Genomic DNA, 288,358 nt, shown 5'->3' with positions numbered 1-288,358 from the left:
TTTTTATTAGTTACAGTTTTGAAATAATCTGTCACTCGTGACTGTGGTTACAAGTAATGATAAACACAATACAAATAAATTGCACACTTCTGAATAACTGCTTGCCATGTCATAATATTTTACCACTGCTAATTTAACTAAATCCTTCTTGTATTTCTGATCTGAAAGTATTTATAAATCACAGCAGTTTACATCCAGTGCATTAGTAAAGTCTCCTTTATATATTTTCTGTATATTTTAAATATTATTAATAATTTTCGCATTTGTTAATGATGACAGATGTTTAGGTCCAAAAAAGGAAAACGTTATTGCGATTTTTGTCATTCCAGTCATTCTATATGTTAACTGAGTATTTAAAATAGCGACAGCAGCATAAAAATAGTTACTTTAAAAGATATTTCGGAATTTTCAAACCTTTTATCCTCACATTAAACCATAATTTTTCCCACATTTTCAAAATTAGTTCCTGTGTTCCATTTATTTGCAAAAAACTCAGCTTCTTTCATAATATATTCAAGCTTGTTTCTCATATTTTGCATACTGATAGAAACATCTTTTAGATATTGATGAGATTGATTTTCTTTGTAATACTTGAGAAGCTGCATTAGTAAAAGATAAAACGTTTTCCATAAAAATTGTTAAGAATAAAAATTTAAGACTCCATTTTTTTAAACCCATTTGCGATGTCTTTTCTTTAGGCTTTCTTTGACGTTAATATAACTTAATTTAATGTTTTTAAGATGTCAAAGTATCTTAGCTTAATTGGTATCAAAAATGATAATCGTCCAGCCCACCTTGTAGGATTTAGAATTTTGAAAGTAGTATCAGAGTCTCCCGAAGAAAGTAAACTTCATCTTCTTAAACTTCTCCGAAATTGCACGTAAATATTTTGAAGAATTTCGAAATGTTTACGTAGCTCTCTTATACCTTGGACTGCATCTTGCACTTCCCCGCCTTAAGAAATTTAGAACTTGTTCTCACAATAGACGAGCAATAGCCTGGCCTTAGTTATTACTAATAACTTGAAAGCTGTCCTCCAGACAGGAATCAAAACGAAAGCATACAGTCTTTTTGTTTTCCTTCAGTTAAAATTTGGGTGTCTGTAACACTGAATTTATCGGTTCCATCTGCTTCCAAGGTCCCCCTATTTGCGTCGTATATTAGGGGGGCCTTGGAAACTTAAAAGAAGAAGGATTCTATTATGTATATGTTGATAGGTAATAGAATTCGTGTTTTAAGTATGTAAATGTAGTTCAGTAGGACATTCAAGCGCCCCCTAAACCTTTGGGCCCCTATGCGACGGCATTCCTTGCATACCCTTATTTACGCCACTGTTCAAAATCTACGTTAAAATAAGGTTGTTGTTTTGCACGAATTGCACCTACGCTGTTTGCTGTCGCCAAGACCGCTGTAAAAACCAACAACCAAATATACTTTGGCTTTGAAAATCCTGCTACAGCTCCAGAATCAACATCTCCTTTCCCCCATAATCGAAAATTTAAACTTTGACTTTGATCAAATAGCTCTAATAATAACAGCCCGCAAAAAATAATAAGCTAAATCAAGTTAGAAAATTAAGAAAGAGCGCAATTTTCTGTATTAACCCTTTCACTCCCAATGGGTTATTTAAGTCCCAGTAGATGTTTAAAGAAGCCTAGAGGGAATTACACGCATCAGTTTATTATATAGTTAATGTCCCACTGGTAATAAGCATCATTTCTAACATCCCCACTACAAAATTGTCGCGTGCCTCTTCTTATAGAGGGTTAGTTACAGACTGTCAATTTCTATCAATATCATTTGTGTCATTTGTGATAATTACCAAAAATACATAAAAAAACGTCAGTTGAAACAAACAAATAAATTGAGACTGAAAGGGTTAACTGAAGTGCTCTGTAATTTAGTTCTATTCTCCGCTGTTCAGCCGACAGAAGAAAACAAGTATAAGCACTTGCTATGTTAACAGAACTAAAGGTTCTTTGGAATCTAATTCTTTCTCTCTTCGCCACTGTCATGCCATCAAAAGTGAACTAGTATGGCTCCAAAAAAGTATGTCTTAGTGCTTGTTTTGAGATAATGGGCAGGTATGTCTTAAATATTGTTTAGGTCAGATAGAAAAATGTTAACCCACCACTACAACCACTCAGTGGTCAAAAGCATAGTCCTGGCTAACGTCAATGAATGTATTGTCGTTGGCCCAGCAAGTGTTTAAAAGTGATATTCTCAGTTAGTTGTGACGTAATCTCAGTTAGCCTGGAGTAAGCATCGGTTTTACGGCACATCTACCTTTCCATTCCTAGAATTCGAAAAAATAATAGTGATAATAAAAATAATTCTCAATTTTTTTTCTGGTAGTCCGGAGGTCCGGATTTTGGACTTTGTGCTGTATGACTGTAATAAATCTCCGTTTATCCTAATTATAGCTCAGAGATTATGAATACGCACGATCAGACTCGTTTTCATAATAAATTAAAATGTTCACTTTTGAGCACGTCATTTCCATCAATGCTATTTTTAATACAGTTAAACTAAAACAAAGTATGAATTTTTCATTGAAAATATTTTAATCAAGTAATGCAATACTAATATCAATCCATAAGTAACAAAAACATGGCTAAATTTTATAGCAAATCACATATAAAAGGCACTTGTTGAATTTAATTCAGTCGATTTACATGGCATAACGCCATGACTTACAAAATAGCAAAAGTTCACTTGACGTAAAACTCAAGATTTTTTTTCATAATTTATTGAAAACTTTATTCGTTCTGTTTTAGCACAGTGCAAAATTAAATTGATATAATTTACCCATATGCGTAGATATTTTAAAATCCATGTCAGAGACACTAAACAGAAACTTAATATTATTTTTATTATTTATAAATGTCACTTCTTATAAAATCACTTCATATATTATCATTTCTTGTAAAATATATACTTTATGTGCTTACTTTTAGTTAATGAAAAAATAAGAAGGAAACAAAAGTCATTTTCAAAAATTAGAAATGACTGGTTTTAGAGCTTTTCGATTCAATCGTAACTTTCTTTGCAGTTTTGGTTAGAAAAATTTCGAACGAAAACGAAATTCTGCTTAATAGGATTTTGTTGCATTTTTAATTATCAAGGACGGTGCTTAGTTTCACAGGTGATACTTTCAGCTGTAACTAACGTATTTACAAATTGTAAATGCCAATAACTTAAAATTTCAAGCATTAAAATATCATAACACAATTTTACACTAACTACCTTAAAAATAACAAACTCTAAAACATTAAAGTAAAACAATAAATGCAAAAGGCAAAGCAAACAGGCATAGATTTGTAATGCAAATCAAATATCTACAACTTTTAACTGTAAACTTGGATGAAATCACTCTGTCGTTGGAATGTTCAACGATGTTCTAGCACATCATTTTACATCTACAAATTTAATAATATTTGTATTCGAGATTATATGCATATTAATATTCATTTTGTACCTGTAAAAATTATTTCTTCCCTTTCCCTCTCTTCCCTTTGACCTTAAGACTGAACAAGAAGCAAAATCTAATGAACAAGAAGCTAAACTTTTAATGTATATTTATTTTCAAGGCTTTTTTCCCGCAGCATCTTGTAATCTGTAAACGAATTTCATGTCTTATGTTAGACTGATAACCCGGCTGAATCTTCTTTCTTTGAATCATTATTTTCCTTCGTGTGAAAGGAGTTGCCAAAACCCGCGACATAAGGCCTTTCATTTACCTTTCACACCTTTGTTTTGTCTTTTACGCAGTAAATAACTCTTACTTAGTGTTTATGTTTGCAATAACATTGTTAACAACAAAATAGCGAAGCATTCATAAGACAAGCATTTGAAAATAACATTACTTTCTTAATAGTATTTAGTCGCCAGTTTTATTAGCATTTATTTAATTATTATAAAGGCGGAAAGATGTTTGCGGAAGGGTGTTTTTTTGCTAAATACTTTGGTTGTAGAAACTTTTATGATTTGTGTATGCTCTAAGAACGAAAATTAACATAATTTAATACTTAACATTTTTCTCTGTACTTAAAAAGTACAACAATCTTATAAAATAACGTGAACAAAATTAGCAGATTTAAATTTCTTGCTTTAATATATTTGCAACTGTTCTCAAACCAACAGTATACCTCAAATCTATTTTGTTGAATTCTTCTGGTCCATATCACGCAAATAAAATAACACGGGAACACATTTAATCTCTTAACTTTCATCTCTGTTGTCTGCTTTTCTGCAGTAAATTGTTTTTGACGAAATTACAAATTACATGAGAAAACTGTATACGCTTATAGGTTACTCTACTTTAGGAGACGGATATAACACACTTGAAGATTGATTATGAAAGTGTAACTACAGAAATTATTTTTGGGAATGCAAAAAAGAGCTGAGCAAACATTTTAAATAAAGCATTGTGTAAGCATTTTCTCAAAACAAATGACAAGCTCGAAACTAAATTTAGATGTTTCAGCTCAGAAATTTAGCAGAACAAATTATCTTTTGTTGTTTTCAAAAATATTTTCTGAGAGAGGATGAAATTCCTTTATTCGTTGTTGCCAGTAAATACAGTTGTTAGAATTTTTCTCGTTCTATTTTTTTGCCTGAAACATAATTCTTTTGTTTATTCTGTACATTCCATTAACATTTTTTGTTGTTGTTGTTGTTTTAAAGTCTCGAGCTTATTTTCAGAATATAATCTGTATACAGGTTTAGAATAGTCTTTGAACTCCTAGAGGCTTGAATATTAGGCTGGAATATTAAAATTTCAAACATAAAACTGGTTTAAAATATACTGTATTACTAACGAAAAATTATTTATTTACGATTCATTAGAAGTTTTAATTGTTATCATCTAAAGTAAGTGGATAAAATTTTATCTCAAGCTAGTTTACTTTCTCATAGATTATTAAAGCTGTAATATTTAACAATTATTTTATAATCATTATTTCCTATACTATAGGAACACAGTGTGCTTTCTTACTCGAAAGCAAGATTCTACCTTTTATCTAATAGATTAACTGGTTTAAAATAATGCTATTTCTCGATCATTAACGAAAAATTATTTATAAGTTATTAGCAGTGACAATTATAAACCATTGTTTTGAACCTATAAAAATTTATCTCATCCTAATTTATTTTCTCATAGCTTATTAAAACCATACCATATAATAATTAATTTTATAATTTTCTGTAGTGGGAATACGAGAGCACTGTGTGTTTTGTTACTCAAAAGCAAGGTTTTACCGTTTATTCGATAAGTTAAGGATAGGAATAGTGTGGACAGGCAGAAATTGTCAAAACGGAACTCTGTCCTTTTATTGTTTTTAACTGAATTTCAATCCTTTAGAAACGTAATTAATATTTTATATACATTAAACAGGGAACGGAAAAGATGAATGCTGGAAGATGATTAAGTTCGGAAATTACTTCTGATTATAAATAAATAACTATTTTAAATGAATAGCGTGTATTATACTTTTGACTCGATAGTTCGATAGTTTCGACCCAATCGAATACATTATGCTGAAGAATACTGTTCATTAAAATCGTATGAGATTTCGATTTTTGATTGAAGTTTGTCGTCACTGAAAATTACTAGATTTTAAATGTTTTCACAACTCTCGTCGCTTTTATTCTATGCATATAAAAACGCCTTAACTACTTTGTAATGCCAACTACCAGTCCATATAGAATTAGTAAACTCCTGCGAAACTTGGCGGTATTTCGTTTGCATTTTCATCTCGCCCATCTTCTTCCTTTGCATTCTTGACAGATTGAAACTGAAAATTAGTTCTGAAACCCTTGAAAGTAATAACAGGCGTTAACTACACGTTAACGGAAAAAAGCCAAAGTTTGCCAAAAAAAAGAGCAAAGAGTTGCCAACTTTGACTCCATAACACAAATTAATCGCTTTTGCAACCGTATGACATCGCTAAGTTTAAAGAACACCTATAAGCTACAATTTCAAAAACGGAGGTCCTTTTTTCCTTCGAAGTTAATAATTGATTACGGGTCTATGAGATCTACGTCACACTGGAGCGGATGCTATTAGTTTCTTGCAAAATTATGACATATTGCTGAATAACCGTCAAGGTCCCAATCGACACAAAATGATGTTTTATTCGAGTCAATCAAAGATCGCATGTCTACGTTCTTTGACGTTATGTAGACGTCCATGGAATCTTTGGGAATGCGAGTCGACCGCCAGTTCGATTGCCATTTATCATTGCCATTAGATTCATCTACTTCTGGACTAAGGCAACAACATTAATAAAACTTTGCATGGAAGAACTCAACTGTTACCATCAAAGTTAGCCAAACCTTCTCTTAATACGTTAAGTACCATAACAGGAACACACAAATGAAAACTAACAAAAATAAACTTGTTGGAACTTAAACGAAATAACATTCTGAAATGACATAAATAACGAGAAAATGTAGTTCAGAACCATGCACAAAGCATGACTGAAATATTGTTTAGACAATATTAATTTAAAGAAAATAATATAATGTAACTAATATAAATGCGTGTACTTCCTTCTTTTTTTTTCTCCAAAATGTTACTCATGAGGAAAACATTGCGCCGTGTCGTTTTGCAATGATTTGCAAACACTTAATGCGATAAAACGGCAGTCCGATAAATGATGAACGGCGAAATAAATAACGTTAGTTAAACAGAACTTCATTCAGGACCAAGAATAGGCGAATAATACATGCAGAAATGGGCAAATAGTACTTGCAGAACGATTGTTATGGGAACAAAAGACAAAAGTTTTACTGGTTTTTTCGTTCAAAAGCTTGTAAAAAATAAATAATAATACTTCATATACAAAAAAAAAAAAAAAAAAAAACTCAGAAACTCAGTGAAACGATTATAAGCTTTAATTTACAAGCACCAATATATAAATCAAAAGACCGGGTTGGAAAAATGGATGGGTTCTGAGCCCAAATGAAATGGGCCGTAAGAGTAGATTATCAGAAAACAGAGGATGTTTGATTTCCATTTTAAAGCTCATTTTAACTTGGAAATGTTACTATACATATCTATTTAAGAAAAAGAAAAAATTTGCAAATTTTTCATCTCTAAATGAGCCATTTGGAAATCTTGAAATATTTTAAAGGATCTTCAAGATATTAAACTTCCCCCCTCGGTATAGATGTCAAACAGAAAAATGAAAAAAAAAAATCTCACATGCTTGAAACTACCTTTATTTAATACTAGTTCTATTAAATCATTTATGGACGTTCTTTCCACTTTCTCCGCCGGAATTTAAATAGTGTCTTAAGAATTTTTGTGCATTCTTAAGATTGGCTTTAAAGATACGCGAAATATTGGCTTGATTTTCTTTTGTCTCAATTATACCTTGTTGCAAATTTTTATTTCTTCTCTAATTTTAAGGTTGCTTTTATAGTGAGTTTGTTGATAACTTCGTTCCAAATCTCTTATAATGTGGGGGAATTCTTTATATATTTTTAATTATAGACGCTGGAAATGCATCTATGTTTGATGTGTCTAATTTCCTTTGCATTATTTCTATCTCTTTTTATTGCTGCTCTTTCCTTCGATCCTCATTTTGCTTTTTAATTCCTTTTGTGTTTATGCTGCTTCTAAACTAGTAAATAGTCTCATAATATCAACAATTAGTACCAGAAATAAAAATAAATAAATAAATAAATAATCTTCTGTTCTTATGCCGCTTTATTTTTATCTCTGCGTAGTTTCCAAGTAAATGGGGCTACAGGTATTGCGTGTTTGGTACCATACTTCTTGATTCTTGATGTTTCTTGTACGGATTCGAATATCACTTTAGTCGCTATTCTGTCAAATATTATTGTTATGTACAGGAAAACAGTTGTGTTTTAAACTCAATATAACTAAATTTCAAAAGTTAGTTTCAAACTGGCTGATTTATGTTTTTTTCTGGGGGGGAAAGGTTAAATTAAGCTCACTGAACAGAATTTAGGCTGACAATGAAAAATAATAATAAAATCTCGAGTTAGGCTTTCGCAACATGCTGTTAACTAAAATGTTTTAGAAGATAGGAATTTTTAAAAACGACGAATATCAGTTGATGTTAATGGACTGCTATGGCTGTCAGTGGATATACTAAGCATTGATAGATCGATTAACATAAGAGAAAAGATAAAAAGCTGTTGTAACAATCAATCAGCATTTCCAATGTAAATTATATTTCATTGTGAAAAATCAAAATAATTACATTGAGTCTCAAATAATTTTGATTTAGAAATATATGAATGTTTTAAACTCAGTTTATATTTATATATATTATCTGCAGGGCCCGTACTTGTCAAGAAGCATCGGACCGCCGGCCGACACCCGACAATAATAGGTATATTTCAATAAGATTACATAAAGCAGGCAGGTAATTCGGAATTATTTTCTGTAATATAATTTTAGTTTTGCGAAGAATCTAAGACAATACCACTTTTAGTCTTCAAATTGGTTGTAATTTATTTACTTTTTTGTCTCAGTGTCACCAACACTCTCAGTGTAAATATAATATTTCTACGATAATTAAAACGTCATGTGCTATAAAATTTTGGAGTGAATATAGTATGATGGGCATCATACTATAATTTCATATTACCCATGTACAAACTCAGAATATTTACAAATTATAATAGCTTGCAGCCTACTCTAAAATATTATCATCAAATTATAAATTGAGAATTTGCTCGCACCGCCATCTGACAATCAATAGTCGAACTGATATACCATACTTCTCAATAAAGTTGACAACACTGCATTGTCTGTCTCTATATTATTTCTCTACATCTTTATGCAAATTACTGCATTTTTTCAGCATGGGTCAATGGGTAAAATTTTGTACTATTAAGAAAAGAAAAAATTGCTGAACGAGTAAATGATCGCATTCCATCATCGAGCACCAACTCTTGCGAGAAGCAACTTAAGGAGCACTTGCGTATATGAGTGAAATGAAGCTTCCAGTTCAAGTTTCGCAATCGAGAAAAGATTGTGAAAATTATTTGCCATATGGAACTTCATTCGCAATAATTCAGAATGTTCCTTAAGCCTGAATGTGTTGTTTGCGGAGAAGTACTATCTCATGGTAGTATTCACTACTTACTCGTCATTTGCAAACTAAACACTCAGATTTCAAAGATAAAAATTTGACTTTTTTAAAATCTTCGCTTGAAAATTAGAGTAAGTGCAGTATAGTTACGTGATTTCCTTCTTGATTGCACTACTGGAAATGCCGCTGAAGCCTCCTACACATCATTTACCTATCGTCAGAAATGGTAAAAATGACACCATTGGTGAAATGGGTAAAAATCATCAGAAATGGTAAAAATGGCACGATTGGTGAAAATTTAATTTTGCCCAACATTAAAGACGCAGATTTTTGTATGTTCGATAATGATTTTTGTATGTTCGGATATTTTCTCAAAATTAATGCTATCACTCTCTCCAATGACACAGTCTTTCGTAGAATCAAAGAAATTTCTGTTAATATGAAGAAAGCGATAGAAGAAATCAGTAACAGTAAATATTTTCACGTTAAAGTTGATGACAGTAATGATTTAGCACAAATTGCTGTTTTGATAGCTATTACAAGGTACTTAAAAGGGAATAAATTTGTAGAAGAATTTTTACTTTGCCCTGTTTTTCTGAATTTAGAAAAGGTGCAGCCATTTTTTATGCCACTGATTCCTACTTTACTAAAAAGGAAATAATTAAAACTTCATGTGCTATAAAAGTGGCAAGTCCGAATCTAATTGTCACTCTGTTTTCCTCGGATGTGACAAAGTCGTAGCCGTCTCGGTAAAGGGAACCCATTGTTGCACCATCGACAAGCTCTAACATCAAAGTCCCTTCCTGTTGGTATGAAAGATGTTATAGATGATTCTGTAAAAGTGTCTAATTGCATCAAATTCCACCACACGAATTCAAGGCTTTCTCTTCAAAGTGTCACGAAATGGGCAGTATTCACAAAACCATACATCTTCATATTGAGATTGGATAGATGTCTCGGGATAACATTCTTACTCATTTATTTGAGCTAAGACCTGGAGGCCAGAGTGTTCTTAGAGTACTAACCCTTTTCGACTTTCCTTTAAATTTAATGATCATGAATGGTTTCAAAGCCTCGTATACATATCCAACATCTTTTCGAAATTAAACCAACTAAATGTGTCTCTTTAGAATAGTGAATTAAGAGTTCCAAGCTATTTTTCTGTTTAAAAAAATGAATTTTGGAAATTATGTATTGAGAATAACCAACCTGGAATTTTTTAAACACTGTACGATTTTCTCTCTGAAGCATATCGTCATGTACCTAAAGAAATTAGAAATTATACAACATCTAAATGGATTTAAGGTAACTTTCGAAAAATATTTTGCTTAACGCGGAACAGATGACCACTGGATTGCATCCTCTTTCAGTGAAAAGCATTTCCAGTGTATGCTTTTTTTATCAGCCGAGAAAGCTCATCGAACTGGAAACGGATTCTTCACTTAAAGTAGAACTTTCAAAGAAATCCCTCATCTTATTCTGGACTGACTGGAAAGAATATCCTGAACTATTCAATAAAGCAATCGCTATTCTGCTACCGTTCGCAAGCACCGTATTAGTGGAGAGAGGTTTTTCTTCCAATACTCATTTAAAAATTAAGTACAGGAACAAATTTTCCAGCGTAAATTCAGTCCCGTGAAATCCATTTATATGTGTTTAATTTAATTACAGGTTATAATTACCAAGGCACACTGTTTTTGCTTAACTGGAAGAGTAAGAAATATCTGTGTATCATCATATCATTTATAAAAGTAGATGTTAGTAATTATAGAGAGTGAGGTTCGGGTGTACATGGAACAGAAGTGGTAGGCGAGTTAAAAAAAGGTTGAGAAATGCTGTTAACTATGTCGCCAAGTAGAATACAGTTGCGCTGCTGCCATCTATCGGCAACTATCAGAGTCTATAGAGTTTTCTTTGGTGAGAAATTTTGAAAGAGACTCGGAAAAATAGTATAAAAAATATTTTAAAAATTTAAAAAAAAAAGAAAACATATTTGAAAATTTGATCTTTGATATTCTAATTTAACATATGAAAAGCATTTAAAATTTATCTTTTTTGTTTTCTGTGGGCTACCGAAGAGAAAAACTCTGAGTAAGGCGGGTAAATCAAATAAAAAATGCAAATGCTCCGCTTTTTAATGAATAAACTTTTCTGATAGATAAACAACCAAACAGTTTATTTCGCTGCTATTTTCAACGAAAATTAATGCAAAAGACTTGCAGTTTAATAATTCAAATCTTAGCTGTTTAATGCTTAGTTAAAACAAAAAGAAAAATACAGACGATAGCAATCAGAACTTTAAAATTAATGTAAGAGTAGGAGTGAGCAATTATAATTATCCTCAGAGCCACAGCTGCAACACTTATTTACCAAACTTGTAAAAAAAAAAACTCCGAAACTGGGAATAATTGCTTTGAGAATAATCTAACGTACTTTTTTGTCCATGTTTTGAGAGAACGGATGAACCTATTACTGCTGTACATTAGACGGTTGTTCTTTAGAGCTAGATTATTAAAAAGTGCAGTACTATTATTTATTTTATCATAGTCTATAAATCTTGTATTGAATTCATACGAGATATTTTGGATTTCTGTACAAGGAACTGAAAAACTGAGTAATTTTGTATTGACTTCATACGCGATATTTTAGATTTCTGTGAAGGGAATTAAAAAGAGTATTTCTTCCTTGATCCCCACTGTTACCATTGCAATATGGAAAGTGTATCTCATTATTTTTTCCTAAAAACAGCATAAAAGTGTTCCAGCTTATTCTTGAATTTCCTGATATGATGTGCAAAACTTTGCCTTTGAAATGCTTAAAAATAAAATGAAATATTGAGACTTTTACAAAAAGAAATTTATTGAAATAAATGCTTATAATATCCCTAATCTCGAAAATTATTTCCTCCAGTTTGGAATGTAATTTATTAAAATGTCGTATATGTGTCCTGTAATAGGAGAAACACTAATATTTTCTCTTCGCTGTTATAAAAAGAGAGAAAATACTTTACTAATAGAGAAAGTGACAGCTAAATTTTGCAAGGTAAATAGGTTAGAAAAGCAGCAGCAGAAAAAAAGTTAGCAAGAACTAAATAACTTAACTCTTACCCCATCAATAAATACATACAACATTATCTTCTACAAAGCAAAAATTGCGGAAATGAAAAGAGCAACAGATTGTCAAACGCTAAGAAAACAAGAATAGAAAATGAAAATTGGCGGTCTAAAGCCAAGACTTGATAAAGAAACTTCGATGATACAAAGGAGCGGGAAGGTGGGATGGAGAACCGCGGTTTTCGATCCTTTCTCCCATGGGGGAAAAGGAGAATAATAGTTGGTGATGGATTAAAAATAAACAAGGCGACAAAATTCCAACAAGGACTTAAATCTTCTCCTCTCGATTCTGCGTGTCACTGATAAAGATGTCAATATGTTTGACACGGCTTCTCATTGTCACGGACATGCAGCTGCTGCTAGATGTCAATCCTTTGATAATTACTAGTAAAAAAAATGTGTGTTTTGAAGGAGATTCTTCTAAAGAATCTTTTTTACACTTCGGTTCACACGTTTACAAACTTTGAATCTATTAATCCATGATAGTATGCATAAATATGAAAGCTCGTTGAAACAAATATTAGAGTAATTTGTAAAATAAAAATCTGATATTAAAATTTGAGTGTATATTGCAATTTATGTGAATCGAGCAGTGCAGTTACTTAGAGTACTAAATTACGTACAGAGACAAATATTTTTAATTTTTAAAAAATTTTTACTATGAAATTAGAATTTTTGAATAGCCTTTTAAAAGCATTTAAAAGCATAAGTACCTCGCTATTTTCGATTACAATATTTCTCGAATTACTTTAATTGAATAATTGCACTACTAGTTTCTCACAAAGCTCAACTGTTCATACAACAGTTCGCTGTGGAAGTTGGGCAGAAATTATTAAGAAACGGTGAGCTACATTCATTCTATTCCGTGTAATTAAATTCTTCGTCAATCTAGATCATTCAGTCAAAGATTACCATTGATTCAAATTTCACACCGCTATATTATTTAACCTGCGACTCATAAAATATGGTAAATATCTTTATAGCTCAATTTATTTAATATGTTAAGCATGTCTTACATCAAGTGCAATTCATAATAAGTGGCATATGTTAATTGCTGAGTAAATAGTATGCAGGGTAACTACTCAGAAGACTACTTTTTCGTTCTAACTTATGCAAGAAAAAAGGCATCAGATCTTATGTACTGAACTCATACTTGCTCTCATTTCATTTTGTTTAAAATACTTTATCACATTACGGGCTTATTATTACCGAAAACCTGAACCTAAAACAGCGAAATGACCGCACGCCCAAAAAATACGGATAATTCACTTTCAGCTAGTCATATATGAAACTTACATTTTTAATTATCTATTTTTACTTCCTTCGGGTATCCTATTTCAACGAAAAATATCCATTTTGACCTCTTTCGACTCTATTTGAACGATGCTTTTGCGTTATATATGTGCAGATAGAATAAAGGACTCTTTTTTCCCCAAAAATAAATTGGGAAGTGAATTTAAAACGAGTAGCCTCAGAACGTTGAAATTTTGTGTATGGGACTTGTATAGCATGTAGATATGCACCTGCCTTTTTGGCTACAATAGGCCGCACCGAAAATATATATGTATATATATATTTAAACAAACATGTAAATACGTGCAAAAGCAAATTTAAAGTTAAAATAATTAAAAAAATATGCAAACATATAAAAGATTTAATTTTCGAACTAATCTACAATATCATTTAAATTCAAATAGCATAAGTAAATCAAGTGCAAAACCAAACCATGAAAATAAATTCACCAATTTAGAAAATTAAAATTAATCTAAATTTTTTTTAAAAAATGCATAAGTGAATTACTGTTGAGCAGGCAGGAGACAGACTTATCAAGGGGAAGTTGCCTCCAAACCTAACTCTTCAATCATTCAATTCGTGTTTTGTCATTCATGCAGGCAAGGATAAAAGTCAAAACCAAAAGTAAATACATAGTGAAGAATGTCCAAAAAGAAATACCAACAAAGTGGTACCTGAGAAATTAGCAATTAAAAATTAAAGGTCTAAAAGGAAAATACCAATGATGAAGTATTTAGAGAAATAAGCAATGTAAAGTTTAGTATCAAATTAAATTTTTTAAATATATTTTTTTTTAAATTTTCTAGAAAAATTAAGAAACCAATGCATTTTAGAAAACCTTTGTCTACAGAAACCTCCCCGACACGAATACGCATATCAATCAAAAAGACAGAAACTAAAAAGGAACTAGACATAATTTATATAAATCAATAAGAACTAATTCATAATTTATAAAAAAAAACAAATATACTTAAAAATATAATTACATATCTAGAAAATACTTAAATACTGCATAAAAATACTTAAAAGCAAGTAAATAGTAAGTTTTAATTTTAACTTACCTACCATATTAACATTGAGGTCTGCAAAAGTATAAAGTGTGTTCTGCAAATTATATAGTTGGCGCTTATGTAAGTAAAGTTGAGTGCCAAGCTGCTATCTTTGTTTCATTAAAAATTTGTAAACTTTAATATTAAAATATTTAAATAATATAAATCTAGAAAAAATTAAAGAATATCCTAAAAGTATGTAATTCAAGTTTTATTTTTTTAATTTTAACTGACCAACTATTTATGATAGGGAGTTTAGTAGCTGAGCCAATCAAGAGATGTAAATTTGCTCTGCAAATATCATAAAAAGAGTACTCTAATTGAAGTAAAGTAGAGTTAAGTGGTTATTGTGAATATATAAATATAAACTTGTTTGTAATGTAAAATGTGTGTTCTGTTGCAAATTTGTGTAAATAATGCAAATAATAACGTTAAGTGAAAAATTATTTTTTTGTGAAAATTGCAAATAAAAAGTAATAATGAAAGTAAAACTGAAATGTTTTAAAATTTTAAAAGTGTTTTAAAGTTAAATTTAAAATTTAAAATTTAAATTTTAAAAAAATCTTAAAATGTCTTTTAATTTTTTTTAATTCCCCAAATTTATTTAAGTAAAATTTAAATTTTGAAATAAATTCCTTAAAAAAAATTTATTTATTAAATTTAAAGAAAGAAAATGTAAGTTAAAAAAGAAAATTCCCAGAAATTTCCTAGAAATTTTCCAAAAAATTCCTTAAAAAATGTTTATTAAGAGTTAAATTTAAAGAAAGAAAATATTGAAAGTTTTAATAAACTTGATTCCAACTGGTATATAAAAACTTTACTAAATACTGGTTAAAGTATGGAAAATTAGAAGAGATTAAAATCTTCACTCAATTCGGGCTATAATTGAGACTTTTGAAAAGAGTTGGCCCTTTATTAGTAAAAGGAAATATATTTTAACCAATTTTATTACCGGGCTCAGTGAACTAAGTTTTCTTATCCTTATATGTTGGTAAATTGTGCATTTCTTTGCTTTAAAAGTAATTGAATTATATTGTTCTTATGTTTCGGTTACGATTTTTATGCCTACTGTTAATGCTACGGTTTTTATACCTTTTGTTAATCTGCATCCAGTAGAGTAAACAACTTTTAAATTGTTGATAATTTAACAACTTTTAAATTGTTAAAATTATCAACAATTTTAAAGTTGTTTAAGTTCCACTAAGCCTAACGACGCCGCGATTTGTTTACATTTGAAGCTTAGTAGTATAGTGAAATAAGTCAGTTTCCTGCACCAATTTCAGTGTCTTTTTGCTGAGTGGAGCCAAAAGTTTTGTGCACCTAAAAATCTGTCTTTCTGCCTAATTTTATTTAATTGTAAAAATTTTTTAACAGTTTTAACTCTGTTTGAAGTTTTAGATTTTTCTGTATTTTTTAATTTTTAATGAGGATGTTTTGAGTTTTTATGTATTTCTTTCTTGACGCGAAGTGAGAACTGAATTGATTGAATAAGAAATATATCTCTAATGAAATTCGGGGAAATGAGCTTAAATGATATGCAACAAAAATGTACATAATTTAATAGGCCGTACAAGAAAGTCAGGAAATTTCAAAACATATTGTGTTGAAAAATTTTAGAATTCAATATTGTTAAACCTTTATACAGGGTCTCTGAAATTTACATCTTTGAAAGTGGGATTGAAAACTGGGTAGATATACAATTTCTATGCCTAAAAATTCAGCATCGTGGATTTTTTTCTCGGTTGATTTTATTTGTGACATATTAAGATCACATACAATATTTCATGATCATTTTATTTCCCACTGAAGAAATTAGAAGTCAAATATCTTCATTATCTTAGCAATCTAAATAAAGAGTTGTTACTTCAAATATCCTTTTTATTAATTTTTTTGAAACATAAAGAGACTTAAATGTCTTAAATATATATTATTTATGTATTTCTGTCTTGATGTCTTAAATATATATTAATTATGAATTTTCGTCTTTATGGGTTTTTCATCAAATGAGCTACTACTGTGGTATGTATAATTGTGGTATAGTTATACTACTGTGTGGTTATATTACTATTTTGGTAGTTGTTACGGTTTGACTAGAAACAAACTTTTCTCTGCCTCAGAATGGCAACAGTGAGAACTTGACTTTCGATTTGTTATGACGCAGCTAGAACGCTGCTCCTGAGATGTAACATTAGATTCGATTCAGGATACTAGATTAGATTAATTCTAGTATTTTAATAAATCCTTTTAAAACTAGATTGAGTATTTGATCATAGAATTATAGCTGAACCACCACTTGCAGAAATTTAGATGTGGCATTTAGATACGTCGTTAGATAGTTAGATGCGTAGGCAGCGACATTCGTGATTCGATTAGTGTACATTAGTGCGTACAATAAACATTTTTTGGTGCTACATGCCGGGAAGCCGGCCAACATTCGAAAATATGGATTAGTAAGTATGGATTAGCACGGTGTGAATTGTGCGAAGGCTGCAAAAAACAGGTAGGATAAGTTTTCTATTTTAAAGTGTAATTATGGAAGATCCTGTCTCTAAGCTTAAAGCGAAACGCAAAGTATTAAGGACCGCAGTGTCCAAGGTACTAAAAAAAATTGAGACAGAATTAAGCAAAGATGACGTTAGTATAAATATAATAGAAGAAACTTTAGACATATTAAACGAAAAGGCAAAAACTCTGATTTAAACACTGAAGTAGAACAGGATTTGAAGGTCCCAGAGAATGAATTTGAACTTGAAGTTTCATCCGTTCTAGAATATGAAGAAAAAATCCAACTGTGGCAATTTAGAGCAAGAAAAAAATTGAGGGAATTACACAAACTCGAAAATTCGGATAAGGAAAGTATGAACATTCCTAATGAAACCGCTATAGATTCCAAACTTGAAAATAATAAAATTATTCGCCTTCCAAAATTGACTATCTCTAAATTTTTTGGTGATTCTAGCAATTGGCAGGAATTTTGGAGTCAATTCGAGGCAACTATCCATAACAATGACTCATTATCGAAAGTAAATAAATTCAGTTGCTTAAAGTCATTACTAGGTGGGGTAGCTTATAATGCCGTTTCCGGACTTTCGCTTACAAATGAGAACTACGATTCAGCTATAGAACTGTTAACTAACAGGTTTGGAAGAAGAGATTTGGTAATAAATGCTCACATGAATAAACTGTTAAATCTTTGCCCTGTTAGAAATGTAAGGGATATAGAAAATCTTAGGAATTTATATGATCAGTGTGAAACTCAAATTAGATGCTTAAAGTCAATGAACGTCGTATCAGAAACTTACGGTAGTTTACTTTGTCCAATATTGTTAAAATTAATTCCATCAGAGATAACATTAGAATACAGTCGCAGTAGAAACAGTGACCAAACATGGAACGTTAACAAATTAATAGAATTTATTCGTAAAGAAATAGAAAGCCGCGAAGGAGCTACGCAGTTAAATGAAAGTAGAGAAACAAAAACAAAACACAGAGCGGGAATGATTCATAACTGGAGGCATAAATCAAACGATCGTCTCCACTCCGCTCACGATAATGTAAACAACAAGCGCAGTAAACAGTTTGAAAAAAGTTCGCCTAAAACGTATGAATATGTTGCTCCAGTCGCTAGCAGAATATGCATATATTGTGACGAACTACACGATTCGGACCGCTGCGAGATTAAAACCGTGGAGGAGAAAAGAAATATTTTAAAATCTCAAGCCCGATGTTTTTTGTGTCTAAAATCTCGGCATAAAATTAAGCAGTGTAAGGAAAGAAAAATGTGCGAAATATGTAATAAGAAACACAATAGGTCTATTTGTTTCCAACTCAAAACCAAATCAGAGAAAAACAAGGTCGTGTCGACAATTCCATCCAGTATAGAAGATGTTCAGATTAGTCAATTAAAAACCGAAACTTTCCGCAGTGCTTTGCTACAAACGTGTACTGTGATGATACGTCCATTTTCTGACAAGGATAATTTAGAACCAGTTCGCATTCTATTAGACAATGGATCGATGAGAAGTTTTATAATTCGGGACATTTCAGAGAAGTGTGAATTACCTGTTATTCGAAAGGAGATTTTGTCCGTATTTGCCTTTGGGGTAAACCAGGAAACAGAACAAACTTACAATGTTGTTAAAGTCAAACTAGAAAACAGAAGTGAACCATCCCTAAATATAGAAATTGAAGCTTTAGAAACTAACCAAATATGTGCAACTAATTTAGCTTTCCCTGATATCCCAGTTTCCAAAATTAACAAAGAGATAATAGGACTACAATTAGCTGATTCTTGTGAATTCAGTGACAAAAATATTGCTGTTTTGATCGGAGCAGATTACTATCATGAAGTAATAACTGGTAGACTTAAACGTTTTAAAAATAAACTTATAGCTTCCGAAACAAATATTTGGATGGTGCCTTCAAGGCCGGACTGATTCTAACGGTAAATTGTTAAACATAGACATTATTGTTGACGACAAATTGGTCTCAACACAGTTAAAGCAGTTTTGGGAATTAGAAACATTGGGAATTGAACAAGGGAAGGAAATTAGTAAAATAGATAATGACATTTTAGAGAATTTTAACAGAACTATCAAATTTAAAGAAACGCGATATGAGGTTAAACTCCCTTGGAATGAACATTCGTCTGAATTAAAAACGAATTACGTAAATGCAGAAGTTCGCTTTAATAAACTGGTTAAAAGGTTGAGAAATGATCCACTGCTTCATCAGCAGTATCACTCAGTTATAGAACAGCAGTTAAAAATGGGTATAGCTGAGGAAATTGATCCAAGTTCTGAAGAAACAGGAAGAAATTATTACATGCCTCACCAGCCAGTTATCCGACCTGACAAACCCGTGAGAGTTGTATTTGATGCATCCAGCCATTCGAAAAATGAATACTCTTTAAACGATTGTCTCTATTCCGGTCCTAATTTAAATCCACCATTGTTAGAGATATTAATACAATTTCGTACATATAGCATAGCATTTACTGCCGACATTGAACAAGCCTTTCTCCAGATTTCTCTGTCACCTCAAGATAGGGATGCTGTAAGATTTTTGTGGGCAAATAACCTTACAGATAAGGATGGGAAACCTAACACGAAAATACTTAGGATGACTCGCGTTTTGTTTGGAGCTACATCCAGCCCATTTTTGCTTGCCGCTACTATCAAACATCACATAAATACCTTTAAAGAAACAAATCAGAAAGCAGTTAAACTATTGAACGAATGTTTATACGTAGACGATTTAATAGGTGGGGATGAAGACGAAAACGAAGCCAAACTCATATATGAAGATATTAGATATATTTTGAAGGCTGCTGGTTTCAACATGCGAAAATGGAAAACAAATTGTGGGAATCTACAGGAAGTTTTTGACGAATACGAAAATGGTGAAATCCAGAAAGTTCTGAAACAGAAGGTATTGGGATATAAATGGAATTACAAGGAAGACCTTCTGAAGATAGAATCACAAAATCTAACTAATCAAGCTCAAGGGGAAACAAATCTAATGACAAAAAGAGAAGTTCTTAAAACCATTGGAAAGCTTTACGATCCCATTGGATTTATAAGTCCATTCACTATTAGGGCAAAAATACTAATGCAGGAAATTTGGCAATTTGGGGTAGATTGGGATGATCCGTTACCATTGGACTTTGAAAACAGAATGAAAAAATGGATTAATGAACTGTCAGCGATTCAGGATGTAAACATTCCGCGACATTACTTCCGAAAGACCAACAAGTCTGAATTGAGAGATATTCAAATGCATTGCTTTACCGACGCAAGTCAGAAGGCATATGGAGCTATGATATACCTGCGATACGTCACGATGGACAGTGAAATAGGAAGTAGTTTTGTCATTTCCAAAACCAGAGTAGCTCCACTGAAGAAACTGTCCCTTCCAAGATTAGAGCTGGTGGGGGGCGCTCATCGGAGCAAGATTAGCCTCGAATGTGAAAGAACAGTTAGAGAAAAGACTCCAGATGAATGTATATTTTTGGTCAGATTCTTCTGTTACGTTACATTGGATAAAGGGCGATTTAAATAAATGGAAGCCATTCATCCAACATCGAGTAATGGAAATACGAGAGAAAACATCACCTGAGTCCTGGAATTATTGCTCTGGAGATGAAAATCCGGCTGATATGCTGACCAGAAGAACAAAGACAAATTCCACGAAAGTAATAACGTTATCTGAACTACGAAACAGTGACATGTGGTGGTATGGACCTAAGTGGCTATTACAGAGCATCGATTCGTGGCCTAAACTTGCAGAATCAGTAAGAGATTTCAAGGATCATGAAGAGCTTGATTTTCGAAGGGGAGCTGTAGTGAACTCAACAGTCACAAGTGAAAATTCCATTGAGAACGAATTCATTAAAAGGTATTCGTCATTCAGCAAATTGATTAGAACTACTGCGTGGTGTTTAAGGTTTGCGAACAACTGTAGAACCAATCCATCATTAAGAAAAGAAAGTTTTTTGAGTGCTTCTGAACTACAGAATGCAACAAAGGTGCTAGTCAAATGTGTACAACATGCTGAATTTCAACCTGAAATTACGTGCCTGCGGTCGAAACGATCAGTTCCAAGTAATAGTAAGGTTTATTCCTTAAATGTATTTCTGGATGAAGATGAACTTTTACGAGTTGGTGGGAGACTACGTTTCTCCAATCTTTCAGAAGACCAGAAACATCAACTTCTTTTACCCAAAAGACATCATTTCACTGAATTACTCATAGAATATTATCACAAAAAATCTCTTCGTTCCGGCGTTCAAACAACATTTTCTCTTATTAGACAATTATACTGGATACCTTCCGGACAAGATAGAGTTAGACGCGTTATAAATAAATGCATGACGTGCTTTCGAACAAGGAACCAAACCATAAACCAAAGGATGGGAGACTTACCTAGAGATAGAGTTGTAATAACTAGACCATTCGAAAAAATAGGACTGGACTTTGCACAAAAAATGTTTATTGTACGCACTAATGTACACTAATCGAATAATCGCACTAATGTACACTAATTCATCTAGAAGTAGTATCGGATTTGTCTACTGAAGCCTTTCTAGCATGCCTTAGAAGGTTTATTGCCAGACGATCTAAACCCCCCCCATTGTTTGAAGTGATAACGCTACGAACTTCAAGAGAACGAAGAATGTTCTTGACAAACTCTTTAGAATTTGTAGATCGGATCCTATTCAACGCTTTGTATCTTCCGGTTTGACTAGAAACAAACTTTTCTCTGCCTCAGAATGGCAACAGTGAGAACTTGACTTTCGATTTGTTATGACGCAGCTAGAACGCTACTCCTGAGATGTAACATTAGATTCGATTCTAGATTAGTGTACATTAGTGCGTACAGTAGTTATACTACTACTGTAGTATAGTTATTTTGGCTGTTTTAAATTAAAACTGTATTCTCATTTTTATGAATGCATAGTGAGTAACCAATTTCAATTTTCTGGAACTAATTTCCTTAGCTTAAGTTTGAAAAATTGATCAATATAATATACTTTATTGCATAGCTAAATTAAATAAAAATGATGCTTAATTTTTGCTAAAGAAGTTCAGTAGGTGTATGAATAAAAGGTAATAAATAATTCTCTAGTGCTTTCGCAGCATATTTTCAAGTTTTATACTAGGATAGGTGACCGAAAGAAATTAACAGTCTAAACTTACCTTTATGTGTCATTTTGAACATATTTATTAGCAAAACGTATGTAACTATCTACGTCTAAGTTAAAATGCTTGCTTAGTAAATTCTTTTCCTTCTACCAGTGAAGTCGAGTTTGTTACTTTCGTACACTAGTTTCCGATTTTCATGACGCAACATTTAGCAGTTATACCCCACCATCTTGATAGAAATATAGTTTCTCTCTTACTCTGCCTACGTTTTTCTGGCCAAAATTCGATCATGTGTTTAAGAAATAAGCTTTGATATTCACTGAGCACTCTAAAGGCTCAAATTTTGCTCCCGTATTTTCCCCTGGACTAGACCCGAATAGTAAGCCGCACGGGTGTCCAGATTCTGCTCTCAACTCAACTCAACTCAACTCCCGTATTTTCTACAATGACAGCATATTCAAATTCTTTGAAAATAATACTGCTTAGTAAAACGATAATTGAGATAACAATAAAATCAAGTCTGATGAAAGATTACAAAAGGGCTTCGATTGGTATTCAAAACATGTGTGAAGCTGTCGAAATATTTGGCTATAGAGAATTTCACTGAAATGACTTAGAAAGAATTAAGTTATTTTCCTCAAATGATCCGCAAGTTAAACAGGAAAGCAAATAAAAGATCTTAAATATAATACTGTTACGAAATGTACAGGCGCGGTGAGATAGCTTCCCCACAAAGAAGGTTTAAGGTTGCCATAAAATGGCAATGGAAGGCAGGGTTGCCACATTTGGCGAGAAATCGTCCATTTGTTAACAAAACTGGCAATATGCCATGGACGGACGGAGAACCTTCTAGAACGAATTCTTACCGGTTTAGCCCAGAATGTTCTCGAACACAAGCCGAAAGCTATATAAACCCTGCTGGTCCGCAGTCAGTGAGAGAGAGTGTGCCTCATAGAGTGCGAGATAGTTGGTGTCTCGTCTAGCGAGTCAGTCTGTGCGGAGTCGATCGAGTTGACAGCCAGGCAGCGAGTGCCGAGTGGGTCGTCGAGTGCATCGAAAGAGTCTCTTCGTATATCGCTGTTAGTGCATCGTCGAGAGAGCGTACTGAGCTCCAGGAACGACTGAACCGAAGAGTCGGGAGCTGTGCTCTGTGTGTCGTCGAGTGCATCGCGAGTTGTAGCGTGGAGAGTCTCGAGAGTACGTGGAGTTCCGAGAACGACCAAGCAGAGTCGGGAGCTGTACTCTGGTACTTTTCAGTGAAGCTGTCTCCACCGTTATTTCCTGACAGTGTGAAGGCTGTGTCGCTGATTGTTCCAGAGTGTTTATAGTAGATCTTCGACGACTGTAAAAAGTGACTTTGGAGCTGTCGTGATTAATATTGGCTAAATAAAGTGTGTTTCGATATTTCATCAAGTAGTGTCGTCGTTATTCACTCCAAATCCACACGAACCCCTCACGAACGTGAAGGAAGAAAATAAAGTAACAACTGGTGTAGAGAAAAAAAAACGCAGCAATACCATTAGTATCGATTATTATTCTGGAAATAAGTAAATTGTTACGACTTTCTCTCATATCCACACTGTATTTTGAAAATTCTCAAAACAAGCTCGTGCTCTTAACCTTTAAGGCCACCAGGAACTATAAGCTACAAAAGCATTAAAAATGTATAACATTTATAAAATTTGAAGGTGATGAAATTTAAAAGATCACGCAGATAAACGCAGGTTTCCTCAAATTTTAATCATAGTTTAATGACGACAAGGTAAATAAACGTAAGTACTGTGGTTAACCAGTTACCATATGAGATGTAGTTCAGATTAAGAAAGTACGAATAACTAATACATCGCCGAATGTTATTGTAATTAAAAGAGTGAAATGAAATAAATTATAACTGAAAGGATTTCTATTACTGCTTAAAAAGTAGACACATGATAAAACTATTTTTTAATCGCTGTTGATTTCGCAGAAACTGGTGCAAAGTTTTTCAATAAATCTTATAAAGCTTCCTCATCATTCTTCATTCTCCATTACAAACTCAAACAGTTCTAGTGCCATTTTTAACAATTTGTTTTAATCTAAATTGTACTTTAAAGACCCTTTATCTTCTTTATTGTCACTATTTTTAACGAATGGTATTATAATATCACCCAGTTCTTCAGATGTCATTTCGCAGTCGTCATTCTTGGCTAATTCTTCAGTTTATCCTTCTTCCATATTTGAAAATCCTCCGTCACCTATTGTATTGCCTTTGTACGATTTCCTTGGCTTCATTTGCAATCGATGGAAGTCCTTTTAAATTGTTGGCAACTTCTGGCATTCATTGTTGATGAATTCACTTGTTCTCATGCAAGTTAAATCTTTTCTATGCACAGTCTTAAGTTGAACTGCTTCGAAAATGCCATTAGTGCGTCGTGCTTTCCTTCATTCATAGCTTTATTTTCAGAGATGTAAACTGCCTGACATAACAGTCTTCGAATGCCTTATAATTTCTTGATCTATTGGCTGGATTAAGAAAGTGGTGTTCGGTGGAGGGAATAAAACTTCTACATTTGGATGCAATGTTATCAGGAGTTCAGTACCATATGCTGAAGCATTATCGAGAATTAGAAGAAATTTAAAGTTCAGGTTTTGGTCTTCTAATTAGTATTTGACTTATGATGAATGAATTTTTAAACCAGTCATTAAAGAGGATTATCGGAACTCGGCAAGCGCTCTGCATTGTAATGCATGTGATTGAAATTCTCGCGTTGGAGAAATTAAATGGAGACAATTAAGAAAACGCGTAAATGAAAAATCGCGTTCCACAAGTCGAAGTTCGGCAAGAGTTTACTGTATGAATTCAGATGCAGTGACGAAAATAAACGTGATTAATAGATTATATGATTATATGATTTAGGGAATCATAATGATTTAGGGAATGATGTACACATAAGAAGTACTGAAATGTCAAAATTGTTCGAATTTAGTATCATCGAAATGCAATATTCAGAGCCACTTCGAATTGATTATCATATTCAATAGCTGCATAATGCTTTAATGTTTTTCAAAATTTTATTAATTATTCGCAAAAATATTAGTGAAAGTAGTTGTTCAGGTATTTTCGGCAAGAACAATCGAAAGCGATGCGGATATTACGAGAGAAAGAATTGACCATATAAAATCACAAATTCGGATTGACAAATTTTACCTCTTAGGCAAATATTTAGTAAAACATTTCATTTTTTAAATATGTTTAACCATTTTTACATTCAGATTTAATTTGTTACATGATTCTGTACAATTTTTCACTCTTTGAGATGCAAATACTTCACTCATCATACCATCGGCATAGTTCTTCTAAATCGTTTTCATATCGTAAGACTATAATTCTTATAAAACCACCCTAGGGTAGTATTATAAGTTCTAAATGATATATAAATCTTGCATAGTTCTTTAAATAATAAAAGTTGTTCTTTAAATATAGTTGCATAGTTCTTTAAATAATAAAAATTTTAAATATGTCCATGTGCCAAATACGTTATTAAATAATTTTATATTAATTTTCTTTGCTCTAAATTCCAGTTTATAGTTAACTTATTTCACTTGAAATCTAACTTCACCTAATAATTTGATATTTTTCATTTTCAGGAGTTTCTTAATCTAAATTATTTTATTTTACATACAAATTTAATTGTGTTCGCTTGATTTGTTTATAGCTTGAGTTTTTGATTCACAGACAAAGGATAAATAGAGCGAAATCTCAAACAAACAACTTTTAATTGAAATGCGAACAACACCTACTTCACCTCAACCCATTTGAGCGTATGTATCATCACAAGAAATGGATGGAGGGTACAAAATTCAAATCTGTCTTTGAAGTCAAAGAATAAGAAAATATTATATTTCTGATCGCTCGTTTCATTCTATGGCTCAGAAAAGAAACCACGAATTATAAATCTCACGAACGCAAAACAAGCTACACCAAATGCAGTACCTATATTATATCTAAAATGTTTTCATGGTATGCACAGATACGCAAAACGTTCTGATTTATATATGCATTGTGATAACATTAATTATAGACTGTAATGACCGAATTATCACTTACTCTGTGTTGGCTCAGCTATAGGGTTGTATAGATATTAAGCATAAAATCTCATTTTACGCCTCTGCAGCAATATGCGAAACCATAAACGGAATCGAACTTAAAAAGGAAGCACACCTATTTAAATTTTGGAAAAAATCTCAAGAGTACAAAAGTTTATGAACTATATCGTGTCACAAAGCTTTCCTAAGCTACCATTCGTAGTTTCACAAAACATAATATTAGTTTGGTTTCTTATTCAATTGTTATTAATATTTGACTTACTAATATTAGGTCAAATATTGAGACATAATAACGATAGTATTGCTTTGGTTTCTTACGTAGGACATGATCATCGGCAATATTCAATCCTTAATTTATATTTTTAGAAATATTCATTTACAGATTACCTTCTAAGGAAGGTGACCATTGTAAAACGTTTTACCGTAAACTTCTCCTTCCCCAATTTTTGAATGACAGTGTGAGATATCGAATATTCCAAAGTCTGTAAAAGGCAACCTCACCTTATTCAGAAGAGTATCTACGGAGAGCATGAGAATAGCAAATATTCTGTTATGTTCAAATTTCTCCACCGAATATATTGTTGCATCAATTTAAATCATATTACAATCTACTCAGTAAAGATTATTTATTCATATTTTTTTAATAATTTGTCTTATTTTGAGTTTATGCAGTTCAAAAGGTCAAAGATCTCCAAACGATTCTGTGGCAGCATGCAAATATCAAGTCGAAATATTCTCGATGTTGTCATGCTTTAAATAACAATTTTTTCTTGATGAATAAGAAACAAAATAGCAAAAAAAACTCTTCAACTATCAAGCATTGCTGAGTTATGTTGCCTTCTACTTATATTTTTATCTTGTTACATATTACCTAGTAATGTAATAAGCTGATTTATGTTTTACAATAAATTATTAAATTTATGTAAATTTATTACTGTACTCAAACTAAAATAAATTTACTTCCATATTTATGCAACAAATTTATTGTTTATAATATAAATAATAAATGTCCTTTTCATGACTTTTGATGAAACAATAACAATATTCTTTCTCTTATTCGAAACGATTAGTGAGTAACTAACAAAAGTGAAATAAATTTCCATAAAAATAACGGCATTTATGAAATGCATTTATTATAAGGATTTATTTCGAAAATTATCACTTTTGTAATCCAAAGAGTAACGTAATTTACCTAAAAATGTCTGAGAAACGATTCATTTCATTCATTACAATTCTTTTAATTAATATAGTTGCAATCTACATTTATCTAATCCATGAAGCCGTTTAACTGAAAGAGAAACACGCCGATATGAAATTTTAAACTAGGCAATACAGCAATCTTAGTATGGCATATAATTATGAAGCTAATCTATGCTTGCATGCATTTTTTATTGCTTGCAATTTAAGCGTAAAATCAGCAATATATTTTACCGTACGCGTCTCCATATCTAAATGCCGTTCAAAAGTTAATGTCAAGAATTCTGGAATTAAAATATAGAGCTTCTGATCTGTATGGAAATGCTTAGATATTAAGATACAAAAGTATTTTTTCTTTTTTCGTAATTTATTTTGTTTAAGGACTAGACGATCTTAGTGCATTTGAAATTTTTAATTTGATTCTAAAACCAACAGCTTAAGAAATTTTTATCTGTGAAGTGAAGAAAGAAATATGCAAGTATCAAGAATTGTCTCTTACGTCGTTCTTCATCAAACTCTTGCATAATAAGTTTTAGAAATGAAGTCTAATAGAATAACACTGTACCTTTATTCAAAGTTGGTATCTTATTTAAAAGTCCTCCTTCAATATTTACTGTGTATAAACGAAACAACGAGGGACATAGATGAAAATTCACTTTAAACTAGTCCACTTTGAACTGAAAAATGTACTTAATGTATCTTGACAAATTTAGTAGCATGTGATGAGAAGCCCTTCAGGCAATTCCTTCTTACGTTTTTACTTACTGTCACATAAGCCTTATTTTAAGATGAATATTTCTTTAAGTTTCCTTGAAGTAAAGATAATGCATACTTTCCTTGCATTTGCATTCAATTCCTCAGCAAACATTTACAACTTAAGAAAGGCAGCTGGGCTCATTGCTTATTTCAGAATTTATCAGCTTCTCTTTTCTAGAAAATCTAAACCGTCTTTTTAAGAAGTCTGTTTTATAATGCACTCCTTTTTTACCTACGGCCTTCAGAATAAAATAGTACGAATGAATTGCTATTTTCTGAAGTAAAAATATAAAGAAAAGATTATAGGTGCGTATGCGAATCTTTTTGGTTGTTATGGTATTTATTGTTTTCTTAAGTACTAAGAAAAAGAAAAGATTATAGGTTGCATATGGGAATCTATCTGATTGCTATGATATCTATTGTTTCCTTAAATACTAAGAACTTTTCTATCAGTCTTTATAAATTTAGAAGAATAAAGTATTTTTTATAAGATATTAGATTACCTCTTTTTTACTTCCTTGTACGAAGTAAAAAGGAAGTATTGTAATCGCGAAAAGTTTCAGGCAGCATATTTCAACGAAAATATCCATTTTGACCGCTATCGAATGCAATTTAACGATGTTTTTGCGTGTATCTGTACGTAAGGACAAAATAAAAGACTCGTTTCCTCCAAAAAAATTATAAAACTGCTTTAAAATGAATTCTGAAGAGAATTTATCGTGGCGTCTGTACGAACGTATGTACGTACGTGTCTCGCATAACTCAAAAACGAGTAGCCTCAGAACGTTGAAATTTTGTATATAGGAATGCTATAACATGTAGATGTGCACCTCGTATTTTGGTGGCAATCGGCCGCACCAAACGTATATAAATATATTTATATATATATCCACTCTGTTACCCGGCTCAGTGATCTCAGTTTCTTTACTCTTATATGTTTGTAAATTGTACATTTTCTGCTTTAAAAATGATTGAATTATATTGTTTTTATCTTCTGGTTAACGTTTTTATGCCTTTAGTAAATCTGTGTGCAATATTTTTAGAATTATCAACAATTTTAAAGTTGTTTAAGTGCAGCTAAGCCTTTTTTTTTTTTTTTTTTTTCCCCGAGGAAATAAGTGTTTAAGATTTACTTCGTAATTTTTAATATAGATATTTTGAGTTTTTATGTATTTTTGCCTTCTCGCGAATTGAGAACTGAATTAATTGAATGAGAAATATTCAATCATCTGTGAAAAACTGTTTCTTTTTTGTTTTGTTTGCTTAATTTCTTTTATACATCATTGTAGCTTTATTATAGTATTTGAATAGAACATGTGGCAACGATTAGATAATTCTATTCTTTAAATGATATAAATTTTGTGCATTCTGAGTTATAATATGAACGAAATATAATACTGTTAAGTGAATCTAGCGCCAGAGTGTCGCTATGGTAAACAAATACTAGAGTGAATTTTAAAGAATGCATTTATTCTATTGTAGTTTATGCGCTGTCGGCGAAGTAGATTTAATTCAATCCAATAAGTTTAAATGAAATGCAAGAAAAAATGAATATAATTTAATATTCCGTACAAGGAAGTCATGTGGTGTACACATCAGATTTTTATAATTTTGTTTTCCTAGCACACAGTCGAGAACAAAGTCAAGTGAGCGGTGCTTCTAGTGGAAAAATGCAAAACTTCGGATCAACATTTAAGAACTTGTGATGTTCAACTTCATACATTATATATTAATTACTCCTTTCTACAAGGTAAAGGAAATATTGTAATCGCTAAAAATTTCGTTTATCAGATTTCACTGGAAATATCCATTTTTACCATTCTCTAATCCGTTTTGACACTTTTTTTGCGTGAAGTCTTTACCTACGGACAAAATAAAGGACTCTTTATTCAAAAACAGATCGTAAAATGGATTTTTTGTGCCGTCTGTACGTACGTACATACTTATGTATTTCGTATAACTCAAAAACAATTAGCCGTAGATCGTTGAAATTTGGTATATGGTGCCGCTATAATATCTAGTTGTGCATCTCCCTTTTTTATTGCAATCGGCAGTACCAACAGTGTATGTGTCTATAGCCGGATTTTATTTTTGAAATCGTTTATCATAGTCATGTACTTCTAACTACAGAAGTGTTTTAAAGGACGAAAATTTTCGCGTTTTGGCAATGTCAAATTTTTTAAAAAGTTAATTTTGGATAAATAATGAAATTTAACTTTTAACACTGTCTCCTGGTTCCTATATTTATATATGGGACAGTTTTTTACTCGTTATGAGAAAATAAAAATACAAAAAGTTTAACTCCCTTACGACAAAAATTGACCGGGATATTTAATTTCAAAATTTGCAGTTTTTGATGTCATTTTCAACTTGCCTCGGCGTTCATTACCAGAAATCGGTTAATTAAGTTAGAATAATACGAAGAAATACATTTAAATGAAATGCAGCAAAAGTATATACCATTTAATAGGCCGTACAAGGAAGCCGTGCGGTGCCCGCATCAAATTTTTAATTAAAAACATTTTCATTGTATTTTACAGCTTGTTAATTTTTCCATCTGTTAAGCTTCATTTTCGTTTATGCTCTCTCGCTTTAGATCTATGTAAATTAAAGAACAGTAATTAAGAAGAAAGCGAGAACATCATTGATTCATTGCATAACTGATTTAATTTGATTAATCGTAATCCTTGTGGATGAAATGTCTCCAACTGCTGTCTGGTATTGTGTTACGTAGTGAGAAGTTTGTAAAATCGACTGCTGTGAAGGATTAAAATTTAGAAATGAATTAAATTTATATGTTTATGTGAATTTAACTTAATTTATTTAAGAAATAGATATGAGAGCAAGCAGATGTATCTCTCAAAGTCTTAAAATTACGTATTGTTATTGCAAATAAATTTAATTTTAATATATTCGTTTTTTTTTATTACAAAGACAAACAATAATTAACTTTTGGCCAAGTGGTTAAAACCATAAAACTCTTAGTTCGCTTCAAGTTTCTGTTCCTGTCATGTAGTATGCGTTTTTCTTTCTTTTCACCATGTATAATTTGAATACTCTCCAGTTTCCCTAAAATAACAACCGCAAAGGCATGCTTCACTTCAGATTGCTACCGCTAGTTTGCTTTGCTATAATTAAATATTCCAACAAGATATGTCCCATGTAGCATGCATTCGTAAATTTCACGTGAAAATACAAGCAGTTTACAAATGGTCCTCCCTATAAAAAACGTAAAAATGTGTTCGGAAAAAATAGTAGGTATTTTTGTATATTTTTAAGTTACAGTATATGTAAATTTTACGTAAACTTTAGATACACATTTTAAACATTTAAGTATGCTTTTTGGTAATATTTATCTAGATTTATCGCATATAAGTAAATCTTCCTACTTTTTACTTCGTATATTTTAATGAAAATTTACGTAAATCCGCGCAATTTTTTTACTTTTCATAAAGGTATACTTTGCGCAAAAATTTACGGTGTGTGTGTATTTTAATTATGGCAAAGCACACTAGGGCTATCTGCCTAAGGGGAGGGATGCCTTCGTGGAGGACTTTCTAAGGGAAACTGGCTCGTATACACGTTACACATGGGGAAAACCACGTAAACACCCATACAGCCAGCCCGTTCGCGGGATTCGAACCTCGGACCGAACTACCAGTATTCAGCGACTTTACCGCTCGGCCGCTGGTGAACCGCAAAAATTTACGCAAATTTTCCTTAATTTTTTAATATGTATAGGTATAATTTTGGTAGAAATTCAGATAAATATCCTGTATCTTTTACTGTGTATCAACGTGCACTTAGAGAAAAACTTGAGTAAATCAACTATTTTCTTACTAAATTTACTAGTGCATTTATAAGCGTGTCTTTTGAAAAATCTAAACATAGTATTTTCACAGGTGTACATACATTTATTTAGTACCATATTTCTATCATTATAATGCAGATGATATACGCAAATTATGATCGTAAAAACTCCGTTTTAAGCACTTTAGAGTTTTCATATACCGGTGCTTTTAACTACACAGAGGTCGCATAGAGTATGTAGGTACCAGACATAGTTAAACTTTACTCTATTTAAAACACGCCATCCACACATTTTTTCCATGTGTTGAAATTTTCCACATTTTATAAAATGTGATGAGCTAAAATAAGAAACCAGAAGGTTATTCGTTAAATAAATCAGTTTTCTAAAAATATATAAATTTAATAGTGAAGAATTTTGTATTAACAATTACTGAAATGAAAAATAGAAATAATTTTAAAGTCATTGAAAATATAAATTTTTATTTTAAAAGCTCATAATATTTAGTATTATGCATTGAATGATCAAATGACTAAGCAAATTTCAAAAATAAATTACTTCTTTTACTTTAAGGAAAAATAAAAGCAATAAGAGACATCTATCTCTTTTTTCAGATTACCACTACTATTTAATGCACGTTCATAAAAATATATCTATAGTTTTCTTCATAAATACTCTACCTATGTATTTATCTCTATAAAATTTCCTCTTTATTAATAGCCATTTTATTTCCGTAAATTTATCTTTTTTGCTAATTTAATGTTTTAGAACTAATGGTGTTCTTCAGATATAGTGAAATTTACAAAAAAAAAAAAAAAAAAAAAAAAAAAAAAAAAAATTTTTTTTCCAAGTCATTTTAAAAGTACGTCTTGAAAAGTACCTCTGCTTTAATACACTAAATATTTCGCATAGTAATCTACGTTAAATGATATAGTGTTGTTGGAAATGAATACAATTATATCATTTTATATTTATCTTTTTAGAATGGCAACAGAAATGTTATTGTTTACTTAGAATATTCTATCTGGCAGTTGAGTTTAAATATGGTAATAAAGATGTGTCTGTTCTAATTATGTTTTCGTATTCATTGCGTAAAAATAAACACTGTAGTATTTTAAACCCGGCGACGTGGATTTTTATTTTATCAGGGCCATTGCGCCACAAGTGTAGCTGGCAGTCTCTAATATTTTGGTTTCATGTGTCTCGCGTAATTTGAACAGCCAATTTAAAGCAATAATAACAAAGGATACATAAATTAGAACTAGTGACGGCTTTTAAAAAAAAGCTGATTTTATCATACAGGAAAAAGTCAGTAGAATTTAAATGCCATTCAACTGAAACTAAAATGCATTCTGAACATGGTGCTTTATCATTCTTAACTTGTAAAGGAGAAGAAATTTCTTTTCAGTTCATCATGAATAACAATAATAATAATCCTTAATCCTAAAATTTACTGTATATTTAGTATGCCATTTACATTTCTGTTAAATTTAATTTTGGTTGTTTTAGGTAATTTAAAGTAAAACCTTATTATAAACAAACATTCTGATATCGAATGCATGGATGAGTTAGATTTTTAAAACTTAAATAAATACAAAAAGGAAAACTCTAAAGAAACACTAAACAATAGTAATTTCCTGTTCTTAATCCTTTATAAATCAGCATTTCATTTATAAAACAGATCTTTAATTGCATAAAAATTAATTTTACTGATGCAGAATACCATTTAGTAAAACTGATCTATGTTCTGATTTCAATGTACCTAAGACTTTCCGGAATCATGAATTAAAATTAATGATTAATTGTTCATACATTAAATATGCTTCTTTAATGAGTTAATAGCTTTTCCCGCTGCTCATGAAAAGAAAATAGTTTTACATCTATTTTTTCTCACCGAATTAAGAAAATGGCTACGAAAATCAAAATGACGAAGACATGGTAATAACACACATTATTTTAATTATCTAGTTTTACATTGAATTTCAAAATTTTACAAGTCTTCCCAAATATATAAAAGCAATAGAAAATTGAATTCATTTTTCAAATTTTAGCATCTATAAAATAAGTGAAGACAACGTAAAATGAACATTATCAAAATATTAATGGTTTGATAAATGCTGTAAATTTTAAACTTAAATTAGCTTCAAAATGAATATAAGTTCTTTTATTTGTGACTTTGGTTTCTTATCTCCAGAGAAAAGAAATTTTACTAAAAACAGTCAAAAGAGCAGATAATTTAAAATCATTTATTATGTGCATTTTTACTAAACTGTATTTGAATTCGAGTGTTAAAAAGCATTTCTTTTAAATACTTACAATATACTTTGTACAAGGATTCGTACAAAGTATGTTGTAAGAACGCAATATACAAAATATACAATGTACTTTGTATTGCATATACGTGTACTGTAAGTAACGCAATGAACTTTATACGAAGTACCTTCAAGAGTTAAGATTTCTTTTCATGACTTTTTTTAACATGTTATTTAATCCCATTATGGCAGCGATTTAAATCCTTTCCAAAAGCCCTTCATTTTATGTGTTTATTTTTAACGCCTTATTTTGTATATACATATTCTTAAAAACTACTGATAAATTAAACGAAATGTTAGTAAAGACAGTTTTTAATATTATTGTTGAGCATATGACTACCATACATTAAAAATATAAATATGCAAAGCCAAGAAAAGTAATTAAACACAGGAAATCAAGGAAAACCTTTCCGATCTCAATTTGGTAGAACAATAAGGTAGTGAAACTTTTTCTCCGATTATGCATGCTACCAAAAATGCTGAAGTTTGTATACATAGTCATCATTTCATAGTTCCTCTTCACCGAGGCAAGAGCTTTAAAATCTCTTTTGTATCTCTAAACTGCAACTGATCATTGAGTTTGCTTACATGAAGTTCCCCATTCGATAGATTGGTGAATAGCGCTAAAAATTGATAGTGCTCAAACTAAAATTATTTAATATCTAACTAATTAAAATGAAAAGGTCATACAATAGACTTCTCATTGTCTATTCGTCTGCATTGATTTTGCTGTCTGTTTTATCCGTTGTGCTTTTGTTTGTTATAGAAATTCATTTCAGGTGTTTAGATGTTATTAACTTTTAATTCATTAAGCACTAAAGTAATATGAAGTGCCGTTTTAAGAGAACATCGGTACATCAGGATGTTTCTAAAACGCGTATGCCCATTGCTTTGCTCATTTCATAACTTTTTATGTACTCCATGTTTCCTCTTTCTTTCGATACATTTTAAAATGTTGAAAACAAACTATTTGATAGCATTGTTTGTGTTAGCAATCATAGGTTACGCATAGATTTAATATTTTCAATTCCAGACTTCTTTCCTTTGTATTACCATTTTTTCACGCCTTATCAGTGAGCTTAAATATGCTTACTACCTGTCTTCGCAATATACGATAGTAATACGGCTTCCGCGGAGCCACGCAGAACTCGCCAGTTTGAAAAAATTCTTGAATCTAGCGCACAAGAGCTCTTTTGCGCTAGCGATAGAGGATTCCGCTCCCATGTCACTATCTCAAATTCGGTTCCCGAAGCCAAGCGGCCTCTTGCATCGCACCTGTGATTCGACGTATAGCTCTGAACACGAATAAGCTTCCTCTAAAATATCGAAAGTGTCTCATAACTGCGAGCTATAAATCCCCATGGCCTTCCGGCCGCCACACAGGTAGCCCTATTCGCCATGACAGCCTCCACTAAAACACCGAAAGCGTCGAGTTATAAATCACCATGGTCTCTTGTGCGCCATAGCGGCCCAGGGCTTTTGAATATTAGATTAACAATATTTTGATGAGTGCTAAAATAAAGTGTAAATGTAACTTCATAGACATACTAAAAAACGAATCCACGAAAAGTATATCGCACAGTTAACAAAACTCATATTTCTATAGAATACAGTGATTATTTATATACTACTCAATATATTGCAAAAAAATGAAGCAAAATAAAGCTAATTTCTGGGATAACATTAAAGGATACGTTAAATTAACAGACTCGCCTTGCTGCACAAAAATAATATGAAGCATAGCCGTTTATTTAAATCAATATATGCACAATGCAACTTCATAAGAAATCTGCTTTCAAAAAAATTTGCGTGTGCAGAGATAAAAGAAGAAAGTATCCATGTGTTTGCATCTTTTCCACTGCGCAAAATGCTCAGCGATTTGCATAAAGCCAAATAAGTGTATGTGATAATGGATTCACTTTTGTTTCTTTGATTATGGAAAGTGCTTGAGGGCTGAATGATGCCTTCGGGAAAGACTTTCTAAAAGAAGTTGGTTCGTTACACATTACACATAGGAAAGCCACGAAATCGCACATGCAGCCAGACCGTGCGCCGAGATTCAAACGCCGGACCGAACTACCTGTGATCAGCGACGTTACCGCTCGGTTATTGGTGGGCGTGTAATAGTAGATTCATCAGATCATTCACACTTGAAGTAGTCTTGTTTCGGGAATATATTTTTCACCTACTAAAGTTTGGTTGGTTCGGTTTCATTTGTTTTATTACGGCAAAGTACTCGAAGGCTATCTCCCTGAGAAGAGAAAGGATTTCGTGGAGGACTTTCTAAGGAAATCAGGCAACAGGTTACACATGGGGGAGCCACTAAAACACCAATGCAGCCTACCCGTTCGCTGGGATTCGAACTCTGTACCAGTGTTGCCAGAAAATTTTCAACTAAAAAAGCAAAAGAAGACTAAAAAATTCGCAAAAAAGTAGCAAATGACATCAGATATCACGTGATATTTTTTTGGACCATCATAGTTACGCGTGCTCATACGACCTCTGATGTCACAAATTTCGGTAAGATACAGACTGTATTCGATCCTTAAACGTTTTAATTACGTATCTTAGTTTTAACGAAAATTATAAAATTATATTGCTCATTTTTAATTGTTTAAATATCCATTCCTTTTCTAATTAATTCTAATTTAATTTAGATTTCTGTTTTTTAAATTAACTTGTAAGATATTTCACACGTTTAGATTGTTAGCGCTTTTGTGCTGAATTTTTTGAGTTGGCAGGTAATTTTTTTAATCCAGTGAGTTTTCCGTTCTGGGTAGTGGACTTATTTCAGATTCTGATTACTTAAAAAGCCTTGTTTGTTCTTTCATTGCTAAATTTATTTATGCTGTTATTTGGAAAAATGCAGTTGCTTTGATTTTTAAGTCATTTCTATTCCATAGTTCTTAGCAATATTATAATCAGGAGGATTAATTTTATTTTATTTCTCTTGGGTATCCAATATATGGCGCGCAAGCTGCAAGTCCTTTTGTTCGATTCTTATCACCATAGAACTGGGGAGAGGGGGACTGTCTTAAAAACAAAATTGTAGACCACTGAAATTATGAATATTAGAATTAAGGTACATAATTCTGTGTTTTACAAAGCATTTTACGATATATTAAAAAATCTTTGAAGTCGCAAAAAGTAGTATAAGGAAATTGCGGATGTCGCAAAAATTTCGCCAAATCGCAAAAAGTTTTCAAAAATCGCAAGTTTAGTAGCAAAAAGTTTACAAAAATCGCAAATTTGCGAAAATTCGCACGATCTGGCTCTGGACCGAGCTATTGGTGTTCAGCGACTTCACCCCTCGGCCACTGGTGGGGCTGTCTACTAAAGGAATCCAAATAAAGGTAGCAAAATTTCAGACCCTAAACTAGGCACACTTTTGAAGATGGGTGTGTGAAGTGTGAATACAGTGTTAAGAAATACGAAGATCATAATGTTTCTCACGTTGGCAGCAGCATAAAGAGCTGTTGGAGATGTTCGATGATCATTAGTCATATTTCCTTTCACAACATAAAAGCCCCAGAAACGTGAAAGAAATTTATAATAAACAACAATCCATATACAGTTTAATTAAATTATGTACTAATACCATTACTAATACAGGGAAAAAGTATTGGGTTGATGAAACAGTAGAATAATTGATAATGCTGAAAGAATAGATTTTCAATAGAAATGCGGAAACCATTTTACATCCACTATTCTGGAAATAAAAAGTCAAATAGTAAAAATAAGATCTTTTCAATCAAGTGAATAATGTTGAGAGATGGAAGAGATACGCTATAAAACTACTGAGTGGTGTACTGAAATACTACAGGTTATGAAAAATGTGAAAATAATTAGTTTTAGAAGTATAATGAGGGTTGTGACTTTCATATTTAGCAATACGCTTAGAGCTATTGAATCGTCGGAAACAGAGTTTCTAAGTAATACATTTCAGTCTAGTGAGAGGAATTAGTTGTCGGTTCGAAATGCAAAAGGCGTGCATTTCACGTAATGTAATGTCAAAAAGTACTATTTTTAAAGATACTTTTTGTATTAACTTTTCCGGTATTTTCAAAGAAGATTAACTACAAAGAAAGTTATTTGAAAAAAGAGAATTTTATAACATAACATAAATAAAAAGACGAAATCGATACCGATGATTTTGATTTATGCTGTAAAATGATGGAAGAATGAAAATTAATATAAGGTTAAATAACTAAAAATATTTGGTGTGGTGTTGGTGTATTTAATTACGGCAAAGCACACTAGGGCTATCTGCCTAAGGGGAGGGATGCCTTCGTGGAGGACTTTCTAAGGGAAACTGGCTCGTATACACGTTACACATGGAGAAAACCACGAAAACACCCATGCAGTCAGCCCGTTCGCGGGACTCGAACCTAACTACCAGTGTTCAGCGACTTTATCGCTCGGCCGCTGGTGGGCCAAAAATATTTGGTTTTAATGCTTCAGTTAATGTTTTTTTTTTTTTTTTTTTTTTTTCTCACTGGAACCAGTAACATCATAACATCCCTAAATTTGCTCACTCTATGATATATTCATTTGTCAAAATTACCAATAATTATGAGTAGTAAAAACAGAACATTCAACGCAAAGAGTTTTTATTTAAATGAAAACACACAAAACTAACAAAAATAAAAAGAAGTTATATTATGCGCTTCTTTTTGTTCTTTCTTTTCTCTTGCTTTTGTGCGTTGCATTTCTTTTCCGCTAAATTTTTGTGTGTTCTACATTTTGTGTGCGCTCTGTTTCCTGTTGCATTTTTTTTTTTTTCTTTTAATTAATTTGTTGCTTCTTTTTTTATTTTGCTTTTCCTCGTTACTTAAAAAAAAAAAGAGAGAGAAGAAGAAAAAGCGAGGCAAAAGTAAAAGTATTTTATTGATAAAACTATTAAAATTGAACACCCTGAATGTTGCTTAAATGTCAAATAAAAAAAAGAGATATGGAACGATTTAAATTTAGACATCGGCTAATGGCTGGATCATAGGAATTCACATCTTAAAACACAATTCAAACGTTCAATATTTGTGTATGTGTGCGTGTATGTGCGAGACCAAGAAAAAAAAAATAAAAAGATAAAGAAGGAATGACACAGCAAATATCGATAAACAACATTTTGGAAATAAATGAATAATCTGATAATTAAAATTGTTTATACATGGTAACTTACAAAACTCGTATCACATGGTACACATATCATTACAGTTTACCTACAATTTACTTCGCATGCCTATTCATAGCGCGTTGGCTTAATAAACAGCAATTCTAGAAATGCAATAACAGAGGCACCGAACTTCTCGCCTCAGAAACAAACATTAAGCTTTACGAAACCCAACAACAGCCACACAATTATTAACGAGAATCCTTTTCCAGCGCAAATATCATCCAATATTTGCGCGATCGAACGCCCTTAAAATGACGTGTGCAAATCCCAGATGCCTCAACTTTAAAGCCTTATCACCCTGGCACATGCGCAGCATAGGACATCCCGTGAGAATGCTTTAAGCAATTAACTTCTAAGTGCATTTTCATGGGGATTCTGAGGAAGCTTATCCTTTCAGAATTTAAAGAAGCTAAGAACTTTGTCGGGTGTAACCGTTGCGGAATAATACGACGCTACTTTGTTGCAAACGGGAAAAGTTCAGAGAGTGTCTTGAGGATGTTATATTTGTTCTAAGATACAGCAAGTTTAAGATTGATTTAGACACGCTCTCGGTGAGACACAAGAACAGTTTGAAAACTGAATGCGGCTTCTAAAATTCTACCAATGCAAGATTTAATATCCCCAAAACAATAAAAATGTCGCTCAGTAAAACCGGAATTTGTTTGTCGTTTGAAGACTCTTGATAAAGTCTCCAAAGCGTAAAAAGTTAATTAAAAGATGGAAAATTTTAGTTTATTACGAAATATAAGATCGTATGCTGTTAGTCTTCTTATGAATCTGGAATTGAATTCAAAAGCCTAGTTTAGCTCTAAATTTATTACAATTTAAATTGAACACATTCCCGCTTCACAGGAAAAAAAATTAAAGAATTACAGTAAATATATTCCCCGCTAACAATATATAGGAATATTGTAAATACTTATAAAAACTATTACCGCATAATAAAATGTTTTCTAGCATGTGCTTCGAAAGATAATACAAAAAGTAAAAAAAGAGTAGGAGGGCGGAGAGAAAAGGAAAAAAACTGTATAATAATATGAGCGTTATGCATGCTTTATAATTACTACTGTTACGAATTTTGTACAAATGCAAATAATTTTAGGGAAATTATATGTGAAATTAAAGTATGCTTTGTATAAAGTAACATGAAATGCTTGAAAGAGAAGATGATCTGCCGGAAAAACCAGAATACAAGAGCAAGCCTATTTACCATTGAGTAAATGGCAATCTCGCCAAACTGGCGACATATCGCAAAGCTGCCGATACTTTGGAAACTAATTTTTGTCGCGAAATTTGGAGAGAAATTGCCAAAATGGCGAAACTGTGCGACCATTTGGAGACATTTTGGCCCGGTCTCTGTATAACTGTAATGGGTATTGTAATTCAATAACTGCAATTGATCCTATATGCAACTGTAAAAGTATCCGGCCTTCGTATGCCTTCCAGTAACTTCAAAAAGTGGAAGAGACCAAAGTTTTCTCGACGACCGGGAAGAATGACTACTTATTGTGCTCTGTGATCTGAGAAGAAATGTATGAGTACTTTCGTGGAAAGTTCCAGAACAGTAAAATATTCCTTATCGTAAAATGATTTTTATCGTGCTATAATCGGTTCTATGTGCGTTCAAGCTATTACGAACCTTAACACAAGCAACAATGTTTGGTGTCCGAAGCGGTATACTGAAGTGACAAAAGATATGGAAGAGCAAATAAGACAGCTAGTGGCAGCCTTTTCTGAATTCAAAGAAGAGACGAAAGCATGGCAAGAATCTAAAAAAGCTGTTAAAGAAAGCTGTTAATAAAAGCTGCAAAAACAGCGATGACAGAGAGCCAAGATGTGATGAAAGCGAGCTAAGAAAAGATGGAAGGGGCTTCAAGTTCGTTAAGAAGATATGAATGTGAGCCAAGAATCTGTAAAGGAAGAAATGAAAGCTTTTCAAGTAAAGATGGAAGAGGCCGTCAAATCAGTTCAAGAAAAGATTAAAGCAGGTCAAGAGGAAACGAAAAGAGAAATTGCCTCCACATTAGAAAACAAATTCGAGGCTATGGAAGGCAAAATAGACAAGATTCAAAATAATGTTGGTGAAACTGAGAAAGGTTTATTTTGGGTTTTATTAGATTGTGGCAAAGCACTCGAAAGCTATCTGCCTTAAGGGAGGGATGCCTTCGTGGATGACTTTCTAAGGGAAACTGGCTCGTATACACGTTACACATGGGGAAAACCACAAAAACGCCCATGCAGCCAGCCCGTTCGCGGAATTCGAACCTCGGACCGAACTACCAGTGTTCAGCGACGTTACCACTCGGCCGCTGGTGGGCGAAACTGAGAAAGAGTTTCTTACTATTTGAGAAAACAACCTTCTTCATCAACCTCAAACGAACAGCTGAAGAAAGGTGAGGCCAGGATATAAAGAATCTCCTCATTTCGATAGGGATTAGCAGCAGGAAGACGAAGACATAAACTTTTGATTTGTTGGACCCAGGCCAGTCAGAGAAAAAATGAACGATCAGCAATGATATTTCTTAAGCAGTCAAACCGTATTATTAGCTGCAAAACAAAAATCTTAAGTCCATCAAAAATGGTAGCAGTCATTTGACATGTTCTATGAGGTAACGAACTTTGGCAAATAATGAAAAGCTTAAAAGATATATATTCTAAAATCAAAAATGCAAACTTTTGTACATCCTGCTAGATTTATCAGAAACATTCTCCTACCGCTACATCAGTATTGTATACTACAGGATTCATGAATTGGAAGAATGCCTCAGAAAGATTAACTGAGCATGAAGCATCTAAAATCCACAGAGAATGCATAATTACTTGGAAAATTCAAGAACAACAAATGAAATCGTGCTAGGGCACTACACTGAGAGACTTATTCACACGGAGAAACAAAAGTGGAGAGAGATCCTGCACCTGATCATGGATGCTGTATTGTATTTCAATAAACTTCCGTGGGTCTGACTAAGCCTCTAGCAGGCTGTTCACAAAATGTCCTCAGTTTAGTCAAGAAAATCTTTTGAATGTAATGTATCTGCTTTCCAAATATAATTCAACTTTTAAATACCAGTTAAAGCATTAAAAAAGTGATAGCTATGTTATTTATCAAAGACAATTCAAAATAAAATTATTGACGTAATGGCGAAAACAGTTCGAAATAGCATTTTAAATGATATCAAAGCTCAATACTACACAATAACGTTCAATTGCACTCCAGATGTGTTCGCATACAGAACAAATGAGCCAGGTGATTCGATATATAAAAAATATGGTAATGTGTGTGATATAAAGGAAAACTTTATCGATTTCAGAGAAGTTGGTGGAAAGACAGGAGAATATATTGCTCAATCGACGCTTGATTGTTTGGATATTGGATAATTTGTGGACAATTTTACGATAACGAGTCTCATATGCGGTACTTGTAAAGAAGTACAAACCACGGTTACAAGAATGAATGAGCTGGTTGTATGTGTTCTATGTTTTGGCTCACTCCTTGAATCATGCCCATGTGCTTTCTGCCTCATCGTGCCCGGAAGCAGTTAACCTATTTCGAATTATCCAGAATGTATTTTGTTGTATCCGCTACTCTTTGGGGAAAACCAACTTGAAAGGAAGTTGTCAGAGGAGATGGTCAGCAAAATATGTGGCTGTGAAAAATCCTTCTAATTAATCTACCGGAACAGTGAAATCCTTAAAAAAATTAAAAGTACTTCTTTTAATGCGGAATAGAAGCACGAGCCAGGATATCTGCTACATGCTGGGGAAATTTTTCAATTCATTATCAACCTGACAATTTGGGCTAATATTATTTTAGATATCAATTGTAGAGACATTAGGTATATTTTTGGAAGCAGAAGAACTGAAAAATTAGCAGCTGCCTTCGCCGGGAATCGAACCACGGACCTTTGAAATACCGGCTCAGGGTGCTGACCACTACACCACGAAGGCACGCTAGGAAGTCTGTAGAAATACCTTATAAAGTCACTACTGAAATAAAAGAGGAAGATATTACTCTCGCCCGTTCTGTCGCATTAATGGAACGTCTGACTCAAAACTTTGTAAAACCTTAGAGAAAACCCTATAGATTATTTGGCAGAAGAGTCTAAAGCAGGAGCTGGAAAAACTGAAGTTGAGTCAATGCTAACAAACAAATTCTAAAGAGTAAAAAGCAGTTGGATGAATTGTGCGAGGACGAATCACGAACGCTTCGATCTATTTAGCTATTTTCTAAGGCACTAAAAAATGTATTCGATCGAATCTTATCAGAAATTAAAACGAGAGTTAATAGCGTTACTATACTAAATTCAAATTTTGCAATTCTGAATGATCATGAAATATTGAATATGTCAAATGAAGAAGGGCAAAAAATGCAGAAAATCTCGCACGAAAATATGAGAGAGACCTAAGCACATTTGAGTTCTACCATGAACTCACCACTTTTAAAGAATAAGTCCACTATAATATAATTTATATAACCTAAAAGGTTTCATGTTATCTTGGTTCAAGAAACATTATTCAATTCAAATCACAGCAAAATCAAAAGGCAAAGAATATATGAATCAGGTTTCAAGCTTCAAGTTTATGCACTTCTAACACGCATTCTATTAGAGCTTCCAGATCCAAGAAGAAGAAATATACATCATGAAGCATTTACGCCCTCTACTGGCGATTAAAATATATATCCGAATAAAATTTCTTACACCCACTATTATTAGACGACATGAAAAAAGCTAGCGCTTTGTATCTCTTGCAACAGGTCACTTATAATTTGCAAGTTGCCTTTTACATACATGTATCGCGTTGCGAATTTACACTTCCGAAGACATTCACAGGCTGTAAGCGAAATTTTACCAAATTAAAACGTTTTAAAACTAGCTACGATCATACATACAAAATACACTATGTGAAAGTGTAGTGTATTTTGTATAATGTAATATGGAAATTTAAAGAAGCGAAGCTTTGCAGAAAAATGAGAATACAAGAGCAAGGTCTAGCATTGAGTAACTAGCTATCTCGCTAAATTGTCAAGCTTTGAATAACTGTAATTGATCTCCTTGTTAGCTTCGCTCTTTAGATGCACTTTGCACTACGTTTTGTTGAAAGTTCTTAGTTTAGTTTAGTAGTTTGAAGTGTAATTATTTATTGTACTCTGTGACACTGTGAAGAGCTGTATCAGTACTTTTGTGAATAGTTCCAGAACAGTGGAGTGTTTCTTTTGGTAAAAAAAATTATCAAGCTGTCATTGGTTCTATGTGCATTAAATCTATTACGAACCCATATGCACGCAACAGTATTATATCATTAATGTATATACTACATGTATTCTATACACTGTATGTCTATGTATTGTTAGTATATTGTTACTTCATGTATTGTACATCTATGTATATATCTGAACAATGCTTAAACTGTAAAGCCTCAACGTAATAACTATCACATGTCAGCAAAAGCTATCAAGTGTAAAACAAATATCTTTCTACTCCCGTTAAATTCTACCGTATACGCTCGTGTAATGTCCGCACCCCAACTTTACAAATAAAATTTATGTAAAAAACCTGACCCGCACAATCTCCGCACCCCCCCCAAAAACTAAAGAATTTCTTACTTTAAAATATATTCTTTTTAGCATTGCCTTTTTCTCTTTAGTCAATAAACATCTTTAAAGAAAAAATACGCATTTGTTTTGTCTTTGGTTGGCACCAGGATGGAAAGCAGAGACTTTCCTTTCATTCTGGTGCAGTTGTTATTCAGTCATAATAATATCGGCGCGAGCAATCCATTTGGTAGACGCGACAATAAATGAAGGCAGTCCAAACAGGTTTTCACCACACTGGCTTCCAGGAAACACTGATTTGTAATGAAATTACTTTTTTCTCCTTCCTCCTTGAAGCATTCGCAGTTTTCAAGCTTTCTCTTTTCATCCATAGTATTATTTGGAATTTTTGGTAGTTAGAAAGTAGCGTGCTTGAAATGGAGAAATACAGCAGCTATACAGCTGCTTTTAAACTGAAAGTCGTAGAATTCGCGCAGGAAAATGGAAAAAGAGCAGTAGCAAGAGTATATAATGTGGACGAAAAGAGTGTGCGCAATTCTCAGAGGATTTGGCCTTTTCATCCGATGCTCTGTTTCTTTACTTGTGCTATACTTTAACTACTATGCCTAATCAGAGTGCACGGTGCTGTAAAAGTAGACCGCCGTTGCTAAAACTCTGATTTCGTCTGACTGTTTTGCTCATCGTTTCATCATGGAACGTATGATTGATTTCATTAGCGCTGAAATTACGAATCTGCAGTGCATTGAGGAAGCAGATGGTCCTCTTACTGAACAAGATGCCATGGATCTCCTATTTTTTCAAAGACTAAAACTTTTCATAGAAAATGAGATCACCCAGAAAAGAACCGCCGCTGCACCGAAACCTAATATCCCTGCTACTAAAACATTTGACGATGAATTTCCGACTCTTGGGCAGATCAAACCTAACGCTTGAAGAACCAACAGCCCAGCCCGTTCTGATGAGGAAGGCTCCAAAAATAAAGCTCTAGACAAGGATAGCAGCGATTCTGATACAGGACCCAGAGGAGACACCACCATACGTCTAAGAAAGCCTGTCCGGAAAACTAACTCCTCGGATAATTCTGATTCGTCGAGAATATCGCCTCCGGAGACGACTGCAAATGAAACTTCCGAAAATATGGAAACGGTCCCTAACGAAACTCCAGCTCAAGACACAGCCAACATGGATGCAGCACCTTTTAAAAGAACACCGCCGATAATAATTAAAGATCAAAGGAAAAATTTCATGCAACTCAAAGACTTATTAATCGGATATAACCTCTCTACTAACAGAGATTACTACGGACAACTTATTAGCGGAAGAGTTAAAATACATGCTCACTATCTTACCATCTACCGCCAAATCATTAAAGTTCTCAAAGATAAAGGTGTGTTTTATCATTGTTATGAGCTGCCAGAGACCAGATATGTAAAAGCAGTCATCAGAAGCCTACCATCTTATATGAAATCGAAAGATATAGAGGAAGAACTCGGAGAAAAAAGATATAGTGTTATTAGAGTCAACCAAATGAAGCGCCGCAGTGACGGAGAAATAATAAATTTACCACTGTTCCTTGTGACTTTAAAAAGAGAGGAAAAGAGCAATGTCATCTTCCATGAACATTTTGTGCTTGGAATGAAAATCAAAGTCGAAGGTTATAAAGGAAGAGCTGGGCCCTTGCAGTGTTTTCGCTGTCAAGGGTTCCACCACTCTCAAAGTAATTGTCATCACCCCCCGCGCTGTGTTCGCTGCGGTGAGGAGCATGAATCTTTTAAATGCAAAAAAGATAAACCCACTCCTCCAAAGTGTGCGAATTGCCTTATGGAAGGGTACACAGCAAACTATACAGAGGAAGTGAAAGATTTTCTAAGACGAAAACTTTCTCTCAACCGAAACCATTCACCGATCGAGTCATCACAAACAAATCATACGCTGAAGTCTTAAGCTCTGGATTAGCCCCTGAATCTCTCATGGAAGCTAAAAAAGTGCTTTGTGACTTACGAGCCATCGTTTCCATCATCCAGGAATTTGGAATAACTCAAATCTTCAAGCAATTAACTACTGATAAAGCTTAACTTCCTGACAAAACCCAGAAACATGGATAAAACTACCAGAACTGTGAATCCCATCCGTTTCGTCATCTGGAATGCCAATGGTCTGTAGAACCGTTTGTATGAACTTCATAATTTTCTACAGTAACATGATATTGATATTGCTGTGATTACGGAAACCCATGCACAACAGTGTCACCGTCTCAGGATTGCAAATTATTTACTTTAGAGGTGTGATAGAATTAGTCACCGTGGTGGAGGTGTTTGTATATACGTTAAACGCACGTTACAATCATGTTTAATTAAGGAAAGCAGAGACTTAACTGTGAACTAGTTACAGTTTGTGTTAAGTTACCAGTTTTTAAAAATATTTATTTCAGTGCTCTATACAACCCGCCTGATAACAGGCTTTGTGATAACTTATTAAATGCTTTTTTGCCAAGTGATATCCCGACCGTCCTCGCAAGGAACTTAAATGCAAAAATACTGCTTGGAACTGTCGACGATCCAATGCAAATGGCAAAATTTTATATAATTAGATAATAATCCTATTGTAATTCATGCACGGAATGATTATGCTTATCGTCCAGATAGACTCGAGTACTCTGATATATTAGACATCGCTTTGTCTACCACTACTATTCCCATTACTACTGAACCGAACCGAACCAAACATTTATAGCCGAATTATCGCGCGAAGCGCGTTGTTACCGGCTCAGCGAGATATTCCCAGTGGACTCCTGACGTTAACTGTCTGGACGTGGGATTACGGAGGACTAAGGTGGGAAGGTAGAGGGTGTGATCGAGAAGCCACATGGCCCGAGAGAGCGCAGAGAATCAGCAAGCAGAATATTTTCTGAGGCAGTATTCGACGCAACATGCCTAAAATTGCTAGCAACTGAAAAACAGTGATTTTTTTCTGCATCTATTTTTTGAACTCCGCTTAACGAAATTTTTTTTGTCACCTCATCTTGGTTAATGCTAGCAAAAAGAAGATATGCCCAAAATTCTCTTCATCTGTTACACACAGGGTAGGGCATTGCTTTGGTACCTGCGTCACCTTATAAGCGCAGAGAACCTGAGAGGCGGAGCCCAGGAGCAGTAAGGTGCTAGGGCGGTTGATGCGAAAAGATCAGGGGAGAAAATCCTAAGTTGACAGTTCCTAATAAGTGCACAGCTGAGATAAAATATGTTAAGATACAAAACATGGATACAATGAGTTACAAATTAAGTACGAAGTTACTACTGAAGTACTTCAAGAACTTTTATCCGACCACCTGCCCGTTATCGCTTATCTGGAAATTAAAAACTGAAGCTCGTACTCTAACACAATTGACTGGTCTCATTTTAAAATCCTATGAGTGATCGTATTATTCCTCTCTATAACCTTAATACAGTGCAAGGAATTGAAAATGCGGTTTTTGCACTTACTGAAAATATTAAAAGTGCTATTGCAGAAGCAAGTGACACTAAACCACTTAAAGATAATAGATTTCCACTCCCTAATTACATTCGCATCAAGATTAGACAACGTAACAGAATGAGAAAATCCTATCACGTGACCTGGGACCCACGAATGAAACGCGAAATCAATAAACTTAATAAAGAAATTCAGAAGGACATAAAAAAATTATAGAGAAGAATTATGATGCGAGAAATTAATTAATATTGACACTAGAGATGGGACATTATGGACAATTATTAAGAATTTTAAATATCACTATGCTACAAATCGCCCTCTTACCCATAATGGAGCTCTCGCAGTCACTCATCAGGATAAAGCACATGTGTTTGCGACTTATCTAAAGGAACAATTTACACCCAATGAATGGCCAAATAATAAGGACTTTGAACATTGACACATGTCAAAGACTCGTTAAATTCCCCCACTGCTAGAAACTTAATTAAATTCACCAACCCAGCTGAGATTAAAGAAATTATCAAGAAACTCCACCCCAGGAAAGCACCGGGAATAGATGGCATCACAAATAAAGCTATGGAATGCCTTCCCAGAAACACTATCGGAATAATAGCAAGTATTTTTAATGCTTGTCTTTCATCCTCATACTTCCCCAAATTATGGAAAACTGCTAAGTTCATATTAATACCAAAAGCTGGGAAAAACCATTCACAAGCTGACGGATACAGGCCCATTAGTTTATTGCCTGTATTAAGTAAAATATTTGAAAGAATTATACTCAGCCGAATGAAAAATTATCTTCAACTTCTTCCGCCGGAGCAGTTTGGATTTAGAGAGAAGCTCTCGACTGCAAAACAACTTCTTCGCGTTACGGAGTATTCTGGAGCTGCTTTACATAATAAATTGAATGTTGTTGTCCTCATGCTGGACGTAGCGAAAGCTTTCGACCGCGTCTGGCATGAGGGACTCATTGCAAAACTAATCAACCTTAATTTTGAAAGAGAAATTCTTCTGATCATCCTCTCATTTATCTCGGACAGGACTTTTAAAGGGTACGTGAAAGAGCTTACTCTTCAGAACGTAATATGCAAAGTGGACTTGTTTAGGCCCTATACTCTATTTATTTTATGCTGAAGACTTCCCTACACCCAACAATAACGACTCCATCCTTGCGTGTTACGCAGATGATACTGCCCTGGCAGTTAAGTCTGCGAACATTAACTTCGCTATTAAGAAACTACAAGCTTTCATTCCAAGTATCGAGTCATGGTGTGCGAATTCGAAAGTGAAGATTAATGCTCAAAAATCTCAATTATTGATCATTCGCAGAATAAAAAGAAATAAGCAAGTGAAAAATCACCTTCTCCTATAGAGTTCCTATAGTGAAAAGCGCCAAATATCTCGGAGTCACTCTTAATGATCGTCTTACCTGGACTGACCAGATCAACAATGTTCGAACCACTGCACTAAAAATTAACAAGTGTTTGCTTCCTACACTCGGTAAATACTCTAGAATGGATTTGGGGAAGAAAAGACTTGTTTATCTCTCCACAATTAGACCTATTTTGACTTATGCATGTCCTGCCTGGGCGGCAGCCAAAGGCTCAGTTGTAAACGAACTCCAAATCGTTCAAAATAAACGCCTGCGTATTATCACGAACGCACACTATTATGTCCGCAACAAGATCCTCAATGAGGACCTCAAAATCGATACCATTGCGGTACATCTGCGAAAACCTAACGATAAATTCTTTAAAAATGCACAGCAGTGTAACTTCATGAATCATTTCAACATGTTTCATTATGAAGTTCTCACCGATGATCGATTTCTTCGACCTTTCACAGCATACATACTTAGTGGAAACGAAAATTTCCCCACCTAACAAGTTAGTGGAAATTCTGATCTGCACATAGTGATTTTACTCTTATTTTCTTTTACTTTACTCCAAAATACTGCGTTTCTTCAATATTCATTTTCTCAATCTGTGTCCCCTCGCTCCGGATTATTTGAGTGATTGAGTCTTCGATTTGATTATGTTTCTTATTCCCATGTTGGGGTTTCGCTTCACATGTGAGTGACTGTTCGTAAAGTACACTCATGTCCATAAATTAAGGATAATGCAAAATCAAGGAAAGGAAGAGTTAGAAGCAAAACAAATTTGACTTATTTGTAAAGCTTATTTATTAAACAAAAGGTAAAGAGCAAAAAAAGATGCTATATGTTTGATATTATTTAAAAAAATTAGCGATTTTTTCTCTCTGTAGCAAATTACAAAAAAAACCTATTGACAAAAAAAAAAAAAAAAAAAAAAAAAAAAAAAAAAAAAAAAACAATATTACATGGTTGGTATGATTGTTAATACATTGTATGTCTCCCAGACGATGCAATAAAGTCCGTACAACGCCTAGGCATGCTGAGTATCAAATTATCGATCTGATCTTGGGGAATATTACACCACTCAAAAAGCAATACTCTCTGAAGTTCCGGTAGACATGTAGGAGGAGGTTAACGGGCTGCAACTCGTCGGCCAAGCATATCCCACACATGCTCTACTGGATTCAAGTCCGGGAGAATGCTGGCCAGTCCATACAGGTGATATCCTCCGATTGAAGGCATTCGCTTACGATGTTTGCACGGTGAGGACGGGCCGTGTCATCCATAAACACAAATTGTGCGCCCCTGGCGCCTTGAAACAAACGTACATGTTGTTCCAGAATGACGTCCCGATAGATTTGGCTTGTCATGGTTTCAGTTTGAACATGCAGGTCAGTTCTGGAACCCAGAATAATTCCACCCCGAACGAGCACTCATGCACCACCGTAACGGTGTCGTTCAATGATGTTTTCTTGGTGATAACGGGTACCTGGAGCTCTCCATATGAAAGTCCGGCGAGAATCAGACTGCAAGCTAAATCTGGATTCGTCAGAAAACATCACACAAGCCCACTGTTGCGGTGTCCACAATGCATGCCTCTACTGCAGGCTAACCGCAGGCGACAGTGAGTTGCAGTAAGTGGAACGCATCTGACAGGTCTACGAGAATATAGACCAATCTGCCCTAAGTGTCTGTACACGGTCTGCCTTGAAATTATCGTACCAGTGGCTGAAGAGAGCTGACGAGACAGGTCTGAGGCTGTGCTCCGCCTGTTTCTTTTGGCAGTAACTGCCAAATACCGGTCCTCATTCGGCGTTGTAACTCTGGGGCGACCTGTGCTGTAACGTCTACTTACATTACCATTATCTTGGAATCGTTGCCAAAGCCAGGAGATGACACTCTGGGCAATTCCAAGTTCGTCTGATACTTCCAGTTGGGTACGCCCACATTCCAGACAGCCGATAATTCTACCACGTAAAAAATCATCCAAATGCGTCCTTTGTGTCATAACTATTCGGTTATTGCACTGAAATATTTATAAAGCGCCTGCGAAGAATTTTACTTCTCTGCCTGTATTCCTTATATATCACTCTCTTACACTCTCGTCATTTTGACGTACCATCGGTGTCATCTGGTTACTTCCTGAAATTTGCATATGATTCTTGAAGATGTGTGTAGTGATTGTACAGGTGATATATTTATTTTAGAGTTCGATTTCCGTGTGACTCCGAATTATCTTTAATTAATGGACATGAGTGTATCTTCTACCTGTGCTCTGTAGTGCAAAGTGGAGGGGAATGATATTCCCTCACCTGTTCCTAGCCGAAGTGATGTTAAGGACGCACCTCGTGGCCATGTGGTAGGCCTACCTGATGATATACTAAATTATGGAAACGATTTGCTGGATGGCAAGAACTTTTGGTGAAAGATAACTTATCGTTAAAGGAATTCATGTGTTTGCTTCATAACTGTGACAAAGGTCATCCGGGACATTGCTACTGTGGATAATTTCTATGAGCAGACTGCCAAAAAATTTACTATCAATGAAAAAAATGGAGAAGGAGCATGGGAGGTATCGTAATGTTGCGGAGGGCTTACTGAACACTGTAAAAGGTAAGTGTGAATCTTTATGTGGTAAGAACCCTAGTTGTGTTGAGTTTAAGGAGATAACTGCCATTAGGTCTGTACTTGGTTTGAAAAATATTGCTGATGTTATTAAAAATGTTGCTGTAGTCAAACGTGTGGCTGTTACTAAACATGTGGACGCTGTTAAAAATGCTGATGGTGTTGAAAATATTGCTGTAGTTAATAAGGTGGGTGTTGTTAGAAATGTTGATACTGCTAAAAATGTTTCTGAGGTAAGTGTATCTGATAATGATGTTATCTGTTTGACTGGAAATACTAACCAAGAGGCGAGTAGTACTCCTTTGCCCAGAAGAGCCTCAAAAAAGGTTAAGCGTTCAATTAATGAGATTCGAGATGTAGATGTCTTTATTCAGCCGAAAAAACACGGCACGCCCTTCTAAAATAATTAAGGCGAATGTTGGTATTAGCACTAATAACAAATTTTCTGAATTGTCTACTGATATGGATAGCACTAATGCAAATGATAATAATGGCATAGATACTTCGAATGAGCCGATAGGCGAGGTAGTTCACACACCTAGAGTTAAGCCACTAATGGTTAAACCAAATTGCAAATTTTCGGATTTTGTTAAAATTCTCAAAAGTGATACAAAGTGTGAATTTGCTACTAAAGTTAGCGGCGAGTTCCTGAAAGTTTTCTCGAAAACTTTGGATGATTATCATATAATCGTGAAGTATTTGGAAAACAAGAAAGTGGAGCATTATCTAGTTACCTCTAAATTTGAATGACCTATCATAATTGTTATTAAGGGACTTGCTGTGGACTGTTTATCTGATGAGATTAAAAGTGAATTGACTGCGGCTCAGATGCATTAACTAAAAACTAGGGCCCCTATGCCTCTCTTCCAGGCTCAAATTGCAAACTTTCCAGGAGTTGACAAAATGTACGATGTAAATATGTTTATGGGCTTTTATGTCAAAGTTCATGCATATAGAACTAATGGAAATGTTGTGCAGTGTCACAACTGCTAACACTTCCATCATTCCTCAGATGTTTGTAAGCTGCAGCCTTGCTGCGTTAAATGCGCAGGATCACATAAATCTGCTGATTGTTCTGCAAAACGAATAGATGTTGTTAAGTGTTGCAATTGCTTAACGGTTGGACACGCCGCGAATTTTCGTGGGTGCCCTAAGTTCCCTTTGCCGTATTCTGTGAAAATTTCTAGAAGTGAGAATAGTAAAGTTAATGCTGCACAACTAACTCGGACTTTCAAAACGCTGTTCATGTTAGGACTGTTCAAACCAATATGGATAGGACTTATGCTAATGTCGTTGTAAATAAGAAACAGGATGCCAACCTCTCTGAAAATCGACCTGAAATTAGTATTAATACCATGTACGAATTTTATAGGTTTTTCAAAGAACTTGTCAATGTATTTAGTGGCGTTTCGTTAGGAAACATCCCCCAAATAATCACAGTAAAATTGCCAGAGATTCAAGCCAAAAATAATGCTATAGATAAACTACTCGTAGTATTTGAAATCTTTGAAGATATTTTTGGTTCCACTGATAGTGAAAAATAGTCTAATAATCTTTGCCTTCTCATCTGTCCATTACACTTCTTTTGTCTTGTTATATGTTCTTAGCACTGTAAAGCTCACACTATTCCTTTTATGTTCATGTATTGCAATTACTCATTATATGTTTTACTGCAGTTCTCCATCATAATTCGGAACCGCCTAATACGTTCCACAAGGGGTAGGGTCTTTGAACCCGGGTACCCTTGTGTTTGGACACCATTCTACTCGATCTTCAATATTCAAGAAGCACTTCTAAAAGTCAGCACCTGGGAGAGTGACCTCCCACGTGACCTAAGAACTTGAGTTCTATGTTCAGCCTTGTTGTAGGACTGAAATTTCTGATGTTCCTTATATTTATCATATTGAAGAACACGGGAAAAATAGTGATTTTTCGATATTGCAACCCCTTATTTAATTATTTTACTCTTTTCATCAGTTTTGCTGAAGTTTACGCTAAGCGAACCAGAATGCCTGATTCCGCTCACGTGATATGTGACTGCTTATTTTAAGTATGCTCTGGAATAGACATCTTGAATTTGTATATATGTATTTTGTGTTAACATTTGTTCTGCATTTATTCTGTTATTTTGTAACTCTTACTAAAATTATTGCATATTTGCTTTCCTGAAACATCTTTGACTGTTATAATGAAAACATGATTCTGTTTACACCACCCCCACGACGTTATCATGGATTCCGAACTTCAACTTACAGGACTGCTAGACTGTATTAAGTGATGAAATTTGGTTTATTAAATATCTTGTTACTCTGATGATTACTAGAAAAATTTCCCTTTTATGTAATTATTTCCGCAACTTTGTACATTTAATGTTTCCTTCAACATTTCTAACCTGAAATCTCGCTACGTATTAACGACTACTTCACACCTCACTGACAAGGTAGTCACGTCCTCTCAACATCTGTAATCCTGACTTAGGTCTCACTCATGCATTCTCCTACTTCCAGCGTTCTATAGCAGCTAACTCAGGCAGCCGGAACAAAACTTGCAAATCCTGCATGTTAATCAGTGACGCATCCAGCGGAACTTGGTGCGCAATTGGATCAAATGTGATCAACTGGCAGCAATGAACAAAACAAGACGTGCGTTTCGTGGTTCTAAATGATCAAATGTGATCAACTGGCGGCAATGAACAAAACAAGACATGCGTTTCGTGGTTCTAAATGTAAGTTTCTGAATTTAGGGAAAAAAAGTAGTTGCATATGTTCGTGATATGCGTGCTCAAAGGTACGCAGTAACACGGGAAATGTGCCAAATAAGAGCACTTGCTGCGCCACGAGAAGACATTTTTCTAGGATGCTACGCGGACGACAAAGCTTTAGCTGTGAAGTCCGCCAATGCTAATCATGCCGTCAAGAAGCTACAAAGTATCATGCCGGAAATTGAGGATTGGTGTACTAGGTGGAGGATCTCCATTAATGCCCAGAAATCTCAAATTTTAGTAATCAGAAGAAAGCACACTAAAACACCTCTCAAAAGAAAATTTCATTTATTCAATGAGGAAGGCCAAATACCTGGGTGGGGGTCGTGATTAACAATAAGCTGAACTGGAACGACCACATCACAAATGTTCGTACGAAAGCTTACGGTGTGATCAATAGCCTGAAGCCACTTTTAAACAAATTTTCCAGCTTAGACGTACGTAGAAAACGTCTCATTTACATAATGAATATCAGGCCAATTATTTCCTATGCTTCCCAGCTTGGAGCGCAGCAAAGAAAAAAGATCTGCACAGGCTCCAGGTGATTCAAAACACGGTACTCCGTATAATTACAAATGCCCTCTTTTTTGTTACAAATGATACATTGCATAGAGACTTGAAGGTCAACCAATTGAGGCGCACTTACAGAAAGTAAATAGAAATTTCTTTACGAAGGCATTCAACTGCACTCACCTGCAGAAATTTAATACCTTCGATTATGTCATTCTGAACGAAGACTGCGACAAGCGACCACTAGCGGCCCACGTCATTAAAGATTCCAAATTTTCCGACTTAACACATAGTACGATATCTTATCATTGTATATTTGTATATAGCCGTACATATGTTTACTTAGCATTTTAGATATCTGTTTGTTTTAGACACCTAAATTAAATGTTTTCTGCATCATGTTTCTTTTCCCTTGGGATTTCAAAATTTTTATGGTACTACTCCACACGGCTTGCTGTCCTTGATCGGATTATTTCTGACTGAGCAATGTATCGGTCCCCTTTCTTTCCTACCTGCCTAGCTCCCTAAGGCTCCTATATACGAGCCTTATAACTCCCTTCGGGGATACTATGCACGGACTGTACCACGTGATGCGCCCTTGCAGCATTATTTTATAGAGCCGGACACACTGCACCCTGTGTAGTATTCTGGCAATACAGTCAGTCAGTCGAGAAGACATTATTTCGTAGCAATTCAAAGCGAGTGAAGACTGGTTGCGGCGAATGATGAAATGAAATGGATTTTCATACAGCACGTCACAACAGATTTTTTTTAAATAATGTGTGCAAGAACCAACGTTTATTTAATTTGTGTAAAATATTAAAATTGCAAGTGTTGGTTAATTTGTGCCTCTACATTGTGCTCCTATGCAAACTAATACGCGTCAAGTGTTGATAACGTAAACGGGGTAATTTATATTATATATGTGGATGGGAGAAAGTGAGTTTATAAATTTTAGGTAACTGTTAGATAACTTTAAATTTGATACTTTTATTACTTTTCTATATTTTCTTTAACTTAGAACTTAACTAGGCTGTTTGAAATGAAATTTACACCCAAAAATTACTCACAAGAAAAAGCACAACATTTGAACGACCCGTGTAATGTCCGCATCTGCATTTTAGTGATATAATTTTAGTAAAAAAAAGTGCGGACATTACGTGAGCGTATACGGTATTTCTGATGCGGAATTTTGGAGCCCCGGAAACGCATTGTCTCTGGAATAAGGGATGGTGAAGGGATGAGGGCATCTTTTTATGTCTCTAATTTGAAACTGTTCAGCTTTATCTAGACTTAAATGACTTTACATTCTACTAAAGTGCACTAAAAGTGCAAACTACATATTTCCTATAAAACAAAAATCATTAATATATTGCGGTTTTATTCATTCAAAGATAACTTCCAAAGAAAGAATGCTACTATTTTAATGATCAACAATTATCAGAAGTTTGAGAAATTTTTGGATCATTCTCAAAATAAGTCACAGCTTTCTGCTAGGGATAATAAAATGATTCTTTTTGCAAACTCAGCCATTGAGCTAAAAAAATTAACTGAAAGATCATTTAAAAAGAGGGGGGATTCAGTGCATTTTTTTACGTCGTCATAAATGTTCAGATAATTATTGATCTTCGACAAAAATTTTAAAATTAAATTCTTTGATTAAATCTTTGTCAAAATTCATTCAGTAATTTTTGGAGATTAGTTTCTCTGTGGCAAATTTATTCTTAACTGACCACTGCTGTACTCTGCCAGTGCAAAAAGTCGCGGTTTTGATACAAAGGCAGGCTTTTCTTTAATACTGCTACCCCTTGCAGATCATTACAAACAATACGAAGCAATGTATACAGATATATTTTAAAATTCTTGGTAGATATTTCTAACATTTGCTGTATGAAGAATTGTGATAAAGGATGTTATGATTTTTAAAAATATTTAGATATTTTTATATAAAATAACAGTTAATTATCTATATCGTCAATATATGAAATATTGAGTATGATTTAAAAAAAATACAAGTTTTTCAGAAAAAGATTTGCAGTCTTATATTTCATAATAAAGTGGTATCAAACAGTAATAAATAAATCTTATTAGACATATATATACATATACATAAATGCAAATACATAAATACATACTCTGTCATATATACATATATTTATTATAAGTACATCAAAATATATCTCTTGCGAAAAAAAAAGTTCATCAAAGAAACTTTAAAATTTCAAAATTTCACAAGAGCTTATTTTATTCATTTACAATACAATCTCATTTATACATAAATATAACTTAAATTTCTCGAATTTTGCAAACAAAATGCCTAAAAAGCTTATTTATATTCATTCATAATATACACTGTCATTCATAATATACAAGAACATATATTAACTATGTACATCTTTAAAAAAAACTTGTTTATTAAAGTACTATAGAAAACTTACAATCACAAATCAGCAGTGTAGAATAAAACTGTCTACACAGTATACAAAAAGTTAAAGAAAAATTTATTACATAAAAGCAGTGATAGCAGATTATGTCATACCAGATGATGGGGGGTTGTTTTTATCCACAACAGTATGTAGTCTAGACCAGGGGTTCTCAACTGGTGGTACACAAAGAAGCAAAGTATTTTTAACTATTAAATTCAAAAATTAAAACCCCAACATCCTGATTGATTTTTGAGTTTTTGTTTTTTTTTTTTCCTCTAACACTCATAAATTTATGCGATCTGAGCTTTTTTGTTCAAGAGGGGGCCCAACAGCGGCCGAGCAGTAAAATCGCTGAACACTGGTAGTTCGGTCCGAGGTTCGAATCCAGCGAACAGGCTGGCTGCATGGGCGTTTTCGTGGTTTTCCCCATGTGTAACGTGTATACAAGCCAGTTTACCTTAGAAAGTCCACCACGAAGGCATCCCTCCCCTTAGGCAGTTAGCCCTAGTGTGCTTTGCCGTATTCTCAGTACACAATTGTTCAAGAGTGGTGGTGGTAGTAGTACTATGTAGTGGTGATCCTAAAGGGTTCAGGTTTTTGTTTAGATGGTACGCATTAGTCAGAAGGTTGAGAACCTCTGATCTAGACTATGAAACCCTTATATATTAAAAAGGTTCAGAGTTCCTATTTTTATAAGAGATTTTTATATGATCAATGACATTTATAAATTAGTTTTCTATTTTTAATAATAATAATGATGCTTATTCTTAGTTTACAGCGAGTTCCTTTCATATCGAATACTGATTTAATTTATGTAACCTATGGAAATTATTTTATAAATAGATTGAAAATGCATATAAATAGATAGCAGTATTTTTGTTAATTATTATAATATGAATTATTCCTGTTTCTTATGTTTTTAATTGTTTTCAGATTAGTTACGATTTTGACTTAATTGTGGGCATTGTCTCCAATAAACCAGGAGTTGACTATATATAAATTACTTGTATTTTGAAAATAAAAACAGAAAATAATATTTCATAAAAAACTTTATATACTTAAAAATTTTGTTGAGAATTTAAGATCATACAACATTTGATATGTGTATATATGTATGTATAACACAAGTTTTGGAGATCTAGGATTCTTACAGTGTGCCCTTAATATTATATTAAAAAAATTCAAAAGAATAAAAGGGAGCCAAAGCACGGACATCCTATTCAGTAAACTCCCTTTTTTATTCATCTGCATATCAGTAGCCCAGTAAGACAGCAAACCACAGGTAATTCATGTCCTGTTCGATTTCGAGTGAGCATATGGGCTAATTGGACAGGTATTCATAATTTGTACCATGTATATAATGAGAATACTCCAGTTTCTCATGATGGCATCCTTTTTTATACAGAAGCCCTTCAAAATTTTGCTACTACAAGTAATTTATCCCAATTATTCACATTTTTCTTGCTTGGATTTTTTTATATTACAGATGAACAAAATTGGCACAGAAATTAAAATAGAAAACAAAACACATGAAATACATATATATATATATATATATATGTATTTCATGCTGTCTTAAGGTTAATTTGAATTAAAATTTATTCTTAGATTAATACAGTATAATGATTTATATTCTTAATAAATCTGTGATTTAACTAATCATCTGGTGGGATATTTAAATTTTATATATTGAAAAACAGACTGTCATTATTAATAACAGCACAGAAAAATGTTCTAAATCATAAATATTTAAAATACATAACAAAATAATAATTTAAACATTAGTAGAAACAGTATTAAATCAGTATCACATTCAAACTGTTTTTAACTGCAGTATTTTTTTTTTAATTTTAATGAATCTGAAATAAATTTATCAAAAAAAATGCATTAATCATGTATGACAATAAAAATAAAATTGATGTTACACATCAGAGAAATATACAGGATATTTCACAAAGTGAGAAGGTTTTAAATCGCACTGCCATTTTTTTGCCTGAAAGTTGCCTGAAAGTACTGCTCTTATCAGTTTTGTTATCTACTATCACTCTAATTAATTTATGTTTTTTCATCAAGTGCATGGAGTGAGTCACTATGGAGCAATGCACTGCAGTTGTGAAAACTCACTACTAAAACTCACAAACAAGGAAGCTATGCAGAGATGTCTGTAAACATTTTGTGTTTACAGGTAAGTGTTAATTTCTAATATTAGACATGCTGGAGCTTTATGGAAAGCCCTCATGAAAGTGTTATTAAAAAAAGAATAAAATATTAATAAATAATGCAATACATTATTAATAATTTTCAAAAATATATAATGGGATAAAAGTATTAATGAAATAAGTTCAATTAATAAGTAAATAGTGAATCATAAAAATTAAATAATTCACAATTAATAAAATTACTATACAAATAATAATAATTAATATATAAATTATTAATAATTTTTGAAAAAATAAGTGATATGATAAAATAAATGAAAAGTGAGTAAATGAATAGAAAAACATGATGTCAAGGATAAAAGGAGGAAAATTATTTTAATAAATATTTTTGCATTCAGATCAAACTGGATCTGTATTTTGGCTCCTAATCCATTTCAGATCCATAATTTCGCTCCTAATCCATAACAATTTTGCTGAGTTAACATATGTGCAGCTTTGCCTCCTTGATTGGATACAACGTAAACTCTATTCCACAGCTGTAACTGGTGTTAAGAATTCTTACACCTTATGATTATAACCAATAATGATGACTAGATTATGAGGTGAATACTCCCTTGGAGATAAAAAGAAAGACCGACATAATATATTTTATTTTAAATTGCTGATTCTTTGCAAAGCTATATATTTAAAGCAATTAATAAGGATTTTGCTATATGATTTGGATAAAAATTAACAATATTTTTTTCAAAATTTTAAATTTATTGGCATGCATTTCATGCTTTAAGACAATGGTCTTGGTGACAGGAAAGTTGGCTGCCACAGTCCTAGGCATGGGTTCAAATCTCAAAGAAGGCTTGGATGTTTCTAAGTATATTCTGCATTTGTGGCATGGAGACAGTTAAAATATTAGCCAGCCAAAAATCATCTCGAGAGACCAGTGGTAGGGTAGAATGGTGGGAAACCATCAACTCCATCTCTCAGATCCAAGATATCCATAAAAGTTGGGATGCAGCTACCTCCTTCACAGGTGCAACAGAGTTGGCCTTGTTATGTACCCTAGGCAATAAATGTTCTTGATAATCAAGTTGGATCGGTATTTTGCTTTTTCAATTGTTTTTTCCAATGGTTAAATAACTAATGAGTTCAGCCATTCCCAATGAATGTTTAATTGGCCAAAGGTCTGGCTGCCAGTCAATAAATAAACAAAATAACAATTCTTTCATTAAATAATTCTTAATAAATGAATATATTTTAATTAGTTATTATGCATGAATAATCCAAATTTAGTGTAAAAATTAAACAGAATAAAATGTAAATAAAAGTCAAAGAATAATCTGTGAAATTCTCTAATTTGCATAGCCCTTAATCTCAAGGTTAGCAGCTTATCAGAATTAAGTTCTTGTGACTGTATCTTACTCGTCTGATAATAACATCAAAAACAAGTCTCTGAATTTTATTGTAGTGAGAAGTTCAGGACTGAATCTGTTACTGGCATGAGCCTTAGGCACCTTAAAGATCCTAAGGTGCTAGTAATTTTGTCCAGTTCCATCTCAGTTTTCAAGAAGAATCTCCTGGGGTACAGGAGCCGAGGATCTCTCCAAATCATATCCTATCCTCTTCCTCATGTCACTCGAGAAACTTTCAGCTAGTCATGTATTTTAAGTACCCTTATGCTACAGAATACACATTATACACTTGCAATCATCCAAGCCCTTTCCAGGATTAGAGTCCAGGCAAAAGCAATATGCCAGCAACATTGCTAACCACTTTACCGATCTCTACAGCAAGCTACAATATTAGAATGCTGACAGTTGTATTTCAGCACAAGTTCTTTCTAGGAGTACAGTGAGGATTTTGTAATTTTTCTTTTAGCTAATGTTATACAAGCTACTTTCCCTCAAACCAAATAGGTCTTCAATTAGTAGGTGTAACATTACATACCGCAAAAATGTTCGGAAAAAATTATTTCTGGTTTATTGCTTTAAATATTAATACAAGACATAATCTTCCAATTAATGTTTCTGAAAATAAAGTAGGGAACCTTATGAAAATGGTTTTAGCATTGGGAGAAGCTGAGTAAATAAAAAATTTATTTTTTTTATATCAGCTCCATAAATTCAATTAGCAAAGAGTTAATTATGCTTTATGACATAAAATACAAAATGTTCAATACATGTTCATTAAAAATTCCTCAAGATCTTATTAATTAATATTTATATATGCTTCAGAGTATTAAGCTTTACATAAGCTTCAGAGTTGTTTCACAAAAAGTTGAATTGTTAATTGCCTAATCTAGCAACTTTTGATTGCAGCTCCTCCTTAACCCTGACTTAACAATTATTATTTCAAGTAAACATTTCAAAGCATTTCTAAAACAAATTATGAAATCATAGCAAATAATTAAACCTTAATGTGCAGATGAAACCAGCAAATACAGTATAAAGTCTTTAATCCGGACTTCCATAATCCGGAAAGATCTATAATCTGGACCTCAAAGCTACAAACTTTCTGCGCATGCGGTAAATGCATTATGCATTTATGCATGCGCATAATACGTTTACGCATGTACGTTTAATGTATAACGGACAGTATAAGCTAGGCTAAAATTATCTATTTTAGTTAATGTTGCAGATTGCGTTGTTCCTTAATCTTCTAATTGGATCCAGCTTATTATTTTTTTGCAGACTGTTAGAGCAATTTTATAAAAGGTAAGCTTGAACTTTCGATTATGTCAAAAAGAGTTTCCAATTCTGGAGCTGCCAAAGGATCTACAAAGCAAAAGCATGTTTCGATGTCCATTAAACAAAAAGTGGAATTGCTGCAAAAAATGGATAAAGGCATGAAGAAAGTGACAGAGGGGTGATTTGTTTCTCTAACCATTCCAAAATCTGTTTATCAATTTCACACTGCTCTGCGGGGGTTGGAAACGTCGCGGCGCGCAATGAACTGGAAGTTGATCTGTCAGCACTATCCTCATCTTCAGGGCAGATGTTTTTATTTTATTCAGCCTATAATTCCTTACTAAATGTAGTGTTTCATCTTGATGTACTCCAATATGTTTTAAATCAATTTCCTCGTCATTATAAATATCATGAATACACATCAAATAGTTTTCTGGTTGCAATTTTCTAATTTCGACTATGCATAATGTATGCTTTACGCATGCGTGCATTGAAAGAAATGTTTAATAAAGTAAAGAAATAAATATTAAGTTTTTTTTGTAAATTTTGATACCCTTTAGATCATAATTGCTCTTTATTTCATAAATTACGATTTCATATTTTTAAATATATAATTTCTGCATGCCATCTTACCAGATTTAAATTGATTATCTATAATCCGGAATCAGCGAAGTCCCAACGAGTCGGAATTAAAGACTTTGTTCTGTAATCAATCTTTAATGCCCAGATGAGCCTGGAAGCATGTGTCGAAAACTTGCAATATCAGCTGGTGTCAGAGGCTGTTCATCTTCATTTATATGGCATACTGGAAATGCATTTCCATGATTAGAAAACTTAGCTTTTTTTGAAGGCGGTTCTTCTACAGTTCTCGAAGGCCCAAACAACGAAGATCCAATGCCTATTAATACAGCTACTGCTTCAACTTCGGTTACAGAAACTGAGCTCATAGAAGAAGCAGAACTAGAAGGCATGGCCAGGACAGTTTCCTTGGTATCTTCATTGCATTCTGGATCTTTGTATTCAGGAACAATTTGAAAGTCATTCTCATAAGACATCATGCCCCACCTTAAGCAAAATATTAAAAAGCACCATTATTATTCATTAAAAGGTACTTACTTATTATTGCAACTACCTTAGAAGAATTTGTATTTTAAGTTATAGTGATTTTAATAGACAGATTCTCTTATTTTTTGCCCTCAATTTAATTTTAAAACATCGCTTGTCAAATCTGCCAGCAATTGCAGAAAAAGTTCTGGTGGAGTACGGTATTTTGTCGGGAAATTGCTAAAGCGAACAATGCTGAGATGCAACTGGTAGATAGCCAGTGCACAATGTCAAGGTTCTTCAATTCTCTGATGTTTTTAAAGCACAAACAGATTACTGCATAGGAAGAACAGCACTAAAAAATCAGTGAAGGATTTCACAAAAAATGTGTATTTTTTAATGTATCACAATAAGCCTTATTTAATAATTAAATTTTGAAGTGCTTTTTCTTTTGACATGTTGATATGTCTGCAATAAATATCAAGTATGGCAATGTTTTTTAAAAATATGCCAATCTGCACCAAACGTGCACCAAAAAAGACAAACTGTGCCAAGGTGGTTGTGCATTAAGTACCTATTGAAAATATTACATTCATACAAAATATATAATAATATTTATGTACACTGCTCAAAAAAAAAATGGGACAGTGCTATATCTCCCGTTCTACTGGGGCGATTGACAAAATTCAAACTACGTTTTTCATGTCTTGAAAGCGCGACTTAGGATATATATTAGATTTATATATAGTACTATTCTAACATAGGTATTTTGACACAAAATCGGACTTTTTCTGAAATAACATACCAATTTTTTTACATATTTCGATTCTACGACTCAAATTATGCCAGAATACCAAGTTTTGTAAAAATCGTACGATTAGTTTTTAAAATATTAGCTCTCAAAATTTTAGCTCCTCAATGTTAATTGAATTTGGCAAATATTTATTAATATCTCTTTTTTTATTAAACTTTTTTGATTTTTTCTCTCACATTTCGAAATTTTGATTCATTCCAAATAAAATTTACCCATTTTTTGCGTTTTATTTTTAAATTTTTTATTTTTAAATAATTTCTATAGATTTTTCGAAAAAAATTTTGAATTATTACCTATAAAATTTTTACCATCATCTTAAAGTAGGTGTATTTTTAAGCATATCTGCAAAAAATTAGACTTTTTTACTGAAAATTTTCTAAGATATACACGAATTTACATAATTTCGCGTTTTGAAATTTGGCACCTTTTTTTTTGAGCGATAATAACGCCAAATGTGGTCTATGGATTTTTGTTACACTGAATTGCCACAGCTATTTTTAACCTTAAATTTCAAGTAAAATTTTACGGAGAATTAATTATATGACATTTTTTCCCTCAATGATGCGTAATAAATATTTATTAATACTATATGAAAGGCTATTTTTTTAAATTATAGATGATATTATTCAAATTTTTTAATATTTTTTTTAAATTTCTCTCGTATCTTTTCTTTTTTAAAAAAATTTAAGAGTAAGTTTTTGTAAGAGTAAATTTTTACCTTCGGCGTTTTATCGTCTGCTACTTTACTTCGTTTAAATCGAATTGTCTAAAACTGAGAATTTTCGTTTGATATTTATTTGAATTTTATGACATTAACTGCATAATTTATTTCTAAACAAACTGTTGCTTTTGAAGTGGCTGAAAGAGCGGCTGATACTATTATCCATATTTTTAAAGCACAATATATTTTTATAGAAACATAATATTTAGAATAATCATTTTTTATAAAAGTCAAATTATGATATAAACATACAACCCTCTAGAGACTGAATTAATGGAAGTTCAATGGTTATGTAGAAATTATCTGCAGCTACTTAATGGCTGGATAAGTCAGCAGATTCTGTGGACAAGTAAGAATAATTATATAAACGACACCAACATTCTGGATTCAATAAACAACGAGGATACGATGTTTACTAAATGAATTAAGAAGTTTTAAAACATAAAAAATCAACTCATTTTTTTCCTAAAATGTATTTTTGTGCGTAGCGTATTTTCATTATATCCTTAAAATTCTAATTTAGAATGTAATTGTCAAGAACTGAATCCTAATCATCAGTAATATAATAAGTAATTATTGCTGTTATTAATAAATCCTTCTTATAAAGTAATTGCAAATATTTCAAAAAACTTTCTGTCTGAATGCAAACATTTTTCTATGCAAATATTTTTAATTTTATATTAATCAAGATTGCACACCATATTACTTATTTCCACTTCAATTCTTACCATCAATTCTAGTAGAATTTAAAAATCAATTATATTTAATTAAGGATTGAATTGGATTATTTAATTATGGCAAAGCACACGAGGGCTATCTGCCTAAAGGGAGGGATGCCTTCGTGGAGGCCTTTCTAAGGGAAACTGGCTCGTATACACGTTACACATGGGGAAAACCACAAAACTGCCCATGCGGCCAGCCCGTTCGCGGGATTCGAAACTCGAACCGAACTACCAGTGTTCAGCGTCTTTACCGCTCGGCTGTTGGTGGGCTATTTAAAATTAAGGAATGACCATCTAAGTTAAGAAACAGCGTACCGTAACAACATTTGAATTATTGGTTCCGTATCTTTCATGTTACTCCCGATTGGCTAGCTACAGGATTTTTAATGAGTATTCGGATTTTACTAGTAACTTCACTTGGAAATCGCGCTTAAACTAGGTTAGTTGGCTATTTGAACATAGAAAAAACATGGGAGCTATTTGATTAAGATACTTTCATAGAGAATCTTTGTAAAGAGAACCTAAAAAACTACGAAAACCAACCATGCAGCCTGGGTTAGACTGAGCAGCAAACAATTAGTATTTAACAATCTTTTCTTTTTCAAATGCTAGGCAACTGATGAGGCTCCAATTAAATCTCCAATTTAATATTTTATTTGTAAATATTTAAAATATTGTTGTATTCTTTGACACAAAAAGCAGAATTTAAGTTTTGTTAACTCGTTAGTAAACTACCAAACCGTAGTGCAAATGAATATTCAATTTCTTTGTCAATAATTGTATTCACTTAATATTCTTGGAATATGAGCTAAAGAAGGAACGTTCTCGGAAGATTAAAGAAGTGTTTAAATCCAGTGATATTAGGTTTGTCTTACAAGCTCAGGATCAAAACGATTCTGCAATTTCCCGAGTAGTTGACTTGTAAATGGATGTGAATTAAGCAGATGACTTTTAATCTTACGTTATTCAGCCAGAAAACGTATTCCAAATGTTTTGTATTGAACGACAATGCATCTTTTCATTATTCAATAACCAGTCGGAGAACCGCTTGTGTTCCGAAAATAAGTATGTGTACTCAATCGTCCTGCATGTTCTTCAAATTTGTCTTTTTGTGATTTTTTTTCCTTTCTCAAAAATTAAAGTTGCCTCTCAAAGGAAAGTTTTTTGACATTGAAGAGACAAAATTAATATGACATCTACTTTTAGAGGCATGTGAAAAACAGATCTCTACAAACCTTCTCTTCCATTACATGTTGTGCAGTCAGACAAAAAGTTACATCAGCGTAAATTCTATAATGTATTTTTATTACACTCTGATTACTTTATTAACATACAGTGAATATATACTAAATCTTTAGCTTAAGTAATTCGGAATTTTTGACGGAATTGTTGTCGGAACTAGGACTTAAAAGATAAGTCAAATTAAATATTTCGATAACCCAGTAAATTCAAGTTCGAAATTTCAATATTTTATTTTCGGAGGGAGGGGAAATGTTTTCAGTTTTGGTCCATTATACTAAGTATATTTGCTTCGATTTTTTTATTTTTCCATAAAAGCGAAAATTTTAAGCATGGTATACATATAACTTAACCTTTTGTTAAACGGGTTTAATATGTTGTATACCCTTAAGAAACTTTGAAGTAGGCAAATTATTATTTAAAGACGTTAAATTCGATAAATGTCGAGTGCGCCATCCCTGTAAGTGAGAATTTCGTCCGTGAAAACCACGAATTAGCGATTAGAAAGTGTGAGATCGCAAATCACTCTCACAAGTGCGTACAGTCTGGAAATCGTTTTCTTACAGATCGCTAATTTGTAATTTTTTAAGCCTGAATTCGGCACTAAAACATGAAGATACTGATTCAAAACGCTTTTAATCGATTTGGGCCAAAGAAATCTCTCATGTTATCTATCTAGTTCCATTGCATTCTCCTACTGCATTCGATTGCATAACAGTCATTTCACACCGTTTACTGTTGAATGACAGCTAGTTTTATAACTAAACCATTTTTTTCTGAAGAGCAGTCGACAGTTGGACCACTGCGATTGCAGTTCCTTAGAGCCAATATTAAAATGTTTCGTGATACATGAACTGCAGTAACGTGGCATTTTAGATACTACGATTTTTATGCAGGGCACCACCTCAAGAGTGTCGCATAGTTACTTAGGCAACATTTCACGAATGAACGTCTTATAGGCCAACACTTCTCCTCTTCCCACCAGACCTCAACCTCTGTGACTTTTTTCTATGAGGTTACCTCAAAAGCACTGTTTATGGTGATAATCTAAACAATTTGGCAGAAATGAAAAATGTGATACACTGATAACATTCCTCCTGATATGCTATGTGTAACGTATATACGAGCCAGTTTCCCTTAAAAAGTCCTCCACGAAGGCATCCCTCCCTTAAGGCAGATAGCCCTCGAGTGCTTTGCCGTAATCTAATAAACCAAACCAAAACCAAACCTGATATGCTAAGAGCTGCTGTTGAGAATGCAGTAACATGATTTAACTTGCTTTCGGAAAATGCTGGACGCTACATTGAACATGCTTTGTAACACGTTTCGGAAAATATTAAACACATTTTAAACAGATGTTTTCGTGTCTTATTTCATTTAACAATATTGTATACAGCGCCATTTTTCCCCTGATGGTGAGTTTTTGAACTCTTTTTTTTTCCACCGAAAATAAATTCTCATAACCTCCTTTACACGATTCCCAAGTTTGATAACATTTGGTCCAGTAGTTTTCCTTTTATGACCATTTCAAAGTGGAACTTTAATAATAACCACCATGTAAAATAAGCTTTAAAAGTCTGACAGTTTGGTTCAAGTCCCAACTTTAAAAAATATATATATAAATATAAATTTTTATATTAATTCTCTTAGAAAGCATGTTTTAAGAAGCTAATTTTTTCTCTCGCATTATAGATTGTATAAAAAAACATGATCTTTAATATGATTTAGATTGTTTCAGCCGATATAAGAATCGGGTTACTCTGTGGTACAGAATAAACCCTGCTGGACTGTTTTATTTCTTTGTCATTTAGCAAAAAACTTTTAATTAAATTATTTATCCTTTGGACTTCGCTTTAAACTTTATTTATAGCTAAAATGACTAGAAAATGAAAAGCTGTCTTTAGCTGAAACGCAATTCATATAATTGATATTTTAAAAAATTGACAAGAATGCAAAATGTATTGAAGCCTAGCAGTCGAAAAATCTTAATTTTCTTGTGTGAGCACTGAAAATAACTGTAGAAGGAAAGAAGAAAATTAGGGAGAAAAGTAAGCAAACATTTGCAGGGAAATTTGGCTGTCAGACGTACCAAGATGTTCAAAAAGTTGGACGCTTTCGAATATACTTTCAGGATACTTCAAAGAATTTAGGTGTTCAAAGAGAAAACACTTGGACGAGTACACCAGCAAATACCATTAATTGAGCTTGTGTTAACAGAAAAGACAAAACGATATCATTGCAGATTAAAGTGAAGAGCGACTGGTTTTAAACTATATGGTTGTGTAAATTACATTATAGAACATCATATCGTATCATAAATGGTGAATCCCATGATTTCCTCAGTCGAATTATTTGAAGATTCAGGAGTTTATCCAGTGATGTATGTGGATGTCACTTAAAGATGTTTTTTTCCCTTCCTGATGAACTAGCGGCCGAGCGGTAAAGTCGCTGAACACTGGTAGTTCGGTCCGAGGTTCGAATCCCGCGAGCGGGCTGGCTGCATGGGCGTTTTCGTGGTTTTCCCCATGTGTAACGTGTATGCGAGCCAGTTTCCCTTAGAGAGTCCTCCAGGAAGGCATCCTTCCCCTTAGGCAGATAGCCGTAGTGTGCTTTGTCATAATAAAATAAACCAAAACCTTTTGATGAAACCAGTCTTTCCTTTCATCTCATAGCTTCAAAATGTTTAGTCTCTAAAGACTGATAAAGGCTCTGACGAAATACTTCGTGAAGAACTTTCTAAGGAAAACCAGCTGTCATACGCGGTACACATGAGAAAATCCACGAAAACGCCCATGCAACCAGCTTGTTTACCGGGGTTCGAACCCCGGAGTGAACTACCAGTGTTCAGCAACTTTACCGCTCGGCCGTTTGTGGGCCTTTATGAAATGGAAGGCGATAACTTTATTCAAAATGATTGTCAGAAATACCAAAATGTTTCGAAAAGTTGGATACTTTTCAATATATACTTTCAGAATGCTTAAAGAAACAGAGAAGAAAAATAAATTTTTTCGTAAAATTTAGTATTCGTATTTTTTTTAATTTAAAACTTTTCAATCTTATGATATTTGATTCTTGCGATTTCAAAAATAAAATATTTGACTAAAATATGAATAACATTTTAAGAAACCAAATGTAGGATAAAATTGTGTAAAGCAATGGGCACAATGATAAAACTGTTTAAAGCAGTGTATGCAAGTCATCCTAAGTTAAAATATCGGTTATACATCTCTCTTATTTATATATATTTTTTCTGAACGGAACATTGAAAGGCGTGTAAAACTGTGCTTTACTGTATTTTCTCTTTTAATATAGTATGCAGTTTTCAAACGCATCGTAGTCTGGGTTACAAAGTATTCTTCCGAAAAAAACGCAGTTCAAATAAATAAAATCAAATTCTGGAAAATTGATATTAATAAATATATTTAAAATGCTCAGTTCGAAGGAATAAATAGAAAATTTTAAAACAATTATCTGAAGAGACAATGCAACACAAACAATTAAAATAAAAGTATAAAAATTTAAAAATGACCTAAAATAATAGCTATGACGAAAAATATATATAAAGAAAACTATTTGAAAAAAAAAAATAAATAAAATAAACGCTGCACCTTTATTTACGCAGTTCGAATAGGTAAATAGAAATTTTTAAAACAGTTATTTGAAAAAACAAAACAAAAAAAAAAAAAAAAAAACAAAACAAAAAAAAAAAAAGTGCAACTTAAACAATTAAAATGAAATTCGAAAAGAAAAAATTACTTAAAATAATAAGTTATAATTAAAAATATAATATAAAGAATATTATTTGGAAAAAAGGAACGGTGACTTTTTTCCCTAAGGAAACTAGGTTGCCATATATTAAGAAGTTCGCCAAGTGAAGTATTCTTGGCGCAAACTGACAAAAAAGTGCCAACATAAATTTGTGAATTTCTCCGTAAATTTCGCTCCAAATTTTACAAAATTTCATATTTAGGCGTAATTTGAGTCGTAGAATCGAAATATGTAAAAAAATTGGTATGTTATTTCAGAAAAAGTCCGATTTTGTGTCAAAATACCTATGTTAGAATAGTGCTATATATAAATCTAATATATATCCTAAGTCGCGCTTTCGAGACATGATGAATTTTGTCGATCGGCCCAGTAGATCGGGAGATATAGGACTGTCCCATTTTTTTTTTTTTTTTGAGCAGTGTACATGTACTATAAATAATGCATAACTTGTGTCAAAAATTACCTTTACTAGCACCAAAACACTGATTTTTCCAAAACATTAAATAAAGTTACAAAATTATATATAGTAATGTAACATACAGTATACTAAAAATTTTAATATGATTGTATATGATATTAAACTATACAATGAAACAATGATGAAATAGCACATAACAAATTTTATAAACTGTGAATATTCCAGGAACATCTGCTGTCTTTTGACATTAATAAGAAATATAGTGTTTCCAAATTTATATAGACATATTGCAACAAAATTCAATGCTGTCAATAAAGTAGTTAAGAACAACATTAGAAGTTAAGAACTACTGGATTTACCATTGAAAGAAAGTGCTTTTTCCCCCCTTTTGACAAAAAAGGTGAAAGTTACTTTTCAATTAATCAACTATCAGAAATAAGACCTTACCTTCATGATTACCATAAGGACGTCTTAAAAAAAAAAAAAAAAAAAAAAAAAAAAAAAAGGAGGGGAAGAACAAAAAAGGAAATTTATCCTAATGGTATGCCTAGTACTGGTTGTATTTTGCCATGTGACAAAATGAGAAAATTGCTCAAACAACTGTTAATCCTAAATTTTTTTTATACAAGATTATTTTCACTGACCATTATTTTTCTTCACACCATTATATCTATGCTATTCTAACAATCATATTCCAGAAAATTAATGAAAATATTCCATATTCTTGGCTTTTTCTGAATGCAAACACATTTAGAATAAGATATTGAGTTAAACTTTAATTCACAGCAAAAAGAACAGAAACCATATCTGCATACAATTAACTAGGACACACATGTTTTCATGGCCATTACAGCTCTAAATTGAAATACCTAGCAAAATCTTTAAATCCCACACCCCCAAAGAGAAACGACAGTATGTCTTAAGACATTCAATCATCTGGCCACTTTCCTAATAGTTTGGCTTACTTTTACATTCCCGACAACTCTCCTCCTCTAGAATTAGATCTGAATACTTCACACCCCAGAAAATTATTTTGACCCAATAAATACTGCAATCAAACCATAAACTATAAGTTCACAAAAGTATGTATTTTGTACAAAGTGTTTGTCTTACATTTGGATGATGTCAAACTATTATTTAAATTTCATAAAATGATTCATCAACATTGGGGAAAAAAATCAGACTGATTGGTATTTTGCAAAATATCCTTATTTTATGAATGTATAGATAAGTTAAGGGTACTTCTGCATTATCCCTTTAACTGGCAAGGCTATATATATATATGGTTTAAAATATTTTTGCAGGGTTTTTAAGAAAGTATATACAGTCAAAAGTCGTTAACCCATAATCCGGAATGATCTATAATCCGGACCTCACAGCTAAAAGCTTTCTGCGCATGCGCCGCATTGACACATGCGCACAAGCGTTTACGCGTGTGCATAAGACCTTTACAACTACGCATATGCGTGTGCACAAGTGCAGAATACATTTTCGCGTGCGCGTTTTATGTATAACGGACAGTATAAGCAAAAATTATCTAATTATCTATTTCAGTTAATGTTGATGATTGCGTTGTTCCTTAATCTTCGAATTGGATCCGGTTTATTATTTTTTGCAGACTGTAAGAGCAATTTTATAAAAGTAAACTTGAACTTTCGATTATGTCAAATAGAACTTCCGATGCTGGAGCTCCCAAAGGATCTACAAAATGAAAGTACGTTTCGATGTCCATCAAACAAAAAGTGGAATTGCTGCAAAAAATGGATAAAGACATGAAGAAGGTGACAGAGAGGTTAGTGAAAACGAAAAAATTTCGATTGACAAGTTAGTCGGTATTCTTGGCACAGCAATTATGGGACTTGAACAGTGGAACTTTGTAACTGAACAAGAAATTATGTCTGTTTATAGAATTAAAGAGAAAGTATTATCACATAAAACGAAGCAACTTAAACAACTTACATTGAAAGAAATGTTTAATAAAGTAAACAAATAAATATTAAGCTTTTTTTTTTTGTAAATTTTGATACCCTTTAGATCATAATTGTTCTTTATTTCATAAATTACGGTTTCATGTTTTTAATTTTAGAATTTCTGCATGCCATCTTACGAGATTTAAGCTGATGATCTATAATTCGGAAAAATGGATAATCCGGAATTGCCGAAGTCCCGATGAGTCCGGATTAACAACTTTTGACTGTATATGTATATATACTTCTTGAAATATGTCCAAGAAATTAAGGCAATAAATTAAAAGTGCGTAGATCCAAGTATAAAGTACCAGAATCATTTTGGCATTAAAATCAAGTAAATACATTTTTCTCATGGTTGTTTTGGAAAATTTGGGCCAATCAGAGGAGTAAAGTCAAAACATGCATTTTCAGTCCTATATTGGGATATTTTGGCTTATTTTCCTCCACAATTTTTGGCTTGATATTAAAAATTTTTTTCCTCAACCCCCCAAAGGTTTTTTTCTATTTTTTTTTGTTAAATTTCTGCTAGAATTTTTCCATCTCGATTTCAATTGGTCAGTTTAATTTTTTTAAATTATTGCTACTTAAAGGATAAAATAAATAAAAAAACAACAGTTATAAATATTGGATTAAAAATGATGAAACCAGACTAAAGAAGCATAAAATTAAAAACAGTGTTAACAAGAAATGCAAAATTAAAAAACAGAATTTAGCATAGCAGTGGTCATTTCTCCTAAGAAATTCACTCACCAGATAAATTCAATTAAATCACAGTCTAAATGTGACAAGTACTACCTCGGTGTTTGTTACACCGATAGATTGGGTATAATACTTACTGCCAGAATCAGTGAAATGGTTATGAATGATTTATCCTGAAATATTCCAAATCTCAAATAGTAAAATACATCCCAGTAAAAAGAAAAAGAAAAAAAAAAAAAAAAAAAAAAAAAAAAACATGAATAGCTGTAGAAACTGATTGTGCAAGCAATGATAAGAAAGATAATTATTGCAAGGAAAAAACGACAAACCAACTACAGATACTTTGCACCAAGAAAACACACACACACACACACACACAAAAAAAAAAAAAAAAAAAAAATGCATCTTTAACACAAATAAAACAAGTTTAGGTGACAATACATAAAAAAGTTAGTATGCTAGTTCTAGTCAAAGTGACCTGCTGCAGAATCATCCATGTTCATAACCTTACATTATTTGCAACATGCAAACAATCAATTAACAGTGAATGAAACCTAGCCTTAAAGTAAAATAAAAACAAAATTCAAGCAGTATCTTATTGAAACCTGAATTTAAAAAAAGGGGTGTGTGGAGTCACGAGAAAGAAGTATTTTCTTGATTTAACTTCAGAATATCTTTGACATTTTGTATCTGGATTCTTTTCTTATAATGCCTTACTGGTTTAGATACATTTCAAGATGTGTGTACATATATGAGGAAATATTTCTGAATGTATACATACAACTTAGCTAATTGCAGGATTACTGCTATATTATACATGTAAATATAATTATACAGAAAGCAATATACATTTATCAAAGCAAAATAATGCTTACCAAGTAGCTATAATGCAATTAAGAGAATCAAGAACTTGATCAGCGGTCATTCGCTCAGTTGGATTCAAAACAAGTAGTTTCTTAATTATCAAATTTGCATTTTCAGATACTCTACCATCAGCACTAATCAGAAAGAAGAAATTACTGTTAATTTTGACATTCTACGAGGGTAAGTTGAAAAATAAGTTTCCCCTGTCGACTGTGGTCAGAGTTGTGTATGAAAGTCAGAAAATAGAATGAGACAGTAAAGATATGACATACCTTTATTTTTCCACATAGATGCCAAGTACATTGAGACATTTGTCATATCGCTTGATAAGCTTCAAAAAGCCCTCCAGGAAAAAATCAGGGCTTTGCATATGGAAGAAGCGTTGAATGGCTATGGGCGAAAGGCAACACAGCAGGAAAACGTGCAAGTCACCAATACACCATTGGGTAGAGGTCGCTGCAAATCAAGCAGATGGCGCTGTTGCAGTGCCTGCGCAAAGCGGAGACCAGCCTCTCATTTGAGCCCCGGTAGGTATGGAGGGAAGGTGTGTTTTGAATTCGTGGTCAAAGGAGGAAGTGAGAGCGGTTATCCGCTATGAATGGGCACGTGGAGTATCAGGAACAGAAATTCATAACCGCCTCGTGGAAGTCTATGGGCCAGGTGTGATGTCAAAGCAAATGGTGCGGAGATGGTGTTGCACATTCAGTGATGGACGTCAGCAAGTGGAGGACATACCGAGAGCTGGACGGACGCGCACGGCCACTACAGATGCAAATGTCAGGAAGGTGGATGACATGATTAGAGCGAACCGGCATATCACCATCGATGAAGTAGCGGAAGAACTTGGAATCTCACATGAGCGAGCTCAAAACATCATCTACGACATTCTTCGATACAGAAAAGTGTCAGCACGATGGGTGCCCCAACAATTGACCTCGACACACAAGGAACAACGCATGGGGGTCAGCCTGGAACATCTTGTGCGTTACCATGAAGATGGCAATGACTTTCTATTTCGGATTGTCATGGGGGATGAAATGTGGGTCCACCATTTCACGCCAGAATCGAAGGGCGCATCTATGGAGTGGAAACATCCATCATCACCTGTCCGAAAGAAGTTCAAGACAACTCCCTCTGCAGGTAAAGTGCTCCTCACAGTTTTCTGGGACGCCCAAGGAGTTTTGTTGCTGGACTTTTTGGAGGTTGGAACCATCAATGCTACGCGCTACTGTGACACCCTGTCGAAATTGAAAGAGGCGATTCGGAAAAAGCGGCCTGGCCTTCTCACATCTGCCGTTCTGCTGTTGGATGACAATGCCAGACCACATTCGGCGACGGCAACGCAAAACCATATTGCAACTCTTGGTTGGGAGCGCCTACACCATCCGCCATACAGTCCTGATCTCGCACCAAGCGATTTCCATCTGTTTCCGGCTTTGAAGAAAAATCTCGGGGGAAGGCGCTTTGGAAGCAATACTGAAATACTGAAGTGAAACAAGCCGTTCAACGCTTCTTCCATACGCAAAGCCCTGATTTTTTCCTGGAGGGCTTTTTGAAGCTTATGAAGCGATATGACAAATGTCTCAATGTACTTGGTACCTATATGGAAAAATAAAGGTATGTCATATCTTTAATGTCTCATTCTATTTTTTGACTTTCATGCAGAACTCTGACCACAGTTGACAGGGGAAACTTATTTTTCACCTTACCTACGTATATTATAAAATTAAATAGAAATACATGATTGGAAACATAATACTTATTTATCACTTAATTACAGCTGGAAAATACGAACATGGGTATTGAAAAATCTGCAGATTTTATTTTTCGAAATAATACTTGTGGTACAGAATCATAAAATGGGAACTGGCCATATAACATCGTGAAAAGAACAACTCCTAAAGCCCACATGTCACTAGGCTTTCCAAGGTATGGTTTACCTGTAAATAACAACTAATTAGCATCTAGCTCTACATGATATAACTTTAAAAAATTATCTTGGAAGTCAAGAAAATTACAAATTCAATAAGAAAGATTAAGTTGAGAACGTCATGCTTATAAGTTACGATTACAAACAATGCTACCTTGTAGATAAGAGGCTCGTTTGGTTCAAGAAATTAATTTCAATATATCTTTGATTATTAGATACACAAAGTTATTAAAAATCATTAAAACATACTGACTATAAATAATTTACTGATTTTAGATCTGATATCTCTTCTTTAAAGAGGTTATTGGATACTGGTGATATTATATAAATACAGTCAAAAGTCTTTAATCCGGACTTATCGGGACTTCGGCGATTCCGGATTATAGATCATCAGTTTAAATTTGGTATGATGGCATGCAGAAATTATAAAATTAAAAATATGAATTATTTATTATGATCTAAAGGGTATCAAAATTTACAGAAAAAGAAAGCTTAATATTTATTTATTTACTTTACTAAACATTTCTTTCAATGTAAGTTGTTTAAGTTGCTTCGTTTTATGTGATAATACTTTCTGTTTGATTCTATAAACAGACATAATTTCTTGTTCAGTTACAAAGTTCCACAGTTCCAGTCCTATAATTGCTGTGTCGAGAATACCGACTAATTTGTCAATCGAAATTTTTTCCTTTTCAATAACCTCTGTCACTTTCTTCACTATTGGAAGTGAATTATAATGACGAGGAATTTGATTTAAATCATATCAAAGACGGAGTACATCGAGATGAAATACTACATTTAGTAAGGTATTAATAGCTAAATAAAATAAAAACATCTGCCCTGAAGGTAAGGATAGTGTTGACAGATCAACTTCCAATTCATTACGCGCCGCGGCGTCCCCCCCCCCCCCCGGGCAGAGCAGCATGAAATTGATAAACAGATTTCGGAATGGTTAGAGAAACAGAGGATATGCCTTTATCCATTTTTTGCAGCAATTCCACTTTTTGTTTCATGGACATCGAAACGTACTTTCGCTTTGTAGATCCTTCGGCAGCTCCAGCATCAGAAATTCTAATTGACATAATCGAAAGTTCAAGCTTACTTTTATAAAATTGCTCTAACAGTCTGCAAAAAATAATAAGTTAGATCCAATTCGAAGATTAAGAAACAATGCAATCTGCAACATTAATTGAAATAGATAATTAGATAATTTTAGCTTAGCTTATACCGTCCGTTATACATTAAACGCGCATGCGTAAACGTATTATGTGCATGTGCACACGCATATGCGTGAACACATTATGCGTTGAAACATGCACAGAAAGTTTGTAGCTTTGAGGTCCGGATTAACGACTTTTGACTGTACATACTTTCCATTTCACTTCCGCTTACATGAAATATTTGCACTTGCCATCAGTTCATTCAAAATAGCCTCCCTTCTTTTCAACAACCTACATAATGCAGACTGTGAAATTCCGAGTTGTACATAAGCTTCATGGTGGCTGCATTTTGGTAAAGCATCGTATTGCTTCAACAATTCTTGTCTAGCTTTTAAGCTTACGTCCTTGAGTTTGGACATTCTAAGGCTTGACCAAACAACAAAAACATGATGTGGAAGGATGAATTGAATGAATTGTGTGAGCAAAAAAGCACAATTTTTATAGTGATTCTGCCTCCCACCTTTTTTTTTTTTTCTGTTCCCCTTTCTTCCAACTGGTCTGAGCGAGTTCTGACAAACCACTTGTAGCCCATCCACACCCATGATTGGTCCAGATAAGAAAATTTTAGCAATTGCAGCTCCCCATGTAAAAATGAATCAACCTTGAATGAAATCACCGACTTTGAAACACAAACTTGGGTGTTTTGACAGTTCCAAATAAGAAAATCCTTAGCATTTGCACCTCCATATGTGAAAATGTGAATCGACTTTGAACAAGATCAATAAACTTGAAACACAAATGTGGGGTTTAGAATTTTAAAAATTATTTGATTTTCATAAGCGGTAGTGCTGATTACGCGGTTATTGCATTCATTTCAATCTGTTCCTTATGTCTTGATTTTAATAAGCAGTTGATGTTATAAAGCAGTGATTATATTAAGTGGTACCCACTGTACTGAAGAGAACACAAATCACAGCTATATTTAATTTGAAAATGGACTCAAATATTCTTTATTACAGTAGTATGACATTTCACAGAAGCTTTTACAGAGTTTTGTAAGGATTCATTTCATAAAAGACAATACTGACATTCGTAATATCTAATTTAGGCTTATGATATAATGACAGCATAGCTGCTAGTGAGAAATACAGATACCAGTCATTAATTGGGTTTTCTTCCATTAGTGAAAATAAATAAATAAAATAAATCTCTATTTCTGACAAAAAATTAATCACAAACAAGAAATATATTTAAGAATAATTATAAATTTTAACATTACACATAAAAATGTAATTACATTTAAATTCTAAATCAAAAAGGAAAGAAAAATCATCATTTAGGGCATTTCTGTATAGACCTTTTATGTTTGCAACATTTCATTAAAAATTGGAACTTGAAAACTCAAAAAACAAACAGTTGTAATAGTTGTAAATACAAAAGAAAGTTACATATTAATGTACAATCTAGTTCATAAAATGTTAATACATCTTAGAATTTCTAAAGGAGGAAACTAACATCTACAGTAAAGTACAGAGAAAGAAGAGAATTTATTAGAATAACAGTTAGAATATTAAAACTGCTGGTTTAGGGAAAAAAAGAATTACAGAAAATTTAGAAGATTACTGTAAAAACATAATTTATTCATCAAAGAATGAAAAATATCCCTGATTAAATAAAACAGAATCATGTTAAATAGCATTAGTATAAAAATGATTCTTTGGAGAGTTTTAAAATGAGATTTTAAGAATGTGGGAATATGATTACAGGAAATAAAATAATAAAAAGCCTCATAGGTATTAAATTTCTTTAGCAAAATATCGCACACAATAGGAAAAGACTTTTTAAGAGGTGTAAAAAAAATAGAACAGACCTTGTACAGGTTTTTGCCATGAGATACATTTGCATATGTTCATGATCACTTCCCATTTTCCTGCCACATATAAGCAGGAAATTAAATGTTATGCTTTTCTATTGGATGGTACCTTAATTTAAGAATCGCCATTTCTTGACATATGATCTACTGAACTATCAAAAAATATATAAAAATTTACAAAAGAAATATTATTACTTAACTTACCGCTAAGAACATCTGGACTAATATATGCAGGACTACCTCGCTGATCTTTAAGTAAGTCATTTTCATTAAGCAAATGCTTCCCAAGGCAGAAATTCGTAATTGTTATTTTTCGGGTTTGTCTGTCTAAAACTATATTGCCAAGTTTAAGGTCACGATGGACAATATTTTGCTAGAAAATCAAAAGAATCATTTCCCCTCTTCAGTTATTAAACAATTTGCGAAATAGCAAAATTTAGATATTCAATGATTCATTAAATATTTTCACTCATACTATTAAAAAAAAGCAAAAAATTGTGCATACGAAACAGCAACAAAAAAATTAGCTTTCTTTTAGATTATTTCAAAGAAATAGGAATACCATAAATGCACAAAAGAGAGATCCACAACTGGAAGTATGTCAGGAAAATTCAAATGAACATTGTAAAAGTGAAAAGAATGCTACAAAGTATTTCTCTCCTTTATTAATAAGGAGGCTGATGCAAGAACATGACACATTGCCCTATTTTGCAAACAGGTTACCTTTTTAATTATGCATTGCCATATAATATATTAATCTTATTTGCACTTGACAAATATATAATTTTTCTAAATACTGCACACATATTACTTATACAGTCAAAAGTCTTTAATCCGGACTCGTTGGGACTTCGACGATTCCGGATTATCGGTTTTTCTGGATTATAGATCATCAGTTTAAATCTGGTAAGATGGCATGCAGAAATTATAAAATTAAAAATATGAAACCGTAATTTATGAAATAAAAAGCAATTATGATCTAAAGGGTATCAAAGTTTACAAACAAACAAACAAACAAACAAACAAAAAAAAAAAAAAAAGCTTAATTATTTGTTTACTTTATTAAACATTTCTTTCAATGCGCGCATGCGTAAAGCATACATTACGCATAATCGAAATTAGAAAATTGTCCCCAGAAAACTAATTGATGTGCATTCGTGATATTTATAATGATGAGGAAATTGATTTAAATTATATCGGTGTACATCGAGATGAAACACTACATTTAGTGAGGAATTATAAGCCGAATAAAATAAAAACATCTGCCCTGAAGATGAGGTTAGTGCTGACAGATTAACTTCCTGTTCATTGCGCGACGCGACGTTCCCCACAGAGCAGCGTGAAATTGATAAACAGATTTCGGAATGGTTAGAGAAACAAATCACCTCTCTGTCCTAATTAGCATCTAGCTCTACATGATATAACTTTAAAAAATTATCTTGGAAGTCAACAAAATTACAATTTGTGAATCGAAATTTTTTCGTTTTCAATAACCTCTGTGTCACTTTCTTCACTATCGAAAGGGAATTATAGTGACGAGGAATTTGATTTAAATCATATCAAAGACGGAGTACATCGAGATGAAATACTACATTTAGTAAGGTATTAATAGCTAAATAAAATAAAAACATCTGCCCTGAAGGATAGTGCTGACAGATCAACTTCCAATTCATTGCGCGCCGCGACGTCCCCCCCCCCCCCCCGCAGAGCAGCGTGAAATTGATAAACAGATTTCGGAATGGTTAGAGAAACAAAGGATATGCCTTTAACCATTTTTTGCATCAATTCCACTTTTTGTTTCATGGACATTGAAACATACTTTCGCTTTGTAGATCCTTCGGCAGCTCCAGCATCGGAAATTCTATTTGACATAATCGAAAGTTCAAGCTTACTTTTTATAAAATTGCTCTAACAGTCTGCAAAAAATAATAAGCCGTATCCAATTCGAAGATTAAGGAACAACGCAATCTGCAACATTAACTGGAATAGATAATCAGATAATTTTAGCTTAGCTTATACCGTTCGTTATACATTAAACATGCATGCATAAACATATTATGCACATGCGTAAACTCATTATGCGTTTACGCATGCGCAGAAAGTTTGTAGCTTTGAGTTCCGGATTATAGATCATTCCGGATTAAAGACTTTTGACTGTATAATGCATATATTAAAAGAAACATTCAATCATTTCTTTCTAAATAATGCATATAAAAATAATTATTTTTTACATATTTTGTCTAATAAGCTATGTATTATCTTACAACAAGAACTTCAATTAATCTACGTAATGAAAATATTAGATACACTTGCAAAGGAAGAAGGCACATTATTCCCTATACTAGGGATGCACAACTTGTTGTTTGCGTGGAAAATGTGGCCAGCGAATGGTCAACTTGTGGCCTGCCGAGACCTTTTCAAACTTTTGTTGTGATTGGACATATTGGTTGTCTCTAGAAGGCATTGCAAGCAAAAAAAAAATTCACCATCCCTTCATTACTCATTCTACTCTGTCCCCTTGAAGTGAGATTTGGCATTGAGCCAAGCTTCTGGGGTCAACCAAAGCACACATATGCTGCCTGAACATGAAAATTGCTCCTATCCTGTAGGACCAACACCCGTAAGAAAGAGAGAAAGAGTCTGTGGTATGAAGTAGCACGATTGTGTTTGCATGCATATGCTACTAAAGTGAAAGAGAAAAATATTTGCTCATCCAAAGCGATGCATTTATTTTCTTAGCGTTGTTGCACTTTTGGCTTTGTGATTTTATCATGTGTGTGTGTGTTTATTTTTTTTTTCGTGACCATTAAGATTCATGTTTTGAATATTTCACTTTTTTGTTTAAATACTATTTTGAAAGTGGAACCAATGTAGAATTTTTGCAATTTTTGTTCCATGTATTTTGATAGTTGCCATGATGAATGGATGCAAAATGAAAAGACAGTTAGCGGATGATAACAGGGAATTATTGGAGGCCTGGACTTTGAAATACTTTTTTGTGAAGCAAAATAATAGAATTACATTACTTGATATGTAATTTTACGATTAGTGTTTGCAAGGAGTATAACATTAAGTGACACTATGACATGAAACACTCAACATTTTCAAAGCTTGAGAGAAAGGATCGAAATCATAAAATCAAATCTCTTCGCCGTTCTCTTGTTACTCAAAGGAATGTATTTACAAAGGCATCTTCACACTTGGATAACGCTGATGAAGTTAGTTTGGGAATTGCAGCCTTAATTGTTAAAAGTGATTGCTGATTTACTGAGGCGATTTTGCAAAGGAATGTATATTGTTGGCTTCTGAGGAAGTAGGCCCTAAAGCTATGCAGAGATTTAAAAATACGAGTTAGCAGAATGACAATTCAAAGAAGAATTGAAAATTTATCTGATGATGTTACTAAACAATTACAAAATACTGCCACCAAATTTAAGCACTTTTCTCTAGCAGCTGATGAGTCAACATATATTACTTCAACATCTTGGCTTCTTTTGCTTGTCAGAGGAATTTCTAAAAACTTTGATGTAACTGAAGAACTGTTCGAGTGCGAGTTCAATGACGGAGCGAACAACTGGAACTGATATTTTATCCTCAGTTTTAAATTTGTGTTCTGCACATAATTTTGATATTAACAAACTTGTTAGTATCACTACTGATGGAGCTCCAGCCATGATTGGAATTCAGAATGGCATGATGAGTCTACTGAGAAACCATTTGGATGATAGAGGAAAAGATTTGTTTGGGTATCATTATATCACACACCAAGAACAGCTATGTGTGAAAGAACTACGATTTGACCGCCTAATGAAAGCAGTGAGAGATACAATCAATTTTATTTGCTCACATGGTTTAAACCACAGGCAATTAAAGGAAATCTTAGAACACACAAATGATTACCACATAGTAATTTCATATACAGTCAAAAGTCGTTAATTCGGATACCCATAATCCGGAATGATCTATAATCCGGACCTCAAAGCTAAAAACTTTCTGCGCATGTGCCGCGTTGACGCATGCGCATAGGCGTTTACGCGTGCGCGTAAGACCTTTACGACTGTGCATATGTGTGTGCGCAAGCGCAGAATACGTTTTCGCGTGCACGTTTAATGTATAACGGACGGTATAAGCTAAAATTATCTAATTATCTATTTCAGTTAATGTTGATGATAGCATTGTTCCTTAATCTTCGAATTGGATCCTGATTATGTCATATAAAATTTCCGATGCTGGAGCTCCCAAAGGATCTACAAAACGAAAGTATGTTTCGATGTCCATCAAACAAAAAGTGGAATTGCTGGATAAAGGCATATCCTTTATTTATCTAACCATTCCGAAATCTGTTTATCAATTTCACGCTGCTCTGCGCGGGGGGTGGGGGATAATAGATACAGTCATCAGAAAATAAAAGAGAAATTATTGCTCCAAAACTATAAGGGCTAGAAAGGAACCACATCTGAATGATAACAAAAGCATAACTTTGCTAGTATATGCATTATAAAATACTAATAATATTGACAGATATATTTTTATAGTCTTACATCATTTTCGTTTTGTATAAATAGTAAAATATTTTTATACTGGCTTTTCTTTAAATATACTTTTCTTTAAAAGCCATATTTTTTAATGTTAGATGTTTTAAGATAAATTTTGGGGGAGATAATCTTCTTTGCAAATGTACATGAAAAAAAGCAAAAAACTTGTCCAAACATAAGGCAGACAGTGAAAAAAATATGTAAAATAAGGGATAAACATATTTAAGCTGAAAATTAACTGAAAAATTTTGATTAGTTAATTTACTATCTTTAAATTTTGTATTCTTTTGCACAACTTATCACTAATAAAACAACTGCAGAAAAATTACATACTGTACTGTATGACTATACATCAAATAATTATTTTTGAGTAACAAATAACACAAAGACTTAAGCATGTATGGACCTAATAAATGTTAGCATAAATAAAATACTTACTTTATGCAGTGCACTTACAACATTGACAACATCATAAAATATTAATATTGCTTCTTTTTCTGACAATTTTTTCTCTCGGATAACATAGTGCTGCAAGTTGATCAAAAATGCAGTTTCGGTACTAAAGTCATGAGCACAAACACAGTCCAAAACTAAACATACACGCTTTTTTTTTCGACCTGTATACCTCAACTCATCATTAATTTCTTGCTCTTCCCAACATTCATCCTGGAATACAAACCACATAAACTTAAACCTCTGGGGGAAAAAAAAAAATCATACAAAGAAAATTACTTATTCAGAAGCTCGGCAAAAATACACAAGACTAGTTATACAGTTAAAGCACTTTAAAAGCTAATAATAATGAATGCAAATTCATATGATACTACTAAAAAAAGTTAATATTCAATCTGTGCAAATCAATATCAAAGAGCATCTTATGACAATCAGTGCAAATCAATAGCAAAGAAAATCTTATGACAATCATGCAAATCTTGATAACAGTGAAATGCATAATGGAAAACTTAGAACATTTGATTCTTGAACATTTGATACTTAGAACATTTGATTCATTCATTTGATTAAACATAAAAATTATCAGATAAAAGATATCAGCTTTTTCATGAATGCTTTCAGTGAGATTCTTACAATAGAGTTTAGCCTAGTATTTATAATCACAGGTTTCCAATGAGTTGGGAATGGTCCCTTGAGGGTCAATAGCCAAATATGCACCAAAAACTGATCAGTATAATTGAAACCTAATTGATTACAAAATATTTACAAATAATATAGATAATTAATTTTTTATTCATGTAAAGTTATATCACACAAAGTTAAATCTTATTTGAAACTCATGAGTATACTCAATTTTAGAATTTATAAGTCATCCAAGAAATATGCTTCAAAATAAAAGTTTGTATGGTCTTCCAGAAGGTCTTCAAATGCCAGGAAACTGAAGAAATAGGCAGTGCCGCCCCTTCCCCCCAAGATTCGAATTCCAGATCTTCCAAATATGCATCGAGCGTGCTTTCAGTTACATCATGAAGGCATGCCAAAAGAAGGGAGAAAATGCCTCATAAATTCCCCCTTTAAAACACTGAATGAGGGCAAAATCCTGGTGATGATGAATTGTCGTCTACCACCTTTTAGTTCAGGTGCCATGAATACGGTCTTATGGATTTTTTTTTTTTTTTTTTTTTTTTTTTTTTATGTCAAGAAACTGAAGAGATCAACTGTGCTCTTGCCAGGATTTGAACTTCGTACCTCCTAAATATGCATCGAGCGTGCTCCCAGTTACACCACAAAGGCATGCAGAAAGGAAGGAGAAAATACCTTATAACCTGAATATGCAAACATACAAATATGTTTACCCCATAACCTGAATACCCCATGCCTGAGACTGGAAATTAAGTACTTTTACAGAGCTTAAAGAACAGTTAATGAAAGAAAATTAAGGCTCTATAGCACATGGGAACTGAATAAATTCAATTAAAGATATTACCTATACCTGAACTTCACTTTTGTAATACCATTCTAAGAATAAAGTAGATCCATAAGTAAGCATTATTATTAAACATAATTGTAAAATAAATTTAAGAATAAAATAAACTTTATAAAACTTTTCAAGTAGCATTAAATATTTCAAACTTATAACAGTTGGACATATTTAAAAGAAGATTAGTGGCATTTTATTGACATTTTACTAACAGCTTTATGCTGACTTTTTTTCTGTCTCATTTTATCCCATACTTGCTCAGTCTAGACATTTAGTAAATAGCAGGTAGATTTTATGTCAGACTGCATAGGTTAAAATCAAAAGTAAAATCATAATCAGCAGGATTCATAAAAGATGATAATTTAATGAGATTATAAATTTAATGAATATATAAACATTTTAGAAAGAAGTTATACTACAACAAAACAGCAATCAATATATACACACATATATATATATATATATATGGCTTTTTCCATATTTCTTCAAATAAAGCGGCTTCTACTTCGACCGTCAGGGCCTCACAGTTGCAGCCATCGCTATATTGAAAATTATCCATGATCCTTCAGAAGCAGAACTTTTGTCTGATTGGTTGAGCTGTATGTGGAACGCAGTTGTGAACGAAACATTTTCGGAAAATTTTCAAAATGTTCCTCGTAGCCGGGACATTCCTTTCTCAGCTAGATGGAACATTCCTTGGAAACCTCCCATTTACACCAGTGCTACTAGAATCTCGTTTCTCATAAATGTCCCAACTAGCAGTGCGTGTCTCTAGATATGATAGCCCCTTTAGAACTTAGATAATCATTTCTCCCTTTTAACCTGGTACGCCAACAGAAGAAAACCAGAATGTATAGCCTTCCATGCCAAACAAACATCGGATTTTTTCTAGATGTCATTTATACAGGATTAATCAGATAGAAAAATGCTGAATCACCCCCTATGCACAAATGAGGGTCAGAAATTAAAATGAGTTTAGTTAGCACAGCGATCTCCAGAATGGAGTATACGAAGTGACACTTGGTGGTATGCCAAAGGTACACTCATGATCAAGTGTGTCATTGTATTACAGTTTTTTAAAAAAGGGATCATTAGAAATGTTTCCTTCGGTGTTTGATTTTGCTCCTGAAAATGAAGAAAATGTAGAATAAAACCAGTTTACCAATCTTTCTAGTATTAAAACAGAATTTTAATGGGCCATGAACCCATTTGCTGAAAATGTAAAAATATATCATCTTTTGAATGTAGCTGAATAGTTAATTCACATGAGAGAAACAACAATCTGATTGCAATCCGATTTTAATGAAAAACTGTCTTCCTAATTGGTGGATATGATTGAAAACAGAAATGTAAGCATTAATGCATTTGGTCCTAGATATCTGTATAAAGTAAAGTGTAATGGAAGTATGTGCATACTTTTCTAAAGTTAATTTTTTTAACTCTATAAAAGTAAGTGAGGTCTATACAGTCAAAAGTCATTAATCCAGACTCGTCGGGACTTCGGCGATTCCGGATTACAGATCATCAGTTTAAATCTCGTAAGATGGCATGCAGAAATTCTAAAATTAAAAATATGAAACCGTAATTTATGAAATAAAGAACAATTATGATCTAAAGGGTATCAAAATTAAAAAAAAAAAAAAAAAAGCTTAATATTTATTTGTTTTTTTTATTAAACATTTCTTTCAATGCAAATTGTTTAGGTTGCTTCGTTGTATGTGATAATACTTTCTCTTTAATTCTATAAACAGACATAATTTCTTGTTCAGTTACAAAGTTCCGCTGTTCAAGTCCCGTTAATTGCTGTGCCGAGAATACCGACTAACTTGTCAATCAAAATTTTTTCGTTTTCACTAACCTCTCTGTCACATTCTTCATGTCTTTATCCATTTTTTGCAGCAATTCCACTTTTTGTTTGTTGGACATCGAAACATATTTTCGTTTTGTAGATGCATGTGCCAACGGGGCGCATGAGCAGAAAGTTTTTAGCTTTGAGGTCCGGATTATAGATCATTCCGGATTATGGGTGTCTGAATTAACGACTTTTGACTGTATATATAAATAAGGAAGAGTCTGTCTGTGTGCATGTTTTTCGTGCTGCATGTAAGCTAATACACCCAGGGCTAAGAAATTTGGTACATAGGCGCGTCTAGACAAGAACCAGTGCACCTCGAACAATTTTTTTCAAAATTCGAATGAGATTTTTTTAAATTTTATGTTTTTTAATGAAAATGCATCAAATCCCTAATTCACTCTCATAATATCAGCAACAATGCACACAGCCATTATTGCTGATATATTTCTGCTGATATTATTGTTGATATCAGCACTGTTGCTACTCAGAAGAATGAGGGTGATAATTCTGTACAGTTTTTAAATTTAATGTTTCTTTTGGATACTGGGCGTTTGTCAAGAGAGGGCAATGGGAAGTTGGTTAATTTATTTATAAGGATAATTAATATTTGTATAAAGGGATATTGCTTAATTCATTGCAATTTTTTATATGTAATATATTTTTATTGAAAAAAAATTTTTTTTGTTTTGTTTTTCCAAAAGTTCTTCTGCAAAGTAAAACTCTGTGCAGTTTTTAAATTTAATGTTTGGTGTTCCCTTTAGACATTTTTCCAGCACATTTAAAAGGCAGAGGACGGCTGGCCACGTAGCCGTAGCGGCTAATAGTTCATACTTTTGAGTTTATTTTGATAATTGCAAAAATAACTACACTGTTTAAAAATGTAAAGAATAACAGTGCAAACATATTTGGGGTAGCTTTTAGCTTTATCGGACTCATTTCATTAAATAATATGGGTAAAGATTGGAAAAAGAAGCAAACTGTAAAAAAAAGAGAAAAGTTCACACCCAACTGTGTAGTCTCATAGTAAATATGAATAAAAAATTATCCTCAGCTGCACCCCCAACAGATACAAGGCCCTATAAAGAGTCATTTATGGCAGCACAGGATGTAAATAGTTAATCACATAATTGTAATAAAATTTACATGCAACTATTAAATGGAGTGGATTGTGTGTTGTAGCAAAGCACATTAGAATCATCTGCCTATTAGGAAGTATACAACTTTGGGGAAATTTTTGAGAGAAATTGCCTTATTATTTTAATAGAAAGATATTACACATAAAGAAAACCAATGAAAACCCTTTGGTACTTGAGAAGTTAATGGCCCCTTTGGTGCCTTGGTGAAAACATTAAGTTTGGGGCGGTTATATTTCAGCGATTACTTTTAATATATATTATCAAATGCATTTCGTCATCCCAATGTCTTTCTCCACATAAATTCTGCTAGGTATGATTGAAGATGATGGTAAGCAGTGCCTCTTTGTTTTTATTTTGCCACTTCGCAGAACCCCAAAGTCACCCTATATTTTGCATGTGTATGCCTATAGTCGAATCCACAAAGTGGTATTTATGGTTTACAGTCACATAATAATAACATGCTTTTTCAAGAGCCTCAGTTTTATAAACATGCTGTAACATTCCCCTTCTCTGAAGAATGCTTGGTCAACCGCTCTAAACCAAGGGACAGAGGACCCTCTTCTCGCCTCGGCCGGAAGAGAGGAGTGGACTTTCCCCCTGGTCAGCAGGTGGGAGTAAGAAGAGATTGAGATGTGGAAGAGAAAAGAGCGGATGCTGGTTTGCATGCTGTACTCTAGTGAAAATGTATTTTAAAGTTTTTCTTAATTGTAATCTGTACATAGTTGTATATAAAGATAAATATTTAGCTTAGAACAGGTCTTGTTTATTTGACGGAGATATGACTATGGTACAACTGGTGGCAGCAGTGGTGAGATTTTAAAAGGCTAACTAGTCAAACGAAGAAGTAACGCTTGAATTCCACACAGTTGAGTAGCATCACCTGATTCTATGAGGTTTGCAGTTTTGAACGAATTATCCTGATTCAATGAAGTTTTGACAGCACCCTCATGATTCTGTGCAGTTTAGAAATCTGCTCAGTTCTGATATTAATCTACATAAGTTGATGGACCAAAATCATCCCAATTTTCACGTCGTATGAATCATTCGGATTCCAGTTTCTTCATTTGATCTAAGTGATATTGTAGAGAACCACCACGGTTCTGCACGAGTTTTCTTCATCAAAAAATCATTCTGATTTTTATGTTATAACGTTAAAGTTCCATGTTGTGAAGGAAGAGTCAGCACGTTCTACAGAAGTTGATCACGTAAATTCTGCATTTGTGGGAATCTTGTGATTCCAAAGATCATATAGAATAGATAATAGTGTCAGTGAATCTTCATCTAACAAATCATCAAACAGAGTAAGTACCTTGATTTTTACATTAAGGCAGTGACTTATCCTAAGTAGTTTATTTTGTTATAATTTGATACATTGTCTTCCTTGCTATGCATTTTAACTTGTATGTATGTGCATGTTATGGTGTTAGTTCATAATGATTACTCATAACAAATTGTATAATTGTTGAAATAATAAGGTAGAAATTCAGTAGCATAGAAAATACTGAAAGTCTTTTCACTGTTGCTATTTGTTGGTCATGTTTTAACATTTTTTAATGTAAAAATCCAACAAAAATTAACTATGTTTGGAATTAATGTATATTGATTTTATTGTTATTTAACAGCATAAGAATTATTGACAATTTTTATTGTTTTTTTAATGTATCAAAAAACACAGCACTACTGTAGTTGTAAAAACTGAGATTTACTAAATTAAGTACAGTTGAAATTTATTTAATTGAATTGTTACTGATGCTGGGTTTATTGTGTACTGTTTTTATTCGTATGTACTCAGACTAAAACTCAATTCATGAATTCTGTAAATGTTGCCATAGTGTGTATTAGATTTTAATAATATTAAGAAAATTTCAAGCGTTTGAAAATTGTAGTACTGAGTATACTGAATTCTTGTTATGTTAAGAATCAGATCATTTACGATGTTTGCAAAATTGCTGTGCATTAATGGTTGCTACTAATAATGATAATCTCAGTAACATTGTATTTTTGATTAATGTGTGATAATTCTAAGTACAGAAATTGAGTGTGGCACAAAGCTCAAGGACTTTGGTTAAAATGGCTTTCTTGGGAAAAGGAAAAAGATTGACTTATACAACCTAGCAATAGAATTAGGGGAGGAGGCTACAATGAGTCTAAAGATTGTGGAGCTAAAATCTCTGATTTAAAAAAGTGCAGCGTATGACAAAGAATTCATAAAGGGTGTTTTTGAGGGAGTAGTAAATGATAGGCTGGAGGAGGAGAGCGAGAAAAAGAGAGAGAGAGGATTGCCAGAGATTTAGAGAACAAGAAACAACAGGATTGCCAGGCTAGGGAGACAAGACAATTTGAATTAGAACTACTAAGTATCGAGGCAATGGGTAGATCGACGCCTGCAGTATCAGAAAATTCAAGGTCGAGTAATAAGCAGTTTCATCATGAGATACAAAAAATTATTCGAAATTTTGATTCAGATAGTGGGGATATTAGTTTGTATCTGATAATGTTTGAAAGACAAGCGAAAAGGTTTGGTATCAAGGAGAGCAACAGGGCAGCTTATTTGTTAGCACTGGAAATCGTACAACTTATATCTAAAGAACCTGAAGAAAAGACTTGTGATTACATATATGTAAAGGCTTTGCTCTTGAAAAGATTCAAATTGAGCCCGAAAAATTCTGTCTTAAATTTATTCAGCATCAAAGAAGATCAGATGAAACATGGAGGGATTTGAGTTTTGCTTTGAGAAATTATTTAGATGGATAGTTAAACGGTCCGGAGATAAACGATTTGGAGAAACTAAAGGATTTGATGGTTACCGATCAAATGAAACGTCGAGTTGGCAGCGAAGTCCAGGAGCATCTCTTGGATGACTGGTTAAAAGTTACTTCGCTAGCAGCTAAGTTGGCAGATATGTTAGATGACAACGAAGATGTCATTTGAATGACCCTAAAGATAAAAAGGGGAATGACGAGAAAAAATATGTTTTGACTTGGGCAGAACAAACGAAGACCAGCCAAAACAAAGCATTTGAAAAAAGAAAGGCTTCTAAGTATTTAGAATGTGGCTCAGAAAACCACCTTAGGCCTAAGTGCCTAAAACTCATAAAAGATAAATCAACATATACCAATATAAAAGTGCACAGGAATTGTTGTCTCCGTTTATCACGGACGCACAAGTAAATGGTCATCCTATTAAAGTGCAGTGGGACACCGGAGCAAGCCTTGATTTGGTGAGTCGTAACTATATCACTCCGGAAATGTTTATGGGAGAAACAGTATGGGTGAGAAGTCCTTTGGATATGGAAGCAAAATGTCTACCATTCGCATGCGTAGAGCTTGAGATGAATGAAATTGGGCTCATCCAAACTCAAGCTGCAATCGTTGGAGAGGATTTAGAAAGAGGTTTTTATAGTCTGCGAAATCAAACTGCAGGAAGATTGCAATCACTCGTTCAAAATTCCATAAACAGCGTAGAAGCACGAGCTATGGCCCGAAAGAAAAGTCAAACCCCACGGGAAGTGGCGGATCGGGTTTCGAGAAAAGCGACTTTTCGGGAAGACGGGATCAGCGAGTCCCTCACACCAATCCTTGATCCTACCATGGGAACGGAGAATTTGCTACCGCAAGCAGAGAGCAGCAGGGAAGAAACTGCTCTACCGAAGGACATTTAGTGACTCCCAGAAAAGGTGTGAAACATTAAAAGTGATTTACAACTCTATTAGCTCAAGAAATGGAAATCAATCATCGAAACATACCTACCATATTGCGAACGATCTTTTGTTTCGAGTTCAAAGAGATCGCTATGGAAATGAGAAAAAAATGCTGGTAGTGCCGATAGAATTTCGAAAGAAAATCCGAGCATTATGCCACAGAGAAACTTCGGCTCATTTAGGGGTTACAAAATTGAAGGATAGGCTTCTATGGTATTATTATTATTATTATTATTTTTTTTTTGGCCTGGTTTTTATAAGGAAATTAAAGATTATGTTCATTCCTGTGACAAATGTCAATGAGCCAGGAGACCAAATGAAAGGAAGAAAAATCCTCTGAAACTAGTACCCATCATTCAAGAATTTTTTTCTAAATTAAACATTGATGCAGTAAGCCCCCTCCCAGTCAGCTCAACGGGAAAACGTTACCTAATAAGAGCCATATGCTTGTCGTCTAAATACCCTGACGCTATTCCAGTGAGTGATTGAGTTCAGTTTCGGAGACGGATGCCCTGATTAATATTTTTAGTTGTATGGATTTTCCGAAAGAAATCCAATGTGATCTCGGAACGTCTTTCATAAGTGCTCTTACTACGGAATTTTTCAACAGGTTTGGGATTAAGGTCAGTCATAGTTCGATTAGCCACCACCAATCGAATCCGATCTAACTTTTCCATAGAACAATCAAACGGCTCTTACGAGCTCTAGGCCTGGAGGCTGGAACGGATTGGGAAAAACACTTTCCCTCGGCGTTGTTTGCCTTAAAAACTGTAACCCATGAAAGCACCGGGTTTTCACCTGCCGAATTAGTGCACGGTAGGAATTTAAGAACACCTGCAACCTTATCTTTTGAGCACTGGACCGAGAAGCAGAATGAAAAAAAAATCCAGTAACTGAATATGTTTTCGAATTTATCAATAAATTAAAATGGTGTCAGGAGATCGCAGTACAAAGAATGGAAGAACTGCAAATTAAACGTAAACTATGGTATGACAAAAACGCCGTGAAACGTGAATTCAAAAAAAGGGGATTTAGTGTTGGTTTTCGCTACATTGAAACCGAATAAGCTGGCAGCCCAGTGGTTGGGGCCACTGGGCTGCCACCAGACCCTATAAAGCATCCCTAAGACAAACGGAAATTTTGAAAATGGAAATTCAGAGAATGCTAGATTTGCACATAATCGAGGTAGGGGAATCAGACTACACTTCGCCTATGATTCTAGTGGAGGCACCCGGGAAAGACCCAAGACCATGTATAGATTACCGGCACCTAAATGAAGTGCCAAATATAGAGTGCATATGCACTGAGTTCTTCCCCCTGCCAATAATAGAGGAAAGAGTGGAGCTTGTTTCCTCTGCAAGGTATATAACAATTCTAGATTTGGCAAAGGGATACTGGCAAATTTCTCCAAGTCCAAGGGCCCAAAGATTGGCCGCTTTGGTCACGAAATTGGGGACATATAGACCACTGCGTATGCCATTTGGGTTGAAAAACACTCCCTACTTTTTCAGTAAGTTGATGGCTGAGTTATTAAAAGGGTGTGAAGGCTTTGCTGTCCTGTATTTGGATGATGTTTCTATTTTTTCCAATACTTGAGAAGATCATATGAAGCATTTAAATTGCATTTGGGAAAAATAACTGTGGCAAATTTGACCATTAAGCCATCAAAATGTCGTTTTGCTCAAAACCATGTAACGTATCTGGGGCACATCGTAGGACAGGGGATGAGATGACCAGCTGAGGCAAAAGTTAAAGCAGTAGCTGATTATCCCACTCCGAAAACAAAAACTCAAATAAGGGCATTTTTAGGTTTGGCAGGTTATTACAGCAGGTATATTCCCATGTTTTTGGTTCTAGCTTCTCTACTCATGAATGCATTAAAGGGGAAAGCAAAGAAGGAGGAAATTCATTGGACAAAGGAATGTGATGATGCATTTATTCAGTTGAAGAAAAAATTAACCAAGAAACCTGTGCTATACACACCATAGACAGTTTATGGTTCAAACCGATGGTTTCAATTCAGGGATGGGAATAGTATTAAAACAAATGGAAGAGAACATCCCATCTTGCACTTAAGGAAGACGTTTTCAGTGACGGAAGTTAAGTACAGTACAACTGAAAAAGAATGTGCATGTATAGTTTTTGCTGTAAAAAAATGCATTATTATTTGGACAGTCCAAAATTTCCTGTAATTACTGACCACAACCCCTTAGTTTGGTTAAAAATGAATGCAGGCTCTAATCCCAGGCTTAGCCCTGCAGCCGTATAATTTCCAAGTTATTCATCGAGCTGAGAAGAGCCATAAAAATGCTGACGGTCTAAGCAGGTCTGCAACTAAAAAATAATAATAATAATACTTTAGCATGTATTTATCTCTGTATTCTTTTGTGAATTTTATGTATTTTAATTATGTCACTGGCCTTGATATAATATCATGGTACTTTTGTGCGATTTTTTCTTATGTATGTGTGTAACTAACTCTTTATCTCTATCAGGGTCAATGTTCCTTCTAACCTTCTTCGGGAACATACAAGGACCTGACTAGGAACAGAGAGCTTACTAAAGCTATGTTCACTAATTGTAGTAAGTAGACAGGATACCGACGAAGGGTATACAAAACCCTTTATTTTTCTCTATATACAATAACTTCCGTACTTCGGAATACAATGACCCGCCACTCGGGGTCTAACGTAAAAGTATAAAAATAAAACTAAACTCTAATTTAACTTTAGAATAATACACGTGGAAGATTGGCCTTATAATAACAGGAAGCGTATGTAGCACAGAGACTGTGAACACTACAATACGTTTTAATTTATCAAGAGGATTAAAACCTCTGGCCTGGAAGGCAAACAGCAACTGCGTAACTTCTAAGGTAAGCGGCCTGCTTCGAACTCACTGCTTCCTCCCTTTCGCTTGGCAAAAAGGCCACACTTAAATACTTGGCGTTCACCAGACAAACTTTGCATAAAAACCTTCACGCTTATAATTCTGGCCGGAAGTAGAAAATAAGAAGTGATAGTAAAGATTTAAAATAAAATAAACGTTAGTAAAACTTAAGATCCTTACATACTTCCCGCCAGAGTTAATTAGTTTGAAACTGAGGTCTAAAACGACCTTGTTGAAAACTTTTAGCTCTAGAATCTAACGCGAGGCCAATCTTTTACAAACATAACTTCGCTAGAAACTAGAAAATTTAAAAGAGAGAAATTTGTTACAATAGCAGCTCCCAGGATATACAACAATTTTTTTTTTCATCTGTACTGCATCTACACAGGAGCTTTTATTCAGTTCTGGTTCCTTCCAGAGATCTGGAAGGAAAACTAGTTTAATGAAATGTTACACAATGACATGGCAAGTAACATATACAATTATACTGCTCTTAACATTCTTATTTAATTCATGACTATTTTAATTATCTCTCCCCGTGCTCTCTGACATGTGTTGTAAAAGAACACCAAACACGAATGTGTTTCTGTCTACGTGTGCCACACTTCCTCCTACAATCAAAACACTAACGTGTTAAAATTCAACATAACGAGACCTCTTAACACACCCTAATTTCAACTCTAAACCCTGAGGTACTATTCTAAAAGTGCTAACTCTAAAGTGTAGCGTCAGAGAGCCTAACTACATCATTCAACCTTTAACACATATTCGCCATTATTTAGTCTTTACAGTCACACGAATAACAAATTTTTAACATTACTTTCACTTTTACCATATCACGGTATTTCTTAACATTTAAAATAACAGAACATATCAACATGCCGTTAATTTTACAGATTTGAAAACATACATTAGTAGTACATTGTTAACTTCTATTCTTTTCAAAGCAAGTGCCAATTCTTTCTACATTGAAATACTACATTTCAAAAAAAAGTCTTTCAGACTAAAACTTCTCTCTTGCTAGAATGTTTTAAATAAAATTTATACAATAACTTTTTACAATATTTAAGTTTTTACACAACGCTATTATACATCAACTTTAGCTTTACGCGCGAGTAATTGAAAACATAATAAGAAAATCGGTCACAACTCATTTCTCGCCCTTTTGGCTATAAAGGTAGACCTCGCATGAGGTAAAACTTCTTGAAATCTGCCACTTGCAGTAAGAATGAAAGATTAACTTAAGTTTGCAAAGTAACATAAAATTTTACTTATCTTTGTAATATTCGGACATCCTTTTCTGGGCCCAGTCTTTAAAGGTACTGCAGATAGTAGTTTGGTTTATCCTCCTTCTTGTACGGGCTCGCCCTTCAGTGCTTTCCTCTGGAAGCTTCCATTTTTCACCAGTTCGGCCACCCTTGAACACCTTCCTTTTCTCCTCTGCTTGTGGTCTTGGCCGTTTGAAGGCAGCTGGTCTTGGCGGAACCGGGAAACTTCTGTCGTGATCCTGCTTGGACCTCGTTGTTGGCCGTTCAAATTTTCCTTGTACTTTTTCCTCCGCCGCTGATGGCCCTTCTGCAGTTCGGCGACTTTTGCTGCGGAGAGTTCTGTCGGATGAGTAGATCTCCCGTTTTAAAGCCGGGTTATAGTTGCCGTCATTTCTCCTGGTCCTCTTCACATACGTCGTCCTTCTCCCTTCTTCACTCTGGGGGTGTTCGTGAACTCTGTTTTCTGGACGGTGGAACGGCTTCTTTTTCTTGTTACCTTCAATTTTTCCGCGGGGCAATTTTCTTTTCACTTGCTTCTGTCTCTCATTGGCTTGCCCTTGTACTTGTCATTTTTCCACCTCTGGAACTTGTACCTGCGGTGTCTGCCGTGCCGGATCCTGCAAAAGATCTGAAAATATTTGCATTTTATTACGATCGAAGTAGGGTTTGATTTGATCAATGTTTGCGGAACAGGTTTCACCATTTCTGGCTTTTAACACTACAACAGCGTGAGTTATTTTTTCTATAACATATGGTCCTTCAAATCGTGGAAAAAATTTGGCAGTTTTATCTTCTGGTGCTGAAGAAAGTGAATGCTTAATTTTTAAAACTTCATCCCCTACTTTATAAGTTACTCCCCGTCGTTTCAAATCATAATATAGCTTCTGTTTTCTTTCTGCTACTTCCGTATACTTTTTTGCTTCTTTTATTAGTTTTTCTATATCACCCATTTTAAATTCTGGGGCTCTTTGTTGCACATAAAATAATTTATCTAACGGTGTTATAATCTTTCTGCCTAGAAATAACTCAGCAGGAGTTTTGCCCGTTGTATCATGTTTTGCGGTCCTAAGGGCGAAAGCAAATTCATTGACATAGTTATCCCAGCTTTTATGAAAATTTTTAACATAACTACGGATAATTTTCACTATATTTCTATTGACCCGTTCCGCTATATTTGATTGCGGCCGATACGGGACCATTTTTAAATGACGTATGCCCAGTTTTTGGCACGTCTTCAAATATATTATTTACAAATTGTGGACCATTATCCGATATAACTTTTAGGGGCGCCCCGTATTTTAAAATATATTTATTTAAAATAGAATCAGTAACTAATTTCGCGGAGGCTCGTTTTAAGGGAACAATTTCGGTCCATTTACTAAAATGATCAACCATAACAAAGAGATAGCGACTTTTATTTAACTGACTTTTTGGGAAAGGGCCCAATAAATCGATGCCAATTATTTCATTTGGAAATTCGGATTTAATACTATTTAGAAACCCGGCCGGGCGGAAATTAATATAATTAACTGCTTGACATGTTGGGCAGGACTGGACATACGCCCTTGTTAACTTTTGCAGTTCAGGAAAGTAGACTGCCTCGCGTACGCGTTGGATAGTTTTTCGAATACCAGCATGAGAAGCTAAAGGGCTGTCATGGAGCTCCTGCAGAATATTTAATCTAAGACTAGCTGGGATAACAGGTCGAAATTCGTTGTTGGAATTCGTAGTTTTTGTATAAAATAATAGACCATCTATTAGTTCGTAATGGGCCGCCCTATTTCTTATCGCCACAATATCTTGGTGGCTAAAATTTTCAGGATCCTTCAAATACTCATAAATACTTCCAAACTCAGGATCCTTACCCAGTTCGGTTATTACAGTTTCTCGGGAATTTATTGTACACGCTGTAAACATTGCCATCTTTACGGTATTGCCTTGTTCGTCTATTTTAATCCTTGATAGGGCATCTGCTACGATATTTTCCTTTCCAGGGGTATGCTTGATTACCAGATTATCTTCTTGCAGCTTGAGTGCCCATCTTATTAACCTTGGGGATAAATTTTTCCCTGAGTACAATCTAGTTATCGCCGCATGATCAGAGTATACTGTTATTGGCGCCTTTCCAAAATAGACTCGGAACTTTTGCACTGCTAACAGAACTGCAAGTGCCTCTCTCTCGGTCGCGGAATAGTTTCTTTGTGTTTGATTTAAAGTTCGGCTAAAAAATGCCACGGGCTGCTGATTTTGCGAAAGTACCACTCCTACCGCATAATCTGAAGCATCCGCTGAAATTTCTAAATTTTCATCCTTTTCAGGAAATTTCAACACGGGCTTGCGTTAATGCTTGTTTTAATTTTTCGAAAGCACTATTGGCTTCGGCCGTCCACGAGAATCTTGCCTTTTTCCTTTTTAATTTTAACAATGGCTCAGCGATAGCCGCAAAATCTTTTATAAAGGACCTATAATATGAACAAAGTCCTAGAAAAGAAGAGAGCTTCTTTGCCGTGTTTGGAGTCGGATACTTTTGTACAGCGATTATTTTTGATTCATCTGTCTCGATCCCTTTTTGAGATATTTTGTAACCTAAATATTTTAATTCAGGGGCTGCAAATTTGCACTTTTCGACATTAACTTTTAGACCGGTCTCATTTAATAAAGAAAACACCTGTCTTAAATCCTGTACATGTTGGTCGAGCTTATCACTAGTAATAATGATATCGTCTAAATAGATAAATGTGGACTTTCCAAGAACAGGTCTTAACACAATGTCCATGCATCGCTGAAATGTTGCCAGGGCGCCTGAAAGGCCAAACGGCATACGCAAAAATGTATAAGTGCCAGACTTGGTTATAAAAGCAGTCTTAGGCACGTCCTCAGGCCTCAGCCCTATTTGAAAATAACCAGTCGTTAAGTCTAAAGTCGTCATAAATTTGGTTGATTTTATGTTCCTTAAAATTTCTTCTATGATCGGTAACGGATATACCGGATATTTCGTTATGGAATTTAATTTACGGTAATCAATAGCGAATCTCCACCTTTTTGGATGCTCCAAAGGATAGTCATTATTTTTCTTACATAAAACCACCGGGATAGCATAACTACTTGAGATGGGCGTTATGATCTTTTTACGTAGCATATCGGTAATATGCCATTCTATAATTTTTTCCTTATTCTTATCATACCGGTATGGTTTTTGACGAACTGGCAATGCATCTCCGGTGTCAATACTATGGTTAGTAACCTGAGTAAATCCTGGAATATCACTAAATAACGAAGCAAATTCACTTACCACTTGTCGGATTCTATCTTGCTCGTCATTAGGCAGGTGGTCCAGATTTAACCTTGGCGGTTCAGCCTTTTCTACACGCACTGATTTCATTGTAAGCTTAAGGGACGCTTCATTAAAATCCAGTGTAGCTTGTGTGTCTGAAAGAAAATCTATTCCTAAGATCAAATGTGCTTGCAGATTCTTTACTATAAAAAACATCACCTTTACTTGTTCGTCCTTGATACGGATATACAAAGGTACTTTACCTACGCACTTACACGTTTCTCCTTGCGCCGCTAATACTGTCGTATTATCCGCATTATATATGCGGTATTTGCGAAAATACTTTCTAAAAAACTCTTCTGCCACACAGGAACACTGCGCGCCGGTATCCAGGAGTGCGGTGGCCGGGATATTATTCACCAAGACTTCAATCTTCGGAAGCGTCAAATTTTTCACCATTACTGTATTTAACTTGTAGGAAGAGGGGTTTTTGTGGCCTTCGGATTTCCGCACCCTCTCGTCCGCAGAAATCTGTTTTAGTTAAAATTATTTTTCCTTTCCGTGCTTTCCTTCTTTTTCAACTGGCCTTGAGACTTTTTTCCTGGGTTGCTATTGAACTGTCGACGTTCGCCGGCTGTTTTTGAATGCTCGGGGTTCCTTGCCCACTGATTCGCTTTTTCTCCGTAGCCATGTGCTTGAGTTTGTTGTAGTCTTGGCGTACCAAATTGGTTTCGCTGTTGATATTGGCGTCTTCTTTCGACGTCCGCCGTTCTTCTACTTTCAAACTGGATTGCTAGCTCAAATAACTTTTCCAGTGTAGTCGGATTTCTTAATTCAATAGTCTTGCACTTGGGGCAGTAACCTCGGCAAGATCACTAGAATTATTTCAGGATCCGGACGGTTTCCATACAAGAGCTTGAAAACGTGAATTTTTCTTAAAATAAAGCTCGAGAGGTTTTCGATTCTTTGTTGATATATACTAAAAAGTTCCGTTTCTAATTTCGCACGATCCCTTACAACAGGGAAGGCTTTTAGTAGGGCAGTCTTGAAAATTTCGTAAGTATAGGTGGGACTTCCTGCTTGACCCAAGAGACTTCTGCCTATACATTTGAACCAATTAAGCGCTTGGCCCCTCAAAGCGCTGGTAGCTAATGTGACTTTTTGGAACTCGTGCACGGGAGACATCATGAAGTGGTCCTCCAATTTTTCCAAAAAACTGGTTACCGATGAGTTTCCATTAAACGTTGCTTCTGGTTTCATCGAAGCGCGCATGGTCTGGACGATGTAACCGAATCCTTCCAGGGCGGCAGCTGGCATTTCTGGATTCTGAGCCGTTTCTGCAGGCAGCACAGGTTCTTCTTGAAATTCGGCCATGGTTATTCTTCGTCGGGCGCCACTATCAGGTTCAATGTTCCTTCTAACCTTCTTCGGGAACATACAAGGACCTGACTAGGAACAGAGAGCTTACTAAAGCTATGTTCACTAATTGTAGTAAGTAGACAGGATACCGACGAAGGGTATACAAAACCCTTTGTTTTTCTCTATATACAATAACTTCCGTACTTCGGAATACAATGACCCGCCACTCGGGGTCTAACGTAAAAGTATAAAAATAAAACTAAACTCTAATTTAACTTTAGAATAATATACGTGGAAGATTGGCCTTATAATAACAGGAAGCGTATGTAGCACAGAGACTGTGAACACTACAATACGTTTTAATTTATCAAAAGGATTAAAACCTCTGGCCTGGAAGGCAAACAGCAACTGCGTAACTTCTAAGGTAAGCGGCCTGCTTCGAACTCACTGCTTCCTCCCTTTCGCTTGGCAAAAAGGCCACACTTAAATACTTGGCGTTCGCCAGACAAACTTTGCATAAAAACCTTCACGCTTATAATTCTGGCCGGAAGTAGAAAATAAGAAGTGATAGTAAAGATTTAAAATAAAATAAACGTTAGTAAAACTTAAGATCCTTACATCTCAATCGAATATACTTAAACATTTTGCTCGTCAAAATGTTTCTTCAAAGAGGGAAGGAGCTGTAACATTCCCCTTCTCTGAAGAACGCTTGGTCACCTGCCCTAAAAGAAGGGACAGAGAATTCTCTTCTCGCCTCGGCCGGAAGAGGGGAGTGGACTTTTCCCCCTGGTTGCAGGTGGGAGTAAAAAGAGATTGAGATGTGGAAGAGAAAAGAGCGGATGCTGGTTTGCTCGCCCTACTGTAGTGAAAATGTATTTTAAAGTTTTTTTTAAATTGTAATCTGTACATAGTTGTACATAAAGATAAATATTTAGTCTAGAACAGGTCTTGTTTATTTGACGGATATACGATATTGCTACAACGCCAATAGTTTGAATAAATTATGGATCCTTCATCTACATATTCGACTATCTTTCCCATCAGTATGCTCTCTATTCACTACCTGAACTACAAAACATTTGCCAGTTTCACAGCATATTCTTCTGAATATCCACTGCTGGGGTACAATTCTCCCTTCAATGTTTTTCCATCGAACAAACAGGCTTTCATTAATTTCAACTATTTTCTCAAAACTGCCTATTCATTATTTAGGTTGTTGTAGGAGATCCAAACAACATGCTTCTCTCATTGTTCCAGTCAATCGTTCTTTTATCACTGATATTTAGTTGCTTTTCACACCACTTAACTGAAGTAAGCTCTTCACTCCAACAGTAAATAAATATCAGCGCTGTTGTAAATGGAAATCTTGATCTACTGAACCAATTACCAGATCTAATGCCTCTATTAAGTTTGCAATTCTTCACATCGCACTGCCATATATTTGCATTGATGTAGAGCAGCGGTGCCCAATCTTGTGCTCGCCAGCCCGATTAAGTATTATGAACCAAAAATATTTTAAGAATAACCATTCATTTATATTTCTTAATTGTTAAAATATGGTAATCATTTATAGTTATAAGAGATATCTAGCGAGACATTATAAAATAATTAATTGCTGACTGATGAACTTGATAGCGAAGATGGAATCTTTTTGCTTCATTCAGATGTTAGAATCCTCAGCAAGAAAAAAGTACTTCAATGATTTGTAGAACTTCTTTTGCCAATAAAGCAGTTTTGGGAATCCGAAAACAAAAGTTATAAAGAATTGGACGATAATAATTGGTTATCCGATCTGTATTTTCTCACGAATATAACAGCTAAACTGAACAAACTGAATGAAGATCTCCAGGAAAAAGAAAAAACCCCTTTTCAATTGACTGGGACTGTAACTGCTTTTTAGATAAATTTGTGGATAAATCAGATGAAAGAAAAAAATTTCACCCATTTTTAGAATTTATCAAGCCATTTTAATAATCACAAGGCAATTGAAACAGAGAAATATTCGGAAAACCTAAATGCACTGAAAAATAATTTTGAACTCCGCTTCTCCGATTTCCATGAAGTTCAACTAGTATTATTATTCATCTCAAACCTATTTGCCAAAATTAATACAGATGTATCACATAAGATTGGAAATAAATAACAAAAATGTTGATGTTTTGGAAATGTGCTTGTGATAGGCCAAAGGTTGGGCATCACTGATGTAGAGATTCATTTTGTGACCATTTTAACAGGTTTGATTACGAGGTAAAATATCTCTTTCTTGAAAGAAAACTATAGAATCCTCTTCACTCCTTGGTAAATTGAAAATAGTAAACATTTTTGCAACAGAACAATAGGATAAGCAATTCAAAATTCACAATAAATAACATCTGGCTCAATGAAACCACAGCAATTCAGAATTCATGATAAATAACATAAATAACACGTGACTGAATGAAACCAGAGCAATTCAAAATTTACTATAAATAACACATGGCTCAAAAAAATTGCAACAGTTTGGAATTAATGATTTGGCCATGGTTTTCAACTATCATTGGTGATTTAATACAGAGCCCGTAAACTTCCATAAGTACCAATTTCTTTTTCAGACAAAAAGAAATAATTGTTGCACTACTTATTAGACTAAATTACACCACAAATTTTAAAATCTTTTTTGAGAGTTAAGTGAAAATCCTAAACAGATGCAATAAATAACACAATTTTATAATGAGCTCATAGAATATGATCTCAATCCAATAAATCTTGATTATCTCAATCAAGGATATCTGCAGCAATCATTTTAAATCTTGACTATATAAATCAGGGATAACTGAAGCAATAATTTTAATGCATTTTAATGCATTTTTTCCAGTCTTAACTTATTAGTATTATTGTTTGGTTTATTTATTCGGTTTTATTTATTTATATTTATTTGTGGTTTTATTAACTATTTTACTTTGGTTTTATTTTATTGTTTGGTTTTATTTACTTTTTATCATTTAACCCTTTTTCACTTGAATGAGAAATGAGAATATATAATTCTGAAATATAAAGATCAGTTTGTCTTTTCCATTTAAAGCCCTGGTACACATTTCCTACATGAAGCAAGTGCTATATTTTTCAGTGTTATTTCATTACATTTTATTTTATGTTCCTTCTCTTTTATTTTTTTTTATTTTATTTTATTTTATTTTGAGAAAATACTTTTTGCCTATAGAAGATAACAGAACAGACACATGAGAATGAAATCAAGAATTTTAAAAAAATCTATGTTCTTGAAATGAAATTGTCAGATACTTCTCAATCAAAACAAAAGCAAAAGGAAATTTTGGAAGAATAGCACTAGTTGTAGCTGTTTAATTAATCATGTAAAGTGATGAAGCACTACAGTGAGAGCTTCTGAGCATAAAAACCATTTTCTAAAAATATGCTAAATAAAACCCCATAGAATAAATAAACTATGGTCACAAGGCACATTGCCTATTACAAAACATGATGTAACATTTTTTTACTACCACAACAATAAAATAGAAAATATTAAAAGTGTGACAGAATCAAGAATCATACATTTTATCTGTAAATCAAATGTTGAAGTCAGTTTCAAGGTTCAGGAATAGTTTCAATTAATGACACACATGTTTAGGTAGCATAATCATTCATTACCATTCAAACAGATGCTTTCACTAATACGTCATACCCACTGATTTCTTTTGGTTTTCGGTAAATTAAGCTTAGCAATAAAATTATGCTATGATTTAGAATAAAACCATTTGCACCAGCCTGAGTCCCTCAGTTACATAAATTAAACTCTTTATTAATCCATAAAGGTTAATAAGAAGCTTTGAAGATAGAAAATTAAAGACAAAGATTATTTGCAAACATTAATGAGAAATGTATTATAATTAAAAACTAAATCCAAATGATGGTAGCAACGTTTATCAAATTCTCAGTCTTATAACTCACATGAATTACAGATATTATTAAATCCAAGTTAGGAAGGGAGCAAATAATTAGATACACAAAGCAGATTTTATTAATTACAATAATAGAGTAAAAGTTCATAAAAATTATTATTTAGAAATATTATAAATCATATGAATTAGATGCATTATAAATTACATCATTTAGAGATATTAAATAAAATGAAGATACAAGTTATTAAGAAATACATACATTCGTTTTGATTTAAGTTAGTTAAGCAATAAACTGGCTTTAATTTGAAAGATAAATTAAAAACCTTATGCAACATTAAGTAGCAATGTCACTGAATTAGCAGTTTTCTATGGTACAAACTGTATTTAATTTGTATCTTAATTTAGGCATAATTATATGGTTTTAATATCAAATGTAATTTTATTCTAAACCATATTGACATCTAATTACATTTATCTCTCTGGAATACCAGATTTCAGTTGTATTCAGGAAAAGATTTATAGTATCATTATCATGCACGAGGCCGGATTTACTTATAAACTACACAAACTATAGCTTAGGGACCCCACTTTCTTAGGGGCCCCCCAAAAAATTAAAATTTATTATAAGAACTTATAAAAAACACCATATCTTAAGTAGCTTAGGGCCTCATCAAGTTTAAATCTGGCTCTGATCATATTTTGTTTTATTAAATTTTTTAATAAGTGAAATAATTTCCGACATACAGAAAACTATCTCATAAATATTTAAAGAAAATCACAAAAATAATAAAATAAAATAATATTAACAAATATCACCATACTTTAAATAATCCATGATGATGAACTACACCTTCTTGTTCATGGAGTAGAGACAAAAGGGAATACTCTGTATGCAACAGCATTTTGCCTTGTCTATCATCCTGAGTTTCATCTTTCAGATCTTGCAATGTTAAAAGCTATGAGAAAAGTAGTATATAGTGGAATTTATCATCTGTACCTGAACATTATCCTTAAAAAAATTTTATAAATAAAATAATGAACTTTACAATATTTAAAAAATTTAGTCCTTTCAGTATTGCCTTAGCATTTAATTTTGCTCAGTTTCCAAGTTACTGATAGTTTTCACAAAAGCAGTTATAAGAATTTCATTAAAAAAGTTTAGGAGATGCTTAATATACATAAAAATAAGCATGTACCTATTATTGCCCCATTTAAACTTTTTAAAATTGCCAATGTTCATTCATTTTCTTTCTAACAAGAGCTACATACTCATTCCAATGCAAGTAAAAAAGTCTAAAAGATGATAGAAATAAATGGATTTGCCAGTGGAAGAGATGAACAATCCTGGTATATTACATGAGAGATAAAATCTTATGTTAAAGGTACAAAATTGGCAACATGTCTTATCCAATTTAAAATCATATTATTCAAATAACAATCATGATGCATGTTTTTCAGGCATTGTTTAATTCAGTATTCAGATTTCAATCTCCCCCCCCCATTAGAGCAAATCATCAGCAAAAAAATCTTCAAAAAAAGAGCTGTTTTAATAGAGCAATTAATCACTGACTAGCAGATCTGTAGGTTTATTAATGTTGACAATGAACACCAACAAACTAATAACTGAACTTTGAGGCAGGTCTGTCTCAGTTTGCCTAAAACTTGATGTTTGCTTTCAATATCAGATCACATGAAATCATTGAGTAATAAAGCTCTTGATCAGGCCAAGTGTATCACCAATTTTGCCAACAGCCTGCGGATAAGGTTTAAGAGCCAGATTCAGTCACAGCTGACTTCACATTTGTCTAAGCCCACAAGTTATGCTTATATCCAAGGACTTATATAATTTGATATTTTCTAAAATTGATACAATGATAGCTTTAATCCAAATTCAGAGAACTCTAACTTTGATTATAAAGATCAAGCAGAACTCTGGGAATTTAAATTCAGATGTTTTATAAATTTAAGATGTATAATATTACCAATGCCTAAACTTTTACTGCTTATCATCCTTCCGATAACTTTACCTAGCTCTGTTTCAAATTTAGAGTTGAAAACTGGGTAGCAAAGGGCATTTTCAGGATTATGAAATTTTAATTATTTCTTAATATATGATATTTAATTAATTAATATAAGATTTTTATAGCATATGTGAAGCGTGTCTATAAAAATGGCTTGATGATTTGTAGCAACATCTCCAAATCTGGAAACCAACTGGTTTCAAATTTAAATATATGCTGAAAGATATGGCAAAACTTACGAAAATTACATAAGAGATAAATGGAAATGAAATATAGGAAAAAGTATACACATTAAATGCAAACAATAGAATTCTTCATCTAATATGTAACATGTGATATTCAATTACACCAAGCATCCTTTATCTTGTTTAATACACACTTAAAAATTTTTTTGATCATTAGTTGAAAGTTTTCCCATATACTTTGAAGTGAAATGGATTTCCGAACAATACTCCAGTGTACTCTAGATTATATGGGTGAGGATTATCTGTATGTGGCTGTACCCGAACACTCACACTTGATGCTATGCACAAGAGTGTAAAAAACAAACATATGCAAGTAAAAGCATGGAAAAAGATTCTTCCTAATATAGAAACAGAGATTTACCTAATTGTGAAGAAATCAAGTCAATAATTGAAGTTGTGTGCCAAAAATATGAAAACATAAAATTCTTCAAAAAAACATCGAACAGGAAAATATGAAGGAATAGTTTGACTGAGCTGGACTTTCAGTGCTTAAGTGATGCAGATATCATTTCAAATGTCACAAGAACAGAAGAAGCACAGAGTGATTTTGAAAATACAAAAACATACTGACAATTACTTTAGTCCCGAGATAGCAATGACTTCTACCTATTGGACTTCCTAGACCAAATGGGATTTGAATAAAACAAAATAGCCCTTCAAAAAAATACTGAGACTTTCTCCAAAACAAAGTTGGCTTGGTTTGAAAAGTTAGCTTACGTATGCAGGACAATGAATACATTAAAAGAACTGTTTTGGCTTGGTTTAGTTTATTTGATTATGGCAAAGAACTCAAGAACTAGCTGCCTAAGGGAAGGGATGTCTTCATGGAGGACTTTTAAGGAACACTGCCTCGTAACAATTCACAGGAAGAAAACCACGAAAATGGTCATACAGCCATTTTCGTGCATTCATAGTATGCCAGTAAAATAGCATTCCTTGTCCCTCCTGTTGTCAATCCAGTTCATTTAAACTAAATTTATTTGTTATTTAAAACCACCTTAATATGACAAATGCAATGAAGATAAAAACCACACAATACTGCAGATTAAATAACTGAACAATTACCTATTAGAATTAAAGCATTAAAAAAATTACAAATTAGTTTTTACTTACCTTTAAAGTATAAAAGTCATCAGTTCCAATTTTCCTCGCTAAACACTGAACAATACTACGAACAGGAGAATTACCAATTCTTGGACCTGGCAAACAAAATGGGTTGATAATTTGATATTTCGGTCAAATATGAAAATGCTTCTGGACAGTTAAATAAACTGTTTACATAATTTATGAAATTGATGATTTCGGCAGAATTATAGATAATACTCATTATATATGATCATAAATAAACATAGCAAAATTCAGTAGTTATGTATCATGCCAACAACCATGAAAGTTGGCAATTATTCTGCCAAGGTTGCACTAATCATTCCCATGAGATTCTGAAGGAACTAATGCCTCTTTATTTAATACACAGTTAGTATTTAACCTGTTTTGTTCTCGAGCCTTCCAAAAAGGCTTTCGATTTCTACTATTTTGTTAAGCCCTCTGATTTTAGAGAGAGTTCAGTTTAGATTGCTGAGAGTACAAATTTCCCACTGGTAATTTTTCAGTCTATTACTGTTTTGTCAGTTATATTCAGTTGATATATCATGTCCATTAATACACAATTTTTTGAAGGTAGGATCTCTTAAATATCAAAATGTACTACTGCTTATTATCTGTAGGTCATAAATTAGTCATTTTTTTCCCAAAATGCCAGGAAAATACACAGCAATAACAGTTAATTTAGATCCTTATCCATAAAAACAAAAAGATGACTTATAAAGAATAAACTGGTTACATTAAACAAGTATCACATCAAATACTTTAATAGCAATCTTAATAAATATCATTAAAAGATGAATTTTTTTTTTTTTTTTTTTTTTTTTTTTTTTTCACCCTGAAAAGATGCATGTCTAATTTTTATGCACAAAATAAATATGGGGTTAAGAATATAAAAATTAATATCATTTGAAAACTCTTTATTTAATTAAAAACCATCATCTATTTTACGAGAATCCACTATAGCAGAATTTTTTAATCTATGGTCCTTGAAGCCTGCCCTTTTGGTCTTCCTAGATTACCCCAAAAGACAAAAATAAATTTCAGATTGCTATTCACACTATAGCTGATTATCTCAGAGACCAGAAATTTTATATGGCAGTCATCTAGCTATCACCTTTTCTCCCAAGACTGACACTTACAAAACCTTTTACTGGTTACCCTACCTACAGACATTCCACTTTAGTCTTAGCAACAAAAGGATTTAAAGCATTACAAATGAGGTGCTTTTCACCATCCTTTTGCTGTGCATTTAGCACTGTGCCTGCAATCCAGCAAGAGACTATCCTATCATCACAATGCATCAAGTACTGAATCTTCTTTTCATGTGTTTATGACTTTCTTAATATTGCTGGGGATACACAGAAATGTCTCACACACCAATAAACTGCACTTTCATTTGTTGAAAATCTGACATGTTTCTGTATTAGTTTCTTCATTTTTATTTTCCAAATTATGACAGGAAAAATTTTACACTCTAGCTGTTTTAAAATCAGCTCTATAAATCCAAAATAGAACACTTTCCTCTTTCTATCCCACCCCCTGTTGACTTGCCATGTCTGTGAGTCCACTGGTTGTGTAGCTGTTTGAAATCCTAATTATGTGATAAATGTTAAGAGTTGTCTCACTGCTAACCAAACCCAGGCTTCAAAATGAATCTATAAAAAGCAAGAAACGTGATGACCCTTTATTTAGGTAGTGCTAATACCACATAAGTTGTCTGTCGTTATGATAATTAGATCAAAAATGCCAGAGACATTAAAAAAAATACCTACTGGTACTCTTACCCATTCAAAAAATAAATACTTTGTAAATATGACAACAGTTATTTGAAATTTGAATTTACTTGGTGTGGCGATGAGAGGGAAACAAAACCTCAGTCTAATGAATGTCATGAAATGCTTGGAAACGAGTGTATGAATACAGTGAAACTGCAACGAACAAAAAAGCAAAACATACAAGCCTGAAAATTTAACCTGCTGAGCTGAATAAAGAAATCGAAGTTGTTTCTGATACAGGTTCCACAACTGAAAAGGCCTCAGAAATTTCAGTACTTACATATTAGCACAATTTGGTGACTCTTTACAGAAATAAAGGTGATTTGGTGAATTTTCAAACTGCAACTTACAATGGAAATGGTATTACCTAAAGAACTGTTATGTACATGGTTGCCACAGTTTGGCAATATCTCAAAATTTAGCAACATCTACTAATACATAATAATACATAAATACTGAAATCTACTATTCTGCAAATCTTCACATAGTAAAAAACAGAACACCCTATTCTATAAGTGAGACTTTAATACTTCCATTTACAAAAGATATAATTAAAACAATGTTTTCAGTTTCAAAAAATCTAATTAAAACAATGTTTAGTGAAAAAATTATTTAAGGATATTACCTCTCAAGAGATAAAACTGCTAAATCAATGACATGAATAATATAGAGTCTGACATATCAGTATATAAAAAGTTTATTTTATTCATTTTAGACAGGCAAGAGAACAGATGTTTTGAATTATACAAAGCTAATTTGTTACATCAGGTTTAGCAACATGATGATATCTTATTTTCAAAGACTCTACCAAATCACACAACTGGAAAATAAATTTTTTAAGTATTAAAGCCTGAAAGAGCATGACATTAATTGGAAAAAACATGTAGGTATTTGTTCAAATGTGGCTTATGTGCTCTTCCATAGTACAGTGTCATTATATCTAAAGTTACACCTGTAGCAGCCGATGTTACCTGACCTCATTATTTCTTCATTAGAAAGGAAACCCAAACAGCCAAAGGTACATCATCTAATTTCTATTACAAGCTAACATTAAGATAATTATCTTTATTAAGGCAGAGGCTCTGAAAAACAGAATATTTTCATTACTTTGTGATGATATTGGGCAACAAGCACAAACATCTTCTTTATTCTGCTGGCTTTAAGCCAGCAAACTCAGAATAAAGTTGTTTAAATTTGTTGAAAATCTTGTTTGCTGGCTGATTTACAAGGTTCTTTGAATTAAGACAGAAAGTCTTATTATTTTTAAATAAATTAAGATTTTACATCATTTCTTGCTAATGACATGTGGCTAAGTAAGTAGACTTGCATATTTTTTATATGTATTATTCTTCAGACTAAATGAACTAAATGTCTGTAAACAAGATAATTCTTTGTTCTCAATGCCCGAGAGTAAAACCTAAAAGGGTTTGAGAGGATACATAACTTGTGAGTTAGTTGTGTGAAACAGGAATTTTTGCACCATTTTCATACTTAGAATAATTTTTAGTAGAAAAATGATATCATTATTAGAAAAAAATTATGCAACGACATATATTTGCATCTCAAATCTCTAAGGTCAGAATTTAAAACTTATTTTCAAAATTGTAAATAAGACAAATTTCCATAGATTCTCGATCCTTTCTATTAGAATTCCTATTTCACGAATTAGAACTTTTAACTGAATCTTAAATGACATTAGTTTTAAAATAAAATTCGAAGCAAAAGATATGGTTAATTTTTGGATCTCATTATCTTAAAAATGGAAGACAGTGAAAAGGACAATAATACTGTAAAAATTAATATTCAATGTTTTTCCTACATATCTGTATGAGAAAGTGTGTTCAACACTAACTCAAATAAATGCAAAACAAAGAACTCAATTTGATATATGTGCTGACATCAGACTTCAGCTAACCAGCAGACATGCAACATAAAAGAGCTCTACAAGATCTGGCAAGCTTAATGTGAATACAAAGATTTAATTTTTAGTTAATAAGCTAATTATTCAAACTCTAATAACTTTAAATTATTAAAAACGAATATAAATTTTCTTCCATTAATTATTTAATGTAAAATTAAATAAATCTGACTTAGATGCATTTAAAAAACATAAGTACAATAGAGGTAAATAAAATACATTAAAAATTGCTTTTGAAGGGACGAGAGTAAGGCAGTCCACAGAAAATTCTAGTTTTTAAAAGTTGACTACTTGTAAAGCTTGAGAAACACTACACTAAAGCATCCCATAGATCAAATATTTTTTTTCTCAACGACAAGCTAACAAAATATTCACTTAATCGTATAAAAAAGTTCCCTATCCTTTACCTGACAATTATGAATATGAAAACATTTGATTTTAAACAAGAAACGATACATTACCCAGCAGAATATCAAAAAACATTTCAGAAATAGTTAAAAGAAGAAAATGATAAAAGTTCTAGCACCTAAGTTATATTAGTTTCTGAACTGCACTGAATGTCGGCTTAGAAATATGAATAAACTTATCAAATACAAACTATCTACGTTTAAATTTTAATATGGAAAACCAGATAGGAACATACAGAAAAAGATTTTCAGAGATTTGATCATGCCACAACATATCAAACTGTCACTGTTTTCTGTAATTTGATAAACAGGACAATGAAGAGTTTCAATGTACTCAGAAGCCTTTTCACTAGTAATTCATACCCCTTTTCACCAAAGACTTTTGTTAATCATCATTTGTTAAAAAGCACTTATTTTATTGGCAAACCAAAAATGTGCTCATATTCTACAGCAAAAAAAAAAAAAAAAAAAATTAAAGCTTATTTTGATATTAATAGTTGGAAGTTCTTATGCAAATGAGGAAAGAGAATTTGAAATTTTTAACAAAGCTACTCAAATTATGAGAGAAGCAGCCGAATTTCAATACATATATCCATGAAAAAGTAAAGATTTTCATTTTATCTTAAAGTACACATTCTGTTATAACATTTTTTCTGGTCAATCTGCAAAACAAAAGAAACTTGGAATTATGCAGTGATATTTTTTTTAATTCTTTAAAAAACTTGTTATAATATTGACACTGCAACTACTGCAATTATTATTATTATAACATGTAACTCTTTCCTATATTAATAATTCTAGTCTGTGCATCAGAGCTTAAATTCAGTCTAGTCTAACTGAAGTCCAGCATTGGTACTTCTCAGTCTTTGAATAAAATCCTAATTCCACCCAAAGCCCTGGATAACATAAACTTCAGTATTCTCCTAAATTACTTCACAATCTGACCTTAATTTAATGTTTTTAGCCCAAAAGAGTGTTAGTCCAGTAGGGCTATTAGTCTAGAAATGACATTTTGCATTGAATCACTATAAATGGTGCATGACTTTTCAAATTGTTGCCATTAAATATCATTGCCCTGTTGCAACTACTGCAATTATTATTATTATAACATGTAACTCTTTCCTAGATTAATAATTCTAGTCTATGCATCGGAGCTTAAATTCAGCCTACTCCAACCAAGGTCCAGCATTGGTACTTCTCAGTCTTTGAATAAAATCATAATTCCACACAAAGCCCTGGATAACATAAACTTCGGTATTCTCCTCAATTACTTCCCCATCTGACCTTAATTTAATATTTTTAGCCCAAAAGAGTGTTAGTTCAGTAGGGCTCCAGTAGGGCTATTAGTCTAGAAATGACATTTTGCATTGAATCCCTATAAATGTTGCATGACTTTTCAAATTGTTGCCATTAAATATTATTGCCCTGTATTATATTTAAAGAAATTAAGCAATAAAGAATCTACATGAATGCATGCATGTTTCTAGCACTGTGAAAAAACAACAGCACCTAGAGACATCAAATTTTGAATAGCATAGTCCTCTACCTGAATATGGACACCTGAAAGCATGAATCTTGAATTTGTTTTATTATTTATTTCATATTTTTTAAACTTTAATGAATTTTTTATTAAGAAACTCAATAATTTCAAAGTGAGCAGAGGCAACACACTGTATGGAATAAAATACTTTTATCTCGAGGAAGCGAGACTGTCTATTGGAAATTCTAAGGCAATGCTGTTTTTAAATATTTTTAGCCAAAAGGGCATTAGCCTAAATGTTCTCAAAACGTATATGTAAGTGTAAATGAAAAAAAACGCCCCTTTGGGAGTAAAGCTTTCGGATTTTTTTTTTTTTTTTTTTATTTATTTATTTACTTACCTTTTATTTGATTTATCTTTATTACTTTATTAATTTAAATTTTTTTATCTTACCTAGAGGATTTCTATAGGTCTTCCCTTCTAATTTTAGAAATTAAGCCTTGCTTTGCATAAATTGCCTTTCTTGAGCTAGCAACTTGAGTGTTACTTTCATTTGTTGTAATACATCACTGTTATAATACTAGCACAGCAAAACTGTTTGATGATAGCATTTCATATCTCATTATAGTGTACGAAAGGGAGTGTATGAAAAGAAGAATCATATGTCATCATGAAAATGAAAGGCCTGCTTGGCTAGAGATAAGGAGACATGTCATAGTTTACACAATATACTATTCAGCGAACATCGCCTAATAATTTAGGGAAGAAGATGAAATCTTTTACAAACTACGAAAATTTTAAAGGAAGGCTGAATGAGTTGGAGAAGTGAAGGGAAGAAAGGGATGATTCAAAATGCCATTACATAAAACAAAATAAAGTTTGGCTCAAATTTGGTTTTGGCTTAAAATGACTTAGTCTAAAAATGGCTCTGGTCTTTCCTTATTTCTATTACTACAATAATTATAGCTCAGAATATGTATTGTAAGATTTTGGACTTTGGATACTTTTCTGTAAAAATTCTTAGTAGCTTGGTCATGTAATACTATGTTCACAATGCATCACATCATTACAGATAAACTATCTGCAGTTAGCTGTGTGCTCAAATACCATATTTTAAGTAACTTTGAACTTTTTAATGGAAGTATTACAGTAAACGCTCATTAACATGTATCTCAAGGGAATAAAAAAGAGCATGTATTAAAAAAATTCATGACCTGGAAACTCAAATTTTATTTTTGGAATAGTGTTTTTTAGCAAATCCTCACTAAACTGTAAACAACTTAATGCTATCTCTAACATGAAACAGAAACTGTAAAAGTCCTTTTTGTTTAAAATTAAGTAAGTTCAACAGAAGGCACACCTGATGCTTAAGGCGAGAACTCGAAAGCAGAAATTTAAATTTAAAACTAAATTGAAGTATTTATTAGCCAAAGGCTAGGCATAGTAAATTAAATTCAGAAGTTGTGAGATGCGAGAGTGAGATATTGGCATAAAACCAAAGATGATTATAATGCGTGAAACACGAGGCAGGATGATCTAATTTGATGAAATAAAAAGAAATTATTAGTAAATAAAAAAGTGGGCAAATGTACCAAATCCAGAGGATGAAGTCATGTAAAAAGAAGGTAAAAGCACACAAGTGGTAAAAGCACACATTAAAATACAATACACAATTTTCAAAACATATTAGATTAGGTAATAAAAGCCAGTCTCTTTTAAATAACAAAATTAATTATAATTGACCTCTTTTCTGATTAAACGGTCAAGAAGTAAGTCACAGATTTCTGATGAAGACTATTTAAACATGGACACTCAATTAAAATGACAGACTGATAGACAAACATTACAATTTAAACTAACAGGTTCATTCTCAGCCTTCAAAAGGTGTCACTCTGGCCAATTCTGAGGTGAGTCAAAAGAACTTCCTTTTTATGAGTTCTAATAGAATCCCAATGCTTAATTCTAGGCTTTATTTTCAACTTGTTATGAAGCTGAACGTCTCAAAGTTGCTGCCATTTTTTTTTTTTTTTTTTGGATCTTCTTTTTGATGACACAACAGATATCTCTAAAAGGGATGAGGCGATTGGACAGTTCAACAGCAGATTTTGCTGCGATATCTGCCAGCTCATTTCCCTTTATTCCCAAATGCCCGGGAACTCAGCAGTACAGGGTTTCATATCTACAACTCGTTAAGTTTATATGGATCTTGAGAACATCCACTATTACAACATATGAATGTTGGGAAAAGTTTCTAATGGTTAAGCGCACTATACGAGTCTGTATAAACTATGAACCTTTTTATGGCAGAGCTTGGATCATCTGCTCAATTTGTCTTTCTCGAAAATTGGTGTCTTTACTTCCTTACAGCAAACTATGGCCGTTAAAATCCCCTGTTATGATAGAGGGCCCATGCAGCTGCTCTATGAGGTCATTTAAATGCTGTTGATCAGCATGCTCATTTGGAGACAAATAAAAAGAAATGACTAAAACCACAATATAAAAATTTACCCGCATAGTGACAACTTGGAGGGATGTCGTCAAAGGAAGTGTATCTGATGGATAGTCAAGTGAGGTGAGGAGACCTACACCTCCACTGGCACATTCGCATGTAAGATTATCTTTCCTGACAAACATAAACCTCCAAAGTTTTGCTTTTTATTCTGGTTTCAAGTTTGCTTCCTGTATTGCCAAGTGCACAGATGATGAGCATTCACCGTACTTTTGATGTCGAGCACATTTCGGTGGAAGCCCCAACTGTTCCATGAGATGAGGGTGGCCATCATGATTGATGTTTGTTATTTTTGAGCTGCTTTTTCATTTTTCGTGGAAGTAGATGCTTGGGAACATTTAGCCCCTTGTTTACTTCCATACTATCTGAATCTAAAAACTCAGATACCATATCATCAAATGAATGGTATCTGAGTTTTTAGATTCAGATAGTATGGAAGTAAACAAGGGGCTAAATGTTCCCAAGCATCCCAAGCTAAGGCTTCTATTTTTGTTAACTATTTTTGAAGGGACATTTTTGGGTTTACTTGGACTGCTATTTCCTTTTTTTGTACGACATGGGTTGGATTTTCCTTTTTCTTGCTTGCAATCTGCTGGTTTTTATTTGGTGGAGTCTGTGCATTTATTGAAGTTTAGGTGGCAATGGTACTTGTTGATTTAATGGCACTAGCATATGACATACTTGATTGAAGCTGTAAGCTTTGAATGAGCCTTCTGGCTTCAGCATAACAGATGTTCCTAGTGACTTTTGCCATCTGTACTTTCCTTTTCTGTTTTCCAATTTGGACACAAAAGAGAAAATGCTAGATGACCACCCTTACAATTTATAAACAATGCTGCAGCTATGCAATTATCACTATTGTGGCCGACCAATAAGTATCAAGTGCACGTCAGGTTGCCACAACAGGACACCTTGGAATCAGTGGCATAGCGAGGGGGTAAGGAGGAGTATGATGCCCCAGGTGCCACTCGCAGAGGGACGGCAAATGGTCTGCAAACAAGATTTTGATCATATAACTGTGTGTATTTCAGGGGCGCCGCAAAAAAGGTATTTTACCCCTGCGGCATCAGGCTCGCTACTCCACTGCTTAGAACAGCCGAAACACTGGCATTGAAAGCATTGCATAGGGTTTGGAATATAAAGTCTTATAGGGCAATTAAGATACCCAGCCTTCATATTCTTCAGCAGATCAGGCGATCTGAAGGTCAGGATCACGTGTTTCATGTCAATCAACTGACTTTCCTTACACATCTTTTAATCTAGTCAGCTAACTGAGAAATGAACTCTTCTTCTGACACAAACAGAAGGTTGATTTCCGAGATCATGCTTCTACAGAAGTTGAGTGTTTTGTGCACCGACACAGATATAGGTACTTGTGCAAGTTTGGTTTGATGTAAAAGTGAAGCAGACTGGGTGGCCAAAATAGTATCAATAAGCAGGTCTCCAGAACAGAGACACTTTATGTTCCTTGGCTGACCTATGCATGAATGACTGTATTTTCTTACCAGGAAAGGAGACATCTTTTGCAATTCTGGAACAAGAAGAAAGCATGGACTAGAAACAAGAAGAAAGCACGGACAATCAGTAGTTTCTTTGGCATTTGCATCAGTATGGATTTTCTTGCTAACAGATTTGTCAATAATCTTGATATCTTTGTTGGTTTCATTTGACTCTGATTTTAAGATGAAAAGAGAAGAGATTTTCAAGAGAAAAGATCCAAGTCCAACCACCCCACCTACCTTGCAGCCCAACAAGGGAACAAATTCCTGTGCTAGGGCTAGCCAGACCTATATGCAAACTGAAGCCCCACAGTCAGCTTTCCCAAAAGCAGGTGCTCCCAAGAGCTTATCCACAAGCCACTGACACAAGGACTAGTTACCAGCTGATTGACATCAGTGAGCACAACAGGGTGCCTCCTAGAGGCCAAAGCAGTGTGTTGAGGACAGTACCTCACCCCACAATTATCAAGACCCTCCTTTCCAGCGACACAGGTCTCCATGCACAGCAAACATGTGGGCAGTTTTCTTGCCACTCAAAAACTAGAAACAAGGGCTGTTCCAGTTTCTTATGACGAGCCCCAACCTCCTAAGAGGAAAACCACAAGGGAGAATGGAAAGGAAAAAGTTTCAGCTCAGAGAGGAAAAGAGGATAGATTACTGGGGTTCCAGGATCGTGACACCCGTCTCACCAAGAAGATGATCCCCTGAAGGGCTAGGGTACCTTGAGATTGCCACACCTGTACTGAGGCACCTGAGGGCAAATGCAGAAGTTGACTCTTCAGCTTACACTGGTGTTATGGTAATATCCGCATGAATAAAGCAATACTAAAGACAGGAATACTTATTTTAGAATAACAAGTAGTAACGTGGCCTTCAGCATAAGAAGTTAATTAACATAAATACCATACACATATTAATCGAGCGTTCGCCATAAATGAGTTTATATTAATGGGACTTTCTGTACTTCCATACCCATGAGCACGGCAGATATAAATAATAATAGGTTGTAAAATGGCCTTACAGATAAGTATTTTTTTACACAGAAAGAAAACATTGTTTAAGCTTTAAATGGAAAATGTAGCTTTGTGGGTTTGGAACTTGGATAAAACCTCTTAAATGAGAGTAACCATGTAACTAGTTTTTTTATAAGTGCTTCGCCTTGCCAGGTGCAGGCACTGCATGGTAACAGAACTCAGAACAGTTCTGGGGGTTCAACCCCTTTCCCCACACCTTGGAGAACATTGACATCAATAGCCACATGGCGATGTTGGTCGTCTAAATGCTACCTGCCTGTCGCTTGGGCTGCTCATCACAGAGGTACATTACCTAATGTACCCGGGATGTTACACCGGGCTACTAGAGCGGCTCCACTCTAGAACACGCCAGACTACAGGGCAGGCCAATAAATGACCTTTCAGGGACCTCCAGAACCACTAGCTTCATAAATTTTATACCCCTGTGGCCGAGACTTCCTAGGTACAGATCCTAGACAGTAGCTTTGCAGAGTTCTCTACATCGACCCCCACGGGTTAAGCAACCATGTAAGATGATCTAGGATAACTTCAAGGTAAGAGATGTGCTTGGTTCAGAGAATTAGATATCACGCATTAAGATTCGGCCACTTTCATTAGTATTAATTTTCCAAGTGAAAGTAAGGCATCTTACTTTTTGATATTTATTTATATTTTCTAGTCCAAAAGCCATGACTCCAGTGCATTAAGTGATTTCAAACTACAATAAAGTCCGAAGTCCGGACGTCCAATATCCAGAATGAACTAAAATCCGAACCTCAAAACCACCAACAACATTTTTCTCATAGGATTTACGCATGCACATTTGATTCCCCCCTCTTCCTCACATAATAAAACATCTGTAGAGTCCCGATTCTTAATTTCACTTTGACACTAAATAAAATACCTTATTACTGAAGAAACAATTATTTCAGCATAATTTTGCACGATCAGCAATTTTGCTCTGTTGCTGCATATCTGCTTGGCACACATCTCAAACTGAAACATTCCACATAGATACATTGTTGATCTGACGCCAACCTGGTGAATCATTATTTATTATACTTTCTTTTCATCACCGCATTTTCATCAACACATGACAGCTTGAGTAATGTAAAAATGTTGACTTGGAAAAATTTCTTTCCATATGCTAAAAATAGATTTTGTTGATGATTGATACTCATAGACCCAAAGAATACATTTAATGCTATTTGAATTAAGAAAAACTGATTTATTATTCACATAAACCCAGAAGCAGCGCCAGAGCTTGTATGGCCGCACCGGTCAAGAATTTTAGACACACAGAGACTGCATCAGGCAGTAAAATATTTAGCATCAGGCAGTATGATATTTAGCACCGCCCCTCAATAAGTATATATGGGAATTTATTTCTTCAGAACTCTGATAAGTATGTGCAAGAAATAGACATAAGTATAATAAATAACTAAACTGATACAATTCAGGCTTAATTGTCTCAGTGCACAATAGAAGCAAGATAAAATTTAACGGAACAACTTGTCGTTAGTCACCAAGCTCATGATGCATAGCCAAATATGAATAGTGAACAACAGCTAAATTTGATGATGATAGCCATGAATTTTAAAGGATTTCGGATACCGCAAAACAAAGCTGAAATTTTCCAATTAGCAGATTTAGTAAAGAAATGGGAAGAAGTGGTAATAAATGAAGATGATATAAAAAAAGTTTTTCATTGTGATGACAATGCTTCTCAATCATCACTCAATTAATGAATGGAGAAATCTAGTATGGTTCTAGATCCAGAAAATACCACTACCGATAGTGAAGAAAGTGACAGAGAAGTTACTGAAAATGAAAAAATAGCTGATCTTTGGAATATGGTAACAGGTAGTTTGGCGACATTTTGGAGGCGATAAAGGTTACTACCTAGGACTTTGGGAATAATGTGAGAAGTTTAAAGTTCCGATTACGCATTATTTTGTGTGAGGGAAATGAGAGATCATGAGATATGTCATGTGACATTAATGGACCAATCACTACTCTTTAATCGCAAAGGGGGGTATATTGTAAAAATATCTGCTGTACTTTATAGGAGTAGTTTCATTCTATGTTCTGTGAAACAGTGTTGTTTAATATTTGGATCCCATGGCCGTATATAAAGTAAATCCGAAATTTTTATTACGTTTATGTGTAATTGAAAAGAATTGCTTAATTGCTTAATCTCCAATATGTGGGAATGAAATGAGATTGTGTGAAAGGAAGGATATTACAGATAGTTTGAATGGCGGTGCAAGAAATCTGGTGAAAATGGATTTGTGATCCGCCATGCACTCAAGATTCTGTAGAAGATTAAGTAAGTTAGTATTTTTAATTATTTGAGGATATTATTTTTATGCATTGTTCTAAATGTAAGGAGTAAATAAATTAATATGGTATTATTGGAAAATTGTTATTAGCACTGATTTAGTTTAAAGTAATTAGGATTGTAAGATAATTTTTATTAATTTAATGTATGTGCTTATTTATATTTTAAGTAGTGATTTTTAATTTAATTATATTTTAATTTAATGATCGTGATTTTGAGAGTTATATGTTTGTAGTATTTTGGAATATGTTTGAGTTGAAGTAAATGTGCATGGAAAGAATTTAAGTATTTGACACTAAGTATTTGTAATAATTTTTAATGTTTTGTTATAAATTCGTTGGTGACATTTATAATAGATAATTTAGAGGTAAAAGTTTTTGGATATTTTATTTATTTTATACGTGCAAATGTCCATCCTTGGAAAGGGTATATACTTTTTCGCGATCAGGTAATTTCATATATGTCCTTTTTACCGAATTTAAAGATTCACAAAATTTTCATGCATTTTCGAGAAATTTTTCTAATTTATGAGAAAAAAGCAGTGTACATGGATATAGTGAAGACTGTGCGCAATGCCATTTTTGTGCAATTCTGGGATTTTTTTTTTTTTTTTGAGTAAAAATAAGTCGACGTGTACATGGTTTAGTTATATTTTAATTAAATGATAGTTATTTTGTGAATTTTATGTTTGTAGGAATTTGGTATACGTTTCAGTTGAAGTAAACGTGTATGGAAATAATTTAAATATTTGACACTAAGTATTTGTAACTATTTTTAATGTTTGCGTATAAATTCGTTGGTGACGTTTATAATACAATAGATAATTTAGAGGTAAAAGCTTTTGGATATTTTATTTATTTTATACGTGGAAATGTTCATTCTTGGAAAGGGTATATACTTTTTCGCGATCAGGTAATTTCATATATGTGCTTTTTACCAAGTTTAAAGATTAAGAAAATTTTTCTGCATTTTCGTGCAAATTTTTGTAATTTATGCAAAAATAGCAGTGTAGATGGATAAAGTTAAGAGTGTGTGCAATGCCATTTTTGTGCAATTCTGAGATTTTTTTTAAGTAAAAATAAGTCAACGTGTAAATGGTTTATGTGTATGTGCTATTCTGAAAAACGCGCAAGGAGTTTGCGATTGTGCACTTTTTTCCAATTTTGCAGTTAATATTTGTCATGATTAAGCAGTTTTGTTACATAAAATTTCTAGCATAAGTGTAATTCGGCTAGTAGATTGTTGGAAAAACTTGAATAAATAAAAAGAAAAGAAACATGTCTTTACTTCGTGAAGACAAAATGGCGGCGAGAAAAAAAAAATAGAGGGTTGCTGTAGCAGAGATGGTCGCCAAATTCTCACCAAAAAATCGCCAAGTTACCATAATCGAAAGATCAACTGAAAAAATTTTGATTGACAAGTTAGTCAGAATTCTTGACACAGCAATTACAGGACTTACACAATGTCACTGAACAATAATAATTAATACTGAACAATAAATAATTCCCCGCTTTTTTTACAGTTTTATGATTAACAACAGTTCCTGGAATAGGATTTTGATCCACACAAGGAATGTCAGCATTAGAAATCTCTGAATTTTTAGATGTGCTTGGTCTCTGGTCGAGCATTATACACCGAGTTGACGGAAATTCCTAATTAAACTATCGTAATAATGCACCATGCCAAGTTATGTAAATATCAAAATACAAAATCTCTTAATTACAATAATGCCAATTTTGCTTCCTGCATCCATCCAGGCCTTGCTGCATCACAAATATTTAGTTTCGGATTTGGTCTGTGGCTTGGCCGTTCTCATATGCAGTAATGATATACCACATGAGGTAAAAAAAAAACTTAAACTTAATCATTGATTCTAATAACTTTTTAGTATTTATAATCTTATTTAAAATTTCAGTCATATTTAATACACCTTTTTACTTAAAATTAATGTTGTAATTTATTTGGGTTTGCAGAATTGGAAAGCGCAAAACTCGAGCGGTTTATGTAGATTTTTGCACCGGTCTGGTGTGAAGTGGAGATTTGTTAGTTTTTTTTTTTTTTTTTTTTCTGATGGCTCCGAAATTTCATTTTAGTGATGATTTGTGAATTTTATGATAATGTCGTACATTATCATAAAATAATACATGTGATTACACAATGTCACTGATTATGTCTGTCTACGGAACTAAAGAGAAAGTCTTAGCACAAAAATCGAAACAACTTACATTGAAAGAAATGTTTAATAAGGTAAACAAATAAATATTAAGCTTTTTTCTCTACATTTTGATACCCTTTAGGTCATAAATACTTCATTATTTCCTAAATAACAATTTCATAATTTTAATTTTATAATTTCTACATGCCATCTTACTAGATTTAAACTGATGATCTAATATCTGGAAAAATCCCAAATCCAGAATTGCCGAAGTCCTGACGAGTCCGGACTTCGGACTTTGTACTTTACTTGTTCTACTGAGCTAAGAAGTGCATTTCGCACAAGAATTGCTGTATCATTTGCATACATAGCTAATGTTGTGTCCTGGTTGTAAAGGATGTCATTCATTTAAATACTGAACAAAATGCAGTTTTATGATTTTACGATATTCTATGACGAGTCCTCTTCTTAGAGAAAATTTGATGAAGAATAAATGTGTTCTATTATCAAAGAAATACAGAAATTAGGCTATAATAAGTTCGCAATCCTTTTACAATTTGTATCAAATAGCATATGCTCCTGTAATCAAAAGATATAAACTAGATACAGTCAAAAGTCTTTAATCCGGACTCGTCGGGACTTCGGCGATTCCGGATTATAGATCATCAGTTTAACTCTGGTAAGATGGCATGCAGAAATTATAAAATTAAAAATATGAAACCGTAATTTATAAAATAATGAGCAATTATGATCTAAAGGGTATCAAAATTTACAAAAAAAGAAGCTTAATATTTATTTGTTTACTTTATTAAACATTTCTTTCAACACGTGCATGTGTACCTTACCTATAGCCGAAATTAGAAAATTGCAACCAGAAAACTATTTGATTTGTATTTGTGATATTTATGATGACGAGGAATTTGATTTAAATCATATCAAAGACAGAGTACATCGAGATTAAATACTACATTTACTAAGGAATTATAAGTGGAATAAAATAAAAACATCTGCCCTGAAGATAACGATAGTGCTGACAGATCAACTTCCAGTTCATTGCGCGCGGCAACGTCCCCCCCCCTTCCGCGCAGAGCAGCGTGAAATTGATAAACAGATTTCGGAACAGTTAGATAAACAAGGGATATACCTTTATCCATTTTTTGTAGCACTTCGTTTTTTGTTTGATGGACATCGAAACATGCTTTCGTTTTCTAGATCCTTTGGGAGCTCCAGCATCGGAAATTCTATTTGACATAATCGAAAGTTCAAGCTTACTTTTATAAAATTGCTCTTACAGTCTGCAAAAAATAATAAGCCGGGTCCAATTGGAAGATTAAGGAACAACACAATCATCAACATTAACTGAAATACATAATTAGATAATTTATCTTACACCATTCGTTATACATTAAACGCGCACGCGAAAACGTATTCTGCGCTTGCGCAGACGCATATGCGCAGTCGTAAATGTATTGCGCACACGCGTAAAACGCCTATGAGCATGTGTCAATGCGGCGCATGCGCAAAAAGATTTTAGCTTTGAGGTCTGGATTATAGATCATTCCGGATTATGGGTGTCCGAATTAACGACTTTTGACTGTACTAGAAATTCCTTTGTAAATACATCAAAAGCACAATCTTACATGACTTCAAAGAAAATCACAATATCATGATTAGAAATGATAGTAATTACAAAAGAAACAAAACTGCCTCTATCAAAAACAGCATTTAATATGAGAAATATAGTCTGTCCACCATGAGAACAGACTTGGCCATGCCAATAATATCAGATGATACCAGAATCTTAATTTAGGTAAACTGTGACTAATATTACACATTCTATAGCAATGGAACTGGAATTCACTCATTTGCAACTTTGGATAGATTTTCTGTACCTCTCCCTGCAGTGAAATAAACATTTCTTCCTAACAGGTGATGCCAAGTCTCTTCTCATTATGGATGAACTATATAAAATCCTACTTTATAATGGATTTCCTAGTTCTTATTTGGATCCCTTGTGAAACACAGTTAGCAGTTAGTTCTTGCTAGTGGAGAAACATCCAAATTAAAGAACTAATCTTTTCTGAGAGTGGAGAAACATCCAAATTAAAGAACTAATCTTCTAATATATTTTTTATGTCATCCTGTAGGGATGACATAAAAATATAACTTATTTACTGATTTTAGAATGATGAGCAAAGCATTTACATTTGCATTTATTACTTCTACTTACATTGCATAATTAAATGATATGATAGTCCATTAAGGCTGAAGGATAAACAGCCAATGAAAAATAAACATAATTTCTATTTGAAACTTTTCAATACATTATTCCAGATAATTTTCAAACTCCATTTGGACAGAAATGTTAGTTTGGAATTCATATTTTAAGGAAAAAAGGTTCAACTTCTAAAACCCTAACACAACTACAGTACAGTATATCCAAAAATAAATTATGGTTCATTTCAAAAGGAAGCACTCTCTGAAATGGTAAGTAGGTGCTGAATTTACACCTTTCATAGCTGGCAACCTTGAAATCTTAAGCAGAAGAACAGGAGAGGCTTCTTAAGCCGTGTGGTGACACCATTTTAAAAGAACTAAAAATTGGCTTTAATTCACATTATAATGCATGGTTCAAGCACTGAACTATTTATAATTCAGTTCTGATATAAAACATATTAACAATTAATATTATATACTAAATTTTATAATCTTCGGCTCATTTCATTTGTTAATTTTCTTACACTTTTATTCTTACACTTCCATAATAATTTTAAAATGAAAATAAAATTAATAATTAATGTATATAGTATTTGTATGTATAAACTTAGTAATGTACCATATATTGAATTAAACAAATGCAAATATTAAATGATAAACATTATTTGAATCTTCATATAAAAATTTAAAAATATCTACAGAAGAGGGTAAAATCCTAGTTTACGGTGCAGCCTTGGCGCGACTTTGAAAATTATCGCCAACACCAAAAATGATCCAAAGAACATCTATATATATACTATACATACATAGTATATGTATATATACACATAGTATATATACTATATACATAGTATATACTATGTTTAACAACATATTTTCTTTGAATGACCCGTTAACTACTCATCTTAACTACTCATCGTATATGTCCCGTTTTTACTGCTCATCATAAAGTCGCCAAAAGTAGCCAAATCCCGTGTGCACTAGATACTAGGATTAAACTCAGAAGAGTAATATAACTCAGGTCAAATGAAAATTAATAAGATCAAACAAGATACTAAGGAAAAAATACTGTTCAAATGAACTATGGTTTAAAAAGAAAAATTACTTTTAAAATCATTATAGGTAGAATGAATTTATCTCATTTAAGTTTCACTAATTTAATGAATTTCATTTATTGCTGAGAAAGGCACTTTAATTCATCATAATTAATCAAAAATTAATGGAGATTTCGTGATTTACCATAGAGAGTCGGCAGCAATGACCTTTATGCTGATGAACATGACATTTTTATCAATTAGAAACACAGGTTTTTCATCTTATGAAATTATAATTATTCTTTTGCTCTCAGATTGATTTTTAATGGTCATCAAAAATCAGCATATAAATATTCAAACTTGAACAATTCTTAAAGACTGTTACAAGCCCAAATCTTTTTTAGCAGTAGTTATTCACTGCTAATGATGCAAAATAAAAAATATAAATGCTATAGATTAATATTTTTTATTTTGCATCTTAATATTTTTTTACTTTGCATCATTAGCAGTGAATATTGCTTAACCTTAAATTGAAATTAATAATGGTAAAATATTTAAAGTAACTGGATAAAATTTTATCTTTATTTCTTGCCACCCAAACCATATGACAAAATTAATTATTATGACCATTAAGACCTTAGGGGAATCTCTTTACAATCAATGGATCACTTTTTTCCCACAGTAAAACTGTTTGTTGTTTATTGGTTTATAACTTTGATAGTACATTAAAATTACATTAATGAAATTTAGGCATTAATTTTTCTGTTCTGAATAGAAGCAGAGGACCTGAGAACATAAATTTTGTACATGTCAGAAACAAAATTGCTTCTGATTTTAGCAGATTATTTTTGCCGATATTAAAGCATATATAATTTCCTTTCAATATTCAGTGTGCAGGTTACCAGTAAAAGTGATGTAAGCAGAATATAAAATCAATCGTACACTTTTCTTTAATTACAGGTAACAAAAATGACACAAATACAAATATTAAATTTTTTGGATTTTTCAAGCATTTTATATCAGTGATTTTACTCAAAATACCATAAAACAACAAATCCTAAACAAAACATTTTGTTCTTAACTATTAAATATTGCCCCATTTCCTTTCAAGGAACAATAGATATTATCAACAATTCAGACTGAAAGCATGACACATTTTAACCTACAAACACTTAATAAAAATTCCTCTAGAGATCTAGCAATTTGTTACGGGATACATTTTACCTAATAAATAATTCCCCGCTTTTTTTTACAGTTTTATGATTAACAACAGTTCCTGGAACAGGATTTTGATCCACACAAGGAATATCAGCATTAGAAATCTCTGAATTTTTAGATGTGCTTGGTCTCTGGTCGAGCATTATACACTGAGTTCACGGAAATTCCTAATTAAACTATCGTAATAATGCACCATGCCGAGTTATGTAAACATCAAAATACAAAATCTCTTAATTACAATTATGCCAACTTCGCTTCCTGCATCCAGGCCCCCTTAGAGATTCTTTGTCCAGGTCTTGCTGCATCACAAATATTTAGTTTCGGATTTGGTCTGTGGCTTGGCTGTTCTTATATGCAGTAATGATATACCACATGAGGTAAAAAAAAAAACTTAAACTTAATCATTGATTCTAATGACTTTTTAGTATTTATAATCTTATTTAAAATTTCAGTCATGTTTAATACACCTTTTTACTTAAAATTAAAATTGTAATTTATTTGGTTTGCAGAATTGGAAAGCGCAAAACTCGAGCGGTTTATGTAGATTTTTGCACCGGTCTGGTGTGAAGTGCGGATTCGTTAGTTTTTTTTTTTTCTGATGGCTCCGAAATTTCGTTTTAGTGATGGTTTGTGAATTTTATGATAATTAAAATTTTTGTGGTAGAACCGTAACATTATTTTTCCTGCCTTACAGTGTAAATTTACTTGACATATACATGAGGATTGTTTTATGTATTTGCACCATAACAATGTGAAATGTATTTTTAATATCTTCAAATATACCATGTAATATTTCTTTATAGGTGAAAAGGTTTTATGTTTCCATGGGCCCCTCTTATATGAAGCTAAGGTATGTGATAGTTGATCATTGCATCATATAATATTTTTTGCGCGGAATATTAAGCTGTTAATTTTTTTCTAAAATATTCATGTCTTCAGTGTAAAAAATATCAATATAAGAATGAAAGTGATAAGGAAATAAGCTGGAATCGAAAGGTTAATAACTTCATTACTTACAGATGAAATATTAAAATATAATAAATTCAGATTAATTTTTACAATTAAATATTTTGTAGATTTCAAAACATAATTCTGTTATGGTAGCTAACAAGTGTATTGCAAATAAATCTAAAAAGAGTTGGCTAGTAAAATCTCATAGGTGAAGTATTTTTAATATCTATTTCATCCAAATATAAAACTTTGTAATTCCTTTTAAAGTTATGTGATTTCTTTTGATATCTTAAGAAAGCAAATTTTAACATAAAATGTAGATGTAATATGCATAGAATAATATATTTTACAAGCTTTCTGCAGTGAATAAGGTTGATATATGAAGAGTATGTTGTGACCATGTACCTCGTGAGATTGTATTTAGTCAACTTTTTTACCTTCCCATGTGTGTTGTGTTTTGTTACATGAATACTTGAGTGACATTTTTTGCAATGAATACAAAATTAACTATTGTAGTATTCGTTTCCATATTTATATTTCTTCATAATGTAATGTTATTTAGTTTTTGTTTATTTGTGAATTTTAAGTAATTGGTTTATATTAATATCTAGATGTAAAACATATATGATTGTTTTGAGGACATAATGAAACTATTTTCTGTTTAAGAATTCTATAGAAATGGATGGTATTATAAATCAAATATATATATATTTAATGTAGATGTTTGTGCATTTCATTGTTTTCCTATTGTATTGCTGTGGTTTACTTTTGAAAGGTTTTACTTTCTTCAGAAATGTCCTAAAGTGATTGGTTTTAGTCCTGGACTTTTCTTTAGAACACTCTTATTATTGTTGCTTTTTAATGTGTTATAATATCATTACTTAAATAGCAGCTCCTTTCAGTTATCATCAGATAAGACTGTTTCAGAGTCACTGCTATTAATTATTTCATTCCACATTTTATACATTCAAGTTTTCATCATTCTGAGTAAAATATTTATCTTTTCTTCCTCTCCCTTGCCCCTCTCCATTTTTATGGTCTTTATCTGTTAGAATTATAAAAATATTTTTTTGTCTTTTAAAATTATAATGAAGAGAAACTGCAAGTATTCACATATATAAAAATTAAAAGTAAATCAGGATAAATGGCCACCAGTTTCTCATAATTACAGTTGACTAAACTGGTGAAAACTGTTAATAAGATGTAAGTAAAGAAATAGGGATTTTGTATTGTCAAAGTGCAATTGAACAGAAAATGTGTGATTTTTTTTACTTTTTACAACAGTATACATTATGAGGGTTAAGTTAATCGGGTCATATTTACATTACACAAAAAGAAATCTATAAAAATATCAGTACTTTTCAGTTTTGTTGGCACAAATCTTGTCAAGCAAACTTTAATGGCGACAACATACAGTATACACATAAAAAATGTATTAATCTTTGGATTATGGTAACTTGGTGATTTTTTGGCGACCAACCTGCTAGTTTTTTTTTTTTTTTTTTAACACCATTTTGTTTTCACAAAGTAAAGGCATGTTTTTTTTTTTTTTTTTTTTTACTCAGCATTTTTTCTAACAATCTGCTAGCCGAATTACGCTTATGCTAGAACTTTTATGGAACAAAAGTGCTTAATCATGACGAAGATTAGGTGCAAAATTGAGAGAAAGTGCAGAATCATCCACTGCTTGCTGCGTTTTTAAGAATTGCACATACATGGTATCATCCATGTACACGTCGACATATTTTCACTTAAAAAAACATCCCAGAATTGCACAAAAATGGCATTGTGCACACTCTTGACTTCATCCATGTACAATGCTAAAGTCCTAGCTAGTAACCTTTATTGCCTTGCCAAAATGTCGCCAAACTACCTGTTACCATATTCCAAAGATTAGCCAAAAAATGTTAACAAATGTTAGTTCTCAGATTTTTTTTATTTTGGAGGCATAACCATTTTAATATCGTTTAAAATTTTGTAAAAAGCCAATAAATAAAGACAATAAATTTGTAAGAAGATATTAATTTAATAATTTACTATGCTTTCATGGTTCATCATCCTGATTTGCCGGTTTATATCACGTGATCCTATCTTATGCAAACTACGCTACAAAAGTCTAATTTTCTCAGTAATTACCTACGTTAATTTCAAGTTAAATCTTAATTTGGATTACAAGTTTAAATGCAAGAATTATTTCAATTCGTACGAATAGCTTATTCAGAAATTATGTGAAACCACAGTGCTTTACTTCACTAGTGCATTCTCGTTACAATTGGTGAATTTAACCCTTGACTGTATTTTCGCCTTCGGGTGAGCGGTGTGATTGCATCTTAATTGACATAATTACTGTGAATGGCCTTAGAGCATAAAATTGAACTATCTGGTTAAAATTCTATGTAATTGTATGCCAGTATTGAAAGAAACAATCAATCTGGTAAGAAATGGCTGTAACTTGTTTTGAAAATGAAGCGTAAAAGGTTACCAGCGAGGAAATTCCGTTTGGCATCTGTTGTACCATTTTTGGCGACTTTTGCTTGTGCCGGCAAAATGGAAAAGTAATAAAATATATATACACAAGCTTATTTTGTTCTTAAAAGTCTGAATTAGGATAAAGCTATTTAATTCTGGATATTTTTCTCATTTTATTTCTTTGGGAACTGTTGCACAAGGGATTTATCTACATATTTCTGTGTATTTTGATTTGTATTCTTGAGCACTTTAACCTGCAATTTTGCTTATTCTTAGAAAAAACTATTCAAAGCCAATGCATATTAAGTAAGCATAGTTAATCTAGCTTATTATTACTTATTTTGAATAAACTGCTTAACCATACCTCAAATAACCATAAACATATTTTCTTAAAACACTTTTATATTGAAAAAAAATTCTTTTTGACTTGCACATAACTGAAGTATTTATATGCATGAGGTACACTCTCTAGTCATTCATGAATTGACTGATCATGTTAGGCTAATTTAATCAATTCTTTTAATACTATTTTATAAGGATGATGACTTACATGGATTTTTGTTAATACCCTAAAATAAAGTAATGTGTGGTTTTATTTTGTCAAGCCTTGTGTGAATGGAATAGATTAATTTTGAAAGTTTTTCCTTCTCAAAATTATCGTTTATGCATTATGAAAGTCAATTTTTAATATGATATTTTAATTTTAAATTCATTTATATTACTGTGATATTTTAATGTTCCCTTTTTTTTTTTTTTTTTTTTTTTTTTTAAATATATATAGTGCATGAAATCTCAAGTGAAAGATAAAAATGTAAAATATTTCATACATTACAGTGGCTGGAATAAAAGGTATGTATTTTTGCATTATTTTAACAATGATTATTTGTGAAAATGTTTCATTGTTTTTATGAATAGTCCTTATAATCAAAATTTATATGTTCTGCATAAGAAATAAAAAGCATTTTTTTTTTCAAATAAATTTTTACTACTATTTGGGCTCCTTTTTGAGTCTTTCAACATGCACACTATTCCGATATCTATAAACTGAATGATTGATATAAAATTTGGTGGAAAGAATAATACAGATACATTATCTTTAACTAAAATTTAAGTGAAGTATGAGCCAAACAGTTGTCTACAATCAGGACAATTTTTGCATCATCAGGTAAACCAACCGAATTCTGCCGAACCTTGAATATGAAATGACTTTCAAAAGAATCATTTATTAACACTTGTATCATATGTGTTCTTTTATTTGCACGATACATAATGGGAAAGTTTTTTACTCATTTAAATGCTCAAAATTGTGTGTTTTTTCTGATTACGAAAAGTTTACACTTGTGCATTCCTGCTGTATTTTTAGCTTCTCTTTGGAATCTTTGACACAAGTTGGAGCCTTTTCTATGGATGTTGCCAAGGTATTTTGCAGTACATATTCTAGAAAAGAACAGTTTCATCAGCATTGCTAATTTGTTCTGGAGATAACTTTTATAAGAAGTTCAAAGAATTCATAGGAAATAGTTCAGCAGCTTCAGTATCAGCTGTAGCTTTTTTATCTGAAATTCTTAATTGCGTTATAACCATGGTGATTTTTAAATTTGGCTAACTAACCTGTCAAATATGTGCACTCAGTTTTTAAGCTCATTTCTTAGTGAAATATTTTAGCCTGCGCCATTAACATTTGATCTGTCAATGGAGCGTCCCCACTGCACTGCTGTCTGACCCATTCAATTATCACTTTGTCACGATCTTCACTTTTAGCATAACGATTAATTTTTCTATTATTCTTTGCGAGCGGGGTGTCAGAAGCCACAAAATATTCAAAAAGTTCCTTTTTCTGTTTTCTTGTGTCATATACTGTAGACTCTCCAGTGCGGTACTCTTCGCATAATTTTGAGACGAATATACCTTTATCCTTTTTCTGCAGCAATTTCACTTTTTGTTAATTTGCATCGAAACATGCTTTCTCTTCATAGATCCTGCTGCAGCTCCAAAATTAAAAACTCTTTTTGACATGATCGAAAGTTGAAACTTTAATTTTCATCAAATTGCTGTAATTAAAAACAGCCTACAAAAAATGATTAAGCTGAATCAAATCAGAAAGTTAAGGAACAGTGCAATCTGCTATTAGCTGAAATTCCTTGGAATCAGTAAAGTATAATTTTAGCCTAGCTTGATGGCTTCTGCTATACATTATTGGCTACGTATTGTAAGATTGGGGACGAAAGACATGTTGTTTCACTAAATTTTGTCTTGCTTCTATTGTGCATTGAGACAATTAAGTGTAATTGTATTAGTTTAGTTATTTATTATGCTTATGTCTATTTCTTGCACATGCTTAAGACTTATCTGGATCCTGAATAAATAAATTCCCACATATACTTAAGGCTTGTCGAGGGCTAACACTAGATATCTTACTGCCTCATGCAATCTCGGCGGGTCCTAAATTCTGCTACCGAGCGCCTCCCTAAGTTCTAAATTTTGGATCCCAGTGCTTTCCCTAAGTTCTAAAAATATTTTTGCCTTTTAATTTTGTTGCTCGGTGCTTCTCTAAATTCCAAAACTCTTGTCTGCCCTAAATTCTGCCGCGTGTTGCGACCATACAAGCTCCGCATACACATATATTTGCAACTTTTTTGTACATCCATTCATTATTCCAAATCAGTTGTTTTTAATTCAAATAGCACTAAATGTAATTTTTTGGTCTATGAGTATCATTGACAAAATCTATTTTCAGCACATGAAAAGAAATTTTTAAAAAATTTTTCCTTGTCAATATTTCTTAGCGCGTTTAACTTAAATCTGTAATCTTTGCTAAGCGGGATATCAACATAATAGGTTACCATAATCTTTGTACCAATATAAAAAAAAAAAAAAAAGTTTGGGCATTACTGCATGCGTCATTACTCAAGTTGTCATGTTGTTGATAAACATGCAGTGATGAAAGCAAAATATAATAAATAATGATTCGCTAGGTTGGCGTTGGGGATATAAAATATCTGGAGGTGTAAAATCAATGATGTTTCTTACAACGTTTTGGTTTGAGATGTATGCCAAGCAGATATGCAGCTACCGAGCAAAATTATTGATCACACAAATTTATACTAAATCATTGCTTCTTCAATAATGAGGTATTTATTTAGTTCCGAAAGAACTCTTTACATGTTTTATCTACTGGGGGGAATCAAATGCGCACACGTAAAGCATTTTAAAAAAATAGTTGTTAGTGGTTTTGAGGTCCGGATTTTAGATCGTTCCGGGTATTGGGCGTTGGGATCTCGGACTTGTACTGTATTTGAATTTGCTTAACCCTCTGGCCTAGAGAATCTTTTGTGATGTCGGTAAGAACATAATATATACTTTCATCTTGAATGAAACATGTTCAAGAAATTAAAGCAATATGTTAAAACTACATTAATCCAGGTATAAACTACCGGATATTTGGGCATTAAAGTCAAGAAAATACCTCTTTCTCATGGCAGTTTTCAGAAATTTGGGCTTTCTTGGTGAAATCTAGTGCTGGTCAGAGGTTTAAAACATCAGAAACTCCAAAAATATATATTTTAATTTAATAAATATTACTGAATTAATGCAGCTTATAGCACATAATTTGGGTTTTAGTTTTAAACATAAATTTATCTTTCATTCAAGTTATTTAATTTATTAGCTGATTTGGTTTTTTTTTTTTTTTTTTTTTTTTTTTTTTTTAAAGCTATACTGCTTGGCATATTTTTCTCTTTATTTATTTTGACTTATACATGCATACACATATATTTGCAACTTTTTTGTACATTCATTCATTATTCCAGAATTGAATGTAATATTTAAATTTGCTATATCAAAAATTATAAAAATATATTTTTGAATTTAATATTGTCATTGAGTTAATGCAACTTATAGCACATCCATTAAAGTCATACTGCTTGACATTTTTTTCTTTTATTTTGGCTTTTTTGGGGGGTCCGCCAGAGCGAAGACTCATTAGTTGGGTTTAGTTTCTTTCTTTTCCGAATGGAATCTTTGTTACTATAATGGATTCCCTGGCCTCCAGTTTTCGTAGAGAAGAAGAAGCAGGTATCCTTTTGCTTCAAGGTACATGTTCTGCACAAATAAAGATCGTGTTTGAAATTAATATGGGATTCACAATTGAAATGGCTGTGTAGCCTTTGGTTATGCTCGGAACACAAACATGGCTTGTGTCTTTCGTTCCAAAGGATTCATTAATGTTACCGAGTTAATCAAAGCTGCCTTCAAATGAATCTCAACAGAATGTGAATAATTACATGTGAGAGGTAAGTATCAGTCCTTTGTTATCTCATCCTAAACTTACTAACATAAGAGTGTTCATGCCTCAAGAGTGGTGTTTTTGGAGGATTTTGTGAAACTGAAGAATATTCCAGTAAAAATATATTTAAGGGTGCCCTTGGCGATTTTTTGGCGATTAGCCAGCAAGGCAGAATCGCTCCTACGCAAACCTAAAATAAGAAGTCAAAGAATTACACAGACTCAGTGCCCATGTACACATCAACTTGTTTTAACTTTAAAAAAAAAAAAATCGGAGAATTGCACAAGCTCGGCATTGCACACAGACTTGAATTTGTCCATGTACACATAGATGTATTTTCACTTAAAAATCAAAGGAGCATCCAATTCTACATTACAGCCAAAGAAAAAATATATAATCTCAATAAACTGCATTTTAAATCAAACAGTGAAATAACATAAAAAAAGAAAGGCATCTACACATTACACAAAGGAAATATCCACTTATCCTATTTAGAAATGTTTGTGTCTTTAGTCTGTGGCACACAAAATTCCTTAATAGCATTAAAAAACTTTTCTCAAACCATGTTCCCTTTGTAATGGAATGCATTATATGGTGAGCATTTGAACCTTTCTTGCGACAAAGCAATCTGAACGATATTTACGTTCAACCATATGCATTTCCTTTGTACAAACACAGCATGTATAATTCCATTGAATTACATCTGACAAAGTTTCTTTTCCTCTGTCCTCAACGACTTCAAAAAACAAACTTCTACTCTCTCTTGTTCTATACCACTGAACACCCAGTTTACCACCGGCAGACATTTTACGATGCAAAGCACACAATATGCAGTGTACTTCCTAGCTGACATCCAACACAGAAAGAAGCCCTTACAAATATTTTCCCATTGGTCAAATTCATGCAACCAATGATGTCATAATAGGGTTTTCATAAGATTCAACTACTCAGGTTACCATAAATGAAAGAACTTGGTGATAATCCAAGGGGCACCCTAAAATGTAGGCTAACCAATATTCCTTGTATATTTTTATGATTACTCCCTTTTATCTAGTTGTGAACCAAATGTGTGGGGAACAAATATTGTGAGTATACGATTGAAAATGCATGGTTGTAGCTTTAACAGAAAATTGCTGAATTATTCTCTGATTTATTTTTTTTCATAGTTTTGTATTTAATAAACTAATTATTTCTAGTACTGACTGACTATTAGAAAAATAAATTAAAACTATATTATTTTCCTCCTTTAAAAGCCAATTGTTATTTCTGTATTCATTTCCAAACCTTTAAATCAATTATCATTTTTAATTACTTTGCCAGCTGTCTTTTTTATCTCTGGTATGTCCTTTATGTCTGGAAACATTAAAATTTTTCAATACAATATTAATAAGAGGTCTAGTTTGAAAGAAATTGTGCAGTGTAGACTATTTTTAAATAGTTTGGAAAATTTGGTTATTTCCTCACTACCGTTTAATCCATCTAGAAAATCAATCAAGTGTATATATGTTTATTTTATTCTTATAATTTGCAAGTTCTTACAGTCAGATGTTTATTTACAACTTTAACATAATAGGCTTATAATATTCACAGATTTTAAAATGCAGTGGTTTAGTTGGTGATGAGATTGTTTAAATATGGTGAAGCATACGGTAGCCATCTGCCTAATGGGAAGAATGCTTTTCTTATCCTTGTTATACATTGGAAAAACCAATCAAACCACCAGGTCTTAATCACATGAGGAGATGAAATGGAGTAGGAAAATGTTAAGTTTATTATGTCGAATCTTCCATTGGCAGCGCTCATATATTTCAGTGCATTGAATGTTTATATATCAGCAAGTTTTGGGTTTAATAGTGAATATTTGAGCAAAGGTTTAAGTCTGAGTACAGTATAATTCAAAAAGTAAATAATATAAAAAAGTGTTTGAGACTGATGTAATGAATTTATTTCACAGATATGGATGTAGCATCAAAGATAAATTATTCAGGTTTCATTTGACAACGCTAAAAGGTTTATTTTTTCTGAAATGCTTGTTAGAAGTGCAGACATCAGAGTAAAAAAAACCTTATTATATGTTAGAATAAGCAAAAACTTTATCACTAAGCATTATTCAGAGATATTTCATATAAGATTTGTTAAAAGATTCACACCGCAGTATCAGTGTAACAATGGTTTGATGGATCTACATATAAATAATTCATCATACAATAATCATAATGTCTGTGTATTAGCCAATTAAAATATTTAGTTGCTAAGGGTAAAGTATTAAAACTGTCATTTTGATGAAATTTAATTTATTTGTATTAACCGCCAAAACTACAAGGAATGTTTATGTTGGAGCTAGCAAGAGTAGAGTACTGAGAAAGAATCTTGGCTCCACCATGGTTGAATGGTTAAGACTGCTGAATACTGGGAGTTTGATCCCAGGTTAACCAACGGATTACATGGTTGATTTTCGTGATCTTCCCCCATCTGTGTCGTAAAGTTCTCTGCAAATGCAACTTCCCTTGGGCAGAAAGCTCTTGTGTTCTTTACCGTATTCGAAACAGTTAAGGCTTATTTTGTATCCAAATAGCCTCTGGTGATAACAAAGTGATTTAGAACAAAAAATGAAAAATAAATCTGACTATATAGTTAAAAAAGATGTAATGTCAAATTAAAATAACAATATAGAAAGGATAAATCTAAGAACCCACAGTTCAAAACATGTAATGCTTAGATACAGTTCACTATAGATCATTTATTGCTAGCCCTCCCCCACCCCACCCCAAAAAATGAGGATGAGATAAATATTATAAGAATTGATTATTCCTGTATTAATCAATTCCTATAATATTTGTGGTGGAAAGGTAATTTAAGACTCCTTAATTTTCGTCCAATGATGGCAGCTTGCTTTTAAGTAGTTGCAATGAAATTTTATTTACCAACTAAGGTAATTTTCACTTTAAATTTAACTCTGTGTTTCTTAAGATGAAGTTTTACTTGGAAGGGAATTATTGAAATATTTTCTTTTTATCATGTAGTTTTGTTTTTATCTTATTATACAGAGACAGAGCTTGGAAAATAATCATTTTCATTCTATTATGACAGCAACCATGCTGTTAAAGTTAAAATGTATGTTATTAATATTATTTGTGTATTATTATGTTGATCTAAAATGCTTCCTGAAGTTTATGCTAACTCATTTTTTTTCCCTTCTTAGTTGGGATGAATGGGTACCTGAAAGTAGAGTTTTGAAGTACAATGATGCAAATATGCAGAAGCAAAAGGAATTAGAAGCTGCACTTGGGTAAGTGTATTGTTATAGAAAAATAAAAGCTATTTTTGAATTTCAAAATTTCTCTATTGGTGAAAATAAATTATCCTTTTTATTAAATGTGTGGTTATGATAGGAATATATATATTTGCATCCATTAATATTTTTAAATAATTGATTTTCTGAAATCACTTTTTACTGTAAGATTCGTGAGTTTGTTATGGATATTTAGAATCAATTCAAGGTATTTTTGTTCTTTAATTTATTAAGAAGCTTTGTGATTGCTGGAATTTTTCTGTTTTATCAGTAGAAGTTGTAGAGTCATTAGCGAGTGTTTTTTTTTTTTTTTTTTTTTTTTTTTTTTTTTTTTTTAATAATTATGTTGGAGATTTGAAAAATGAGCAATGCTGTCGCCAGTACTCAAACCTGGACCTCTCGAATATGCGCCGAGTGCAATACAATTATACCACGAAGGCATGCTGGAAGGAGGGAGAAAATACCTTGTAAAATAATGATTATCTATTCCAGTATTAGTATGTATCGTATTTTTAAAAGGACATAGTAAATACTAGAAAAGGAGAATTCGCAGAATATTTCTTATTGGTTATGATTAGTCGCACATTTCCCTGGCAACGAAATAAACACCCACATCATCATTTGTATTTTTCTCCATTTTCCACACATTTTCCATTCCATAATTTTGTATGTAACTGCTTGTGATCATTAAACATATAATTTTTGTGTGCCACTCTTTCTTCAATTTTTCATATGAGCTTAATAATGATGAACTGATGTAAATACAATTTAAAGGATGAGCTGCAAATGGAACCAGAACCTGTACCTGTGTTTTAGGAGATTTGTGTCCTTCCTAAGGTAGAAAAAAAAATAATGGCCAGATGATGAATAGGAGAGATAACATGCGGCAATGCGAAGCTGTTTGCAGAAATCCATCGTTATGCGTGATTTCAGAACGTTAGCTAACATACTTTCTGTTACAGCATTATGGTGTGTTTGTAGGTAGTGTTTAGAAATGATATCCATAAAAAAATATTGCAAATGTTAACTTGGTATATTAACAAAAAGACAGTCGTTGACTGGTGTAGTTATCTGCATGAACTTGTTTGCATTCTATGTGATAAGAATGAAAACGGCGAGGTGGATGGGAGGAATAAAATTGTCGACCTGTGCCTTTTAGATGAAAGCTATTTTGCTGAACCATAATGAAAGAGTCCACTACCAGTGTTACCAGAATAATGATTTTTGGCTGTGCTTGTCAAAAAACAAACTAGTGCTTTTTCAAGGAGATAAATCAAAGTAAAAATTTTGCAGTAAGTGATTTAAAAAAAGGGTGACAGATAGTTTGATGATATTTACAGATGCCAGAGAGGTTATTCTTACCTAACAGTTGGAAAAAGCTGGATACTGTCATCAGACTATGAATTGGAAATACAAGTTATCTACAATACATATGGAGCTAAAACACGGAACAGTTATGAGGCTGTGCAAAGTGGCGAAGCAAAAATTAATATATTACTACTAGATATCACTTAAACTGATATTTAGTGATATCTGACCTGAGAAAAGGTTTAAAAACAAAAATTCTTTCTATGATGTTATGAAAGTAATATAACTGTTTCCCACTGGAAATTGTGGTCTTATCAATGTTTTTATACAGTTGCAACCCATTCAAAATGGTTGTTATAGAATTTTTATTAATTTAGTTTGTTATTATATACAAAATATAAATGAATTATGTAAAGTGCTGTCATCTGTTGTATTGCGAAAAGAGTCTCCGAGGAAGTGCAGTCAGCTATAACCAGTAAATACCTTGGAAAATGAAGAATATTTTGATTCCTGTACAGTGAAATTTGTATTATTAAAGAAAACATTTAGTTGAAATATTATTAAAGAAATTGAGTATTGAAAGGCAGATTCAAATAATACATAGGTCAGGATATTTTTGTGAAGAAAAGCAAATCACATTTTCAATAGCTGTAAGATTTATTTACTGTTGTTGCAAGAAGTTAACCCATTAACCGCCAAAACTACAAGGAATGTTTCTTTTCTCATGAAAATAATAGCAAATATTAAATTAAGCATTTATAATATAAATTTACATTGAAAATAAAACAAATGCTCTTACTTGTGGAAAAAGCGAGTATTGCATTCGTGCAATGTCAGCGGAATAAGACTACGGATGTTTAGTGAGTAGGATTGTACTCTTGTGATGTTTCTTTTGAGTGAAGCGCAGGATTACTTTTTAGCTGTATAACATTTTATAAATCTACAAATCACTTTACTTGTAATTAATTTAATATTAAAATATACATTGTATTTCTTTTACAAATTCAGATTATTTCAACTGAAAGATTCAAGCATGAAAGGGTTGATTACAATCATGATGTTAAGCTACATTACATACTTTGCATCTGTAAACAGTCTGGCTATAATACTCTTTACAACAAAGTCTTTTGTTATCAACAGACTTAACGATAAAATGTCTACTATCTCCATGCAATGGTTTTTGAATGCTGAATTTACTAGGTCTTCTTGTTGCTGATCTATTTCTGGCTATTTCTACACTCTCAATAGGAGTTTGCGAAAGGAATAATGCATTCTCATGTCTGAAATCTAAAAGAGACTTTATATTTCCAGTAGTAAAAAGTGGTGATATTTAGTAAGTTTAGATACGGTCTCAATTCATATAATTTATCAGTATTGTCAAATGCAAATTCTGCTTCAATTCCTGTACTGCAAACATGATATCGATTCTTGTACAACAGGAACAGAAATGTCCTTATCAAAAAAACAATACAGTTTTTCTTGAGGTAAAGAATGATATCCTGTAAGCAGTACTATTCCAATAAATCTTCTCATATAGGCTTCAGATGTAATAAATTCTGGGCATTATTATTATTATTATTATTTTTTTTTTTTTTTTCTGAGCGTATATATTTGTCTGCTCAACGAGAAGAGACTAAATGGCTAAACCAAAAAGAAAATCGAAAATCTGCGCACTAGTTTTACCTTGTGTTTTGTCTTTTATAATTTCTCTTCTATCTCTTTCTTCAGGTTCTTCCTTAGACATAACTAACAGTCCCTTTTTTATCCACTTAAGATTTCAGTCTTCTGCTTTTTAAATTTTTTAGTATGACAACTGCTTTTAGAAGGCTGAAACTTACTTCTTACGTGAATTTCAACTTCCCCAGCAGCATTTGGTAAAATATCATTATTTAAAACACTGCCATTCCTTTCCTTCTTTGTCACTAGCTTCTGCAATTTCTGGGGGAACAACAACAATATCAGTTTCATTCTGGTCATTATTAACATAATCATCATCAAAAAATCTTTGAAGAGCTTCTTCTAATGTAAAATACCTCGTTCTAGACATTTTTAAATAACCAGAAGATGAACCAGAACATCGAAAAAAGTGAGTGAAAAAGGATATTGACTACCCGTTTCCTTCCGACGTTGTGTCAGCGCAACACCTGTTTTCTTTTCCTTACCAACACAAATATAAACATCTGACTGATGTAATGTTCTGATAAACGGTGATCTTGACTAGAAATAGATCACTCATAAAGACTGCTATTCTTTCGTTAAATATTTTCAGCAAAAATACCCGGTCGAAAATTTTGCTTAAAGTATGAGATTAATTATTATAAACAAAATGATTGTTGAAGGCAAATATTTTTTTACAGAAATAATCTTCATAATATTCCCTACTCAAAATCATCTGCTGGTATAAAATATCTTAGGTAGTTATATTTATATACCCATTTATTTTGACCGTTGCATCAACGCAACACCAGCGGCTAATGGGTTAATATCAGTCAAATTTTATGGAAGGGAACTATACATGCTGGATAGAGCATGAGGTGCAATATTAATTTTCAACAAATTTGGCTTATTGAAATAGAATCAAAATCAGTATTCAAATGAGCGTGTGACATCTTGTGATTACCATCAATTTTATCAACTGAACTTCCTTGTAGCAGATAGGATACTTGTATCTAATTTTAAAACTTTTTAATATATATTAACATTAAGGAAGGTAAAGACTCTGCATTTCAATATTTGTTCTTTGCTAGAGCTTTTCAAATTATCAGTTCACATTTGGGTACTAGTCCTCAAACTGAAATTTTGATTAGCTTTATTTTACATTAGAAATGAATTTATAATGGTCATTATAAAAAGTTTTTTTTCTTTAAAAAAATTTCTGTGTGTCTTTAAATTGTCATTATTATTGAAAAGTTTTTAATGAAGACATTAACATTCATCTATATTTTTAAATAATCGATTTTCTAAATTCTGTTTTACTGTATTTTTAATATAAGAGTGATGAGTTTGTTGTAAATATATAGAACCTGTTTGAAGTATTTTTGCCCTCCATTTGATTAGAAAGCTTTGCAATCTCTGGAATTTGTTTCACATGTAGAAATAATGGTTATCAATTACGATATTGGTGTTTTTCCTTATTTTTAAAAAGAAATAATAAATGATAACTGAAGAGTTTTCCACTAAAAATTTTGCATTTACTGCTAGAAGTAGAGTGTTGATTTATCAAATTCTCAGAGTAATTGTAGTGGAAAATTTTTATAATTTTTTTAACATGTGTAAATATAGCAGAAGAAACTTTGTTATGATTGCATGCAATAAAAGAAATTAAGCTCTTATTACAAATCTTTTATTAATAAATTTCAAACTTTTCAGTCAACTTAATTCCTTTCGTACATCTCATGTTGGCTACTTCTAGTTTTTGTAATATTAGTAATCAGTTAAATGTTGTATTCTTTTAAGAGTACTGACTATGACTACCTTAACTGGTCTCTATAAAACTGTACAAAATATTATAATGTTTGTAAAATTTTATTTTTATTCTTTGTTAAAATTATAGGAAGTTAAAGTACTTAATTCTTATCAAAACTGAAAGTTTAAGTATACAGTAAAAATAACAGTATCTTATCAATAAATGCTTCCCTACCTATTATGATGATGATCTTAACTTCCAGCCCTTCCTTTAAGCACAAGTCAAAATGTTAGTAAATGATAAACATATTTAAGCTCATATATATTTTCCCCCTGGATAGTTGGGGTTTACTGAATTCAGATTTTTCTAATATTTTTACAGAAAATGTGCTTCTTTTTGCAGCATTAAAAAGTTCATATAGATTTAGCATGACAGAAAATCAATTTAGAAAAAAAAATTATTTTATTCAAATATAAAATTTATTTGCTCAAGATTTTAGTCGAATCAATTTTGCATGTAGCACTGTCAGAACTGTATCCTACTGATAACTAGGCAGTATGTATTGGAAATAAAATTTAATAGAAAATCGGTCATACTACTAGCCATAATTACCTCCACAACAGTTAAAATAATTTATATGCAAATTACCCTTGAGATTTTCAATTTTGAATGAGATACAAATATCAAAAGTTCTTTCATAAAAAGTATAATACGATTTTTGTTATTTAAAATATATTTACAATATATGTGTGTGTAAGTTGTCCATTCTCCTAAGTGTTAATTTTTATGCATTTGCTCTAAATGTAATGGTATAAATATCTTCCACAGGAAAGGAAAGAAAACAAAGACTGGTAAAGCTGGTTCTAAAAAAGAGCCAACTGATAGAGAAGCCACAGCATTGCCTCCTCAGGAAAAAACCCCAAAACAGAAAGGGAAAGAAGGTACATTTTGAAAATGCATGGCTTATATATATAGTTTTAAATTATAAATACCTTCTTTTCATATTATTTATTATAAATACATTCCCTTAACTTTCTATGAAAAAAATATCTTAGGTATAGTTCAAATTAAGAAAGCATGTATAATTTAAATGACCTTAAATATTGCTGTAATTAAAAGGAAAACATGAAACATTATTTGTGAGGAATTAAGAAGAGATACAAAATTAGGAATATACACATAGAACTCCAACCTACAGCCAAACTTCTCAGTAGTCAATGCATGAACAACAGTTTTACAACTTTTCAAATGTGCATTTAAGCATATTTTTTAATTGTTTATTTAACTATTAAATGTAATTAACTATGTTTAGCTTAAAAATCCATAAATGTAAAAAAAATAATAATTAAAAATACTTCTTGTAAATTATATGCATATTTAATTAGAAATTTTAATTATATTACTTAAGCAGGAATATAATTAAATTTGTTATTATAGCATAGAAGGCAATATTTAGATTATATATAATAGTAGACAAAATTAGAATCCATAAACCATATATCTTTATGAGGGTTTTGAATTGTGATTTGTACAGACAAATTTTTAGAAATAATAATGCATTATCCCGTTGAGCATGAAACTGTAGCCAAATAATGTGATTTAGTGCCAGTTATGGATAAGCATGACATCACAATACTATGATAATATCTGCCCTATTCATTTGAATGTAACCCCGACTGATTCTCAGTCTTTGTTCTATTGAACAAGGATATAAATTTAACTGTTGCCATTTTTCTTTCATTCTGGGGGGAAAAAAAGATACGAGTTGGGAGCTATAGAATCGCATTTATGACTGCACTTCAGTTCATTTAGAGTTTAAGGAATTAGCATATGTTGAATTGGGAAAATCACAGCTGGATATTGCTAGCAAAACATTAATAGATTGTTACAAACACTTGTGGGAAGTTTGTAATCATAGCATTCTAAATGGAGCTTCTGCTAAATTGAGGACCTAAAATAACAGCGGAAATCCACAAAAGCCTTTTTACATAGTGCAAAAATGAAGCAAGTCATGTACTTCAGCAGTAGTGGTTATATGGTGGATTGGGCAGAAAGGCCAAGGAATGTTTATTGTAAGAGTACACACTGCTTTTTAGAATTCCACAGGGAAATGTTGGTGGGATCTCCACCAACTTTTATGATCAACAAGATAATATGTAAGTATCAAAATAATAATATTTATAGATAAGAAGTATAGTACATGTAATCGTGAACAGATGTAAGTGTAATTTATTTAAAAGTTAAGAATGTAAATATTGAAAGTTCTGATTTCGATAATCATTTTCAGTTCCCCCCCCCTTTTTTTTTCTTTCATGTTTAGCTTTTCAATGCGAATGGCTTTAAGAGATTTCATACCTAAATTTGGTCAAAATACAGTTTAATTTTCATTTTGCTCATTTTTAAAACTTTAAAAGTGTTACATTTTAATAGGGTTACTTTTTTACTGTGGCAAAATCTGCAAAACCTTGCATTTAAAAGCTTTTTCTTGTCCAAAACTGAAATTGGAAGGTGATGTCAGGATTCGTACGGTCCTTAAAAGTGCTTAAAAGTCCTTAATTTTTTCAAAAATGATTTTTGGTCCTTAAAAGTCCTTAATTTTGGCCGAAATGAATAAATGGTCCTTAATTTTGCTCATTTGACATTTCTTATCATTTCCAATGATTGCCATTCTAAGTGTGAATTACGATTTCTCGTGAATATGGAATTAAAATTACACGGCTCTTAACCAATCTGTTGGCGGATTTGCGTTGCAAATGATAAAAAACAACAATTAGCTACCAGAACGAAAGTATCGGTGTCTGATTGGCTATTCACCCAATCTTTCGAAACAGGTGTTATTCATAAATTTAGGCAGATTGTGACGAAAGCGTGAAGCCGGAAGTTCTTTAAGAGGCGAAAGTATTGATGAAGGTGCTCGAGAAAAAAAAAGGGGGGATTCTGAAAATATTTGCCAAAATTAGAGCAATCCCAACCTGAAAGCCCACAACCCTTCCGACGCCAATAGGAACGAGATGCCTGGAAAGTACATTTTCAATAAACTGTGGCTTCATCAAGCTGACTACAAAGACTGGATATTGATGGATGGCAATCCTTAAATGTGGTCTTTGTCTGAAACAAATTGAAATTTCTGGAGTGGGAGAGTCAGCGCTGAAAATTCACATGAAAATTAAGTTTTGTTTTATCATTTCAATTTGTTTTTACACGGTTTTGCTTAGCTTAATTTCAGTGTTTGTTTCAATTAAGCCATAAATTAATTTTTTATCACCTTCTACGGAGTTTATTTTCTTTTGCACATATAGTAATATGTATGGGATATTGGAATTATGAGTTTATTTCTGCAGAGGGTCTGTTATCGATTTCGCGGGAAATCTGTTAGCTCCATTTCGATTTTAGGTCGCCATGGGCAAATTCGGTAACGCTAGCCGAGAAAAAGTGAAGTTCGGAAATACGTTTTGAAGCTTCAATAGACAATTAAATATTTGGTTTAAACCTATGTTGTTGATAGTAATGCATAATTTTTGCTAATAGCGATACAATTACTAGTTGAAAATAACTAATTAAAAATTTTTTAATATTTTTAAAGCTGAAAACAACTAATTGAAACTAATTTTCGTGAATTAACAAGACGCAAAATTAACTTTCATGAATTACTAAAGTTATTGGGTAGAAGTTTAACTGAAAATATACATTCCATATTATATATATAATATATTTATACAGTACAAAGTCCGAGGTCTGGACTCGTCGGACTTCGGCGATCCCAGATTTGAGATTTTTCTGGATATTAGATCATTTTAAATCTACTAAGATGACACGTAGAAATTATAAAATTGAAAATATGAAATCGTGATTTATGAAATAATGAAGCATTTATGATTTAAAGGGTATCAAAATTTACAAAAGAAAAGAGCTTAATATTTATATGTTTACTTTATTAAACATTTCTTTCAATGTGAGTTGTTTGATTTGTTTTCTCTGCTAATACTTTAGACTAATACTATTAACATATAATTTCTTGTTCAGTTATTAAGTTCCATTCTTCAAGTCCTGTAATTGCTGTGTCGAGAATTCCGAATAACTTGTCAATCAAAATTTTTTCTCGTTCAGTAACCTCTCTGTTATTTTCTTCACTATCAGTAGCTGTATTTTCTGGATTTAGAACCATACTACAGATTTTGCCCTCCGTTAAGTGATTGATGATTGGGCATTGTCATCACAATGAAAAACTTCTGTTTAACTTCGCTAAATTCTGCCGCCTGGTGCAGCCATGCGAGCTCTGGCGCTGGTTCTAGCTTTATGTGAATAACAAATCAGTTATTCTTAATTCAAATAGCACTAAATATAATCGTTTGTCCTATGAGTATCATTAACAAAATCTATTTTTAGCATAAGGAAAGAAATTTCTGCTAAATCTCCCCTTGTCAACATTTTAAGTCATTAAACTTAAATCTGTAATCGGATAATACTCTGTTATTTGGCGTTGCTGCATGATTCATCACTCAAGTTGTCATCTGTTGATAAACATGCGGTGATTAAAGCAAAATACAATAAATAATGATTCACGATTTTGGCATCAAGGATATAAAATATTAGTTGGTGTAAAATTAACAAATGTTTCGGTTTGAGATTATGCCGAGCAGATACGCAGCTATGGAGTCAAGTTACTGATCACACAAATTTATGCTAAAATAATTATTTCTTCAATAATGAGATATTTTATTTAGCGCCAAACTGAGATTAAGAATCGGGGTTTCCGGCATGTTTTTTTATGATGAAGAAAAAAAATGTAATGCACGTGCGTAAAGCATACCCCTTCTCTTCAAAAAAGCCCTAAAAACTTGGTTGGTGGTGGCTTTGAGGTCCGGATTTTAGATCATTCCAGATATTGGATGTCCGGATCTCGGACTTTGTACTGTATATATATATATATATGACTTTGTACTGTATATATAAATATATATATATGACTTTGTACTGTATATATAAATATATATATATGACTTTGTACTGTATATATATATATATATGTGATTAATAAAAAAGATGTAACTTACCAGTATGGATTCACTCTTTTAAAATAATTCTATTTTAATTAAACTTAGGAGATAATGTAATCAATTTATCAATATTTTTAGGAAATAAATTATGTATATATATAGTAAAAAATGTATATTTTCTCTATTCAAGTATTCACTGTGACAAGTATTCTTATCTTGTCACATGAACAGGCCTCTGTGGAAAGGGGCTTCTCTGTAAATAAAGCAATTGAAATTGAAAATTTAAGTGACTCATCATACATTTTTCAATGCACAGTATTTGATTACATAAAATTTTCTGGAAGTGTTCTTAATATCGAAATTAATAAAGAAATGAGATCAGCAGCAGCTTCTACAAGAAGTGGAGTTCGTTATTTAGAAGTCCAGTATTTAGAAGAACAAAAATCTTTAACTAAATCTGAAAATTCAAAGAGGAAAAAGAAATATTATTGAGGAAGAAATTGATTATATGAAGCAGAAGAAAAAATTTCTTCAAAGAGACGTTAAAGATATTAATGAAGAAGTAGATGCTTTAGCAGATGAAGCTGAGACCAGTAGGAACATTGATTTGTTTATCAAAGCAAATGAACTTAGAAGAATAGTTAAAGAAAAGGAAATAGACATAAATAAATTAGATGTTAAAATAGCTGAAAAGATTTTAGATTTAAAAAAAGCACAAATGTTTTGTATCTTTTATTGTACAGTTTATTATTCTAGTATCTTTCAAAAAACCAAGGAAATAAATTGTATGTTTACAAATCAGTTATTTTAATCTTCAAAATATTCTTACATTGTGATTATAATATTAGTTGACTGTGTTTAAATAAATATCAAATAAGTTAAATAATAATCATGTAAATCTCTAAAATAGTGACTGTTATTAGTGTAAAATACACTTATACATGTTTTTCAAAAAATTATGTTCCTAATTTAATGTTATCTACTTCATAACTAGTAGGGAGTTAGTTTAATTTTCAAAATTGTTTTATGGTAAGTATTAAATTGAATTTAATAATAGTGCATAATACACACTTCTGTTAGTTTCTTAAAGTGAAATTACAAGCACGAAGTCGGTTGTATGGATAATTGCTTTATTCTATTAATTTTTTTTGTTTGCTGATAGGTCCTTAATTTTTTCTTTGATGGTCCTTAAAAGTCCTTAATTTTCATGTAAGGAAATGTGTATGAACCCTGGATGTTCAATTAAATATTGAATCAAATAGCTTTTGCTTTTCGAGCATCTCTTTCAACCTCTTTTTGAAGAAATATATTTTTCTCTTGATATTTCTTTTGATTTTATGACAATTTCTTTATGCTTGTGATAAAATACGTGCCGTGTATAATAGCATTTTATACTGTATGCAACTAGTCTTTGTTCTCATGCAAAATGTATCATTTACAGAAACTTAAGATGCTTTAATGCATGAAAATTCTGTAGAATATGAATATGTTTCTGTCTTGAAAATTTTAGCCTCTTTATCTGATGCAGCATAATTCACGAATTTAAAAAACTTCCAGTTTAGTTACAACTGACAAGCAGCTTGTGTACTTTTCTTGCTGTAATACAGTCGAAAGTCGTTAATCCGGACTCGTCGGGACTTCGGCGATTCCGGATTATAGATCATCAGTTTAAATCTCGTAAGATGGCATGCAGAAATTCTAAAATTAAAAATATGAAACCGTAATTTATGAAATAAAGAACAATTATTATCTAAAGGGTATCAAAATTTACAAAAAAAAAAGCTTAATATTTATTTGTTTATTTTATTAAACATTTCTTTCAATGTAAGTTGTTTAAGTTGCTTCGTTTTATGTGATAATACTTTCTCTTTAATTCTATAAACAGACATAATTTCTTGTTCAGTTACATAGTTCCGCTGTTCAAGTCCCGTTAATTGCTGTGCCGAGAATACCGACTAACTTGTCAATCGAAATTTTTTCGTTTTCACTAACCTCTCTGTCACATTCTTCATGTCTTTATCCATTTTTTGCAGCAATTCCACTTTTTGTTTGTTGGACATGGAAACATACTTTCGTTTTGTAGATTTTTTTGGAAGTTCCAGCATCGGAAATTTTATTTGACATAATCGAAAGTTCAAGTTTACTTTTATAAAATTGCTCTTACAGTCTGCAAAAAACAATAAGCGGGATCCAATTCGAAGATTAAGGAACAATGCAATCATCAACATTAACTGAAATAGATAATTAGATAATTTTAGCTTACACCGTCCATTATACATTAAATGTGCAGGCGAAAACGTATTCTGCACTTGCTCACACGCATATGCGCAGTAGTCAAGTTCTTACGCGCATGCGTAAAACGCCTGTGCGCATGTGCTAACCCGGCACATGCACAGAAAGTTTTTAGCTTTGAGGTCCGGATTATAGATCATTCCGGATTATGGGTGTCCGAATTAACGACTTTTGACTGTATAATAAAACAGGACTTGTGGGTTAAACAAACTTTTTTAGATCAAACTCTCAACAATTGGCAGGGCTCTGGTTCTCTGATATATATCTTTTATCTACATTTGTTGGGAGGATAAAATTTTTGGGTGAGCAATAAAAATATTTAGCTGAATTAATAGGTTCATAACTTGCATTAAATTTTGAGCTAGATATCCTTTGGTCTGATGGCTTCAAAAACTATCTTAACAGCATCTGTGAAATTTTGCTAGTTTAGAGTATTTCAACTATAGAAGGGTGTAACAATTCAAAGTAAAATCTATGAACCATTTAATTTGATCAGTATGTTTTTCTAAGTTCGCATAGAGTTAGAGAACTTGGTCATTAAATCTTCTAAAATGTTACCTGAGTTTATGGCAGCAGAAATAACAAGTAAGTATATTTGATCCTTGCTGAAGTAAGTATAATTGATCCTTTTGCAGTGGTCTCCCAACATGCAATTTGATCTGGTGGATAATATCATTTTTTAAACTAGTATTAATTATAGTTTCATCACTCCTAATCACTTCAAGTTTTGTAAGGGAATTCTTGTGTAGTCAAATATGAAATTATGGTAGAAGCTATATCTTTAACAAGTTCTGTAGATTCAGAAACATGATAAATAAATTCTGATCCTGTTTCTTGTATAAGAGAATAATGATCCTCCTTTTTCAGTTCTTTAAAAATTCTTTAACTTAACATCATGTCATCTTTTCTTCCATCAAGTACAGACTATGTAGGATTTCCTAAAAGATTGACTCTGCAAATCATTTCTGTTATTGAATGTTTTTCTTGCTCATATTTTGTTTCTGTCAACAATGTGAGTATTGTTTGAATCCATTATCACATACGTAGTTACATAATAGTTACAATAACATAATATGGTTACATAGTGCTTGATAATTTAGTCACTGTTTAAAAAGGTGTGTAGCAAAAATCACGAAATATTGCTATTTTTACAAAAAATTCTGTTTTTTGAGCTGTTATGCAAGCAGCAAATTAAAAGTAAAGGTTTTTTTAACTTTTTTCATATTTATCATGCCCCAAAATTCACATTAGACCCATAATAGCCCATATTTGCTAATAGTTAGTTTAGTAACTGTAAATAATTCATGAAACTGTTGCCATTTTTCAAAACTTTGACTGCAGTGTACAAACGAAAGATATAATTTTATTTGAAAAGTTCAATTTTCATTTTGCTGATCTAGGCGATAAGCAGTTTTCCCAGGGTATAGCATTAGAATTTTTTTAAAGGTTTTTTTTTGGGGGGGGCAGGGAGGGCCATCCTAGTATGTCATTGTAGAAATTTTTAGGATTTTCATCTTCCTGGAGACATGCTATCGAATAATTTAGTTATTGTAAGGTGAAGTTTTTAATAAAAGGATGTTTATTGTCAAAATTATGATGCACTTATAAGATAAGTAATAAAATGCTGTGGGATAAAATTATTTCATTGATTATTTGTTTTAAAGTTATTAGATCGAGAAATGCTATTACATAAATTAGTTTTTTGAAATATGTAAAATGACTTTAATTTTTGTGTTTATTTTAAATATAATTATAAAATATACAACTAAAATCAAGTTTTCATAGGTTTATATAGTTTTAAAAGTCCTTAGTTTCAATGAAAATATGTAAATGGTCCTTAATTTTTCTAATTTGACAGAGAATTAACATTTTGGATGAAAACAGAATTCAAACCATATGGAATGTAATAAAGCCATTGAAAGTTGATGTTGTGAGGAATAAGAGAAGGAAAGTTTCAAAATTTCTGATTGCTTTTCCTTGTGATCTTCAAAATAGGTGTTGTTAACAAAGTACCATTGTATTTGCAATGAAAAAAATGTTTTCTTGAACTTCAAGGTTAAACTTGTAGCCATGTTTCGACCTATTGTCATGAAAATGGGATGATTTATCAACGTATTGTTTTTATTTAAATCATGTACTTGTGCCAGAAATTGAGATTGACATTTAAACTTGTTTTCCTTCTTGTGAGAAAAAAAAAAAAATCCCTTTTTGCTACTGTATGAATTCTTTTGCTATATATTGTCCACAGTTTCTGTGAAAATTCCTTAAAAATTACAAGCTATGGAAAATATAAAAGAACTATGAATTTCATCAAAAGGGAGACAAGGGAAACTGTATTCAAAACAGAACTAACACTCTCGATGATTGACGAAATGTTCGTGCCGTACATATCATATGTTAAATTGCTGGTTTTGAATTCTAACCCTTAGCTTTCCAATTAAACACCCTGCAGTAAAGAGCGTATTTACCTTGCAGGTCTGTTCATTTATATAACAGCATGAAAATATAGCATGTGCTACTTGTAGTTGCAATTTAACTGGAAGTCTTTTAAGTTCATAAATTATGCTGTCTCAGAAAAAGACACTAAATTTATCGAGTTGGAAATTCTGCAGAAAATCTAAAATTTCTGTAAATCATGCATTTTTCACTAGAGCAAAGAATTTTCAGTTGTGCCAAATAAATGGTATATATTTCTTAAAGGCATAATAAATGGTATATATTTCTTAAAGGCATAATAAATGGCATGTATTTCTTAAAGGCGTAAGAAAATTAGTACTGTAAAATCAAATTTCTTCATAAAAGATTATGAAATGGATGTTTATAAAGCCAAGTGCTGTTTAATTAGGTTTTTAATTGAACACAGCCTTTTATGGTTTCACAGCATTCAAAGCAATTTTAAAATACCATGTTTCTAGATTCTTCCATTGCAAAAAAGAGAAAGAAAAATCAGACTGCAAACTTAAGCTGCATATAAATCTTTACATTTATAACTTACAAATGAAATATAAGTATTTTTGTTGATGATTATATGTTGTATTTAGCAGAAGCAAAATAGATGTTGTAATTAAGCTTTTCCACACCTAATTCTTTCAATATATTCAAATATAATGTTAGCTTTGTGTGTAAAATTTATTTTATGTTTTTTTTTTTTTTTTTTTCTGAATTTTTAAAAAATTCATATGTTTTCCATGTAATTGACAGATATTTTAGTTGCTAAAAATCCAGAAAACCTTGTGACAGAATAAAAAATCCATTAATGATATTAAAGTAAAATAGACAGATGTGTTTCACAATAAGAATGTAATGAATTTCATATATTGTGTGGAGAATTTGGAGAGGAGGAAGTAAAATCAAAATTATCTGAATTTTCTGTATTACTTCCTTATTATTATAGCCCCACTATTTAAACAACACTAAGAGCTCTGTTGCTAAGGAGCTGTTACCAAAGATGCAATGGTGGTGACTATGTTCACGACTGCTAGATGTTTAGCAATGGTCTGCAGAGAGCTCTGAGTAGGTTTGATGCAATTTAAATAATAAGTACTTTTCTACTTTGGATCTCCTATGTTTTTCTCTTAATAAATTTTTCTTTCCTTTATTTGTTCTCTTTTGGAGAGGGAGTTCATTGTTCAAAAGTATGGAAATTTACAGAAAAGAATTCTTGTCACATGGGAATCTTTCCACAGAAAGGAACAACTTTGTTAATGAAGATGTTGAAAATTGACAGATTCATCTTATATATCTGAATGTGTATTATTTCATGATGATTATATAGGTTTTGGAGTTGCTCTCAATGTTAAACTCAAAAAAAAAAAAAAAAAAAAAAAAGACTAGTAATTTCTTCTACGTGTTCTAAATACATACATTTTTTTTTTTTTTTTTTTTTTTTTTTTTAAATAACAAAAATGTCATGAAATCTGGAAATTCATAGGTAAAAAGAAAATTATTGAAGAAATTGTTTACAATAAGATAGAAGGAAATTCTTCAAAAGGTTTTGTTGAAGATAATAACAAATTTGCAAATATTTTAGCAGATAGGCAGAGATTAGTAGGAACATTAGTTTTTTATTAAAACTGATGAACCTAGAGAGAAGAAATAGAATAAAAGAAGAAAATAAATATAATTGAGCTAAAATATTCAAAATTTTTCAGATTAAGAAAGCAAATATTATGTTGTGTTGTGAATGTTTTGTATCTCTTAATATCAAAATCAGATAATTCTTCTCATGTCTTTTTTAAACCAACATACTAAATTATTTGTTCCTTAGACTGAAATTGAAAAATGCCCATAGATTGTGATTTTATTTGTGTTTAAAATTTTTTTTAATTAATTGTGATTATATAAATCTTCTTTAAAATATGTGAGACTGTTAAAAGAGTATTTTAAAGATTATAATCATAATTTAATTTCAACTATTTACAAACTTTTATAAAGTTGGTTTTATTCTTGAACTTGTTTTATGTTAAATGTTAGATAGTATTTAAAAATAATGTATCTTACATATTTTTTGCTTTATCCTTAGGATAACATTGTGAGAATGAAAGTGATTACATAGATAATTGCTTCATTCATCCGATTTTGTTTGGTGATGGGTTCTTTAATTTTTTTTTTTTTTTTTTTTCAGTTTCTTAATTCTTAAATTCTTATATTTCGCTAAAAGTTCTTAACTTCTCTTTCAAAACAGCCATTGGTTTCCTTTTTTATACCAGTATACATAACCACTATGAAGAAAAATCCTGTGCAGTTCCTTTTGATCATTCTCATGTAGGAAATTTCCAGCTAATTCATGCATATTTCTCATAAAAATGCATTGTACCTGTGTATAATAAATCCAATCTTTAGAAATGTTTTTAAGAATAATTTTGATTAAATAATCTTATTTGAGTGCAACGGCAGATAAATTGTAAAACTACTTAGTCATATATTTTGCAAAAATTGAAGGCTTTATCAGACTTTATAGAAACTATGTTGGACTGTTATTTTAATAAAATTATTTTGTTTCCCATAATGTGAAAGATAAAAGATTTTGTTTCCCATAATGTGATCTCAGACAATTTGTAACCTTTATGTTGTCTTTTTCTGTTGGCATTAAATTTTGCTGTTGTTACTCAACTTTATTAGAAAATTCTTTGCTAATAGTTACTGCACCTCCTCCACCTCCAGCAGCAGAGAGTCAGACTGATTTACAGCGAAAGAAACGAACTCGTGCTGAGCAAAATGTTGAAACTGTAAGCTTTTAATTTCTATTTATAGTGTTTCTGGTGCTACTTATATATTTTTATTATATTATTAACTAAAAATATGAAAATCATATTAATATATTTTATGTCGGTTCTATTGAAAATATGCTGTCTAGATTTAAATGTATTATTAAATGTAGATTTAAATGTACCTGAGATGGGGATCTGCTTTTGATCAGTTAATATATTTCTCATTTTAATCATTAAAAATAGATGCAAGCCATGATGAAACAGTTATTGCAATTTTTAAGTATATTTACTATCAAAAAAATTTATTTTGCTTTTACTATCGTTAAAGGAATTGCATAGCATTTCATAAACAGCAAAATTTGTAAAATACAGTTTTGATAAATTAAATCACTCAACCTCCTGTTATGTGTGAATTTCAAAAGAAGCTTTTAAGAGTTTGGGTTGTGGATACAAAAATTATTATAAGCAGAATAATTTTCTTTTCTTATGAAAAATAGGCACTCCTTTCCTGTAATCTTTCTAAGCCCTTTCTGTGTCAAAATTTACTTTAAAAGGTTCTTAACTCCATATATGTTTTGTTATGGCTACTAAAATATGTTTCATTAATAGACAAATTTATGCCTTTAACATATTATAGAAATGTATTGTTTAGTGGTTATTTTCTGTGAGCATATTACTTTATGCAGTAATTATGAGCATGTTGTAGCCAGAGTGTTCATATGATTGAGAAGACCGATATGTATTTAAAATGATTACAATTAACTCAAAAGAAAATGAATTAAAAAATGGCATATTTTGTGACTTATTGAATGAACCTGGTATATATCTGTTATTTAATATAAAATTTAGAGCCCTTAGACTTTCTTGCTAGTTTTTGCTTAACCTATAACTTAAGCTGTTATAAAAGAAATAAATTCCTTGCAATTTCTTTTAGTTCCTCTCTTCAAAGATTCCCATTTGTGAACCTTCGCAGATAAATAATTAAATTGTGTTTTCTAGCATTATGCAAAAAGTGGAAGTTAAATAGAACTTTTCATAAGTTACGTTAGAATATTAATTTTTTTAAATTCTTTTATAGCTAAGAAGAAAGAAATTGTGTATTTACTTGACAGTGTCAGTAGCCCTTGTATTGTCTCTTATTTTTTTTTCATTAAAAAAGAAAATTGTTCAGTTGATATTTTTCATACATTTTAGAATATTTATTTTAATTTAAAAAAACTTCAGTGCAGAAATTAACAAGAGCGGATGCTTCATCATTTAAATAAGATCTATGTGATTGTGTGGATTCAAATCAAGAAAGAACATGTCTAATCTTTGTATTGCAACAGAATTTACTGCAACAAAGCTGTGACTATCTCCTTAATGAAATGTTATAATTATTAATTAATGATTAAAAAATCAAATATATTCTTACATTCCATATATGCATTTAGTTTTCAACTTTGAAATAAACATTGCTGCTTTTTGCTTTAGCAACTGTATGAACAAAAAATTGAAAAAATATAAGCAGTTTAAGAATATTAATTAATCATTTAAAGAATGATGTGTTATGAAGACTATGAGAAGTTATGCCAGATTTAATGTGTAGAAAACCTTTTTTTCATAAAATATAATTTTTCACTTTCAGATAAGTTTCCTAATTCATATGGTAACTTAAATATAAAATAGGCATTTTAAAGCTTGCCTTAATGAATATATTTGGTCTTGTGGGGCTTAGGGAGTGATCATCTTTGAGAAGACTATTATAATCATTAATATTGGTGTTCTCTAGAATATTGGCATTTTTATCAGTCGTTATTATGAGTAAGTTTATTTAGTTATGCCTTGATATTTAATAAAATTCAGTTGAATTATGAAATATACATTATATGTTCCTTATATTTTTAATAAAAGTTTACATATGAATATATGAAAAATTACTTTTAGAATAAAGTCAAATAAATATCTTGACTGTAGTCTTAAACTAGGAAGTTCATTTTCATTTTTAGGAAGAGGAATATATGCAGAAACTTGAAATAAAGATAAAAATTCCAGATGAACTCAAACACTGGCTTGTTGACGATTGGGATCAAGTAACACGGCAAAAAAAAGTTTGTTAAATTTTGTATTCTTTTAACAAAAACTAATACAGTACTAAGTCCAAAATCCGGACTCGTCGGGACTTTGGCGATTCCAGATTTAGGATTTTTCTGGATATTAGATCATAAGTTTAAATCAAGTAAGATGGCATGTAGAAATTATGAAATTAAAAATATGAAATTGCGATTTATGAAATAATGAAGTTTTTATGATCTAAAGAGTATCAAAATTTACAAAAAAAAACTTAATATCCATTTGTTTAACTTATTAAACATTTCTTTCAATGCAAGTTGCTTTGTTTTTTGTGCTAATACTTTCTTTTTAATTCTGTAGACAGACATAATCTCTTGTTGAATTACATTGTTGTAGAACCATACTACAGATTTCGCCATTCATTAATTGATTGATGATTGAAAAGCATTGTCATCACAATGAAAAACTTCTTTTATATGATCTTCATTTATTACCGCTTCTCCACATTTCTTTACAAAATCCGTTAATTGGAAAATTTCACCTTTGTTTTGCGATATCCGGAAACCTTTAAAATTAGCGGCTGTTGTCATCAAATTTAATTATTCTTCACAATACATATTTGGCTATGCATCATGAGCTTGGCGACTAACGACAAGTTGTTACATCAAATTTTATCTTCCTTCTATCGCACACTGAGAGAATTAACCCTGAATTGTATTAGTTTATTTATTTATTATATTTATGTCTATTTCTTGCACATGCTTAAGGCTTATCAGAGTTCTGATTAAATTACTTCCCACCATATACTTAAGCCTTATTGAGAGCCAGCGCTAGATATCTTACCGCCTGATGCAGTCTCTGTGGGTCTTACATTCTCTGACTCGATGCGGCCACACAAGCCCTGGCGCTGATTCTGGGTTTATGTGAATAAGAAATCAGTTATTCTTAATTCAAATAGCCCTAAATGTAATCTTTAGGTCTATGACTATCATCAACAAAATCTATTTTTAGCATATGGTAAGAAGTTTTTGGTAAATTTTTCCTCGTCAACATTTTTTAGCGCATTTAACTTAAATCTGTAATCATCGCCAAGCGTAAACATAAAAGGTTACCATACTCCTTTATTATCCAATTACTAACATAAAAAATTGTTTAGGCATCGCTACATGAGTCATTACTCAATTTGTCATGTTTTGATAAACATGCGATAATGAAAGGGAAAGTATAATAAATAACGATTTGCCAGGTTGGCATCAGATCAATGATGTATCTATGTGTACTGTTTGGGTTTGAGATGTATGTCAAGCAGATATGCAGCAACGGAGCCAAATTACTGATCGTACAAATTTGTGCTCAAATAATTGTTTCTTCAATAATAAGGTATTTTATTTAGTGTCAAAGTGAAATTAAGAATCGGGACTCTCCAGATGTTTTATTATGTACGGAGGGGGGATCAAATGTGCATGTGTAAAGCCTACGAAAAAACGTTGTTGATGGTTTTGAAGTCCGGATTTTAGATCATTCCAGATAATGGGCGTTTGGATTTTGGACTTTTTACTGTATATAATAAATAGTAAAAAGTCTTGAATTTATTTTTGAATGCAGCATTTTCTCTCATAGTCTCAATTCTCTGTAGTCCAGTTCAAAATATCTCAAAACAAATTAAATGTTAATTGAACAGGGTAAAAATGGATTCTAAAAATTAATATGCAGAATTATTTTTTAATATGTGAATGAGTGGTGTTTCACCCCATTTATATAGTTAGGTCTGTGTTTGTGCAGTTTATTTTTATGTGGTTTAAAAGCTGTGTAATGCAAAATTAGATAATGAAACACTTATTAGCATGGATGAAAAACATAAGGACAACTTAAACAGCAATGATTATATTGAAATCTCTGCATGAGAATCAGCAACTGAACAACTTTTTTTTTTTTTTTTTTTTTTTTTTTTTTTTTTTTTTTTAAAGATTGGAATATTTAAAATCTTGTTGGAGCATATTACAGAAGTTGATTCTAGTATTGAACATAACCAAACAGTTCATTAAAGGGTAAATGATGCATTTTGTTGCTACAAAGAAATATATCAAGAGAAAAGTCCAAATAAAAACATATGCATTTGATTCCAAAAAAGGGTAAATTCCGTTAAAGGGTAAATGATGCATTTTGTTGCTACAAAGAAATATATCAAGAGAAAAGTCCAAATAAAAACATATGCAGACATCAATATTGCAGTGTTTATAAAGTAAAAAATGAATTTTGAAAAATGTTCATTTTTTTTAAATGAAGAAAATATTTTTTGGAACCAATTACCATTTTCAAACAGTCCAGGACAGTGGTGGAACATATTACCCAGATTGTGCGAGGTATTACTGTAATTCATTTGTGCTAAATTTCATGTGGAGAAGCATATAAGAGCATAGAATCAGGAATACTCTTCAAGACAAGTATTTTTGATTCTGTGCTTTATAATCGTGATTATTTAATGTTTTCCTATATTTCATTTTTGCAGCCTGAAAATAACCCACTTACTTAAGCTGCATACATTCCTTTCCTTCAATCATTTAAACTTGCATTATATATTATATTAAAAAAGGGAGACTCTTTTTCTCTTAATGGTGATCATACGTATCCATTTCCAGTTTCTGAATTTATTAAAATAAGATGTATTATTTTAGAAAAGCTGTCTCAAATGCTGGAGAAAATTTGGTTCCAGTATTATCTATTCTGAACAAAATTCCAAAGAATAAAATATTTGGTTTTTTATTAAATTTTCCGTCATCATTATATGCAAACTTTGTAGAAATATTTAAGTGCAAATATGCTGACTTATTCATTTTTATAAAATTGACATATTTCAGTGCTTTACAGAATAATGTTGAGAAAACAGCTACAAAAAGAATTGCCTGTTCTAAAAATTATTATCTCCATCTTGGGGGGGGGGAAGAGAAAATTTGCTATTTAATCTGTAATTGTCTTCTTCAAATTGGGTACAGCCATATTTTAATCTGTATTGGACTTAGATTTACAGAAAATATGTTTGAATGCATTTTGTTTTTGCTAATTAAAACATGAAGGATATTTTATGTTATAATGAACATCCAATAACATACAAATGTTATAAAGGATATGTTATCTTTTTAACATAAGATAACATATATAAGTATTTAGAGCCCACCAGCGGCCGAGCGGTAAAGTCGCTGAACACTGGTTGTTCGGTCCGAGGTTTGAATCCCGCGAACGGGCTGGCTGCATGGGCGTTTTCGTGGTTTTCCCCATGTGTAACGTGTATACGAGCCAGTTTCCCTTAGAAAGTCCTCCACGAAGGCATCCCTCCCCTTAGGCAGATAGCCCTCGAGGCTTTTGTCATAATCACACAAACAAACACAATATAAGTATTTATATTATTTAAGCCTGTGAGCTGCATGACCACCTTTATCCACTCATGAGCTCTTTTGGTCACCTGGTGTGTATTAACTTACAAATTAAAATCTTTTGCTTTACTTAGTTCTTTAATGATGTATATATCATCCTAATGAATGAATGTTTATGAAAATAGAGACTAAAATACGTAATTATAAACATTTATCTAAATAAATGCTATTTAAATTCAGGTCTTTTGAGCAGCTTCAAAAAGCCATGCCACTCAGGGATTTAATTATCCCTTTTCGTGTGATTTTCAGCATTTCAAGTTCATATGTAGGCAGATCCAAAGTTTTGACCTGATATCATTCTGAAAGAAATAGAGGAAAATTTAATAGTTTATTTTTTCCTTGTACCTCAATTGAATTTTCATATTAGGGAACCTGCCTGCTCAATTTTTTTTTATCAAAATTGCTTCAAAAATTGCATATTTTATTACATATTTCAATTCTACATTGAAAGTTGAAATATGTAGCATATTTTTGTAATAAAGATATTTTTAATATAGAGTTTATGCATAAGAACAGGCAAAAAATAATTTTAAGAGTAATCATATACAGACTTAATTCTAAAAATAAATCATGATTAAAATTACAATTTACTTTATAGAATACAAATGTAAAGTATATATATTAATAAAGATATTCAATATTTGCACAAATTAACATTAAAAATTTAGATTTGTATGGTAAATTTCAAAACAAGAATCCAGCTGAAGTCATACTTCACATTCATTGCATCAAATTCATGTTTCTGTGCAAATTTTTTTGCCTGTTGCAGTATTTTTTTTTTCCTCCTTCTTAAAGCAACAAACAGTACACTGTCTTTGAAACTGTTTTTTTTTTTATTTTATTATTATTATTTTATTTTATTTTCGTCTATGGGATTAAGAACTATGTGGCTTGCAAAAAGACAAGCTTCAGTCTCAGAGCGGAAAGTAGAAATAAATCTTCCAGGTGTACCATAAATCTCCATCCATAAATACCAAAATTTAAGTGACAGTGCCATCTGTTCACCAAAACAGGATTTAAAATCTAAATAATTTTAAAAATGCATTATTGATGATTAATGTGGGAAAAGTGGGATGCGCTTTTAAATAGAGGGAAAAGTTGCATATTCGCAAAATCTCCTGTGACTCCGTATTTCCTTCTGACGAGCAATATTTTCATATGCTAAATCCTCCAGTGGTTGAACTTCACAAAAATCACCTACTGATTCTCAGCCCATATGATGTCGTTTTTACCCATTCTTTTACTGTTAAATAGGAAGGAGATGAATCAGCATACACAAGATCCAAGCATTGTATTATTCAGATCGAACTAGCATATCATTTTATTCAATAAATAGTCAAAATAGAATGCAAAAAATTTCTGTAAAAAAACTCAGATTTATTCATTTAGTATTGCTACTACATGTCTGCAAGGGGAATTAACTTCCAAACGATTTTTCATATGTCAGGCTGAAAACTTTTGTTTTAATTATATCATATATGAGCTTGCTAATGTTAATGCCTTGTTGTCTTTGAGTAAAGCACTTTAAAAATGTAGGGCTGTCTTACATTCTTATCTGTATGTTTTATAGAATTCTTCTCATTCTCAGTGTTGAGATTGTTACCATATCTGTACCTTAATGTTGGAATCTTTGAAATTAAAAGTGTTGTTAAGATCAGTCATTAAGTAAATTTTGTAAGAAAGTCTTTCACTACCAAGATGGCATGCATTTTCACTGTTCACTATTATATGTATGGAGAAACCATAAACTGCTTTAAAGCTGCTGAGAGAGTTCTTATAAATTTTCTTTCTTTCCCATAATATATTTATTCTCCAAAAGTTCGTAGACAATGAATATTTGTGTAAAATGTAAAATATTAATACCTAATTACTTTTAAATTAGCATATATTCGAACATGGAAACACTTGCTGCAGGGCTTCTAACATTCCTGGGAACATTGGTAGAATTAAAAAAAAAAAAAAATATGTGTGCTAAAGTATACTAATCAAATAGACGAATGGCACTGTGCATCTAACTATGTTCTACGATGAATCTAAATGTCACATCTAAATTTCTATAAGTAATGGTTCAGTGATAATTCTATGTTCAGAATACTCAGTCTAGTTTTAAAAGAAATTTATTAAAATACCAAACAAATTATTCTAACCTAGAATCTAATCTAATGTTACATCTCATCAGCAGCATTCAAGCTGCATCAAAAAATCAAAAGTCAAGTTCTCACTGTTGCCATTCTGAGGCAGAGAAAATTTTCTGTTCTAACAGGAACAATATGTCATAAACTGGTCTTTATATCATTTTGGAAAGCTTCAATTTTCTGAAAACACTAATCCCAAAGTTCTTAATTAAGTTCTTAATCATCTTAAGAAAGAACAGAGAGTGAAAAATATTTCAGATAAAATAGTAGTAGCATAACAGTGATCTGTTTTTAATTTAAAGAAACTCAAGCTTCATTGCTCAGAAAACATCATGTTGAATGGTCAAAAGTGTTTTTATTCTATTTGTAATATAGCATAACTATGTTATCACAAATGACATCATTTCATATGTTTCTTCCATGAAGTAGCCTCTGACAGCAAATTCAGTTATTTTAAATTTTGTGCATGTGACATGAATTTTTCACAAACTTTTTTAACAGAGGGGTAAATAGGTGAATCTTCGTTATGAGCAGGTATTTCAGTATATTCTTGTATTTTGAAAAACATTGAATTGAATTGCATGTAAATGTTCATTAATCATTTAATATTTTGAAAAGGGTTTTTAGGTACACTGTCTGTACACTGCAATTTGGCTCCAGATCTCAAAAATTATAAAAATATGATATTTTTTACAATACAATAAAACTAAAATGTTGTCTGAGTTAATTTTTAAATAATCACATACATCTGCTTCTGAGATAAAATTTCTTGGTGGTGTTGCATATTCTTCATTAATTAATGCAAATATTGATGTGATAGAATAAGTTCTAGCAAATATTTCTAATTTCATAGTGCTTGTTTCTTGGAAGTCTATTTTCTAGAAATACAAAAGTATTCTTTTCACAGCTGGTCCAGTTACCTGCACGAGTTAATGTTGATACTATAATTTCTGATTATGTCAAGCAAAAGTTATCGGTTAAAGGAATTACTCCTAATAAGTAAGTATGAAACTATGCTTGTTACTCTTTAGATAATTACATTAAACCCCAATTTATGTAATAATAGCTTACCCAAATTTTCAGCATATTTTTTTACTAAATTTTATTTATTTTATCTTAATTTATTGTAGACACATACAGAACTTTTTATGAAAACTCAACCAATGTTTCAAAAATGTTTGTCAACAGTAAATGAAATTTATTGAACTGATGAAACTTAAATTAGGAAAATCCATTCCCCCACCTCTAATGATTTTCAGAATATAGGCAAATTTATTGCATTTGCTGAAATATTTTATGTAAAATTTTTGTGTTTAAAATGTCTGTTTGCTAGCCCTTAGTCTTCAGTATCTTTCAACACCATAATTTTCAAGACTGTAAAGCCTTTTGGAGTGTTGAAAGAAGTATTATCTCATTTCTCTTGAACAGCTTTCCAAAGACCAAGGAGGGTTGTGGGTCGATGTTTCGACAATCCGCCTTTTTAAAAGTCCAAAAGCACAAAACTTCATGGGTGATACAACAAGAAATTTAGTAGGGATATGAGAAGGGTATGGCCTGGGTACCCACTTCTTGTTCTTCTCTTTTTTTTTTTTTTTTTTTTTTTTTTTTTTTTTTTTTCCCCTTGGAAATTAACAGTGGATTTTGACCTGTGGCTGCTCCTTTGAATTGATTCAGTTCTACTGATTGATGGCACTATAGGTATAGAGAAGATATTTCATATTTGAAATTTTTTTATAAATATGTTCCTAATAATATGTATGTAGAGTTGATCTTAATATTTTTCTGTACTGTCTTTGTTTTTTTTTTTTTTTTTTTTTTTTTTTTTTTCCCTTCTGTTATTTTGAAAAATCAGCAATAATCATAAATCCTTTTGAAAATCTTTCTTTAGATTCTTTGAACCATATTTTAGGATTTTTTCCTCCTCTTTCATGGTAATAAATGAATCTCTTTTTATTGCAGTCATTTAAATACATCCAAGATTCATGACAACATTTTTGCTATTTTATCTGTATAAATGTTTCTCATAAAGAATTCTGCATTCGGTGATAAGATCGTGGAGAAAGACTATGCACATGTTGTTTTTTAGCAATTTTAGGATTCATATCAGCATTTATTTATAGTTGACACTGTGCATTTTAATGATTTTGCAGATAAAAAATGTAACTTTTCAATATTCTGAACATTTTGTTTTTTCCTTTGATATTTGAAACAATTTTTTCACTTAAAGTCAAATTTCGATGTTTTTCCCCTTCTTGTTGACATCATAGCTTTAGATATAAAAAAACCATACCTTTCACAGCAGTTTTTAAGAATAAGATACACATAATTTTCTTCAGAAAGAGCATGCTCATACCATCGCATCCACTTCTTTTAAAGTGCCATTTTGCTTGAAAATGAAAATGTCAAGTAAAAGACGATAATTTATACTTTCAAAAATATAGTTGCAGTTAAAAAAATCAAAATCATCTAAAAAATGTGTGAACTGCATCTGTACATTAACTATGAATTTTATTTTCGTCATATTTAAAAGTACTTCGATAAATAAAAGCTTTCTTTCGCTATTCTGGGTTTTTTCAATATATAAAATATACAAAAAAAATTACCCAAAAAATATAAAATCTAGAATGACCAATTGCATTTTGCATTGAAATTGAATTATGAATAGTTTAGTAAACTAAGCCATGCATTATATTGTGATGTCAGTTTGAAGTTGCTTTGAAATGGTATTGTTGCACGGAGTGAAATCCTGTTTCTGCCATTTTTTAAGATTTCAAAGATAGCAACTATGCTATATATTAACTGCATTGAGCAGCAGTTGAACAGTATATATATAATCTCGGTAGGCAGGCTGGCTTGCATGGTTAGTTTTCATGGGTTTTTCACATACATAATGTGGATACTAGCCAGTTTTCCTTAAAAAGTTCCTCCACAAAGGTATCCCTGCCTGTAGGCAGACAGCCCCTGAGTTGCTTTGCCTCAGTCAATTAACCTAACTTATATGTTGCTGCACATTTGATTAGTTTTAATTAAGTTGCATTTCTCAAAATTTACATCAAAGTAAGCTTGCTATTTTCCTTATTTTTTAAGTTGTGTTTATATTTTATTTGAAATACATTTGCTTAATTAAGACACAATAACATGCTGAAAAAATACTAATTCAGAAGTCAAACAACAAAAATCAGCATTATATTTTCAAAATTTTCACATGACTAGTTTCGATGGTTTTACCGAACCACCATCCTCAGCTGCAAAACCGCAAATGAACAAGATAGGAAATAATGATTAGATAAGATTAGAAAGCCTGGACAAGAATAAGCAAGTGATGCCATCTGTTGATGAAAAAAGAACTAAAACATAATTTCTTTAAAGGCAAAGATGGATTGGAATTATGATCGTTAACTAGAACAGAAAGATTTTTTTGAATGTGAAATGCCTCTAGAAAATCTAATTCTCCAATGAAAGATGTTTTATGAATTATTTTTCTGCTGCCAAAATTATTCAATTGGAGAACTGGATTTTCTAGAGGCATTTCACATTCAAAAAAATTTCTGTTCTAGTTAACGATCATAATTCCAATCCATCTTTGCCTTTAAAGAAATTATGTTTTAGTTCTGGTTTCATCAACAGATGGTGCCACTTGCTTATTCTTGTCCAGGCTTTCTTATCTTATCTAATCATTATTTCCTATTTTTTTCATTTGCGGTTTTGCACATGAGGATGGTGGTTCGGTAAAACCATCGAAACTAGTCCTGTGAAAATTTTGAAAATATAACGCCGATTTTTGTTGTTTGACTTCTGAATTAGTATATATTTGCTTTATCATTTATGACTTGGCTTCCCTGTTCTAATTATCTTAGTCAATATAGAAATATACTTTAAATACAGTTGTTTTTTAGCTGAGATTTTGTTGATACTAATTTTTGTTATTAAAAAAAGATGATTTGAATCATTTATGACTATATAATTTTCTTTTCATACAAAATTTCTGTCATATATATATGTTTGTACAATTTAAGCTTGAAAAATAAATTCTATTTGTGCTATTTTGTATTTGAATTTTGAATTTTTTCAAACCATTACGAGTTACAGACTAAAGTACCCATGAAAAATTATATAATCCGTGTTTTGATTTAAAATACTCTGAAGCTGCATACCCTTCAATAGTATCATTTGATTGGCCAGTTTTAACAAGCTTCAGAACTTTCAAATAATACATCAAATAATTCCATCTCCTTAATATTAAATGTTTCACAGAGTTCCATAGCAAGATTTGTGTTTCAATCCTAATTGTTTCATTTCCCATCTTTTAATAGTATTGTCTGATTGGCCAATTTAGTGAAATTCCTGCACTTTCAAATGAAGGATGCTCTTAATAGATGATTTAAATAATATAATCAATCTAACAATTGGAGAAAGATTAGCCAAAGGAGTTATTAAACCTCATATTAATGCTAAAATGAAATTTGGAATGGGAATAGGTAAGATCTATTATGTTAAGTGTAAAGAGAAAACAGATACTAAGAATTATCATCAATTGACAGCTAAAAATGGAAGATTAATGGGAAAAGGAAATTGTGTAAAGTGTGAAAGTAAAAAGAGTAATATATAAATATATTTAAGAAAAAATACTTAAGGTCAACATATTATAATCCAGAAACATGTTATTGTGGGATTAATGAATTGAAAAGAAAAAACAGAATGTTCTAAAAAAGATGTTAACAAATTTTACATGCACAAGATGAATAATATACTTGAAACAAACCTCTTATTCATAAGGATATTGAAGAATCAATCTAGCAATTGGTACCAGTTTAACCATCAGTTCTGTGACTGTCATTAGAGTCCTTAAATTTAGTGATACCAATCTTAGAATCTTAAGTAAAGATATCTATTTAATTTGTGCATGTCAAAAAAGGGGTACTAAGTTTCATGTAAATGTGTTTAGATGCTTTTTATAATTATGTAAATACCAGAGGTAAAGAAATTATCTACAATACAAATATGAAGGAAATTGAAAATATCAGTTTTGTGAAATGGAAACAGTTACAAATATATTACTGAACTATACTCTAAAATGGATATTATATTAAAATTACATATGACATATATTATTTCTGCATAAATTATGTTTTGAAATTTAAATAATTTTTAAATGATATACAAAAAATTCACAGCATATAAAGTATTTTATTTTAATATTAAAGAAAAATTTCTTTGTTGTATTAAATATTTTCACAAATGTTTGAGATATTTAATAATAATCCTTCTAGAGAAACTGCTATTGTAGAAACAACAAATGGGATACGAGAGTATTTTAATGTGATGCTTGTCAAGCAGTTACTTTATAAAATAGAACAACCGCAACATGCTGAGGTAAGATTTTGTATTCTTTGTTTTGAATAATTGCAGTTGAACTTTTGTGATGTGAGGAGCATTCATTTTTCATGTTAAGGATATTTTTTTATTTTATTTATCAGTGTATGATGAACATTCTTTTAATTAAACATTTTTGTCTGTGAAAGTAAAATAAAAAATTTAATTTTTAAATGTAAATCCCTTGAACCACCTTCCACTTTAAACAGTTTTCATGCCCATCAAAATACATTTGTCCTAAAAAAAATGAGCAACAAAAGACGACAACTAAAAACGTCCTGAACAACTATTAAAAAAAATGCACAGATGTAAAAAAGGGAATTAAAACATATAGTTTAGGTAGAGGTTGCATCGCCTAAAGCAAATAGGCAGCCACTATTAGCATAAAACACATTCCCATAGTCACACAACAACGCTTTAAAAATGGGCATGCTGGACTTGCACGTCAGTTCGCAAGCACTGATAGCTCCATATAATCTGAGACAGCCAAAGTGAAAAGCATGAGCCAGAGACACCATTTTTATGGTGAAATGCATTAAGAAGGTGCTATTGGCATGTTGCAAGCTGGTGTAAGACAATCTGCTATTGCGAGGGAGCTGAATGTGCATCGTAGTGTTATTATTACAGGATTCATACAGTCCTTAAAAGTCAGGCTGTGTGTGTGTGTGTGTGTTTCTTCCTCCTCCCCCCAATGATTTTTGGTCCTAAAAAGTCTTTAATTTCAGGCCAACATCGGCAAAAGATCCTTAAATTTACTCATCTGACATGTCTCTCTTTTATATATATATATATATATATATATATATATATATATATATATTGATTGTTGCGTGCGTGCAGGTTCGTTATGAAATGAATGCACAAGTCCAATGAAAAATGAACAAAAATTTATTATTATCACAAAATGCCTAAATTTCCTTAGATATTCGTAGAGTATTACGTTATCTCACAGTAGTTATCTCGACTACTCAAACATTCAACATAACTTAATTCAAAACAGCTAAAGAAACCTAATCCGCGAATTCGCTACAGTTAACAAGAGCAGTTTTCTAAACAAACTAACTAACAACTACAACTGAATTGAGTTTTCCTCTTTTTTATAAGATTTTAAATCGCACGTGAGAATTTTCTGGAACTTTCTCGAAATCAAAAAGAGATATTTATTTATTTAAATGTTAAATGCACATGCTCTTGTATTTTTAATTTTTCCAGCTTAGCTTTCTCATAATATTCGTCATGCGCTGCATTGCACAGGGAATAAAACAGTTTAATTTATAATTCTTCTAACATTAGCTATTTAAATACCAAATTCGAAACACTGCCCCCTTCCCAAGGACTGCACGTCCCGAGCAGTACAATCCCTGGACAGGAAGCCAAACTTACTACTATGGCATAAATGAAATAACTAAAACAAATCAAATGCAAAATATAAATCAAATACAAATCCAACACTAAATACAAATCAAATACTAAATACAAATCAAATACTAAATACAAATCAAATACTAAATACAAGTCTAATCAAATACACATTTAGAAACAAAAAGGACCATGACCTTGTACTATGGCCATAGTAATAAGCTAACCTGTCGTAATGAACGGCTTTAGGTTTAGAGTACGAAGACTCACAGATTCGAACCACGACGTCATTCAGCCTGTTTAGGACTGTTTGCAGACCAAACCAAGATGACTGTAATTTAGGCCTGACTTCTTTTCATTGAATCGGGTTCCACCACCACACCTTGTCTCCTTTGTTGAATCTATATCCAGTAGCTCTGGTGTTGTACATGTTCTTCACTTTGTCCGATGCCAAGTTGACTCGCTTTCGTGCGGAACGGTGCATCACTTTAAACCGGGCCTGGACATCGTGGATGTATTCCTCACGTGATGAAGGAGCATCAGGAGGGCGACCAAACAAGAGATCACAATGCAGACGAAGGTCACGACCGAAGAGCATCTGTGATGGGAAATAGCCAGCAGTCTCGTGGACAGCACTGTGGTAAGCCAGTAAAAAAGTGATAATTTCTTGTCCCAGTCCTGCTGGTTTCTGGAAACCACTAACGAGAGGTTATTAAGGATGGTTCGATTGAACCTCTCTACCATGCCGTCCGACTGGGGATGCAATGGCGTCGTTTGAGTTTTGTCAATGCCAAGTAGTTTGCATAGTTCTTTGATTACTGCCGAGGCAAAATTCCTTCCTTGATCGGAATGTAACTGAAGATGCACTCCGAACCTGAAAATCCAGTGCTGTATTATCACCTCGGCTACTGTGACAGCCTCTTGATCAGGAATAGGATACTCTTCAGGCCACTTGGTGACATAATCAATGACAACGAGTATGTATTTGTTACCATCAGCAGTTCGTGGCAGAAGTCCCAAGATGTCAAAGGCAATACGTTCAAAAGGCACGCCTACGTTGTAACATTGCAGCTTGCCTCCGCTGCGTTTTCTTGGTCCTTTTCGAGCTGCACAGGCATCGGAAGATCGGCACCACTTTTGCACATCATCCTTTGCATTATTCCAGTAAAAGCACTCACAAACTCTCTGCAAGGTCTTCATTATTCTAAAGTGACCTCTTGTAGGGCTGTTATGTAGTTCTTTAAGGACATCAGGAATGAAGGATCTTGAAAGTATCAGTTGCCATTGAAAAGTATTCCCATCATTCGATTTGAATTTTCGGTATAAAACGCTGTTTCGAATGTGAAGTGAATCCCAGAGTGCCCAGTATTGTTTTGTTGTAGAACTATAGATAGAAATGTCCTGACATGTAGGTTTTCTGTTTGATGATCCCATTAAATCAATTATGGATTTAATGTCACGATCTTCCTGCTGGTCTTTGCTGACTTTATTATCACTCCACGGGTCTCGATCAGCCAATGTTGATGTCGTAATTTGTCATACTATCGGACTCAGCAGCTCATATTTCGCTTCAACCCTGGAACAATATCGGCAGCTTTCTGGGCAAGGTCTTCTAGACAGGGTGTCAGCGTTTCCGTGTGATGACCCCTTACGATGACAAATAGTGATGTCCATTTGGCTTTTTGACCCTCGGGATTCTTGAAATTTAAAAGCCAGGTCAATGATGCATGATCAGTGCGGAGCAAGAATTTCCTGCCACATAGATAATGATGGAAATGCTCTACGGCTTTGACTATGGCGAGCAACTCTTTCCTGGTGACACAATTCCTCTCCAGTTTAGACAGGCACTTGCTCCAGTAAACCACTACACGCTCTTGGCCGTCTATTTCCTGGGACAAAACAGTACCGACAATTTCATTGCTTGTATCCGTGTCGAGAATAAATGATCTGTCGAGCTGAGGATACGTCAGGATTGGAGCAGTTGTTAAATACATCCTCACATTCTTTTGTCCACAAGAACTTTTGCTTACTCTCTGTCAGCTTGTGAAGGAGTTTTGCGATGGAAGAAAAGTCCTTCACGAATCTCCTATAGTAGATGCAAAGCTCTAGGAAGCTTCTAAGCTGATGGACATTTTCGGGACGTCTCCAGGATTTAACGGCTGGCATGTTGTCAGGATCTGTGCACACACCTTCTGCAAAGATGACATGTCCCAGGTAAGTCACTTCCTGTCTGAATAATTTGCATTTAGCGGGACTGAATTTTAGATTGGCTTCCTTCAGTTTTTGAAGCACATTTCTAAGATTTTCTAGATGTTCTTCAAAAGTCTTTCTGACGATGATGATATCATCCAGGTATATGAGACAGGCCTCTTAGGAAAGACCTTTCAAAACAGTCTCCATTAGGCGTTCAAATGTAGCCGGCACATTGCAGAATACAAACGGCATCACCTTGAACTGCCAAAGTCCTTGTCCCGTAGTAAATGCCGTCTTTTCTCGGTCATCAGGATGGATTTCTACCTGCCAATATCCACTCTTTAAATCAAGTGTTAAGAACCACTTGCTTCCAGAAAGTGTGACCAGAATGTTGTCAATTCTAGGAAGAGGGTAACTGTCTTTCTTTGTAACCTCATTCAACTGGCGATAGTCAACGCAAAATCTTGTTGAGCCGTCTTTATTTATGACAAGGACGATGGGAGATGCCCATGGACTTGCTGAAGGCTCGATGACATCGCCTTCTTCCATATCCTTTAAAAGTGTTCGTACCTCTTCCTGTTTAGCAAACAGTTGACGTCTTAGATGTTGCTTGATCGGGGGATGATCGCCGGTATCGATTCTATGTTGTGTCAAACTGGTTTAACCCACATCAGAAGGCGAACAGGAGAAAACAACTTGAAGATCTTTAATGACGTGATTGACAGCATTTCTCTCTTCATCGTTTAATTGGGCATTCTGCAATAACTCCGATGTAATGCTCTCTAAGAACACGGATTCTGGGATGTTACTCTTTCTTTCAAAACTGGTTACAAGAGTACATGCTGCAACTACTTAATCTTTCTTAATAACTCTCGCCTTCTCTGTTACATTGGCGACTCTCACCGGGATAACCGTTCTGGATAGGTCGACGAGCGTTGAGGCTAGTAGTATTCCTTTCGGACTATTACAGTTATTGGGATATTCTCTGATGCCGTAGCAGAAATTTCTATTTTCGGCTATGGATCCAGGAAGTAGAAACTCTGTCCTTGCAGGTACTGTGATATCATCTTGAGCTATGATTTTGTGGATAGATTTCACTCCTTCATCATTAATTCCGAATAGGGCTATGTCCTCAGATGTAGCATGCAATTCGTTTTTTTTTTTTTTTTTTTTTTAAGTCTAAGGAAAAATTGTATTTCCTTAGAAAGTCCAATCCGAGTATGCAAGGATCAGTGATCTCTGCTACGTACGCTGTGTGATGGTCAGCGGCACTTCATCATGTTAGTGTTAACTTTTCCGTCGATGTCAATCTTCTTACCGGACACAGTCTGGAGGGTAACGCAGGGCGGCGTCCAGATAAGTTTGCTTCCCAGTTGTTAAGCCAAATCTTTTCGGCTGATGGTAACGTTGGCTCCTTTATCTATCTTCATATTGCAGGGAACTCCATTAATATATCGTATTGTGAAAAGTTCATTACTGCCGCCTCTCATTGCAGAAATCTGAAGCGCTTTAAACTGGGTCTTTTCATTATCTGGTAACCTCCGCCCTGCGAGATGGCCACTAATTAGTTTCCCTGTTGCTTGCTAGGAGCGGTCTTAACATCCGTGCCCTGGGGTGTTCTGCAGTTTTGTCGTATGTGCCCTTCAGCACCGCAGTTCCAGCATTTTACAGTTGGTTTCTTGTCACCAATATTCCGTCTCAAGGCATTCACTTGTCTAATTAATTCATCTAATCCCCTGGCTTCTGGACTTGAGCAGCTCTGATTAAGTGGCGGACTGTACTGGTGACTTGCTGGGCTGCCTCGAATTTCATGGCGTACACTAGAGCGCTTTTCAAATTTTTAACATCCGCCATTCGCAGGGCTTTCTGTATTTCAGAGTCCCAGATGCCGTCGATGAAATATTGCAGCAACAGGATTTCTCTTGTTTCTGTCGGACGCTCCATAAAGGTGAGATGGGATAGCCTTTCAACATCTGTGGCGAGTTCCTGGAGTGTTTCTGTGATTTTCTGTTGGCAGGATTTTAACTGAACCCTACTGTAGTTTTTCAAACATTTCTCTCCAAACCGCAGCTCTAAAGCACCAGACAGAGCTTCGAAATCTACCCTTTGGTTTTCGGGAAGAGTCTGAAGGATATCCGCTGCGTCTGCTCTCAAAGAAGCAGCGAGATGACAGGCCTTAGCTTGGGAATCCCATCCATTCGCTTCCGCAACTATAGAAAATTGTGTCTTATACACCTTCTAGGAGGTCTTCCCTTCATATGTAGATAGTTTCAGAACGGGACGAGCAGGCATCGGTAAAAATTTAAAACCCTCAGAATTGCTTCCTTCTGTCGCTGTGCTCTTCTTTAAAGTTTTTTTGGCAACAGCAGCAGAAACCCTTTTCTAAATTTGTTGTTGGGCGGCAGAATCTCTTTGTTCTACTTGTTGCTACACCACAGAAACTCTTTCTTGAATTTCTCCAACTTTGTCTTCAACTGTATCTATTCTTCCTTCCATAGTCTCGAACTTGTTTTCTATTATGCAAGTAATTTCTCTCTTCATTTCTTCTTGACCTACTTTCATTTCCTCTTTAACAGCTTTCATCTCTCTTTTAGCAGATTCTTCCATCTTTTCCTGACCAGCCTCCATTTTTTCCTAACCAAATTTCATCTCCTCTTAAATGGATTTAATCTCTTCTTTAACAGAATCTTTCATCTCGTCTTTAACGGATTTAATCTCTTCTTTAAATGGACCAAAGGCTGCCATGAATTGCTTTAACTGTTCTTCCATCGCTTTGCAGCTTCTTTTGATTGGCATGCAATATCCCACTTCTGATACCAAAAATTGTTGCGTGCGTACAGGTTCATTACGAAATGAATGCACAAGTCCGATGAAAAATGAACAAAAATTTATTATTATCACAAAATGCTTAAATTTCCTTAGATATTCGTACAGTATTACACTATCTCACAGTAGTTCTCTTTACTTAAATGTTCAACATAACATAATTCAAAACAGCTAAAGAAAGCTAATTCGCGAATTCGCTACAGTCAATAAGAGCAGTTTTCTAAACAAACTCCTAAAACAACAACAAACTAACTAACAACTACAACTAAATTGAGAAGTCCTTTTTATAAGATTTTAAATCGCGTGTGAGAATTTTCTGGAACTTTCTCGGAATCAAAAAGAGATATTTATTTATTTAAATGTTAAATGCACGTGCTCTTGTATTTTTAATTTCCGGCTTAGCTTTCTCATAATATTCGTCACGCTCTGCATTGCACAGGAAATAAAACAATTTAATTTATAATTCTACTAACATTAGCTATTTAAATACAAAATCTGTAACACTATATAGATATAATCAAAGAAAAAAGAACAAACTAAAAAAGACCTTTGTGGTCAAGAACTTTGCACATTAAGCTGCAAAATTTAGGAAACAAGTAAAAAGGAAATTCTTAATGCTTACGCTAAAAAGTAGCTTAGATACTGTGGTTCTGGTGATAATTTTAACATAAGTAAATTAAGCGCAATGAAAAGTGTAAACATTCAAAAAACAATATTAATACTAGAATATTTACAAATAAAATTCAAAACTAATTGTAAGTAATATGCTGATCAAGGTAAGACATACCTTTAACAGTAGAATAAAAGTGTGACATAAGACTTAAATACAAAAACAAAGAAGCGGTAAATGGTAGATTAACCCAATTCGAATCTCATTACCGACTCTTCAGAGGAAATTTTGTAATGATTTTCGAATTCATCTAATTCCATATCACGTTTCGTCGAAACAGAAAATTGAAACTGAATACGAAACTCTTTTTGAATTAATTGAAAAAACTTAGTCATAAATTTAGTCTCAATTTCCCGTTCCATTTCCTGACGTGTCCGCTTGAAAAAACACATTAAGGTGTAAGAAAAAACTATACAAAATGGTCTGGTTATGCCAATGTACAAAATAAATAAATAGCGATTTGCTATTAGACAAAATTAAAGATTTTAAGGGAGGACCTACTAGCTTATAGAGTTTAAACTTTGTAAACTTAGCTAAAAAAAATTTTTAAATTGTAATACAAAGCGAAGAAGACTAGAAAAATATTAAAATTATTATTATAAAAACGGTCTTGCTAGGACCAAAAATCATAACATGTGAAAGAAAATATTTTTAAAAACAGACTGGAATGTCGATGTCTTCTTTCTGGAGCCATGGTAACTCAAAAGGGGGGGATGAAAGCCTCGAGAAAGGAAGTTGCCAACCAACTAGGCAGGATGGCGTAAAAGGGGAAGAGACGTCTTGATGAAAGAGCCAATGAAAAGTGACTGACCATTGGCATAAACCTGACTCAGTGTGAGGGAGTGGGGCAATTTGTAGTAGAATGAAGAAATTGTTCAAGATGGCGTCTTGCTCGACGAGTTTTAAGGAAATTGGGCGCAGGCTAAAGAAAAAATGGCGAATTCTATAAAATGTTAAAATATGGCCACAAAAGTAAGAATAAATAGAAAAAAATAGTAAATTGTTAAAGTCTTCAAGCTAGAGGGCTTTCAAGCTACCAGAAATGAAATGGACCATAAAATCAATAACAGGATAGATATGGCCAGAAAAAGCTTAAAATCTATTTAAGACTAGAAGTAGTGTGCCAAATTTTAAAAGTAAAAATGAAGCTGTGAGAGGAAGTAATTTTACATTTATACATTAGATTCTCTGAATCAGCCATCCACTTTACACCATCCCATAGGGCTTTAAGCATAAAATTTCATTATCTAACTCAAAAAGTCTAAAAGAAAAAGTTAATGCCAGCTTTTTTTAAAGCATTTTTAATGACTTTTGTAGGAATTAGGTTGTACTGCAAGATAGTTACTAAGTAGAGTACTTCTTCTTAGAGGTGCTTTGTAGTATTACAGATTCTTTTAATTCTAAGCAGTTGTGCGTTAATTGCATTGATGTTGACTTTTTTTGAAATATTGGAATTCCAGTTAGTTAATTTAAGTGTAGGAAAGTTGAAATCTCTTTGTTTATTGTATATTTTCAAAAAATTGTAATCTAGAATATGCAAATCAAGGTAAACTATATCATTTTGCACATTATTTGTAGTATTAAGTTGTAGGCAAGAAGGGTAGATATTAGCTTTTTCTATTTTGTTGAAGGCAATTACATCATCTATATACCGAAAGATGTGTTGGTAATATTTTTTATCTTCATTATTTAGTGATTTGTACAAAAGTAAATTCTTGTGTGAAAAGAAATAATTCACATATTGCTGTTGAAAAGTTGCTGCCCATAGGTATTCCCTGTATTTGTTTAAAGGTGTTGTTAAATTGAATATAATTGTTGAAAAGAACGCTTGAAAGAAAAAGTTGCCAATTTTCAGTAGGTAATATTATAGAAATTTGGGGAAATAAATTTGAAGAGTAAGCAAGCTGCTATAAATTTCTTCAAGTGGTAAAGTAGTATAGAGGTTTTTAAAGTCGTAGCATTGGATATGTTCTATTTTAAGTGAATTTAAGGTTTTAAGAATTTGTTTGTTGCTTGAAATCATCCAGTTGCAATGTTGTTCTTTAAAATCATAATTATTGATTACGTCTCGAATGAGATAAAGTTCTTGTGCAAAGAGATAATATATCTCCTTTAAATAACTTCTGGTACTGTTGGCTATGAATCTTAATTTCAGATTGAACTGAAATAACTATATATATATAGTTACTAATATAATATAATAAAACTAATAAAATATAATATAATATAATAAAACTAATATAATAAAACTTAACAGGAGTTGTATGAAATTTTGGAAGCGCATACAGATTAGCAAACCTGTTATTAAATTTGTTGGGACGGATTTTTTAAGTCTTTTATGAAGTGCATTAAATTTATTGAAAAGTATCTTAGTGCTGGTAGAGATGTTTTGATAGGTGCAAGTGCTATGCAATTCCTTATGCAGAATGTCATAATAATTTTTTTTTCAAATGACACTGAAATTGTTGCTAGCTTTGTCAATCTTTCTGGTGATAAAGTTTTCTTGTAGTTTAGATGTATTGTAATTCTAGATGACTTTTATTGTAGATATGATTGAAATTAGGTAACTTGAAAAGCATAAGTTTAAATTCTTTAATAAGAGGTGCCTTCCATTCCAGAAATGTAGTCGTAAGCAAGTTGATGCTATTACTAGCCAAAATAATGAATTTATCAATATCATTGCTGAACTGTGCCATTTTGAGTGTGAATTAATATTTTGGAGGAATATTTTTAGCAATGTATTGACAGAAGTATTGTATGGTTAACCCATACAATGAATTTGGTTTGAATTCTTTTGAAATATGTGGTGCTAAATTTGGCAAATTATGAATATTTTGGCAATTTCAGTTTTTATAATAAATTTTTTTGGAGATTTGCGAAATTTTGATGATTTTAAAATATCATAAAAATAATGGTAATATATTAAAATTAAGAAATAACATTAAAATGAAACATTTTTATTTTTTCCTGCCATACTTTAAAGTGATAATACTTTCCGCTTTGAAATATTTTGACTGTGAAAAACAAACAAGATAATAAATGCTATAAAGCACAATTTTTGAAACACTTTGAAAAAACAAAAATACTACTGCAATTATTTAATAATAAATTAATTATTTATGTTTTTTTTTTTTTTTTTTTTTTTTTTTTTTCTTCTATGATAAGAGTTTTTCCCATGTAATTGTTTCAGAATATTTAAATGTATACCAGTTTTCTTTTGACAATTCATTTAACACTTACTTTTCTAATATTGTTTCCCTGTTAAAAATCTGGTTTTTTGCTCTTACAAAGTTGGTAAGGATAATTTTTCTTTAGAATTTTAGACCTTTCACCTCAGAAGGTTTAAAGGCAAGATTTATAAACCTACAATTTCTAGAAAAATGTGATGAAATGAAAAATGCCTTCATGATATTAACACATAATGGATATGTTTTGTAGGAAATTTGTGATTAATTTCTCATCTTTTGAAGTGAAAACAAAATTATGTGAATCTTCCCTTTGTTTTCTTATATTTCAACTAGACACAAACATTGAAGCAAAGAAATTTAAAACCAACAATTTATTAAAAGATTCATCATGTATGTCTCATCGCACCATATATACCTCAGTGTCTGCCCTAAATCTAAAAATTTTGCTCTAAATTTTGTTGCTCGGTACTTCACTTAAATTCTAAAAATTCTGCCACTCTGGCTCTGGTGCTGGCCGTGACCTTACATCATTTCATATTTACTCTCAGTACTCACATTATTAAAGAAATAAAATTAGCAGTTAATTTTATTCTTGAATTTGTTTTATAATTAAGTTAAATATTAGATTATATTTAATAACGGTGCATCCTACTAAAGGATTTATTTTCTTACAAATTCCAAAGTGAAGTTAGGGTGTAGATAATTGTTTTGGTTTATTCAGTTTCTATTGCTTAATAGGTCCTTAATTTTTTCGGCGATGGTCCTTAAAAGTACTTGCAATTTCTGCATGCAGATGTATGTACAAACCCTGTAATAGGCTGTGGCATCATTCCCAAAGGGATCAAAAACCTTTGGCAATGATTGCACAGAAGATGCAGACCTGTAGAAGATGCTGGCCTAGACATCGAAGTATTACCGCAGCATAGATGATCACTTCCCGTTGCTATGTGCAAGACAACGTAGATCACTAGCAGCACCATAGCTGGCTCTCTGCTGCCACGAAATGGCCCATATCCAACCAAACTATGTCATGTTCACTGCATGAAGGTGGATTGTATGCCCAACGACATGTGGTTTTGTGTTCCTTTGTCTCCATCGCATGTCACAGCACAGTTGAACTGGGCCCGTGAACATCTCAGTTGCACACCAGAGCAGTGGAGCATATACATTTTATGGGTGAGTCTCTATTTAACATCTAGAATGATTCCTGAAGGGTAGTGATGTGGTGAGAGTCGGGGACACGCTCTATTGGGCTCTAAACATAGGTGAAAGAGATCATTACAGAGGAGGAGACTTAATTGTAAGGTCTGGGTTAGCAACAGTTGGCCTCACTGTCTTCTATGTGATTCCTGGCGTTTCCATCACAGCCGTCCAATACCACAATGGAATTCTATAGCCTCTTGTGCATGCTTTCATTGCTGTGATAGTACTAACACAATAGTTCTGAATGAAACCTATGCCCGCAATAGAGCTCAAGTAATGCGAGTTATCCAGAGTGTGTAACAATTCTACATCTGCCATGGCCTGCTAGATTTAGAGACATGAATTCCATTGAGCGTGTATGGGAAAATGGATAACAAGTCCCATTGTGCCGCCAGGCATTCTCCATGAGCCTCCAACATGCATTACTGTATGAAAGGGTGCTATTGCCTCAGCAAGCGATAAACACCACTATTGCTAGCTTGCCTCACCGTTATCAAGCATGCATTTTAACTAGAAGGTATCATTACCATTATTAGCATATTTACATTGCACATTCTTCTGACTCATTTGGTCTTTCACAATGTGATGGTCGTAACACATATGTTTTTGTATATCTTTGCATTATTGTTTGCTCTCTGGTCTAGTAACACCACACCAATCTCTTGGATCAATTTCATGCATATCTCTTAAATAGTTTTTGCTATATTCCATTTTTTGCCTTTGTTGCTTATTTTTTTTTTTTAGCAGCAGAGTAGTTTTACTGTAGAAGAAGATCACAACACATCGGAAAGTTTCCATGCTAAAATAGGTATGTGGTTAGCATTTCACAATATATTTCAAGCTGAAGTCATGACATTATGTTACGACATAATTGCTGCCTATGTTGCTCAAGGTCCAGTAACTGTTATGAGAATTTGCAGTTAAAGAATCCTGAGAAGTTGTACAGATCAAAGTGTGAAATTTCAACTGCCCCACTCACCTGTTTTTAAGATGATAGAGATATTGTCCACAATACATAGGTGGATCCAAAAAAAGAGGTTACAAGCATCAGCATTTGAAAAGTAATTATTATGGAGGCACTACTTTATCAAATTTATCTAGCAGCGGTTCGACAGGTAGGTAGAGTAAATTCGCAGACGTATCAGAGCGATTGAAATGGCAAGACGTTTAAAAAAAGTGGTCTCGCTTGGAGGTATGAGCTGTGATTTGTTCTCCTGTTAGAGTATCTGGAGTGTGGCCAAACTGTTACTGCTGATTGTTATTGTGCCACTTGAATAAGGTTACATGAATGTAATATGTGGCATGACAATGCCCAACACCATATTGCTCACCAAATTTAAGAATTGCTGCAAAAGTGGGAAGTCTGGAGTCATCTCCATATAACCCAGATTTAGCACTCTGTGACTATTTTCTTCATCCAAAATTGAAGAAACATTTATCTGGAATGAGGTTCCCTTCAGACAGTGTGAAAATAACCACCAAGAAATGGCTCAGTGGACGGGGAGGTGATTTCTACGAAGCTGGCATAAACAAATTGGTTCTACAGTGAGATAAATGTCTACATAGGTTTAGTGATTATGTGTAAAAATAATGGGCAAGTATACCTCTTAATTCCATTTTCTATTTTCTGTCTATTGTGAATAAATACTTTTATTGCCTTTGTAATCTTCTTTTTTTTTCAGGGGGAGGGGGCAATCCAACCTCATAATATTAGAAACTCTATAGTCGCATTATGTACCCTGGGTTAGGAAACTATATTTTGCACAGCATTAAATATCCAGACATGCAGTACAACATCAGCATTATTTCATCATCCATTGACACCACAGCACAGGAACCAGTGTCTGTAATGATGCATTCAGTAATGTGCAGGAATGGTATCAATGGTATGGCACATTCTCACAAATCCTGCTCTTGCTTACAGCATTATTAGACATTGTGACCCTTATATTATGCATTCCCACACCCAATTGTGATCTAAAGCTTGAGTTTGTAATATCATTGAATTTTACTATACTTACCTAATGTGCATTGCCAGTGTGCTGAACAGCCAACATTGTATCTCTGAAATTTGAGAGCCTGTCATCCTCCCTTTTTTTCAATTCTTGCTTGTGGCCAAGTTACAACAATATGATGCACACTAGTGGCACACCACATTCATCAAATCTTCATGTCCCATTAGGTCACATTTCTTTCTGCCTTGGCCCATTGGTTTTTTCCATTATGTCACCTGTCAGGCACATCTGTTCAATGATTGCTCTTTTGTCTATGCCAGATTAACGCTGGTAATATGTGGAAACAGCATGAACTGACATACCTCAAGCATACATCCAAAGCCTCTTTTTATGTTGAGTATTAATGCAGCAGTTATTGCCAGCCTTGGCAACTACACAAAATACAGATTTATTCATGTTCTGAAATTTTGATCATTCATTCTTGTACTTTGTATTATTTGTCTTGTAAATAACATTTTTATATCTTTAATTCTTCATAATGTTACATTTTAGATGGCTAGCAGTGCATTATAATTGGTAACAAATTTATATATAGTACTAACTGTTACTTGGCATGTGTTGCAGTGCTACTTAAAGAAAAGAGTTTGTGTTTTAACACTGTTAAAAAATTTTTCTCAAATGTTTTCAGTCTTGCTCCCATTGCTCATCTGTTTCATATGAACGGGCTTGAGCAATGCATACTCAAACATTCTGAAGCTCAGAATGTCTTCTTCTTTTGCGCTTGAGGTGTAGATTGAGCAATCAATTTTCGTTTTGGCGGCATAATTTATTTCATTAGGAAAATAATGCTTTGTGATGACTATTACAAATTCACTACAAAGTTACAAATTCAAAAAACAAAGAAAATTTGTGTGATGCAATAGCACGCATGTTAATGCATGAAAAATTAAATATTTATATTATTCTGAACAGTAATGCACCGCAAAATATTTTAATATTTTAATTCGGGCAGTGGCAACACATTTCTCTTAAATAGCCGAATTAGTTTATTAAAGTCAATACAAATTAATATATTGTGTTTTCCCGGGTGGCAACACAATTTTTTATATCTTTAAATTTTCTGATTAAATTCGAAACATATATGTCTTACACTTTGTAGAGTGGCAATGCAGAGCTTTTAAATCTCCGAGTTTTTAATCAAAAATTTGTTAATTTAGTGTAAAATGTATGTATATAAAAAGTGCAGACTCGTGGGTTGGTTTTTGAGAAATCTTATGCAGACAGCGACCTTCCTCTTGTTTTGAAGGTCAAGTGTGGCATGCTTCATCATAAAGATTGGAAGTGAACTGTAGATCTGTATAAAAGAGAAACATTCATTTATATACATATAGATTCATTTAAATTATTATAATGAATTTATTTTATAATTTAAAAGTGTTTTTATTGCTTTTAAACTTTTATTTAGCTCGTTCTTGAAAATCCAGATTCAACTGCATCTCAGCTGTATGGAGCTATTCATCTGTTACGACTATTTAGTAAGTTTCTTGTATTCTGTTTTCAGTTATGATTGTGATTTTTCCCCCTCCCCCTGCCATGTAGAAAATGACTTTTCTACCAGAGTATAAAAATTATTGAAAATACTTTGATTCTATTCAAAACTAATTCTGTTACAAATTAACTATCTCTTTACTGAAGAAAAATTAATTTTCAAAGATAAGTATTTCAAGTTATTTTTAATCTTGTAGGTTACATAACTTATGTGCCAAATTTTTTATTTTAAATCATGTAGCTCAAAAAGATTTTTAAGTATTTTAAGTGTAAGGCACATGTTAAATCAAACTATAGACTGACACAATCACTGATTTTCAAGGACTAAATATACATGCTAATTTAATATTTAAACTAAAATCAGCAATCTCCCATGAAAATATAGAATTAAGTATAAACTCTTAAAAAAGCATCCTTTTATATTAAAATGTTTCAGTATTACTGATGTTTCTAATATTACAACTGTTGGTATCCTTATTATCTACAATGGAAGGTATTAAAAAATTAACATTCCAATATTTATATGTATTCATTAAAAATCAATTACAACAGCTAAAATATTAAAACATAGCCTGATGAAATTAATAAAATTTTAGCAGCATAAAATGTTCTATGACACTAATTGATATTAATGAGAGAAAATTGGCTTTGTATTTATGTTCTTGCAGATAAACAGATCTTTCCCAAATTCAGCTATTTCAGTAATTTAGAACAACTATTCATGAACTATGAATATACTATTACTACACTTATATTTAAAAATTTGAAAAACATTATTCAAGGTCTTGGGAGTAGTTTTCAATTAACTGATATACACTTAATATTCTTAATAAAAACATTATTAATACTGGTAAGCATCACGCATAAGAAAAATTTATAAATCTTACCTTGTTTTCTGCAGAAATTTGCACATATGTTTCATAATTAATTGATTTCTTCATTTCAGCCTTAATACGGCGATATGCGGCATTACTTTGAAACAAATATTGTCCACGTGTTTTTCCTTGAATAACAAAAAACCCTACTTGTTGACATCAAGAAAAGAGAAATAATTTCCAAGCATATTATTTAATTTCTCGCAATAGCCATAAATTTCTAAATTCGAAAAATCGATTAATTTCAGCGTACTATCTGCTATCGTCTCCATTGTAAACATAGCACGTGCAGATGTTATTGTTCTTAAACACGTGACCACATTTTTCCTCTTCTTCTCTTGTGTAATGTATCTCATTATATTTAAATTAATTTCTGGGCACGCTTTAAGATTCAGATACCATGAAAGGTATTTGTAGTTATCTATCCTTCCCACGGGTATAGTAAAGATCCTTCCCACTATGCTGCATGTTGAGCATCATTTTTGATGATGTGATAATTAAATAACCTAGAGTTTGACATTCCTGACTATTGATGAAAAGCTTAGTATCTAGCCATAGGAAAGCAAATAGCGTAATATATAAGTCTGAATAAGACAGCTAATCTATGCTGAACTTCAACTATTTCTATAGTCTCAAAAAAAGGCATAGTTATTTATATTATGCCTCCAACTCCTCCCCTTGCAGATGTTAATGTTAATCACTTCGTGTAATGTACCCAAGTAATATTCTGAGTGAGAATTTGACCAATGATTTGGCATTCTCAATTAAAACTTTAGCAAATGCCTGGAAGAATTTTTTTGTTAAAGGGGGAGGCAGGCAGGAGGAAACCGATGAAACATCCAAAAAAATGCATCCAGCATTTTTTTTTTTTTTTTTTTTTTTATAGTAAACATTTATTTTTGCTTAATTATGATGGAAAAACTAAAATAACTGTCTCAGATTATCAGTTTTAAATCTGCAGTAAGCACTAAAACTGCTATAGTTTTCAATTAAGCCGCTGTATTTACTGCTGTACTGAGACTAGGTTGTTTTTTCCAGTCACATCAATATGTATATTTTAGAAACCCATTTTCAGAGCATGTCATACTGTATGCTGCTCTGTAAAAAATATACTTTATTATATATATTTTTTGCTGTTAAACCTTGTTCTCATATGTGTCTCCAGGTAACAGCAAATAATATATGAAAATAAAAAGTCCATATATGGTCATTTAAAATCACAAAACAGCATTAATTTAAATTCCGGTCAGCCAAGCATGCTTCATGGATAATTTTTTTTTTTTTTTTTTTTTTTTTTTTTTTTTTGTTTTCATTGCTTGTAATGTATGAACTAGTTTTAAAAGAATGTTGCATAGATCCCAACTTTACCAGAAAACTCAATCAAAATGCTTTTCCAATACATCTCCCTGTTTTCAATTTTTAGGCTTTATTAGGAAAATGCCATTTTCTCATGTTAAGTGATTTTTCAGTGTAATTTTTTTATTAAATTTTATCTGAAATGTCTAAATTTACTGTAAACATTTACTGAACTTTGTATGAAGATTTAATCAATTTTTAATCCATTAATATAGGCATTTAGTTTTGTTTTGCATAAGTAAATGGTACATTATTTATCCTCATAAGAATATATATATATTAATTTTATTTTCATTATATTTAAAAGTACTTTGATAAATAAAAGCTTACCTTCCCAACTCAGAATTTTCTTAGTTATGAAAGTGTAAAAAAATTACGAAATGAAATTGGCAAAAGAATATAAAATTCAGAATATCCAATTAAATATTAATATATTTTACATCAGTTATATTGTAAATAGTTCAATACCCTGTATTACTCCCTGGAACTCTAGGTTTCAGTGTGAGAACCTGCCATTTTTTCACATTTTAAAATCAGCAGCTCTGCATTATAAATAGTTCAATAAGCTAAATTGTGAATTCAAGTCAATTTGATTATTCCTATTCTGATCTGATATGATGGCTTTTCTGATCAAATTTCTTTCGAGACTTACCATTATCAACATACAAATACAAAGAATTTATAAATTGTGTTTTAATAAGTAGCATATACTTCAGTTCTTTTAATGCATTCATTGCCAAGCATAGGTAAGCTAACTTTATGCTGGACTTTTTAAGTTAAAAAGGACAAAAAAATAATAATATTGATTTATAGTTTATAGTTTACAGATATTATGTGGTATATTTATTAGCTGCTCACAGGTAACCATCTTAGCATGAACAAAAATAATATTTCGTAACATTTTGTATGCTATGATAGTCACGGTTGACCAACAAGGTGTAAAGGCTTAGCATAGTATTACCCAATGTAATGATCAAATGGCAGTGAATATGTTAAGTTTCTCTATCTTTTATAAAATATTCATTTTCAACTTGAATATATACTTGAAGGTTAAGTACAGAGCCATGCTTAGGGTTTTCGGCAACCGGGAACAACTGAAGATTTTGCGCCACCTTTTGTGTACCAAGAATGAAAAACATTTCAATCTAAACTTTTGTAATGCCAGTTTGGCACCCCATAGATGCTGTGCCTGGGGACAGATGTCCCTACTTGCCAAACCTTAGCTATGCCACTGGTTAAGTAGTTATCTGACATTGTATTCTGGAATTAGTAAGAGATAAAGAAATTTCATAGAAAATATTACAGGTGTTTGAAAAGCAGTGGCAATATGATTACTTTAAATGGCAAGGCATCTGCAAATTAAGCTGTGTTGATAATTGAATTTATATATATATTTAATAAATATTCTCTATTCATATAAAGCAAATATAATTAAATTTTAAGAATATTATATATAATTAAAAACTATTATATATATATATATATATATGTATTAAAATCAATCGGTTGTAATAAATTCAGGAGCAGGAAGCATTGACCAGGACATTAGAGGCAAAAGCAGATTAAATCTTCATTTTTTTATTTTAGCAATTATGTTGTGGCCACAATCATGTGGGCACATTAATTGTGCCTATTCCAAAAAGCTTACATTTTAGATAATTTTGCAGTAGAAATCTCAAGTCAGACTGAGTTAGTTTTGGTTCTCAAAGCATTCTGATTGGATGGTTAATACTGCTGTAAAATTATTATTGGCTGTTAAGAGTTTTAGTTCCGTTTACATCATCAGAATTATGTAAGAATCAGATCACATAAATTTTGAAAAGATTGATTTTAATAAAATATGTAGGTGGCGCTGGCGTTTTTGACTACTGACGCCACCTATACAACTTCGTAAATGTGCTAAACAGTTCAGTTGTTGTCGGAGTACTGTTATGTGAGGTTGTCATTGCATTATGTCAGAGTTAACAGACTTCGAACGTGGGCAAATTGTTGGAGCACGTATGGTAGGTGCTTCCGTAAGCAAGGTAGCCGAGGTGTTTAGTGTTTCAAGAGGTACTGTATCGAAGATTTATTCCGCATATTTGAAAAGCGGAAAAACATCATCTGCTAAATCACAGCACGGACGAAAGTGTGTCCTTAGTGAACGTGACAGACAATCATTATGGGCAATTGTGACGAAAAATAAGAAGACCACAGCTGCAAAAGTTACTGCTGAAATGAATGTTGTGTTACTGAACCCTGTGAGTACCAAAACAATTAGAAGGGAGCTTCATGAACAGGGAATTGCTGGCCGTGCTGCAATTGAGAAGCCACTCATCAGTGATGCTAATGCCCGTAACATGAAAAGGTGGTGTTTAAGTCATAAAGCCTGGACTATAGAGCAGTGGAAGCGAGTAATATGGTCTGACGAGTCTTCTTTCACATTGTTTCCCACTTTTGGCCGAGTTTACGTCTGGAGAACGCCATCTCAAGCCTATAATACAGACTGCTTGTTGCCAAGAGTGAAACATGGCGGGGGTTCTGTTATGGTTTGGGAGCCATATCGTGGTTCTCTGCTAGCCCCATGATAACTGTGTCAGGGCACATGACTGTCAAGACTTATGTGAACATTTTGGCCGATCAAGTTCATCCCATGGTACAAACTTTGTTCCCCGATGGTGATGGTGTCTTCCAAGACGACAAAGCCCCTGTTCACACAGCTCACATTGTCCAGGACTGGTTTTCTGAGCACGAGGATGAGTTGTCCCATCTCCCCTGGCCACCACAGTCACCAAACCTGAATATTATCGAACCTTTGTGGTCTACATTGGAACGGAAAGTGCGTTCTCGTTATCCACCGCCAACATAGTTATCTGAACTTGCCACCGTTTTGCAGGAAGAATGATATAATATTCCCTTGGCAAACAAACAGGAACTGTATTTATCCATTCCAAGAAGACTGCAAGCTGTTTTGGATGCCAACGGGTTTCCTACACCATATTAAGCAAAGAAACATGTTTTTTTAAAGGTGTTTCCATATTTTTGTCCAACCCCTGTATATGTGTGTGTGTGTGTAGGAATTTTTGTTGCATTAAACAAATGTATACACAACATTTCAAGCAATTCATCTTTTCTTCAAATGTTATAACTTTTCTATACTTCAGAGTAATTCCAAGCAGTAGAGGAAAATAAGCCGTCATATGAGACCCATGATATTTTTCAAGGTTTGCAGTTTAGTACTTAACATGATAAAAAAATAATAGATTTATAGTAGGTATTTTATGTTTAATTTGTTGCATTGGTGAACAGTTCATATACAAGTATTGATCATCATATTGTATTTTAAGCCAATATACTTCCTCCATTTAAATTAATCATTTTGCAATCGTAACAGCTGAATTATTATAACAGCACAATTCCTGTACTGTGGATAATGTAGTTTTTGTGATGTTTATTTGTAATATTTTGGCATATTTAAATTTTGTATAGTAAATTTATATTTAATTATAAAATGGCAAAGTATAAATTGACTAGTACTGTCAAAAGTCATTAATCCGGACTCGTCGGGACTTCGATTCCGGATTATAGATCATCAGTTTAAATCTGGTAAGATGGCATGCAGAAATTATAAAATTAAAAATATGAAACCATAATTTATGAAATAAAGAACAATTATGATCTAAAGGGTATAAAATTAACAAAAAAAAAAAAAAGCTTAATATTTATTTGTTTACTTTATTAAACATTTCTTTCAATGTAAGGTTTTTAAGTTGCTTCCTTTTATGTGATAATACTTTCTCTTTGATTCTATAAACAGACATAATTTCTTGTTCAGTTACAAAGCTCCGCTGTTCAAGTCCTATAATTGCTGTGTCGAGAATACCGACTAATTTGTCAATCAAAATTTTTTCGTTGTTAATAATCTCTGTGTAACTTTCTTCACTATAGGAAGCAAATTATAATGACGAGGAGTTTGATTTAAATCATATCAAAGATGGAATACATCGAGATGAAATACTACATTTAGTAAGGAATTATAAGCCAAATAAAATGAAAACATCTGCCCTGAAGATAAGGATAGTGCTGACAGATCAACTTCCAATTCATTGCGCGCCATGACGTCCCCCCCCTTCCCCGCAGAGCAGCGTGAAATTGATAAACAGATTTTGGAATGGTTAGAGAAAGAAAGGATATGCCTTTATCCATTTTTTGCAGCAATCCCACTTTTGTTTAATGGACTTTGAAACGTACTTTCGCTTTGTAGATCCTTTACATATTAGTAAATATATATCGGAAATTCTATTTAGATCCTTTACATATTAGTAAATATATATCGGAAATTCTATTTGACATAATCGAAAGTTCAAGCTTACTTTTATAAAATTGCTCTAACAGTCTGCAAAAAATAATAAACCGGATCCAATTTGAAGATTAAGGAACAATGCAATCTGCAACATTAACTGAATTAGATAATTTTAGCTTGGCTTATACTGTCCGTTATACATTAAACGCGCATGCGTAAACGTATCTTGCACATTCGCCGCCATAAAGGTCTTACTCGCATGCGTAAATGCCTATGCGCATGCGTCAACGCAGAAAGTTTGTAGCTTTGAGGTCTGGATTATAGATCATTCCGGATTATGGGTGTCTGAATTAACGACTCTTGACTGTATATAGATACATTTATTATCAGTAATTTTAAACACTACTTTACTTTTAATTTATGATTATATTTTTCATAAATTGAAATGAGGAATGAAGTAGTTGAAAGAAATAATAACTGTATGTAACTGTTCAATCTGATACGAAGAAATTTTAATAACAAATTATTCAACTTTCATCTTAATATTTACAATTTTTTCATTTCTAGCAAAACTAGGTGGTGCTCTTGCATATACAGTTTTGGATGAAGATAGTGTAAATTTACTGACAAATCATCTATATGACTTTTTAAAGTAAGTATTTGTTAAAATTAAAAAGTGTAAGAAGCATATCCATATTTAATTTATAAATATTTTATGGTAGCTTTCACTGTGTTTCATTTAAGTAATAATTTATTTGTATTTGATTCAATGTTTATGAAAGATTAGTGACATTAAGCTGCAAATTTCATTAGCTTAATATAATTCAGCTGTCCTGGTTATCTTGTAATGGTCATTTTTTCTCATTATATAGTATAGTCTCTTTGCATGTTAATTGTATGAGTAATAAGTACAGGATGATTGTAATTAAAGTTGCAATTTCAAAATGCTCAAGCTTTAAAACTACTGGTCAGAATTTTACCAGAACAGTCATGAGGTGATGGAATTTTGTTTCGCGAAGGAAAAAAAATAGTTCCAAAATGTGCTGATGGATTGTGCTGTCAGGGAAAATGCCTAAATGTATTCGTTAAACACAGGAATGTCGTTATCCAGAAGGAAACAATAGACTCCAAGGGTTTACAAAAAAATTGTCGAAAAGACAAGAATGCATGTTTACAGCGAAAACAGTGATGGTGACAAGAGAAAGAGAAGAGTTTCATGAAACAAACACCTTACAGAATGATTAGCGCATAGGTTGTTCGATGTTCCCTTTGTCCACTACTATACTTGTACCACAGGAAGCGCAAAATGGCATATTCAGCAACAGATCAGAGGGTATCTGTATGGATGCTATGAATGTAGTGTGTGATGCTTGCCTTCAAGTCGTCTAGATTTGCAATCTTCCTGCTGTAAACAACATTCTTCAGGTATCTCCAAAGCCAAAAATCACATCTGTTTATGTCAGGGGAATGTGGCAGCGAAACTGTTGGAAAATGGTAGCTTATAATTCTGCCATCTCCAAAATGAGCTATCAGCAGCTACTTCACACAAGTAGCAATGTGCAGAGGAGTGCCATCTTGCATGAATACGCATTGTTTGATCCACAGACTGATGCAGCTGAAGTGCCAGAAGACATGATTAGGCAAAAGTGCTTCATATGACTTACCAGTAACTTACCCTCCGAGGTATGATGCAAAGAACTCTGTGAAGCTACTGGCTAGGATCTGAACCTAGGCAGTCTTGGCCACGGGGACACATAATCATTGAACTTTGAGGTTCCACTTGCCCAGTAGGAGATACCTTGAGACGAAACTTCATTGGCCTGCCTGGGTGGGTCGATGCAAGTCACAGAGCAGTTGGTTCTGTAGCTTGCTAGGTAATGTCCTGCTGCGAACTGCAGCCCATGTAGTACTGGCAGGCAGCATCTTTGATGACCATTCAGATCTCCAAGCTTAATACATTGAAGTAGTAGCAGAGAGACAACTGCTCACACCTTAACTGGAACAAACATTCAAAAGGTAATCAATAATTATATTCTAAATATTTATTGTCTAATTTAAATTCTTATTCGTAGCTCGGGCATCCGGGCAGGGATGCCAAAAAATGTTGTATCTCTCAATGGAATTCTAAAAGGTAAAAAGAAATCTCTTACCTTTTCTTTCACCCGGGAGCCGAGCTTGTTCCATTCTAAATTCTTATTCGAAGCTTTTGCATAAAGACTGACACTTCTGTGCAATATAAACAGATTATATTTAGATACATTTATACATTTTATGTACAATTATTAGGTTACATGAAAATTACGCGCTCTCCATCTAACAGTCATTTGATGGTGCTGATAGTCCGGAGTTTAGGTGTGGTGGTGCTGATAGTCCGGAGTTTAGATGTAACAGAGACTGTGGATTATCGTATCGCTCAACTGCTACTCAAGTTAGTCAAGATCAAATGACTTTTCTGAAACTCCTGAATTGATAGTCCAAGAAGATCCAACACAGACTCGTATGGTACCTCATCGGTCTCTACCTCATCAATACCCAAGATGAAAATCTTCTTGTCCCCATCGCTGTTAGGAATCGTGCAGCAACATCATTTATCCGGATCAGGAAATTAGCTGTATTTCACAACTATAAGCATTTGTTCATGTGGATGCGACTATATCTTCAACTCCCCGGATTGTCAGCAAGGTGATCCTTGCTTCGGCTTTCCTTGGCACTACTTTAACATTTGTGATAGTCAACATAAACTTTGTACAGGAGATGTTTTAACTGCACCAGAAGATATACGCAGGGCCTGATGATGAACAGGATCTAATTTTATTAACATGGAAGGCCTTGCAGACCCATAAACAACTGAGAGATAATCTAGTTTGGAGCATATAAGTGCTCTATAGATAGTGCCTGGTCGCAGTGATACCTTAGAACCAGCAGGTAGCCATGGCCATTGATAGACAAAATTTTAAAGTCTGCCAATCTGAGTTGGAACCCTGGTGTGGTAGCATAGTTCCTTTCCAAGTCTCAAGGGACTTTTGATTGGCACACCCCTTGCCTGATATGGGGGTTCTCAGCTGGGACCAATTCGTCTAATGCTTTAGATGGGGTACATATACAATTATTATTATTACTAGTAACTTTACATGTAGCAGTACCCATAGGTGTGATCTACACGAAGAACAGACCGATGATAAACGCTGCCATTATTCTGCATTACATAGTGACCTTTTCAGTCTGAAGAGGTAATGGCTGTAGCAGGAATGGATTCTTGGTCACCTATATCCTGCAATTTTGCATATTTACAGAACCTTAAAAGTGGAAATGGGCTACGTCAGACCACAGAGTAGCCATCCAGCAAGAAATAGTAATGCAAACAATTCACGTGTTTCCAGGTCAACACATGAATTATCTTGTACAGATAACAGCACAAGATGTCTCGTAGGACTTTACATACAGTGCTGATAGGCATGTCCAACATTATTCCAATTCCTCATGCACTGCTGATTCCCGTATCATCATTCTCTTAATCATGTGGCCACAACTTCCACTGCAGCTGCCTGTACTAGTTTTCATCCTCTGGCTCATTTAATGTCAAATAAGCCTGTTTCTTTGAATTTATCGATCATTTTCTGCTGGCCATATGTGGTCATTGGGCCGTATTGTTTGATGTGCGGACCTCCTGATAGCTGTTAACACACAGTCACCGTTCTGGTAGAGAAGCTTCACAAGCAAAGTGTGAACCTTCTTTGTCAGATTCATGATGAAGCACTAAGGCAGAGTGTTATATGTTCCACTAGTGCTCTCCATTTTTATCACATCTATATCTGCGGTACATGTCACGTTTTGATAATTTGCATACTTTCACAACAGTAGCTTGAACTCAAACAGTGCTATCTATTGCACATTTTGTAACTTTTTTTCTTTTTTTAATTTAAAATACATTTTCATCAACTACTAAGTCTTCTGTATTAAATTTTTAACTCTTTTATGAATTTCTCCTTATGCCACTTGCCACTTATGGTTACAGCTGGTCCCATAACCACATTACCTCATTCATTACTTGTCTCATAACATGCAGTTTTAACCACATTAGCAGCCAGTTGAAGTCTGGTTTGAATAGAAATGTATAAGCTATGATTGGCAGACATAGTATATATATATATATTTTTTTTAATAGCTCAGAAGGTTGTACCAAAGGCAGAATTTACTCAGTGTAATCTTCTGTAGCAAGTTCTAACTGTCAAGAAATCTGCAAAGCTACAAAAATAATATTGACAAAAGTTTTGAAGAATATTAACATGAAATTAATAGTAGGTTTTTACAGATTATTGGAAATCATGCAAAAATATGTAATGATCATAAATATCTTTTCCTGTACGACTTATGGTAAGGTTGGGATTGTAAATGATTAATGATTAAAGTAAAAGCATGTAACAGCTGTACAATCATTGCTCTTAAAAATAAATAATTGCAGTGTTGCGACAGTTTGCAGTACTAGAAGTATACAACACATCAAGTTGTTACAAAATAAGCTAAAGTATTTCAAATTTCTACAGAAAGAGAAATTTAATAAGTTTTGCATATATTCTGAATCTCTCTGAGAAAAAATTCCTATTCTGTTGTTATTCCAATTTTATGTCAAAGTTGGTAATGATAGCTTTTGATAAGTAAAATGGCTGAGCCCTGTGTGACAGTAGTATTATTATTTTTTAAAAAAAGGACTAAGAATAATTAAAAAATCTCAGTGCACACTCACTGAAGCGTCTTAGAAATATAAAAAAAAGAGGAATTTTAAATTAAATACTAATTACTGTGGTAATTTCAAATTGAAAACTTAATAACTTCTAGATTATTTTGGATGCAAGATGTGATTAATTATTAAAATTTTCTGCTGTGGAAATTTCAAAATATTCTGTTCCAAACAGCTACTCTTTTAATGTGCTGAAATTGTGTGTTGCTATTAAAACAGGGTGTTATGGTAGTTTGTCAAAAGTAGATTTTTTACTTTATTTATTTACTTATTAGCATTTTTGCATTTCGTTACAAATGAATATTGTATGTAAAAATGTTACATATGAGCATATAGTAAATTTTGTGTATTTTATGATATAAAATACCACCATTTTCAGTGTACAGACTCTGCTCTGCTGGTATAATTTTGCATTATAAGGATTTTATTATGTATAATAGTTAGGAACTAATTATTATCTATTAATTTTTAACCCTATGAATATTACTTTTTTCTCCTAGATATCTGTCCAAATGCCAGCCAGCTTTATTTAGTCTAAGTGATTATATTGCAGCAACACCTGAGTATTTAAAAAAGATAACTTGAATTTAATATCATTCAAGAAAAATATGGTGAACATGACTTTACAAAAAAGACTACAGTGGAGCATGTGTTTTATAGCATTTAAATAAATTTTCCATAATTTTCCAAAAAAGACAACACTGGACCATGTGTATTATATATACCATTTAAATAAATTTTCTTTTCATTTTACCACAAAGTGTTCATATTGTATGATATTCATATTTGTAAAATAAAGTTTTTTCATCTTCTGAAAAGAACAAATTATTGATTTGAAATTATGTTATGTATATTTTTATTTGTTAACTGTGATTTGTAAAGCTCCTCTATCTTGAATTTGCTGATTTTTTTCCCTCATATGAAAAAAATTGTATTTATAACTTCAGTGTATCTTTACTAACTTGAACACCAACAGAATGAAGCAAGGCTGGCACCATGTATCTAAATAGGCATATTATGTATCACCAGGCCTTGCTAACAACTAAGCTTCGATGAAATTCCAAGAGGAAATACCTTGAGGGTCTTCCATCTCTCTTCTACCACCAACCTTTCAAGAAGATTTCAATTTACTGTCTGTTTTGAGTGCCCTTTGCCACACGGACACTATATGCTTCATTGGGACATACCTTCCATACCAAATGTACTTTCTTTTTGATTTGAACTAAGGCACTTCAATACAGCTGTCAATCTCTAATCACTTTCCTATCTGGCCAATATTAACTTGAAAAATTGAAATTAACTTTTAGAAAATGTCAGAAATCACTTCTGTGGTGCAAACTGCAAAATATTCATCAAATAATATTCTTTCACAGTCCTCGGCAAGAATGACTTAATTTCTGCTATTCATCAAATAAACCATTCAAGATTTTTAAATTATGAACTTTTTGAAATATATATAGTACCTTGAATATCTTCTGAATAATAATATGCTTTTCAGAAATCTAGTGAAAGAAAAAAAAAAAAAAAAAAAAAACAGAGCTACATTCAATATAGATCCAATGTCTACCAACCTGAAAATATTACAACTAAAATGGTTAAAATTTGAAATATGTGCAAAACTGTTTACAGTATCTTTATTATGCTCACTAGTTAATAAAATAATCTGCTTATTACATTCAAATTTTACAGAACCAAAACAAATGTATATTGCAAAATAAAACCATATAGTAGATAATACGAGCAAATGCAAAGCTAAACCATACAGTAAAAAAATTTATGCCTTTATGCAATTATTTTGTCATTTATGGATCTCACTTTAACAGCTTTTAAAACTCATTGGCCTATGGCTGATTCTTTGGTCCCAGAATATCCTACTTATACCTATGAAAGATTTTTGTAGTTCATCAATTTAACATATTATGGACCGTGGCTGACTGTGTGGGACAAATTTTCTTACCCCCCTTCCCTGGCCCTGTACCTGTGAGACAATGTTTTCACATTTCTTTGTCTATATTGGATTTCAGAAAGTCAAAATTTCCTAAAGGTTTACAAAAGCAATATTCTAGAAGTGCTGTTAGTGAGTGAATGTCCCTTCTGGAATACGAGCTGATAGGTGGAAATGCAACTTCCATATCCCAGATTTTAAGGTTTCCACATTCAAAATCTTCCTTTTGGGATAGACACGTTAGGTTCACAGAGGGTTGTAAGATAATTTCACGAAATGCTTCTCGGAATTATTGTACATTAACAGTGTTTGAGGAAAGGGACATGGTAAGTCTAAGCTGTAGAAAAAGCATTGATCATGCTTATAATCATAAAATAGCAGATTGCCTAAACAACAGGCAATCCTTCTGCTACGTGAGTTTTGAAAGTTTATCAAATCATTAGAAAAAGCATTTTTTATTTTTTATTATTTTTTTTATTTTTATTTTATTTATTTATTTTTATTTATTTATTTATTTATTTATTTATTTTTATTTTTTTTTTAATTTTATTTGTTGTAATATTAAACTTCTAACAAGTTGAAAATGCCAAGCGAAAAGACTTAAGCCTGAAAGAAGGATAAATTGTTAAAAGATTTTGATGTTCTTCATAACTGCAGTCAGAGAAAAACTGCATTTAAATGGGGAATTTCCCATACAGTATTGTGCAATTTACTTAAACAAGGAGTAATAGTTAACAAAGATCCAGAGAAATGCAAACCTCTCATGAAAGCACAAAAATGATAGAAAATCATCAAGAGATGTTAAAACTACTTTTGTAGAATGGTTTCAAGCTATAAAGTGTTTCTATATCTACAGCCCTTTCATTCATTTGCTAAATGCTAGGAAAGCATTTTGTATTATGAGTTGCAAAAAGAGAAATCCAATGCTGTTCATCAGAAAGTGCATGGTAAGAGGGAACAAAGAGGTAGATCATGTTATGGCTGAAACTGGGTGAAAGTTGTTTTACTTGGCCTGCTAATTGAGTACAAGCCATTCAAAATTTATAATGCAGATAAAATTGAATTGCATTATAGAATATTGCAAGAACACACATTAATATTTAAAAGTGAAACAGCAGTTGCTTTAAGAAATTGAATGAATGAGTTAACTGTTTTCTTAGCATGCAATATGGACTCAACAATTAAGAAGACAGCACTGGTTATTGAGAAAACCTTAATGTTTAAAAAAAGTACAAAAATTACTTACCATAATGACAAGAGCTCCTGGGTGACAAACAATATTTTTACTGATTTTCTTTCGAAAAAGGATAGCAAGCTGAAAAATGAAAAAAATTCTCAATTAATTTAATTAGATAACTTATGAGACAATGCATGTAAAAACTAACCATGGAAGTGTTAAAGTAACCAAATACTGAGAGTGAATGTGATAGCATGCAAGCATGAATCAAATCTAGAAAAGCACTACAAATTCTAAAAAAATTCTCTGATACATGTCTGTCATTCCTAAAGGAAACAAACCGTTGGATGGGTTGAGAAAAGCCTCCTTGCACAGGCATAGGTCTTAACCTGTAGAAAGGACAAACAGTTTACAAAAGTTGGTTTGAGTACTGTAAAATTTCTCGTATCTGGAAGCACCAATAGTGATCACCATGGTCATCCCACTGTAGCTAGTGATTTGGCAAAGGTTGTTTTAACCAACCACTGTTTACAACAGCATGGGAAAAGGAGCTATAGTTTATTTTGCTTTTGTATTCTGAGTTTGAACAGTCCTTATGTCCTGAAATACTAAAATAATTCATACATGGGGCAATTATCTCCCACAGAAAAGAGCATCTGTGGCCCTTTTTGGAACAATTAAATATGAGGAATGAAAATAGTCATTGATATAGAATCTTAACATTTGTGCTCAGCTTTTAAATCAATGCTTAGATTCTCTAGGTCATTTTCGCTCTCTGTTACACATTCTGTTTGATAGCTCTAACTATATCAGAGGTAAATAGTGGTTCGAAGTTTGTGACTCGCCTACATTTCTCTTCTACATTTTCTTTCACACTGTCATTCTGTTTCTAGCATTTTCTCAAATTTCATTAATGAGAATTTAGCTATTTTGCCTTTTTTAATTGATGTGCTGGGAAAAGAATATCTTTTTGTTATCCCTTGAAATAGTACTTTATATACAGTGCGTACGTAAAGTCGTGGTGCACTTTTGTTCGGTTACAGGAAACCAACCAAACAAGATAGAAATATGAAATCTTCACCAAACAAAAGGAAAACTCTTAAAGTTTCCGTAGTATTATGTGCAAGTATGTGCACACACAGTTGATGACGCAGTACCGCGAAATGCGAAGGAGCAGATCAGCCCATCCGTGGCCATGCCAGTCGAGGTGTGGACCATACAGAGGAATGTTCAGTGTGTTTTGTGTCTTGCCAAATTCGTGACCAAAGTGCAACGTGAATATCGTCGCGTCAACAACAAACTGCCACCACGTAGAAATAACATTAATCGGTGGGATAAGCAGTTGAAGGATACCAGCAGTTTGTTGGATAAACCCCATTTTGGCAGGCCATTGGTCAGTAACGAGTCTGTAGAGGCTATATGGACGATTTACCTAAGAAGCTCTTACAAATTGCAGCTGTTGCACGCGATCAAACCAAACGATTTGTGTTTGCTACAGATATGCTTCATGAGGACGAGCATGAAAACCGATTTCTGCAAAAGATTGTGTTTAGCGATGAAGCGATATTCCCTGTTAGTGGACGTGTTCATTGCCATAACATCCGAATATGGGTTGCTGAAAATCCTCATGCCCACGTAGAGTACAAATGTAACAGCCCTAAAGTGAACGTGTGGTGTGGCCTGGTGCATGATAAAGTGATAGGAACATTTTTCTTTGTGGAATAGGCTGTGACGAAATGGATGGAACGCACATGAAACTGCACTGAATAGGTATGAAACTTTAAGAGTTCCTTTGTTTGATGAAGATTTCGCATTTCTATTCTTTGACCGATCAAAGTGACTTTACGGACATACTATATTATATTCAGTTAGAGTCTGGTTCTTGTCTTCCTTCTACACCCTATATAATTATGCACATTTTTTGCTGCATATTATTTAAGCTTATTTCCTTGAATTTCATTTGAGATACATTTCTCATTCACCTAATTCAGTTCTCACGTTGCGGGAAGGCAAAAATACATAAAACTGAAAACATCTTCATTAAAACTCGAAAAATATACAAAACATAAAATACCAAGTACAATTAAAACGGTAATGTTTTCTACAATCAAAACTAGAGTTTCTGTGCAAAAACAAGCCAGCAGGCAAAAAGGCAGATTATTTCAGTGCAAAAAACTGAAAGTTTGCTTCTGGTCCCACTTGGCAAAAAGAAACTGATGTAATTCACTTTTCTGTTAAGTTTCAAATGTAAACAAATATTGCTGCTCTATTAGGCTTAGTCGCAGTTAAACAACTTTTTAATTTTTTTTTAGAAGTAATAAAAATCAGTGTTATGTTTCCAAATGTTCCAGGGCTAATTTTGATGGTTTAATTACTGAACCAGCTTTCTCAGCTGTCAAAGTGCAAATGATTTTTATTATATGACTTTTAAAATAGTAGTCATTTGTCATGTAGTTTTAGCCAAAACTTTTAAATTGTTGATAATTCTACAACTATTGCATGCAGGCATAAATACCTTAACCAGAGCATAAGAACAATATAATTCAATCACTTTTAAAGCAAAAAGTTCACAATTTACCAACATATAAGAATAAAAAGAAAAGAAGAAAAAAGCTCACCCAGACAAGCAACAGAGTGGATATATATCAACAATTTTCAGCTGGTATGCAAAGAAACAAAATATTTTTAACTATTAAATTCAAGAACTAAATACCTCGACATCATGTTTAAGTTTTTTCTCTAATACTTGTAAATTTATGTGATCTGAGCTTTGTTCAAGGTCTAAAGCCAGTCATAGACTTTATTAAATTAATCTGTTTTTATTTTCACAAATATTCGTTTAGCCACAGATGTAACAAAATTTGTAATAAATGATGTTTTTAAAAGGACTAGTAGAAATGGATGTTGTATTTAGCAGGAAATAAAAATAAGTTCCTGTAAAAAGGTAATAGTATCTCATTTATTCATCTTTTAAGAATTGATCGATTTATTAGCATGTCTATACTTTATGTCAGCACCATTTCTGGGCTTATATTGCTCTATTTTCAATTAGAATAATTTTTTTACATCGATTTGCTGTCTGTAACAGCATGTATTTTATATTCTTTACTTTTCTACATGATTTGAAAATAAGTTTTTTTTTTTTTTTTTTTTTTTTTTGTTGTTGTTGTTGTTGAAGAACTCGTAACGTATTGTGCATTTAAATATTTGTGAAAAAATAATAAAACTAGATTTTCAAAATGGAAAAAAAGCTAGGATTGACTAAGCAGAAAAGTGAAAATTCACAGGTGGTGGACCCAGGACAATCTAATAGCGCTAGGAATATTGAAAAGAAAAGAAAAATTGTTTATAGATTGTATAATGAAAGTTATTTATCATTTGGGTTTGCTTGGAAGGGAGACAAAATGGACCTTCAAGCTCAATGTGTTGTTTACGGTGAACTACGTAGGCCATCCAGGAAGTAGATAAGTAGATTACGTTTCCGTCTGTGTCCGCTAGGGGCGGGGCTAGCGCGGCCATCTTGGGGTCAGAGCGTTGCGCAGCTCAGTCTGCATCTAGCCGTGCTAGTGAGAGGTTCGTGCTGTGCTCCGTTCAGATACTGTGACGGTTTGAAATGTCTGCGTTAATTGAAAATCCTGCGAGGTGCGCTCAGTAATAAGGTTTCTGACTGCAAAAAACTGTAAACCGATAGAAATCTATCGGCAGCTTCGTGAAGTGTATGGGGACAACATTATCACTGAAGGTGGAGTGCGTCAGTGGGTCATAAGATTTCAAAATGGCCGAACCAATGTTCACGACGAAGATCGAAGTGGGAGACCCAGCATAGTGACCGCCGAACTTCTCGAAAAAGTCGATGCTAAAGTCCGTGAAAATCGAAATTTCACAATAACGGAACTTTCTTTGAGTTTTCCACAAATTTCGCGAAGTTTGTTGCACGAAATCATCAGCGAAAAGCTTGGTTACCACAAGTTTTGTGCAAGAAGGATTCCAGCTGCAAGAAGAGGTAACGAAGTGGTTGAAGGCGCAGGCGGCCGAATTTTTCGACGAAGGAATTTCCAAGCTCGTACATCGCTACGATAAATGCCTTAATTTGTATGGTGACTATGTAGAAAAGTAGTATTTGAGTGTGGCTTTCATCTGTATATAATAAAATTTGTTTCCTATACTTTGTTTATTTTTTTATTCCAAAACATAATCTACTTTCTGGATAGCCCTCGTATTATCCAATCAAAGCATGAAACCATCATTTAGAAGATGTCAAGAATCTAAGCAAGCTAATATAAAGGATAAATCTGAAGAATATTTTAAGAGGAAATTATCAGAGTTCAAAAAATAGTAAACAAGTAATGAAAAGTTTTGTTACTTCAAGTGAAAAAGCTTTGGAAGCTAATAAGCCTAAGAACTGCCAAGACTGGGCAGGTTCACACTATTAGAAAAAACTTTATATTACCAGCAGCTAAAGATATTTTGATATTATTCAATGAAAGAGTGGCTAATGAACTCAATCATGTTCTGTTATCAAATGACACAGTATTTTGCATTGCAAATGGATGAAAAAACTAATATAATGAACTTTGGTTCAATCATTAGTTTACATATGTTTCGAAGAAGATAAACAATTTGTCAAAGAGTATTTATTTTGTGAATCCCTTCACAGAGTTGCCAACTCGATTTACAATATATTTCTCCCAACTTTTTCTTATTCTTCGATTTTTATGGAACTTGGCTTAATACTTCGTTATATGAACAAAAAGTGATTTTGGACGTCTGAAAGCAATTGAATTTTCTCTAGATTATATCTAAAACAAAACCTTGCGAATCAGATGAGAATTTCTGCTTTGTGAGTGAAAGCATACATATCCAGAAATGTCGTTTTCCAATGCGTGTCATCTGGCATATATTAGCCAATGAGCACAAAGCAAGCTCAAGGCTGTTATTTAGATGTTCTTTAGTTATTTCATTCATCTTGTCCTGAGTTGTGTGAGTACTCGTGCCTTCAGAAAATAGTTTTAGAAATTATCATCTTTTGTTATGTCTGCGCGAAAGGTGAACTACTCGTGTACATTTAAAAAACCATACACAGTTGACTTTCCTTCCATTATTTCCTCAAGGAAATGTTATAATTTGCGATGTGTTCTGGCTGTCGTTGTGATATTTCGATTTCGCTTGGTGGAAGAGCGGATATTGTCAAACATGTGCGTACACAAAACACAAAGACAACATGAGTTGTTTTGAAAAAAATGAAATTTTTCTTCGGAAACAAAGGACCAAAAAGTTATTAATGCAGAATGTGTGTTCTCTGCCTTTTTACTGGAGCACAATCTGCCACTGAATGCATCGGATCACGCTGCAGCTTTATTTAGAAAAGTGTTTCCCGATAGTGAAATCGCTAAGAAATACTCAAGTGCAAGGACCAAAACTGGTGCAATTGTTAAAGAAATGGGTTTGAAAAATAAATCTTCAGTTATTGATTACATTAAAACAGCTCTCTTCTGCCTCTCTACGGGTGGAAGCAATAATACAGATTGAAAACTGTATCCAATTGTTGTTTCTTTTTTCATTCCAGAGTCTTCAGAAATTGAGTGCAGTTTACTTTCTGTCTCCACTTTAGAAGGACATTCGACAGACTTTAATATAGCAAAGCTAATTATTAAAACTTTGAAAGAAAATGCAGTCCCTCTGGATAATTGCTTAGTATTTGGTACCGATATTGTTATTAGTATTTGGTAATGGTAGGCTTGAAGACTGGTGTTGCAGGCATCTTAAGAATAGAAAATTCAGATTTTCAGATTATGAGATGCACCTGTCACCTCTTAAATTTAGCAGCTGAAAAAGGGCCAGCTTCTTTACCAATAAATGTGGATGAACACATTGTTGATATTTATTATTATCTTGAAAGGAGTTCTAAAAGGAAGGGAAAATTGAAACAGTTCCAACAGCTGCATAATACTGAAATGAGTAAAATTTTGAAGCATGTGTGTACACACTGGCTGTCTTTAAAGAAATACTTATCTAGAATCCTCGATCAATGGAACCCACTTCTTGCATTTTTTAAAGAAGTAAATGCCTCAAGAGTTAAGATAAAAGGATCTATTGAAAGTTATAAAATACCTAGAGTAAATGGAGATGTAGTTACTACTTGTATTGTTATAAATAGGTTTGAAAAAAATAAAGTAATTTCTGCACCATTCAGCAATTTAATTGGCAGTTCTCAAAATAATACTGCAAAATATAAGCGTAAAGCTGGTACAAATTTCTCTCAAAATAAAAAAAATTGCTCAACACACGAAACATTTTCCGATTACTGTAAGTTTATCTTGTGAACGAACGAATATTTATGTTTTTTCCTTCGGACCTTAACAAAGCTTGCTTTTTTTAACAATTCATTTTGCCATCATTTGATGTTCTTAACACAGTTCTACAAAGCAGAATTCCATTAATTCATGTTTTGCAATCTATGATTTATGATCTGTTTAAAGACATTTTATCAGAGTTTGTAAAACCAGTCTGTGTTTTGTCTTGTAATTCTATATATGATGTGATTTATGGTAAAATAGAAAATCAGAAGAAAGATGAAGATTTGGTAATAGGAGCTGCAACTACAAAAGAAGTGGAAGAACTTTCAGAAGAGGACAAAAAAAAAAGTTTTATCTTCACGTTAGAAGTTACTTCTTTCGAGTATGTGATTACATACTACATAAATTTCCAGTCAACGATGAAGTGATTTTGCATACTAAAGTTGCTGATGTTTCTGCTCTAGCAAATGCATCTTTTTCTGATATGAGGCCCTTTTTGAACAGATTTCCTGTTTTACTTCATTTAGTCATGAAAGATGATTATGTTGCCACTGATATATTGCAGTCACAATTTTGCAGTTAACAATTAGAAAACTTGGATGAAGTTACAAAATCAGCTAGGATTGACACCTAGTAGAGTTTAATTGGAAAACTGAAAGGTGCTGATGGAATTTTAAAATATAGTGAACTATCTAGAATTATGTTGGCCATCTTGACAATTCCCATTAGTAATGCAGAGTGTGAGAGGATTTTCAGTGTTGCAAAAACGAGGACTAAATTTAGATCTAATATTAGTGATGACACATTAGAAAAACTTTTATTAGCAAAAGCAGACTTATGTGGCAATTGCTATGAACAAATTATGAAGTTTCTTTCTTAACGAAAGCAAAATCTGCCACTGTTCATAACATTTGTGCGAAAACTGATTAAAGTGTCTTTTTTTTATTATTATTATTGTTTTCTTTTGTTTGTTTGTTTGTTTTCTTAAACGATGCAAATAATAAAAATGATTTCTATGTTTAAGGTATTTTTTGTGTTGCTTGCATTTAAGAATTAGTAACTATTTAAAGTTAATTCATTATTAAAAACTATATGTTTATCATTTAAGAAGTCTTTAACATTGTGAAAAATCTCCTGATTTTTGAGTGTCGTAGGTTGGCAAGTATGCCTTCATAATAGAGCAATTGCAAATGAAATTTTCAAAGTAATTCACAATTTTATGTTTGAGAATGATATTCCTTGGAATAAGTGCATGGCCGTATGCAGTGACAGAGCTCTAGCTGTAAGAGGAAAACATTCCGGTGTGATGTCTCAAATGAAGAAAGTGGTACCCGAAACTAAATTTACTCACTGCTTCATTCATCGTGAAGCTTTACTAGCTAAAATAATCCTCGAGACCCTGAAAATCGTTTTGAATCAAGCTGTGAAAATTGTTAATTTTTTCAAAAGCCGATCTTTAAATTCAAGAATGTTTACAATGTTATACCAAGAAATGGGCAGTGAACATGAAAGGCTTTTATTAAGTAAGGTGGTTATCCAGAGGCAAAGTTTTAAATCATCTTTCCGAACTTCGATCAGAAATTCAAATTTTCCTCTGTGATTCAAAAATTTGAATTGCAAAGATGTTTATTTAGTGATTTATTTTTGACGTGTTTAGCATATTTAGCTGATTTTTTACCGCTTTTAGAAAGTTTTTCTAACCAAAAGTAATTTGAAAATAAAAGAAGATTTAGCATCCGACATTAAAAATCGTTGTTTCCCATTGATAAATAATGTTAATATGTATTTTCCCGGAGATTATGAAAATGAATATTGGATTATAAATTCATTTTCTTTCATTATACCTAAATTTTTATGTCCTAAATAAAAAGAACAATTGTTAGATATTTGCTATGATCGAGCACTTAACTGAAGCTTTCAAAGATAACTCCAGGCTATCACGGTGGAGACAGCTTCACGGCAAAGCACTAGAGTACAGCTCCCGACTCTGCTTGGTCGTTCTCGGAACTCCACGTACTATCGAGACTCTCCACGCTACAACTCGCGATGCACTCGACGACCCACAGAGCACAGCTCCCGACTCTTGGGTTCAGTCGTTCCCGGAGCTCAACACACTCAACGATGATACACTAACCGCGATACACTACGAGACTCTTTCGGTGCACCCGACGACTCACTCGGCACTCGCTGCCCGGCTGTTAACTCGATCGACTCCGCAGGGATTGACTCGCTAGACGAGACACTAACTCGATACTATCTCGAATTCTATGCGAGGCACACTGACTGCGGACCAGCAGGGTTTGTATAGCTTTCGGCTTGTGTTCGAGAACATTCTGGGCTAAACCGGTAAGAATTCGTTCCAAAAGGTTCTTCCGTCCATGGCATGTCGCCAATTTTTCGTCAAATGGGCGATTTCTCACCAAATATGGCAACCCTGCCTTCCCTTGCCATTTTATGGCAACCCTAAAACAGCTTTGCGGGGAAGCCATCTTATCGCGCCTGTATATTTCGTAACACTGCCCCCTCCCAAGAACTGCACGCCCCGGGCAGTACAACCCTTGGTCAGGAGCCAAATTCGATACAATCAAATCGCTTTAAAACATAACTAAAGAAACAAATGTTTACACTATGTACAAGTTACATACACAAATTAAACACATCACAATTTTAAAGTATACAAATTAAAGTTAAGAATGAATTTCAGTCTCGGTCTTTTCATTAAGTTATACCCGGGTCAAATACTTTTCCACTGGAGTTCTCAGATGCATTTCTGTTTTGCATATCACAGTCTGAAGATTCTGTCCTTTCACACTTTTCATCCACAGGAAGATCGGAAATAGTTTGTTCACTACTTTGTAGTTTATTTGCAGCATGCCTACAGTTTACCTTGGTATTTTTAGCACATGGTACATGCTTGGTACATTTTTAGCACATGGTACCTCTATTTCTGGAAAGCCAGTTCCGATGTTTGCACCAGGGTCATGAACGGAATCCGATTCTTCACAAACACAAGTATCCTCGCTTAAAATCAAGCTCGTGTCTGTACAACTTGTATTAGGAGACACATACTCAGTTTGTGAAATAGGAGAATCTTCTTGCAATATTGGTACACTCTGCGTAAGTTGTGCGTCAGCTTCTTCCATCTCTGCATCACGTGCATTTTCAGATAGTTCAATTCTTGCTAACTGTGACTTCGTAATTTCACTATCAGTTTCGACGAACTTAACAGTCGCGTTTTCACTTTCTTCCACTTCCACTTGAGAATCAAAAGCTTCTTTCGCGTCTTTTATTTCTTCATGTTTTCGTTCTGTTTCTTTAATCGCGTTAGATGTTTCATCCTTAATTTCTTGATCTTTCTCAGACAGTTCATTAGCTACTTCCTTCATTTCTCCTTCTTTGATTCTTCAGAAGCCACTTCTCTCATATCCACATCGTCTTTTATGGCTCCAGTTTCTTCTGTAAGCTCCACTTTCGCCTGTTGGAGTTGCTTTTGCACCTTTTCTTGGCCGCCATTTATCTCTTCTCGTCGGCCTTTCTTCTCTTCTAGTCCAGCTTTAATCTCAGCTGTCATCTCTTTATATCCAGCTTTTATCTCTTTATATCCAGCTTTTATCTCATCATATCCGGCTTTTATCTCAGCACATCCGGCTTTTATCTCAGCATATCCGGCTTTTACCTCAGCACATCTGGCTTTTATCTTAGCATATCTGGCTTTTATCCATGGCTTTCTTCTGCAGGCGAGTCACTGGCATTCACTCGCAAACCCCACTCTTGAAACCAGTTCTTACGTAATTTCTTTTCTGACACCAGTTGTTGCGCTATTTACTTCACGTTCGTACGGGGTTCGTAGATTTGGAGTGAATAACGACAACACTTGATGAAGTATCGAAACCCACTTTATTGGCCAGTATTGTCGGGACAGCTCCAAAACACGTTTTTACACTTGTCGACGAACTATTATAAACACGCTGACATGATCAACGACACAGCCTCCAGGTTATCAGGCTATCACAGTGGAGACAGCTTCACGGCAAAGCACTAGAGTACAGCTTCCGAATCTGCTTGGTCGTTCTGGGAACTCCACGTACTCTCGAGGTTCTCCACGCTACAACTCGCGATGCACTCGACGACCCACAGAGCACAGCTCCCGACTCTTCGGTTCAGTCGTTCCCAGAGCTCAACACGCTCTCTCGACGATGCACTAACCGCGATACACTACGAGACTCTTTCCGTGCACTCGACGACCCACTTGGCACTTGCTACCCGGCTCATCGATCGACTCCGACTATCTCGCACTCTGTGCGAGGCACACTCACTGAGACACTAACTGACTGTGGACCAGCAGGGTTTATATAACTTTCGGCTTGTGTTCGAGAACATTCTGGGCTAAACCGGTAATAATTCGTTCCAGAAGGTTCTCCATCCGTCCATGGTATATCGCCAATTTTGTCGCCGAATATGGCAACCCTGCCGTCCCTTGTCATTTTATGGCAACCCTAAAACTGCTTTGCGGGAAAGCCATCCTATCGCGCCTGTACATTTCGTAACACTATTCGTATGTAATGAAAAAATTTAGACTGATCGGTGTTGATGCGTAATACGTAGATAAGATAGATCACGGATCCATATTGAAGAGGAAGAAGTCGAATCGGATTAAATTCCATTTTTATTTAAATTCACATTTGTGGCCACAAACAAGTTGTCACATTATTTGTGCCTATTTAAAAAAGATTTGCATTTTTTATACTGTTGTGATAGGAAGAAAGCACAGCGAAATTCATCCAAGCAGCACACAGAGAGAAGCTAAAACACGCATTTATCCAATACGACAGCTCACTAAGAAGGTTTTAGTTTATGTAAGAAGTGTTTCAGTTCTCAGAGTTTGAGCTCCGAATTAACTACGTCTTAAGCATTACACGAGACATGCAAAATGGATTGATCTAAAAACGACGCAGTCCAGAAAAGTTATTATTTTTAGACATTTTTTATCTTACATATTCCAAGGCCAGTTACTTCTATTCAAGTAACGGAGGGCTTTTATACAGTAACTGCAAATTTAGTATTCTTTTGGCTATGTCAATATGATGGATATGTTACTATTTAGAGAAAGCTGTGTGGTCTTCATGTTTTCTAAAGGAAAGGGTAAACAATAAATGTCTTAATAATAGTAAAAAGCGAAATTTCAATAAAGTATTTCAAATGATACTACATAGAATAAAAATTTTGAAATCTGTTGTGCTCATGAATGATGTATTCAAAATTTTTATATTTTAAAAGGACTTCTCTAAAATGTTATTATGGAGACTCTAAAAATTAAATTATGATAATTTTAATTCTAAATTTGATTTTTCTTTTAAGTTCTGTCTTATTTTTGTCTTAAAATTTTTCTTTAAATTATTATTGTAGAACAATGTTAACTTCTGCTTTCCAGATTTCTTAGACATAACTTGATCAGACAAGTTATTCGTCTTACGTGAATTTTTTTAAGTTTTGCGTCTTATTTCATGTATAATTTAAGAAGAACTGTATGGCCATAAGAACAAATTAAAACTTTGTATTTTAATACAATGCTAAAAGCCAGTTATTTTTATAAAGAACAGGGACTCTTACGTCTAATTGTATCTAAGCATCCCACAACCATTAGCGAGTTGTCCCCAGGGCTTAATTTCTAAGATTAGAAGTGCCGGAACACTAGAGAAGACCGTCAGCAGAGAGGAGCAAGAGTAAATAAATAAAATGACTATTTAATCTCATTAATAATTTTAAAATTAAATAGTTAATTATTATCAAATTAATTAATAGATATTTAATTAATATTTATAAATTGTTATTTAATCAATAAATATTATATATTTAATTAATTATAATTTAATTGATAATTATTAGATAATTATTATTTATTGAAATAATTAAAGATTGATGTAATTAACTAATTAAAATTAAATAAAATGTGAGGAAATAAATTGAAATTTAATACGCGATTTTTAATATAATTTTATTGTTAAAATAAAATTTTCGAGATAAAATTTCTACTGAAATTGTCATTCAATTACATAAAAGAAGTGCCGCAGCCTTCTTATTCAGGGCTCCTGTGCGTTCCGACTAGAATTATGATTTATTACAAAAACTAAGAAGCAGTGGAGCCGAGATCCGGTGAGTTCCCGACCCAATTTCAGTTTTGATCGTGGGGGGGGGGGAGTTCTTTTATCATCACAAAAATTAAATATACTTAAAGTATAGCTGATGAAAATTCCAGGGCGAAACAGAATGAGGGTATGAGTGGGTGGAAACAAAAAATGAGGGGAATTATGGTGAGGGAGAATGTTCTCTTTGATCCGTGGCTCTCTGTTGATATAATTATAGCCATGTCAGGGGTAAATGAGTCCTGAATCGGACTCCTAAATGTAAAGTTGCTGGTTACGCTTCCCCTCCCCCGTTAGTGAATACTGTGGGAAGGTGATATATAGGACGTGCTTCAGCAGTTTATCTCAGTATTTCACTCTTATTGTACTCCCTGTCACTTAACGCACATTTAAGAACACAAATTTTCCTTCCTGCGAGGATAACTATAAGCATCGATAACAATACACTAGATACAATGGCATGGCGAGAAATTTAGGTGTTCCTAAACAAACTGCTCCCAAATTTATTGCTTTTCTTAAAGGGAAAGGTTTCCGCATGTGAGTGAGGGGACTTTACTTGAACGTCTCATGTTCTCATGCGTTCGTATTTCTAGGGAAATAGAGTATTGCAAGGTCTTCTTTTCGTTAAACTAAAACGTTACGAATTCTAATTTTTTTCCCTTTAAATTGTGGTTCAGTTTCATAAAAAGAAGTACCGGAGTTCATCTTATTTAGGGCTCCGGTGGGCTCCGGCGCAATTTAAGCACTGGTTGTCCCACTGATTTGCTTGTTGAGGATTTGCCCATTTCAATTTCGTTTTCTACCTTAATTCTTACATTGCTCTGCAGTTAGAGTGTCTGTCGTTTTATAATATATAAACAAATATTAACTTTAATGGAAGTTCATGAATGTCTAAAAGGAACATCTCGATTTTATATTTATTACATACACTTTATGAAAGACCTTTCTCAAGACTAAAGCTTAAGAACTTTACAAATTTGTCTTCAAAAATGGACTCTAAATTTAATTCACAGATTATGTAACATTTTATTATATTTCTGAAATTGCTGAAACATGTTTTTATATCTTTAGATCTCTAAATTAATCTTGAAGCAAGTAATTTGTTTAATCAATAGAATACTGAAATATTATATAAAATGTTTATTCTCTGCTATCACTAATGTTTTTTTCCTCAAAAGGCTCCTCTATTGCCAAGCCTTTCTCTTCTTGAAGGGAATAAGGGCGGGGAATATGTAAAATAAAAAATACGTAACTTTTGATTATACTTTAAATTAGCTCTTAATTCTTTTTTTAAATTTGAAAACGCATTATATCTGGAAATTAATTCTGTAACCATCCGCACCGCACTGTGCATAATTCCTCGGCCATCAGATTAGGTAAAACTTCTAATATAAATAACTACTTAAGCTAGTACTGATATTCTAAAATCGTAAACTTTTCCATCTCAACTGTGATCCTGCTCTTAAAAAATCCATCAATAAGCTCAACCGGAAAATTAAGTCTGCCATCAAGCAATTTAAACACGAGTTATGGAAAGATAAAATCCTGAACCTCGATCCAACTAATAACAACTTTTGGAATGCCATCAAAATTTCAAAAGCTCATTTTCCTGCAATAGACCTATTTACGACGGAAACCTTATTGCATATTCATCAAAAGATAAGGCTGAAATTTTTTCTAATTATCTAGAAAATCAATTCACTTCTAATTCCTGGCCTAGCGATGATAATTGGACACATTGCTTCTACTCTGTGATTGGTTGAGTGCTCCGTCAGTCAAAAATGTGACTGTTTTCATCACCCCGGTTGAGGTCACCGAACTCATCAAGAAACTGAAGATTAGAAAAGGTCCTGACATTGACTGGATTACAAATGCAGCTATGAAGCATCTTCCTTTCAATATCATATGCAAATTTACTTGTATTCTGAATGCTTATCTTATGCAATCGTACTTTCCGATGTGCTGGAAAAAGGCAAAAATTATCATAATCCCTAAACACGGAAAAGACCTCACTAAGCCTGAGGGATATCGACTCATCAATCTCCTCCCGAAATTAGAAAAACATTATGAACGTATTATTATAAACAGAATGAAATCTTATCTCAGTCTTCTGTCACCAGAGCAATTTAGCTTTCGGCAGCAACTGTCCACTGCTAAACAGCTCACAAGAATTACTGAATTTGTTGGCGCTGCGAAGCATAGCAAGCTCAATGTTGCCCTCTTCATGCTAGACGTCGCGAAAGCTTTTGATCGCATCTGGCATAATGGGCTCATCAGCCTTCGCTTTTCTAGAGAACTTATCATCCTACTTCACTCTTTCCTGAGAAACCGGAGCTTCTGTGTTTCCGTTGGCTCTCACATTTCATAAATCAAACCTATTTACAGTGGTGTGCCTCAGGGAAGTAGTATTGGCCCGATCCTATACCTCTTTTACGTGAGTGATTTTTCAAGACCTAGCTCCGCTGCTAATTCACTGCTTGCGTATTAGCAGACGACACAGCCCTGGCTGTTAAATCCGCGAACACTAAGCATGAAATTTGCAAGCTGTAGGACTGAATCCCTGACATTGAAGACCAGTGGCGGCTCGTAATAAGCACTGTGGAACTGCAGCACCCCCATTTCCACTTATTATTATTTTTAATATTTAATATAGTGTGCCCATTAGTCTTTAATTCTTTCTTTATACTTTTACAATACATAATCCTTAAGCTTAATGTCAGTAGACACCCCCAGTTTGTGAAAAAAGTACGAATGTCTTTGTTTGGAACTGCGCGCTTCACAGTTCCAGAGACATGGTATTTGACTGTTCTGCGCATGCGCACACAGAAAGCAGCACGCCGAGCCAGGGAGAGAGAAAGCACTGTCGCTCTTGCAGTGCCGAAGTTCTGGCATGTTGTTGGGAACGTGATTTCTCTTTTCTCCGCACGTGTCGTATTCCTCCACAAGGTGGAACTTCATCATACGGATCATAGAGTTCATGAAAATTCGCAACCTTTAAAAAATTGCTTTACTGAAATTCAATCAACGTCAAATGCAGATCAAACTATTGCAAAAGCAATAGGAATTTTAAAATATCTAAATGATGATAATTTCAAGTTTTGGTTAGAGTTTTTTTTATCAGATTATGCTTCATGTTGAAATAATATACAACTAAATGCAATGCAGAAAAATTAGTGTGTTTAAAGTTAATGAATATATGACAAATTTCAAAACTGTTATTTTAGAATTAAGAAACTCAAAGTACTGTGAGAATTTTTCAAAGACACTGATGGCAGAAGATAAGGAAATATGTGATTTTATTATATGTATTGATATAATGCACAGATATCCTTCCATTAAACACTTAACAGCTGCTAAATTGTTTAACAAGAAATGCTTCGCTAGTTTTAGGAAGGAACATTCTACAGAAGAAATAGTACTGACCGCTGAAGCATATCCAATGATTGACAAAGAAAAGCTTGAAACTGAACTAAAAGTATTCTATTGTAGGTCTGATATTCATGAGTACTGCAAATTAATTGAGCTACTGAAATTTATCTTCAAAAATAATCTAGATGATTTACGTGATGATCTTAGTGAAATTACGAAATTGATAAAAATTCTCTTGAGAGTTTCCATGACTACATCAGAAGCAGACCGCTGCTTTTCAACATTGAAAAGAATGAAAACTTTTCTAAGAAGCACTAGGAATTCGGAAAGACTAAATGCGCTTGCATTGCTTTCAATAAAGAAAAATTTCCTCAGTTGTCATCCAGAGAACAAGGAGAAAATTATTGATCTTTTCTCACAAATTAAAACAAGAAGAATGGATTTCATTTTTAAATAATTAGATAAAGATTGAACTCTAACAGTTTAGATTAAAGTAATTAAGATATGTTTAATTTTTTTCTCGTAAGCTTTCATAATATTTCAAAATAAAATTTCTTTTTATGCATGTTTGTTTCCTTTTACACAATTTTAAAACAAAGGTTAAATTTTTTTGGAACAGCACTCCCACTAATTTTAGCTACGAGCCGCCACTGTTGAGGACTGATGCTGTAAGTGGAAGGTCTCTATTAATGCCCAGTAGTCTCAGCTACTTGTGATTCGATGAGCAATGAAATCGCAACCTGTGAAGGGACCGCTCTTTATCTTTAGTGATGTAGTCCCTCTTGTCTCATTACAGGCCAAGTACCTCGCTATCATTTTCAATGAAAAATTCCCCTGGTCTCACCACCTTAAATATGTCAAGCAGAAGGCTAACTTTGTCATTCACAGCCTCCTACCTCTCATTGGAAAATACTCAAAACTTGGCCAAAAAACGTCACATCTATCTTGCAGTCATTATCCCCATTCTGACGTACCCCTCAATAGCCTGGGCTGCAGCTACTAAAAATTATATTAATTAACTGAAGATTATTCAATCAAAGGTTCTTCATTACATAACTAATGCTCACTTTTATGTAAGCAATGAACGTTTCCATTCCAACCTAAAAACTGACTTTATCGGTGATTACCTGACCAAGACCAATGACCGTTTCTTCAACAGTGCTAAACAGTGCGACTTTCTCTCATGCTTTGGGACGTTTGATTATGATTCACTTAATGATGATTGTCACCTGCGATCACTGGCTGCCACTGGTTCATGAAAAACAAAAATTCCCCGACTTAAAGTCTCTCTTCCTAAACGAGGATTTTCTACACGATTATTTTCAGTTTTTCTCTTTTCTTTAAAAGATAATGTAATTACTTCTCCAAGCACCAATCAGACGCCTGCATTCCGTTATGGAATCCATTTCTGTGACTCTGAACAAACCTTTTCCTTTTCCAAACTCACACGAACCTTTTCTGTGTATGAACTTATTGTGAATAGTTTTCTGAATATTTTGAAAGCTCATGTTCTATATTTGTATGAAATTTCAGCGCTATGTAGGGAGTTTTACGATTTTTCACCATCTCACTACTCTGTAACGTCTACTGCTTGACCAATCGGAATGCGCCCAGAAGCTGACTGCTGGGTATCCCAAATTTATCTTGCTTTCACTGCATTTTACACTCCACAATGTCCGCTAGGCACCTTCTGATCATAACCTGTATTTTTACGTACATTTTAAGTGGTTAGTGGCCATATCTTGAAATTTTGAGCTTTAGGTACACTTAACTCAAGTTTTTGCATCGGTCTCCACCTGCAAATGCTATGACGCCACGCTCTGTAAGTGTATTCAGTATTACTTGTATATACTGATGTAAATATTTGTTTATGTATGTTACACCCTTGTTTTTAATTTGATAGAAGAGCTTTATTTCTTACCCGGGCTGTTATAATCGGCGGCCGACTTCTTCACCTCACCGCTGCTCTTTGGAGATCCACGCTGACGAACACTTCACTGTCAAGTGCACTTTGAGCCTAATTTCATGGAGCCAGAAAACTTCGCACCAATTGTGAGATATCTCCGGCATAAAGTGGAACTTGGAACTGATGTTCTATTTTATTACTTTGAATTATCTGGATACAAGCCGGAATTATCATGTCGTTAGCAAATAATAAACAGATTTTGAGATTTGACGGAGAAGAGCAAAGTCTCCAATCTCAACGAAGATGCAACTGGATCTCAACTGGATTTGAAGCTACTTCAACCCCTAACTGATATTTTACTACAACGTATGCCGGAAAAGCTTGCGGAACTGGGAAACCAGGTTCTAGGCCTGAGCAGTGATGATGAGTCCTCAAAATCCCCTCGAAAGCTGGATATGGAGCAAAGGACTGATTTGGATTGCAACAGGGTTTTAAAAGAAGCACAAAGGGGGCCAAAACGGCCTTCTAATATCTTGTTATTTAACAAATAACTATATTAATTATTGAAGTGGCAACGCCATATTTGTACGATGTAACCGTTGCTCAGCAACAGAAGAAATTGTTTAAAAAGTATGATTCTGAAGTTTGACCAGCTAGTAGATGTATGAAAATTTTGCCACTTAAGATTTGTATGCAAATTATCTATCTCCATAAACTAAAAATAAAATTTATGTTTTACTAAGAAGATTATCTGTTTTGTAAATTACTACAAAATACATTACAGTCTCTTAGTCCAAACTCCGAGGTTATTACAGAATATTAAACCAGTACCACGTGCTGAGAGATGATTCTCCTTCCACACACACACCTGCAGACCACTAAACCCACTCATTACAATCAACAACACGGTGGCTTAGTGTTAAAAAAGAAGACGAAACCGAGCTGCTATACGTAGCAAAATTTCGGTTACATCTTGCAATGAAGGTCTTCCTAGTTTCTCAAAAGCTAGCGATATTTTAGATTGATAGCCCCATTGCTGTAGCGCCATCTGTTGATCCTCCCGAGAAGCCTGTTGCTGTGAGTACGTCCCTGGGGGCAAATGCGACACGGCCAGTCAGGAACATAGCCGAGATCACGTCCTCAGCTGGGCAAATCACAAGTGATGCCCATAAGCGAGGTCGGTGAAACTCACACTGTTGATAACATGACTTTGCCAAATCGACCGGCGAAGATGTCGCCGATTAGCATTGGAAAAACATCAATTGGAAAGACTTCACTGAACTTCTTGAAAAAGAGAGTCTCAGTGATTTGACGGCCAAAAAGAAAGGCGAGGGACTCTACGAAATCGTCATATTAAACACTGACATACACCGTAAAATGACTAAATTGTTCACACAGCTGGAACTTTCATACCGCTCTTACCCACTGCCCGATGAGAAAAACCTCAAGGTGGTAATAAGAAATCTACGCATTGATGCAGACCCAGTCTACATAAAGGATAAACTGCCTGAGAAAGACTTCACTTAAAATGGAACAACTAATGCGAAGGAGAGATACGGTCAAAGAAAAGACGCTGCTTTACTTTGTTGCACTACCCCAAAACACACAAAACGAAAGGATCTACAAATTAACACATCTCTACATCAAATTAAGATTTAGAGATATCGTAGTCGGCATAGGCCGACACAATGCTTTCGCTGTCAGTGACTTCATCATGCAAAGGCGGAGTGTCATCACCCGCCTCGCTGCTGCAAATGTGCTGACATCAGAGCTTAAATTGCGGCAGAGCCCGGCTCCGGTACTTCTTAGTTTTGGAGATAAATCATAATTCTAGTCGGAGTGCACCGGAGCCCTAAATAAGAAAATTCTGGCACTTCTTTATGTAACTGAACAACAATTTCTGTGGAAATTATATTTTTTAAATTTAAATTTTAATAATTTAATTACTTTAATCTTTAATCTTTAATTATTTAATTTTTAATAACTAATAATTAATTTATTATTAATTAATTAATAATTGATTAGTAATTAATAAATAATAGTTGATAATTACTAGTTGATAATTACACTATATAATTTTCTTTTCAACAAACCATATTTTATACACCCGCCTGAGGACGTTATATTTCGGCCCACTAATCCCAGGCAATACCCAGACATACTGGATATATTTCTTACTTCATCCAACATTCCCATTACTTTAGAAGTCATAAATGATCTTTCATCGGATCATGTTTCGGTCCTTGCGCATCATCTCTGGGGTTCGATTGGGCGGAATAATAATTAATAAATATTAATTAAGTAATTTTTAATTCATTTGATAATAATCAACTATTTAATTTTTAAATTATTAATGATTTTAATAGTCATTTTCTTTATTTAATTACTCTTGTTCATTTCTCCTGACGGTCTTCCATTGGGCTCCGGCACTTCTAATTTTAGAAATTAAGCCCTGGCTGGAAATCACGAAAGCCGTGATTGCCTGTTACCTAAAGTGGCCGAACCCATCTGTTGTAACTGTCTGCGTAAGCATACTAGTAACTGGCGTGGGTGTGAAGCATACGCAAAACGAGAAACCGGAGTGACTGAGAAGGATCTGCCTGGAAAGGACAGATTTATTTTTAATAAATCTTACACCAGTGCAGTTAAAACAGACATCTTCGCAAATAAAATACAGAAAGTTGTAACTGAGTATCAAAAGGTTATGAAAAACCTCTCTGACCTCATATTCCTGTTACATAATTCGAGTCTCCTGGCCGGCAAGCCAAAAACAGTGAGGCCCATTAAGGAGAACAATCTCAAATCACAAACTTCTTACAAAGATGACTCCAATGACGGTACTAAACTGGAATGCGCAGAACCTCACATATAAGATGAGAGAGCTGCATAATTTTCTTATCAAGCACAACGTTGATCATCGAAACTCATGCAATTCCATCACTTCCTAAGTACTCCCAAATTACAAATGTTACAGAAGAGAGCGGATCAGGCATCGAGGCAGAGGTGTTCTGATTTATGTCAAAAAAAGTTAAAATTCATGCTCCTAAGTTCAGACAACACAAAAGGATTTGACAATCCGAGATGGGACAAATTGACTTTCTGCGCCCTGTACAACCCCCTACCTACATTTATAAGATCCACATCTCATTAATATGCTTGAGAACCCCTACTCCACTATTTTGGGATCTTAATGTTAAACATGCTAGCTGGGGCTGTAGATAATCAAATCGCAATGAAGAAACACTATATAATTTTCTTTTCAACAATCCATATTTTATACACCCGCCTGAGGACGTTACATTTCGGCCCACTAATCCCAGGCAATACCCAGACATACTGAATATATTTCTTACTTCATCCAACATTCCCATTACTTTAGAAGTCATAAATGATCTTTCATCGGATCATGTTTCGGTCCTTGCGCATCATCTCTGGGGTTCGATTGGGCGGAGTTTCCGGAACTGATTATTTATGGGAGGAGACCCGGGGTCTTCCAGACAACTGGCTAGACCTAAGTCTAGACAGCCTCGAACTCTAGGTAGATAAACAGTCTTCACAGGACTAGAGCCTCCGATTATTACGGGGTAGGTTCGGGCTTGGCACGGAATGTACTGGTACTGTCGTGTCCGTTCCCTCGGTGTTGTAGAGTGAAATGGCGGGGTTGATAAGACTGAGTTCCTGTGGGTTGGATCCCAGCAGCGCTAGTGTCGGGGACTGGCTGAGTGGATCAGCATCCATTCAAAATCTAATCGATGCCTACGGAGTGGTGCCCCGAGGCAAAGAGGTCTAAGCGTTGATTTTATATATTTCTATTTTTGTATTAAGCGTTATATGCTTTAGCCTTAGGCTTGGCATAAAGCCGAACTATGGCTTCAGGGATCTTGCCCCCTCGGACGAGGTCTCTAGACCTCTAATACGATTAAATCCCGAGAGGCATCCAAGAGGTAAACCTAGGACGGGGTCCGAGGCTCTGGTGCTATATATAGGTCTTTGCGCATGTTGGAATATTTAAAACAGAAAAAGTACACACCTACAAACCCACAGCCTGTTTAAATTTAAAGAATTCCTTAATCAATATTCCCTCAACACAGACCCTTTAAAAATTACGGCACGTGTTGATTTGGCTATCAGCTCTCCCACCAGCAACATTACTAATGCCTTTGACGTTTCCACAACTGAGCATGTGAGTAAAACTTATCAAATTAAAATTCCACTGGAAATACGGAACATGATTCGCGAACGTAACAGCCACAGGAAAATTAATACATATTCACATAATCCTGCTGTAAAAAATTGTGTCAATAGGCTAAATAGGAACATTAAAAGCCAGATAGAAGAACACAGAAAAGTAACTAGGAACGAAAAATTAGATAACCTCAACACAGAGGATGGTGCGTTCTGGAAGTTTCTCCGAGGGCAGAAAGCGGTCAGGAGTAAGAATATGGCCATCCATGTGAGTTCAGCCCACATTTACACAGATGAAGAGAAAGTTACGGCATTCGCCGATCACTTTAAAAAAACAATTCACCCCAAATTACTCTCCTGCGGATCCCACTTTCACTGTTCATATAAACAATACAGTTGAAAAGTGACTACTTCAAACTTCCGTAAACAATATTCCGAAATTTACTGATCCCTCAGAAATCAAGCAGATTACCACTAAGCTACATAATAGAAAGGCACCACGACAGGACAACATTTCAAATAAAATGATAATAAAAAGCCTCCCAAACAAACACGTTGTCGGCTCTGCGGAATCATAAATTCCTGTTTATATCTAAACTATTTTCGGACGACGTGGAAACATGCAACCGTTATCCTGATTCCAAAGCCAGAGAAAAAATCCTACTGCTGTAGAAAATTTCGAACCGATTAGTCTTTTTCCGTCGTTCGAAAAAATTATGGAAAGAAATATTTACACGCGATTTGATCCCGTGCTCAGTTCACTGCGCCCAATCAGTAGTTTGGATTCCACAGAGGCCTTTCCACAAATATGCAGCTGGTGAAAATTGTTGAATTTCTTAGCTCTGCCATTCATAAACATCAAACTACTTTCCTTATGCTGGACGTGACCGCATCTGGCATAACGGCCTCATCTCTAAGCGCATGCACCTCAACATTCCCCGGGAATTAGTGCTCCTCATAACCTCATTCATCAGCAAACGTACTTTCAGTATCAGAGTTGGAAAACACTATTCCGACAAATATCAGCGGGAGTCCCCCAAGGTTCAAACATTGGGCCTTTATTTAATATATGCAGCAGATTTCCCGATGTTCGAGGATAACAACAGCATTACTGCCTGCTATTCGGATGACACCGCAATCCTCTCCTCATCACTTAATTCCAAACGCGCTATCACTTGCATCCAGGGCAGGATGCATGGGATCGAGCACTGGTGCAGAAAATGGAGGACCTATATAAACGCCTCAATTACAAGTCAGGATTACTCCTTATCGATCGTCATCGAAATAAAAAGTAGATGTTGTCTTGCCAGTATTTCAAGAAAAGGTACCGCTATTTACCAAAGCAACCTACTTAATTGTGAGATTTAACAGCACTCTCACAAGGAAGCCTCATATCTCTAATGTAATCGGCAAAGTCACAGGGGTATCAAGAAAACTCAATAATCCAACATCTACATTTGACCCTGCAAGGAATAGGTGTAAATACACCGCCATTCTTTGCCCATTTCTCACCGGCCTGGTGTACTGCCTCAAATTCGGACTTCATTAAACTGCAAACATTTCAAAATAATTTTCTCAGAAAAATCACAGGGGCCCCTTGGTTCATTCGTAATTTTGATTTACACAAAGATTTATAGGTAGAGGACATTAAAACATTCACCTGACAGTTCAACAATTTCTGCACCAAAGCAACAACAAATGACACTGTTAACTATGCAGATAATTTTAAATATGACCTCTTGAAAGAGGATTTTAATCTCAGGCCACATTTTCACTTAGGTTATTTAATTTATTTCCCATTTATTAATTTACATACAGACTCTTTCATAGTTTTCAAGCAGCACCAACGGCGGCCAGCACTTCGGTGGGTGGGTGACCACCGGTGTGACTGACGCCAGCCTATCACTAACTCTCCACATGAACTCCGCCCACACAGCTCCATCTAACTCGCTGACACTAGTTTTTCTCAATTTCGCAGTTTTCTTTTGATTGTAATATTTATTTTGACCCTCATTACTTTATTTTTTTTCCACACTGCTCGTTTTATTCTTAGCATTTTTGATGGGTCGCATGCCACATTTTGTCAAGTACGTTAAGTAGATTCTCTAATAAAAGGCATATTAATGGCCCGATCTCCTAGGACTTCTGTATATCCCATCACTTGGCTTGGGCCACATCTTCTCTTACATGCAATTCCTAATCGGATGATTTCATTTGTTGTATCCCACAAGAGGTTTCGGGTTACCTTGAGGTGCCAGCAATAGCGGAATAGAGTTCCCGTTGACGCTGGCCTATTAACAAAGTATCTGAGTAGTCTCTCTCATTTTTCGCCACTTCGCCTTCCTGCAGACAACGCGTCGCTTAGCCTCTGCTGGCTAGATATAATGGCATGTTTTAAACAATGGAGCCCGTTTAGGACCCCTGGTCTTCTACCAGTTTTGAAGAAATGTGCTAAGAAATTCGTAATCCAAAAATAAATGATGTTTAACTATCAAGCTGTGCCGTACATTTTTCAGCGGCCGATTTAAACCACAAAGGGAGGTGCGTAATTACATGTTATAGCAGTCCCATACACAACATTTTAAAATTCTGATGCTGCTCGTTTTTGAGTTATGCGAAATTCATACATACGTACGTACAGACGTTACGAAAAAAATCTCTTCTGATTCCTTTTATAATCCATTTTGGGAAAAAGAGTCTTTTATGCTGTCCTTAGCTACAGATGCCATGCAAAAGTAGCGTTAAATTGCATTCGATAACGTTCAAAATGGATATTTTCTTTGAAATATGATACCCGAAATTTTTCGTGATTACAATACTTCCTTTATTTTGTACAAGGAAGTAAAAATCATAGGAAATCGCCTAATTAATACTTTTATTGTTATTTTTTAAAGAAGACAAAGGATTTGTTTTTTAATCTATAAAAATTTACAAAAGTTTATAACAAACCAATTTTCAGATGCTGAAATTTTAAAACAATGGACGAGGAATGATCGAAAACAAAATCGAATAATTTTCGAAAAATTAATAACATTAAACTTCAGTTACTTGAGTTAAAAGACTTCTTACCGACATATCCGATAGTGAAAACAGTAAAATTTTCAGATATTTGGTTTCTTCATTAAGCGATGAGATGTGCAAAAATTCTTTGCAACAATTAAAAAATAACCCAATTATGAGAATTTCGTTTCAAAGTGCATATCTTCATGCGGTCACTAATATATATTCCGAACTTTAAAGTTCAGGGCCTATTAGTCTATGCACTATGCCAGGGGTTTCCAACCCTATGCTCCCGTGCACCATGGCGCTCGCCGCTGTGCAATCCCCCAAAAAAATGTTTTAGTTTTCAATAAACTATGTGAAAACTTTCACATTTTTAATGAAATAGAAATTTCATCCAGCACAATGTGAAATGCTACCGATCTCTTTTTTTATGTGTATATATTAATTCTACCCAACTATAAATTCATCTTTGAAAAGTAAATGGCGCCCGCCGTCCAACAGATTTTTTTAGATTGTGCTCTTACGGACAAAACGGTTTGGGACTCCTACGCTATGCGATGGACTGACATATTTATCGTTTTATAAAAATAGAGATTTCTTACAGCTCCCAACGTTTTCAGTCAGCTTTGCTTAATTCATGCAAGAAGATATAAGTTCTTTGTGTACAATATAAAGTAGTTTAATAAGTCTAAACAGAACGAAAGAAATTTAAAGTTTCAAAGATGACGTCGAATTAAGAATTTCGGGTAGTTCTAAAAATTATATTACCTCATCAGTAAGATGTCTTTTTCTGTAGTTATGCTAGCACTGCGTGAACAATACTCGTTTTATGTGACTATCAATAAACTCACAACGGACTGAATTCTCATGACAACTGATATGAATGATCAAAGAGCATGACCAGTGAAATGATCAAAACAATTAAGCCGAAGTTCTCAACCGACGGAAGTGAAGACATCGAAAAGGCGATGGCATCTTTAAATGCCATAACCCTGGAATCACGGGATACTCGAAAATAACGTGAAAGCCGTGTGTTGAATGATGTACTCTATTTTAAAACTGTGGCTTTTACCTTGTGGCAAATAGTATGGGGTACACGTCGTAACACCAACGTGCGACGCAAACTGAATACTATACAGCGGCAACAACTGCTAATGATTTGCAAAGTTTATAAAACTTCCCCCACAGCAGCCCTACAAGTACTAGCAGGTACACCCCCCTCGATTTGGTCATAGAGAGTGAGACTGCAATAAGAAAGGTCACAAGACTGCGACGACAACATACGCTATGGCGCCAGACTTATAACCATGAAGAATATGAAGAGCATAGGCCAGTTATCCCCTGTCACCCGGCGGAAAACAACATCGAAACATTTATCACCATTTCGAGAGCAACTCAAGACATACAGCCTACCGGTCTCTTTACCGATGGTTCTAAGACATCGGCAGGAACCGGCTGCGCATTCTGCTACGTCTCAGACGGGGAAGGGATGCATGTATGGAAAAGGAGACTGGCACACTACAACTCTGTATATCAGCTTGAACTGCTGGCCATCAGTGTTGCTCTGAAGTATAGCGCAGAATTTGAAGGAGCTCCCACACAGATCTACTCTGACTCGGCCTCCAGTCTGGCGGCCATAGCTAACGAGAGATCACGCAGCCCACTAGATCAAGAAATTAGGCGGCAGCTGTTACAATTCAATTAGGAGCACGCCCCAAGTCTCAGCTGGGTGCTGGCTCATACTGTTATATCAGGCAACGAGCTGGCTGATGCTGCGGCAAAAGAGGCAGCGAGCTTCACTGTCGCTAATGAGGAAAGCACATTAAAGTCGATCTCTTTCATCAAAAGACAGACGCAAGAACAATTATTGTCTCAGTGGCAACAGAGATGGGCTCAAGACACCACGGGTCTTTAAGTTTATCCCAAAAGTCAAGACCGATACACAATCCCACACTTATTTTATGACGCAGTTTCTAACGGGACACACCCCATTCCTCACGTACAAATTTCGCTTTGGATTCGTAGATAATGACACCTGCGAATGTGGTGAGGTAGGTAGGTGACCCTGACCAGCTCTTCTTTTCATGCACCCTCAGAGCCCAGTACAGGCTCAAAAAGCCTAATGACAATTACTGTCCCCAATGGTTCCAGACTACAAAGAGACTGTAATAGATAAAATTAATAATAGCTGTAATAACTGTAATAGATGAATGCGTAATAATGTACAGGGCAGAGTGCGTAATAACCATAGTGTAACGACCATAGTGATCCACTTGAAAGCCCTTAGAGCTCAGTGTATATACACCGGCAGACATTTGCTGGCTGGGCAAATCGTATCTCTGTGACTATGGCCGACACTGACTCATCAAACCTTACTAATTAGAGACATCATAATTAGAGACGTTTTATGGTTATTACTGGTATTTCTCTTCGAACAGAAAAATATAGCCTTCGATCCTTTGTTTATTTTTCAGCGACATTTTAAAGAAAAGAATAATTTTAATGCCGCAAACAATAGTTAGACCTTATTTGAATCTGATACCAGTCATGTTTGTATTTTAAAATTAATTAAAAATCAATCATAAAAAATCAAAATCGTTACAAAAATGTGTGAACACACTGTGTAGATAGATCATTAAAACATACTAACATTTCGAAAAGAATTTTAGAATCATTAGCAATAAAACTTAACCTGAAAAATAATTATAAAATCTATCAAGATGTCTAAGCGTATTGCTATGAATATGCGAAGCTGATTTTATAACTCTGTTACTGAACTCTTCTTTAAACTTAGCCTACTTACGTTCAGAGTTACTTTTTACCAGCGAGGGTGTTAGGTTTTTGGTACAAACTCTGATTTCTAAATTCTGCCTCCTGTTTCTTCCTAAATTCTAAAATTTTCTCCACCCTTGAATTCTGCTGCTCGGTCGACTGCACCGGTCGGATATTCTCTGGGATTGGTCTTGCTTGTTACTGACTGCAAGTTATTGCTTTTATTACAGTTAACTCGCACACAAACACGGATTCAAAGAAATTTATCTCTAAATTTTTAAAAAATTAATCTAACTAAAATTTATGAGTCCATTCCTAGTGGGTTATAACTAAAGGTAGAATGTAACTTAAAATGTAGATAAACATCTCGACCTGCCTTACAGTAAAACAATATATGAAAAATGAATTTCCCACAGCTAGATCAGCCATTAACTAAAATCAGCTTAGGGTATTAGGGGGAGAGGTCACTACAAAAAAAGTACTTAGGAACTGAAGTATAGGACGCATCTAAAAAAATTCACATTGTCGCTTTTACCATGGAATGTATGGCACAGCTACATTGTATAGTAGACCAAACCAAGACCAAGAAAGAAAAAATAGGAGGAACAAGCATAAAATGCACAGTGGGGGACACCAAAATATTTTAAAAGTGATTAGAGCCTCCAAACGTCTTAATTTGACCTTGTATTTCCCTCAGACAAGACACCTGTTTTTCCATTTACTCATTCTAAAATCTATAAAAAATTAGTAATAATCTAAACATAAATGTAAAAGCTGCTACTTACGAAAAATAAAGACTGGCGCTAAATTCTTCCAAGTAACATGGCAGTTTTGACTCCGTTTGGCATGAATTTCACTTAACCTAATTAGCTTCTAAATTCTCTTTCGTAGAATTTTGAATTTGCATAAATATTTAGCCAGAGACAGTATGTGCAGCATGAATAAAGGAAAAGGTAGGAAAGGTTTTATATTATTAATAACTATTGAAAACATTTTTAACAGTTATTCTTAATTTACGTGTAATGGTCACAGGGTTGCTGTGTAGTTATACAGAAACAATCAAAACGCCTTCTCAAAATTCAGATTTAAACTATGCGAACATATTTGTCGTGAAATGGGAAATTAGTTTGATGATAAGCTGTTTCTTTAAAACACTAAATGAAATCATAGGCTGTTTCTTTAAAACACTGAATGAGATCATAGATACAAAATTAGTGGAGCAAACTAAGGACTAATACGGGAAAGTATCTAATTGAATCCCAGTCAAAAAGATATTGTCACAAAAAATTTTTTCAAACTTTTTTTTTTTCAATTTTTATTTGATGGAACGGAAAGGGTCCGATTACTTCTGTAAGAATTATTTTTGTTAATGTCTATGTTATACAGTTAATGTCTATTATACTGCTAAATAATGCTATACAGCTAATGTCTATTATATTGTTAAATTACTTTATTAACATGTTATGACTATTATTAATAAATTGTGTATATTATACTGCTAAATTACTTTATGAGAATCCTTTATGTTATGCTGTCATATCTTATCACGCGTTTGATCTTGCAAGTGTTGCCATTGTGTGAAATGTGAAATCTTTTATTTATTGTTCACACAACACGAGTAATATTCCGTTTTCAGAGTGTTGCTTTTCGACATGACAACAGACCTTCATTTACTTATTTGCTTCTTCAAATTTAAACTTAGCGTCTTGAATCAAGTCTTAATAATGTTAATATTTATGCTTTTTAAAATTACCTATAAACAACCAATGTAATTTAAAACACATTTAATTTATATCATACCCAACTGATTTTTTTCTATAACATTTGCAGCAGTTCTTTAATTGATAAACTATGTCTCTAGTATCATATGTACGAGTTAACGTTCATTTATTGATTTTTTTTTAATATTTACTATATATTCCATTATTTCGATGAAATTCATCAATTCCCAAGGCCTTAAGTCCGATTATTGTTATGAAACACTGCATAGTAGCGGATTCAGTTGACAAGGAGAAGAATAAATGGCAGGTAAAATAAAAAAAATAAATATCAAAATCCCATGCGCGAAAGCCCGCTGGTTACTCGAAACGTAACCATAGCAACATTTAAGCACGAAAATGCATTGCGCAGTCTCTGTTAGAGTGCAGACGATTTTACTGACGTAGAATCGCCAGGACAATGGCGGTTTTGAAAACACTGCTGTTTCTAAAGTTGGTAGTACTTTACTTTTCTTTTATCACTTCAGCATCTGAAACTGACGATTACATCATAGATGGAGTAAATCTGGATGACAAGGTATTGTTCCCTTTTTTAAATATGCATAATAGCTTTAGAATATTAACTGTAACTGCAGATGCACGGAGAAAGATTAACAGCTGTTTTAACTGTTAAAAAATCCTGTGTAATTAATATTTTAGCAAAGATATTCGAGAAAGCAACCATGAGGAATTGAACATTTAGTTTATACGGCATTTTTATAAAATTAATGATTAAAAAACATATACACATCATTCAAATTTATGAAGTTTATTATTAAATCGTGCGCTAATTTGAATTAAATACTGTGATCAGAAATTTCACTAGCTAGCAAAAATTATGGACATAATGAAAAGAAGAAATTTTATGGCATATATTTTTTAACATGTACTGAAGCAACTGCGAATATAATCAGTTGTTAGAAATCTGATATTCAAATTTTAATAACATCTATTCGTGTTTGAATTATTTATGTAAACAGAAAATAAATATTCACATAATCTTGCAACTATAGATAGTTCTTTGAGCTACAGATAGCTAATAATTTTCGTATGATAATAGTGTAAATTAATAAATATTGAAAAATAAAAGTATTTGAACATATCAATGTTTTCTAAAATTACTGATTACTTAACGTTTTTGGGGAACGAGAGTGAGAATGAAATTTTAGTTACAATGTACATCTAAAAATAGTAGTTGTCCATTACGAAGTAATGACGTAATCAAAGAATTTTAGATAAGAATTGTTGGGACGAAGAACGGAAACGAAATATTAGTTACAATCTATATCTAAAAGTAGTACTTGCCCATTAGGAAGCAATGGCATATTCAGAGAATTTTAGATAAGAGTTATGTTCTATGTATTATGGAAGAAATTTTTATAGAAATGTAGTCTTTCGCGAATGAGATAAAATCGTATACAGATGTGTCTTTACATAATGTGATATAAATGTCTAAAGAAAACGTATTATACAGTTTTGCACAATACTGTAATGGTAATAATATGCCATAAAAATTGTGTGTTACGTCATTACTAACTAGTTACTACAAATCAATCAAATTAACAATGATGACAAAAAACAATGACTTTGATTTTATTAACATTTCTAATTTTTTCTTTTAATTTTTGTGTAATCACTAATGCAAAAGTAGTGTAGTATTTGGAATTAAAGAAGAGAAACATCCTTAGAAACTATAAAAAGTAATTTTCTGTAGCAAAGAAGCCAAATGTGCAACTGAATAAACACTTCTTAAGGTTGTATTTACAGTTCTGTGAATCAGAAAAAGTAAAGGAGAGAAATAATATAAAAATGGCGCACATGGTGGTAAAATGTAGGACATCATTAATTAAATATTTTATAGAAATGATACGAGTTTTAGGCGTGTTATCCATGAATCTGTTAACATAAAGAGAACAAAATACTTCAGAAGAGCGAACGTGGAAAAAGGTATTAATGAAAAAATAAAACCAATTCATTTAATACGAATTACAAGTGATATTCTGAATGCCCAAGTTTTTTTTTTTTTTTTTTTTTTTTTTTTAGTCCAAAAGAGCAATTTGTCCATAAGAACTATTATATCCGTTTTGGTATTTTGCGTTGGTTCACTATAAATGTCCGATTCACTTTTCAAATTGTTGCCACCGAATATTATCGCCCTGTATTATATTTAAAGAAATTAAATAATCTAGAATCTGCATAAGTTTACCTATATTTTTCGCATTGTGATAAAACAACGGTACATAGAGCCATCGAATTTTGAATGACGTAATCATACTGAGGATATGGGCATGTGGAAGCCCATATTTGAAATTTGGAATTTGTTTTATTATCGGTTTCATGTTTTGTAAAACTTTAACGAATTTTTGATTAACAAACTCAAGGACTTAAAAAAGCGACCAATAGCAACACTCTGCCCGGGGGGAGGGGAACCTTTTTATCTCCAACGCATAACTGTGTATCGGAAATTTTAAAGATACGCTCATTTTAAAATTATTTTGCGATATTGCTGTTGAACTTAATTTTATGGTTTAAGTGCGAAGAAAATAATATTTAATAAATAAAGGTAATACACAAAACGTTAAATAAACGTCCCTTTTGACATAATTTAAAAACTGAAACTTTCAGCCTTTTTTTTTTTTTTTTTTTTCCCATTTTCTCCAGTGGTTCACATGTGTTATCGGAACTTGTATGTCTGAAATTCATTTGCATAAATCTTAAACTAAATACTAAAGCATAGACTCCGAATGTTTTTCTAATAATATATAATTTTTCTCTATTAAGCCTTTCTTATAACAAAATAAATATCTTCAGAATATAATTCTTTGTAATAAAATAATTTATTCAAAGAGTGTTGTTCAGCAGCAACTGGCATAATAATTCGGACATCGAGAGTTTTGTTGAGATATTTAGGAAGCCAGTGTTTCTTGTCATACTTTGTTTTAAATGACTTAAGTGACCATATCACATGTTTCAGGCGCCAGGATAAAGTCCGATCATATATTAAAGTGATTAATTGATAGAAATTTATGGTAACATTGAGATGATGATACTAAAGCAATAAATTACTCCAGATGTAGTGAAAACGTTAAATCAAGTCGGAAAGTACGAGAGAGTTAGTAAAATGATGATAAACTCCGGTCTTAGTACCAGCTAATGGTACTACGACCGGAGTTTACCTCTTTTTACTAACTCGGTGGGTTAAACCAGGTGGGAGGAGCTGTGGTAGCGTAGCAGTAACATCGGGAACAAGAGTTTCCTATTGGCTGGAAGTACGGAGCTAACAAATTAATACCTTTGAATTAGCGGATGGGGTGACAGTGGGTCGGACTAATTTCAGAGCCTAACATAATTTAGTATAAAAACTAAAAGCCTAAAAATAAAAATAAGGAGTCTAAAATAAGAATAACAGTAAGCGCTATATAGGTGAACTGAAGTAGCAGCGACTACATAAGCAATTATTAGATCAGGTAATAAAAATATGTAGACAAAATTATATTAATCTAAATAAAGGAGCGCTGCCTACAGATCTTTTTCAATTCACGTTATCGGGGAAATCACAATTCATTTGTGGGATGCGTTCATTATACACACGTTCTATGTTTCTAAATGCCTGAGGTTTGTGTTTTATATTTGTAGTTTTTTTAGGTTAGTTTTACACGCGTAACCTCATAAAGGTCACGAACACTTAGCCGACAGGATATTTAGCCGACACGGACAGTCAACCTACAGCGACATTTAGCCAACAGGGCACTAGCCGACAGGGGCATTGCAGAAAACTGGATTGCAGTGTTGCATATAACTACCCACTCGCTGTTATTTGCTTGAGGGTTGGTTGTTTTTTGTAATATCTGTAGTTTATTGAGATTAGTTTTACACGCGTAACCTCATACCGGTCGCGGACACTTAGTCGTCAGCAGTTAGCCAACAGTATACACTTAGCTGACACGTACATTTAGCAGACACGGACAGTTAGCCGACAGGACAGTTAACAGACATGAACAATTAGCCGACGGGGACATTTAACCGACACGAAGAGTTAGCCGACAGGAACATTTAGCCGATATGGACAGTTAGCCGACAGGACATTTAACTGATACGAACCTTTAGCCGACACGGAAATTTAGCCAACAGGACAATTAGCCGACGGGCCATTTAGGTGACACGGACATTTAACCGACAGGATACTTAATTGACAGGGAAATTAAGCCAAAAGGCCATTTTACCTACACAGACATTTAGGCTACAAAATATTTAGCCGACAGCACTTTTAGGTGACAACGCGTACATATAAACAAAAACAAAACAAAAAAATGCTACAATGTTTTAGTAAAATTTTTTCATATTTATCTGTAAAACAAGCTGTTTTCAGTGTAGTTTCCAAGAAGCTTTCTGAATAAGTAGTATATTTTTTACTTTATTTAATTTTAAAGAGACTATGGATTTTAAAATTAGACGCAAAAGCAACCCTATCTTGGTTGTCTAATGAGACATAGGTCTGTATAACGATTTTCTGTAGAAAGTATGGTGTGGTGTGGTGGTGGTGTATTTAATTATGGCAAAGCACACTAGGGCTATCTGCCTAAGAGGAGGGATGCCTTTCGTGGAGGACTTTCTAAGGGAAACTGGCTCGTATACACGTTACACATGGGGAAAACCACGAAAACACCCATGCAGCCAGCCCGTTCGCGGGATAAGAACCTCGGACCGAACTACCAGTGTTCAGCGACTTTACCGCTCGGCCGCTGGTGGGACCTGTAGAAAGTATGAGCGGAGCAAAGCGAAAACAAATATAACTTGATCTGTCGAGTAAAATAACTAGTGATGGAACAGGAAAAAAAACTAATCTATCAGAAATTTCGAAACGTTAAAAAAATTAATGTCATTAACTAAAGATTGCAAATTTTTGTTAAATTGGAAAGTTTGAAAGAATCTCTAAGCTACTAACTGAAGCCATCTTATGGATAATTTTTGTAAAATCAAATTCAAATTGTCAAGTGCGCAATTGTGATTAGCTATCAAAATTTTACTTATTTCTCGTTTTCGAACATACAGTTCCCCGATAAGAATTTTCAAAGCCCTTTCAGTTTGGTTGATATGTGTCAAATCACATTGACATGATAATCTAAAATTGCACATGAATTAAAACCATTGATGAGATTTTTAAGAACTGATCAAGGAATTTTAGTTATTATTGCAAAAATAACCTGAATATTGAATCTGCGGAGAATCCGAAAAATTTGTAACCAATAGAGAGATGAAGGTAACAAGACTAGAATGCTAGGATTATTTTTAATATCTGAAAGTCTTTTATGATGGCAAGAGGAACATTTTTGAAAGGCCTCATCTCTCTCCGTGGCAGAAAATCCTCTCTCAATGGAAATTGATTTAGTTGGCAGATTTTGCATAAAAGGACCCCCCCCCCAAAAAAAAATATACTGTAAACAATTTTGGTTCTAAACCAAGAAAAAAAAAATCTGAAAGCTTTCACATTTTATATTACGTCTAAAGGGGCGCTTTTTTAACGGTTTGTGTGTTTCCTTTTTTTTATTAAATATCATGTTCTTCGCACTTAAACCATAAAATTCAATTCAACAGCAATATCGCAAAATAGTTTTAAAATGAGCACATCTTTACAATTTTCGATACATAGTCTAGCGCGCTGGAGAAATTTTTTTTTTCCCTCCCGTACAATGTTGCGATTGGTCGCTTTGAAATCGTTGAGTTTGTTAATCAAAAATTCGTTAAAGTTTTACAAAATATGAAATAGATAATAAAACAAATTCCAAATTCCAAATTTGGGCTTCCAGATGCCCATATTCGGATGGAAACGTTCAATATTCAAAATTTGATAGCTCTAGGCACCGTTGTTTTATCACACTGTGAGAAACATATATACATTTATGCAAATTCTTCATTATATAATTTCTTTAAATACAATATAGGGCTCTAATATTTGGTGGCAACAGTTTGAAAAGTGAACCGACATTTATAGTGAATCAACGCAAAATGCCAAAACGAAAGGAATAGTCCATCTGGGCAGTTTGCCTCTTTGGACTTATCGTGATGAATATATGAAAAATTAGAAGTGAATCTGCAATTTCCATCACCCGAAAATGAAACCTGTGTAACAAATGGCGACAATGTTTGTGAGATCAAAACATACTTGTAAGCCGATAAAATGTAATTATCTAGTGGCGTTGTGTAAATAAGGTTTTTAAGTATTACGTTATGAAGTTTTTAATGAAATATCAGGTTAGAGTTACTTATGATGAATTCAATGAAATGTAAAGCCAGAGCTATTTATGATGAATTCAGTGCAATACGAGGCATGTGTTACCGATGAAAATATAACGCACCGTATTGAGGAAATTATTAGAAACACTATGATACAGGATTTTTGACATTAAAGATTTTCAAACGGTATTTATGGATATTTTACAAAAAACAAAACCAAAAAAAAAAAAAAAAAAAAAAAAAAAAAAAAAAAATCTGTTTGCTTTACTTTTATATCCATTATGTGTTTGCTGCTAAAACAGAGTAATTTGTTAAAAAATAATAATAATAATAATAATGGCACCATTTTGCAGCTACCACTCTTCTGACAAACCAAAAATAATGAATTGTAAAAAATACAGGGTGTATAAATCTAATAATTTTATTTTATAGGCAAATATCTCGCGAACTGAAAAAGTGTTGAAATTTCTCGTGAGAGATCATGATTTATATGCTTGAAGCGAGAAATAAAACAGCTGTTGATAGCTAATCACAATTCGGCACTTAATGACAAAAAAAAAAAAAAAAAAAAAAAACGCTTTCAAAAATTGTAATACCTTAGCTTTTTCACATTTTATTATTATTTTCCGCAATAAATCACGTTACATTTGTTTCCGCTTTCTCCACTTATTTCTTTTCGCATGAAAACGTTTCTCTCTTCGAAACGCTGAAAATTTCCTCCCCACTTCTGTAACATAGAAACTGGATTCAACAACGGTCAAGCGGTGCAGTCGCTGAACACTGGCAGTCCAGTTGAAAGGGGGGGGGCTCGAATCTCGAGAACGGGCTGGCTGCGTTTTCGTGGTTTTCCTCATGTGTAATGTGTATGCAAGTCATTTCCCTTAGATTGTCCTCCACGAAGGCATCATTTGCTCTTAGGCTCGAGTACTTTGCCATAATGAAATAAACCAAACCGAAATAGTACAGAGACCTATGTCTAATTACTATCGAAACTGATTTCAAAATCTACTACAGAAAGTTGATTTTTTGTATGATTTTAAAATCCGTAGTTTCTTTAGCGTTAAATAAATAAAATAAAAAATGTGGTACTTATTCAGAAACCTTCTCGATGGGTTTCCTGGAAACAGCCTCTTCTTCAGATGAATATGGATGAATTTTACTAAAACACTGTCGCATGTTTTTTGTCTACATGTACGATTTGTTAGCTAAACGTGCTGTCGGTTAAATATCCGGGATACCCATACCTTCTCCGGGATTCAAACCCGGGGCCTCTGGTATTGCAGTCGGCTCCCCTAACCACTATACCGTCTGGTCGGCTTAAAAGGGGGAGTATATAAATTATTTTCTCCATCCTTCCAGCATGCCTTCGTGGTGTAATGGTAGCATACTCGGGGCGTATTCGAGAGGTCCAGGCTCGAGTCTTGGCTATAGCATTGCTTATTTTTCACATCTCTTGCTTCAAAATAACCTAATGACTCTACAAGGTGATAGCGTTTTTTTTTTGGGGGGGGCTGCTTTCCAGGCTTCAAGTCTGGCGGTATTATCGCCGTTTTCCATTGCTCCGGAAAATACTGACTTTGAAAACAGCACTGATGATTTTCATAAACTTGAATAACACAAAAATGCCCATTTCTTTGAGCATCTTCATGCTAATATTATCTAGGCCTGGGCATTTTCTGGTTTTCCGTTTCTCAATAAAACTTCTTCTAATGACATATCCGATGAGGATGATGTTCGTGTTAAGAATTGGATGACTACCAGAGAACGAAATGTTCTATCTTAGGATGAGAGATGTTGTTAATGCCAAACGGAGAAGCATACTTATCAGCTAGTAACTCAGCTTTCTCAGTTTCAGTGTAAGCATCTAATTCATTCCTCGTACATATCGTGGGTAATGTGTGCTGTGTATTGCTTAGAGCTTCGGAAAATCCATTCCAGTTCGTAATAAGGGCTCTTTTGAGTGGTATACTGTAGTTAATGATATTAAATTCCGCAAAGGTTATGGTCGGAAGAAAGCTTGCGTATGCTGTCAGTATAAATTGGAGGTAGAATATTTATGAGTACGAAAATAATCCAAAATGCCCGGATTACCAGTACTATAGAGTGTTGGGTCATTTGGAGCTGCAACAGCTATGTTAGCGTTTTGGGCAAAATCATATATTAGGTTACTGTATTTAGAGTTAATGTAGTTCCAGGATCTGTGGCGCATGCATTAAAATCTCCAGCTATAATGATACGATTGTTTATGTTCGATAGAGTACGCATATCGTGATATACATCTCCGACTTAGTTTCTGGATGGGATATAGGTGGAGATAACAGTGAATTTACGTGTATTATGTGATGTGACTGTAATAGCTAGTGCCTCTACATCCTCTACGTCTTATCTTATGGGGTAGTGAGCAATGGAGCGTTTTACTAAAATTAGGAGATCTTTCCGGGCTTTTCCACCAATGGCGGGACTTCCTGATCCCAGTCGCTGAGTAACATAATTTGGAGCATAAAAATCGTTGTACGGACCAAGCATGTGTTCTTGGAGGAGAAGAATATCGGAACTGTACTCATGTATGAATTCCTTAAATTGTTGGCATTTCTCGAACAGGCCACTTCCTTTCCATATGACAATTTAAAGAGAATTATTACAATTATGCATTACCATTATCTTTAAGTTCAGAAACAATTTCAATGAATGCATACGTTTTGTCGAGGCCCGGTGGCACAGTGGCTAGCGCATCGCGCAGCAGCACCGCAGGACCCGGGATCGATTCCCGGGATGGGCAAGGTCGACTCAGCCTTTCATCCCTTGATTTCCATCATTTGGGTCGATAAAATGAGTACCAAGTTCGCTTGGGGACTAAACACTGGAGGTCCTGCGACAAGATGATCACTTGTTCAGGGGCATATGTTTACGCAATCGGGGGCCCACGGTCAAGAAAGCAGGTTTCGGGCCCTGCAGGCCTCAGCTCATTACGGCTGTTACGCCACTGAGTTTAGTAGCATACGTTTTGTCAATATTACTAACATATGCCCTGAGTTTAGGCATAAATTTCTTAAAAGCTTTGTTCATAGAAATTAATTTATTTTTACCAAAGATTTGTTTAATTTCAGACATAAAATTAAAAATTTCTAGAAAGTCCTAATGAGAAAGGTCTAGTCCTTGGTTGGTTTTACCATTGGCTTTATTCATATTATGTTCTTTAGTATTACTTACATTTATTAAATTGTCACCTACAGTTTGTGCAGCAATAACTGGTTCAGGATGCCATTGACTTTCTGTTTTTATAATTTTCTTGTTATTTTGAATTTTTAACATTTAGCTAAGCAAAGCTAATGCCGGGTTTGAGAGTCTTATCTTTTCTTTTCTTGGTGTTTCTGAACTTCGAAAATGCTGGACATTCGCGATAAGAATCGAATGTCCTGTACTATTACAAGTTAATACACTTTGTTTCTTCTATTTTCCTTGTTGAGACAATCAGTGGTTCTACGCGACACTGAATATTTTACACATTTGGGCTCAACGTAGGAGTTCTCGGAAGAACGGTGCCACTTTTGGCAGTTGTGCCATTGAGGTATTTGATTTTTTTTGTATGTATTTTTCCATCCAACTGAAAAGAGTATCAAGTCTGTGATAACGTCAATTTTTTCTGCTATTTTATTTTGGATGACATTAATTAAAAACAGACGCATGCGGTTAGCCCACGAATGACGACTTTGATTGGTTTATTGTATTTAACATTTAACACATAGTGTTCTATGTGTTTTTCTTGGAATAGTACATTGAGTGTCCTGTGATCTCCCTATAAGGTAAGATTTAAGATACTCGCCGTTTAACTTGCTAAGAAATTTGAATTCTGTGGTTTGTGAAAGTTGACTAAGGAAATCTTCAAATGTTAGTGTGCCTGGCTTAACCATGATGGAAGTAATACCTGGATTTTTAGTATCCCATTGTTTTGCATCAACTGCACAGATTACGCTTATTTTCATTACGTTTAGTGGGCATCAGATTTATTTTATAGAAGCATAGAATGTTTTTTCTCTTCCACTTTGAGATGTTTGACCGTTTATTCGGCAACTTAAAACCTTCATTACCATTGGTCATATTTGCACATATATCAATATTTTGAGAAATAATTTTTCTTTTGCTAATGCTCCTGTTGAGAACTAAACCAGAGGTTATAAAAGTTAACTTACCCCATATTTCAGTAAATTCCCCTCCGTAGAGCAACCAGTTGTTCAGCAAAAATGTCTGTTATTCTGGTATCCATGTCTATTGCATCGCGTCTTTGCTGGAGTACAAGCACAGTGAGCTTAATGCGATCGCACTCTAAATCCAGTTCTTGTTTACTGTAGTAGTAATTCTGCGTATTTTGGCCGAGTCTTCCTCAGATGAAGTACTGGCATCGACGTTAATAGTATCGATTTGCATGTTTGCAGATTAGCCTAACGGCGGAAAATCATCTTCGTTTGTAGTCATAACATGTAACGTACGTCCTACACTCATGAGCACAGGAACGGGAATGATTTGGTTCAAATGACACTACATCACAAAAACTATCGTCTGCTTTTGAAAATTATTACTTGCTCAGCAAAATATATTAGCCATTATATATTTGAACTGAACATGCCAATATTTTATAAATTAAGAAGTTTAACTAAATAACTAATTAATTCAAAATTCGTCCTAAAAACTAAACAATTCAATTCGCAGGTTAGAATTCTTATTTTAAATATTTTGTTTTCACCATTGTTGCACAAAATTATATTTGGAAAATACAGCAAGATAAATTAAGGACTACATAATAATATTCTTTTATCTGTAGAGTGATGATGTCCCAACTGTTGAAGAAGATAAAACGTGGCCCGGTTTTCCCTACCTAGGTCAAGTATCCGGTATTGTAGTAGATGGAGATGGTAACCTTCATATTTTTCACAGAGGTGACCGAGTATGGGATGCTCAGTAAGTATTATTTTTATTGGAAGCACTATTATAATTTAACTAAATAAAAATGACTTTTAGAATTAGTCTTAGAATGACTTAATATATCAAAATATTTTTAAGCAAAATAATTTTTATTGGCTCTGAGAGTTTTGTTATGAGCTAAAATTTGCTATATTTGCTAGTATAAGCTTTGTCAAAACTATAGGCTAATTTAAAGTAATTTCTTTGCTGAAGTTTGGTATTCATAATATCTGTGTACGTAGCGTATTCGGAAACTAAGTACCGTTTCATTCTAGCGCCGTCGCAGCCTTGTGGTAGGCGTCCCGCGCATGCGCACTAGTCTTTCTTGTTCACTGACTTTCAATTGTCGCCATTTTGGTTGCTCTATGTTGTGTTTCCAGTTTGCTGTGCACATTCATAATGTTTAAGACAATTAGTTCTCCCGCTGACTGTGAGATTCGTGCCGTGATTAAATTTTTGAACGCGAGAAATGTTAAACCGGCTGAAATTTATCGTCAAGTGACAGAAGTTTACGGTGAATACGCGATAAGTGATGGAATGGTGAGAAAGTGGGTAAGAATGTTTAATGCAGGTCGAACAAATGTCCACGCCGAGGCTCGGAGTGGTCGGCCTTCTCTTCCACCGATGATTTGGTAAGGAAAGTTGATGAAGCAATTCATGAGAACAGACGCTTCACAATGACATCTCTCTCAGAGGCATTTCCACAAATTTCACGTACTGTTTTGTTCGAAATTGTGTCTGACCGCTTGAATTATCGCAAAATGTGTTCCCGATGGGTTCCAAAAATGCTCACTGATGTTCACAAAACAAAGCGACTTGGTAGTGCCCTGACATTTCTCACGCGGTACAGTGATGAGGGAGAACACTTTTTAAACCAAACTGTGACAGGTGATGAAATTTGGGTGTGTCATTTCACACCAGAATCTAAACAACAATCGATGAAGTGGAGACACACTCATTCTGCGAAAAAACAAAAGTTCAAAGTGACAATGTCATTACAAAAAGTCATGTGCACTGTCTTCTGGGATAGGAAAGGCGTTTTGCTTACTGAATTTCTTCCCAGAGGTGAAACCATTAATGCGGCACGATATTGTGAGACTTTAACAAAACTAAGGCGTGCCATTCAAAACAAACGAAAAAGAATGCTCAGTAAAGGAATTGTGCTGCTCCATGACAATGCTCGGCCCCATACTGCTGGTGTCACTCAATCGTTAATTCGACAGTTTCATTGGAAGCAGTTCGATCACCCGCCGTACAGCCCGGACTTGGCGGCGTCCGACTATCACTTGTTCCTGCACATGAAGCGCGAGCTTGGTGGCAAGTGCTTTGGATCTGACGATGACACGAAAAATGCTGTGGAGTCGTGGTTATCGAAACTGGCGGGAAGTTTCTTTGACGATGGTATACAAAAACTGGTCACCCGCTATGACAAGTGTTTGATCATTGGCGGAAACTATGTTGAAAAATAGTTTAAGACATGTATTTTCATGTAAAAATAAAATTGGATTCGAAAAAATTGTTTTACTATTTTTTTTTTTTTTCAAAACGGTACTTAGTTTCCGAATACGCCTCGTAAGTTATTTGTAAGCAGAGATTAATATATTAAATCGTAAAGTAAGAACTTTACTAACAAACTATTCCAATAGTGATCAGCAGTTAATTAAATCAAGAGACAAATATATCCAAGGACTTATATACCAAGTCTACAACAGTCCTTATCCGGTCTTTATTTGGGTGACGCTAGTAGTCCAATTATAAAAGACTCTAAATAGCTATGATACATGAAAACCATGAAATGCCTACAAACACAGAAGCAAGGGTCATAACTACCATTGCTTCAGAGTTAATTCAACGTAACTTTAAAATAATGAAATATATTTGATTTTACATTACTAACGGCGCAGGCAGCAAAGTTATTGGCGTAAAGGTTCATATTTGGACGTGTTTAAACTTTAAAAAAAAAATTAGTTTTATAAAAATTACGAAATTTAACATTTCATATGTTCCTTCGGTCACTCTACTTATATTTAGAAAAATTTTGCACTCGTTATAAAAAATAAAATGCAAATTTGACACTAGGATAAAAATTGACTGAGGTATTTGGAATTAAAAGTCGAACATCATATTCAGGGGTTGTACACAAATCAAACAGACAATATTTGCATTTGTACATAAGTAAACATAAAATATCCGTATAAAATGGTTTATGATGTTAAAGATTAATAATTGATAGGCAGTTCAATACTGATTATTGTAAAAAGTATGAATCAATATAATTTTTTTTCAAAATGGAGAACATTCACAGAATCTTATAGAATTCGTGTTCTAAGCGGTGACAAGCTTCAATATTTTCATATGACCAATTTCTAATATTATTTAAAGTAATTGAAAAGGAAAAATATTTCTAATTTAAGTATTTTTTTGTATGGATATCATATTATGATTCTAAATTAACAAAACGTCATGAGGTAGCAACAACAATGTATTTTTAGATTTTCAAAACTTATAAATTATTTGAGTGAAAATTATTTCAGCTCAGCATATGTATAGCTTAGCATAGTTATAAATTAAGACAATGGTAAATCACAAAAACGTATCATTAATGCATTTAAGGTGAAAAAATCAGCATCGAATTATTCTAATTTATTTAACTGACTCCTTAATTTAAACTGAAAATGACGTAAAAAATGGCAAATTTTTAAATTAAATATCTCGATCTAATTTCGTGGTATTAGGTGAAGCAAACGTTTTTCATTTTATTTTTATAAGGCATATATAAATATAGGGATATTAGGAATATATATAAGTTACATTTCATTATTTTCACAGATTGTCAGTTTTAAATGTAAAAATGCCAAAATATGAATCTTTACATCATTTAAAATATTTTTTTTATTTAAAAGTATATGTCTATGGTCAACGGTTACGAAAATAAAGGTCGAGTAAGGATTTTGTGGACCGGGTGTATAAGATTACTTAAGACACAAGGTGTGCAATAAAGTAATCGGAACAATTTCTTCAATAAGAAAATGCTCACTAACCTTAAAATAAATTCGTGTGCTTCAAAATAATCTCCAGAGGAGTCTATACAATTTTTTCACGTTTCTTCAGGTAACTGAAACGCTGTTTATAGGCGTTCTCAAAATATGCGTAACTTTGAAGTGAAGGGCGGCCTTTCTTTGGTTTATCTGGCAACGCTTTCAGGCCACGTTTAAAGCGGTCATACAATTCATACAATTGTGTCCGTGACACCGATGCATGACCATATACTGTTCGAATCATCCAGAGCTCGATTATCTCAGCAAAATAAGTACGTGCTTAGGATACCAAGGGAAAAGGGAATCATAAACAGATCCTTAGGAATACAGGAAGGGGGGCATCGCAAAAATTTTCTACTGTGTGTTCTATATAGTGCAGGTAAAGCAAGACCGAGAAAGAAGGAATGAGAAAAAAGAAGGCGTATCTTTATGTGCGTGGGAGAGAAGACATCAAAATCTTTTAAATACTTAGTGTCTCTAAAAGTCTTGATCTGTCCCTGCAATCATCTTGTAAAGTCTTGTATTCTTAGAAAGCATACAATATCGACTTAAAAAAAAAAAAAAAAAAAAAAAAAACCTCTAGCAGAAATTTCTAGCAGAATTTTCTTCTAGTCTTGCGAAAAAAAAAAAAGTCAGACAGAAAAAGAATGTATAAGATCTTTTTATTTGAACACAAAGAAATAATGATCAAACTTCGTTTACACAAGCCAGCACTTCTGGCTTAACTTAGATAAGTAATGTTGAATTAAATTAATTGTAATAAATTAGAGTAACGTCTCACAGGATAAAGTAACGTGAAGGAAAGGCTCTAGTTTGCAGAAAACCGGCGAAACAGGTCTAATGGCTAGAAGCACTGAATGCCACAAAATCAAATCGCTAATAAGTCATGGTTCAACGTGGCTTGAAATAGGCAGAACACGCTCTAAAATTAACTTGCGTAATCTTCGCTTGAATAGTACTTCTTTCTCCGTCAATCTGAATCAACGTTCGCTATTTCGTTCACATTCTGGCATGAAAAGTGTGAGTGAAAAGAGAGTGACAGAAAAGTAATTGAACTTAAAATCAACTATTAGTTAATATTAAAAATAAATAGATAAATCGTCACGATCTGTAAGGTTTCGGTAGCAGATTTACCTAATTGTTGACAAAATTTAATGTGATAACATTATCCCAATTCGAAGCAAACTTTTTGGTACAATGTCTTCTCAGTAAATGAAAATGATTCCGCCATTTTGATATGCAGATGCCAAAATAGACAGTTTTAACTGGCTTTAACAAGAGTTGAGATGTCACTCTTTCTAAACATACATTTATTCTTCCGCTTCTTTATTTTATCGTTTGGTCTTTTAATTTGCCTGATTGATTTATGGCGCACCCTGAAGTAACTATCAAAATCCATTTAAAATGGTCAACGATCCTTCAGTAGATCGGTTGTAGAGACATTAGGAGTTTTTGGAAGCCGGAGAAATGAAAAAAAAAAAAAAATACAACGCCTTTGCCGTTGGATATTTTTCATCGAATCCCGAATCAAAACACGGACCTCTGAAATACCGGCTCAGTGTTCTGACCACTACACTACGAAGGTACGCTAGGACAACGGGAAAAATACCTTATACTGTTATTACTTGTGCATTGAAAAAAATTAAAAATAAGTTTTTGAAGATTTACAAAGCAGCTGTAATAAAATATGAAATAGTAACATATATATATTTTTAAAATGTTTAATAAAAAATTTTTTCCTATCTTCGTGGGCGTTCGGTTGTCCCAATAAATTCCTTTACCTCCACTACACCTACTACACTTCGCGGGATTTCAAAGGGGAAAAATGATGTTTCCGATGTTGTAAAACATACTCCATTCTGACTTCTGATAGTATAAAAAATTTCGGATGATCTTCAGCGCATCATACTCTTGTTTCAACATTTAATAGAAATATCACGTTTCTGTTGTAATTTCGAGTATACGCGTGACCACATCCATCTCTCGCAGATCTGAATCATACACGAGGATTTACACATTTTGTGTTTAACGGTACTCCACCGGGTGTAAAAAATATTAAAATCAGCCATATAAAATTTTGTTTTTTCTAAAAAATTTTTGTTTCTTAAAAGCATCTTTTGTGTTACCTTAATTCCCCCCTTTCTCTACTAATTTCAACGTCTGAAAATCGTGAGGCCAAAAATATTTAGCATACTAATTATAAAGGGACGGCTTAAATGATGCACATAGCCCATTAAAAAGAATACATTAATAGTATTACATTATGTATTTCAAAGGACTGTTTTTAGTTGCACAAAATAATTTCTCATCTGTGTGCACATTTTACATTGTTGAACCAGAAGTTTCTAAATCATATACTGAAAACGTTCTGACGTGGACACCACATGACTTTCTCGTACGGCCTATTAAATTATACACACACCTCAAATTTCATTAGAGTTATATTTCCCATTAAATCAATTCAGTTCTTACTTCGCGGCAAGGTAGAAATACTTAAAAACGCAATTCATCTTCATTAAAAATTGTAAAATGCAGAAAAATCTAAAACACCAAATGCAGTTAAAAAATAATTTACAATTGAAATTAGAATTTCTAGCAAAAACAAGCAATTCGGCCAACAGACAGGAAGACGGATTTCTGGGTGCACAAAAGTTTACTTTTGCTCCTACTCGACAAAAAGACATTGAATTTCGTGCTTAATTCACTGTTCTGCAAAGAGTTTCACATGTAAGTAAATAGCGGCTTCGTTAAACTCAGTACCACTTAAACAACTTTGCTGATAATTCTACAACTATTGCATGCAAATTAAATAAAAGCATAAGAAGCCTAACCGGAACGTATAGGAATTATATAATTCAATCACTTTTCAATCAAAAAATGCATATTTTACAATTATATAAGAATAAAAACAATCTGAGCTTATCGAGCCGGGTTTCGATAGTTTAGTGGAAAAACGGGAAGATGACGCTGACACAAATGAATTTGAAGAATTTCCAGTCTTTATTTTCACGCATATCAAACCATCTTAGTAAACATTTACCCAATCATAATGAAATACGATTGTTTCTATGTACATTTTTTTTTTAAGGGTATGACGTCGTAGGCATTTTAGCAAGGCAAAGCAGCATGATGTTGGTACAGTAGAAGTTAGGGAACGGAAAAAGACATAGTTAACTTTCCAGCGGTATTTATACCGAGTATAGGCAGAAAGTACTCTAAGCTATGACTGGTTAATTTTAGTTTTAGTTACCTTTTCAAGCAGCGTTATGTAACATAAAAAGATCTCGAATTTGGGAGAACGGATGAATATAGGGGGAGAGCATAAAATCTAGAATCGTTAATTTTGAGGTCGCCAATTATTTCTTAAAGCAGCCATCTTATTTTGTTATATCTTACATACCCCCTTCAAAAGAAAGGTTGGAAAAGCATGGGAGATAAAAAGCATTAGTATATTAGCGAAGCAAAAGAAAGTTTACCATATGAGGAAAGACATGAGGAAGCATCAAGGATATAGCCTGCAGGGTTTCCTATGCTCCGTCATTGTTCATGACCATTCTCATATGTAGATTATGAAATACGTAAACATATACTTTACAACTATTAATAAATATACTTTACAATTATCAATAAATAAATAACTATTAATAAAATAATTAACTTAATGAAACTAAAAAATAAATTAACACAAATATAATTTTTGAAAGTCCTCGAGTTCTTAGAATGTCCAGTAATTTTTGTAAAGTCTCTTTACGAAAATAGTTCCACAAGATAAGTGTTCAAATGTTTTCACAAAGTAAATGTTCAAATGTTTTCAACCTTTCTTGATGAAAATATTTTCATAGATTTGCCAACTTATCATGTGGAAATATAATACATAATTTATATGGAAATATCATGTGTATCATGTGGAAATATAATACATAATTTATAATCTTCAGTAACCTGAGGTGACAATTTTGTCTATGCAATATTACCCTGATAAGAATTTGATTTACACTTTAACTTATTTATAATTGTTTGATTATTTCGTTCAACTTCGCTATTAGTTTAAGGCCTATTAGCAGTAGTTAATAATTGTTTTACATTATGATTTCTTAAAAAGTGCTTAAATTTTGAAAAGTATCTATCACTTCAAATCTTCTTTGGTACATGAATTTGAAAAATCTGTCTGGAACAATTTATGTAAGTATTAGTAGTTACACTTTTAGAAGCAAAAGTCCGGATATAACGAGTAGCACGATCAATATATTGTAATAAGACTGTGCCATTTATTGTAATATAACTGCTCTATTATTGTAATATGACTGTGGCATTATTGTAATAAGATGATTTGGTGGAAAGTAAGCTGCAATGGATTGTCGGTGGTTCTCGGCATTATAACTGCGTAGTTAGTAAGATGACACTCAAAGAGCACACATAAGGATAAATTCCACGCATAATTTTATTCCATGATAATGCACATCCTCACTGTGGATGCGCTATGCACCCTCCAATTTTGTACAGCTTACATCTTAAACAATGGACGGAAATATAAAAGTAAAACTAGAAGCAAAGCGACCCAGCGAAAAGAAGCAGAGATGAAGAGCGAAGAAGGGGGGAGTTGTGACATGATTAACTTTTTGTACAGAATTCCATTTCAGATCACTTGACAGAGATTAATGTCCAGATGCTGGGTTCAGATTTCATCGATAAGTGCGCAATACAGATTAGACCAAAGTTTATATTTTGCAATTATGTAAATAATTATTTTGCTGATAATGTCAGGATTTGTACTTTTCAAATTATTTCTGTTCATTTGCTAACTAACGCTTTAGCACTTTCTCTCTAAAAAAGCTTTTTTCTCACCCAGCCATTTTCTTCTTGAAGGGGGAATATGCAAAATATAAAATAACTAATATGTAAAGTACAAAATATCTATCTTTCAAATAATAAATTAATAATAGCCCATTAACTCCTGTCTTCATTAAAAAAATAGAGCAATAATTTTTCTAACTAAACGAAAAAGATCCGTCATCTAATTTCTATTGCGAACTTATCGTTGAAACCTGAACCCAACATCTTCGCACATTAATTTTTGCAATATGACCTGAAATGGTATTTGGTATAAAAAGGTAATTGCGTCGCAACTTCACTCTTCCCCTCAGCTTCTTTTTGCGAGGTCACCTTGTCGCTAGTTTTACTTTCTAATTCCGTCCATTGTTTAAGATGTAAGCTGTACAAAATTGAGGGATGCATAGCGCACCCACAGTGATGATGTGCATTAACAAGGAATAAAATTATGGGTGGAATTTATCGTTTTGTGTGTGTTCTTCGAGTGTCATCTTGCTAATTACGCAGTTATAATGCCGAGAACCAACGCCAATCCGTTGCAGCTTACTTTCCACCAAGTCATCTTATTACAATAATGCAACAGTCATATTACAATAATAGAGTAGTTGTATTCAATACACATATATTTATATATGTAGGCGCCGCCGATTGCAACCAAAACGGGAGGTATAGAACTAAATGTTATTGTAATCTCATACACAAAGAGCAGTCATAAAATCAACTAGTTATTTGTACTTCAGGTTGAAGTTACTAAACTAAAACGCAGGGGCGTAGCTAGAGTTTCCAGCGCCCGGGAACAATTGAAGAATTTGCGCCCCTTTCTGTGTGCCAAGAATGGAAAACGTTTCATTAAAAAATTTCGTAGCAGAAATTTGGCGCCCCTTGGATGCTGCACCCGGGGACAGATGTCCCCCCTTGTCCCACCATAGCTAAGCCACTGCTAAAACGTTAACAGAACCCAATTTTTGCAGGCTAATAATGCAATATAGTTTCAGTTATTAACAAAGGAAATATTAAATTAGAAATGAAGGAAGTCGTACTCTTACGTGCTTTCTAATGTAACTACAAGCATAATCTAAACTCGCGACGATCACAACAGCACTACGACAGGAAGGATTCTGAGAGTTGTAGTATTCCTAACTGAAGGTGCCAACACTGTGTCACTAACCTTATCAGGACTTAACTCACTCACTCACTAACTTAACCTCACTAACCTTATCAGACTTATTTCTCTTGATTTGCTTTGGAAACATGAATGGTCCTGACTCGGAACAGAGAGCTTACTCAAGCTATGTTCAGGTAGGTGTGAAATAGACAACACAAGCAGGAAGGGAAACCCTTTATTTTCTAACTTTTACATGTATTTCCGAAACTTCGGAATACAGAGACCAACCACTTGTGGTCTGAACGTAAGAATATAAAAGCTACTAACTAAAACTCTAACTAAAAACTAACTTTGAATTAGTATACAAATGCCTAGCACTAAGATTGGCCTTTATTTAAAGAAAGGTACGTATGTAGTACGCCTAGCTGCTTAAACTACAATACGTTTGCAAATAACAAGAGGGCTAAAACTCTGGCCTTAAAGGCAACCAGCAACAGAGTGAAAACTCGTAAAACTATAGTGGCAAGCAGCTTGCTTCCTATAACTCCTTCCTCTCTCTCTCTTGCAAAAAGCCACAACTTAAGTACTTGGCGTTAGCAAGACAATTTGCATAAACAAGTTAAAGCATTTAATTCTGACCGGAAGTAGAAAATAAGAAGTGATAGTACAGTTTTAAAATAAAAATAAACGTTAGTAAAACTTAGGATCCTTACATACTTCCCGCCAGAGTTAATTAGTTTGAAACTGAGGTCTAAAACGACCTCGTTGAAAACTTTTAGCTCTAGATTCTAAATCTAACGCGAGGCCAATCTTTTACAAACATTCCTCACTAGAAACTATCTAATCTAGAAATTAAAAAGTCGTTTTTACATGATCAATTCCATGGACAATTACTTTTCATCTGTACTGCATCTATAAACAGGAGTTTTTCTTAGTTGAATCTGGTTCCTTCCAGAGATCTGGAAGGAAAACTAGTTTAATGAAATGTTAAACAATCAAATGGCAAGTAACATGAATACGTATATTTTTCTTTTAAAACTATTCTTATTTCATTCATGCCATTAGTTAATTATCTCCCCGTGCTCTCTGACATGTGTTGTAAAGAGAAACACCAAACACGTGCGTGTCTATGTACAAGTGTTCAACATTACCACCTGCAATCAAAACACTAACGTGTTAAAATTTAACATAACAAGACCTCAGAACACACCTTATAATCATCTCTGAACCCTGAGGCACTATTCTCAAAAGTGGCTAACTCTGAAGTGTGGCGTCAGAGAGCCTAATTACATTCATTCAACCTGTACTATGATTCTAAACTAATAAGTGGACTGTAACAAAAGAACTAACTAATTTATTTACAGTAATTAACTATTCAGATCTAATAAATGCTCTGGCATGTTGTTTAGCCGAATCCAGATGGCCAAGTGAGAGTTTCTCTCCCTATCCAATAGGTGGCGCTGTATTCTAACTTAACACAACCTTTAGCACATATTCACACTATTTTGCTCTTTTTACAGTCATACCAAAAAGTTAAAAATTTGGCATTACCATAATATTTTCACTTTTAACATATCACAGTATTTCTTAACTTTTAAGATAACAGTTCACATTGTACATAAGGACATATTAACATGCCGTTAATTTCACGCATTTTAAAACATACATTAGTAATACAATGTTTGTTAACTTCTATTTCTTTCCAAGCAAGTGCTAATTCTTTTACATTGAAATCTACATTTCAAAAGTCCTTCAGACTAAAACTTCTTTTCTTGACAGAATCTTTTAAATAAAATTTTATACAATAATTTTAAAATTTTCTTAAGGTACCTTTCTCAAAGATTACCAATGCTTTTACAATATTCAAGTATTTACACATACCTATTATACAATAATTTTAGTTTTACTCGCGAGTAATTGAAAAACATAGTAACAAAATATGTAAAACTCATTTCTCGCCTTTTTGGTGATAAAGGTAGGCCTCACATGAGGTAAAACTTCTTAAATTCTGCCACTTGTAGTAAGAACGAAAAATTAACTTAAAGTTTCAAAGTATCATAAAGTTTTACTTATCTTTATGATATTCCGACATCCTTTTTGCCGCCCAGTCCTGGAAAGTGGCGAAGACTACCGTCTGGTTTATCCTCCGTCTTGTGCGGGTTCGCTCTTCGGTTCCTTCCTCCGTGAGCTTTGTTTTTTTTCCAGTTCGGTCACCCTTGAAGAAATTCTTTTTAACATCTGCTTGTACTCCCGGCCGTTTGATAGCAGCTGTTCTTGGCGGAATCGGGACAACTCTCTCCCGTTGTTGCCTGGATCTCTTTTTTCTTCGAGAACTGGTTTCATGGTCAGCTTAAGGGACGCTTGGTTAAAATCCAGCGTTGCTTCTGCCTCTGAAAGAAAATCGATCCCTAAAATGACATGTGCTTGTAGATTTTTTACGATTAAAAACATTATCTTTACCTGCTCGTTCTTAATACGAATATAGAGTGGTATTTTACCTATGCATTTGCATCGTTCTCCCTGCGCAGCTAACATTGTCGTATTATCCGAATTATATATTCTATATCTACGGAAGTATTTCCTAAAAAAATCTTCTCCCAGACAGGAACACTGCGCGCCTGTATCCAGGAGTGCGGTGGCTGGAATATTGTTGATCAAAACTTTAATCTTTGGAAGAATCAAATTTTTCACAATAACTGTATTTAGCTTGAAGTAAGAGGGATTTTCTTGGCCTTCGGATTTCCGCACCCTCCCGTCAGCAGAAATCCGTTTTAGTTTAAATCTTCTTTCTTCTTTTCCATGCCTTCCTTCTTTTTCCGTTGGCCTTCAGACTTTTTTTCTGGCTTATTATTGAACTGTCAACGTTCGCCGGTTTTTTTTGGATACTCGGGTTTCCTTGACCACTGATTCGACTTGCTTCCGTAGCCGTGCTCTTGCCTTTGATGTGTTCTTGGCGCACCAAATTTGCTTTATTGCTCGTACTGGCGTCTTCTTTCAATGTCCGCCTTTCTTCTACTTTCAAACTGGATTGAGAGCTCAAATAACTTTTCCAGTGTCGTCGGGTTCCTTAATTCAATAAAGTCTTGTACTTGGGGAAGTAACCTAGACAAAATTACTTGGATTATTTCAGGATCCGGCCGGCTTCCATACAAGAGTTTAAAGACATGAATTTTTCTTAAAATAAAGCTTTAAAGATTTTCGATTCGTTGCTGGTATATGTTGAAGAGTTTCGCTTCCAAGTTTGCACGATTTCTTACGACAGGGAAGGCTTTCACTAAGGCAGTCTTCAAATTTTCGTAAGTATAGGTGGGAGTTCCCGCTTGACCCAAGAGGTTTCTTCCTATACATTTGAACCAATTAAGCGCTTGGCCCCTCAAAGCGCTGGTAGCTAAGGTGACTTTCTGGAACTCATGGACTGGATATAGCATGAAGAGGTCATCCAATTTTTCCAAAAAACTGGTCACCGGTGAGTTTCCATCAAAAGTTGCTGCTGGTTTCATCGATGCGCGCATGGTTTGGACGATGTAACCAAATCCTTCCAGGGTGGCAGCTGGCATTTCGAGCCGCTGCTGCAGGCACCTCAAGTTTTTGAAACTCGGCCATGGTTATTCTTCTTCTTCGGGCGCCACTATCAGGACTTGTATTTCTCTTGATTTGCTTTAGAAACATGAATGGTCCTGAATAGGAACAGGGAGCTTACTCAAGCTATGTTCAGGAAGGTGTGAAATAGACAACACAAGCAGGAAGGGAAACCCTTTATTTTCTAACTTTTACATGTATTTCCGAAACTTCGGAATACAGAGACCAACCACTTGTGGTCTGAACGTAAGAATATAAAAGCTACTAACTAAAACTCTAACTAAAAACTAACTTTGAATTAGTATACAAATGCCTAGCGCTAAGATTGGCCTTTATTTAAAGAAAGGTACGTATGTAGTACGCCTAGCTGCTTAAACTGCAATACGTTTGCAAATAACAAGAGGGCTAAACCTCTGGCCTTAAAGGCAACCAGCAACAGAGTGAAAACTCGTAAAACTACAGTGGCAAGCAGCTTGCTTCCTATAACTCCTTCCTCTCTCTCTCTCTTGGCAAAAAGCCACAACTTAAGTACTTGACGTTAGCAAGACAATTTGCATTTTCAAGTTAAAGCATTTAGTTCTTTCCGGAAGTAGAAAATAAGAAGTGATAGTATAGTTTTAAAATAAAAATAAACTTTAGTAAAACTTAGGATCCTTACAACCTTACATTTTTTCTTACTATTTAATGGTATGTGCCTGTATTGTACATGTAGACAATTGAAATTAAAGATATTCATACTGATGATTATGTTCAATTTGTAATACTATTGTTTGAAATACTTCAAAATCTATGCATGTAATTTTTTTGGTCTTTTATGTATCTGTTATTATGTTTCTCTGCCTTTATATCTCTGTCTCTTTTTTTTCCAATAAATTTTCCCTCTGGGGTGACATTCAATTCTGCATGGTTCGACCTATGATGGATGTCATCGTGGCAGTGTACTGCTCCTGATTGCAACTGCTCTTCGCTATGCTGTTTTATTTCACAAGGAAGGTTCTTTGTTTAATATATATTTTATTGTTTCAGGACTTTTGATCGAAGTTACAGATTGACAGACACTGAACAAGGTCCCATTCAAAACGATACCATTGTAGTAGTGGATCCCAATAATGGAAAAGTATTGTATAGTTGGGGAGCAGGCAGGTAATAAATAAATCACTGCTATTTATTATTAGTTACTATTGCATATGATTAAAATATGTTACTTATTATAAATTTCAAAGTGTTTTTTCCCTTAGTATACTCATTGTTTTCTTTTCTTTCGAAAAACTGCCAAATATGGTCATTTTTATTATTAGTCAAAAGGGGCAATTTGCCTGAAGGACTATTATTTTTTCCCATTATTCTGACATAGATAAATCGAACTGAATATCTAAATGTATAACTGCATATTTAAATGTAGAGACATCCGATCTGATCGATCGATCAATTGATATAAACCTTACGATATGCCCAAAATCAACTAAAGGAAACAAATTCGTTGCAACTTAAGCACTAAAGACATGAAAAAAAATTATTGCAGCATGTTTTAATGAAGAAAAGTTCATGTATATTGCAGCTTTACATACTGCTACACATACTACATATAGTAGATATAAAAAAAACTGAATAAAAATATACTAACTTCGTGACAAATTTAATTGGCTTTTCTCTATAAGTTTCGAAACTTCAGTTATTTAGTTAGCGTCATAATTTGGAGCTAAAGTCTGGAACTGTGCCTCCTTCCCTTGACATTTTATGCTGAAGTTCACAAGCGTCTATTGCGAGTTCCATTCTGCATTTACAGGACAACATGACTATTTTTGAGAGGATATGGCTTTGGAGCTCCTAATTTTTAATACTCTATTTTCTCATCATTTGAAATTGTAGGTTCCATCAGTCCGAAATCCCTCACTTCCCACTTTAAACCTATTATATCTTCAATAATATGCACAATAGTTTGAAATTACCATTGCTGTTTTCCGTTAACTTGTATGCTATTTTTGATAAAATAATTTTTTAGCTGTCCTTTGACCTTTCATTCGGGACATATTAAGGCTAAAATTGTAATAATATTTCCTGTCGTCAATCTTCTACATAAATGCATACTTTGATTATCCTTTTTTTTTTTTTTGAGACAAAAGCCACAATTACTTCAATGTGTCTTTTACAAATTTTCGATATAGGCTTATAATATGATTTTTGACAACATATTTTATGTATTAAAATCTCTTGCCCCTTTTTTTTCTTCAAATTCAGTTTTCCTGTTTTATAAAAGTTCCCGGACCTCTTTTTCCTTATCGCTCTTTCTGCTTCAACAAAGCTGTAGTGTAGAGTCATTAGGATGTTTTTAATGCTGAAGATGTGAAAAATGTGCAATGCCCTCGCCGGGACTCAAACCTGGATTTCTCCGAGTGTGCTAACTGTTACACCACGAAAGCACGCTGGAAAGAAGGAGAATATATCTTAAAAAGCTCCTGAAGCAGAGGGATCTATATCTGATTTGGCCTTGAAATTGTTGCAGTTTTATTTAAAATGTGCTGCAATGCAAGACTGTTTTCTTGCCTAACTGCTGAATGTTTGTTTACAACTTGTTATAGCTCCTATACATAAATTTTAAGTTGTACTTCAGCATTATCTATACCAAGCATCATGACATTAGATTTCTACTTCATGAGATTAAGATAAATTAATTACAGTTATCATTTAAATTAATTACAGTTAAATCACTCAAGTTCTTCTCACATGAAAATTAATTTAATCTCAATATTTGGCTAGATGCTTAAAAGCCAGAAAAATCAGTTCTAGTTTATAATAAAATTAAATGAATAATTAATTATAAATTTTCCTATAATGTGCATCAAAAGATTGTTAGCAATTCACTGAAATTTAAATGACAGCATGCTTTAGAATTTACTTTTTTCTCTTTTGTGATCCGAATTTGATCTTTACAATTCAATAATAATTTGAAAAAAAAAAAAAAAACACTCTACAACTGTATTTATTTGTGCTACTTTAGGAATTCGTAATAATTTCTAGGAATTATTTAATTATATGTATTTGCAAAAGATTTATTTATTTAGTTATTTATTTTTGAAAACAAAAGGTTTTACATGCCGCATGGACTAACTGTGGATAAACATGGAAATACCTGGGTGACGGACGTAGGTTTGCATCAAGTAAGCAAAATAATATATTTTTTACAAATCTTGAAGTACAATAATTTAAATTCTTGATATACAAATCTCGTAAATGTTGCGACAAACTTCTAGGGGAGGTATGGCACATCATAAGGATTAAGAACTGCATAGGAATTAATGCCCGGAAATGTTAGGGGTAAGATGAGGTAGGAGATGGGAAAAGAAGCAAGAGTTATTAATTCGAAACATTTATTGGACATGAATACGAATGGTGCACGACAGCTTGAATGTTACAGCAGATGCTCGAAGTTTGCACCATCAGACGCCAAACATGCCTGACACCGACGGACCATTTGAATGCCGCGAATTATTTGATCATTCTGGAGCAAATTCTTCTCGACTTGCTTGAAGATGTTCCACCAAATGTGAGGCGCAACACGTGATTCCAACATGATAGAACGCATCTTCATTTTGGACTGGGTGTCACCGGATTTATCGAGCCTTGATTTCTTTTTGTGAGGAGTCATCAAAAGTGTCGTGGATCACGATCCTGTTGTGTCTGAAATGGATCTCGTGGCAAGACTCGCCTGCGCAGTTGCTACAATCAAAGAAACTGCCGGTCGGTTTGAACATGTTCGGCAATCGATGGTCCGTCGGTGTCAGGCATGTTTGGCGTCTGATGGGGCAAATTTCGAGCATCTGTTGTATCATTCAAGCTGTCGTACACCATTTGTATTCATATCCCATAAATGATTAAAATTAATCACTCTCTTGTTTCCTTTCCCATCTTCTACCTCTGCTACTACTTACCCCTGACATTTCCGGGTATAGGTTCCCATGCAATTCTTAATCTTTATCATGTGCCCTACCTCTCCTAGAAGTTTTTCGCAACGTTTAGGGTACACCCTGTATATATATATATATATATATATATATATATATAATTAATCAAGCAAAGCAGTAATAACAATTTTTAAAAAAAAACAATTTTGGTCTAGAAAACATCTTGCGCAATATGCTGCAAAATAAGTAAAATATAAAAATTGTAGTAAGCTCGCCTAAAAGTTACCAAGAGCTAATGCTCCAAAAGGTTTAACACGTTTTCAAAAAATTAATACGCATGAAAATCAAATCATTAGACATGTAAAACATTAATAAAATTAAAAAACAGAAAAAGTTAAAAAGTAAGCGGAAAATGGTAAATTAGCCCAATTCGACTTCCAAACAGGCTTTTCAAGGGACATTTCATTTATTTGAACGTCGAATCAAGCTAACCCCATTACGCGTTTCGCCGAAACAGACAATTGAAACGTTTTCGCTAAAAATGTTTTTAAAATTTAGACAAAGTGTCTTGGAAATTTTAATAGTCTCAATTCTCTGTTCCAATTTCCCGACGCGTCCGCACAGAATGACACATTAAGGTGTTAAAATATGTAAATCAAAACCTAAACTTCCTAAATCTAGACTAAAATTAAAATCAAAAACGAAAATAAATAGCGATGAGCTATTAGTCCTAAAAATACAAAAACATACGGGCTGGGCCTGCAAGCTTAAAGATTAACTATTTAATTTTTAAATAATAGATTTTAGAAAACTGTAATGAAAACCTGTAATTAATATAAAATAAAACAAAAATTAAGAAGAGAACAAACTCAGTGGGTCTTGCCTAAGACCAAGAAAAAGTTGTAACAAAAGAAACAAAAACTGACCTTTGGCGATGCAAAGCTGTCCCTCTTAAAACTTGTTGAAAAATGGCTGCTATACTTCTAGTGTCTTCATTTGGATGACGTACGTAGGGGGGAGCGAAGTGCTGTGGGCGTTTAGCCAATGCGAAGAGATTTTCGTTATCTGCAACTCGTCTCCTATTATCGAAGGGGGCCAGAAACCTCGGAAACCGTGTAAAGATCTCAAAAATGGCGCTTGGCTTGTAGTAGGATGGAAAAAAAATTTTTTTCGAAGTGAAAATGGCTAATTCTGCTAAAACTATAAAAATTTGGACATTAAAGCAAGAGAAAAAGGAAAAAACAGTCATTTGTTAAAAAAGTCGTAATTCTTCAAGCTAGCGGGGGATCAAGCTACTATGAAAAATGAAAAAAGCCCGATTTGTTAATAAAAGCAGTAAAATTGGCCATTACAGAAATTTAAAATTATGTACTCAATAGTATTTAAGATTAAAGTGCCAAAATTTTTTTGGAGGAAAGAGAATGAATAAACAAGAATTATCTGTACATTTTTACAATAGATTCTCTGAATTAGTCATCCTTCTTAAACCGTCCGTAGCTTTAGGTATAAAAAATCATTATCTAATTCAAAAAATCTAAAAATAGGTAAGGCTAATGCCAGCTTTGGTAAGGGAATTTTTAATTATTTTATGTGGTATTTGGTTACTTTTTAAAATGGTTGCGAAGTATAGTATTTCTTCTTGTAAGTGTTCCGCAGTATTGCAAATTCTTTTTATTCTAAGTAGCTGTGAATAAATTGCGTTGATTATGACTCTTTTGGAAATATTTGAATTCCAGTTAGTTAATTTAAGTGTGGAAAAATTAAATTCTCTTCTTTTGTCGTAAACTTTAATAAAATGGTAATCTATAATATGTAAATCAACGTAGACTACATTATGCTGTTCTGTATTGGTTTTATTAAGTTTTAAGCAAGCAGGGTAGATATTAGCGATTTCTATTTTGTTGTAGTTATTAAACGCAATGACATCATCAATATATCTATAGATGTGTTGGAAAAAGAGACTTTCTTCCGTACTGAGTGAACGTACATAGGTCAGTTCTTTAGTAAACAGGAATAATTCACAAACTGAAGTTGAAAAATTCCCGCCCATAGGTATTCTCTGTACTTGTTTATAGATGTAATTGTCAAATTGATTAAAATTATTGAAGAGTACGCTGGTAAGGAATAGCTGCCATTTTTCGTTGCTGAGAATGGTAGAAATTTGTGGAAATAAATCTGGAAGAGCAAGTAAACTTGTAAAAATTTCTTCGAGTGGTAGAGATGTATAAAGGTTTTCAAAGTCGTAGCATTGGATATGTTCTATTTTAAGTGACTTCAGAGTTTTAAGAACTAGTTCATTACTAGAGATCATCCAGTTGCAATGCAAACCCTCAAAATCATAGTTATTGATTAGGTCACGAATCATACGAAGTTTTTGTGCAAAGAGATAATCTATTTCTTTGAGATAACTTTTTGTACTATTAGCTATGAACCTGAATTTAATTGGAGACTTATGAAATTTCGGTAAGGCATAGAGATTTGCAAACCTGTTGTTATATTTCTGGGGTTGTATTTTTAGTCTTTTATGGAGTGCTTTAAATTTATTGAGAAGAATCTGAGTACTGGTAGTTATTTTTTGGTAAGTGCAGGTGTTATTTAACTCTTTATGCAGAAGGTTGTAGTAGAATTGTTGTCAAATAATACTAAAATTGTTGCTTGCTTTGTCTATCTTCGTGATGATAAAGTGATGTTGCAATTTTTGAATTAGATCCTCCAGGCGTTTTTTATTGTGTAAAGAGTTGAAATAAGGTGCCTTGAACAGCAAACATTGAAATTCTTTAATAAGTGCAGCTTTCCATTCAAGAAAAGTTGTAGTGGGTAAATTGGATCTATTACTAGCAATAATAATAAATTTATCAAGATCATTATTGAATTGTTTGAGGCAGACGTGTCTATTAAGACTGAAAGTAGGACGAAATTTGGTGCCAAGTTGCATAAAGTTACGTAATTCAATATCTTCTACAATATTAAGATCTCCTGTGACAATATGTTGGTGGAAAGGATCGACATATTTTTTGTAGACAGGCATTTGGCAGTTACATGTGCTATGATCTTGTATAACGTGGTAGGTAACGATAATAGGAGACGAGTTGCGGATAACGAAAATCTCTTCGCATTGGCTAAACGCCCACAGCACTTCGCTCCCCCCTACGTACGTCATCAAATGAAGACACTAGAAGTATAGCAGCCATTTTTCAACAAGTTTTAAGAGGGACAGCTTTGCATCGCCAAAGGTCAGTTTTTGTTTCTTTTGTTACAACTTTTTCTTGGTCTTAGCAAGACCCACTGAGTTTGTTCTCTTCTTAATTTTTGTTTTATTTTATATTAATTACAGGTTTTCATTACAGTTTTCTAAAATCTATTATTTAAAAATTAAATAGTTAATCTTTAAGCTTGCAGGCCCAGCCCGTATGTTTTTGTATTTTTAGGACTAATAGCTCATCGCTATTTATTTTCGTTTTTGATTTTAATTTTAGTCTAGATTTAGGAAGTTTAGGTTTTGATTTACATATTTTAACACCTTAATGTGTCATTCTGTGCGGACGCGTCGGGAAATTGGAACAGAGAATTGAGACTATTAAAATTTCCAAGACACTTTGTCTAAATTTTAAAAACATTTTTAGCGAAAACGTTTCAATTGTCTGTTTCGGCGAAACGCGTAATGGGGTTAGCTTGATTCGACGTTCAAATAAATGAAATGTCCCTTGAAAATCCTGTTTGGAAGTCGAATTGGGCTAATTTACCATTTTCCGCTTACTTTTTAACTTTTTCTGTTTTTTAATTTTATTAATGTTTTACATGTCTAATGATTTGATTTTCATGTGTATTAATTTTTTGAAAACGTGTTAAACCTTTTGGAGCAGCAGCTCTTGGTAACTTTTAGGCGAGCTTACTACAATTTATATATATATATATATATATATATATGATGATTATTTACGAGTCGATGTCGATGGCATGAAATAAAGCAACATTAAAAGCAGTTGTCGAGGCCGATTGAATATATTTTATTTCTTGAGAAGCATAAATACAAAGCTTAAATTACAAAATGGCGAATCTCACCCTCTTTTCATCACATATGTACGTTTTCTACTCGTACATCGTTATCACGATACAAGTGATGAAAAGAGGTAAGTAGCAGCATGTTTGCACGACAGTAAGCAAAAGCAGGAATGAGACGAGTCTAAGATGAAAGATTGTCGCAGAATAATTTAGTGTTATCTCTGTTAATTAATAAAAAGTTTCGGTTCCCGAATCTAAAATCATGAAGGGGCATGTAAATATTTGCATCATCAGAGTTATGCAAGAATCATAAAACATGGATTAACTTTGAAAACAGCAGAGCGATTTGTTATATAAGGAATTACTATGTTTAGGATGAAAGGGGGAATAATCAAATTAAAAATGGAGAGTTAAGGGATTATTGCAAATTAAAGTTATTACTTTATCTTACCTATTTTATCTCTTTCTCTCTCACACACATACACGCACGACACGAAGACACACAAATATTGTGTATATATTTGTGTGTGTGAGTATACTATCATGAAATTATAATTTTCTCTTAAAATTCATACTTTTTTTGTTAAAATTTTTAACAGTACATATAATATTTGCAGCTAATGAGAAATGAGGAATTGACTTTATTTTCAAATACAGAACAAACAAATATATTTGGTTAGAATTTTGTTCCAACTTTTATTATTACTTATTATTAAAAAGTATTATTGATTTAGAACAAATTAACTAGGAATTAACTTTTATGTACATTAAAGCTAATTTAAATATAGATCTTTTATTTGTGGTTTGTCCTATTAATCGGGGTTTCATTTATAAAGTTAGAAGTGTCCGAGACCTATGGTAGGTCGTTAGGAACGGTGATAAAAATCAATGTGTGAGGTTCTACGGTATCTAGAAGCTTGTGTCAAAGTCTTGCAGACCTTACTAGATTGATAACAAGTAATCTCTCTGTCTGAAATAAATCACAGAGTTTAAGAAAGACTAAAGTAACCTTTGTTTATTTAAATCTTAAATAACTTAAAAAGCTTTCCTCTACTTGCGAATATTTATATTAACATAACAGCAAAGTTAAATTTCAGTACAGCTAACGTAGTCAGAGAAACATACGTAAAATGGGCTGCTCTGATACTTAACGGCCCACCAGCGGCCGAGCGGTAAAGTCGCTGAACACTGGTAGTTCGATCCGAGGTTCGAAACCCGCGAATGGGCTGGCTGCATGGGTGTTTTCGTGGTTGTCCCCATGTGTAACGTGTATACGAGCCAGTTTCCCTTAGAAAGTCCTCCACGAAGGCATCTCTTCCCTTAGGCAGATAGCCCTAGTGTGCTTTGCCGTAATTAAATACACCACACCACACTTGATACTTAACGGCGACTGATCTTTAACGGCGCTTAATACTAGACCGCTCATATATTTAACGGTGCGTAATTTAAAACGACGGCTAGCAAGTCGCTAAAGTCGGAATACAACTAGCTGACGATAGAATGTAACGGGAAGACGTGGGTGCCAGAAGCTCTAATCCAAACATTCAAAACGCTTACCTTAAATTCACAAAACAGCTAATTTGCATTGTGGGAAGAACTGCGGAAAGGAAGAGTTATAGTAAAGGCTTAAATAATTATTGATTAATTAACATAAAATACAGTACAAATAAATAAATTAACATAACAGCAAAGTTAAATTTCAATACAGTTAACGGAGTCAGAGACGACACATACTTAAAATGAGTTACTTAAGCCTGCTCAGATATTTAACGGCATGTAATTTAAAACATCGACTAGCAAGTCGCTAAAGCCGGAATACAACTTAAACAGAACTGACGATAGAACGTGACAGCGAGACTTAAATGTCAGAAGCTCTCCAAGCATTCAAAACCCTCAGCTTAAGTTCACAATTTGCTTTTTGGGGAGAACTACAGAAAGGAGGAGTTATAGTAAAGACATAAATCATAATATTTGATTAATTAAAATTTAATGCCTTACAAATAAATAAATAATTAATAACTAAAATTAAATAAAATGTAAAGTTATAAATGAAAACTAGTAAATTAAATTAATGAAAAATAGTTAATTAATTAATTAAAATTCTCAAACTCACCTTATTTTGGACTTAGTTTGGAATTACAACTTCACTTGAAAACTGAGTAGGCGGGTACCAGCAGACTCGCTAAAGTTAAGGTCTACTAAAGACATCTTTAATTCTGCCTACTTCGAAATGCATTTAAATCGCACTGTATGTCATTGCGTGCAAGGTTACTTGAAACTAAACAAAAAATGTATAAGCTGCCGTCTTTAGGCATTCTCTGACTTCTGTTTTCAGGTGTTCAAATTTCCTGCTCGTGAATTAAATCCAGAATTGGAACTTGGAGAACCTTTTGTTCCTGGAGCAGGAAAAAATCATCTTTGTCAACCTTCAGACGTAGCAGTGACATCCAATGGATATTTCTTTGTTAGTGATGGATATTGTAACTCCAGACTACTCATGTTTTCGCGCAATGGTCGACTCTTGAAAGAAATTGGATCGAAAGGTAATATTATTGAAAAACCTAGAAATATGCATAGATACTAGCTTGACTCTTGCGAGTAATTCACGTGTTTCAATTGTAAATGTTTGTTTTTATTTATTTTAATAGTGGTCTATTTTGTTCCTCATGTGATCCTTAGGGAAAAAAAGGATCTTAATTAATTAACTCTAATTAATTAATTAACTTTAATTAATTAATTAACTATTTGTCGTCGTTCATAACTACACCGCAACAAGTTACCCAGATTCACTAAAATGAATCTGGGTAACTTATTGCGGTGTAGTTGTGGAATTAATTATTTTTACGTATTTGAATTATACGATGTGACTTATTATTTTACTGGATCTGGTGACTGAATTTTTACTTTTGCGGATTATCCTTTCCTGGTGTTGTGTGGCGTTATGTATTTGTATTTCAATGAAAGGAGTTTGTGGCTGTGTGTAGAGTTTAGGAATCAATGTATTGAGATTTATGCAGGGAAGACAGAGAATATAATTTTATTTAAAAAAGAAATAGTGTTTTTAGAATTTGAAAATGAATTGTATTTTCACATTTTACTGAAAAATAATATTTTTTGATTTTATACCCAAACACCATCAGTGAGGATATTCTCTCAAAGGAATTTGACTTAAAACATTGAGCTTTGAAGTAATACAATTTACTTACAAAGATGAAGATTTATGTAATTTAGTTTAACTTCAATAGTTCATAGATTTCAGGGCTTAAGTGAGTTGATTTTTAACATATTTGTTACTCTTGCTCTCAAAGATGTTCAACAGTGAGGCTCAAATCAACAGTCAAAACTTCTTAAAATAATCTATTTTTTCCCTATGTAACAGAACTATACAGATTGAAAATGCTTATTAACTATACTAAGTTTTTTTCAGACGTAAACTTGCATGTTTTGAAAGATATCGTAATTTTAAAACTTGTAGAGTAATTAGGGTTTTCTGAAGCAGGAGCCATGAAAAATGCGCTGTGCCTTTGCAGGAACTCGAACCCTGGCCCTCTCTAATAAGCTTCGAGTATGCTCCCAATTACACCACAAACGCATGCGCAAAGAAGGGAGAAAATAGCTTATATACACCCTCCTTTTAAAGGGTGACCGAAGATTAGGAGACCTAAATCGCCAAATCCTGGTGGTGACGAATTATTGTCCACCACCTTTTAGTTTGGGCGCCACTGTTGTTGTCCACCACTTAGGCTAGCTCATCTGTTAGAAAAGCTTAAGAATGGGCAATAGTAATTAAAATTAAGATATGCACAAAAAAGTTTCGTTATGTATGTTTCAGTAAAATAGCACTAAGTATGCGATAGTAAAATGCGATTCTAGTGTCATATTTGTACAGAAAAATGAGCCAAAACAGAAAAACCAATGTAAAAAGTGTAAGCTACTATATGATAATCTAAATTTTCACACAAAACTTTAGTAATACAATAAAGATCCTTGGTTTACATACCTTGCCTAACTCATTCAATAATTAATGCATATAATTAAGTACTCGTATTTCAATATCAACTTCATTAAAAATAATAAGTAATCCTTTTTGCCCAACCACATTACATTAGTACTCGTCGAAAAATTCAAAGATGAATCATGCAAGAACGTTTCTAAATTTAAGTATGGTATTTTATTAGCACTAATATTCATATGATAAAACATCTACATCAACAAAGCTTTGAAAAGAATTTTAAATTATAATCAGAAAACAAGTTTTCAAAAATACATTTTGAATAAAATAGAAAAAATATGTTTATGCATCTGCTGTAAACACATTCAAACTATCAAGCCTGAAATAATCGCTTTTCGGTTTCTAAGCACATTGCTTTTTATGATAAAAGTAAAATTGGGGAATCGAGTTCATGCATTTAGTTTATTCTCACCGGAGAAACTCCATTTCAGAACTATTCAAGCATCAGTAAAAATAACAATAACAACTGCAGCGCCGAAGTATCGAAGTTCATTCAAACGTTAGACTCAATTACAGTGCATGGCTCTATTGGCATTTAATTTGCAGATTATTTCGTACTCACATGCAATGCTGTATTCAGTTTCTTTTCTTTTATATACTATATAAGCGGCTAAAGTGTGTGTCGCCGATAGTTTATTGTTGCCACTCGAAAAAATGAGCGCGGAAATTAACGTTTCCGCAGTTTTTAATTAATATCTCAACCGATTAAAGTCGTACGAAGATGAGAACTGTATCGATGGATTCGGAGAATTTTTTGGAATCTGAGGATACGCGTCTCGAATTTCAACTCGGCGCTGTTCCGTAGATATTCGAGAAAAAGAATTTGGCACGTAGCCAAATCCCTCTAATAGGGAAAACCCAAGAAAGAAAGTGGAAAATGTAGGGAAAACATAGGGGAAAATTAGTTTTTAATTAATATCTCGGCTAAGTAAAGTCCCAAGAAGACGCGAATGGTCAAAATGGCGTGCCACGGACCTGCGGAATCCAACGGTGTGCTTCGCTAAGCCCGGGAGCCAACCGTTTCGGAGGAGATGATGTTACTTCACCCCATATATATATATATATATATATATATATATATATATATATGCGGCTTAAGTGTCTGTTTGTCGCCGATAGTTTTTTGGTTACTTGCGTAACTGTACTAGCCAATGGGGTGAACTTGCCATGGCACAGGGTTGCCGTTTCAATTGAGACGTAGACAATTTCCTGTAAAACTTGCCTTTGCTATGACCATCAATAAGTCTCAGGGCTAAACGCTTAAGCGTGTTAGCATTTTTTTTTTACCTGAACCTGCATTTGGACACGGTCAACTTTATGTTGCCTGTTCAAGAGTTCGTGAAAGAACGGACGTAAAATTTAAAATATTGGATGGTTCTCTGCAAGGCGAACTTAAAAATGATAGAAAGATCTACACAAGAAATGTTGTGTACAAAGAGATCTTTGACATGTGAATTAACATTTCATGATTTAAATCACCTTTATTGATTGAGCTAGCGGTGGGCTCTTAAGAAATGTACCGCCAGTGGTTTCCTTCATTGTACTCTACTTTAAGCAATTAAGCAAGTAGAAGAGAAAAACCCACTGGGGCAGTAAGCAAAGGGGGCGTCCTCGCTGCCTACCCTGAGTAATTCAGTTTAAATTAGCAGACGCCTTTGCACAAATCATTTTAATTAAAATTTATAATATCTAGAACAGCGGTCATTTTGTATGACCGCCGGGCTTTCTAGTTTCATTATAAACATCTTAAACAGTACAATATATTAAAAATATTATTTATTGCATTACTGCAGCGTACCATCCGTCAAGACTATAACACAATCGTCTCATAACAACGTAAACAAAAACAGCTCCCGTGTCATATTTCGTAAGTGCACATTAGTATTGCCACCGAGGGAATGACTTCTAGAATGGACCAATGGGCTTCCATTAATATTTCTGTCATTTCACATGACCTTTATGGTGCTTTAAACAAGATGGTTGAAAATACTTTGCCACGCAATTTTCTGTACAAAATAATTAAAACATCGTGTATTTCTTGTGAAAATTTTCAGTGCGAAGTTAGGTCAGATATAAGTATAATTATATATGTAAATCCAAAAAGTCTTAGCAATTTTGATTGTAGTCTATTTGAAAAAGATGTTCTGTAATAATAGCCAACACACAGTTTTATTCAAAGTGAACTTTTCTATTTGCATTCCTAATGTATATTAAATTTTACATTTATAACTGTTCATTCTTAAATGCATTGCCTGCACAAGAAATACTTTTCAAACAGAATGAATTCATATTATTCGCAACGAATATATTTAATTTATTCATCTATAACTTTTCTTGTTAACAATAGGTATAATCAGATCATTCACAATATATATTTTGAATCTTACACTTTCTAAATCAAAGGAGTGCAAAAATTGAAATAAGAAAATACTAGATTCATTGTAACACTTCTAGTTATTCTTAGTCCTATAAAAAAATTATACACTTGAGTTTTCTTAATCCACAGGTGTTGGTAAATGCATTATTTCAAGGCTAATTGTAACTTGAGTCATTTGCTCGTCGTAAAGAGCGATAATATCCCACGAATCCGAATATCAGTGCGTTCTAAGTTTCGCGAAAATAAAATATTGACGATTAAATAAACTTATAAAATAAAAGCACTACGAGATTTTCAATTAAAATAATAGCAATATTTATACACCATACATTTCTTACTGCGAAACAAATGTAAAATAAAACATAAACAACAACATTCGTTCATATACACATTTTCAAAGATTAAACGTCACAAAAGCAATAGAAGCCTATTGATCCATTTTGATACCCCTCCCTCAGTGGCGATACTGATGTGCACTTGTGAATTATGCTGCCCGTGTTGTCTATTGGCAAGTTCTATTTCTGAAAAGGGGAAGGGGAATTTTTTTTTTTTCCTTACTTAAAGCGTTAACAAGGAAACAAATGATTTTACTCTCAGAAAATTTTGCAGTTCAGTGATAAAATTGAAACTATCACGCTTAAGAGACTGATAGGCAATTTTTGATCCGAAAAGCAATGAAGAAAAGGTGATCACTATCCAAAAGCGAAAACCTGTCACAGAAAGTATTTACACAAAATGCGCCATTATAGTATAATACAGCGTTTTTAATTCGTTTGTTTACCTATTTTAATAAATTGTGCTCTTAACCCTTGCCTGACTCCCACATCTGAAAATGACCAGTATATCTTAGAACTTAAGCACATATAAACGTTGAACATTTAGCTCACATGACCACTTCTTCAACCGACCAAAAGCGTCTGGAATCATGTCGTCTTAGAGAGTTTTCATTATGCATACAGACAAGCCAACACTCTTGTGGCGATCACGTTTCTAAGATGACGAACTTTAAAGATGACCAATATTGCTGAGAACATAAATACTAGTATTGAATATCACATCTCTAAAGCGACGTTCCACAAAGTCCTAAATCGTAGACAATTTTGTTCTCTGTGAAAGTGGTCGCGTTAGAGAGATAGTGTTCGATATCAGTGTTTATTTGTGCCCTCAAAAATTTTGATATATGCGTATATGAATATGTGTCTGTGTATACAGTGAACCAACTCATGATGGCCACCTAACCAAATCTACCACCCTAAAAAGCGACCAGTATTTCTGAGAACATAAGTATATATTGATACTGAACTTCACTTCTCAAAGGGCACCACCCGCAAAGAAAATTCTGTGTCTATGGTTGGAGAGACTCATTTCGTGAAGATTACCTTAAGATAACCACCTCCAAAAGATACAAGTATTTCTGAGAATATAATTATATATTGGCTCTCTAAGGCGATCTGTGGTTGGCCGCCTTCGAAAGACCTTATTATCCCCCTTATGGTCGTCTTAAGGAAGGGGACGAGACGAGAGACTGCATCTTTTTTTTTTTTTTTTTTTTTAATTTTAAATATTCCTGTTGGTTACACTACTGAAATAACTTTAATATCAACAACAGCAGATAAATAAATAAGTAGTTTTAAACAATTAGTAAACAAACTTGGGCATTTTTATGGGGCATTTTTAGCAGGGGTTTTTAACATACATATTTTGAAATAAAATTGGACTTTGAAAAATAACATGCCAAAATTGGAATTGAAATGACATGCCAATTTTTCTCCATATTTCGATATTGTTTCCCAAATTATGGCAAAGTGCCAAATTTTTTAAAAATCGCAGTAGCATCTTTTTTTTAAATTAACACTCAAAATTTTAATTCCACAAATTTATTAAATTTCTCACATGTTTCATAAGATAGCTTTTTAAATTAAACTTATTTCATGTCTTCTTTCACTGGTCGAAATTTAAGTTTAATCCAATTAAGATTCATACGATACTTCTGATTTATTTTAAGAATTCGTATTTTTTAATAATTTTTATAAATTTTTAAAGCATTTTGATTTATAAGCTATAAAACTTTGCCATCATCTTACAGTAGATGTATTTCTAGGCATACCTGCAAAAAATTACAGTTTTTTTATTCAGAATTTCGGAAGAATATACACTGCCGCGTTTTGAAATTTGGCATATTTGTTATAAGCAACAGGAGCGCTAAATATGGTTTATGCGCTTTATTACAATTTTAATTAATTGCAACAGTTATTTTTAACTTTTTAACCTTAAATTTCCACACAAACATTTATTAAACGCTATTCATGTGTTATTTCTTTATTCTCATTTTTCTTAATGATGCGTAGTAAATATTTATTAATAATATATGAAATGCTATTTTTTAATTTTATTAAGAATATTAATGATATTTTTCGGGGGGGTGTAAGAGCAAATTTTTACCGTCGCCATTTTATTTTCTGATATTTTATTTAACTTCCATCTTATGTATGTTACCGGCAAAGTTTGAAATCCGGCATTCTATAGAATGCTTAGGCATTGTACATAATGCCTAAAATTAGCTTGCAATGTATGAAACTATTCATATTTCAGACATTTCCTAATGCCAAATGAGAACGGCAAAGTGTGAAATATATCTCAGTATCTCTCTCAAAGTACGAAATACATAATAGAAAGCGTCGAAACAATGGAAAAAGTGAAACTGATCAGATTATGAGGGAAAAAGAGCCTGTTTCAAAAACCATGGATAAGATTATAGTCGATAGTGGATTAAACCAACATAATGAAGACATGCTTACGGAAGCGATTTCCGTATCTGATACCTGTTGTATGTGTTTAAAGGAAACGAATGATGCACTCTTGCATGCAGAAAGTATCGTAAAAAAATTCATACCTTCTGTGGCCATGCTAGTAAAGATGATGAAATTATTTTATGCACCGCTTGTTTCAAAACTGAAAATGCTACTGAAGGTAAAATAAATTCTAAAATTAATCGGGAAATGCAAGCCCCCCCCCCAAAAAAAAAAAAAAAAAAAAAAAAAAAATTCCACTGCTTCTTTGGGAATTACTGTGCGAGCTCTTATTCCTGACTTCGACAAGGGGCGAGTTGATTCGCGCAATACATTAGGCAGTTGTAATGAGTGTGGCAGAAGATGGTTTTTACCCACTAGGAACTTCTGAAGAAATTTTAAAACAAGTATATGCGACATCACAATTCACTTTATGCCTTAATAACTTGCCTAGTACTGAAGATATTCCTGACCACAAAATTCCTCTCGGTTACAATTGCTCAATCCTGTGGAAGCAGCCAAGGATTCTTCATATGTGTGTGTAAAACAAAATGCCAAAATATGAAATGTCTTTGCGTGAAAAAAATGTAATGGAATGTAATTCTTAATGTAATGGAATGTAATTCGTGTTAAGTAGATTAATTTTAATTTTTTATTTTTTATATGAAAATTTTGATTCTCTTAATAAGAAAGGCCTAAATTTTGTTTTGTACAACTTTCATTTTTCTTTACATATTTTGAATAAATCTCACTCTTATTATTTTTTTCAGAATAGCATTTGTATTTTTGAGGAATGCACGTCATTTATATAATAACCTAGGTTCTTTTCCACGCTTTGCCTGAATAGCATTTGTCATTCTATAGAATGCCTACGTAATATATACAATGCCTAGGGAAAGTATGTAATAATTCTCATATTTCATACTTTGCCTAAAAACACCCGGCGTTATATTCAGTGCCTAGACATTCTATAGAATGCCGGCGTTTCATACTTTGGTGGTAACATGTACAACGAAATTTACTTGCAGATTTGAAATTATTATTTCACATGTGTATTTAATGCTTCTGAATACTTCAAACAATGCGCCAGAAATATTGAAATTAAAAAGTGCTATCTTCTTCTAAAGAAATATTTAGCAGCCGCAAAATTTACTAGAATGTAAGTTTTTTTTTTCCTTCTTTTCTGTGCATCACAATTTTAAGAAATAAAAATAATTCTGAAGATATTTTTATGTCCAAAAATATTCTGTGGCATTAACTGCATAATATATTTTTAAACAAATCGTTTTCATATTTCGGTCGCTAACATTATATTTTAAGGCCGCTAACATTATATATGACCAAAAATCCTTTTTTTTTCCGAAACCCAATATATTTTAATATAAACATAAAGATTTAGGGTAATCACTCTTTTAAAAGTCAAAATAGTGATACAAACATATTATTTATATAGATCGAATTAATCAATCAGATTGTCGAAATTCAAAGGTTATGTAGAAATTACCCGCAGCTATTCTGGACTAGATAGCCAACAAGGCCCATAATCTTAAATAAATCTAAGAAGATAATTTTTAAAATTTTCTCTGTATTTTCTGTGTTTGTTTAAAATTCTAATTTAGAAATCAAGACTTAATTCTCATCATTGGTAATATAATAATTGATTACTATTGCTGCATATATTTTCACATTATTATTTGTGTTGCATTTACTATTATATATTAGTATTTATTAAAATTTTCTTTCTGTGAAAGATTTTTTAAAAAATTAAAAAGTTGTCCTTTCCTGTGGACCTCGCGAGATCAGAGTCACAGTCACAGTCTTTATACGATATGATTGATGATCCTGGAGATTAGCAGAGAGTGGAGACAAAATAAATATCCTTGACAAACCTGCACAAAAAAGAAAAAAAAATGTAATATTAAATTAAATCGTAAGAATGGCGTTGCCACCGCCATATCGCATCATTTCCTGATACAGTGCGTCATAGCCAAAATAGTGGCAAATTTTGATTCAGACACTATTGTAAATGGTACCTGTCTGGGTAGCAAATTTGGCTAAGACACTCTCATAGTAAAGTGAACTGCTGTGTTATTGAAAGAAGTAATCATCTTCATTCAGTAATCATCTCTTTTCATTCAGCCACAGCATGAGCCAGCTTATCCAAGTAATTTCTTCCCGTGATGCATAGAATAGTTGCCGTATGAGCAAATACGAATACTTCCAGCGTTTGTAGAATAATGCAAAAAGAACTTAATGAGTTCCCCCCCCTTTTTTTAATATAAAAAAATTTGGTATCAGCTGCATAATTTATTTGTTGTGTATTTAAAAAATTTTTCATGGTCTTATGAATAATCCTTTATTATATACACCGAAGAGATGACGATATCAGTATTTCTGAGAAAAAATGCGTTCTTATCCGATTGCGCATTTTTTCCTGTGTAAATAACGAGAAAATTTCTAAATAATCTTGATAAAATTAAGTAAACTTAAGTTTTTTAATCTAAATTAAATGTATAAGTAGTACACATTAAATTTTTTAATTTGGCTGAATTTAATGTGTGCTAAACATTTAATTGAGCCAGGAGGACCAGTGCTAGTGTTTTCGTACTAGATCTCGTACTTTTTAGAAATTTTTAATGTTATATTATGTTTATCATCAAATCCAGTATTTTCTTCCTTTTAAAAATAATATGAGAGAGTTAAAGATTTTATACTTTACTTTGAGTGCAGTAGAAGATAGTATTTAGCAAGCTAACATAGCAGTTTTGAATGCCCATAAAACCTTAACTGAAGCTCACTCTTCTTAACATTCACCCTACGTAGTAGTAAATCTAAATTAAATTATTATTTTTACTTGAGGTATCGCTTTTAACTTCCAGTTTCATCAGTAGAAAATAAAAATGATCACAAAATTTTAACGTGTTATGAATAATACTGAAATTTTAACCTGTTATGAATAATATTAACTGATATAGCCAGCCAATAATGCTCAATTTTAAACTGAAAATATATGTGACGGGGGGAGGAGTTGGAACTGGAAGCTGTTTTGAACAAATTTAGATTAATGTGAAATTTAAGAAAGATACATTAAGCCACTTTAATGTGAAATACTTGTCTGCATAAAGTAAGTTTTAAACCAAGGTTTTAAATGTATAAATTTCAAAGTTTTCGTATTTAAAGGTTTAGTGATATTAAACTGTGAAATGTGCAAATCAGACAGTTGATACATTATAGTGCCATTTCTTTTGAATTTTACGAATCTTATTAAAAAAATAGCTATGGAGGTCTTGATAGGGAATAACACCGACTGATGACTGCAGATGTAATAAAAAAATAGTAATAATTAATGGATTTTGGAATGAAGATTTTGAAATAAAATAGGTTGTAGGCAAATAAATGTTTCTTAATTTCACAATATTAGTTAAAACTGCCTTATACCTATGCTATAAATGGAAGAATGTTTCGAACAGTGATAATGAATAAGAATAAAATAAGAAATTTACTAAAATCTTCCTTAAAGAATGAGTCTTTTTGAAAGACAAAAGATTAAAACATGCATCAGCAACAAATTTTATTTACAAATTCTGGAAAATTAATTAATTCAGCAAAATCTGTCAAAAATAATGAATAAATACCTTCAGTGTTTTTCATGTTTGTGAGAATATATATAATTAGCATATTAAACAAATTACTATCTATATGTAAATTGCATAGGAAATAATAAACTGTCTAAATGTAAATAGAAGAATTGAAAAGCTAAAAATGTAATCTTTTTCTTCATCCTTCATTTAGGTGATTACAGATCTTTCTCCATTTCTTAGTTACTGTAGTTGAGGAATTTATGTTGATTTCAAACATAACATAAGGAAACAAAGTCATAAACTGCCTTATAGAGAATGAAGCAAAATAAAATGTAAATTTATTATATTTTTCCCTTAGATCTAGTATCTTTTTCTCACATAAGTTAATACGAAATATTTTTACTGGGTGGTTACCTTGGTCTGAGCTCAGTTTTATACCCTATATTAATGTAAGCACACAATTTTATTTTCATTGTAGATGGAATGAATGTTCCCCATAGTCTCACACTTATACCTGAACATGATGCAGTTTGCGTAGCAGACAGAGAAAATTCGAGAATTCTTTGTTATTCTACTGGCACTGATGGCACTACTGCTGGTGTACCTCTGGCAAGCATTGATTCGCAAGGTCGAGTTTTTGCTTTAGACAAAAGAAGTAAGATATCGCAGATATTCCTTTAAAATATGTATTTAAATAACAAAGCTTGAATTCATATTAAATTTATTCAAATAGGTAATTTTTGCCGCAATCGAGCTGCTTCCTGTTTGCTGTTAAAAAATGTTTTATTAAGTTTCTGTTGAAAATAATTTTATTCCAAAATTCAGTTGAGAAACAACTTTTCGTTATTAATTTATTTACCTTTTTCTCGAACAAAATGTTAAAATTAAAAAATAGTTAAGAACATTTCATTTTAGTATTTTAGTCATTTTTAGTCCAAAAGGGTTTTGTGCCTAAAACTCCTGCATTATATTTGAAGAAATTAAATAATGAAGAATCTGAATAAATGTATATTTTTCTAGCATTGTGATAAAACAACGGTACCTAAGAGCCTCCAATTTTGAATGACGTAATCCTACTGCGAATGTGAGCATCTGAAAGCCCAAATTTGAAATTTGGAATTTTTTTATTATCGACTTCATATTTTGTAAAACTTTAACGAAATTTTCATTAACAAACTCAGCGGTTTAAAAGCGAGTAATAGCAACACTCTACCGGGGGAGACCTTTTTATCTCCAGCGCGAGGAACTGTGTATCGGAAATTCTAAAGATATGCTCTTAAATTATTTCGGGACGTTGCTATTGAACTGAATTGTATGGTTTAAGTGCAAAGAACATGATATTTAATAAATAAAGATAACACACAAAACGTTAAAAAAATCCCTTTGAAAGTAATTTAAAATCTCAATCCTTTCAGATTCTTTCTTTCTTTATTTTTTAAAGCAGGAGACGTGAAAAATGTACAGTGCCCTCGTAGAGTGTACAGTGTGACTTGCACCTTGTACCTCTCGAATAAGTACTAGTATGCTTCCAATTACAACGCGAAAGCATGCGGAAAGGAGGGCTAAAATACCTTATATAATCCCTCTTTTAAAGAGCGACTGAGGACCCAGTCGGCAGACCCAGTCGCCAAATTAGAGGACCCAGTTGCCAGATCCTGGTGATGACGAATTATCGTCCACCACCTTTCAGTTCGGGCGCCACTTGTGGAGTCATTAGTTTTTCTTGGAGCAGGAGACACGAAAAATGTGCAGTGCTCTCCCCGGGACTCGAACCTTGGACCTGTCGAATATTCTTCTAGTTATACTACGAAGGCATGCGGAAAGGAGGGAGAAAATACTTTGTAGTATGCATACCAAAAAAAAGTATATGTCCGGATTACGACATTACTAAACAAAACCTGCTGCGCTTTGCGCTTGAAAGAATCTGACATTAGGTATTAAATGTAATGAAGATTAATATTAGGAAGTGCTAAAATTTGGATATATCTAATAAATAATTGCCAACATTTTACTTTTAATCCAGTTAACAATTGCTATATTTCAAGGTAAAGGAAATGGGTTTGAGATGTTCAGAAGGATACAATACTTCGTTAATGCATTTCTGTTCTGTTTTAAACGTCAAAATAGTTCTGTTATTTTAGACGTACAGCAAAGATGACCAACTACCTTTCAAACGTAGGTTAAACCCGACATCATAGCTTGGTTAAACTCAGTCACCTTCTTGACAATACCCACCTCTAGACATTTATTTATTTAGCACATTAAATCAGCTAACGCGAGATAAGCGACTAAGTGATTATTCAAGATGAAATGCTTTCTAAAGTGTTGTAGTGTCCCTCCCTTTTATTCTACTAAGTGTTGAGGAACCTAGTGAACTACAAGCGAATAATCGCTTAAGTCCAAGAACAGAAACGTAAACTCAAGAAGGGTTAATTACCCTTTATTGCTCAAAATAAAGATTAACAGATGGCCTCTTTCTCAGGGCGTATAACAAAGCCACCACTTGGGCTCAGCTCAAAAATGTAAGAAATAAGAACTAACTAATGACTAACTGAAAAGATTTAGCCGAAGCTAACACAAATTTTAAACTAGTTGGCCCGTAATATTAAATTAGCTAGCCAAGCTATCAAAACTCATGTAATACGGCGGCGCGTAGTGAGCGAAAGGCAAACGCGCGCTAGTCAGGAACCCTAACACTCTCTCTCGAAGTCAGTGGAACTTTGATTTAAATACTTTCTACTACTCATTTGCATTTAACGCGACTCTAAAAACTCATTCTGGTAAGGAATTGTAATCTGCTAGAAGCGATAGGAAGGTGGTATAAACTTAAAATAACTGTTATGAAATTAGGATATACCTTACAATGTATTGGTTGTTTATATATTCATATATTCTCGTTGATATCTAGAAATCAGATTTATCTAATTCTCTTGAATAATAAGGACGTATAACTTAATCCAAATTCGGCTTGCAAAAGTAAAATAGACTTTACAGCTTTATAGTGTTATGTTGATTACTTTTATTACTATTACAGTCTTATACTCTCATACCGTAGCTTTATACTTTCCTACAATATCAAAAATTCATCAATCAGCTTCTACAGGTATCTTCAGTATTTCTTTCTTTCTTTTTTTTATCTCCTCGTGTTCCACACTGTATACCATGAGGTTTACAGAAGAAAGTTATAGCACTAACAAAATAAACAGATGCAGACTGCGGAAAAAAGAGGGGACTACTATATCTCCCGTTCTACTGGGCCGATTGACGAAATTCAAATTGCGGTCTTCGTGTCTCGAAAGCGCGACTTAGGATATATATTAGATTTATATATAACATTCTTCTAATATAGGTATTTTGACACAAAATCGGACTTCTGAAGTGACATACCAATTTTTTTCCATATATCAATTCTACGACTCAAATTATGCCAAACTGCCAAGTTTTATAAAAATCGCACGAGTAATTATTAAAAAATTGGCTCTCAAAATTTTAGCTCCTCAATGTTAATTGAATTAGATATATATTTATTAACATATCTTTTTTTATTAAATTTATTTGATTCTTCCTTTCACGTTTCGAAATTTAGGTTCATTTCAAATAAATTCGCCCATTTTAATGATTTATTTTTACAATTTGCATTTTGAACTGATTTTTCGAAAAAAAATTTTGAATTATAACCTTTAAAATTTGTATCATCATCTCAAAGTAGATGTATTTCTTAGCAAACCTAAAAAAAATTAGAGTTTTTTATTCAAAATTTCCTAAGATATACGTGAATTTACATATTGGCGTGTTCTGAAATTTGACATATAAGCGATAATAACGCCAAATGTGGTGTACGCACTTTGTTAAAATTATTTGAAAGTATGAACGATGACTTTTTCCCTCTCGTATACAATGAAGAAAAGGAAAGGAAAATAGGTTACTATAAATTAAGAAGTAAGCCAAGTGAATTACTCTTGCCGCAAACTGGGGGGGGGGAAATACGCCGATATAAATTTTTGAATTTCTCTTTAAATTTCGCACCAAATTTTACAAAATTTAATATTTAAGCATAATTTCATAGGATCAAAATACGGATAAAAATCGGCATTTCATTTCAGAAAAAGTCCGATTTTGTGTCAAAATACCCATATTAGAACAGTGCTATATGTAAATCTAATATATATCCTAAGTCGAGCTTTCGAGACATGAAAAACACAATTTGAATTTTGTCAATCGGCCCAGTAGAACGGGAGATATCGAACTGTCCCTTTTTTCTTTGGACAGTATACAATAGAACTAACTGCAAATGCGTAAAAAATATTAAAATAATTTAAAATAATAAATAAATAAGTAAAAGGAAAATAAAATAAAAATTAATAAATGATGAGAACTCTATAATCTAAATTGAGAATGAAATTTCGAAAAGCAGAGTCTCTTTGTCCAAAAAAGTTCAGAAAACATTTGTGACCAAGATACAGACGGATGCTTCAAAAGATGCCTGAAGTATCTTCCTCTGCTGGACATGATGAATGTAAGAATATGCTTAACATTCTCATCGCCGCTACCGCAGCTGCACAAAGCACTTGAAGCAAGTCCAAATCACTTTAAATAGCTCTTAAAACTGCCATGTCGAATCAAAAGTTGAGTTACTTTAAATTCTGTTACAGCTTTTTATTCTGTAAAAAACTGCAGGAAAAAAAACTTTTGTGCATTGTGTTTTGGTGAAGCCAGATATTCTCTGTTCGCACACATAGTGTAATTTCTATAAAAGCGCTTCTAATGAGAAACAGGAACAGGAGCGATTTAAATCAGTATGACGTTTCGTGGCTAGCTTTGCAAGAGCATCAGCTCTCACATTTCCAAAATTTCTACAGTGTTCACGAACGTAAGCAAAATGAATGTCGATATCAAAATCTTGCAAGGTCTTAATAATAACCTGAATTTCATCAGCAAGATTCTTTGAAACTCTGTGATCATTGTAATGAAGGAAGAGAATTTCTACGTGTTAAAATGCGCATTGAACTCAAACCACTGCAAGAATTTTGAATCTGTTTTACAACAAGGTTTAAACATAGCAACTCAGTCTGAAAAATAGAGCACTTATCATTGATTCTGTACTGTTTGAAATCTCTTTCTTGTTTATCTTTCACAAACAACAAAAGCAAGGCCATATCATTCATCTTACTTCCGTCTGTAAAAAATTGATTTATACTCTTCAAAAACTGCTTCGGAATAGACAACAACTTATACAGAATTCCTGTTAAGAGGATGTAGCAAAGAAGAAACTGGAAGACTGCCGTCAAGAAAATTTGATGAGCATTTCCCGTTTTGGAAAATAAAAACTTGATTTAAACTAAATTTATCTAAAAGTCGCCAGCTCTCCATTCTAGAGCTTAATGAATTAAACTAACATTATATACAAAATAAGGAAACTGTCTAAGAAATAATAATTTAATAATTACCTATATAGTAATAATAGATAGTTTAAAAGAAAATTGAAAAATAAAATGATTTTGCGTTCTACTTTCCTACATTTTTAATATTTGTATTAACATTAAATGGCTTAATAAATTAGCCATATTCATCAGAAATATAATTAGCAAACGCAAAAATATGCTCTACATTCAGAATCATAATTAGATGTTTCTCATATATAAAGCAGGTTGAAACTTATATTACTTTAATTTGATACAACCATATGTAGCATAATATAAGAACTGAAGTGTTTTAATACTTTTTGTGTTATTTTATTGCTAAAATACGTTAGAAATATATTTATGCGTAATATATGAATTGAACTTTTTTCAGATTTTATTTTTTATTTTAGGAAAACAACTGTTTGCACTTAATGGGCCAGATTTGTGGGAGAACACTCAATCTGTATCTGCTAATCATGGCTTGGTTATTGATGTCGAATCTGGAATTCCGAGAATCTTATGGGGACCAGACAACGTAAGTTTATGTTAAATGCTGAGAATTATTAATTAGTTAAAAGCTAATATGTCTGACAATTTTTGATAATCATAAGGAATAGTATTTCAATATATTTCCTGTTTTTTCTTATCTTCTTAAGATCTCATTTCATAAAAAAGTTCCATCATTTATAAATTACTTCATATTCTTATTTTATATAAACATTTTCAGTGGCTATCTGATCAATGGTCCATTAGTAAAAAATATGTGAAAAATCGAGCACTAATTTCGCTGCCCATAACTAGGTGAAAAAGAAATAAAATTGAATTTTCTTCATGCGAAATGTTGAATTAAGGAAAGAATTTTGCAATTCTACCCGTGATGACATGCATAAAACTGCGTTTGTTAATCGGGACAGTACGCTATTTTCCTAAGAACAGCAAATAATCATGTTCGAAATTATTTTGCTAGATGATCCTATTCTTATGTCATCGAAGAACTTCACAGAAATATTCTGGCACACTGTTGTTAAAAAGCATTACAAAATTCGCAGTACAAACTGTAATATAGCAAATAGTAGTGCAAACTGGCGTATATCATTCAAAACTTCAAAATTATTACAACTTAAGTCATATTTAATTAATGTAGCCTAGGAATTGAACTCTTCTTGATCAAGTTAAATATCTAGCGTTCTGCAAATTGCTTAAGTTATTCATGGAGACTAGTAACCGATCGTCCTCAGCAGGTGGAACTGACGTTATATAAAACGAGCGTGGTCGCCGCGATCTTGGGATCACCTGACAATTGCATATCACGTCACTGACTTGGATTTTGTCGGGCTTTTGGCGTGTACACTGACGAGCCAAAACATTATGACCATCCCCACATTTTTCAATGAACTCGTCTGGATCACGTAGAGGGCACATGATTAATTGGGAATGGTATATAACTGCTGCTGCAGAAGGTAAGGAATCATTCTTGAGCTTACTTTTGCGAGTGATGGGAAAGGTTGCTGATCTAAGGAATTTGATTGAGAGCAGATTCTAATTACCCGAAGACTCGGAACGAGTTTCTCCGAAACTGAACTGGTAGGTTGTTCACGATCAGCAATTGTTAGTATTTATGCAAAGTCGATAAATGACGGTGAAACCAACAGTAGACGCCAAGGTGTTGGACACCCACGAGTTATCAAAGAAAAAGGACAGCGGAGACTGTCTCGCTTGGTACAGCAAAATCAGCGCCAGACAGTCGCTCAGCTGAAAGCCCAATATAATGCAAGTCCAAGTGCAAATGTTTCGGAACACACAGTTCAGCGGACACTGTTGGATATGGGACTGCGCATCACACGTCCCACTCGTGTGCCTCTTTGTCTAAGCGTCATTGTCAACTACGCCTACAGTGGGCCCGGGAACATCGGGACTGGACCATGAATAAGTGGAAGATAGTTGTCTTGTCGGATGAATCAAATTTCTCATTCATGACGTCAATGGTCGTGTCGGGGTACTCCGTCTTTCAAGCGAGCAGTTGCTCCCCTCTGTACAGTAGGTCATACGCAGGCTGGTGTTGGCAGTATTATGCTTTGGGGAACGTTTTCATGGGCAGCTCTGGAACCCTTAGTTGTGATAGAACAGGCCATGAAAGCTGCGGACTATCTGAACGTAACTGCGGATCATTTGCACGCTTATGGATCATAATTACACTGGATCAGTTCCTTATAATAATTGCACTGGATCGGTTGCTTATCATAATGGCACTGGATCAGTTGCGTGTCATAACTGCAGTGGATCAGATGCTTGTCTTGTATGGCGTCTGTCTTCCCAACTGGAAGTGGAATCTTCCATCTGCACAACGCCCCATGTCACAAGGCTCGAATTGTGTTGGAGTTATTCGAGGAGCATAAGGATGAATTCCAATTAATATCCCAGCCACCTAACTCGCCGTATCAACTCAATAAAGTACATTTGGGATGTCATGGAGCTCAAACACCACCTTGTCGGAATATCTCGATTTTGCTTGACCACTGCTTAGATATTTGGTACAACCTGTTTCCAATCATCTATCAAAAACTTGTGGCATCCATATCAAGGCGACTTTCAGCTGTTTTGCAGCCCAAAGGTCGCGCAGTGCGTTATTAAGTAGGTGGTCATAATGTTTTGGCTGTTCAATGCAGTTTTTAGTCTAGTTTGATGTTTTGTAAGACATCTTTTACTTGTGACATAGACGTGTTTGAATGATGTAATGTTTTTCAAGGTTTAGTCTTTATTTTGTGGAAAACGAAATAATTTTCCAAAATTTTATTTTTTTGGCAACTACTTCATGAATCACGTGTTTTGGGATGACATTAATTTTAATTAATTTTCCTTTATTTCCTTAATTACCTAATTTGTCATTATTTTTAATTATTTAATATGTAATTATTTTTAATTATTTAATCTGTAATAATTTTTTATTGACTCCGACGTCCCAACCACTTCACACCTTTTGTGCTTCCGCGACGGCGAAAGAATACATTTTATGAGGACTAATCAGCTTCTCATTAACAACAATTTTTTTCCTATTTCAACCAATCAGTATATTTGTTAGCTGTAAGGAAACATATATTTAATTGTAAAGGAACATAACTTTAAATGTATTATTTTCTGTTTTGTAAACTTGTTTGTAAATTTTCCCCCTTTTTTTAATTTTTCTTTTTTTATTTTACGAATATATTTTTTCGTTGTTTTCTTTTTTCTGCTCACTTCTTACTAAATTAAATTTATCATTTTTTTATTCCATATTTTTTTCTTTTGCAAACATAAACTTTATTTTTCAGTTTCAAAAAGTAATTTTTCCATATTTTTGTTTTAGAAAAGTAATATTTTTTCCTACAAGTTTTTCTTTTTTTTTACTTAAAAACTTTTTTTTTTTTTTTTTTACGTTTGCATTTTTATTTTACAAAAGTACCATTTACGTCTACAAACTTGTTTTTTTTTTCTTTCGGCATTTTATCTTAAAAAAAATTATTTTATTTTTATTTAATTTTTTATACAATTAAATTTTTTTCTTGTCACATTTTTATTTTCCGCTTAAATTTTTCCCCGTGTTTTAAATACGTATTGATGTTATATCTCTATTTCTCCAGAAATAAACTTATATATATTTGTCTGTCTGGGAAATTTAAACTGGAATTTCCACGCATGTCATTTCACTCTGGTTTCACCAATTACGCATTGGCTAAATATACACATATACTTTCAACATATACTTTCAGCTAAACAAATCAAATACAGGTATTCGAACAGGAATACTTCACAAATTAAGAAAAGATGTGAGCACAACGATCTTAACTAATAAATACGGCAAAGCATGTAACGAACTATATAAGAAAAGACGCATTCAAGGAGGACATTCTAAGGCAGACCTGTTCTATTCTGCACAAAGCTACAACCTTCGTTTCAGATTAAGCAAACATTCAAGAGATAATTTCTGTGTTACTAGAGATTCTACTCAGACCAGTTTGTAATATAAATCATTAAAAAAGTCTCAGACGCATAGGAGAAGTATGCAATAGCTGGAGAAAAACTTCTTCCCAAACCAAGCAGCAATAATGAAATATAAAATGGAATACGAAAATCTCAGATTTGCAATAATTTAACATCTGATTGTGCAAAACATAAACAAGAAATGAATATTTTTTCTGCATGTGTTTTCCAATGAAACAAGCCCTTAACCAATTTCACAAACTGTTGCTACCTCTCTGCGAACTATTTTACTGCTTGTCTGCGAATTCTTAAAATACAGCGAAAAAACAAATAATCACGTTCGCTTGGTTACGGCATATTCCTTTGTCATTCAAAACCTTTTTTCCTTTTGAGCTGTAATATTTCTGAAACTGAATATAAAACAAAAGCTTTCTGATTTATCAGAACGTAAGTGTGGAACCTAAATATAGAATACAGTCATTAAAATGGAAGATTTTAGGACAACTAATGTGCTATAGACAAAAATAAGATTCAAAATACGTCAATATTTTTTATGCACAGTGAGTAAAACTGATTAAGGATTTGTGTCATTCGAAACAAATGCAGGAAAAATTGCTCATGTTTTGCATACTTCGACTTACTTTGTAAGGTTTATCCTAAGTTTATAACAGTCATTTTTAAAGCTCCTTTCCCATTTCTCCTAATTTCAGCTCACAAATTCCTTACCAGAATGAGTTTTTAGAATCGCGTTTAATGCAAATGAGAAGGAGTAGTATTTAAGTTGAAGTTCCACTGAGTCAGAGTTTCTGACTAGCGCGCGTTTGCCTTTTGGCCGCGTTTCTCTAAGCTGTTGCTATGTTCGGCCGTATTACGGGCCCTTGATAGCTTCGCTAGCTAATTCGATATTTAGAGGCCAACTAGTTAGATTTATGTTAGCTTCGGCTACATCTCTTTAGTTAAGTATTAGTTAAGTTCTTATTTTTACACTTTTGAGTTTAAGCCCAAGTGGAGGGTTTGCTGTACGCCCTGAGAAACGGGACTGATATTCTTTATTTTGAGGAATAAAGCGTAATTTACCTTTCTTGAGCCTTCTGTTATTGAACTACTTAAGCGATTATTCGCTTAGCTGTTCACTAGGTTTCTCAACACTGAGTTAATAGATAAAAGGGAGGAAGACTGCAAACTAAACGATTACGACAGGTTTGTATTTATTAAGAATAGATAGGAAAGATCAGCAGTCAATTAAACTGCGGCGAATGACATAATTTTCGAAGTCTTTGTCTAACATGAAACTTCTAATCGCCCACACCATATATAGTATATATATACTTACATATCGCTGAGTCAAACATGTTGTTCTTTTAAGCGTATCAAAAATCGATACTTGAGGTGCTGAAAATGTACAGAAAGCCCAAGCTAACGATCCAGAACAATAGACATAAGTTATAAATGATAAAAACATTCATTGTGCAGACACCGACTAGTTTCTATAAGTTTGAATATAGTGTTTACGTAAAAAAATGTAAGACCCATTTTCGAGATTTTATTCCAATATGAGCCTTTAATTATAGCTTTTAAAAATATGTAAAAATGTTAGTTAATAGTATTTTGTGTAAGTCTGCACAGAAGAAATCTTTTAAGCAGTAATTACTACAGTTGCACTGGCTATATAAAAGTAAAGAGAATTTAATACGAATTTAATGATAACGTATATGCGTACGTATTTGTACAAAATGCTTCAGTGTAGAAGTCATAAAAGCAGGAAAATATAGTACCCTTATCATTAGGCTCAACTTGTAAGTGCGTATATTGTATAATCATGATTCAATTGCGAATTTTAAGTCATTTATCTTCACATAATCTCTTATATTTAATATCTCAATCGTATGTATTTTTATTTTTCTTATATTTTCCGGCCTTGAATATTCTTTTACAGTAACGTGTAATACAAAATACTTCTATCTGAGTTTACCTTCTGTGTGTACTTCATAAGCTTTCTTCACTGTAAATCTATATTATCTTTGCAAATGAACTTGAATTCATATATTACTTAATAGAAGTAGAATATGCAGTTGTTTGTATTAGTGGAAAGGGTAACGTGCACGAGTCACATTTTCCAACAGGTTTCTTCGATGTGGAACTTATGTACGATCCTACCAATTACATTTATTGTTATTAAAGTCTACTATTAAAAGTCACAGAATCGCAAATGTTAAAACATGAGCGAAATATTTTGTATTAGTTCCTTTTAAGGTGTAGAGACATTAGGCATTTTTATAAAGCAGGGTGTAGAAAAATGAGAAATCCCCTCGCTGGGACTCGAACCACGGACCTCTCCAAATACGCGCCGAGTTTGCTGACCACTACAGCATGAAGGCATGCTAAGAAGGCGGGAGAAACCTTATAACGATATCAAGATCTGAGGGCTGATCATCCTAAATTTTTCTTATTAGTTGGTAATATGTTACTATGTTTGGTTTAAAGACTAATAGATACTGGAATCTTATGAATACTCTGTACCTGCAAAACAAACTTCTTCATTGACCTGAAACTGATGATGTGACTTCATGTGGTAGTTACCGAAATGAATTATAGAATCACTGATGTCCTTAAAGGCCTTTGTAATACCATTATTATTATAAATTTGGTATAGGAAAGACCTTTCATAAGTTACGGAAGGGTAAAATTGATATGAAAATTATAGAGAATTTCATAATGAAACGTAAATGAAGCACAGACCGAAAATGCTATAGCAGTAATTATTTCTTTATATTAGCGGATTTTTTTTTAATAACTGACAAACATTTTCTCCATGGCTGCAGTGGGAATATCATTATAAAAAAATTTTATCTTAATTTAGTCCGAAATACTCCTGGTTCTAAAATCAGATTACATTTAGGTCAGGTACATACCATTGTCTCATTCATAAGGTTTCTTTCCCCTCTTTCAATGGGCTTCATGCACTACTTTGGGACATTAGCTGATTAAAATTAGAATGATATGTGAATTATTGTATAATATATATAATCATTGCTCCTCATTGCATTGTAGAAACCTGTTCGATCTTTGGAGTTCTTTGGTATATTGCAATTTCAGTTTTAAATTTAAAAAACTAATTTACGTATCTTAGCGATGTTTAATAGCCCTCCATCCCAAACAAAAGGAGAAGGAGAACATATTTTGAGTTTTTTTTAAAATTTAATCAATTAATGCATCAAGCTGAAACCTAAATATCAGATTTTCTGATTTATTTATCTAACTTCGATTCTAGTAAAAAGCTGTGGAGTGTTAATCAGTCACTGCTGAAAACAACTTTTCAGTATTCACCATGAATTCACTTCGTCATTTTCAGTAGTAGATAGATTTGAAAAATTGTGTCTTAATTGAATTAAATTGTGATTAATTTTAAGGATAATTTTCAACTCTTTGACTCTTAGAGTTCATAGCCTTCGAGGTTTTCTACAGACAGAGTTTAATTTATTCTCCATTTCTGAAGATTACTTGAATATTAAAAGAGTAACAAAAAAAAAAAAAAATCTGAAAGGTTTCAGATTTTAAATTACGTCTAAAGGGGATCATTTTAAAGTTTTGTGTGTTACCTATATTTATTAAATATCATGTTCTTCGCACTTAAACCATAAAATTCAGTTCAATAGCAATATCGCAAAATAATTTTAAAATGAGCATATCTTTGGAATTTCGGATACACAGTCTCGTGCTCTGGAGACAAAAATGTTTTTTCTCTACAACATTGCCATTGCTCGCTTTGAAAACCTTGAGTTTGTTAATCAAAAATTCGTTAAAGTTTTACAAAATAGGAAATCGATAATAAAACAAATTTCGACTTCCAAACTAAAGCTACCAGATGCCCTTATTCGGTGAAAGATTACGTTAATCAAAAGTTGATGGCTCTGGGTACCATTGTTTTATCACAATGCGAGAAACATACATACATTTATGCAAACTCTTCATTATTTAATTACTTTAAATATAATACAGGGTGATAATATTTAGTGGAAACAATTTGAAAATAAAACAATGCTTGTAGTGAATCAACACAAAATGCCAAAATGAAATTAATAGTCCTTCTGGGCAAATCTCCCCTTTGGACTAATAATTGAGCTGCGTCAAATAATTACAAGCGGGTACCTAAAATACATCTGTTTGGTTTAAGATGGTTAAGATAATAGTACATTTGTAATCAAATATTTGAAATAGCTGGAGTACACTGTATTAGACATTTTAATACAAAATTAGTCTCAAGATTACTTTGTACAGAACTATGTTGCAGTGATCACTGATAGTACACAAGAATATAATTCAGTCTGAATTTTAATTTTTGTTTTTTAGCTTTATTATACATGACAGTATTATAAATGAAATAATAAATTATTGATAGCTGTATTTCAAGTAAAATATTATTAATGTTCATGAAACCATTCTGTTTTAGGGTTTTCTGTTTCCACATGACCTGGCTGTATCTCCTGATGGCAATTATGTTTATGTTTCAGAGATTGATTTATCTGCCCCCAAGCGAGTGTATAAGTTCAATATCTGGGACTGAGACTCACAAATAACAACGCAATAATAATAAACCGCAGCATTAAAAATCAGTTTTTTGCAGAAATATTTCATATGTTTGGTGTATTCAAATTTCTCAGTTCGACAACTTATGGTTAAAATGTTTTTAAGTTGTTTAAATTTCTAGATAAATGTGTTCATGTTTGTAAATATTTCTATTTTTATTTAATTGTACTTTATTTTGCTCACGATTAGATAGTTTATTACATTTTGCTTGACTTACAGTGTTTTAGATCATTAATCTGTGCACTTACATTATAAAAATGAAAAGTATTTTTATTATAAATTTAATTAAAATGGTTTGATGTAAAAGTTAAGTTTATAAACTTTTTACTTTCATTCTTTATAAACTTTATAAAGTTTGTTAGAGTCATAAAAGAAACACATAAAGCCGTTTAACAAATTCATAATGATCACCACAGGAAAAAGTCATAACATAAAAGTCAAGAGACAAATACAATGGCTGGAAAGCAAAAAATTGTTTTTCGCCATTTACTTAAAATATTTCATTAATACTTTACATATATATTATGTGTATGTATATATATATATATAAAGTAAAAATGTAGTAAAAAGAAATTTAAAAACCGAATGATCAAGCTAGTCAAAAAAAGGACTGATTATTTAAATTGAATTTAAAGAAGAAAGGAAGTTTGAAACCTAGTAAAAGTCGTTAAAAATATTTGTAGTTTCCTATCAAAATTCCAGAAACACTATGTAATATGAGTGATAAAATAAATTTAAAATATTTTTAAAAAAAACTATCCAAACTACAGAAAAAATGAAAAATGTATAGAAAAATATTTGTTAATCTTCTCTGTTCAAAGCTTCAAACAGAACTTGTCAAGGAAAAAGTGCTTGAAGCCTCCAACCAAGTTGATTAACCAGATCATACAATGAAAACATAATTGTTCAAAGTATTTTCGCATAATATGCTGTTAAAAATTGATTAGTAGAGACGAAACGTAAGAAATTTAGAACCTATTTTACGCAAAGA

General features: G+C 33.2%; 3 protein-coding genes across 6 annotated transcripts; 2 read left to right on the top strand and 1 right to left on the bottom strand.

The window, feature by feature from the left end:
• Positions 1 to 58,477: 58,477 nt before the first annotated feature.
• On the bottom strand, positions 58,478 to 129,376 carry LOC118198784 (serine/threonine-protein kinase 40-like). Of its 4 annotated transcripts, XR_015043034.1 has the most exons (9): positions 123,937 to 124,197; positions 109,510 to 109,597; positions 106,952 to 107,086; positions 85,259 to 85,486; positions 80,490 to 80,658; positions 77,118 to 77,262; positions 75,334 to 75,456; positions 63,697 to 64,128; positions 58,478 to 61,438 (listed from the first exon to the last, which is right to left on the bottom strand). XR_015043034.1 is itself a non-coding variant. In XM_085823763.1 (8 exons), exons 1-8 carry the CDS (start codon positions 129,369 to 129,371, stop codon positions 63,780 to 63,782), a joined length of 1,302 nt encoding a protein of 433 aa, XP_085679889.1. In that variant the 5' UTR covers positions 129,372 to 129,376; the 3' UTR covers positions 58,478 to 63,779. The 4 variants fall into 4 exon arrangements, 3 of the variants coding, with proteins under 3 accessions (XP_085679889.1, XP_035226443.2, XP_035226445.1); XM_085823763.1 differs by lacking the exon at positions 123,937 to 124,197 and adding an exon at positions 129,305 to 129,376 and having other exon boundaries at positions 58,478 to 64,128; positions 109,510 to 109,595; XM_035370552.2 differs by lacking the exon at positions 123,937 to 124,197 and adding an exon at positions 129,073 to 129,350 and having other exon boundaries at positions 58,478 to 64,128; positions 109,510 to 109,595.
• A 206-nt stretch (positions 129,377 to 129,582) lies between these two features.
• Positions 129,583 to 197,292, top strand: LOC118194457 (mortality factor 4-like protein 1). The gene is made up of 12 exons (XM_085823761.1): positions 129,583 to 129,692; positions 129,870 to 129,916; positions 133,268 to 133,335; positions 139,974 to 140,060; positions 145,606 to 145,718; positions 157,206 to 157,294; positions 159,265 to 159,366; positions 165,802 to 165,893; positions 170,165 to 170,267; positions 185,127 to 185,196; positions 192,290 to 192,374; positions 196,961 to 197,292. The coding sequence occupies exons 1-12, from the start codon at positions 129,665 to 129,667 to the stop codon at positions 197,043 to 197,045; spliced, it is 969 nt and encodes a 322-aa protein (XP_085679887.1). The 5' UTR covers positions 129,583 to 129,664; the 3' UTR covers positions 197,046 to 197,292.
• A 32,101-nt stretch (positions 197,293 to 229,393) lies between these two features.
• LOC118194459 (peptidyl-alpha-hydroxyglycine alpha-amidating lyase 2-like) lies at positions 229,394 to 287,585 on the top strand. Its single transcript, XM_035365612.2, has 8 exons — positions 229,394 to 229,551; positions 240,067 to 240,203; positions 253,785 to 253,901; positions 255,844 to 255,916; positions 262,998 to 263,205; positions 273,900 to 274,076; positions 279,234 to 279,358; positions 287,231 to 287,585. Exons 1-8 carry the CDS (start codon positions 229,435 to 229,437, stop codon positions 287,342 to 287,344), a joined length of 1,068 nt encoding a protein of 355 aa, XP_035221503.1. The 5' UTR covers positions 229,394 to 229,434; the 3' UTR covers positions 287,345 to 287,585.
• The last annotated feature ends 773 nt before the right edge of the window (positions 287,586 to 288,358 follow it).

Source organism: Stegodyphus dumicola, chromosome 9 (genome assembly GCF_044657685.1).
Source record: "Stegodyphus dumicola isolate Sdum_Otavi_A_Nest chromosome 9, ASM4465768v1".
Lineage (NCBI taxonomy): Eukaryota > Metazoa > Arthropoda > Arachnida > Araneae > Eresidae > Stegodyphus > Stegodyphus dumicola.
The sequence above is the reverse complement of the archived record's forward strand: the minus strand, read 5'-3'. Positions and strand labels throughout refer to the sequence as shown.

Coding starts and splice junctions, on each gene's coding strand:
- LOC118194457 (XM_085823761.1), top strand. CDS start 129,665: ATGGCTCCGAAATTTCGTTTTAGTGATG. Junction 165,894..170,164: donor AAAGGAATTACTCCTAATAA/GTAAGTATGAAA, acceptor TAATCCTTCTAG/AGAAACTGCTATTGTAGAAA. Junction 170,268..185,126: donor AACAACCGCAACATGCTGAG/GTAAGATTTTGT, acceptor ACTTTTATTTAG/CTCGTTCTTGAAAATCCAGA.
- LOC118194459 (XM_035365612.2), top strand. CDS start 229,435: ATGGCGGTTTTGAAAACACTGCTGTTTCTAAAGTTGGTAGTACTTTAC. Junction 240,204..253,784: donor GACCGAGTATGGGATGCTCA/GTAAGTATTATT, acceptor TTATTGTTTCAG/GACTTTTGATCGAAGTTACA. Junction 253,902..255,843: donor TATAGTTGGGGAGCAGGCAG/GTAATAAATAAA, acceptor TGAAAACAAAAG/GTTTTACATGCCGCATGGAC.
- LOC118198784 (XM_035370554.2), bottom strand. CDS start 124,070: ATGCTCGACCAGAGACCAAGCACATCTAAAAATTCAGAGATTTCTAAT. Junction 85,487..106,951: donor ATCATCATGGATTATTTAAA/GTATGGTGATAT, acceptor TTTGTATTCCAG/GATGAATGTTGGGAAGAGCA. Junction 75,457..77,117: donor GCAGATTTTTCAATACCCAT/GTTCGTATTTTC, acceptor CTTTCTGATTAG/TGCTGATGGTAGAGTATCTG.